The 288,358-nt window shown below is 40.0% G+C and overlaps 10 protein-coding genes and 2 long non-coding RNA genes across 25 annotated transcripts; 9 read left to right on the top strand and 3 right to left on the bottom strand.

Annotated features, from left to right (window-relative positions):
• Window positions 1–7,766: 7,766 nt before the first annotated feature.
• Window positions 7,767–8,828, top strand: LOC149922905 (uncharacterized). Its single transcript, XR_016477375.1, has 3 exons — window positions 7,767–8,013; window positions 8,076–8,230; window positions 8,292–8,828. It is a non-coding gene; the product is annotated as an uncharacterized LOC149922905 (long non-coding RNA).
• A 21,595-nt stretch (window positions 8,829–30,423) lies between these two features.
• Window positions 30,424–32,736, top strand: LOC149922904 (uncharacterized). Of its 3 annotated transcripts, none has more exons than XM_090163447.1 (7): window positions 30,424–30,514; window positions 30,922–31,173; window positions 31,251–31,502; window positions 31,580–31,831; window positions 31,909–32,160; window positions 32,238–32,489; window positions 32,581–32,736. In XM_090163447.1, the coding sequence occupies exons 1-7, from the start codon at window positions 30,462–30,464 to the stop codon at window positions 32,582–32,584; spliced, it is 1,317 nt and encodes a 438-aa protein (XP_090019573.1). In that variant the 5' UTR covers window positions 30,424–30,461; the 3' UTR covers window positions 32,585–32,736. The 3 variants fall into 3 exon arrangements, with proteins under 3 accessions (XP_090019573.1, XP_090019574.1, XP_090019575.1); XM_090163448.1 differs by having other exon boundaries at window positions 32,238–32,507; window positions 32,606–32,736; XM_090163449.1 differs by lacking the exon at window positions 32,581–32,736 and having other exon boundaries at window positions 32,238–32,302; window positions 32,350–32,488.
• A 39,151-nt stretch (window positions 32,737–71,887) lies between these two features.
• On the top strand, window positions 71,888–72,739 carry LOC149922903 (uncharacterized). 2 transcript variants are annotated; one of them, XM_090163553.1, is made up of 2 exons: window positions 71,888–72,269; window positions 72,421–72,739. In XM_090163553.1, the coding sequence occupies exons 1-2, from the start codon at window positions 72,062–72,064 to the stop codon at window positions 72,651–72,653; spliced, it is 441 nt and encodes a 146-aa protein (XP_090019679.1). In that variant the 5' UTR covers window positions 71,888–72,061; the 3' UTR covers window positions 72,654–72,739. The 2 variants fall into 2 exon arrangements, with proteins under 2 accessions (XP_090019679.1, XP_090019678.1); XM_090163552.1 differs by having other exon boundaries at window positions 71,892–72,269; window positions 72,373–72,739.
• A 10,578-nt stretch (window positions 72,740–83,317) lies between these two features.
• Window positions 83,318–84,150, top strand: LOC149922902 (uncharacterized). 2 transcript variants are annotated; one of them, XM_090163577.1, is made up of 2 exons: window positions 83,318–83,680; window positions 83,832–84,150. In XM_090163577.1, exons 1-2 carry the CDS (start codon window positions 83,473–83,475, stop codon window positions 84,062–84,064), a joined length of 441 nt encoding a protein of 146 aa, XP_090019703.1. In that variant the 5' UTR covers window positions 83,318–83,472; the 3' UTR covers window positions 84,065–84,150. The 2 variants fall into 2 exon arrangements, with proteins under 2 accessions (XP_090019703.1, XP_090019702.1); XM_090163576.1 differs by having other exon boundaries at window positions 83,345–83,680; window positions 83,784–84,150.
• Window positions 84,151–102,533: 18,383 nt separating this feature from the next.
• On the top strand, window positions 102,534–201,684 carry bbg (PDZ domain-containing protein big bang). Its single transcript, XM_090164224.1, has 15 exons — window positions 102,534–102,594; window positions 128,094–128,685; window positions 128,753–129,124; window positions 129,183–131,275; window positions 131,346–131,567; window positions 131,669–131,980; window positions 141,438–141,929; window positions 142,359–142,567; window positions 196,741–197,046; window positions 197,172–199,524; window positions 199,591–199,995; window positions 200,063–200,627; window positions 200,700–201,063; window positions 201,124–201,303; window positions 201,377–201,684. The coding sequence occupies exons 2-15, from the start codon at window positions 128,278–128,280 to the stop codon at window positions 201,529–201,531; spliced, it is 8,436 nt and encodes a 2,811-aa protein (XP_090020350.1). The 5' UTR covers window positions 102,534–102,594; window positions 128,094–128,277; the 3' UTR covers window positions 201,532–201,684.
• A 12,984-nt stretch (window positions 201,685–214,668) lies between these two features.
• Window positions 214,669–216,810, top strand: LOC149922900 (methionine synthase reductase-like). The gene has a single exon (XM_090163016.1). It carries the CDS (start codon window positions 214,775–214,777, stop codon window positions 216,728–216,730), a length of 1,956 nt encoding a protein of 651 aa, XP_090019142.1. The 5' UTR covers window positions 214,669–214,774; the 3' UTR covers window positions 216,731–216,810.
• LOC149922899 (lysosomal proton-coupled steroid conjugate and bile acid symporter SLC46A3-like) lies at window positions 216,678–220,071 on the bottom strand. 6 transcript variants are annotated; one of them, XM_090163019.1, is made up of 11 exons: window positions 219,852–220,071; window positions 219,347–219,589; window positions 219,095–219,282; window positions 218,862–219,029; window positions 218,520–218,795; window positions 218,298–218,456; window positions 218,148–218,231; window positions 218,002–218,085; window positions 217,787–217,943; window positions 217,646–217,722; window positions 216,678–216,926 (listed from the first exon to the last, which is right to left on the bottom strand). In XM_090163019.1, exons 2-11 carry the CDS (start codon window positions 219,583–219,585, stop codon window positions 216,901–216,903), a joined length of 1,458 nt encoding a protein of 485 aa, XP_090019145.1. In that variant the 5' UTR covers window positions 219,586–219,589; window positions 219,852–220,071; the 3' UTR covers window positions 216,678–216,900. The 6 variants fall into 6 exon arrangements, with proteins under 6 accessions (XP_090019145.1, XP_090019148.1, XP_090019143.1 ...); XM_090163022.1 differs by having other exon boundaries at window positions 219,864–220,071; XM_090163017.1 differs by having other exon boundaries at window positions 219,873–220,071.
• On the top strand, window positions 220,049–223,030 carry LOC149922898 (uncharacterized). 2 transcript variants are annotated; one of them, XR_016477203.1, is made up of 3 exons: window positions 220,049–220,152; window positions 221,375–221,521; window positions 222,805–223,030. It is a non-coding gene; the product is annotated as an uncharacterized LOC149922898 (long non-coding RNA). The 2 variants fall into 2 exon arrangements; XR_016477204.1 differs by lacking the exons at window positions 220,049–220,152; window positions 222,805–223,030 and adding an exon at window positions 220,938–221,305 and having other exon boundaries at window positions 221,375–221,576.
• Window positions 223,031–229,560: 6,530 nt separating this feature from the next.
• LOC149922897 (tRNA-splicing endonuclease subunit Sen15-like) lies at window positions 229,561–229,911 on the bottom strand. Its single transcript, XM_090162323.1, has one exon. It carries the CDS (start codon window positions 229,909–229,911, stop codon window positions 229,561–229,563), a length of 351 nt encoding a protein of 116 aa, XP_090018449.1.
• An 18,675-nt stretch (window positions 229,912–248,586) lies between these two features.
• On the top strand, window positions 248,587–273,776 carry LOC149922896 (uncharacterized). Its single transcript, XM_090164223.1, has 5 exons — window positions 248,587–248,614; window positions 265,398–268,322; window positions 268,387–269,237; window positions 270,061–272,016; window positions 273,511–273,776. The coding sequence occupies exons 1-5, from the start codon at window positions 248,587–248,589 to the stop codon at window positions 273,535–273,537; spliced, it is 5,787 nt and encodes a 1,928-aa protein (XP_090020349.1). The 3' UTR covers window positions 273,538–273,776.
• Window positions 273,777–274,147: 371 nt separating this feature from the next.
• Window positions 274,148–279,575, top strand: LOC149922895 (scoloptoxin SSD14-like). 2 transcript variants are annotated; one of them, XM_090163441.1, is made up of 9 exons: window positions 274,148–274,491; window positions 275,492–275,707; window positions 275,772–275,894; window positions 275,953–276,050; window positions 276,816–277,459; window positions 277,929–278,116; window positions 278,175–278,415; window positions 279,062–279,175; window positions 279,260–279,575. In XM_090163441.1, the coding sequence occupies exons 1-9, from the start codon at window positions 274,355–274,357 to the stop codon at window positions 279,401–279,403; spliced, it is 1,905 nt and encodes a 634-aa protein (XP_090019567.1). In that variant the 5' UTR covers window positions 274,148–274,354; the 3' UTR covers window positions 279,404–279,575. The 2 variants fall into 2 exon arrangements, with proteins under 2 accessions (XP_090019567.1, XP_090019568.1); XM_090163442.1 differs by lacking the exon at window positions 274,148–274,491 and adding an exon at window positions 274,627–275,436.
• A 1,522-nt stretch (window positions 279,576–281,097) lies between these two features.
• On the bottom strand, window positions 281,098–288,133 carry Hira (histone cell cycle regulator-like protein). Of its 3 annotated transcripts, XM_090162677.1 has the most exons (21): window positions 287,869–288,131; window positions 287,650–287,789; window positions 287,374–287,547; window positions 287,128–287,313; window positions 286,669–286,764; window positions 286,520–286,602; window positions 285,962–286,039; window positions 285,728–285,895; window positions 285,551–285,655; window positions 284,838–285,014; window positions 284,505–284,776; window positions 284,180–284,443; window positions 283,944–284,109; window positions 283,622–283,887; window positions 283,397–283,558; window positions 282,704–282,762; window positions 282,531–282,642; window positions 282,343–282,468; window positions 282,113–282,276; window positions 281,463–281,554; window positions 281,098–281,398 (listed from the first exon to the last, which is right to left on the bottom strand). In XM_090162677.1, the coding sequence occupies exons 2-21, from the start codon at window positions 287,684–287,686 to the stop codon at window positions 281,282–281,284; spliced, it is 2,904 nt and encodes a 967-aa protein (XP_090018803.1). In that variant the 5' UTR covers window positions 287,687–287,789; window positions 287,869–288,131; the 3' UTR covers window positions 281,098–281,281. The 3 variants fall into 3 exon arrangements, with proteins under 3 accessions (XP_090018803.1, XP_090018802.1, XP_090018804.1); XM_090162676.1 differs by having other exon boundaries at window positions 287,650–288,133; XM_090162678.1 differs by having other exon boundaries at window positions 284,180–284,440; window positions 287,650–288,132.
• Window positions 288,134–288,358: the final 225 nt, after the last annotated feature.

Below are 288,358 nucleotides of genomic sequence, written 5' to 3'. Positions count from 1 at the left end.
TCCTAACTAGAGGGTAGTTTGCGCGCTTGCTCAACTTGTTTAGCTCCGGGGGTTCGAACTAGAACGTAATAACTAAATTACTTTAAAATTTAAAATTGTCAGACTTATTTTAAGCTTGAAATAGCGCGAAAGTAGACAATGGCCACAGAACTCTTTCCCCTTAATAATACTGATTTACGTAATGCAATTATTTTGTTAAATTACCACACTTGCGTCGAAACAAATACGTAGAAATAAATTTAATATCAGGTACTTGAACTTATTGACTACTTAATATTACAAAATCAATTTTTAAATATAATACAGTATTTCTTTAATCTAATGAAAAAAGGAACTATTCTCCATCTTCATCGTCGTCGGACATGTCTAAATTCAGTATAGGAATATTATTGCAATTATCTGAACAAAAACAGGCGTCTGTACAAAATAAGTCATTTCTCCGACAAGAACAATTGCCTTTGCAGCCACTTTTGCACCCACATTTTATCAATTCTAAAATGGCTTCTGGTGCTGGTAATTCGAAGTTGGTTATAGCTTCATATTTACCCGGGTTGTCTTTTTTTATTTTCCATCCCGAGTTTTCTGGGAGTGGTGTCTTAGGGTGGTTTTCTTTAGATCCTTTCCAAACAAAACATAGGTAATGTGCTCTCAATGTGTGTGGTTTCATTGCGCCCCTTGTAGGAGGGAGATTTTCACCTTGCAAACCACGCGAAGAATAAAGTTGCCAACGCAGGAGTTCAAGCGACTCCTGTTTCTTATATAAGGCTGTTACAGTAGAGTAGGCCTACATACTTCAAAAGGTTGTCCTCGATAGTTTTGTTTCATTCGGTTTTCGGGCATCCCAATGAAGCGAATGCGTTCAACATTTCATCGTCGCATTTCATAAATACTTTAAAGGACTTTTCTTTGGAATGGCCACAAAACTTCCCTGTTACATCAGATCCAGTAAACGCGTGGTAACCAAGTATTGCCCTTGCACGGTCCTCCCCAATGGCTTTATAAACTGTCGAGACGTTTAAAATATTGTTTCCTAGTTTGGTGTTATCTTTTTTTATGAAAAATGTGCGTTTTGGTAATGACGGTAAAAAGTAAATAAGAAGAAGTAAGACATCGGTGTCCGGAGATTCGACAAATAGGTTTGCTGTTTTCTTGACATTTAAAGCGTGAAGGATAAGGAGTGTGTCGGCCTCTTCGTGGGAGTGCTCTTCGATAGAAGGATGTACAGGGACATTTGCCTTGGTAACAGACCCATACGTAACGAAAAACATCTTTAATTTATTCAATGAACTTCGGCTGTGTGCTAAAGTATATTCCCCCAAGTATCGCGTTAGCTCTGTTTTTGTCTTAATTGAGGATAGCAAGTCTTTGAGTGATACGTGGGCGATATTAGTAGTGTCGCAGATGTGATAATAAGTTGAATTGTTGTTTGTCCGTTTTTTTCTTGTTTGTTCCTTAAGAGACCATTCCTTATAGGTGTCAAATATTAAACGTATTTAGTCATAACCAAAAGCCTTCTTCTGAATTATACTAGTAAATAAATTCGCTAAATCTTGACACGTTTTAATGGAGGAATTCCTTTTAATAGATTGTACTACTGTCATTCCATCAATGAGAAGTACGTTATGCGAACCTTTATCCGAATCGTTTAGGTCACAAATTCCGTATAGATTTTTTTAGCAAGTGATTTAATTTCCTCGGCATTCGCTACATTTTGGGTTAATAATTCTTGTTCAACCATAGAAATTGTGATATTCTCAAGCCGATGAACTATTTTGGCTTTGTCCGTTGGTAAAAGTAGAGATCCATCACTTGAGAAAAGTCCCCTAGGAATAGCTCCAAATTCGTACATACCGATGCATTCCTTTAAATCGAGCTCCGAACGTTTTCTCGCAACGACTATAAAGCGCTGTAGTAAATCTCTCTCTTCCTTTAACTTAACGACTTTGTCGCCAAGTTTCATGGTCTTTTTGGCGTTGTCTGATTTAAAATTTCGCAGTTTGATCTTTTTCATGGGGGCCCAAATGGATAATGTCCCTTCGTTAAGACGCTCGGATACAAAATTGTCGAAAGCTTGTTGGTCAACTTTGTCTCTTCTACAGATGTCATTTGCGGTCGATTCGTCTAAAACCTTATGACTTAATAGATTATGAAGGTCTTCAGTTTGACTTTCGAACGGATCGCCATGACTAGTTATAATGTTTCTTAATTTTACCGAATTTTCTTCGAGTCTCTTGTACTTATTTCCACTTAATTCGTGGTGTCTCTTCGATGTGTAAGTAGATTGTACACCAAACGCCTCCTCGAAATTTGAAGCCATTTCTGCGAGAATTGGAGAGATTGTGAAGAATCGTTGAAGAGCTTCGCGGTTTTGTGTTAAACCTGTAATTCCCTCGTTAACTTTTAGGCGACGGTTTTCGTGTTCGATGCCATGATCTGGGCCAATGGATGTAAAGGGGATAGAGCTTTTGGTAACGCTAATATATCCTTTTTCGAGCTCTTTCCAAAGAGCAGAATTTTTGTTTTCAATATTTTCCATTGTATGTAGGTACAATGGGAGAAGTCGCGCGTAATTAAGATGGTCATGAGCCAAAAAATATTTTATTAGATTGCGCGTTGATTTTAGGTGTAAATTTAGGTCAGCCTTTCGTGTTGCCCGTATGAATTCTAGAATGGCTAAAAACTGCCTAGTGTAGCTTAGAATTTATTGTACCATGGGGCTGGAATTATAGCCGTTGGTCAGTATTTTTTGTAAAGTAGTGCTATTTTCAATCATTGATGCTAATGACGCAATTTCAATATTAAAAAAATCTTTACGATTTGCGTGGAACTCGTCCCCATTAGAACTTAAAGAAAAGGCAAGTCTAATTTTAGCTGCGTGACGTTTTAAATTTTCGGCCTCCACCGTATTATTTTTCAAAATATGAGCGATGTACATTTCAAAATAAGCTATTAGGGTAGCAAAGTGAGCTTCCAGAGACCTATAAAGGTTTCCTCCCTTCAATATTCTAGTTACTGTAGTAGCCGAGTAAATACCGGACTCAACCCAAGCTTGGTCAATTCCGCTCCCTTCCACATATTTTCCAAGTGCAGCTAAGGCCCAAAATATGATGTGCAATTCGCCCGGTCTAAACAAGAACTGGTCTCTCAAATGCGGTGTTGATACCCATAGTTTCATCGCCATTTCGTACAGATGCATATCTAAAGTTATCACAGTAACTGCGTCTGGTCCAAGTACAGCGCGACTAACGTTTTGTGCCATTAATAATCCTTGTATAAAAGTGGAATAATCGGTTGTTGAAGTAGTTAGTAGGGGTGCTAAGAGCGCTAAGTTACATTATTTTCTTGGTTGAGATATTAAAGAATTAAACGCTGCCCATGTTCCGGATTTTCTCCCTTCGTCTTTAAGAGCGCTTCCTAAGAGCCACGCTAAGTCTTCGATGGCCGCGACTGTATATTGCGATTCGACTGCAATCGGTTTTAGTGGGAACTGTTCCGCTACAATCACATCGGGTTTCTTGCAGTTATCAGTTGGTTCAAAATGTGCTATGTAGTTTTTATTTCTAATAAATTTGAGTTCTGGTACCATGAGAGGTTTATCGGTCACTTTTGCTTGATACACAGCTCTAGCAGTTCCGTGGAAAGAGTCTTGACCAGAAGGAGAAGAAATCAGAAAATCAATGTTATCCAAACAAATTGGTCCTTTACCAGCCATCGTGGCATGCACACTCCGTTATATTTAGACATTTCTACTCGTATTGCGTAACAAATGTCATTTTCGAGAAGGATCAGCTTCTCGTAATTTATCGAAAGTCCAAGATGATGTAGTTAAGAAATAAGCACTTTGGATCTCGTACTTCTATGAATGTCCAGGGCTAGTCCAACTGTTAAAGACGTTTCGTGATTCGATGAGATTCGTCGTTCGTTATCGGTTTTTGGCTTGTAGCTCACTTGTCTTGGTGTCGTGAATAAATGTAATAAATGATTTACTAAAGACGTCACTCTGTTATCGACAAAAGCTCGTTTCCTTTCAGTTTCTATTTCGTGGACTCCGCAGATTACTTCTTTGCAGAACTGCGTAATTAGCTTCGCTTCTTGATAATTCGTAAAGTCGCCTTCAAACTTCCATTTCAGCAATTTTAACCCTTCATTTCTCAGAATTCTCGCTGCTTCCGTTAAAGTTTTCAAGTCCTTTTCCAAACTCTTATTCTCTCTTTGGTAATCCGACATTGCCGCTTGAACTGACCTGGTAGACCAAACTGTTTCAGGTTGATTAACCACATCGGACTTCTTGAATTGCACGTCGGTAATTCTTTCAAGTATGAGATTTTTCAAGTGGCGTTTATAGTTACGGTTTTCAACAACGTCGATGCCATTTTCTTCGAGAATATTTTTATAAGTAATTTGAATATCATTCATGTTCAAAATGGCATTACTGTCAGAGTAAAGTTCTCTAGACATGGTGTCAATTATTGCATGGTCCACAACTATTCTCTTGAACTTATCATTTTCTAGATCTCCTAATTGGCATTCATTGTAAGTTTGTCTTTTTACGAAAGTTAAACAGGAAAGATGATATTTCATGCCATAGGCTACCGCGACTAGGGGATCTTCTGTAAATACAAGACCACTAAGATAAGTTCTCACTTTGTCGTCTTTAGTTTTTAAAGCTATATCTTTTAATTGAGCCCCCATAGTGGGTGTTGCAACTTCGTGAATAGGTTCATTTTTTTCTTGTTGGCAAAAAATACAACGCTCTTTGTCGAAAGATCTTGGTCGTTTTGAGTTTGAAGATGAACTTTCGTGTGGTCTTTTCCCTACATTAATTTTAATTAGGTATATTTCTAAAATAAGAAGCGGAATAGTAGGCATTTAATCTCACCTTCTCGACAAATATTAGGGATATCTTGTTTTTCTTTTTCGTGTTTCTTCTTAGCTCGCTCAAGTTTCGATCGACAAGTTAAAGATTGGTAACATTGTCTATGATATATAATACCAGCTGTATCCCGATTGAGATCACTCTGACGAATTCTATCAGTTAGCGCTTTAAACTTAGATCTTCCATATTTATTATAAGAATTAGTCTATAATTTTAGCTATTGAATCTTCTTTCGCAAATTGCAGACCAGTTTTATTAGGTTTTGGGCAAATTAAACACTGTTTAAACGTTCTATTTTTACCGGCTGCCATTTTCGACATTTTTTCGCGCGCGACAGTTGAAGCTGAGACGCGTTAAAATTAGTGTTCACTCTACTAGCGCCCATACCGGCACGTTTCTCAACTAAGGACGCACAAGCGCCTGTCAAGTGGAGGAGGGGGTAAGTTCAAAATTTTATAGTGACGTTACTACTTGACTTAGAGATTAGTGGGGGGCATTTTTCAAAGCCCCGTAAGCTAATTAAACAGAATATGAATAGTATTTAATTATAAAATTAAAACCTTTCTGTTCCCATCGGAATATATGCGTTTTTAAAAAAGAGGGGGTAGACATTAATGCGCACCCCCCTTCAGCTACGGCACTGAACATCTCCGAAAATATCAGGTAAGCGCGTGCTACAATAAGGAATCTAATAAAATTTAGTTCACAATTTTGTGACAATTAGTTGCTTCGTAAAAAAATAAAAACCATTTATAGAGGGGGGAACTTTCACCCCCTCCCCCCGCTTAATACCGACTTGCCAGAGTGGGAACATTGGTTTTATTTTTTGTTGATAACCCTAAAATAATAATCCAGAGTCAAATCGCTTTTTACAGAGCATGCAAGCGGAATTATATTTTTCGATAACATCGCCTGCACTAGTAGTGCCGTCTATCTGTCAATGGTTCGTTCAAATAAGACGCGTTTTCCGGCGATTTTAGAGGCGACGGCACATTCGTAATTTTGAAAAACTTGTTTCGTGGGGAGCAGATTTTATTGGATCTCTAGATTAATATTCCCAACTCAATGGGCATGAATGACTTGCATCCACCAGTTACGCATTGTAACCCGGCCACCCGAATTAATGGCTTTGCAAGTCGCTCGATGACTTAATTGGTCCATATTAAAATTTGTGTTTTAGTTCAGTCGGTATTCACCATAGAAATCTCATAGGTAACTAGAATGCTGCCGTGTAACTGGCAAATGGCCCAAACGCCGTGGCAGACGACGCCAGATCTCAGCCAATCAGAGCTCAAAGAGCGGTTCTGCCAAGAATTTAATGTCACCGGAGATAATGACGTCACCTATCTCCCGCTATAGTAACGGAACCAAAGAGGATTATTATCCTCCTTGGCGAAACCACTCTACGGCCTCTCATTGGCTGAAGGTTCAAGGCGAACGGACGTCAAGCTCGGCCGTAGGCAGCAGCATTCTAGTTACCTATGAGATTTCTATGGTATTCACACTGTCCGTTACCCACTGTCCCTATCTAGTGGTGTGATGGGGTCACTGGAGCCTGTGGGGGGCTCCATACCCGGCTCTCAAGGTCATGTGATCGGGGCGCTGGGTCACTGGAACCTCATGGGTGTTCCACACTCGTCATTCTGTGACCTACTAAGGAGGGTAGTTTGCAGTGGAAGAGGAAGCCACTCTAGTCCTCAGCTGTGCGAGGGTGGGTCTCGGGCAGCCCATGGTGTCGCCTTTTGTTGGGCCGTGATGAGGGCGTTTGTTTGCTATATGTGAGGCGGTCAAAATGGCTGTCTCACTGGCCGAGCGTTGTTTCGCAAAGCGCACTTTTGTCCAGGGCTGGTTGTTAAAGGTGGCCGCTGTAGTGCTTAAGGCGGAGCAGCGGGGTACAAATACATATACTTATGTCCGTTACCCAGATAGAATAACCATGGAATAACTGTTAGACAATTTTATTTTTAATGGCGTTTTTCTTTGGGCTGCTCTCTCTCTGCTCCCGGAGTGCTCCGAAAGTCCTTGCGTGTCCCATTGGGCTTTCGAGAGCAGATCCCGCAGAGATTCGCGTTTACCATTGGGACATTGCTCCGCGAGAGAGTGGCTGATTTCTTGCTCTCTGTTGATCCGAGATAAGTGTCGGATCAATTGATTCGGAGCAAGTTTTGTGGAAAATGGCGGCGGTCAGGGAAGAAGATTTACGAATTATTTTGTTATTAGAATCTTCATCATCAAGTTCAGAGGAGGAAGATTTTTTGGAACATATTTTTAAGGATATAGCAGAACATCCGAAAATTGAGGGATTTATTAAAAATGTAGTGCATAGATTTTCAAATGAAGAAGTACATCAATTTATTACTACCTCTACTATATTGTTATGTAAATGTAGACTGTAGACTAATAAGAAAAAATTATGGTTTAGGGAGAATTTTCGATTTCCAAACAATAAAGGACATGGTGGTCGTAGTGCTATTTCTGCCGAAAATCACCTTTTGACTCATTTTTACAGCGTTCTAGGCCTAATAAAACGCGTCTGAATTCTATACAAGAAAGTTTGAGAAACAATTGTTTATCATTGGGAAAAGCGCGCCAAAAATACTGATTCGAAAAAAGTTACGTTTATCATTTGAAAAGTACTCGCGTCCGCTCTCTTAAGGATCGATGACGTCACACGTCATTTTTTTTTGATCCGAAAGGGAGTTGAGAGCGGTTTCGGAGCAGCCCAAAGTAAAACGCCATAAGTTGGATAAAGCTTAAATTATAAAATCGGGCCTTGGCGGGAAATAGATCATTTTGAATATTTCATTTTCGCGTGGAGATTCTTACCCCATCTACTTCCAAATAAATAAATTTTTACATTTCTAATTTTTACGCCATTGTGGTCTAGTGGTTGGTATTTTTAACTTGTTTAAAGTTTGAAATGGTGAGGGTGTGTTGTTTAAGTAATTGTAAAACCATTAGTACCAAAGAAAAGTTAAGTTTCTTCAGAATACCATGTGTAATAACGAACCAAGGTGAGGTTACTCGAGAACTATCTCTCAAACGGCGTAATTTATGGCTAAGAAATTTAAGCCTTTGACCCAATGCAATACCAATAAAAGAACATACAAGGGTTTGTTCTAAACGTTTTTACTCTGGTAAGTGAAAAACTAAAGTGGCTTTAAAATTGTTATTGTTAACTGGATCTGGTTTAATTTAGGAGTACCTTCAACCCTGTTTGATCAAACAAATCCAGATTGGATTCCAAATAAAAATTTTAACCAACCAATGTGAATAACAAACAAGCATTTTGTCGCGCCTGAGATGGCTGTTGGAAGATACAAGCGTGGAAAAAACTGTGCTGCAACAAAAGATGTATTTACTTCTATATAATTTCCAAAATGGTCTACCTTTTTAATGGTATCATTGTTACTAGGGGCTGGATTGTGGAAATGAGTGCAAAACTTCTAAATATGGAAAATATGTCAAATGTTGAAGTTAATTATTTTTGACCTGAAATTTCCACGAGTTCCTTTTGTGGGCCGGATGACACTCGTGCTGTATTAACGTTGGAATTGGAAATTAGCCCTGTAACCGTTGCATTAACATTAGTGGATACTGGTACACAAACACCTTCAAAACATTAGAAAGTAAATAATATCCAGGTTAGTTGTGAAGAATTTGGTTTTAAATGCTAATTTGAGGCAAAAAAAGTTGATAGTTGCGCGCAACATGAAGTTTTAACAGTGGAAAATGAAACGCAAGTGCTTCCAGTAAATTTAGTGAAAATTTTAAATCAGGAAACTCAAAACTTTATTTCGAACGGTAGAGATGTTTCAGCTAGAATCATTGGAGTATGATTTGGCTAAGTCACGGAATTTATTTGATGAAGTAAATGAAAAATGAGAAAAAGCTAATGAGCAGATAAACAATTATCAGAAATGAATCAATTTAAAGCAGAAATTTGTTCTTTCAAAACAGAATTGGCCAAACAAAACTACGCACATACGTATTTTAATGACAGTGATGACAAAATTCGTTAATTTACGGGTCTTAATAGTTTTGGGGTTTATTTTGGTAATTTTTAAAAAATTCGGCCTTTTCTATTTAATAATTCAAAACTTGATCACTTCCCACAATTAATTTTACACTTATGAGACTAGCACCAACAAATATAGATTTGACTTATAGATTTAATATAACTGTTGGCAGAGTATTTGTATAAACTCTTACAAAATACGATTGTTTGGCCTGAAAGAGAGATACTTTATGCCACTATGCCTATGCGTTTCCGTGATAATTTTGGTAAAAAGGTGGCTACTATCATAGATTCTTTTGAAATATTTACTGCAAAGCCCTCAAATGCTTTGAGCAAAGCAGAAACTCGGTCTAATTACAAACAAAACACAACAATACTATTAAGTATTTAATTGCAATTACACCACAAAGGCAGAATTAGTTTTGTTTCTAAAGGGTGGGGTGGACGTGTCAGTGATAAACACTTGACAGAAAATTGTGGTTTTTTAAATAAGTTATTGCCTGGAGATTTAATTTTAGCTGACCGTGGTTTTGGTATTGCCTGTTCTGTTAGTATGGTTTATGCATCGATAAAATTACCAGCTTTTACAAAAGGAAAGTCACAATTAGATCCATTAGAAGTTGAGAGTACCCGACCTGTAGCTAATGTTAGAATTCACGTAGAACATGTTATTGGATTATTGCGCCAAAAATATCAAATTCTACACTTAAAAGGAACTTTTACATGAAGCACCCTATGATGAAACGATAGCAATAATAGACAAAATTGTCATAGTTACATGTGGATTAACAAATTTGACATCCCCAGTGGTTCCAATGGAATAATAAAAAAAAAATTTAATACAAAGTTAAATTGTAAAATTAATATATCATTATTGAAAACTATGAGGTCAAAACTTAAAAGACTAAAAAATTGGGAAAACTAATTTTGTTAAGTAGAATTTACATTCGATTTTTTGTAGATTTGATCGCGTGGAAGGCCTAATATCTGAACAACTGTGTATTTTCCTTAATTTAGTTTCTCCAATTTGTCTAGACCAATGGTGGATATCTCATACCACTTTAATATTAACTTACCTGACTTTTGTTTTATAGAAATAAATAAATTTGTTTTTAAAAAAGTGAAATATTGACTTATGTAAATAATAGATATTTGATATAATTGCTTAGAGAAGTTAACTTTAATAAATTTGATTTCTTGAACTTGGCTAGTGTATTGCTTAGATTAAAGTTTCAGGTTTCTTCAATTTCTTTTTGTCTTCACGTTTCTGTTTTCGGCAATCACGGCAGAACCATTTCCCTTTTGGAATTTGTAGCATTTTTGAACATTTAGTGTGGAACCACTTAATTTCACAGGTTTTGAATTCGCAAAATATCATTTGCCCTTTCTCTCCCTCCTTGCAATAAGACCACCTTTCCACATCTTCAGCTATATTGAAATCTTTAATTTTGGGTTGTGATGGTGAAAGAATTTTAGTTGCAGAGAAAGTGGCGTTGGATGTGTCTGGGAAATTTGGTTTTGGACTTGAAATTTCACTTGAATCGAGCTTGGTCCTTTTCTTTTCCTGAACTACTTCCGCTGTAAAATATTGACTGCTGTTCTAAAAAGTGTGGTGGTTTTAAGAGTAGTATTCTCCTGTTTTATACGTTCAATATGAACATCGACTGTGGTCCAAACGCAGAAACCTGCTTAGGGCCTTTCGGATAAATACATTTGTCAGAATCTGATAAAAATAATCATGATCTCGCTTCAACTTAAGACCACTGGGTTTCTTTTCGAGGCAGAACTTTGGGCATACCTCCTCAACTGATTTGAGGTGCCTTTATCTCCAATACCCCTCTCCCACAACACTGACATTCGACTAGCCCATCTGGTGAAGCCCCAAGGTGGGGATAAAGCGTATTTAAAATTAAACCCGATAGTTATGATTTTTGCTCATTATTTTCAAATACACTTCTTTCATGGTATTTTCACGCTTTATTCCCCACCTTGGTAGCCTCATTCTCAAAATGTTTTTTTACCCAGGGTTACAAATGGTTTGAATAAGTGAAACCAAAGGCATTGATGGATCAGTGCCACAAGCTTTTCTCATAATAGATGCTGGAATTTGGCCAGCCCTAAACCTATGCCAACTTTTTGATTAATACTGTAGTTTTGTTTCGCTTTCAACTATATTAGCCTGTTCTTAATAATAAATTAATAATAATATTTATTTTGCAAAAACACAAGCTTTGCTGGCAACCACGGAGGCAGAGCCTGTTCGTGGTGGTTACCGGGACAAAACAAACAAAAAAATTACATGATTGAATAGATACAGTGAAAACTGGTGGATATGTGTTAGAATTGGTACAATTTGGAATATATTTTTGATAAAACTGCGGGATAACCCTAAATATTGCGGAGTTTGGAGATTTTTCATTAATTTCAATCAAAAAAAAACATCCATTATTTCTTTGTTGAAGTCAGGAACTTCCTTTATTGGCTTCCCAACTAAAGTACTAGGTTTAGATAGGGTCCCTGCTTCCACAATATGGTAAAATGCTTTCTTCTTCGCCTTCGCTGAAGTGAAATCCATTTGGCAAACAGGTGAATATGTTGGCTGCTTTGTAACTGGAACTACCCAGTAGGCTTCTTTCCAGTAACAGTGACAAATTCTCTAAACCTTACTGCATACTCAGTATAAAAAAGGTGAGCTGCAATGTGTGTGCTACAGTCATCTGAACCGGCCATACAGGTACAATGTCCCGAAAGGAAAGCTTCATCGCTGTCAATGATCACCCATGGTTCAAGTAGTTTTTCCCAGTCTTTAAGAGTGCATGACCTAATTTAAATGAAATTTTACATAAATAAAAGTAAATGAAAAGTTAAATTTGTAAATAAGTAAATTTACTTGGCATCTACTCAAAAAAAAAAGACTTACCTTTATCACTAAATATTTTCACGCCTACATTTCGGATGAAACCGCAAACAAACTGATCATACGCCCCAAGTGATTTGTAAATTTTTAATAATTTATGTGTGAATGGTCATTTACCAGAAATTATATACAAATACACATCAGTATAACCAACAGGAGGCAAGTTACAAGTCAAAGGAATTTCTACACTCCCCATTATCTTGGCCATTAAATTATTTAAAATCACATTTTAGGAGATAAGGATCTGTATTATTTATCATCCTGGTCTTTTCTCTGTACCTTACTTTAACTACTTCATTTAAAATTTCAAAATAATTTAATTTGGGTTCTTTACTCATCGTTATACAAATTTCCTTTACAAAAAAGGCGCCGCACTATCTAAATGGCGGCATAGAACGCGCGATTGGAAAGTTGCTCGTGACAGCACGTAATAAATTGGGTGACGTCAAAAGTGGCCAACGAATCGTATTGAAGCTGTACCAAATATAACTAAAGACTAGAAGTTCTGAGTTTTATTATATCGCGGCCTCCGTAGCTGTGTGTATAAGACGGTTTGCACTGAAGACGGAGGTCGTGTGTTCGAACCCTGGGATCAAAATTTGTAATGTTGGAATGTAAATCGCGTTGTAAAAAATTAATTGTATAAATTAAATGTAGAACTTATAAATTGGGTAGTTAATTCAATGAAAACATTGGATAATTAATTAAATGTTTTTTGGTAAGTTTTCACAAGTTTATTTTCCGATACCTTCATTTTTTCGCAGCTTTCATTGCCAAATTGTATAACGAAAAGGCGAGGAAGTCTGACCTTTTAAAGCTCAAATAAGACTGTAAACGCTATGCTTCTCAAAGGTTTAGTTGGTTTACATTGCAAAACACGAGGGGCGGGTCACTTACATTTTGCTTGCGTCTTAATCATAGTAAAATGATTAAATCAGGGTAATCAAGATTTAATCATTGTAATCACGATTTAATCATACTAATCACGATTTAATCGTTGCAATCAGGATTTAATCATTTAATCATTATTAAATCAGATTTAAACATTCTAATCATGATTAAACGTGATTCAATCAACATATTCGTAATGAAATTGAATTTAATCAAAATAATCACGATTAAATCTGATTTAATCTTTTGAGGAGTGCGTCGTTAATCAAGGAAGTGACCTGCCCCTCGGCCGTGCTGCATACTACAGGCGTATCAAGATGAAATAGATAAAATTGATACGAATGAGGAGGTAGTTAATAGATTTAATTAATAAAGAGAGTAGAGTATGATAAAATAAAATAAAATTTGTCCGAATATTCTGCCTAATTATTTTTGGGTAGTTTAATTCCGTTAACCGATCTAGTCGGACTTCCTAGCTCGTTTGATTCTAACTTGGTTAATACTGCTTAATTCGACTAAAATCGGCGATTTAAAAGTTAAAGAAATCTGGAAATATGCGTTAAATAACTCGAAAAAAATCTAGCGCTATCGGCTCCCACTCAGACATCCATTTACGATTCTTTGTACCCCCCCTTCAAAAGAAAAAAACCTTCCGCTGCCGCTGAACTATAGGTATTTCACTCATAAATTTTGTCCGTGTAAAATGTCATTAGTTTCGACTTCACTAAATTCACTCGCTGTCTGGATTAAGGGAAAACCCCCGGAATGTAAAGTCACGTTTTCCGCCACTAGATGATGCAAGGACTCCCTCAATTCGAGCTATATTGTTAGAGTAAAAAATTCCCGTTCTTACGCGTTGATTAGCACTAGTGACGTTAAAAACGAGTCGTATCCCGAGTTAGCGGACGATTTTCGATTGAATTTGCTCTCCCTTCAACCAGGTACGATACAAAGCTCCAAAATATCTATTTTCTTTCCAGTGACAAAACAGCGCCATTTTACTTTTACGCAATAACCCTCGGAAGCACTCGGCGGAAGACGCGAAAACAAACTCGCCTTATTAGTTTAATACTAGGGATTTCAGGGTAGGGTAAGAAGAGTAATCCTAAGACGTCATTTACTCCGATTCTGCGGTGGCAAATAGTTTGAGTCGGAGTAAAAACGTTTTTCCAAAATGGCTACTTGGGCCCCTTTTACTGGCTAAGAAATACGAGTCGACGCAGCCCTAATACGAGTTCTGAGAATGGTCGGAGGGCCCGTTGAAAATGACATTGTCGGCGAACGAAAAACCACGTAAATAAGCTAAGCCTTGTCGATACGCGTATTACGTGCAAGCGTATCAGAAATATGATATCCCCTTTACTTCTGGTAAAAAAAACCCTATATACCAATATGGAACCCAAGCCGGTAAAAGAAGTTCATTTACTTTTTGTAAGAAATTAATTTACTACTGGTAAAAAAGTCAACGAAGTGCAAAAGTTTAATCGCAATCGAAATACCGCGTAAAACTAGAATGTTCATTTATTTTGGTAAAATAGTTCATTCTGGTAAAACCGCCTTTACTTCTGGTAAATAAAAGTGCAGAAGCTTTACTTCTGGTAAAAACCTTTTTTTTCTCTCCTGGTAAAATAGCCTACATAACACGGCTTTTATCAAAATGTCAAAAAGTAAATCAATTGAACCAAGCGCTTTTGAAAGCAATAACGCGTAGTTTATATTTTGGTCACAATTATCGCTGCCTACCGACCGAGTGTTAAACTGAATATATTAAAGATGCGTGCTCGTTTAAAATTCCCTCTGCGCAACTGCTGAAAGTTTCAATCGAAAAACATGGAAATTCAAAAATCGTACGCTAGTTCTTAACTTATTTAGTTCATGGATATTTAGGCAGATGGCGCTAAATTTCCTAAGCTCGAAGCCTAAACGCTAATGGTACTGGTTGAAGCTTGGCACCTCCTCTTTAACAAGAATGGAATCAAGTATTGTACCTATATCGAATTTTGAAATACGCGGCACTGCGATTCCCAAAGAGATGGCGACACTGAGACTCCCAAATAGATGGCGACACTGTACAGATAATTTGTAGCAGCTGACACTGCGCGAGCGCGAGCCAACGCGTCAGCCAGCCGCCGATAATCAGTTAATAAAACAAATCATATCTTAAAGCTTCTTGTAATTAATATAACTATAGAATAGTGTAACAGTGATTAAGGACACATGGTGTCAGAATTGTCTATATCTACGCCGGCTTTTGTATTTTTTCCACAATAAAAGGAGACATGGGAGGTTTAGCGCCTCCCAAAGAGCTAAGCCTTAACGGTAATGCTGACCAAAATTGACGATTGTTTAAACAAAGGTTTACGTTGTATGAGGAGGCTTCTAAGAAAATCTCATTACTTTTGCGTGTAGCTGGACAAGCAGCAATTATATTAACTGACATAGGAGATAAGAAGTTACGTAAATGTGTCAAGTAGCTGAAACATTAGCAATGCAACTTCCGTCATGGGGGGAGAACGTTTTTACACATGAAGCCCACAAAGAACAAGTCGATGCAATTAGCCACAAGAAAGTAAAAAAAGGGTTTAGATATAAGCCTGCAGACGAATCGCGTGTCCAACAGCGAACATCTACTAAGCAAATTAAGAATTGTTATAGATGCAAAGAAACTCATGAAGTAATGAAATGTCCTTCATAAGGACAACAATGTCTGAAGTGTGGCGGTAACATTCACTTTGCCAAAGCAATGATCAAATTTTTGAAACATGGAAGGTCAATGTTGTCACAATACATAAGTTTGAAAGCTTCTCACCATCAAGGTCACATGATTGGATAGTTCAAGGCCAGGTTGGAGAAAGACTATACTGCAAATTTGAGGTACATTTAAAGAACACAATAAAAAGTTTTAAAAACACATTAAGATCTCCTAGAGGGCCAGTAGCGGCGCTAAGGTTTTTTCACAGGTGGGCTAATTATTTTGTGGCCCTTAGCGGGAACCTTGGATGGACCATATTTCGCAAAAGTGGTGAAATCGAATAAACCCAAAATTTTCCAGGAAGCAAGAAGAGCAAGGTCGTTTTATTGTTGCGTTTTATGGACACCCTACTGACCTTGTATCTGAGCTGGAGGGGACACATGCATGCCTGGGATATTTCCCTAAATTCCCATAAGCCCCTTTCTTTTCAACTTTTTCTCAATTTCCACTACCTTTCTCCCGAATTTATATGTTTATGGTCTACTACCTTTTTGAGTAAACAAATTGATTTTGAAAGATGTTTTCCAGAAAAACGTTTCTTCGCAATAAAACAAATTTCTAGAGATAATGAAAATTCATAAATTAAAATATGTGGCCTCTTAATTATGAATATGTGGCCCTTTTAATATAAATATGTGGCCCCTCTCAGAAATGTAGGGGGGCTAAAGCCCACTTCAGCCCACCCTTAGCGCCGCTACTGAGGCTGCCTAGAATGGTATGGATTTAAGATCACATACACTTCAGGAATGTTTGAAGAACACATACAAAGCGTCCTAAAAGTGCACTAATCATGTTCTTAGCACTTTTCATCGTTCTTAAAACGTTCACATTATATGAACTAAAACTGTTCTTATGATCTAAAAGTGTGCTATTAAAGTGAACTTAACATGTTCTGAAAGTGTATGGTGCACTAAAATTCCCCAATTTAAGAGCACCTAAAGTGTTCTACAGATGTTGTTTTTGGAAGTGTACTTAAAATGTTCCAGGAAAAATAAAAATCTATTTAATGGAATTTTATTAACATTTAATTACAAATAAAATAAAAATCAATTTAAAGGAATTTTATTTACATTTAATTACAAATAAAATTAAAATTACATTAATTTTAATTTTATTTGTTAAAATAAAAAAACCTATTTTAATTTGAAATATAAATAAATTTTAACTAAATTCGTTTAAATAAAAACCTATTCAAAATAGGTTTTTATTTAAATTTTATAGTTTTACATATTGACTGGAATTTCTTGTAACAAATTTCACGTGAAATTTAAGTGTTTAACATAAAATTTAAATATTAATATTAATTATAATATTTAGTCATAAATCTTAGTTCCAGAACTAATTCAGTGTTATATTTTATTAGATTTATCACTTTATATTATTGTATAGCAACCAGAATAGCACGTGCTGCCTATATACAGCAAGATATTTCATGTTGCGTCAGAGTACATATTTTTAAAAAATTTAACTTACAATTTCTACTGTTTCAAAACAAGGGTAAAATTCCAAAAACTCTTAATTTCCACTTTTCAGGAGGTTGGACCTTGAAATAAAAGATTTTTTCAAGTTGGCTTTTAAAATTCCCATATCTGGTTTTGGTTTTCTCCGTTCAGTTTGTATGGCTTTAATGCACTCGGTTTCTTGATCTTCAGTTAAAGATTCTGTCTTGCAATTATTTCTGGAAAATTCCCTTTAAAACCAAAAAATGTTACTTAACACTTGTAGCATTTATAGACCAAAATAACTCACTTCAAAACTGCCTTCAAGATTGCTTGTTTTGGAAATTTACATGGAGTTTCTGTTTCTTCTACACTTGCAGAAAAAATCATTGATTAATATCGTGATTTAAATCAGCCAACCCTGCATTTTACCAACAACCGTAATACGTACTAGTAGCGACGCACTGTCAACAGAATAAGGTTATGGGTGCTTTGATAATATTAATTACGAACATTCCATACAATCTTCAGGAATTGGAAAAGCCAAGAGACCAGACTTCTCAAATATCTACAATTTATTAAGAATATAAGTTGTAACTGAATAAAGAGCAAAACTTGAAGGTTCTAATTTGTCAGTTTTATTCTATCACTTTCTGATAAAGCCTGTTTTATCTTGCAGAACCACATTACCATTTTATTTCTTGATAACTATCAAGTCTTAAAAATTTAAAAACAAATTTCATTTTAAGGTTAACCAGTTTCTTTTCTTATCGAGTCATTGATATTTCCTAAGTTAACTAAAAGAAATTTAAGTAACTGATTGGCTGCTTTGTGGTAATTTCTGTCATTAAAAACTTTGGAAGTAGTGGTGCTTTAATTTCAATTGTAGGCCATTTCACAAGATGTAAGCAAATGTGAAACATGTACCTGTATGTCAAAAATCCAGTTTAGTAACCCCGCAATGACATTTGAACACCTTAGGCTTCGTATTCTGGAAAAAGTATCGTAATAAAACCATCTATATTAGTCACCTAAAATAATTTTGTTGATACAAATATATCATTTTAAAATTCAATCTTGTTTACTTTTCATAGATAGGTCGATGACAAAGGCTTAGCCGAACTTATACTACGTTACTTCTTACCCCGTGCGAATTCACAATAAATATCTAAAATATTAATATTAATTAGTAATTATTATGTTTCTACGTTGTGTTTAGTAAATATTTTAAGCGATTTACCTTTCAAATGATGTTAATTCCCTTCATTTGTCTACGTTATGTTATCCGGACTCTGGAACCGTTTTTCAAGAAATGTTTTTAATTTTGATGACGTCAAAGCAACAGCCAATCGCGGAACGTTAGGCTAAACAAAAATAAAAATTATTAAAGACTAGAAGTTCTACATTCAGAGAAGTAGACGACCCATGGCCGTGGGCATTCGCTAAGTCTCTCCGGACTTAGCTTACCTTGGGAAGGCGAGTTCGTATCCCGCACCTGACCGGCCAGTACATACAGTTGAGGGTACCCAAGGTTTATTACTTAATGAAACTGTTATTTTTATTATAAATAAATTTATACATATTTAATATTTATTTTATACATATTTAATATTTATTTTATACATAATTAATATTTATTTTATATAATATTTATTTATTACATATAAATTATGTATGCCACGCGAGCCAACAGCTCCCTACACTTACTATTACCATATGTAACATAATTACTTATAAGTATGCCACTGTACCTTTATTCCATTCAAAAATCTTCACTAACGGTTTGTTTCACCACGAACCAGTAAAAAGGTGGACTACGTTAGATTTTAACCTTTTTATTCATCCTAGTAATTTTGGGAATCACACTATTGATTAGTAACATATTTATTTAAGCCAATGAAAAACCTCTAAATTGAGAAGGAATTTTTTGCGTCGGAATTTTAGTCAGCTTTATTGAAATTTATAAACTCGCTCGGTTTGTGCGGATGAAGTTAAATTATGAGTAATTTAGAAAAATAAAGGTTTGGGGATATTCCATCAGCGTTATTAAAACCCATATCAAGCCTAGAAGAGTTAGGCCTAGGCTCAAAAGAATCTGCACAGACTCGCACCTTGTAGATGCGCCAGAAAAGCTCAACCTGAATTTCAACTATTTTTTCCAATAAACCTGCTTCTTTTATTTGACAATTCAAATTTATTTTAGAACGTGAGTCTCCGATAACTTCATTAATTTGCAAATTAATTACATTAACAGAACTTGACACTATATTGTAGTTCGTTTTAGCTCCTAAGCCTTGGTTGTTCAAACCGCTTTGTTTACTAAAATAATGGCCGTCGGTTTATCGGACGTAGAGCTAATGGACGCTTCAATAAAAGATACTCGGTTTTTACTCCCGTTCCAAATTCATCTGGGAAGGAATATTTCCGATCGGTCGGTTAAACTGTTAGAATGGCTAGCCAAAAAGTCATATTGAAGCCAAATGGAGACGCGTTTTTGCCCTCATGATAATTTTGCGTCAGATAAGAAATGCGTCGGCTCACGTGTATAAGGAACATACTAATGTTAATTTTCGATAATATATTTTAAAGTAAAATATATAATGTTACTAAAACTAAGTATAAGAAGATAATATTATTATTATTATCATCCTCTTATGGTATAAATAATTAAAATTATTCGGAATATTTTTATATTACCGGGCAATTTTAAGGCTTCTCTGGAGGCAGAGTTAATTCATCTCATATAAAATTATCTTTCGGAAAAAGATGAAAACTAATTCCTTTAGAACTAAACGTATTACTTTTGCAGTACGGTATGCAACAAGTGTTTCCTTTAAACCAGGTAACTTTTTTTGGCATGTTAAGGCTTAGCAAAAAACCGATGTTATGTTCGAGAAAAGTTTCCAGCTTTATAATATTTCAACAAGCACTATATAAATAGTAACTTATGAATCCTGGCTGTCGGAAATATTACTTCTTGGCAATTTCTAGGATGATGTTTTATTTAAGCGCCTATTAGCCCCCCTGCATTTCTGAGAGGGGCCACATATTCATAATTAAGAGGCCACATATTTTAATCTATGAATTTTCATTATCTCTAGAAATTTGTTTTATTGCGAAGAAACGTTTTTCTGGAAAACATCTTTCAAAATCAATTTGTTTACTCAAAAAGGTAGTAGACCATAAACATATAGATTCGGGAGAAAGGTAGCGGAAATTGAGAAAAAGTTGAAAAGAAAGGGGCTTATGGGAATTTAGGGAAATATCCCAGGCATGCACGTGTCCCCTCCAGCTCAGATACAAGGTCAGTAGGGTGTCCATAAAACGCGACGAGAGCCGCAACAATAAAACGACCTTGCTCTTCTCGCTTCCTGGAAAATTTTGGGTTTATTCGATTTCACCACTTTAGCGAAATATGGTCCATCCAAGGTTCCCGCTAAGGGCCACAAAATAATTAGCCCACCTGTGAAAAAACCTTAGCGCCGCTACTGGCCCTCTAGGAGATCTTAATGTGTTTTTATTGTGTTCTTTAAATGTACCTCAAATTTGCAGTGTAGTCGTTTCTCCAACCTGGCCTTGAACTATCCAATCATGTGACCTTGATGGTGAGGAGCTTTCAACCTTATGTATTGTGACAACATTGACATTCCATGTTTCAAAAATTTGATCATTGCTTTGGCAAAGTGAATGTTACCGCCACACTTCAGACATTGTTGTCCTTATGAAGGACATTTCATTACTTCATGAGTTTCTTTGCATCTATAATAATTCTTAATTTGCTTAGTAGATGTTCGCTGTTGGACACGCGATTCGTCAGCAGGCTTATATTTAAACCCTTTTTTTTACTTTCTTCTGGCTAATTGCATCGACTTGTTCTTTGTGGGCTTCATGTGTAAAAACGTTCTCCCCCCATGACGGAAGTTGCATTGCTAATGTTTCAGCTACTTGGCACATTTACGTAACTTCTTTCTTTGTCTTTTTCTTGGGTGGAGTATTTTCACTAAGAAAAGTTAAATATAAAGAAACGTGGATCACCAGATTAATAGTCCATGTTAACATACGTACCACTTTACAATTGGCTCACGTGCATCCAAAATATGATCAGAATCTGAATCTAAAACAAAATAAATTTGTTTTGTTTAGCAAGTCAATTGGAATAAAAGGAACAATTTTATTAGTACTCACCAGATAAAATAACAAGAGGGGGAGGTTCAATTCCTAGAGTCATATAAGTGTTGAGTCTAAACATTTTGATTTCCCACAGCTACATTCCACCAAAGGCTAAGGCTTGGGATTCCACGTGTTTTCAAATATCAAAAAATCCTCCCCCCCCCCTTTCCGAAAGTAGTCACGTGATTTGATCTAAAAGGAGACGTACTTCCGTTTTGGTTTAATGGAACCGATAGATGACGCCACGAGTACCCGTTTTTCTAATTGAACGCTTTTTCGCGAGAAGTCATGTCCTAGATGAAATCTTTTATTGGCCCATGCGCAGTGTTAGCTGCTACAAACATAGACATAGGAACTATAGTGTCTATGTCTATGGCTAGAAATTATCTGTACAGTGTCGCCATCTATTTGGGAGTCTCAGTGTCGCCATCTCTTTGGGAATCGCAGTGCCGCGTATTTCAAAATTCGATATAGGTACAATACTTGATTCCATTCTTGTTAAAGAGGAGGTGCCAAGCTTCAACCAGTACCATTAGCGTTTAGGCTTCGAGCTTAGGAAATTTAGCGCCATTTGCCTAAATATCCATGAACTAAATAAGTTAAGAACTAGCGTACGATTTTTGAATTTCCATGTTTTTCGATTGAAACTTTCAGCAGTTGCGCAGAGGGAATTTTAAACGAGCACGCATCTTTAATATATTCAGTTTAACACTCGGTCGGTAGGCAGCGATAATTGTGACCAAAATATAAACTACGCGTTATTGCTTTCAAAAGCGCTTGGTTCAATTGATTTACTTTTTGACATTTTGATAAAAGCCGTGTTATGTAGGCTATTTTACCAGGAGAAAAAAAAAGGTTTTTACCAGAAGTAAAGCTTCTGCACTTTTATTTACCAGAAGTAAAGGCGGTTTTACCAGAATGAACTATTTTACCAAAATAAATGAACATTCTAGTTTTACGCGGTATTTCGATTGCGATTAAACTTTTGCACTTCGTTGACTTTTTTACCAGTAGTAAATTAATTTCTTACAAAAAGTAAATGAACTTCTTTTACCGGCTTGGGTTCCATATTGGTATATAGGGGTTTTTTTTACCAGAAGTAAAGGGGATATCATATTTCTGATACGCTTGCACGTAATACGCGTATCGACAAGGCTTAGCTTATTTACGTGGTTTTTCGTTCGCCGACAATGTCATTTTCAACGGGCCCTCCGACCATTCTCAGAACTCGTATTAGGGCTGCGTCGACTCGTATTTCTTAGCCAGTAAAAGGGGCCCAAGTAGCCATTTTGGAAAAACGTTTTTACTCCGACTCAAACTATTTGCCACCGCAGAATCGGAGTAAATGACGTCTTAGGGTTACTCTTCTTACCCTACCCTGAAATCCCTAGTATTAAACTAATAAGGCGAGTTTGTTTTCGCGTCTTCCGCCGAGTGCTTCCGAGGGTTATTGCGTAAAAGTAAAATGGCGCTGTTTTGTCACTGGAAAGAAAATAGATATTTTGGAGCTTTGTATCGTACTTGGTAGCTAAATGTGATTTTGACCGTAATTATGGTCATGTTTTAGATAGGCAAGCTGGTTGTAGGCCGTTATTTACATCTCGATGCTCCTAGCCGCGCCAGATACCCGCCTTTTAGCCGGTTGGATGGATTCTGATATTTAAAACCTTACTCGTGTTGAAATCTGGTTTTCCGGGTGTTTTAAAAACTCGCGAAGAGTCGCGATACGCTTCATACGGTTGAAGGGAGAGGAAATTCAATCGAAAATCGTCCGCTAACTCGGGATACGACTCGTTTTTAACGTCACTAGTGCTAATCAACGCGTAAGAACGGGAATTTTTTACTCTAACAATATAGCTCGAATTGAGGGAGTCCTTGCATCATCTAGTGGCGGAAAACGTGACTTTACATTCCGAGGGTTTTACCTTAATCCAGACAGCGAGTGAATTTAGTGAAGTCGAATCTAATGACATTTTACACGGACAAAATTTATGAGTGAAATACCTATAGTTCAGCGGCAGCGGAAGGTTTTTTTCTTTTGAAGGGGGGGTACAAAGAATCGTAAATGGATGTCTGAGTGGGAGCCGATAGCGCTAGATTTGTTTCGAGTTATTTAACGCATATTTCCAGATTTCTTTAACTTTTAAATCGCCGATTTTAGTCGAATTAAGCAGTATTAACCAAGTTAGAATCAAACGAGCTAGGAAGTCCGACTAGATCGGTTAACGGAATTAAACAACCCAAAAATAATTAGGCAGAATATTCGGACAAATTTTATTTTATTTTATCATACTCTCTTTATTAATCAAATCTTTAAATACCTCCTCATTCGTATCAATTTTATCTAGTTCATCTTGATACGCCTGTAGTATGCAGCATGGCCAACTTTGATGATTTCGCGCTATAGCGGCCAACCCATTCGCCGAAATTCCGTGAACAAGGCTTTTTCCCACTATAAACTGAAGGAGTTAGCACTTTCGACTCGCAGCAGGAGCAGGGTTCGATCCTTGTGGCACTGGGTGAAACCTCGGAACAACTCCTTCGGCGTTGAGTTTGCAGTTTCTCTCCCCACTGGTTTCCCCTTCCGTAAAAACTTGTTTACTTTGTACAATGATTAATAGATTGAAACATACATTGAAGATTGCCCATCCCCTTCAACTACGTATGAAGATTGCCCATCCCCTTTCACTACGTATGAAGATTGCCCATCCCCTTTCACTACGTATGAAGATTGCCCATCCCCCTTCCACCACATATGAAGATTGCCCACCCCCTTCAACTCGCTTCAGCTACGTATAAATATTGCCCACCCCACCTTTGCAATATAAATCCTATATAGAATGTTATATTAACAAACAAATTTTAAGCGATTTCAAAAATACCATCACAACGCCTTCACCAACCAGTGGTAATTATTGCGCCGCTTTCATCGAACACTTTTTAGTAACAATAGTCTTAAATAAAGCGGTTAATTTGTTTCTCGTTCTCCCAGGAAAAAAAAGAAAGTTTTATTCCTATGCTGAATCTCACCACTGACGTCACCAAGGTATCGCTGGATACAAAATAGGGGGATAAACATTTTCCCCAAAGATACACTCTCTAAAGAAGTAATGTTTTCCCTAGCACATTTAACGCCATCTACGGAGGAGAACGGACGCTTGTAAACGACTTAGCGTTTAAATGTATATTCCCGTTAATTAAAGTTGCATAATGATTTTTTTAAATGTTCAAAACAAGATAAACATTTTAATATAATTATTATTGAAATATAATTAATTAAAAATTTGCTCAAAAGAGGGCGATAGCGCTGCCTTTATACTTGGGTTTGCCCTAAGTATAAAATGTCTAGGAAACATTAGCCCGCAAATTTCAAAAAGCCTAAAAACGGATTCAAGGGTTTTCAGGAACGTTAATCGAAAAATGCTTCAAATTTGGGACACAAAACTAATTTCCATTGTTTCCATAGTGTTTACATCTAAGATAATTAGTTAATAAAGTGAATTTAACAGAAGCAAAAAATGTAGCTGTATCTGAAGAGGTAAAGGCCAAAATGAATAAACCTTTTTACTTCGTGATTAGTTTTCAATTAGTGTAAAGTAAAACAATGGTAATAGGAACGTTAAATTTAATAAGAAAAAGAAAAAAAAACTAAGTACTTCAACAGAATATACTAGTTTTATTTTAAATCTACAATTATGACAACAGTAAATTAATAATTGAAGTACATGAAAAGAAGGTTAATTATACCATATGTGACATAATCACTCATAAGTATGCCAAAAAAGCATTTTCTTGTACAGCTCAGTGACGAAAAACGCGTCATCAGCTTTACTAATGGGAAACTGGAATTTGTTTGTGTGCGTTTGTAACTTTAACAATCTACAGTTTAGCTCGTGCCTCGCGATCATACAATTTCGTTTCCATGTTAACCATTTTAATAGAATTTTAAGAATTTTTGCATTTTTGGGTCTCCGTGTGAAACAAGGTCTCATTGAATTTATTTATATGGAAATGTTATACAGAGGTACACTTATGAGTAATTATGTTACATATGATAATACTTAAAAAACGTTAAGTAATGAATCAAACTAATATAAAAACACTCGATAATTCTTATTTCGATTTTTTTTCAAAAGTCACATATCTCGACATTTTTTTATTCTCGCTCTCAGGTAGTGGTCCAAAAACATTTTTAGAAAACTCATACTTAATGAGAAAAATGGATTATTTTATCATTTCTTAAACGAGCTAGGAAATCAACGAGTTTCCACTTGGAAATTATGTGTCTTTAAAAAAGAAACTTTTTCATTTAAACATCTTGCTAAAGAGATAAGAAGTGTAGGTATATTTACCATGAAATTATTCGATACGCCCTCTTTCGGTTCACGTCGAAATCGAGACGGCGCATTAGCAGATGCTTTTAACGTTTGGAGGCCATTAGCGTAGGCAATAGCTCTTACAGAGATTAGTGGACGAAATATAAGCTATCAAATGTTAAAATTTAGGCCTACATATTATTTTAATATCACATTACGATGAATCAAAGACGGTCTTGTAACGAAGCGTTTACCCACTTCCGGCACGTGTCCTCCGAAAAATTGGCCTCCATCGGGCGCTGCCATTGTCCTTTCAGGGCCAACTTTGATGACACGCGGTTGCGCAAACAGCTATTTTTTTGGGTTATTAACAAAAAATAAAATACATGTTACCACTTTGGCAGGTCTGTTTACGGGGGTGAAAATGGGGGATGAAGTTTCACTTTTCGGAAAATGGTTTTTAATTTATTTTAAACCAACTAATTAACTAAAAGGTTTGATCTAAATTGCATTTGATTAATAAATCTGTGGCGCGTTTATGTTATTTTTTTGGAATCGCTCATAAGCGTTGTTGAGGATGACGCCATCTATTTAGCGCGTTTAAAAGGCGCGTGCTAAGATTATTTACGTCATGTCTAAATTTTGTTCGAATTCTTTATAAAAATATATTCTTTTGGTTTATTTATTCAGATGAAGTTATCTTTTTAACGAAATCGAAAGTATTATTAATGGCGACTTTCACAAATACCAACTGTTTCCAATTTCTAACTACTTCATAATTACCCTTTGAAAAATGCAGTAACGATAATGTTCAATCTTAAATATGTCCTTTTAATAATACTAATTAGTAATGAGTAAAATGACATTACATAAAACTACAAAAATATACGAATTAAATTAAATTTATACGCGAGATATTTATGTAAAATGTAACGTTTTTATAAAAACTAATATTTTTCAAATATGAAAAATGTTACGTATTCCGTTCCAGAGACATAACATCGTAAAACCGGAGCCATAAGCTGCAGTCGCAGGTTCATCCTGGCGTTTATCGGTTTTTGTCAATTTTCCGAAATAAATAGTTTTTGCGAGAATCGCCGCTTTCAACTACAGTGCCAGGGTTTCTTTTACTGGTTCATTTGCAACTGGCCTTTAATGGGTCGCCGTGTGCAATAACTAGTGGCTTTACCGGGGAGTAGGGGTCCGGTTCTTGTAACCCATAAGGGCGGTGGCGCACTGGGAGACGTTAGCTCTGATCAAATGGTCCTATCTCCACCTCCGACTTCCGTCAGGTGTGGTCTGGAAACTGGGCTTCGGCTCAGGCTAACGGAGAGGGTCCGGGCATACTGACCGCCTCGGCTGAATTAGGAGATTTTTCTTAAACTGCACAGCACAGTCATCGTACAACTCACGGTTATGTTGCCGTAAAATGCACAATTGTCACCGTAAAATTAACAATTACTCACGGTCCAATGCACAGCCATGTCACCGTAAAATTGTGCATTCATGTCACCCAAAAATGTGAAACCATGTCACCGTACAATGAATGTTCAAACGACTGTTACTTGAACACTCCTTACACAGTAATATCAATCTCATTATGAATTTCATTGTTACCGTATATTTTACTGTAATGTGGCATTAAATTTTAATGATCAATTTGACTGTTAAATTTATGGTAATTTCTTAGATTGTAGAACAGCATTATGTTGACTTGTTGAAAATGCTGCGATTAGGAGATCATCAATGTATATAAATAGTCGAGTAATGCCTTCAAAAATAGTTTGAATGGGACATTGAAAGATTTCAGAAGCACTGGCTATGCCATATGGGAACCGAAGAAAGCAAAAGTGACCATAAATAGTAGCAAATGTACAAAGGAGAGAGCTCTTTGGCGTAAGACGAATTTGCCAAAAGGCGGCAGAGACTTCCATTACAGATAGACTTTGCATACATGGAGCTCACTGAATATTTCCCGCGATCTTGGCATTTGAAGTGTGGACGTTGCAATGCAGCATTGAGATTGCGTGGGTCAAGGCATGGTCTTATCTGACTTTGGGACGATGACTATGTCATGAACCCACTCGGTGGGTTCGGTTTTCGGTCGAATGACGTTCATATCAACCAAACGTGGAAGTTCATCGTTAAAGGGCTGTCGATATGCATATGGGACACTGCGTGGAAGAATAGTAACAGGTTTAGCGTTGGATATCAATTTTATGTCGAGAAATCCCGGTAGTCGTCCCACTGGTCCAAAATTGCACCGGAATTCCTCTATCAATCATTCTGGAGTTTCATGTGGGCTTTCATAGGCTCGTATTGGACGTCTAAAATGCAGTATATCAAATGCTTCATTTATTTAATTTCAAGTAAAAAATTATTATCAGTCTCGGATTGGCCATAGAGGTAACCCGCCCGATGGCGTGGATCCCATGGACCGTTCATGAAATGGGCGCCGTAAACATGGTAGCGTTATAAATTTAGAAAACATATCAATAAACCAAGCAACATTTAAATTTAAAGATAATTAAAATGTGGATAAGCCTTGGTTATATTAGTGACTCTCCCTATAGCCAAGATAGCAATGCTGGAATCTATTGACGCTAAGTGAAAGTGCTATTACTCTGCGTCGACCGAAATCCGAAAACCAAAATTTGACGTTCGACGTCGTGTTCAAATGTAGTTATTTTCGCGTAAATGAAAACCAAGCTTAATATACCAAAAAAAAGTGAAAAAAGAAAAAAAAAGAAACGGCGGCGCGCCGTTCTTTGTATCGACGGCGGCGGCGGCGGCGGCGTGCGCCGATTTTCGAACAATCGGCGGCGGTGCGATCGGCGTGTTAAAAATTATCGGCGGCGGCGGCATTTAGCGGCGGCGCAAGCCTCTAGTCCCACTGGTCCAAAATGGCACCGGAATTCCTCTATCAATCATTCTGGAGTTTCATGTGGGTTTTCATACGCTTGTATATCCACTGACAGATGATGAACCATGCTAGTCACCTTTTCAAAGGTATCCACGTGGGCAGTCCCATAATGAAGTCCATCAAGGCGCGTTACCAGTCCCATAGCTGCGGATATATGAACTCCAGTGATTGGGATCTTGTCCAGCGTGGTGATATAGAATGTGCAGTTCTGAGTGCCTGTGAGGGAGTGGCACCAAAGGTCAACTCTATCCAACATTGGGACTTGTTCACCAGAGTAGGTCATGACACGGTTTTTAGATGGCACGGCAGATGGGCGGTTTCGGAGTTTATGATAGTAGGAAGCGGGAAGGACCTTTACTTGGGAGCCAGTGTCAATTTTAAACGGAAATTTTAGATTTTATATTTTTATTGGAGTAATCCAATTACTTGGAGAGGTCGTTGTGGTGGCATTGACTTTTAGGTGAGCAATATGTAGAAGAGTTCTCATTAGAGTAATAGTCAAGTAAGTGTTGGGTATAAACGTGGTCTTCATAGGAGTAGTCGATGGGGTACGCGTATTCACCATCCTAGCGACTGAGTCCCAACAACATAATGCAGTACGTTATTCATGGTTGAAATGAATACGTACATGGTAGCTGCTTCTGTCACCGAGTGTTAGAAATGAGAATTTTTTAAATGGTTCCATTTCAATTTTTATGGATAATTAAGAATTAACAAAGTAGTCCCATGGACCACTAATCCTTGATTACGAATGAATTTGTGAGATTTAATTATAGTGCTTTCAATATTACGCGTTACAAACGAAAATACTAAAACACAGATTAACAACCATAGTAATTAAGTTGCAAATAAACCATGTTATCGAATTTATAGCCCGGTGTACCTGGAAATTAAATCCTTATCACTGGAGGTCTTCATCGTTACGCCCTACGCCAGCATCCCCAAGCTCGGACAGGTGACAAAAACAGCCAAGGTAGCGAGAAAACCCTACTACTGACGGTCGCACCTTCAACGCAAGCCACTCAACCCAGCAAAAGGCGCAGCAATGGGTCGACCACTTCAAACATAGATGTGGGAATAAGAGAGGCTGCTCTAGCATCGGAAGCCGACACCCAAGGTCCAAACCTATGTAGTTAGAGTGCCAAACCTTAAGAAAAGCATCCTAAAGGGGAACGACGAGAACACTGCGACCTAACGTAACCCGGCTCAATCAGCTCCGGAGATCCCGATGGGTTCCAAAGGTCCATACCCTTTGGAGAGAGCTCCTAAAAAGTAACAAAAGTCACACAGCGGACCACATAACCCGGCACAGCTGGCACCGGAGAACCCAGTGTGTTCCCAAAGGCCGTGAAACAAGACCACCGAGCCCTCATACGGAGGCCCGCCACCCCACGGCAGGATACCCAATCCGCCGAGGCGGCCACTTTGCCCGGACCCTCTCCGTTAGCCTGAGCCGAAGCTCAGTTTCTGGCTTGCAAAAAACCCTGGCACTGTTGTTGAAAAAGGGGATGCCCGCGAAAACCATTTATTTCGTAAAATAGACAAAAACCGATAAACGCCAGGATGAACCTGCGACTGCAGCTTATGGCTCCGGTTTTACGATGTTATGTCTCTGGAACGGAATACACAACATTTTTCATATTTAAAAGAATTAGTTTTTACAAAAACGTTACATTTTACATAAATATCTCGCGTATAAATTAAATTTCATTCGTATAATTTTGTTGTTTTATTATATGCATTTTTCAAAGGGTAATTATGAAGTAGTTCAAAATTGGAAACAGTTGGTATTTGTGAAAGTCGCCATTAATAATACTTTCAATTTCGTTAAAAAGATAACTTCATCTGAATAAATAAACCTAAAGAATATATTTTTATAAAAAATTCGAACAAAATTTAGACATGACGTAAATAATCTTAGCGCGTGGGCACGCGCCTTTTACACGCGCTAAATAGATGGCGTCATCTGAATTTCTCTTACGTCACAAGACATAGCTTTATTAGTATAATATTCCTCGCGACTCAATCACGCGCTCCTAGACTTGTAAAATTAAAAAAACTAAACGTTAAAACCAGAATCGTCTTTATTGGAAGACATTGTTTTATGTCCTGGCTATTTTCATTGTGCCTGGACCACACTTAACTGAATAATTAAGAACATGAACACCCACTGGACAATGTCGGATAAAGGATCTTCAGTTTTCGTTAACACGTAAGTTATACAAAACTTCCTTAGAATTTTAATTCCCTCCTACTAGGCCTAACATAGAACAGATCAAATCGTTCGAAGAGCCACGAACGAAATATAGCTTCTACTGACATTTTGGTTTACTTAATGATAGTTCTTTGATTTAACTGCAGTAATTAAACTTATTAATCCGAGTTACTACTACATTTTCTTCATGGATAAAGCCAATCCAAAATAGATGCATTCCAACCTTCACAATATGGAGTGCTGGCTTTATATTCGACTTACAAACACCCGCGCTTACTTCGAATTTGACTATAATTATAGATTAATTGTTCAACACATTTCATTTATTATTCAGAACGCAAAAACAGTGATCATGCCACGCGAGATCTTTATCAATAGTTTTAACCGTTTCGTTTATTATACAGGACATCAATGAACCAATCGACAAATGGGGACACCCGAAGGGAAAAACAGAGAAGAGCAAGACAAGGTAAGTCTAAGTTCAGTCTATCCAGATTTACAGGAATATTTCGCAAGGGAGAGAAAGGAAACAAGAGTCAAGAGGAGAGTGAAGCTCACCAGCGTCTCAACATTCCATCGATCCCTGGCACTGTGGACAGAAGCGACTTTGAAATAATCTGGTTGCACAGGCCCGAGGACGACCAAACGCAGAGGACGTAATAACCACTACTATTATCTTAAGTGCCACGCGAGATCTTTATCAATAGTTTTGACCGTTTCGTTTATTATACAGGACATCAATGAACCAATCGACAAATGGGGACACCCGAAGGGAAAAACAGAGAAGAGCAAGACAAGGTAAGTCTAAGTTCAGTCTATCCAGATTTACAGGAATATTTCGCAAGGGAGAGAAAGGAAACAAGAGTCAAGAGGAGAGTGAAGCTCACCAGCGTCTCAACATTCCATCGACCCCTGGCACTGTGGACAGAAGCGACTTTGAAATAATCTGGTTGCACAGGCCCGAGGACGACCAAACGCAGAGGACGTAATAACCACTACTATTATCTTAAGTGCCACGCGAGATCTTTATCAATAGTTTTGACCGTTTCGTTTATTATACAGGACATCAATGAACCAATCGACAAATGGGGACACCCGAAGGGAAAAACAGAGAAGAGCAAGACAAGGTAAGTCTAAGTTCAGTCTATCCAGATTTACAGGAATCTTTCGCAAGGGAGAGAAAGGAAACAAGAGTCAAAAGGAGAGTGAAGCTCACCAGCGTCTCAACAGCCCATCGATCCCTGGCACTGTGGACAGAAGCGACTTTGAAATAATCTGGTTGCACAGGCCCGAGGACGACCAAACGCAGAGGACGTAATAACCACTACTATTATCTTAAGTGCCACGCGAGATCTTTATCAATAGTTTTGACCGTTTCGTTTATTATACAGGACATCAATGAACCAATCGACAAATGGGGACACCCGAAGGGAAAAGCAGAGAAGAGCAAGACAAGGTAAGTCTAAGTTCAGTCTATCCAGATTTACAGGAATATTTCGCAAGGGAGAGAAAGGAAACAAGAGTCAAAAGGAGAGTGAAGCTCACCAGCGTCTCAACATTCCATCGATCCCTGGCACTGTGGACAGAAGCGACTTTGAAATAATCTGGTTGCACAGGCCCGAGGACGACCAAACGCAGAGGACGTAATAACCACTACTATTATCTTAAGTGCCACGCGAGATCTTTATCAATAGTTTTGACCGTTTCATTTATTATACAGGACATCAATGAACCAATCGACAAATGGGGACACCCGAAGGGAAAAACAGAGAAGAGCAAGACAAGGTAAGTCTAAGTTCAGTCTATCCAGATTTACAGGAATTTTTCGCAAGGGAGAGAAAGGAAACAAGAGTCAAAAGGAGAGTGAAGCTCACCAGCGTCTCAACAGCCCATCGATCCCTGGCACTGTGGACAGAAGCGACTTTGAAATAATCTGGTTGCACAGGCCCGAGGACGACCAAACGCAGAGGACGTAATAACCAAAGCTTCGGTTTTAAATGCCTCGTACCATTAGCTTATCTCGTTTTATTTTCGGTCAACAACATAAATGGGCTTTCCTAAAGATGAGCATACATCGTTCACCTGAAGAAGTACAGCCAACAGACGCCAAACGAAGCGGGCTGAGCAAATTGAGAAATACGTCAGACCTCGAAATGAAATGGTCACAAAATTTTAGAATGGTACACAAGTAGAAAATGTAAAAAGCTTTTGAACCCTTTGGAACTTATATCAAAATTGTTTTTCTTAAAAATAATCGAACTGTATTGAAACTTAACCATAAATATATATTCTTGTCTTGTTATTTTTCTCTTTTTACTTGGTATTAATATAGGTTTTCATTCAAATGTGTTAATTAATAGAGTGCATTCAATGAACATTACGAATATCAAAATTGATTTTCTTCAAGATAATATAATTAACTGTAATAAATGTTTAACATGTACATTTAGTTGACTTAATATTTAGTAGTTTAGTATTAATATTTGCTTTAATTCTAATGTATTTTTATATAGAGTGCATTTTGATAAACATTATTATCTCAGAATACAACTTTAGGAAGGAATATCAAAATTGTTTTTTCTAAACACCAAACAGTAAAAAATATTATATTGTATTTCCCTGAACCTTTCCTTCTTTTACAACAGTCCTTTTTAGCGCTTTACGTGCTTTGTTAAATGTTTCTCAAATTATTAACTATTTGCCTTTGTACCGTGTTTGTTTTCTCAATAAAGTTTAGTTCCCCCTTAAACGTTTGTTGTTATTTCGCCGCCTTTTGAGCCTCACCCCTCTAGTTTTAGAGGGGTTGAGGCTGTTATTTTCACTCTTGACGTTATTGGTGTTGGTGAATACACCACCGCGCTAGCTCCGTAAGGGACTCCGCGAAAACTGATTGCTCATAAACGGCACTCAATCAAAATTTAATTGATACGTCGTTTGATTGGAATTTATTCCCTCTATCTAACCATGCCAAAGCAGCGCCGTTGCTTTTAATCAAAGGGGGGATTTTTCGTCCCCCAAATGCAAAAGGTATTTCTAGGTTCCCGCGAATTGGCGATTTCTGCCCAACGGCACAACGCTAGAAAAATGCAATACTCGTCGATGAGAGAGGATCGAAAATTTCCAAACTCGGGTACTCGAATATTCGAACAAGCCGCCTTGCTGAATTCGTCCTGTTATTATTTTTCCCATCATGTTCGGGTATTCGACTAGAATTTAACTATTCTGTGTTTCCGCCGCAATAATTTCAACGAGATGCTCTGTGATTTTAGAATAGGTTTGTAAAAGAAAGAGGGAGAAAAGGGAGGGAACGAAACAATGATTGAACGGTAAAAACTATTTAAGAACCCTTTTCCATGGCCTTGATAGAAAGAACATTCCATATTCGACAATCGTTCCGTAGTGCGGCTGCGCGAAGAAAGTTACGCGAAAAAAACTCGACCGAGTACCAGAACATTCTTTTTAACTACTCGACTACTCGAATAAGGAATTTTCTGGCATAATCAAGTACTCGATTTTTGGATTGGCCAAAAATACTATACGCGACGAAAAAATTTCAAATACTCGGTACCCGACTCGATTGCCTAAAACCACTACTCGCACAGCCCTACAAAACGCGCATGGTCACGCGTTTAACGAATATTCACGAAGATCACTCATTTAATGAAACGGCAATCTCTCCTCAACGGCACTTAATAATTTCCTACATTTTTCTAACTTACCGGTCCTGGCTCTCGGATATATTACTTGGCGATATCCTTAAAGCGGTTTTATTGAAGCGCCTATTCTGAATAAAAGTCGTCGAAAGTTTAATTATTTTCATTAGTTTGTGGAAATCTAGCAGAGTGAAATATTACACTTACTAAATTTCCAGATTCGGATATATTTGATGAACTATACTGCCGGAATTAATTCCTTTACAACTTCCACTGAATTGTTTATTTAGAAATAAAAACTAACTTTACATCCAAAAAATGTTAGGATATTGTTATTTAGACTGCTTGAAATATAAATTTGAATTAAAAACTAATTAAAATAAACTAGAAGTGGCCATTTGTTCCCGTGGACACCAAGCTACCTGTTTTGGAATAGGACGAGATTTTTTGAAGCTTGTGAACGGAATTGGAGACGCTATTTTATCAAAATTTTCATTTGACATATAAAATGTATATGGCAACCCTGTTAAAGGTGGCGGCTTTAGAAAAATATCTTTTTAAAGCAAGTGCCGGCTCCTGTCTAGTTGCATTCGCTCCCTCTAGACGTTGTTAGCGTATATATCAAAACAACTTGAGTAAGTATCAAAATCTACCCTAAAAGGTATGGCAAATTGGGATTTTCCCGCTTTGATTGACTTTTTGGAATCACGTGATTATTAACTTATTAAACACGTGGTTTCAGGAAGCCAATAGATCGCGGACAACTCAAATTGGCTTTAAGTCCCCAGAAGTCGCTTTTAGGCGCATTTTCCCATGTTTTTCTCCCATAGAGAATAAAATCCACGCAAAATGGCTGCCATAGCCAAAGCTACGAAGTGAAATGTCTATTTTGTTTTTAAATTAAATGTCAATTAAACTATATTGGATTAAATGAAAAGTAAAATAAGTTGGACTTAATATTTCGGTTTTCCTAGGTTTAACATTTTTTACCTCTCCGAGGGGACAAAGTCCCCTAGGAGGGGTTATACAATCACCGTGTCTGTCTGTGGGTCTGTCTGTCAGGCCTGCGAACGCGTTCGCATTTTCGGGGCAAAGGGTAATCATTGCGTACGCAGTTTCTCGAAGGGTTGGCAAAACCACCGTGTGACGGTGAGCGTTAATGGATTGGTTTGCGGTTGGGTTTGGTTTGGTTGGTCTTTTTTCGTCAGCGCTCACCGGATATTTCGTTATTGGTATGTTGTAAGTCGTGAATGTTGAGTTCGTGTTGTGACTATGGTGGGTGTTGAGTTTGTGTTGGATTGTTGTGAATGTTGAGTTTGTATGGGCTTTTTCTCTCCAACTTCTTCTTAATGACTTTGGGACGGACCGAGTGCTGAGTGTAATGCTACCTCTCAACGTCCAATGGCAGGGTTTCCATCAGATGTACACGGTATTCGTCTTAGTATATATTTTTTGGCGCCGGCCGGGAATCGAACCCGGGTCTGCCTCGTGCAAGAGATGTACTCTAACCATCAGCCACCAACGCTTGTTAAACTACGGTGTTTTTCTAAAAAACAGCTTTGGCGAATGTCCTTTACAAAGTTATAACGTTAGGTACTATTATTTATTCTACATCATTTTAAATATTTATAAATTAAATTTATCTTATATTTAATTAAATATTTATAAATTAAATTTATCTTATATTTAATTAAATATTTATAAATTAAATTTATCTTATATTTAATTAAATATTTATAAATTAAATTTATCTTATATTTAATTAAATATTTATAAATTAAATTTATCTTATATTTAATTAAATATTTTTAAATTATATTAATCTTATATTTAATTAAATATTTATAGATTATATTAATCTTATATTTAATTAAATATTTATAGATTATATTAATCTTATATTTAATTAAATATTTATAGATTATATTAATCTTATATTTAATTAAATATTTTAGTATTTTAATGTAAAATTTGATCGCGATCAGGAATTGAACTCGGGTCGCATTGTTACAATGCAATAGTTCACCGCCGAGCCATTGACTACCTTAGGGGTAATATTAAAGTAAAGGAACAATTATGATAAGGCGGGTTTTTTTACTAAACGGATAAATACACAATATCTGTATATATTGTTTATTGAATGATAATTATTCAAAACTCCCGCGGAAACTATATCAAAGTAATAATATATCGCCACCGTGTGGAGAACTATCAACCAAAAAGGTAAAAAATATAATCTCTTCAATTTTTCGAACTTTAGTCAAATCTTGACGGGTCTAAAAAACGCCAAATAAAAGTATATAAAGCCGTTGCCGTCAGTAGTGTTATAAATGAGAGAACGCTCTATGAGGCACCTAATGAGGCACCGGGACACCGGCACCGTGCCTCATAGAAATAACATGGGGCACTATTTGACGGTGTCTAGAAAAAAAAGTACCGGCTCAACATCGACGCGTTTGAGGCAACTAATGAGGCACCGGGACACCGGCACCGTGCCTCATAGAAATAACATGGGGCACTATTTGACGGTGTCTAGAAAAAAAAGTACCGGCTCAACATCGACGCGTTTGAGGCAACTAATGAGGCACCGGGACACCGGCACCGTGCCTCATAGAAATAACATGGGGCACTATTTGACGGTGTCTAGAAAAAAAGTACCGGCTCTACATCGACGCGTTTGAGGCAACTAATGAGGCACCGGGACACCGGCACCGTGCCTAATAGAAATAACATGGGGCACTATTTGACGGTGTCTAGAAAAAAAAGTGCCGGCTCAACATCGACGCGTTTTAGGCCACTTATGAGGCACCGGGACACCGGGCACCGTGCCTCATAGAAATAACATGGGGCACTATTTGACGGTGTCTAGAAAAAAAAGTACCGGCTCAACATCGACGCGTTTGTGGCAACTAATGAGGCACCGGGACACCGGCACCGTGCCTCATAGAAATAACATGGGGCACTATTTGACGGTGTCTAGAAAAAAAAGTACCGGCTCAACATCGACGCGTTTGAGGCCACTTATGAGGCACCGGGACACCGGGCACCGTGCCTCATAGAAATAACATGGGGCACTATTTGACGGTGTCTAGAAAAAAAAGTACCGGCTCAACATCGACGCGTTTGTGGCAACTAATGAGGCACCGGGACACCGGCACCGTGCCTCATAGAAATAACATGGGGCACTATTTGACGGTGTCTAGAATAAAAGGACCGGCTCAACATCAACGCGTTTGCCGACCGTAAATCCCCATAGAATTAACATGAAGTATTATTTGAACGGTATCTCACGAGCACCATGCCGCATAGAATTAACATGGGGAATTATATTGACGGTAATTGATGCGTTCACCGGTCGTAATTGTACTGCGAGAGAGCTGTGAGTACCGTATCTCATAGAAAATACATGGAGACGAGGATTTGAATATTGACCGTGAATTATTTAAACATGTATTGCGCGGATATACCCTTAATTTACAAAGCCTGCTTAATCTGCTGTTTCGAACGTGGTGGTATAATCCTAATTGTTTAAGGCGTGGTACAAAGTGCAACAAAGTTTACCATATAAAGGTGAGTTGTTCCTCCAATATATCATTCGGAATTAGGATCCCTGAGTCTCTTACACCTTAGAATTCGAATACTCAGAAGATGTAAGTATAAACCTTTCCACATTAAATTACTTTAAGTTATTTCTAACGATTTTGATACCCCTTTTAGGAACGTCGGTAATGTTTTCCCTATTTCTACTACGAAGGGGGTATCGGTAACCCCAGACTGTCATATTCACGTCGGTGAAATACCATCCTTGGATAAAGAAATGAAAACGATACTCGACGATCCCAATATGACCGAATCCGAAAAATTAACGTTATATAATCAAACTTTGCAGCGACACATAATATCTCATCGCCAACCAGTTGAAAAACAACAGACTGTTAAAAACAAAACGTGGTACGAAGAAATTGCGACGTCTATTCCGTCAAGTATGCTTACCGACGCGATATCGTTGTACAATTGGACATTACGTTTTATTTCGTGGAACGAACTCGGTGAAATGACATTTGGAGGTCGAGTCGTTTCTGGATCAAACGTAATCGATTTAATTTACGACGCGGTTAGAAAAACCAAGTCAAATTCCGACCCTACGGGATTCAAGAACTTCTACGAAGTATTGCAAAACAATAATGTACCAAAAAAATTTATCAAGAATCCTACTAGAATAAGTTCTTTAAAATCGTTATCTTTTAACACGTCTCCACCTAGACAAAATCAGTGGGTGACGATTTGAATGGATTTACCAATAAAACATTTAACCACCAGTTACTGTTATTTAGTTCAATCCCATATCTCATAATGGATGGTTGCACGGAAGTTGTAGCTGAAAGTATCGTATCCACATTAACTATATCATTTTCGAAAAATCCAAAACTATTAACCGTCGTTTTAATTATATTAATTTTTGTAATAGTCGAATTATTCGATTTCTTAATATTGTACTACACGACACCCACACATGGAAATTACACTAATTACGGATAAGCTAGAAAAGATCTATCACAACGTAGCGGACTCTGGCGGGTACGTTGGCGTTCGAGGACTATATCGTTCCGCTCGAGAAAAGGGTATCAAAGTTACGTTGAAAAATGTGAGGGAATTTTTACAAAACCCAGATACCTATACTTTACATAAAAATGCAAAGTGGCGATACAAACGAAATAAAACGATAGTGTACGGCATTGACGTCAATGGCAAGCCGACCTCATTGAACTCCAGAAACTTTCCAGGCTAAATAATGGGTATCGCTATATTCTCGCGTGTATTGATATTTTTAGTAAGTACGCTTACGTCGAACCGGTGAAAAATAAGAAAGGAGAGACTATAGTGAACGCTCTAAAAAAGATATTAGATGGTGAAAGGAAACCAAAGCGAATGCAGAGTGACCACGGGAATGAGTTTGTTTGTAAAGCCGTTCAATCCGAATTAAATTCCCGCGAAATAGAATTTTTCGCGACGAACTCTGAAGTGAAAGCCAGCATCGTTGAGCGGTTTATTCGATCGTTTAAATCGAGAATGTATCGATATTTTACAAGGAAAAATACTTATAAGTACGTTGACGTGCTTCAAGAATTAGTTAGCGCCTATAATAACAGTTATCACCGAGCAATTAAATGTAAACCCGTCAATGTAAATCCCGAAAATTCGAAAATAACTTGGAAAAATTTGTACGGAGATATAGACTTTAGTCCTCCGATAAAGTACGACTTCGAAATTGGAGACATTGTCAGAATAAGCAAAAACAAGGGACTATTAGAAAAAGGATATCTCCCGAATTATTCGGAAGAATTATTTCGAGTGATTAAGCAGATACCGAGACAACCACCGGTATATAAACTGGAGGCGCTAGATTCGGAGCCCATTTTAGGAATTTTTTACAAAGAAGAAGTACAAAAGGTGGGGAAAGATCTTGACACTTTCGCGTTCAAAATTGAAAAAGTGCTCAGGAGGCGACGGAAGTCTGATCATTCAGTCGAGTTACTCGTACGCTGGAAGGGGTACGGACCGCAATTTTATAGTTGGGTTCAAGAAGTAGACTTAGAATGAGTTTCTATATCACTCTACCATTCGATTCTTCGCTGAATTACTTTCCGGGTAATACTCTGAGCAAATTCAGAGCTTACCTTCCGGAGAATGTTCAGCTGAATGGACCTTACGAAGTAGGTTTAGCGGAAACAAGTTATCCTAGTTATCAGCGGCACCTCGCTTTTCAGGGGCGAGGGAGAAAATCACCGGGCGATATAGTATGTGATACGAAAACAGAACGGGATACGGTTGTCCGAAAATCCCCAGTCCGATCCGCAGACCGCACCGTCAGCGGCACCTCGCTTTTCAGGGGCGAGGGAGAAAACCACCGGGCGATATAGTATGTGATACGAAAACAGAACGGGATACGGTTGTCCGAAAATCCCCAGTCCGATCCGCAGACCACACCGTCAGCGGCACCTCGCTTTTCAGGGGCGAGGGAGAAAACCACCGGGCGATATAGTATGTGATACGAAAACAGAACGGGATACGGTTGTCCGAAAATCCCCAGTCCGATCCGCAGACCGCACCGTCAGCGGCACCTCGCTTTTCAGGGGCGAGGGAGAAAACCACCGGGCGATATAGTATGTGATACGAAAACAGAACGGGATACGGTTGTCCGAAAATCCCCAGTCCGATCCGCAGACCACACCGTCAGCGGCACCTCGCTTTTCAGGGGCGAGGGAGAAAACCACCGGGCGATATAGTATGTGATACGAAAACAGAACGGGATACGGTTGTCCGAAAATCCCCAGTCCGATCCGCAGACCGCACCGTCAGCGGCACCTCGCTTTTCAGGGGCGAGGGAGAAAACCACCGGGCGATATAGTATGTGATACGAAAACAGAACGGGATACGGTTGTCCGAAAATCCCCAGTCCGATCCGCAGACCGCACCGTCAGCGGCACCTCGCTTTTCAGGGGCGAGGGAGAAAACCGCCGGGCGATATAGTATGTGATACGAAAACAGAACGGGATACGGTTGTCCGAAAATCCCCAGTCCGATCCGCAGACCGCACCGTCAGCGGCACCTCGCTTTTCAGGGGCGAGGGAGAAAACCGCCGGGCGATATAGTATGTGATACGAAAACAGAACGGGATACGGTTGTCCGAAAATCCCCAGTCCGATCCGCAGACCGCACCGTCAGCGGCACCTCGCTTTTCAGGGGCGAGGGAGAAAACCACCGGGCGATATAGTATGTGATACGAAAACAGAACGGGATACGGTTGTCCGAAAATCCCCAGTCCGATCCGCAGACCGCACCGTCAGCGGCACCTCGCTTTTCAGGGGCGAGGGAGAAAACCGCCGGGCGATATAGTATGTGATACGAAAACAGAACGGGATACGGTTGTCCGAAAATCCCCAGTCCGATCCTCAGACCGCACCGTCAGCGGCACCTCGCTTTTCAGGGGCGAGGGAGAAAACCACCGGGCGATATAGTATGTGATACGAAAACAGAACGGGATACGGTTGTCCGAAAATCCCCAGTCCGATCCTCAGACCGCACCGTCAGCGGCACCTCGCTTTTCAGGGGCGAGGGAGAAAACCACCGGGCGATATAGTATGTGATACGAAAACAGAACGGGATACGGTTGTCCGAAAATCCCCAGTCCGATCCGCAGACCACACCGTCAGCGGCACCTCGCTTTTCAGGGGCGAGGGAGAAAACCACCGGGCGATATAGTATGTGATACGAAAACAGAACGGGATACGGTTGTCCGAAAATCCCCAGTCCGATCCGCAGACCGCACCGTCAGCGGCACCTCGCTTTTCAGGGGCGAGGGAGAAAACCGCCGGGCGATATAGTATGTGATACGAAAACAGAAAGGGATACGGTTGTCCGAAAATCCCCAGTCCGATCCGCAGACCACACCGTCAGCGGCACCTCGCTTTTCAGGGGCGAGGGAGAAAACCACCGGGCGATATAGTATGTGATACGAAAACAGAACGGGATACGGTTGTCCGAAAATCCCCAGTCCGATCCGCAGACCGCACCGTCAGCGGCACCTCGCTTTTCAGGGGCGAGGGAGAAAACCGCCGGGCGATATAGTATGTGATACGAAAACAGAACGGGATACGGTTGTCCGAAAATCCCCAGTCCGATCCGCAGACCGCACCGTCAGCGGCACCTCGCTTTTCAGGGGCGAGGGAGAAAACCGCCGGGCGATATAGTATGTGATACGAAAACAGAACGGGATACGGTTGTCCGAAAATCCCCAGTCCGATCCGCAGACCGCACCGTCAGCGGCACCTCGCTTTTCAGGGGCGAGGGAGAAAACCACCGGGCGATATAGTATGTGATACGAAAACAGAACGGGATACGGTAGTCCGAAAATCCCCAGTCCGATCCGCAGACCGCACCGTCAGCGGCACCTCGCTTTTCAGGGGCGAGGGAGAAAACCGCCGGGCGATATAGTATGTGATACGAAAACAGAACGGGATACGGTTGTCCGAAAATCCCCAGTCCGATCCGCAGACCGCACCGTCAGCGGCACCTCGCTTTTCAGGGGCGAGGGAGAAAACCACCGGGCGATATAGTATGTGATACGAAAACAGAACGGGATACGGTTGTCCGAAAATCCCCAGTCCGATCCGCAGACCACACCGTCAGCGGCACCTCGCTTTTCAGGGGCGAGGGAGAAAACCGCCGGGCGATATAGTATGTGATACGAAAACAGAACGGGATACGGTTGTCCGAAAATCCCCAGTCCGATCCGCAGACCGCACCGTCAGCGGCACCTCGCTTTTCAGGGGCGAGGGAGAAAACCGCCGGGCGATATAGTATGTGATACGAAAACAGAACGGGATACGGTTGTCCGAAAATCCCCAGTCCGATCCGCAGACCGCACCGTCAACGGCACCTCGCTTTTCAGGGGCGAGGGAGAAAACCACCGGGCGATATAGTATGTGATACGAAAACAGAACGGGATACGGTTGTCCGAAAATCCCCAGTCCGATCCGCAGACCGCACCGTCAGCGGCACCTCGCTTTTCAGGGGCGAGGGAGAAAACCGCCGGGCGATATAGTATGTGATACGAAAACAGAACGGGATACGGTTGTCCGAAAATCCCCAGTCCGATCCGCAGACCACACCGTCAGCGGCACCTCGCTTTTCAGGGGCGAGGGAGAAAACCGCCGGGCGATATAGTATGTGATACGAAAACAGAACGGGATACGGTTGTCCGAAAATCCCCAGTCCGATCCGCAGACCGCACCGTCAGCGGCACCTCGCTTTTCAGGGGCGAGGGAGAAAACCGCCGGGCGATATAGTATGTGATACGAAAACTGAACGGGATACGGTTGTCCGAAAATCCCCAGTCCGATCCGCAGACCGCACCGTCAGCGGCACCTCGCTTTTCAGGGGCGAGGGAGAAAACCACCGGGCGATATAGTATGTGATACGAAAACAGAACGGGATACGGTTGTCCGAAAATCCCCAGTCCGATCCGCAGACCGCACCGTCAGCGGCACCTCGCTTTTCAGGGGCGAGGGAGAAAACCACTGGGCGATATAGTATGTGATACGAAAACAGAACGGGATACGGTTGTCCGAAAATCCCCAGTCCGATCCGCAGACCGCACCGTCAGCGGCACCTCGCTTTTCAGGGGCGAGGGAGAAAACCACCGGGCGATATAGTATGTGATACGAAAACTGAACGGGATACGGTTGTCCGAAAATCCCCAGTCCGATCCACTGACCGCACCGTCAGCGGCACCTCGCTTTTCAGGGGCGAGGGAGAAAACCACCGGGCGATATAGTATGTGATACGAAAACAGAACGGGATACGGTTGTCCGAAAATCCCCAGTCCGATCCGCAGACCGCACCGTCAGCGGCACCTCGCTTTTCAGGGGCGAGGGAGAAAACCACCGGGCGATATAGTATGTGATACGAAAACTGAACGGGATACGGTTGTCCGAAAATCCCCAGTCCGATCCGCAGACCGCACCGTCAGCGGCACCTCGCTTTTCAGGGGCGAGGGAGAAAACCACCGGGCGATATAGTATGAGATACGAAAACAGAACGGGATACGGTTGTCCGAAAATCCCCAGTCCGATCCGCTGACCGCACCGTCAGCGGCACCTCGCTTTTCAGGGGCGAGGGAGAAAACCACCGGGCGATATAGTATGTGATACGAAAACAGAACGTGATACGGTTGTCCGAAAATCCCCAGTCCGATCCGCTGACCGCACCGTCAGCGGCACCTCGCTTTTCAGGGGCGAGGGAGAAAACCACCGGGCGATATAGTATGTGATACGAAAACAGAACGGGATACGGTTGTCCGAAAATCCCCAGTCCGATCCGCAGACCTCACCGTCATGCGTCAGCGGCGCCTTACTTTTCAGGGGCGAGGGAGAAAACCGCCGGGCGATATAGTATGTGATAAGAAAACAGAACGGGATACGGTTGTCCGAAAATCCCCAGTCCGATCCGCAGACCGCACCGTCAGCGGCACCTCGCTTTTCAGGGGCGAGGGAGAAAACCACCGGGCGATATAGTATGTGATACGAAAACAGAACGGGATACGGTTGTCCGAAAATCCCCAGTCCGATCCGCAGACCGCACCGTCAGCGGCACCTCGCTTTTCAGGGGCGAGGGAGAAAACCACCGGGCGATATAGTATGTGATACGAAAACAGAACGGGATACGGTTGTCCGAAAATCCCCAGTCCGATCCGCAGACCGCACCGTCAGCGGCACCTCGCTTTTCAGGGGCGAGGGAGAAAACCGCCGGGCGATATAGTATGTGATACGAAAACTGAACGGGATACGGTTGTCCGAAAATCCCCAGTCCGATCCGCAGACCGCACCGTCAGCGGCACCTCGCTTTTCAGGGGCGAGGGAGAAAACCACCGGGCGATATAGTATGTGATACGAAAACAGAACGGGATACGGTTGTCCGAAAATCCCCAGTCCGATCCGCTGACCGCACCGTCAGCGGCACCTCGCTTTTCAGGGGCGAGGGAGAAAACCACCGGGCGATATAGTATGTGATACGAAAACAGAACGGGATACGGTTGTCCGAAAATCCCCAGTCCGATCCGCAGACCGCACCGTCAGCGGCACCTCGCTTTTCAGGGGCGAGGGAGAAAACCGCCGGGCGATATAGTATGTGATACGAAAACTGAACGGGATACGGTTGTCCGAAAATCCCCAGTCCGATCCGCAGACCGCACCGTGAGCGGCACCTCGCTTTTCAGGGGCGAGGGAGAAAACCACCGGGCGATATAGTATGTGATACGAAAACAGAACGGGATACGGTTGTCCGAAAATCCCCAGTCCGATCCGCAGACCGCACCGTCAGCGGCACCTCGCTTTTCAGGGGCGAGGGAGAAAACCACCGGGCGATATAGTATGTGATACGAAAACAGAACGGGATACGGTTGTCCGAAAATCCCCAGTCCGATCCGCTGACCGCACCGTCAGCGGCACCTCGCTTTTCAGGGGCGAGGGAGAAAACCACCGGGCGATATAGTATGTGATACGAAAACAGAACGGGATACGGTTGTCCGAAAATCCCCAGTCCGATCCGCTGACCGCACCGTCAGCGGCACCTCGCTTTTCAGGGGCGAGGGAGAAAACCACCGGGCGATATAGTATGTGATACGAAAACAGAACGGGATACGGTTGTCCGAAAATCCCCAGTCCGATCCGCAGACCTCACCGTCATGCGTCAGCGGCGCCTTACTTTTCAGGGGCGAGGGAGAAAACCGCCGGGCGATATAGTATGTGATACGAAAACTGAACGGGATACGGTTGTCCGAAAATCCCCAGTCCGATCCGCAGACCGCACCGTCAGCGGCACCTCGCTTTTCAGGGGCGAGGGAGAAAACCACCGGGCGATATAGTATGTGATACGAAAACAGAACGGGATACGGTTGTCCGAAAATCCCCAGTCCGATCCGCAGACCACACCGTCAGCGGCACCTCGCTTTTCAGGGGCGAGGGAGAAAACCGCCGGGCGATATAGTATGTGATACGAAAACAGAACGGGATACGGTTGTCCGAAAATCCCCAGTCCGATCCGCAGACCGCACCGTCAGCGGCACCTCGCTTTTCAGGGGCGAGGGAGAAAACCGCCGGGCGATATAGTATGTGATACGAAAACAGAACGGGATACGGTTGTCCGAAAATCCCCAGTCCGATCCGCAGACCTCACCGTCATGCGTCAGCGGCGCCTTACTTTTCAGGGGCGAGGGAGAAAACCGCCGGGCGATATAATATGTGATACGAAAACTGAACGGGATACGGTTGTCCGAAAATCCCCAGTCCGATCCGCAGACCGCACCGTCAGCGGCACCTCGCTTTTCAGGGGCGAGGGAGAAAACCACCGGGCGATATAGTATGTGATACGAAAACAGAACGGGATACGGTTGTCCGAAAATCCCCAGTCCGATCCGCTGACCGCACCGTCAGCGGCACCTCGCTTTTCAGGGGCGAGGGAGAAAACCACCGGGCGATATAGTATGTGATACGAAAACAGAACGGGATACGGTTGTCCGAAAATCCCCAGTCCGATCCGCTGACCGCACCGTCAGCGGCACCTCGCTTTTCAGAGGCGAGGGAGAAAACCACCGGGCGATATAGTATGTGATACGAAAACAGAACGGGATACGGTTGTCCGAAAATCCCCAGTCCGATCCGCTGACCGCACCGTCAGCGGCACCTCGCTTTTCAGGGGCGAGGGAGAAAACCACCGGGCGATATAGTATGTGATACGAAAACAGAACGGGATACGGTTGTCCGAAAATCCCCAGTCCGATCCGCAGACCGCACCGTCAGCGGCACCTCGCTTTTCAGGGGCGAGGGAGAAAACCACCGGGCGATATAGTATGTGATACGAAAACAGAACGGGATACGGTTGTCCGAAAATCCCCAGTCCGATCCGCTGATCGCACCGTCAGCGGCACCTCGCTTTTCAGGGGCGAGGGAGAAAACCACCGGGCGATATAGTATGTGATACGAAAACAGAACGGGATACGGTTGTCCGAAAATCCCCAGTCCGATCCGCAGACCTCACCGTCATGCGTCAGCGGCGCCTTACTTTTCAGGGGCGAGGGAGAAAACCGCCGGGCGATATAGTATGTGATAAGAAAACAGAACGGGATACGGTTGTCCGAAAATCCCCAGTCCGATCCGCAGACCGCACCGTCAGCGGCACCTCGCTTTTCAGGGGCGAGGGAGAAAACCACCGGGCGATATAGTATGTGATACGAAAACAGAACGGGATACGGTTGTCCGAAAATCCCCAGTCCGATCCGCAGACCGCACCGTCAGCGGCACCTCGCTTTTCAGGGGCGAGGGAGAAAACCGCCGGGCGATATAGTATGTGATACGAAAACAGAACGGGATACGGTTGTCCGAAAATCCCCAGTCCGATCCGCAGACCGCACCGTCAGCGGCACCTCGCTTTTCAGGGGCGAGGGAGAAAACCACCGGGCGATATAGTATGTGATACGAAAACAGAACGGGATACGGTTGTCCGAAAATCCCCAGTCCGATCCGCAGACCGCACCGTCAGCGGCACCTCGCTTTTCAGGGGCGAGGGAGAAAACCGCCGGGCGATATAGTATGTGATACGAAAACAGAACGGGATACGGTTGTCCGAAAATCCCCAGTCCGATCCGCAGACCACACCGTCAGCGGCACCTCGCTTTTCAGGGGCGAGGGAGAAAACCGCCGGGCGATATAGTATGTGATACGAAAACAGAACGGGATACGGTTGTCCGAAAATCCCCAGTCCGATCCGCAGACCGCACCGTCAGCGGCACCTCGCTTTTCAGGGGCGAGGGAGAAAACCGCCGGGCGATATAGTATGTGATACGAAAACTGAACGGGATACGGTTGTCCGAAAATCCCCAGTCCGATCCGCAGACCGCACCGTCAGCGGCACCTCGCTTTTCAGGGGCGAGGGAGAAAACCACCGGGCGATATAGTATGTGATACGAAAACAGAACGGGATACGGTTGTCCGAAAATCCCCAGTCCGATCCGCTGACCGCACCGTCAGCGGCACCTCGCTTTTCAGGGGCGAGGGAGAAAACCGCCGGGCGATATAGTATGTGATACGAAAACAGAACGGGATACGGTTGTCCGAAAATCCCCAGTCCGATCCGCAGACCGCACCGTCAGCGGCACCTCGCTTTTCAGGGGCGAGGGAGAAAACCGCCGGGCGATATAGTATGTGATACGAAAACTGAACGGGATACGGTTGTCCGAAAATCCCCAGTCCGATCCGCAGACTGCACCGTCAGCGGCACCTCGCTTTTCAGGGGCGAGGGAGAAAACCACCGGGCGATATAGTATGTGATACGAAAACAGAACGGGATACGGTTGTCCGAAAATCCCCAGTCCGATCCGCTGACCGCACCGTCAGCGGCACCTCGCTTTTCAGGGGCGAGGGAGAAAACCACCGGGCGATATAGTATGTGATACGAAAACAGAACGGGATACGGTTGTCCGAAAATCCCCAGTCCGATCCGCAGACCGCACCGCCAGCGGCACCTCGCTTTTCAGGGGCGAGGGAGAAAACCGCCGGGCGATATAGTATGTGATACGAAAACTGAACGGGATACGGTTGTCCGAAAATCCCCAGTCCGATCCGCAGACCGCACCGTCAGGGGCACCTCGCTTTTCAGGGGCGAGGGAGAAAACCACCGGGCGATATAGTATGTGATACGAAAACAGAACGGGATACGGTTGTCCGAAAATCCCCAGTCCGATCCGCTGACCGCACCGTCAGCGGCACCTCGCTTTTCAGGGGCGAGGGAGAAAACCACCGGGCGATATAGTATGTGATACGAAAACAGAACGGGATACGGTTGTCCGAAAATCCCCAGTCCGATCCGCAGACCGCACCGTCAGCGGCACCTCGCTTTTCAGGGGCGAGGGAGAAAACCGCCGGGCGATATAGTATGTGATACGAAAACTGAACGGGATACGGTTGTCCGAAAATCCCCAGTCCGATCCGCAGACCGCACCGTGAGCGGCACCTCGCTTTTCAGGGGCGAGGGAGAAAACCACCGGGCGATATAGTATGTGATACGAAAACAGAACGGGATACGGTTGTCCGAAAATCCCCAGTCCGATCCGCAGACCGCACCGTCAGCGGCACCTCGCTTTTCAGGGGCGAGGGAGAAAACCGCCGGGCGATATAGTATGTGATACGAAAACTGAACGGGATACGGTTGTCCGAAAATCCCCAGTCCGATCCGCAGACCGCACCGTGAGCGGCACCTCGCTTTTCAGGGGCGAGGGAGAAAACCACCGGGCGATATAGTATGTGATACGAAAACAGAACGGGATACGGTTGTCCGAAAATCCCCAGTCCGATCCGCAGACCGCACCGTCAGCGGCACCTCGCTTTTCAGGGGCGAGGGAGAAAACCGCCGGGCGATATAGTATGTGATACGAAAACTGAACGGGATACGGTTGTCCGAAAATCCCCAGTCCGATCCGCAGACCGCACCGTCAGCGGCACCTCGCTTTTCAGGGGCGAGGGAGAAAACCGCCGGGCGATATAGTATGTGATACGAAAACTGAACGGGATACGGTTGTCCGAAAATCCCCAGTCCGATCCGCAGACCGCACCGTGAGCGGCACCTCGCTTTTCAGGGGCGAGGGAGAAAACCACCGGGCGATATAGTATGTGATACGAAAACAGAACGGGATACGGTTGTCCGAAAATCCCCAGTCCGATCCGCAGACCGCACCGTCAGCGGCACCTCGCTTTTCAGGGGCGAGGGAGAAAACCACCGGGCGATATAGTATGTGATACGAAAACAGAACGGGATACGGTTGTCCGAAAATCCCCAGTCCGATCCGCTGACCGCACCGTCAGCGGCACCTCGCTTTTCAGGGGCGAGGGAGAAAACCACCGGGCGATATAGTATGTGATACGAAAACAGAACGGGATACGGTTGTCCGAAAATCCCCAGTCCGATCCGCTGACCGCACCGTCAGCGGCACCTCGCTTTTCAGGGGCGAGGGAGAAAACCACCGGGCGATATAGTATGTGATACGAAAACAGAACGGGATACGGTTGTCCGAAAATCCCCAGTCCGATCCGCAGACCTCACCGTCATGCGTCAGCGGCGCCTTACTTTTCAGGGGCGAGGGAGAAAACCGCCGGGCGATATAGTATGTGATATGAAAACTGAACGGGATACGGTTGTCCGAAAATCCCCAGTCCGATCCGCAGACCGCACCGTCAGCGGCACCTCGCTTTTCAGGGGCGAGGGAGAAAACCACCGGGCGATATAGTATGTGATACGAAAACAGAACGGGATACGGTTGTCCGAAAATCCCCAGTCCGATCCGCTGACCGCACCGTCAGCGGCACCTCGCTTTTCAGGGGCGAGGGAGAAAACCACCGGGCGATATAGTATGTGATACGAAAACAGAACGGGATACGGTTGTCCGAAAATCCCCAGTCCGATCCGCTGACCGCACCGTCAGCGGCACCTCGCTTTTCAGGGGCGAGGGAGAAAACCACCGGGCGATATAGTATGTGATACGAAAACAGAACGGGATACGGTTGTCCGAAAATCCCCAGTCCGATCCGCTGACCGCACCGTCAGCGGCACCTCGCTTTTCAGGGGCGAGGGAGAAAACCACCGGGCGATATAGTATGTGATACGAAAACAGAACGGGATACGGTTGTCCGAAAATCCCCAGTCCGATCCGCAGACCGCACCGTCAGCGGCACCTCGCTTTTCAGGGGCGAGGGAGAAAACCGCCGGGCGATATAGTATGTAATACGAAAACAGAACGGGATACGGTTGTCCGAAAATCCCCAGTCCGATCCGCAGACCGCACCGTCAGCGGCACCTCGCTTTTCAGGGGCGAGGGAGAAAACCACCGGGCGATATAGTATGTGATACGAAAACAGAACGGGATACGGTTGTCCGAAAATCCCCAGTCCGATCCGCAGACCACACCGTCAGCGGCACCTCGCTTTTCAGGGGCGAGGGAGAAAACCACCGGGCGATATAGTATGTGATACGAAAACAGAACGGGATACGGTTGTCCGAAAATCCCCAGTCCGATCCGCAGACCGCACCGTCAGCGGCACCTCGCTTTTCAGGGGCGAGGGAGAAAACCGCCGGGCGATATAGTATGTGATACGAAAACAGAACGGGATACGGTTGTCCGAAAATCCCCAGTCCGATCCGCAGACCACACCGTCAGCGGCACCTCGCTTTTCAGGGGCGAGGGAGAAAACCACCGGGCGATATAGTATGTGATACGAAAACAGAACGGGATACGGTTGTCCGAAAATCCCCAGTCCGATCCGCAGACCGCACCGTCAGCGGCACCTCGCTTTTCAGGGGCGAGGGAGAAAACCGCCGGGCGATATAGTATGTGATACGAAAACAGAACGGGATACGGTTGTCCGAAAATCCCCAGTCCGATCCGCAGACCTCACCGTCATGCGTCAGCGGCGCCTTACTTTTCAGGGGCGAGGGAGAAAACCGCCGGGCGATATAGTATGTGATACGAAAACTGAACGGGATACGGTTGTCCGAAAATCCCCAGTCCGATCCGCAGACCGCACCGTCAGCGGCACCTCGCTTTTCAGGGGCGAGGGAGAAAACCACCGGGCGATATAGTATGTGATACGAAAACAGAACGGGATACGGTTGTCCGAAAATCCCCAGTCCGATCCGCAGACCGCACCGTCAGCGGCACCTCGCTTTTCAGGGGCGAGGGAGAAAACCACCGGGCGATATAGTATGTGATACGAAAACAGAACGGGATACGGTTGTCCGAAAATCCCCAGTCCGATCCGCAGACCACACCGTCAGCGGCACCTCGCTTTTCAGGGGCGAGGGAGAAAACCACCGGGCGATATAGTATGTGATACGAAAACAGAACGGGATACGGTTGTCCGAAAATCCCCAGTCCGATCCGCAGACCGCACCGTCAGCGGCACCTCGCTTTTCAGGGGCGAGGGAGAAAACCACCAGGCGATATAGTATGTGATACGAAAACAGAACGGGATACGGTTGTCCGAAAATCCCCAGTCCGATCCGCAGACCGCACCGTCAGCGGCACCTCGCTTTTCAGGGGCGAGGGAGAAAACCGCCGGGCGATATAGTATGTGATACGAAAACAGAACGGGATACGGTTGTCCGAAAATCCCCAGTCCGATCCGCAGACCGCACCGTCAGCGGCACCTCGCTTTTCAGGGGCGAGGGAGAAAACCGCCGGGCGATATAGTATGTGATACGAAAACAGAACGGGATACGGTTGTCCGAAAATCCCCAGTCCGATCCGCAGACCGCACCGTCAGCGGCACCTCGCTTTTCAGGGGCGAGGGAGAAAACCACCGGGCGATATAGTATGTGATACGAAAACAGAACGGGATACGGTTGTCCGAAAATCCCCAGTCCGATCCGCAGACCGCACCGTCAGCGGCACCTCGCTTTTCAGGGGCGAGGGAGAAAACCACCGGGTGATATAGTATGTGATACGAAAACAGAACGGGATACGGTTGTCCGAAAATCCCCAGTCCGATCCGCAGAACGCACCATCAGCGGCACCTCGCTTTTCAGGGGCGAGGGAGAAAACCGCCGGGCGATATAGTATGTGATACGAAAACAGAACGGGATACGGTTGTCCGAAAATCCCCAGTCCGATCCTCAGACCGCACCGTCAGCGGCACCTCGCTTTTCAGGGGCGAGGGAGAAAACCACCGGGCGATATAGTATGTGATACGAAAACAGAACGGGATACGGTTGTCCGAAAATCCCCAGTCCGATCCTCAGACCGCACCGTCAGCGGCACCTCGCTTTTCAGGGGCGAGGGAGAAAACCACCGGGCGATATAGTATGTGATACGAAAACAGAACGGGATACGGTTGTCCGAAAATCCCCAGTCCGATCCGCAGACCACACCGTCAGCGGCACCTCGCTTTTCAGGGGCGAGGGAGAAAACCACCGGGCGATATAGTATGTGATACGAAAACAGAACGGGATACGGTTGTCCGAAAATCCCCAGTCCGATCCGCAGACCGCACCGTCAGCGGCACCTCGCTTTTCAGGGGCGAGGGAGAAAACCGCCGGGCGATATAGTATGTGATACGAAAACAGAAAGGGATACGGTTGTCCGAAAATCCCCAGTCCGATCCGCAGACCACACCGTCAGCGGCACCTCGCTTTTCAGGGGCGAGGGAGAAAACCACCGGGCGATATAGTATGTGATACGAAAACAGAACGGGATACGGTTGTCCGAAAATCCCCAGTCCGATCCGCAGACCGCACCGTCAGCGGCACCTCGCTTTTCAGGGGCGAGGGAGAAAACCGCCGGGCGATATAGTATGTGATACGAAAACAGAACGGGATACGGTTGTCCGAAAATCCCCAGTCCGATCCGCAGACCGCACCGTCAGCGGCACCTCGCTTTTCAGGGGCGAGGGAGAAAACCGCCGGGCGATATAGTATGTGATACGAAAACAGAACGGGATACGGTTGTCCGAAAATCCCCAGTCCGATCCGCAGACCGCACCGTCAGCGGCACCTCGCTTTTCAGGGGCGAGGGAGAAAACCACCGGGCGATATAGTATGTGATACGAAAACAGAACGGGATACGGTAGTCCGAAAATCCCCAGTCCGATCCGCAGACCGCACCGTCAGCGGCACCTCGCTTTTCAGGGGCGAGGGAGAAAACCGCCGGGCGATATAGTATGTGATACGAAAACAGAACGGGATACGGTTGTCCGAAAATCCCCAGTCCGATCCGCAGACCGCACCGTCAGCGGCACCTCGCTTTTCAGGGGCGAGGGAGAAAACCACCGGGCGATATAGTATGTGATACGAAAACAGAACGGGATACGGTTGTCCGAAAATCCCCAGTCCGATCCGCAGACCACACCGTCAGCGGCACCTCGCTTTTCAGGGGCGAGGGAGAAAACCGCCGGGCGATATAGTATGTGATACGAAAACAGAACGGGATACGGTTGTCCGAAAATCCCCAGTCCGATCCGCAGACCGCACCGTCAGCGGCACCTCGCTTTTCAGGGGCGAGGGAGAAAACCGCCGGGCGATATAGTATGTGATACGAAAACAGAACGGGATACGGTTGTCCGAAAATCCCCAGTCCGATCCGCAGACCGCACCGTCAACGGCACCTCGCTTTTCAGGGGCGAGGGAGAAAACCACCGGGCGATATAGTATGTGATACGAAAACAGAACGGGATACGGTTGTCCGAAAATCCCCAGTCCGATCCGCAGACCGCACCGTCAGCGGCACCTCGCTTTTCAGGGGCGAGGGAGAAAACCGCCGGGCGATATAGTATGTGATACGAAAACAGAACGGGATACGGTTGTCCGAAAATCCCCAGTCCGATCCGCAGACCACACCGTCAGCGGCACCTCGCTTTTCAGGGGCGAGGGAGAAAACCGCCGGGCGATATAGTATGTGATACGAAAACAGAACGGGATACGGTTGTCCGAAAATCCCCAGTCCGATCCGCAGACCGCACCGTCAGCGGCACCTCGCTTTTCAGGGGCGAGGGAGAAAACCGCCGGGCGATATAGTATGTGATACGAAAACTGAACGGGATACGGTTGTCCGAAAATCCCCAGTCCGATCCGCAGACCGCACCGTCAGCGGCACCTCGCTTTTCAGGGGCGAGGGAGAAAACCACCGGGCGATATAGTATGTGATACGAAAACAGAACGGGATACGGTTGTCCGAAAATCCCCAGTCCGATCCGCTGACCGCACCGTCAGCGGCACCTCGCTTTTCAGGGGCGAGGGAGAAAACCGCCGGGCGATATAGTATGTGATACGAAAACAGAACGGGATACGGTTGTCCGAAAATCCCCAGTCCGATCCGCAGACCGCACCGTCAGCGGCACCTCGCTTTTCAGGGGCGAGGGAGAAAACCGCCGGGCGATATAGTATGTGATACGAAAACTGAACGGGATACGGTTGTCCGAAAATCCCCAGTCCGATCCGCAGACCGCACCGTCAGCGGCACCTCGCTTTTCAGGGGCGAGGGAGAAAACCACCGGGCGATATAGTATGTGATACGAAAACAGAACGGGATACGGTTGTCCGAAAATCCCCAGTCCGATCCGCTGACCGCACCGTCAGCGGCACCTCGCTTTTCAGGGGCGAGGGAGAAAACCGCCGGGCGATATAGTATGTGATACGAAAACAGAACGGGATACGGTTGTCCGAAAATCCCCAGTCCGATCCGCAGACCGCACCGTCAACGGCACCTCGCTTTTCAGGGGCGAGGGAGAAAACCACCGGGCGATATAGTATGTGATACGAAAACAGAACGGGATACGGTTGTCCGAAAATCCCCAGTCCGATCCGCAGACCGCACCGTCAGCGGCACCTCGCTTTTCAGGGGCGAGGGAGAAAACCGCCGGGCGATATAGTATGTGATACGAAAACAGAACGGGATACGGTTGTCCGAAAATCCCCAGTCCGATCCGCAGACCACACCGTCAGCGGCACCTCGCTTTTCAGGGGCGAGGGAGAAAACCGCCGGGCGATATAGTATGTGATACGAAAACAGAACGGGATACGGTTGTCCGAAAATCCCCAGTCCGATCCGCAGACCACACCGTCAGCGGCACCTCGCTTTTCAGGGGCGAGGGAGAAAACCGCCGGGCGATATAGTATGTGATACGAAAACAGAACGGGATACGGTTGTCCGAAAATCCCCAGTCCGATCCGCAGACCGCACCGTCAGCGGCACCTCGCTTTTCAGGGGCGAGGGAGAAAACCGCCGGGCGATATAGTATGTGATACGAAAACAGAACGGGATACGGTTGTCCGAAAATCCCCAGTCCGATCCGCAGACCGCACCGTCAACGGCACCTCGCTTTTCAGGGGCGAGGGAGAAAACCACCGGGCGATATAGTATGTGATACGAAAACAGAACGGGATACGGTTGTCCGAAAATCCCCAGTCCGATCCGCAGACCGCACCGTCAGCGGCACCTCGCTTTTCAGGGGCGAGGGAGAAAACCGCCGGGCGATATAGTATGTGATACGAAAACAGAACGGGATACGGTTGTCCGAAAATCCCCAGTCCGATCCGCAGACCACACCGTCAGCGGCACCTCGCTTTTCAGGGGCGAGGGAGAAAACCGCCGGGCGATATAGTATGTGATACGAAAACAGAACGGGATACGGTTGTCCGAAAATCCCCAGTCCGATCCGCAGACCGCACCGTCAGCGGCACCTCGCTTTTCAGGGGCGAGGGAGAAAACCGCCGGGCGATATAGTATGTGATACGAAAACTGAACGGGATACGGTTGTCCGAAAATCCCCAGTCCGATCCGCAGACCGCACCGTCAGCGGCACCTCGCTTTTCAGGGGCGAGGGAGAAAACCACCGGGCGATATAGTATGTGATACGAAAACAGAACGGGATACGGTTGTCCGAAAATCCCCAGTCCGATCCGCTGACCGCACCGTCAGCGGCACCTCGCTTTTCAGGGGCGAGGGAGAAAACCGCCGGGCGATATAGTATGTGATACGAAAACAGAACGGGATACGGTTGTCCGAAAATCCCCAGTCCGATCCGCAGACCGCACCGTCAGCGGCACCTCGCTTTTCAGGGGCGAGGGAGAAAACCGCCGGGCGATATAGTATGTGATACGAAAACTGAACGGGATACGGTTGTCCGAAAATCCCCAGTCCGATCCGCAGACCGCACCGTCAGCGGCACCTCGCTTTTCAGGGGCGAGGGAGAAAACCACCGGGCGATATAGTATGTGATACGAAAACAGAACGGGATACGGTTGTCCGAAAATCCCCAGTCCGATCCGCTGACCGCACCGTCAGCGGCACCTCGCTTTTCAGGGGCGAGGGAGAAAACCGCCGGGCGATATAGTATGTGATACGAAAACAGAACGGGATACGGTTGTCCGAAAATCCCCAGTCCGATCCGCAGACCGCACCGTCAACGGCACCTCGCTTTTCAGGGGCGAGGGAGAAAACCACCGGGCGATATAGTATGTGATACGAAAACAGAACGGGATACGGTTGTCCGAAAATCCCCAGTCCGATCCGCAGACCGCACCGTCAGCGGCACCTCGCTTTTCAGGGGCGAGGGAGAAAACCGCCGGGCGATATAGTATGTGATACGAAAACAGAACGGGATACGGTTGTCCGAAAATCCCCAGTCCGATCCGCAGACCGCACCGTCAGCGGCACCTCGCTTTTCAGGGGCGAGGGAGAAAACCGCCGGGCGATATAGTATGTGATACGAAAACCGAACGGGATACGGTTGTCCGAAAATCCCCAGTCCGATCCGCAGACCGCACCGTCAGCGGCACCTCGCTTTTCAGGGGCGAGGGAGAAAACCACCGGGCGATATAGTATGTGATACGAAAACAGAACGGGATACGGTTGTCCGAAAATCCCCAGTCCGATCCGCTGACCGCACCGTCAGCGGCACCTCGCTTTTCAGGGGCGAGGGAGAAAACCACCGGGCGATATAGTATGTGATACGAAAACAGAACGGGATACGGTTGTCCGAAAATCCCCAGTCCGATCCGCTGACCGCACCGTCAGCGGCACCTCGCTTTTCAGGGGCGAGGGAGAAAACCACCGGGCGATATAGTATGTGATACGAAAACAGAACGGGATACGGTTGTCCGAAAATCCCCAGTCCGATCCGCAGACCGCACCGTCAGCGGCACCTCGCTTTTCAGGGGCGAGGGAGAAAACCACTGGGCGATATAGTATGTGATACGAAAACAGAACGGGATACGGTTGTCCGAAAATCCCCAGTCCGATCCGCAGACCGCACCGTCAGCGGCACCTCGCTTTTCAGGGGCGAGGGAGAAAACCACCGGGCGATATAGTATGTGATACGAAAACTGAACGGGATACGGTTGTCCGAAAATCCCCAGTCCGATCCACTGACCGCACCGTCAGCGGCACCTCGCTTTTCAGGGGCGAGGGAGAAAACCGCCGGGCGATATAGTATGTGATACGAAAACAGAACGGGATACGGTTGTCCGAAAATCCCCAGTCCGATCCGCAGACCGCACCGTCAGCGGCACCTCGCTTTTCAGGGGCGAGGGAGAAAACCGCCGGGCGATATAGTATGTGATACGAAAACTGAACGGGATACGGTTGTCCGAAAATCCCCAGTCCGATCCGCAGACCGCACCGTCAGCGGCACCTCGCTTTTCAGGGGCGAGGGAGAAAACCACCGGGCGATATAGTATGTGATACGAAAACAGAACGGGATACGGTTGTCCGAAAATCCCCAGTCCGATCCGCTGACCGCACCGTCAGCGGCACCTCGCTTTTCAGGGGCGAGGGAGAAAACCACCGGGCGATATAGTATGTGATACGAAAACAGAACGTGATACGGTTGTCCGAAAATCCCCAGTCCGATCCGCTGACCGCACCGTCAGCGGCACCTCGCTTTTCAGGGGCGAGGGAGAAAACCACCGGGCGATATAGTATGTGATACGAAAACAGAACGGGATACGGTTGTCCGAAAATCCCCAGTCCGATCCGCTGACCTCACCGTCATGCGTCAGCGGCGCCTTACTTTTCAGGGGCGAGGGAGAAAACCGCCGGGCGATATAGTATGTGATAAGAAAACAGAACGGGATACGGTTGTCCGAAAATCCCCAGTCCGATCCGCAGACCGCACCGTCAGCGGCACCTCGCTTTTCAGGGGCGAGGGAGAAAACCACCGGGCGATATAGTATGTGATACGAAAACAGAACGGGATACGGTTGTCCGAAAATCCCCAGTCCGATCCGCAGACCGCACCGTCAGCGGCACCTCGCTTTTCAGGGGCGAGGGAGAAAACCACCGGGCGATATAGTATGTGATACGAAAACAGAACGGGATACGGTTGTCCGAAAATCCCCAGTCCGATCCGCAGACCGCACCGTCAGCGGCACCTCGCTTTTCAGGGGCGAGGGAGAAAACCGCCGGGCGATATAGTATGTGATACGAAAACTGAACGGGATACGGTTGTCCGAAAATCCCCAGTCCGATCCGCAGACCGCACCGTCAGCGGCACCTCGCTTTTCAGGGGCGAGGGAGAAAACCACCGGGCGATATAGTATGTGATACGAAAACAGAACGGGATACGGTTGTCCGAAAATCCCCAGTCCGATCCGCTGACCGCACCGTCAGCGGCACCTCGCTTTTCAGGGGCGAGGGAGAAAACCACCGGGCGATATAGTATGTGATACGAAAACAGAACGGGATACGGTTGTCCGAAAATCCCCAGTCCGATCCGCAGACCGCACCGTCAGCGGCACCTCGCTTTTCAGGGGCGAGGGAGAAAACCGCCGGGCGATATAGTATGTGATACGAAAACTGAACGGGATACGGTTGTCCGAAAATCCCCAGTCCGATCCGCAGACCGCACCGTGAGCGGCACCTCGCTTTTCAGGGGCGAGGGAGAAAACCACCGGGCGATATAGTATGTGATACGAAAACAGAACGGGATACGGTTGTCCGAAAATCCCCAGTCCGATCCGCAGACCGCACCGTCAGCGGCACCTCGCTTTTCATGGGCGAGGGAGAAAACCACCGGGCGATATAGTATGTGATACGAAAACAGAACGGGATACGGTTGTCCGAAAATCCCCAGTCCGATCCGCTGACCGCACCGTCAGCGGCACCTCGCTTTTCAGGGGCGAGGGAGAAAACCACCGGGCGATATAGTATGTGATACGAAAACAGAACGGGATACGGTTGTCCGAAAATCCCCAGTCCGATCCGCTGACCGCACCGTCAGCGGCACCTCGCTTTTCAGGGGCGAGGGAGAAAACCACCGGGCGATATAGTATGTGATACGAAAACAGAACGGGATACGGTTGTCCGAAAATCCCCAGTCCGATCCGCAGACCTCACCGTCATGCGTCAGCGGCGCCTTACTTTTCAGGGGCGAGGGAGAAAACCGCCGGGCGATATAGTATGTGATATGAAAACTGAACGGGATACGGTTGTCCGAAAATCCCCAGTCCGATCCGAAGACCGCACCGTCAGCGGCACCTCGCTTTTCAGGGGCGAGGGAGAAAACCACCGGGCGATATAGTATGTGATACGAAAACAGAACGGGATACGGTTGTCCGAAAATCCCCAGTCCGATCCGCTGACCGCACCGTCAGCGGCACCTCGCTTTTCAGGGGCGAGGGAGAAAACCACCGGGCGATATAGTATGTGATACGAAAACAGAACGGGATACGGTTGTCCGAAAATCCCCAGTCCGATCCGCTGACCGCACCGTCAGCGGCACCTCGCTTTTCAGGGGCGAGGGAGAAAACCACCGGGCGATATAGTATGTGATACGAAAACAGAACGGGATACGGTTGTCCGAAAATCCCCAGTCCGATCCGCTGACCGCACCGTCAGCGGCACCTCGCTTTTCAGGGGCGAGGGAGAAAACCACCGGGCGATATAGTATGTGATACGAAAACAGAACGGGATACGGTTGTCCGAAAATCCCCAGTCCGATCCGCAGACCGCACCGTCAGCGGCACCTCGCTTTTCAGGGGCGAGGGAGAAAACCACCGGGCGATATAGTATGTGATACGAAAACAGAACGGGATACGGTTGTCCGAAAATCCCCAGTCCGATCCGCAGACCACACCGTCAGCGGCACCTCGCTTTTCAGGGGCGAGGGAGAAAACCGCCGGGCGATATAGTATGTGATACGAAAACAGAACGGGATACGGTTGTCCGAAAATCCCCAGTCCGATCCGCAGACCGCACCGTCAGCGGCACCTCGCTTTTCAGGGGCGAGGGAGAAAACCGCCGGGCGATATAGTATGTGATACGAAAACAGAACGGGATACGGTTGTCCGAAAATCCCCAGTCCGATCCGCAGACCGCACCGTCAGCGGCACCTCGCTTTTCAGGGGCGAGGGAGAAAACCACCGGGCGATATAGTATGTGATACGAAAACAGAACGGGATACGGTTGTCCGAAAATCCCCAGTCCGATCCGCAGACCGCACCGTCAGCGGCACCTCGCTTTTCAGGGGCGAGGGAGAAAACCGCCGGGCGATATAGTATGTGATACGAAAACAGAACGGGATACGGTTGTCCGAAAATCCCCAGTCCGATCCGCAGACCACACCGTCAGCGGCACCTCGCTTTTCAGGGGCGAGGGAGAAAACCGCCGGGCGATATAGTATGTGATACGAAAACAGAACGGGATACGGTTGTCCGAAAATCCCCAGTCCGATCCGCAGACCGCACCGTCAGCGGCACCTCGCTTTTCAGGGGCGAGGGAGAAAACCGCCGGGCGATATAGTATGTGATACGAAAACAGAACGGGATACGGTTGTCCGAAAATCCCCAGTCCGATCCGCAGACCTCACCGTCATGCGTCAGCGGCGCCTTACTTTTCAGGGGCGAGGGAGAAAACCGCCGGGCGATATAATATGTGATACGAAAACTGAACGGGATACGGTTGTCCGAAAATCCCCAGTCCGATCCGCAGACCGCACCGTCAGCGGCACCTCGCTTTTCAGGGGCGAGGGAGAAAACCACCGGGCGATATAGTATGTGATACGAAAACAGAACGGGATACGGTTGTCCGAAAATCCCCAGTCCGATCCGCTGACCGCACCGTCAGCGGCACCTCGCTTTTCAGGGGCGAGGGAGAAAACCACCGGGCGATATAGTATGTGATACGAAAACAGAACGGGATACGGTTGTCCGAAAATCCCCAGTCCGATCCGCTGACCGCACCGTCAGCGGCACCTCGCTTTTCAGAGGCGAGGGAGAAAACCACCGGGCGATATAGTATGTGATACGAAAACAGAACGGGATACGGTTGTCCGAAAATCCCCAGTCCGATCCGCTGACCGCACCGTCAGCGGCACCTCGCTTTTCAGGGGCGAGGGAGAAAACCACCGGGCGATATAGTATGTGATACGAAAACAGAACGGGATACGGTTGTCCGAAAATCCCCAGTCCGATCCGCAGACCGCACCGTCAGCGGCACCTCGCTTTTCAGGGGCGAGGGAGAAAACCACCGGGCGATATAGTATGTGATACGAAAACAGAACGGGATACGGTTGTCCGAAAATCCCCAGTCCGATCCGCTGATCGCACCGTCAGCGGCACCTCGCTTTTCAGGGGCGAGGGAGAAAACCACCGGGCGATATAGTATGTGATACGAAAACAGAACGGGATACGGTTGTCCGAAAATCCCCAGTCCGATCCGCAGACCTCACCGTCATGCGTCAGCGGCGCCTTACTTTTCAGGGGCGAGGGAGAAAACCGCCGGGCGATATAGTATGTGATAAGAAAACAGAACGGGATACGGTTGTCCGAAAATCCCCAGTCCGATCCGCAGACCGCACCGTCAGCGGCACCTCGCTTTTCAGGGGCGAGGGAGAAAACCACCGGGCGATATAGTATGTGATACGAAAACAGAACGGGATACGGTTGTCCGAAAATCCCCAGTCCGATCCGCAGACCGCACCGTCAGCGGCACCTCGCTTTTCAGGGGCGAGGGAGAAAACCGCCGGGCGATATAGTATGTGATACGAAAACAGAACGGGATACGGTTGTCCGAAAATCCCCAGTCCGATCCGCAGACCGCACCGTCAGCGGCACCTCGCTTTTCAGGGGCGAGGGAGAAAACCACCGGGCGATATAGTATGTGATACGAAAACAGAACGGGATACGGTTGTCCGAAAATCCCCAGTCCGATCCGCAGACCGCACCGTCAGCGGCACCTCGCTTTTCAGGGGCGAGGGAGAAAACCGCCGGGCGATATAGTATGTGATACGAAAACAGAACGGGATACGGTTGTCCGAAAATCCCCAGTCCGATCCGCAGACCACACCGTCAGCGGCACCTCGCTTTTCAGGGGCGAGGGAGAAAACCGCCGGGCGATATAGTATGTGATACGAAAACAGAACGGGATACGGTTGTCCGAAAATCCCCAGTCCGATCCGCAGACCGCACCGTCAGCGGCACCTCGCTTTTCAGGGGCGAGGGAGAAAACCGCCGGGCGATATAGTATGTGATACGAAAACTGAACGGGATACGGTTGTCCGAAAATCCCCAGTCCGATCCGCAGACCGCACCGTCAGCGGCACCTCGCTTTTCAGGGGCGAGGGAGAAAACCACCGGGCGATATAGTATGTGATACGAAAACAGAACGGGATACGGTTGTCCGAAAATCCCCAGTCCGATCCGCTGACCGCACCGTCAGCGGCACCTCGCTTTTCAGGGGCGAGGGAGAAAACCGCCGGGCGATATAGTATGTGATACGAAAACAGAACGGGATACGGTTGTCCGAAAATCCCCAGTCCGATCCGCAGACCGCACCGTCAGCGGCACCTCGCTTTTCAGGGGCGAGGGAGAAAACCGCCGGGCGATATAGTATGTGATACGAAAACTGAACGGGATACGGTTGTCCGAAAATCCCCAGTCCGATCCGCAGACTGCACCGTCAGCGGCACCTCGCTTTTCAGGGGCGAGGGAGAAAACCACCGGGCGATATAGTATGTGATACGAAAACAGAACGGGATACAGTTGTCCGAAAATCCCCAGTCCGATCCGCAGACCGCACCGCCAGCGGCACCTCGCTTTTCAGGGGCGAGGGAGAAAACCGCCGGGCGATATAGTATGTGATACGAAAACTGAACGGGATACGGTTGTCCGAAAATCCCCAGTCCGATCCGCAGACCGCACCGTCAGGGGCACCTCGCTTTTCAGGGGCGAGGGAGAAAACCACCGGGCGATATAGTATGTGATACGAAAACAGAACGGGATACGGTTGTCCGAAAATCCCCAGTCCGATCCGCTGACCGCACCGTCAGCGGCACCTCGCTTTTCAGGGGCGAGGGAGAAAACCACCGGGCGATATAGTATGTGATACGAAAACAGAACGGGATACGGTTGTCCGAAAATCCCCAGTCCGATCCGCAGACCGCACCGTCAGCGGCACCTCGCTTTTCAGGGGCGAGGGAGAAAACCGCCGGGCGATATAGTATGTGATACGAAAACTGAACGGGATACGGTTGTCCGAAAATCCCCAGTCCGATCCGCAGACCGCACCGTGAGCGGCACCTCGCTTTTCAGGGGCGAGGGAGAAAACCACCGGGCGATATAGTATGTGATACGAAAACAGAACGGGATACGGTTGTCCGAAAATCCCCAGTCCGATCCGCAGACCGCACCGTCAGCGGCACCTCGCTTTTCAGGGGCGAGGGAGAAAACCGCCGGGCGATATAGTATGTGATACGAAAACTGAACGGGATACGGTTGTCCGAAAATCCCCAGTCCGATCCGCAGACCGCACCGTCAGCGGCACCTCGCTTTTCAGGGGCGAGGGAGAAAACCGCCGGGCGATATAGTATGTGATACGAAAACTGAACGGGATACGGTTGTCCGAAAATCCCCAGTCCGATCCGCAGACCGCACCGTCAGCGGCACCTCGCTTTTCAGGGGCGAGGGAGAAAACCGCCGGGCGATATAGTATGTGATACGAAAACAGAACGGGATACGGTTGTCCGAAAATCCCCAGTCCGATCCGCAGACCGCACCGTCAGCGGCACCTCGCTTTTCAGGGGCGAGGGAGAAAACCACCGGGCGATATAGTATGTGATACGAAAACAGAACGGGATACGGTTGTCCGAAAATCCCCAGTCCGATCCGCAGACCGCACCGTCAGCGGCACCTCGCTTTTCAGGGGCGAGGGAGAAAACCGCCGGGCGATATAGTATGTGATACGAAAACAGAACGGGATACGGTTGTCCGAAAATCCCCAGTCCGATCCGCAGACCACACCGTCAGCGGCACCTCGCTTTTCAGGGGCGAGGGAGAAAACCGCCGGGCGATATAGTATGTGATACGAAAACAGAACGGGATACGGTTGTCCGAAAATCCCCAGTCCGATCCGCAGACCGCACCGTCAGCGGCACCTCGCTTTTCAGGGGCGAGGGAGAAAACCACCGGGCGATATAGTATGTGATACGAAAACAGAACGGGATACGGTTGTCCGAAAATCCCCAGTCCGATCCGCTGACCGCACCGTCAGCGGCACCTCGCTTTTCAGGGGCGAGGGAGAAAACCGCCGGGCGATATAGTATGTGATACGAAAACAGAACGGGATACGGTTGTCCGAAAATCCCCAGTCCGATCCGCAGACCGCACCGTCAGCGGCACCTCGCTTTTCAGGGGCGAGGGAGAAAACCGCCGGGCGATATAGTATGTGATACGAAAACTGAACGGGATACGGTTGTCCGAAAATCCCCAGTCCGATCCGCAGACTGCACCGTCAGCGGCACCTCGCTTTTCAGGGGCGAGGGAGAAAACCACCGGGCGATATAGTATGTGATACGAAAACAGAACGGGATACGGTTGTCCGAAAATCCCCAGTCCGATCCGCAGACCGCACCGCCAGCGGCACCTCGCTTTTCAGGGGCGAGGGAGAAAACCGCCGGGCGATATAGTATGTGATACGAAAACTGAACGGGATACGGTTGTCCGAAAATCCCCAGTCCGATCCGCAGACCGCACCGTCAGGGGCACCTCGCTTTTCAGGGGCGAGGGAGAAAACCACCGGGCGATATAGTATGTGATACGAAAACAGAACGGGATACGGTTGTCCGAAAATCCCCAGTCCGATCCGCTGACCGCACCGTCAGCGGCACCTCGCTTTTCAGGGGCGAGGGAGAAAACCACCGGGCGATATAGTATGTGATACGAAAACAGAACGGGATACGGTTGTCCGAAAATCCCCAGTCCGATCCGCAGACCGCACCGTCAGCGGCACCTCGCTTTTCAGGGGCGAGGGAGAAAACCGCCGGGCGATATAGTATGTGATACGAAAACTGAACGGGATACGGTTGTCCGAAAATCCCCAGTCCGATCCGCAGACCGCACCGTGAGCGGCACCTCGCTTTTCAGGGGCGAGGGAGAAAACCACCGGGCGATATAGTATGTGATACGAAAACAGAACGGGATACGGTTGTCCGAAAATCCCCAGTCCGATCCGCAGACCGCACCGTCAGCGGCACCTCGCTTTTCAGGGGCGAGGGAGAAAACCGCCGGGCGATATAGTATGTGATACGAAAACTGAACGGGATACGGTTGTCCGAAAATCCCCAGTCCGATCCGCAGACCGCACCGTCAGCGGCACCTCGCTTTTCAGGGGCGAGGGAGAAAACCACCGGGCGATATAGTATGTGATACGAAAACAGAACGGGATACGGTTGTCCGAAAATCCCCAGTCCGATCCGCTGACCGCACCGTCAGCGGCACCTCGCTTTTCAGGGGCGAGGGAGAAAACCACCGGGCGATATAGTATGTGATACGAAAACAGAACGGGATACGGTTGTCCGAAAATCCCCAGTCCGATCCGCAGACCGCACCGTCAGCGGCACCTCGCTTTTCAGGGGCGAGGGAGAAAACCGCCGGGCGATATAGTATGTGATACGAAAACTGAACGGGATACGGTTGTCCGAAAATCCCCAGTCCGATCCGCAGACCTCACCGTCATGCGTCAGCGGCGCCTTACTTTTCAGGGGCGAGGGAGAAAACCGCCGGGCGATATAGTATGTGATAAGAAAACAGAACGGGATACGGTTGTCCGAAAATCCCCAGTCCGATCCGCAGACCGCACCGTCAGCGGCACCTCGCTTTTCAGGGGCGAGGGAGAAAACCACCGGGCGATATAGTATGTGATACGAAAACAGAACGGGATACGGTTGTCCGAAAATCCCCAGTCCGATCCGCAGACCGCACCGTCAGCGGCACCTCGCTTTTCAGGGGCGAGGGAGAAAACCACCGGGCGATATAGTATGTGATACGAAAACAGAACGGGATACGGTTGTCCGAAAATCCCCAGTCCGATCCGCAGACCGCACCGTCAGCGGCACCTCGCTTTTCAGGGGCGAGGGAGAAAACCGCCGGGCGATATAGTATGTGATACGAAAACAGAACGGGATACGGTTGTCCGAAAATCCCCAGTCCGATCCGCAGACCGCACCGTCAGCGGCACCTCGCTTTTCAGGGGCGAGGGAGAAAACCACCGGGCGATATAGTATGTGATACGAAAACAGAACGGGATACGGTTGTCCGAAAATCCCCAGTCCGATCCGCAGACCGCACCGTCAGCGGCACCTCGCTTTTCAGGGGCGAGGGAGAAAACCGCCGGGCGATATAGTATGTGATACGAAAACAGAACGGGATACGGTTGTCCGAAAATCCCCAGTCCGATCCGCAGACCGCACCGTCAGCGGCACCTCGCTTTTCAGGGGCGAGGGAGAAAACCACCGGGCGATATAGTATGTGATACGAAAACAGAACGGGATACGGTTGTCCGAAAATCCCCAGTCCGATCCGCAGACCGCACCGTCAGCGGCACCTCGCTTTTCAGGGGCGAGGGAGAAAACCGCCGGGCGATATAGTATGTGATACGAAAACAGAACGGGATACGGTTGTCCGAAAATCCCCAGTCCGATCCGCAGACCACACCGTCAGCGGCACCTCGCTTTTCAGGGGCGAGGGAGAAAACCGCCGGGCGATATAGTATGTGATACGAAAACAGAACGGGATACGGTTGTCCGAAAATCCCCAGTCCGATCCGCAGACCGCACCGTCAGCGGCACCTCGCTTTTCAGGGGCGAGGGAGAAAACCGCCGGGCGATATAGTATGTGATACGAAAACTGAACGGGATACGGTTGTCCGAAAATCCCCAGTCCGATCCGCAGACCGCACCGTCAGCGGCACCTCGCTTTTCAGGGGCGAGGGAGAAAACCACCGGGCGATATAGTATGTGATACGAAAACAGAACGGGATACGGTTGTCCGAAAATCCCCAGTCCGATCCGCTGACCGCACCGTCAGCGGCACCTCGCTTTTCAGGGGCGAGGGAGAAAACCGCCGGGCGATATAGTATGTGATACGAAAACAGAACGGGATACGGTTGTCCGAAAATCCCCAGTCCGATCCGCAGACCGCACCGTCAGCGGCACCTCGCTTTTCAGGGGCGAGGGAGAAAACCGCCGGGCGATATAGTATGTGATACGAAAACTGAACGGGATACGGTTGTCCGAAAATCCCCAGTCCGATCCGCAGACCGCACCGTCAGCGGCACCTCGCTTTTCAGGGGCGAGGGAGAAAACCACCGGGCGATATAGTATGTGATACGAAAACAGAACGGGATACGGTTGTCCGAAAATCCCCAGTCCGATCCGCTGACCGCACCGTCAGCGGCACCTCGCTTTTCAGGGGCGAGGGAGAAAACCACCGGGCGATATAGTATGTGATACGAAAACAGAACGGGATACGGTTGTCCGAAAATCCCCAGTCCGATCCGCAGACCGCACCGCCAGCGGCACCTCGCTTTTCAGGGGCGAGGGAGAAAACCGCCGGGCGATATAGTATGTGATACGAAAACTGAACGGGATACGGTTGTCCGAAAATCCCCAGTCCGATCCGCAGACCGCACCGTCAGGGGCACCTCGCTTTTCAGGGGCGAGGGAGAAAACCACCGGGCGATATAGTATGTGATACGAAAACAGAACGGGATACGGTTGTCCGAAAATCCCCAGTCCGATCCGCTGACCGCACCGTCAGCGGCACCTCGCTTTTCAGGGGCGAGGGAGAAAACCACCGGGCGATATAGTATGTGATACGAAAACAGAACGGGATACGGTTGTCCGAAAATCCCCAGTCCGATCCGCAGACCGCACCGTCAGCGGCACCTCGCTTTTCAGGGGCGAGGGAGAAAACCGCCGGGCGATATAGTATGTGATACGAAAACTGAACGGGATACGGTTGTCCGAAAATCCCCAGTCCGATCCGCAGACCGCACCGTGAGCGGCACCTCGCTTTTCAGGGGCGAGGGAGAAAACCACCGGGCGATATAGTATGTGATACGAAAACAGAACGGGATACGGTTGTCCGAAAATCCCCAGTCCGATCCGCAGACCGCACCGTCAGCGGCACCTCGCTTTTCAGGGGCGAGGGAGAAAACCGCCGGGCGATATAGTATGTGATACGAAAACTGAACGGGATACGGTTGTCCGAAAATCCCCAGTCCGATCCGCAGACCGCACCGTCAGCGGCACCTCGCTTTTCAGGGGCGAGGGAGAAAACCACCGGGCGATATAGTATGTGATACGAAAACAGAACGGGATACGGTTGTCCGAAAATCCCCAGTCCGATCCGCTGACCGCACCGTCAGCGGCACCTCGCTTTTCAGGGGCGAGGGAGAAAACCACCGGGCGATATAGTATGTGATACGAAAACAGAACGGGATACGGTTGTCCGAAAATCCCCAGTCCGATCCGCAGACCGCACCGTCAGCGGCACCTCGCTTTTCAGGGGCGAGGGAGAAAACCGCCGGGCGATATAGTATGTGATACGAAAACTGAACGGGATACGGTTGTCCGAAAATCCCCAGTCCGATCCGCAGACCTCACCGTCATGCGTCAGCGGCGCCTTACTTTTCAGGGGCGAGGGAGAAAACCGCCGGGCGATATAGTATGTGATAAGAAAACAGAACGGGATACGGTTGTCCGAAAATCCCCAGTCCGATCCGCAGACCGCACCGTCAGCGGCACCTCGCTTTTCAGGGGCGAGGGAGAAAACCACCGGGCGATATAGTATGTGATACGAAAACAGAACGGGATACGGTTGTCCGAAAATCCCCAGTCCGATCCGCAGACCGCACCGTCAGCGGCACCTCGCTTTTCAGGGGCGAGGGAGAAAACCACCGGGCGATATAGTATGTGATACGAAAACAGAACGGGATACGGTTGTCCGAAAATCCCCAGTCCGATCCGCAGACCGCACCGCCAGCGGCACCTCGCTTTTCAGGGGCGAGGGAGAAAACCGCCGGGCGATATAGTATGTGATACGAAAACTGAACGGGATACGGTTGTCCGAAAATCCCCAGTCCGATCCGCAGACCGCACCGTCAGCGGCACCTCGCTTTTCAGGGGCTAGGGAGAAAACCACCGGGCGATATAGTATGTGATACGAAAACAGAACGGGATACGGTTGTCCGAAAATCCCCAGTCCGATCCGCTGACCGCACCGTCAGCGGCACCTCGCTTTTCAGGGGTGAGGGAGAAAACCACCGGGCGATATAGTATGTGATACGAAAACAGAACGGGATACGGTTGTCCGAAAATCCCCAGTCCGATCCGCAGACCGCACCGTCAGCGGCACCTCGCTTTTCAGGGGCGAGGGAGAAAACCGCCGGGCGATATAGTATGTGATACGAAAACTGAACGGGATACGGTTGTCCGAAAATCCCCAGTCCGATCCGCAGACCGCACCGTGAGCGGCACCTCGCTTTTCAGGGGCGAGGGAGAAAACCACCGGGCGATATAGTATGTGATACGAAAACAGAACGGGATACGGTTGTCCGAAAATCCCCAGTCCGATCCGCAGACCGCACCGTCAGCGGCACCTCGCTTTTCAGGGGCGAGGGAGAAAACCGCCGGGCGATATAGTATGTGATACGAAAACTGAACGGGATACGGTTGTCCGAAAATCCCCAGTCCGATCCGCAGACCGCACCGTCAGCGGCACCTCGCTTTTCAGGGGCGAGGGAGAAAACCACCGGGCGATATAGTATGTGATACGAAAACAGAACGGGATACGGTTGTCCGAAAATCCCCAGTCCGATCCGCTGACCGCACCGTCAGCGGCACCTCGCTTTTCAGGGGCGAGGGAGAAAACCACCGGGCGATATAGTATGTGATACGAAAACAGAACGGGATACGGTTGTCCGAAAATCCCCAGTCCGATCCGCTGACCGCACCGTCAGCGGCACCTCGCTTTTCAGGGGCGAGGGAGAAAACCACCGGGCGATATAGTATGTGATACGAAAACAGAACGGGATACGGTTGTCCGAAAATCCCCAGTCCGATCCGCTGACCGCACCGTCAGCGGCACCTCGCTTTTCAGGGGCGAGGGAGAAAACCACCGGGCGATATAGTATGTGATACGAAAACAGAACGGGATACGGTTGTCCGAAAATCCCCAGTCCGATCCGCAGACCGCACCGTCAGCGGCACCTCGCTTTTCAGGGGCGAGGGAGAAAACCACCGGGCGATATAGTATGTGATACGAAAACAGAACGGGATACGGTTGTCCGAAAATCCCCAGTCCGATCCGCTGACCGCACCGTCAGCGGCACCTCGCTTTTCAGGGGCGAGGGAGAAAACCACCGGGCGATATAGTATGTGATACGAAAACTGAACGGGATACGGTTGTCCGAAAATCCCCAGTCCGATCCGCTGACCGCACCGTCAGCGGCACCTCGCTTTTCAGGGGCGAGGGAGAAAACCACCGGGCGATATAGTATGTGATACGAAAACAGAACGGGATACGGTTGTCCGAAAATCCCCAGTCCGATCCGCAGACCGCACCGTCAGCGGCACCTCGCTTTTCAGGGGCGAGGGAGAAAACCGCCGGGCGATATAGTATGTGATACGAAAACTGAACGGGATACGGTTGTCCGAAAATCCCCAGTCCGATCCGCAGACCGCACCGTCAGCGGCACCTCGCTTTTCAGGGGCGAGGGAGAAAACCACCGGGCGATATAGTATGTGATACGAAAACAGAACGGGATACGGTTGTCCGAAAATCCCCAGTCCGATCCGCAGACCTCACCGTCATGCGTCAGCGGCGCCTTACTTTTCAGGGGCGAGGGAGAAAACCGCCGGGCGATATAGTATGTGATAAGAAAACAGAACGGGATACGGTTGTCCGAAAATCCCCAGTCCGATCCGCAGACCACACCGTCAGCGGCATCTCGCTTTTCAGGGGCGAGGGAGAAAACCACCGGGCGAAACGAAAAGGCCTTAGAGTTTTATTATAAAGTATAGATGCAAATGTAAGTCACTTTAAAACCTCAAAAATTTCCAAAGATTCAATAAATTTAACTTAGACAAAGTAAAAAATACAAAATAAGATAACCAAAACGGGCCTGGACTTCAATAAAAATGGCGGTTTTAATGATCCTTAAACAGAAAAAAAATTGTCTTTCATCTATTTTCTCCTTTGTTTTTTATTTATTTAGTAAATTACTGTTGTAAGGTTTACATAGGTTTAGTAGTGACAAACCAAAATTATACATTATAAAGAAATTGTATGGTTTACTTAAATTTCACTTGTTAGTTAATCGGCGTTTCAAGGTTACGCTGGATCATTCCAGGCGCATAGCGACGACTACGCGCGTGAATTACGAATTGGGCGCGAGATAATTTGTGAAATTTCAAAGCAATCTTAAAAAGGCTTATAAACCGTCTCAAAATTCGAAGCATCAGTTCATTCGAAACTCGATCAAAATTTCTAAAGTTTAAAAATTGAAAACACGAAGATGGATACAGTCGAGCCCCACGTTTTGAAAAATATTCAACCTTCAGTAAAATATTTGGAGTGGTGGCCGAGAAAATTTCAAAACATCTCTGGACCTATAGCGTCAGCTATTGGTCTCATCATTGCCAGTTTATTCGCGTGTTTCAGCTGCCTTTGGTCAGGAAGAACCCCAAAGGTACAAGAACCTGAGGAACGAGACGATGGCCCAGGTAATCTCATTCATTCGTGGATAGCGGTGTCGTTACGAAATTGGCAACGCCTCTGTCGAAATGTCATCTTCGTAACCACAATGACATTAAATGTAATTCTTAGATGATGACTCTTTATCGAATTCGGACTCGATGGATACCTTATTGTCAGACTCTATGGTGCCTACGGAATGGACTGGTTCATCCATCGACACTGATGTCAATGATTTCGGCTCCGTAACCGACAACGAAGACGAGAGCGACTCGTCCAATAACACTCTGGCAGGTGGGGATGGCGACGACCCGTTTTTCCGTTCATCTTCGGGGGTACAAGGACTACAAGACGTCTGGAGATGGCTGGAGACGGTTGAACCGAACGCGGAAGAAACTGATGAATCCATTTAAATAAATTGTTTCGTCGAAAATGACTTTGCTATTCGCTTAAAGACGCTCAAAATTTTAATACCTAATAAACCCAAAATTAAATATTAGTCAGAGTTATTCAAGTAAAGTTTTGTTAGTAAAGAGGTTAAGAGTGTAGGGGGGGTACTTGCAGACGTTCCTTAGCGCGTACAGGTTGCACATTCTACACGTTTTTTGACGGTTTTCCGGTGCTGGCTTCATCTGTTTACTAATAGGGACTTTGCATGACGGCACGCCGTAACGTACCCATAGATATAAGAAACGTATATAAAGGTCTAGATAAAATATTTCAAAGGGAGTGAATACGGAGGTGACAGCTAGCAGAAACGCGTAATTTCTGCAGGCTGTCCTTAAGAGGCGCTATCTATCTCTAAGAAAGCTCGTGCTGTCGTCGCGAGAGCCATTGTCTCCTGCTTAAAAATTATACTAAAAGTCACCAACAGATGGTGTCTAAAGACTACGGCCTGCGGAAAGGTCAAGCACTTTGTACTAAAATGCTAAGAGAGCTCGCGCTCTTGGTCACGTGCCTTCCTCGGTGTCTGCTAGGTGTCAATTCCGTATTTTATGTTAGGCTTAGACGCCCCGAAATTTATCTAGACCTTTATATACATTTCTTATATCTATGAACGTACCTTTGGTTATGGCCGCCATGCTGGTAGGCTTTTTTTCCAATTAGTAAAAGCGTGGATGACGTATTATCTACGTTATGCTGTCAAGTTCCTATTGTGAAAATACTATTTCTATGAATACTTATAGTTTTCAATCGTAACAATTTTAAAACGGCTAATTAAAATTTGATTCAACAGTTGATCGTGAAAATAATAGCGGCCGTTACTTTCTACTTGGTTGCATTGTTGAACTACGGTTGGAAAGAAGTGCTAAATACATTTATATAGTTTCGTTGTAATCTTCTCGAGGATAATCTGACCATGCCACCTTCGAAACGTCGTTGAGTTGAAGTTCACTTCAAGTCAAATTTTTTATCTATTGAACTATATTCAGGTTAAGCTTAAAGTGTTGGTTGCACGAAAAATCGATAGTAATAAAAACGAATGAATGCGGGCCTGTTTTGAAGCCCAGGACGTTCTCTTTCCAAAAATGTCATTTTTGAAACAAATTTCCAAGCCTAAGGGTATTAACTTTGAGTCCGAAACTGACGTTTTTCGCTCCCCAAAATCCTGAAATTTTCGGCGAATTTCTCTCCTCCGTAGCACGAGCAATTTGGGGCAAATCAAAGCTGTAGTTTTATTCCTAAAATAGAAGGAACTGAAGTGGAGGGATTCTGTTTACTTGTAGAAGTTTTCAAACCAGAGGTTTTTAATCATAATATTAGGCTTATTATCGAAATAAAAAATATTATTTTTACGCGCGCGCTAGGTGGCGTGCGCGACCCGACGTTTTAAGAAGAATTTACAAGGAGCCTTCGGTTTCATATCGTTTTTCTACTACGTAGGCTTGTGTATGCCTATTTCAATTACTACCGCGTAGGACTTTTTCTGGGTGTTAAATCAACCCGCTTTTAATCCCAGATGTAAAGATATGTATTACAGACAATTAGCCAATGATACGCTTCGCATTTTCTGACGTCATGGGTGCCGATAAGAATTTTAGAAGTCTGGAAATTCGCCGAAAAACTCGATTTCCACCATTTCGACTTCTATTTATAATAATTCAAAGACCACTTAGCCGATTTTGATGAAATTTTCTGTACTTGCTATAAAATGTTTGCTCTTTCTAATCATTAATTAGCCATAGCTAAAATTTCGTGCAACCAATCCTGAGGAATACAGACAAATCTCCCGGTTGGCCCAACCCCTAAAGGTTGCTGAGCACGTTGTCACCTCCTCCGTCACCACCCAATTGGAGCTCCATAATGCCATTACGCCAGCCCAGCACGGCTTCCGCCACGGTTACAGTACTGAAACCCAGCTCCACTCCAGCGTGGGCGCTTGGTGCACCGGTCTGGAGACAGCCCCCCAAGTGGATGTGGTCTTCCTAGACTTCAGAAAGGCATTTGACACGGTGCCTCATCAGCTTCTTCTTTCGAAACTACATAGCTACGGCGTACGCGGCCCCACTCTACGGTGGCTAGCCTCCTACCTGGAGGGGCGTGAGTTCCATGTAGTCCTTCCTGGTGTCGAGTCAGATTGGTATCCCGTCACTTCAGGCGTACCACAGGGCTCAGTACTTGGCCCTCTTCTCTTTACAATATATGCCAATGACGTAGGCTCTGGTGTATTCTCTCGTTTGTCCATTTACGCCAACGACGTCACCCTGTCTCGAGCAATTTGCTGCCCTGGCGATCACGACACCCTGCAGCTGGACCTCGACCAAATCATGCTCCGGAGCTGCCACTAGAAGCTGAAACTAAACTCCAAAAAATGGAAAGTGCTAAGCCTTCGCCGCCCAGCGTTTAAACCCACCTCCTTCGGGTAACAAGTTGAAGGCACGGCCATCGATCACGTTCAAGATTTCAAGTATCTCGGTGTTACTTTAACTGCCACGCTCTCCTGGGATGTCCACGTTTCTATGACTGTCTCTAGGGCCCACCGAGCTCTCGGCTTCCTCAGCCGAACCCTCCACGGCTGCTACTTTTCCACGAAGGCATTGGTCATATAAAAACCTACGTCACTCCGATTTTGGAGTACTGCTCAGCCGTGTGGTCCCCACACACCGCGGCGGAAACCCACAAACTCGAAATGGTTCAACGAAAGGCCGTCCGTTTTGCCACATCGGTCGGGTACTCGTGGGACATCAGTATGTCACAAGTACTTAAGAATGTTAACTGGCCCACTCTCGCGTCGCGTCGCCGTATCAAACGTCTTGTGGCGATAAACTCCATCATCCATAAAGCGAATGGGGCGCTTTCACCAATCGCGCATACAATATTATCGTGGATGCGTGCCCCCGCGGTTTGAAAACCGGCCAATCCTATGCTATCCCCTATCTGAAAACTAAGCTTCGGAAGCACGAATTTGTTCCCTCCTCCATCAAGGACTGGAACCATCTCCCGGACCACCTGAAGTCCCTGCCAAACCGCGAAAACTTCACACGTGAAATATCTAGGTCAGCTCTAAGCTGACCTTCTCTTTTACTCTGACGTGATGAGCATCGCCTTTGGTCGGAATTAAAATACTTCAGAACTTTAGAACTTTAATATATGTTAAATAAAAGAATTAAGTTTACGAAGAACCCGTGAGTTAAAGATAATAATAATGTATATTTTTATTTTTAACTCACGGTTTGTTCTTAGTAAACTTAATTATTTTATTCCTTACATTAATTGCTTTAACAACCTAATTAAAACACTATTTTGCGGGATTTTTTAAGGCCTACACTTATGGACTTTTTTTTAAAGCTGTCGCTTGCTTTTTTGCTTCAACGGCTTCTCTATAAAAAGAACCAGAATGCTTCTTTTTCTTGGACATCTTAATTCAATTCAACGTGACTCTAATTAATATCTATCTAACTAAAACTATTTAACTAAAACTAATAAATGGCTTTCTGCGCGTGCTCGTAAAATAGAACTAACTGTAACCACGGACACACGACAGAGTAAATCGTACCGATAGACTACTTTGGAACTAGCCATCGAAAACGGTTTAAATGCATTTTAGAAGATTGAATGCCAGTTCATAAGAGCCTAAAAAACAAATAGAATTCTTGAAGATGGCCTGCTGGATAAACGACAACGAAATAGCAAGCAAGTACATTGAAGTACTGTATTCCTTTGGGCTTCCTTCTATTCTTTTTCTTCTTCATATTATATACCAGGAAAATGCTTTATCCGTCAGAACTATCCATTGTAATTTTATGGATAATTTACTATTGTAAAGTAAATAGTAGAGAAAAAACGTTCATCGACTATGTTGAACATTTTCGTTGGGAAAGCGATATGTAATTCTAATTAGCTAAAGATTTTTCGAATTTTGTTATGCTTTCATTAAAATTTTTCTAAACAAATCCAATTCTTGGTAAACCAAAAAGGCGCGCAACTCAATTTCGGCGCCCCTCTCAAACTGGCGCCCCGGGCAGTTGCCCGGGTTGCCCGGCCCTTCAGCCGCCCCTGCGTCCCCAACAATAGCAGCATCACGTAGGGGATCAAGTATGCACGAGTGAGAATTGAGTCGAAGGCCTTCGAGAACACTAAAAATATGACCTTCACGCTGATCATGTATTGGGGACTTGGGCGGGTTTAGGGTGGTTGCAACCGCCCCGGGCTGCCAAAGGTCTAGCTACGCAACTTACAGTATTTTAGTGAGGGCACAGGTAAGGGAGATCTTTTTACTAGGAGTAGAGGTCGGGGTTAGAGTGATACTTGGGGCACAGACAATGGATGAGATTTCACGGAGATTAACCAGGATCTTACGAGGGGCGCATTTAGGAACTTTGACCCATGAGTCAAAGATAGCTAAACTCTGGAGAATCCTTACGTTTGGGAGTTGAGTGAAGCTTCCGAAATGGTTTGAAGTGAGAGATGCCAGCTTGAAGCAGAGTGTGATTAATTAAAGCCACCGTGCCAGAGGACCAGTGACCAATCTTTATTTGAAAGGAAGACTGGTTTGAGTGCCATAGTTAACACAGTAAACTAAACTATTCCACGATGACTATAGTTTTTTCCGCCATTGGTTCAAGGTCGGCGATCACAATTTCCCTACAATTGTATTTTAAAATCAAACAAACCCAATCTAAAAATAATACTTTTTGTAAATGTTATCCAAGAAATATTTTCACTTGAAGCCCCTACTTTAGCCAAACTAAACTAAACTAAATTTCTAATCAAACCTTTTCGTTTGTTAATATTACTCAAATGGTTTGCACTTAAGTACAACATTTACCCTTTGCCTCGAACCTTAAGGAAACTTCCAATCAATTTACGTAATAATTTTTAATGGTATCGCCTTTCGATACTTTCCAACCTCGAAAAATGTTTTCCAATACTGCTGAATTAATTCCCCACACAGGGTATTACAAACTCGGTTTTTTTCTATCGGAAATAAAATCTAATGTCTTCCATTATAAAATTTATCGCTAGCATTACGGTGCTATGAATGCGTATGAATGAAAATTCTTTAATTAAATAATCTTTAACATTTTCATATGATTCATTTTCCGGAAAAATAAAAAATTTAAACATAAATTACTTTTTAAGGGTTTTTATTTTTTAAACTTTTCATCGATATAAAATGTCTAATAATTAATAGTGTTACATTATTAATCAGTTTAAACTAGTCTAGAGGTTTAGTTTTACTTTTAGATTCGAAAAAATTAGACGAATATTCCGTTTTATTTAAATTTGCAAACAATATTAGACTAATCATGGAATTAATTTTTTTTCGGAAAAATGCGGAATATTTTACGGAAAAAAGGCCTCGGTCATTTTCCGACTTACAACACTAATTATTTCAAGTTATTTTCCGATAAGACGCAAAGATTGCTCATCACACCAGGTCATACATAACAAGAACAAAAAATATGTAAACGAAGAGGGTGACATTTACAAAGAACATGATTTAATAAGTGAGAAAGCCTTCTTGTGATCATTAGTTAGTCCATCTTTAGGGAATTCCAGTGCTAGATACTCTGGGGGAGGAATGATGGTTTGCGAACATTTGTTCGGCTCAGTGCCGTATTAACCCACGGCAGGGCCCCTAGGTATCGAACGTCTTTGGGACCCTCAACCGCTCAACATTTCCTGCACCTGCTTGGCAAACCAAAATTAAATATTATAAAGAATTTATATGGTTGTCCTAAATTTTACTAATTCCTAATGGCCAAGAGGTCAGAGCATAGAATAGATTATAGTAGAGAAATAGAAAAACGGTCTCAGGGTATTTTAGGCTTATTAACTTCCGGTAATGTTACATTGAATTAAGAAGAAGTACATTTTAAAGCTTTGTCAAAACTAGAGTTGCTATTCCTCTTCTGTATTTTCTATGGGCAGAAGCATTTTCCATTTAGAACGTTAAGGTTGGAGTCCTGTGTAGGGTGACCATTCTACGCATTTAGCATTTTCAGTTACCAAAGAGCCAACAGGAGAACTTATAAACTGCTGGATTTTCATCTGTTAAACCTCAAAAGGGTTCTTCGCGAAAGGCCACAACAATTTTTACCGCCGCAATGCTATAAAAGTGAGCGGCCAATATTGGAACCCTTTCAGGGCGCCAGAAATATAGGTTATATTACCTTCAAGATTGATTATTTTACAGCGTTTGCCCTGGCTACACCCTTGAATTTAATTATATCATTTGCGACAAGGCAAAAGAAAGCAACAAAAACGCTTAAAGGGTAAAAACCGTTATAAGCTGCAAATCGGTCGCTCATTCTAAAGTTAATCGAAATTATTATTGAAAATATTGAAGCTTACGTAATGAAATGGGACCATCTTATTATTTGGAGGAAAGTTAAATGGGTCCTCACCAACCCACCCGGAATGATTTTGATAGTGCTTTCTGGGTTCAGCTAACTTTCGTACAAATAACCCATAAAAATATCAGGTAAAATCATGTATGTTTTAATTTAGACCTCTAAAGTGGTTAAAACATTTTCCAATATTTAAGACCATTCAGGGTTTTATAATAAAACATATTTAAACCTTCTGCTCCCCAAATTCAGTCCTTTCGTGGAGTGTTTAAGTACTTATTTTCAGTGGCGGCTTAAGAAGGCTGGGTCCCCGGGGCGGCGGCAGTGTTTTGTGACACCCCCCAGGACCGTGCAGAAGTTTTCACGTCCGTCTTCTTCAAGTTTAATCGTTCTGATTTGCACCCCCCCCCCTCGAGCTTCTCCGATGGCACCCCTGGCTACCCCTGGCTACCCCCCCCCCCTTACGCCGCCACTGCAAGTTATTTTACACTCTTTCATCCATTTTACTTCATAAACAGTAGGAAGTTAATCCTTTTTAACTTTATTTTCAGTCCTTTTTAGGCCCTTATTTTTTTTATTATTCAATATATTAACCATTAACATGGAAAGATTAGGCTGGTTTTCGCTCGGGGGAAATAGCCGAATGAGCGTCCCTGAAGTCGTTGAACGAAGGGAGTTGATCACGTAAAGTATCATTTAATACTTTCAGCTTTTGATATACACATAGCAAAAATTCTTTAGGGCCGATATTTGGGTTATCAAAGTTTGACGCCTTAATCAATATCGCCTATATTTAAAATATTTTATAAAATTTTTAAATTAAATATTCCTGGTGATTGAAATTTCTTCGCATTAAGTTATTTTAAATAAAATATTAAAAAAAGAAATAACGTAGTATTCAAATACTAGTCTCGAAATTGGTCCATATAATTTTTTATCCGTTTAAGGGAATTAAATGGGTATTCAAAAGTACTAAATGTTAGAACATAACGTTTTTATACCTTTACCACCAGGACTGGAAAAGGTTTATTCTTAAGGCTTTTTTCCCTTTCAATACCCCAAAAGGTATTGTATTGAACATGAAAGAGTAAAATGGGTCTAAAATAATTGATTAGACCCTTTTTTGTAACCAAATGGTTTGAAATAAATAAGTCCAATTTTGGTAGTTTTATAAACCTTTATTTTTAACAGTGTAGGCAGTGAAAAACTTGTTAACGCTACTGTCGAAGCGTTAAGTTCCGTATTAACCCATAGCAGGTCCCCTAGGTGACGAGCCTCTTTGGGCCCCTCAACCCCATCGCCCTTGTGATGCATGGGCCTCTGCTTGGTCCCAACTCTTGGTGAGCCCCTATGCTTCAGCCAAGTAAGTCTTATGGATAGTGCGGCACTGGAAGCGTCATGTATGCATCGACAAACTACGATGTATGAATCTTAGACCCTGAAAATTCCTTAAGAAGTCTGTGAAGTAAGCCGTTACTAAAATTTAGTAATTCCACCTTTGGAATACTTTTTTCTTGAAAGGTTTTAAATGGATTTAAGAAAATTTATAACAATAATTAATAGAGTGTAGTAAATTTAACTGCCATTAATGTATGTTTTTGCTATAACGAACAACAATTAACTATGTTATAACCCTAAGTACCACCTTAGGCCCAATTCGGCAAGCGACTTTTAATGCCTTTAATTCAGGTGGCTATATCCTAAGTGTGTTTGCTAATCTAAAGCTGTACTCAGTGGCGCTTAAGAAGGCTGGGTCCCCGGGGCGGCGGCAGTGTTTTGTGACACCCCCAGGACCGTGCAGAAGTTTTCACGGGTCCGTCTTCTTCAAGTTTAATCGTTCCAGCTTGCAAAAAAACCCTGGCACTGTTGTTGAAAAAGGGGATGCTCGCGAAAACCATTTCTTTCGTAAAATAGACAAAATCCGATATACGCCAGGAAGAACCTGGCACTGCAGCTTATGGCTCCGGTTTTACGCTGTTATAGCGACGCCTCGTCCCATTTCTTGATTTTATGTCTCTGGAACGGAATACATAACATTTTTCATATTTAAAAAAATTAGTTTTTATAAAAACGTTACATTTTACATAAATATCTCGCGTAAAAATTAAATTTCATTCGTATAATTTTGTTGTTTTATTATCGTTACTGCATTTTTCAAAGGGTAATTATGAAGTAGTTAGAAATTGGAAACATTTGGTATTTGTGAAGTCGCCATTAATAATACTTTCGATTTCGTTAAAAAGATAACTTCATCTGAATAGATAAAACAAATGAATATATTTGTATAAAAAATTTAGACATGACGTAAATAATCTTAGCGCATGGGCACGCGCCTTTTACACGCGCTAAATAGATGGCGTCATCTGAATTTATCTTACGTCACAAGACATAGCTTTATTAGTTGTGTGTTTCGAGACACTCCACCCCAGTACGCCCTAAACCCCTTTTTCCCATGGGATAATTTCCGTGCCACCCTTTTTCTCATAGTCGAACCACCGCAGTAAGGCACCCTCCCTTTTTTCCATGTGATAATTACCGGGGTACCCCCAGTAAAGCCCTTCCTCCCCCTTTTCCCCATGTGATAATTACCGTGGTACCCACTTCCCCCTTTTTCCCATGTGATAATTACCGTGGTACCCACCTCCCCCTTTTTTCCATGTGATAATTACCGTGGTACCCACCTCCCCCTTTTCCCCATGTGATAATTACCGTGGTCCCCACCTCCCCCTTTAACCCATGCGAGAATTTCCGTGGCACCCTTTTCCCCATAGTAGAACCACCCCAGTAAGGCCCTTCCTCCCCCTTTTCCCCAAGACGCGTCAGTGCGATGATTTCATCGCAATTTTTAGGGCGTATTCCAATTTTACTGGCGTACGATATCGTACCATTCGGTGACTCTCCCTTTAAGGGGGCTGGTCGGAGGGGGCGGAAATTAACGGCACTGCGTGCGCGTCAAAGAGTTCTATCGAATAAGACAAACTTGTTTTTTTCGGTCACTCTCCCTTTAAGGGGGCTGGTCGGAGGGGGCGGAAAAATCGAATGAGACTAACTTTCTTTTTCGTTCACTCTCCCTTTAAGGGGCTGGTCGGAGGGAGTGGGAAAAGGGAGACCAACGGCGTCAAAGAGTTCTATCGAATCAGACCAGCTTGTTTTTTCGGTCAATCTCCCTTTAAGGGGGCTGGTCGGAAGGGGCGGAAATTAACGGCACGCGAGAGGCGCGGAAAAAGAGTTCTATCGAATGCGAGCGATCGAATGAGACCAACCCGCCCACCCTCAGGAGACCCGGGTTTAATTCAAACTTCCCGCCAAACTACCTGCTCGATGAAATATTCAAACAAAAAACGCACCGAAACTTTCGGACAAGAGCGACATCTCTGGACCAACTACACAAACCATAAAAGTGTTCAACGCCTGCCAACTTTTATCTTTCTGTATATATATTTTTTCTTTTTCTTTTGTTTTTTGAGTATCTGTATCAGGGTGTGTATGGTGCGAAGACCTAGTTGTCATGTGCACCAAAATAAGGTTTATTATTTTTGAAAAAAAAAAGTGTTCAACGCTAAAAGTTCAAGCGAGAGTGTTGTAGAGGACGGCGTGGCTCACTTGATTAAGGCGTCGGTTTTGGAGACTACGCGGTCAGAAATCTCGGTTCAAATCCCGGGGTCGTCAATATCAGAATTAATTTTTCGCAGCTCCATCTACCGTGTCGTCGCTTTCCACGACTAACAACAAACAAACACTTAACGACATTCCGTCTATAGCAATAGTGTCAATTCGAATATATATTCGATGTGAGACTAAAAATCAGAGACGGAAATATGGTTGTCCGCAAATCCCCAGTCCGATCCGCAGACCACACCGTCAGCGGCATCTCGCTTTTCAGGGGCGAGCGAGAAAACCACCGGGCGAAACGAAAAGGCCTTAGAGATTTATTATATAGTATAGATGCAAATGTAAGTCACTTTAAAACCTCAAAAATGTCCAAAGATTCAATAAATTTAACTTGGATAAAGTAAAAAATACAAAATAAGATAACCAATACGGGCCTGGACTTCAATAAAAATGGCATTTTAATGATCCTTAAACAGAACAAAAATTGTCTTTCATCTATTTTCTCCTTTGTTTTTTATTTATTTAGTAAATTACTGTTGTAAGGTATACATAGGTTTAGTAGTGACAAACCAAAGTTATACATTATAAAGAAATTGTATGGTTTACTTAAATTTCACTTGTTAGTTAATCGGCGTTTCAAGGTTACGCTGGATCATTCCAGGCGCATAGCGACGACTACGCGCGTGAATTACGAATTGGGCGCGAGATAATTTGTGAAATTTCAAAGCAATCTTAAAAAGGCTTATAAACCGTCTCAAAATTCGAAGCATCAGTTCATTCGAAACTCGATCAAAATTTCTAAAGTTTAAAAATTGAAAACACGAAGATGGATACAGTCGAGCCCCACGTTTTGAAAAATATTCAACCTTCAGTAAAATATTTGGAGTGGTGGCCGAGAAAATTTCAAAACATCTCTGGACCTATAGCGTCAGCTATTGGTCTCATCATTGCCAGTTTATTCGCGTGTTTCAGCTGCCTTTGGTCAGGAAGAACCCCAAAGGTACAAGAACCTGAGGAACGAGACGATGGCCCAGGTAATCTCATTCATTCGTGGATAGCGGTGTCGTTACGAAATTGGCAACGCCTCTGTCGAAATGCCATCTTCGTAACCACAATGACATTAAATGTAATTCTTAGATGATGACTCTTTATCGAATTCCGACTCGATGGATACCTTATTGTCAGACTCTATGGTGCCTACGGAATGGACTGGTTCATCCATCGACACTGATGTCAATGATTTCGGCTCCGTAACCGACAACGAAGACGAGAGCGACTCGTCCAATAACACTCTGGCAGGTGGGGATGGCGACGACCCGTTTTTCCGTTCATCTTCGGGGGTACAAGGACTACAAGACGTCTGGAGATGGCTGGAGACGGTTGAAGCGAACGCGGAAGAAACTGATGAATCCATTTAAATAAATTGTTTCGTCGAAAATGACTTTGCTATTCGCTTAAAGACGCTCAAAATTTTAATACCTAATAAACCCAAAATTAAATATTAGTCAGAGTTATTCAAGTAAAGTTTTGTTAGTAAAGAGGGTAAGAGTGTAGGGGGCGTACTTGCAGACGTTCCTTAGCGCGTACAGGTTGCACATTCTACACGTTTTTTGACGGTTTTCCGGTGCTGGCTTCATCTGTTTACTAATAGGGACTTTGCATGACGGCACGCCGTAACGTACCCATAGATATAAGAAACGTATATAAAGGTCTAGATAAAATATTTCAAAGGGAGTGAATACGGAGGTGACAGCTAGCAGGAACGCGTAATTTCTGCAGGCTATCCTTAAGAGGCGCTATCTATCGGTAAGAAAGCTCGTGCTGTCGTCGCGAGAGCCATTGTCTCCTGCTTAAAAATTATACTAAAAGTCACCAACAGATGGTGTCTAAAGACTACGGCCTGCGGAAAGGTCAAGCACTTTGTACTAAAATGCTAAGAGAGCTCGCGCTCTTGGTCACGTGCCTTCCTCGGTGTCTGCTAGGTGTCAATTCCGTATTTTATGTTAGGCTTAGACGCCCCGAAATTTATCTAGACCTTTATATACATTTCTTATATCTATGAACGTACCTTTGGTTATGGCAGCCATGCTGGTAGGCTTTTTTTCCAATTAGTAAAAGCGTGGATGACGTATTATCTACGTTATGCTGCCAAGTTCCTATTGTGAAAATACTATTTCTATGTATACGGCTAATTAAAATTTGATTCAACAGTTGATCGTGAAAATAATAGCGGCCGTTACTTTCTACTTGGTTGCATTGTTGAACTACGGTTGGACAGAAGTGCTAAATACATTTATATAGTTTCGTTGTAATCTTCTCGAGGATAATCTGACCATGCCACCTTCGAAACGTCGTTGAGTTGAAGTTCACTTCAAGTAAAATTTTTTATCTATTGAACTATATTCAGGTTAAGCTTAAAGTGTTGGTTGCACGAAAAATCGATAGTAATAAAAACGAATGAATGCGGGCCTGTTTTGAAGCCCAGGATGTTCTCTTTCCAAAAATGTCATTTTTGAAACAAATTTCCAAGCCTAAGTGTATTAACTTTGAGTCTGAAACTGAAATTTTCGGCGAATTTCTCTCCTCCGTAGCACGAGCAATTTGGGGCAAATCAAAGCTGTAGTTTTATTCCTAAAATAGAAGGAACTGAAGTGGAGGGATTCTGTTTACTTGTAGAAGTTTTCAAACCAGAGGTTTTTAATCATAATATTAGGCTTATTATCGAAATAAAAAATATTATTTTTACGCGCGCGCTAGGTGGCGTGCGCGACCCGACGTTTTAAGAAGAATTTACAAGGAGCCTTCGGTTTCATATCGTTTTTCTACTACGTAGGCTTGTGTATGCCTATTTCAATTACTACCGCGTAGGACTTTTTCCTGGGTGTTAAATCAACCCGCTTTTAATCCCAGATGTAAAGAAATGTATTACAGACAATTAGCCAATGATACGCTTCGCATTTTCTGACGTCATGGGTGCCGATAAGAATTTTAGAAGTCTGGAAATTCGCCGAAAAACTCGATTTCCACCATTTCGACTTCTATTTATAATAATTCAAAGACCACTTAGCCGATTTTGATGAAATTTTCTGTACTTGCTATAAAATGTTTGCTCTTTCTAATCATTAATTAGCCATAGCTAAAATTTCGTGCAACCAACACTTTAAGGCCAGAGGCTGAACCCCGTGGCCTCAACGGAACATAATCCACCACTCTGGGTCGGATGAGGAATATTAACTCGGTCGATGTATCGTCTCGGAGTAATAGTTAGACCTTGTAACGTCCAGTAATGTTATGGCTGAAGCCTCGGCTACTGATTAGTCTGATTTAAGCGGAAGTACCTCTCGCAAACCCTAGCTTTGGATCCCCGAGATACATTTTAAAGCCTTGCCAAAGTCAGAGTTGCTATTCCTTTTCTATATTTTCTATGACCAGAAGCAAAAACGTCAAGGTTGGATGCAGTTAAAGGTGATTTTTCAGTAGGTCGCTTGTTCTGAGATTTTGGAGTACGGCAACAAGTGTAACATTATGACGTCATTTTACTCCGATTCTTTGGCGGCGAACAAATAAATTATTACTGAAACATATTGAAAAAAGATGGACCCACTTAATTATAGAGATTCCACCGGAATAGCTGTCACTGCTGCAGTGGTTGTCGGGCTGGACTACCTTTACTACGGAAGGGATAGAACGATACTAGGTAAACTCATTTACGAAAGAGGCGCTATGATACTAAGGACGGAGGTCTGGGAATCCCCTTTCCAACATTACTCCAGGCAGAGGCTTCAGCGTGTAGTTCTCGAGGCATTGTAGTGCGTCCCCACAGGGCCGGCTCAAGTAATTTTTTTCACCCGGGCAAGGGGGATTTTTGGCGCCCCTGTTATTTTGAAAAGTCGGAACAACTCCTTCTGCGTTGAGTTTGCAAGTTCTCTCCCCGCTGGTTTAAGGGGTTTTCCCCCGAGCTCTTCGGTTTCCCCTTCCACAAAAACTTGTTGAGGTTAACGGTAATAGTTAGTGTAGGGAGCTGTTGGCTCGCGTGGCTTGAAGGGCTGGCCACCACCCTCCTACGCATTGTAACCCGGCCACCTGAAATAATGGCTTCAAAAGTCGCTTGATGACTTAGGCCTAAGCTGGTGCCTTGGGTATTAGCCTAGCTGATAATTATTATTATTATTATTATTAAACTAAATTAAACTACCCCTCCCCCCGTAAAAAAACATTACTATGTCCGTGTTATAAATTTACGGTTTTCATATCAATAAATAATCCCTTTAATCACTTTCTAAATACTTTGTGTAAACATATTTAATACCTTCTTTATGGCACATAGCCATTTTACATGGAGCTTGAAACACTAGGTAAGGTGGCAAGACTAGTATACCTTAAGTACATTAATTATAATGTCTATACTGAATAGTATCAGTGCTGAAAACACTTCCAATTCAGCGACCGTATCGGCCTGACCTAAGAATATAAAGCCCCAGGACTGGAAGGATTGATATTATTGGCCGCGTGTTTTGGTTGCGTTAGAAACTTCCGGCAAAGCAAATCAGAGTAACCCGGTCTCTCTTTAAAAACGAGAGGCGAAAAGTTCCACTAGACAGAGCTACACCTTCCATTCCTGGGGCTTTATATTCTTTGACCTGACCGTTCCGACGGTCTCGACGGACTCTCCTCTACGCCAACATGGAATCGCTCTGCAATAAAATCCCAGCCTTCTGAGGTTACCTCTCAACTCTCCGCCCTGCTATTGTCGCGTTAACAGAGACAAAACTGGACTCCTCGATAAATTCCGTGGAAATATTTGGAAATCGATACGGTGGTGGTGTCCTGATCGTGGTCGCCAATAGCATAAAATCTTATCCAGTGCGCTCCTAGGATACCGTTGAGGCGGTTGTAGTGCGATTTACTATGGGCTCCAAATGTCTGAGGGTCGCTTGCGTCTATCGTCCCCCCTCGTCCAATAAGTCGTATTCTGCCCGTGTCAACGCCTTACTTGAAAAGCTGTCCCAGGGTGTCTCTGATATCCTAGTAGTTGGCGATTTCAACTATAAATCCATAGACTGGGATCTGTTACAAACCCCTTTAACTCTCGATTCGAAGTTCTTGTGCACTGTGCTCTCGTGCAACTACACGAAGCACGTTCTTAGTGCTACCAGAACTACGTCTTCCTGTGAAAGCATTCTCGACTTTGCGCTCTCTTCTCCCGCAGGAGTTGTTGGCGACGTGATACACCACCCAGCCATGTCTCGGGGACCACGACTTACTTCAATTCACTCTGCCGGGTCTCCCCTCACCACCTAGACTGCCCCCCCCCCCGCACCTGCCTAGCGATTGGCAAGCGGAAACTGAAGCTATCTCCGCTCAACTCCAGTTACTGCGCCTCCCAAACCAGGACAAGTGGGACACTTTTAAGGCTACCCTCTCTGAGGCGGTCTTACGTCACACCCCTCACGAAAAATCTCATCCAGATTCGGTGTCCCCCTCCTCCCCGCGATCTGCCCCCCTATGGAAGATATCACAATCTCAACACGGGAATCCTAAAGCTCCTTCAGCAGCTAAATCCCCATTAAGCGCCAGGGATCGATGAACTTCACCCAGCAATCCTGAAACGTTGCGCGGGACCGCTGGCCTCTCCGGTGGAGGACATGATTGCTTGCTCACTCTCCACAGCCACACTCCCCCAGGACTGGAAGCGCGCCAATGTAACGGCGATTCCAAAGGGAAGGCTCCCAGATGATCCTGAGGAATACAGACAAATCTCCCGGTTGGCCCAACCCCTAAAGGTTGCTGAGCACGTTGTCACCTCCTCCGTCACCACCCACTTGGAGCTCCATAATGCCATTACTCCAGCCCAGCACGGCTTCCGCCACGGTTACAGTACTGAAACCCAGCTCCACTCCAGCGTGGACGCTTGGTGCACCGGTCTGGAGACAGCCCCCCAAGTGGATGTGGTCTTCCTAGACTTCAGAAAGGCATTTGACACGGTGCCTCATCAGCTTCTTCTTTCGAAACTACATAGCTACGGCGTACGCGGCCCCACTCTACGGTGGCTAGCCTCCTACCTGGAGGGGCGTGAGTTCCATGTAGTCCTTCCTGGTGTCGAGTCAGATTGGTATCCCGTCACTTCAGGCGTACCACAGGGCTCAGTACTTGGCCCTCTTCTCTTTACAATATATGCCAATGACGTAGGCTCTGGTGTATTCTCTCGTTTGTCCATTTACGCCAACGACGTCACCCTGTCTCGAGCAATTTGCTGCCCTGGCGATCACGACACCCTGCAGCTGGACCTCAACCAAATCATGCTCCGGAGCTGCCACTGGAAGCTGAAACTAAACTCCAAAAAATGGAAAGTGCTAAGCCTTCGCCGCCCAGCGTTTAAACCCACCTCCTTCGGGTAACAAGTTGAAGGCACGGCCATCGATCACGTTCAAGATTTCAAGTATCTCGGTGTTACTTTAACTGCCACGCTCTCCTGGGATGTCCACGTTTCTATGACTGTCTCTAGGGCCCACCGAGCTCTCGGCTTCCTCAGCGGAACCCTCCACGGCTGCTACTTTTCCACGAAGGCATTGGTCATATAAAAACCTACGTCACTCCGATTTTGGAGTACTGCTCAGCCGTGTGGTCCCCACACACCGCGGCGGAAACCCACAAACTCGAAATGGTTCAACGAAAGGCCGTCCGTTTTGCCACATCGGTCGGGTACTCGTGGGACATCAGTATGTCACAAGTACTTAAGAATGTTAACTGGCCCACTCTCGCGTCGCGTCGCCGTATCAAACGTCTTGTGGCGATAAACTCCATCATCCATAAAGCGAATGGGGCGCTTTCACCAATCGCGCATACAATATTATCGTGGATGCGTGCCCCCGCGGTTTGAAAACCGGCCAATCCTATGCTATCCCCTATCTGAAAACTAAGCTTCGGAAGCACGAATTTGTTCCCTCCTCCATCAAGGACTGGAACCTTCTCCCGGACCACCTGAAGTCCCTGCCAAACCGCGAAAACTTCACACGTGAAATATCTAGGTCAGCTCTAAGCTGACCTTCTCTTTTACTCTGACGTGATGAGCATCGCCTTTGGTCGGAATTAAAATACTTCAGAACTTTAGAACTTTAATATATGTTAAATAAAAGAATTAAGTTTACGAAGAACCCGTGAGTTAAAGATAATAATAATGTATATTTTTATTTTTAACTCACGGTTTGTTCTTAGTAAACTTAATTATTTTATTCCTTACATTAATTGCTTTAACAACCTAATTAAAACACTATTTTGCGGGATTTTTTAAGGCCTACACTTATGGACTTTTTTTTAAAGCTGTCGCTTGCTTTTTTGCTTCAACGGCTTCTCTATAAAAAGAACCAGAATGCTTCTTTTTCTTGGACATCTTAATTCAATTCAACGTGACTCTAATTAATATCTATCTAACTAAAACTATTTAACTAAAACTAATAAATGGCTTTCTGCGCGTGCTCGTAAAATAGAACTAACTGTAACCACGGACACACGACAGAGTAAATCGTACCGATAGACTACTTTGGAACTAGCCATCGAAAACGGTTTAAATGCATTTTAGAAGATTGAATGCCAGTTCATAAGAGCCTAAAAAACAAATAGAATTCTTGAAGATGGCCTGCTGGATAAACGACAACGAAATAGCAAGCAAGTACATTGAAGTACTGTATTCCTTTGGGCTTCCTTCTATTCTTTTTCTTCTTCATATTATATACCAGGAAAATGCTTTATCCGTCAGAACTATCCATTGTAATTTTATGGATAATTTACTATTGTAAAGTAAATAGTAGAGAAAAAACGTTCATCGACTATGTTGAACATTTTCGTTGGGAAAGCGATATGTAATTCTAATTAGCTAAAGATTTTTCGAATTTTGTTATGCTTTCATTAAAATTTTTCTAAACAAATCCAATTCTTGGTAAACCAAAAAGGCGCGCAACTCAATTTCGGCGCCCCTCTCAAACTGGCGCCCCGGGCAGTTGCCCGGGTTGCCCGGCCCTTCAGCCGCCCCTGCGTCCCCAACAATAGCAGCATCACGTAGGGGATCAAGTATGCACGAGTGAGAATTGAGTCGAAGGCCTTCGAGAACACTAAAAATATGACCTTCACGCTGATCATGTATTGGGGACTTGGGCGGGTTTAGGGTGGTTGCAACCGCCCCGGGCTGCCAAAGGTCTAGCTACGCAACTTAGAGTATTTTAGTGAGGGCACAGGTAAGGGAGATCTTTTTACTAGGAGTAGAGGTCGGGGTTAGAGTGATACTTGGGGCACAGACAATGGATGAGATTTCACGGAGATTAACCAGGATCTTACGAGGGGCGCATTTAGGAACTTTGACCCATGAGTCAAAGATAGCTAAACTCTGGAGAATCCTTACGTTTGGGAGTTGAGTGAAGCTTCCGAAATGGTTTGAAGTGAGAGATGCCAGCTTGAAGCAGAGTGTGATTAATTAAAGCCACCGTGCCAGAGGACCAGTGACCAATCTTTATTTGAAAGGAAGACTGGTTTGAGTGCCATAGTTAACACAGTAAACTAAACTATTCCACGATGACTATAGTTTTTTCCGCCATTGGTTCAAGGTCGGCGATCACAATTTCCCTACAATTGTATTTTAAAATCAAACAAACCCAATCTAAAAATAATACTTTTTGTAAATGTTATCCAAGAAATATTTTCACTTGAAGCCCCTACTTTAGCCAAACTAAACTAAACTAAATTTCTAATCAAACCTTTTCGTTTGTTAATATTACTCAAATGGTTTGCACTTAAGTACAACATTTACCCTTTGCCTCGAACCTTAAGGAAACTTCCAATCAATTTACGTAATAATTTTTAATGGTATCGCCTTTCGATACTTTCCAACCTCGAAAAATGTTTTCCAATACTGCTGAATTAATTCCCCACACAGGGTATTACAAACTCGGTTTTTTTCTATCGGAAATAAAATCTAATGTCTTCCATTATAAAATTTATCGCTAGCATTACGGTGCTATGAATGCGTATGAATGAAAATTCTTTAATTAAATAATCTTTAACATTTTCATATGATTCATTTTCCGGAAAAATAAAAAATTTAAACATAAATTACTTTTTAAGGGTTTTTATTTTTTAAACTTTTCATCGATATAAAATGTCTAATAATTAATAGTGTTACATTATTAATCAGTTTAAACTAGTCTAGAGGTTTAGTTTTACTTTTAGATTCGAAAAAATTAGACGAATATTCCGTTTTATTTAAATTTGCAAACAATATTAGACTAATCATGGAATTAATTTTTTTTCGGAAAAATGCGGAATATTTTACGGAAAAAAGGCCTCGGTCATTTTCCGACTTACAACACTAATTATTTCAAGTTATTTTCCGATAAGACGCAAAGATTGCTCATCACACCAGGTCATACATAACAAGAACAAAAAATATGTAAACGAAGAGGGTGACATTTACAAAGAACATGATTTAATAAGTGAGAAAGCCTTCTTGTGATCATTAGTTAGTCCATCTTTAGGGAATTCCAGTGCTAGATACTCTGAGGGAGGAATGATGGTTTGCGAACATTTGTTCGGCTCAGTGCCGTATTAACCCACGGCAGGGCCCCTAGGTATCGAACGTCTTTGGGACCCTCAACCGCTCAACATTTCCTGCACCTGCTTGGCAAACCAAAATTAAATATTATAAAGAATTTATATGGTTGTCCTAAATTTTACTAATTCCTAATGGCCAAGAGGTCAGAGCATAGAATAGATTATAGTAGAGAAATAGAAAAACGGTCTCAGGGTATTTTAGGCTTATTAACTTCCGGTAATGTTACATTGAATTAAGAAGAAGTACATTTTAAAGCTTTGTCAAAACTAGAGTTGCTATTCCTCTTCTGTATTTTCTATGGGCAGAAGCATTTTCCATTTAGAACGTTAAGGTTGGAGTCCTGTGTAGGGTGACCATTCTACGCATTTAGCATTTTCAGTTACCAAAGAGCCAACAGGAGAACTTATAAACTGCTGGATTTTCATCTGTTAAACCTCAAAAGGGTTCTTCGCGAAAGGCCACAACAATTTTTACCGCCGCAATGCTATAAAAGTGAGCGGCCAATATTGGAACCCTTTCAGGGCGCCAGAAATATAGGTTATATTACCTTCAAGATTGATTATTTTACAGCGTTTGCCCTGGCTACACCCTTGAATTTAATTATATCATTTGCGACAAGGCAAAAGAAAGCAACAAAAACGCTTAAAGGGTAAAAACCGTTATAAGCTGCAAATCGGTCGCTCATTCTAAAGTTAATCGAAATTATTATTGAAAAATATTGAAGCTTACGTAATGAAATGGGACCATCTTATTATTTGGAGGAAAGTTAAATGGGTCCTCACCAACCCACCTGGAATGATTTTGATAGTGCTTTCTGGGTTCAGCTAACTTTCGCACAAATAACCCATAAAAATATCAGGTAAAATCGTGTATGTAGGCAGTGAAAAACTTGTTAACGCTACTGTCGAAGCGTTAAGTGCCGTATTAACACATGGCAGGGCCCAATTCGGCAAGCGTCTTTTAATGCCTTTAATTCAGGTGGCTATATCCTAAGTGTGTTTGCTAATCTAAAGCTGTACTCTTCTTGTGGCCGACCTAATAGAATTTTTACACCGAAGCTAAACATTTTCCAAAAGATACGCTCCCAAAAGTAAGTGTTGTTCCTTGCACGGCGAACGCCATCTACTGATAAGTCAGGACTCTTGTGATAAAATATGCGATAAACCACAATTTAACAATCCCATTAAATGAAGCTATATTCTACCTTAAAATTTCCATTCTTAGAAATGTTCAAAACCAGTTAAAAGATTTCCTAAAAAGTATCGTTTCTATTTTCCTCAAAAGATGGCGATAGCGGTAGCTGAATACTAGGTTATTTTGCTTATTAGGAAGTTGCGAATTTGGTTTAGTCCAAGGTCTATGGAGCTACGCTTCGCTAATATGGGTTTAGTCGGCAAATTCCAAACAGCGGAACGTTTATCGTTTAACCGCCAAATCATTGCCCCACAAGAAATAACCATTGTTTCAATAGTGTTTGCATTTTCTCCGTAAAGTAAATTTAAAGGGGCTTTAAACTTCGTCTACATAAACGGAAAACTGTACTTCAGCTACCCAGGACTCTTTGTTTGGCAGAATAATTACTCGGTTACCTTGAAATGTGCGATAAATAGGAGTGAAAACACGTTTTTGGTCTCAAATTTCTAAATAAATACATTCAAATATGAAGTGAATGTTCATAATTGTCAATTTTCTGTTCCAACTTAGTTATTTCTTAATATTTCACCGAAGCAAGCGTTAATTTTACTTTTAAAGGCGTTTTAATTAACTGTGAATGAGATCATCACCAACGTTACCTGAGGTTACAGGCAGCGCCTATTAGGCGATACTATAAAGTAAATTTGGTCTTAACGAACTTGTTAAAATGGGAAAACAAAATCACGTGACTACCTTTTCACAGCCAACATCGATTCGGTAACTCGTGTAAATAGTTGGCAGTGCGACATTAAAGAAAACAATATTCCTTCCAGATACTGCGGACAGCTTATCATCTTACACTTTTCTATTACAAAATGTTTTAAATAATAATAATAATTAGATAAATTATATGAATCGATTAAAATTTAAACCGCCATTAGCGAAATAAAATGAATAATAGCTCGTATTTCTTAGGATAGATGGCGCTGCAGTTCTCCACAAAGTCACGTGACTACCATCTTTTCAGTCCCCCTTGACTTTATAGTTTCGCCTATTCATTTGTGGCGCATATGGGACTTCATATTTGGGCGATATTTTTACAAATAACCTGATTTAAAGGGATTTTATTCAATGGGCAACGGTTTTGCCAAGGCAACGAAAAATGTTTTTGACAACATAAAATGGAAATTTTCCCATTGAAAATAGCATGGGATTTTGACCGATTCCAAGGGTCCTTCCTGTGAAAAATTTTAAAATACCAAAATTATAAAAAATTGACGAAAAAATCACATTTTGAACAATTTGAATCAAATGGGTGAAAATGAACCGATATGGCTAAAACTGGAAAAAATATGAGAGAAAAATAAAAAAAGATACAAACATTGAAAAAAATATTTCAAAATTGATTCAAATAATTTTTTTTTTTTTCAAAATTGAAAAAATATATAAAATTGAAAAAATATTGATCAAAAACAGTAGTTTCGATCAAAACTTTAAAATTGGGCTAATTTAGATCTATTATTTTCCAATTTTGGTCAAGTTTGATCTAATTGACCAAAACAAATACTTTGTTTTTTCAAAAAATCTCAATTTATCTATACATTAATCCAATTTTACATAACTTATAAATTTCCGTCAATTCCTATGAATTTTGATCGAAACTACTGTTTTTGATCAATATTTTTTAAATTTTATATATGTTTCAATTTTGAAAAAAAAAATTATTTTAATCAATTTTGAAATATTTTTTTTCAATGTTTGTATCTTTTTATTTTTATCTCAAATTTTTTCCAGTTTTAGCCATATCGGTTCATTTTCACCCATTTGATTCAAATTGATCAAAATGTGATTTTTTCGTCAATTTTTATCATTTTTTTTATAATTTTGATATTTTAAAATTTTTCACAGGAAGGACCCTTGGAGTCGGTCAAAATCCCATGCTATTTTCAATGGGAAAATTTCCATTTTATGTTGTCAAAAACATTTTTCGTTGCCATGGCAAAACCGTTGCTCATTGAATAAAATCCCTTTAGGATTTTTCAAGTTACATGAAGGTCTACCAATCCCCCGAGTTTGAACAAAATCGGTGTGTAACACCTCGGGTAGTCTCCTTCTATCAGGAAATAGAAAAGGCCTAGATGAATAAATCCTTTTTACTTTGAAATTAGTCGTTTACCGAAGCATTTTGGGCTGATTTTCCATTTCCAATAATTCCATAAGAAATAGGGTTTGAAGAGAGGGAATGGAGTTGGCAATAATCACCGGAGCCCTGCTGTAAGGGCCCAAGAACATGTGATTAGGGGTCTGAGAACATGGCCGAGTTATTGACTCGGCATTTGCCGAGGGCCCGGATTATAAAGGTATTTAAGAAAAAATAAATAAAATGCAACATTGGGGCCCGGGAAAGTGCTAAAGTGGCGCTGCCCAGTGGCGAATTATGTTCCCTTGAGGCCCTAGGCGCAATTGGGTACTTGCTCATAGCGTCGTAGGCATACGTCATAGCTATGCCCCGCCTTGAAACGGCCGCCATGACATTAGTTTCACGAGGTTAAACGCCACACGATCCTGCGAAATAATAACGTGACCACAATTGGCGTCTTAATGTCATGGCCGTCCTATACGGGTTACTATGGCAACGAACACAAGACACACCCACGAGCTGACGAGCTAGCTACGAATTTTCTCATAAGGCGCTTTTAAGTCAAAGTGGTTTTTATATGTTTTTTATTGAGGCCCTAGACGCACGCCTATTGGATAATCCACCACTGCTCACGGAAGATTGTCTGTCTTGTTCTGAAATGAAAGAAACTGTCATAATCCTAGGTACTCCGTTGGCAACATAACGTTTTTAAGGCCACAACTACCTAATTGTATTAGGCCTAACGGGAATTTTTAGCGTCGACGGGCCTAGTGAAAACCCAAGGTTCGTAAAAGGGAAAACCAGCCTTAACCTGGCGATGCAATTTCGGAAATCCTACAAATACAGTATTAAATATTTATAAAGAAATACAATAAATCCTCAATTAAAAACCACTCGAGCGTAAGAATCCGTCGAATTAGCACCTCGCGGAAGACAAAATGTCATTAAAAGGGGGATTCCACAAGGACAAAAGCAACCTCGAGACGAAACTCGAATCCGTGAAATTTAATTGAACGTCTCTGACGGGATAGAACTTTCAATGTCACGGTTAAACGTTAATTAATACCAAACGCCCGACCAAAAACTACGCGCCAAAAGACTAAAGGCTGGTCTTCATTTGGACAAGATAGGCGAGACGCGAAAAAATTGTATTAGGCCTAACGGAGATTTTTTGCGTCGACGATCACCGTCGTGGCGTTTAGGGCCTAATGAAAACCAGCCTTAGAGATAGAGAGGTGAAAGAGGCACAACTGGATTTTTAGGGGGGAGGGATAAAAAGTAAATATGACTTTTCGACACGGGATCGAGTGATGCCCCAAGGAGACAGGAATTCGGAACTCCATTTAGAGCCTCGGCGAAGGCCGGGATGCTACTCAAAAACAATGTAGTTTGTTTTTAATAAAAGATTACAAGAAGAGTTCTATAATATAGTCGCCTGAACTTTCCGATAATTTCGATTATGTTGGCACGAAACCTGTTTCGTACTTCAACCAAGTTATGACTTAAGCTAGGCGCTAACTGGCTCTTCGTAACGTTGAGGGGAGTCAGTGGTGGCCGAACGTTGGGAGCTACGTTAAGACAAAGACGGGTAGTACGTGAGTTTGAAAACAAAGAAACTATAATTACCACAAATCAAAAGTTACAAAGAACCCGACAAATTAATTAAATAATTCAAAAACTCTCAAAGAAAGATACTATACATTAATAAAAAGGTACCGCATATTAATTAAAAAGATCTAAAATAAAGATGCCATTATATTAGTAAATATAACCTCAAGTAAAGAGGCCATAGGCTATATTAATAAAAAAAAACCTTAAGTAAAGATGCCATATATTAATAAAAAAGATCTAAAATAAAGATGCCATATATTAATAGAAAAGATCTTAAATAAATATGCCATATATTAATAAAAAAAACCTTTAGTAAAGATGCCATATATTAATAAAAAATATCTTAAATAAATATGCCATATATTAATAGAAAAGATCTTAAATAAATATGCCATATATTAATAAAAAAAACCTTTAGTAAAGATGCCATATATTAATAAAAAAGATCTAAAATAAAGATGCCATATATTAATAGAAAAGATCTTAAATAAATATGCCATATATTAATAAAAAAAACCTTTAGTAAAGATGCCATATATTAATAAAAAAGATCTAAAATAAAGATGCCATATATTAATAGAAAAGATCTTAAATAAATATGCCATATATTAATAAAAAAAAACCTTTAGTAAAGATGCCATATATTAATAAAAAAGATCTAAAATAAAGATGCCATATATTAATAGAAAAGATCTTAAATAAATATGCCATATATTAATAAAAAAAACCTTTAGTAAAGATGCCATATATTAATAAAAAATATCTTAAATAAATATGCCATATATTAATAGAAAAGATCTTAAATAAATATGCCATATATTAATAAAAAAAACCTTTAGTAAAGATGCCATATATTAATAAAAAAGATCTAAAATAAAGATGCCATATATTAATAGAAAAGATCTTAAATAAATATGCCATATATTAATAAAAAAAAACCTTTAGTAAAGATGCCATATATTAATAAAAAAGATCTAAAATAAAGATGCCATATATTAATAGAAAAGATCTTAAATAAATATGCCATATATTAATAAAAAAAACCTTTAGTAAAGATGCCATATATTAATAAAAAATATCTTAAATAAATATGCCATATATTAATAGAAAAGATCTTAAATAAATATGCCATATATTAATAAAAAAAACCTTTAGTAAAGATGCCATATATTAATAAAAAAGATCTAAAATAAAGATGCCATATATTAATAGAAAAGATCTTAAATAAATATGCCATATATTAATAAAAAAAAACCTTTAGTAAAGATGCCATATATTAATAAAAAAGATCTAAAATAAAGATGCCATATATTAATAGAAAAGATCTTAAATAAATATGCCATATATTAATAAAAAAAACCTTTAGTAAAGATGCCATATATTAATAAAAAATATCTTAAATAAATATGCCATATATTAATAGAAAAGATCTTAAATAAATATGCCATATATTAATAAAAAAAACCTTTAGTAAAGATGCCATATATTAATAAAAAAGCCTTTAGTAATGATGCCATATATTAATAAAAAAAACCTTAAGTAAAGATGCCATATATTAATAAAAAAAGATCTAAAATAAAGATGCCATATATTAATAGAAAAGATCTAAAATAAAGATGCCATATATTAATAAAAAAAGATAAAATAAAGATGCCATATAATAATAAAAAAAGATCAAAAATAAAGATATTATACATTGATAAAAAATAAAAATCCTAAAATAAAGAATAGTATCCTTATTTTAGAATTAAGAAAAATAAATTAATTAATTAAAATAAATTTAAATACGTTAAATTTAAATAGCATATATTAACAAAAATAAATTCATTAAATAAACATACCATATCAAGATCCCTTAAATGAAAAAGCTACATGATAAAAAACTAACAAAAAGATAACAGCTAAATGTTGAATAACGATTAAATAAAAAAAAACCATCACTTAAGCCCACAATTTATTAAATTTGAACCATAAATCATCTACATTAAATGTACATTAAATACGAGAAACTGAATGTTAAACTGCCAATTTTCTTAGATACAAAATATAATGGAATCTAATCTTTCGAAACTATGTAAAATAGCGATTGGAAAAATATCCTGGTTCGTAGTTCATCCTATTATGTAATTCGAGGAGTAGTATCGGGGGAAATCGGAAGAAAAAACCTCAATTGCGAATGAGAATAAGAATGGGATAACGGGGCTGGAGCCGATCTGTCTGTTCCATTGTCAGCAGTTGAAGTTCAGCCGAATATTTTTGCTATTGAAAATTGTTATCAATGCAATTTCGAGGGCTCCCTATACAATCTAGTTTTATTTCATTTATTCCCCGTTACAAAGACGAAATGTTATTTTCAAGCCGTTCATACACATTTTTCACGTAAATTTGGACAAAATTTAAAAATATATTTAATTTTCGCCACAATAAAATCAAATAATTTTTCGAATAAAATCTGGAATATAGTTTTACACATTTATTCCCCGTTACAAAGACGAAATGATATTTCCAAGCCATTCATACACATTTTTCACGTAAATTTTGAGAAAATTTATAAATATATTTATTTTTAGCCACAATAAAATCAAATAATTTTTCGAATAAAATCGGGAATATATTTTTAGACATTTATTCCATGTTACGAAGACGAAATGATATTTTCAAACCTTTTATACATATTTTTCAAGTAAATTTTGAGAAAATTTAAAAATATATTTATATTTAACCACAAAAACATCAAATAATTTTTCGAATAAAATCTGGAATATATTTTTACAAATATTTTTTTTAATTTTAATTTAATTTCATTGTCCAATATTTGAAAGGGAGCGTAACATAGTGAAAATTATTTTTACAAAAAAATTAATTAAACTTTTTGTTCTAACCGTAAATTGCCTCGAGCCTAGCAATAATTCGTAAAAGAAAACATTCACCCCCCCTTTGCTATAAGTACAATTAGAATAAAACCAATTTGCGTTTTGGGCCATATCGTAACCCAGTTCGCGTGATAATTACCGGTTTCGGGTAATAGAAAAAGGTTTCCTATTTTCTGACGACACAAAACGAACCTTAGATTAAGAATCCTTTTGTGTAATAAACAGAAACCTCTTTCGTTTGGTTGGTGGTAAACGTAATCAGTATTGACGAAGACTTACACGTGGAAAACCTTCAAGTGATTCTTCGCGAAAACCCTCCAGAAACGTAGTTCTTCCTGGATTGGTACACGAGCCTCGTCGCCTCTGTTAAGCCCAAAAATGTAACCACACCCTCGGCAGGGGAACCCAATAAATCTTGCCCTCTTCTTAATAATGCTCAAATCGGAAACAAGAATGCGCGGCTCGAATGGTTTCCTTACCTCCCTCGTTGTTAGGTCACCATTTTATGGTCAATGGGGATAGGAATTGTAGGATCAGGTTCGCGTGGGTAAGGACCCAACTATTATGATTTTTGAGATAGCTTTGAACGGGCAAAGGCGCCACTAATTCAGGTTATAGGATCGCTATGTGTGTTTACGGAACAAAAGCTATTTTGCGTTAGAGAATAGCAATGGGTGGTCGTGGGCCCAACGATTTTGGATTCTAGGATAGCTTTAGGTGGAAGATTCCCAACTATAAAAGATTCTAGCATCGATTTCAGTGAGAGTTGGCCCAAATATTTCGCATTCTACGATCTATTGAGGTAGGCAAGGAAAAACCTGATATCGATTCTAGGATCGCTTTGGGTGGGTGATGGTCTAACTATTTAGGTTTCTAGGATAGCGTTGGGTGGGCGAGTTTCATCTCTAAATTATTTTAGGACCGCTCACTTTGGGTGATTGACGCCCAATTTTTTATGATTATAGGATCGCAGTGGGTGGATGAGGCTCATCTATCTATGATCGCATTGCGTGGACGGGGCGCATCTATCTAGGATTTTAGGATTTCATTGGGTGGGCGAGACTCATCGATCTAGGATTATATGATCGCATTGGGTGGATGAGGCTCATCTATCTATGATCGCATTGCGTGGACGGGGCGCATCTATCTAGGATTTTAGGATTGCATTGGGTGGGCGAGACTCATCGATCTAGGATTATATGATCGCATTGGGTGGATGAGGCTCATCTATCTATGATCGCATTGCGTGGACGGGGCGCATCTATCTAGGATTTTAGGATCGCATTGTGGGACGAGTATCATCGATCTAGGATTATATTATCGCATTGAGTGGGCGAAACGCATCGATATAGGATCGTTTGAGTGGGTGAGTATCACCTGTATAGGATTCTAGGATCGCTTTAAGTGGGCGAGGCTCATCTATATAGGATTCTAGGATCCCTTTGAGTGGACGAAGCTCATCTATATAGGATTCTAGGATCCCTTTGAGTGGGCGAGGCTCATCTATTTATAATTCTCGGATCGCAAGCTCCAACTATTTATCATTCTAGGATCGCATTGGGTGGGCGTTGGTTGAACTATTTTGTATTCTACAATCTAATTAGTAATGCACGGAAAATCAAATTTAGATCGCTTGGCTAGGTCTGGATCTTTCAATTATTTAATTTAGTGTCGACGCCGGCGACAGGCAATGCATTTACCTAAACATTGTCCTTTTATCAGAAATGTAAGAGACAGACTTTGTTTATCCACGTTATCAGTCACCAGCAATCAGCGCAACGTGGAAGCGAAATTTTATAAAAGGAATTTCCACTGACGCAAGAAGGAGTCGCGAACGAGCGATCACTCTAATAAACACGCTGGAACGACGTCTCTCCGCAAACCGTACCCAACCGTCGTCGATTCTTTAACTATCGAGTGACGGTGAATCCCGACTATATCAGCGCTCGGGAACTTGGAAGGGGAAAGAGCTAGGCGACGTCACCGCCTCGGGTCTGTTCATTAAAATACCGGTATCTACGCGAGTATATTCTCCTCCAAGCGGCAGAGACGGCACTCAGAGACGAAGCCGAAACCAAGCCGAAGCTAAGTCACAGTCAAGCCAAATGACTGATTAAAAGTAAGTATAGGTAGTTCCTCGCTTTTTTGCCTCTCTCTCTCTCTCTCTCTCTCGCTCAGTAAGGATAATCTATTCAGGTTTTTCTACCTTTTTGGTCGGCCGTTAGTTGAAAGCGGAATGCTATTGCTTCTTGTCTCTGACCGGTTGGCCAAGTCTTGACGTCTCCTTGGATTCGGCGCGCACTGCTAACGCGTTTTTTGCTACAACCCGCTCTTTAAAACTCTCGGATTTAAAAAAAATACGAAACTAGTCGCGATTTTCGACCAAATAATTCCGTTTTTTCTCGTGGCACTTTTGGGATTTTAGCGGTGTTAAAATACTCATAACGTTCGTCAAGACGAAGGGAATACGAAAATTGGTGAACGCGTGTTCTTATCGGCTTAAAAGGCGCCAAAAAAACAGAAGCGCATTTGCTGCGTTCAGAATTTCTTCAAATATTTGCACCTGACGCGAAGAAACTGCGATCGCAGGTGAGTTAGGCTTACGGGTTGACCCGTCTTTTCATTAAGTACGCTCTCTCTTCTATATTTCGTCTTTGATAACCGTACACGTGTTTGACATAAAATAATTACGGGATATAAATAGTTCACTTCCGATATTAAAAAACTCAATATAAACGTTTTTAGGTGTATTTGAATCACATTTATGAATTTACTATTAATTATACAATTTAAATCAACTTTTGAGTATTTCTTAAATTTGTTTTGTGAAATATTTATTTTCTGTTTACCATTTAGGGATAACTATTTCGCCGAACTAAATACTAAAACACTATCCAAATTTAAAAATTAATAATTGTGCATACATAAAATATTGAGCCCCAGTTAACAATTGAAATACTGAATTTATAACCAGTTAACAATTGAAATACTGAATTTAGAACCAGTTAACAATTGAAATACGCACTTTAGACCGTGTAAGCAACTGAAATACAGAATTTTTAGACCCTGTTAACAACTGAAATACAGAATTTAGACCTTGTTACCAATTAAAATACTGACTTTGGACCCTGTTAACTATTGAAATACCGAATTTAGAACCAGTTAACAATTGAAATACTGAATTTAGAACCAGTTAACAATTGAAATACCGAATTTAGAACCAGTTAACAATTGAAATACTGAATTTAGAACCAGTTAACAATTGAAATACCGAATTTAGAACCAGTTAACAATTGAAATACCGAATTTAGAACCAGTTAACAATTGAAATATTGAATTTAGAACCAGTTAACAATTGAAATACTGAATTTTTAGACCCTGTTAACAACTGAAATACAGAAATTAGACCTTGTTACCAATTAAAATACTGACTTTGGACTCTGTTAACTATTGAAATACCGAATTTAGACCTTGTTAACAATTGAACTACCGAATTTATATCGAAATTTAAGAATTCCTGTCGTATCCCAACAATAACCACAAGTAAAATATTACCTCGGCAAATGTGGAAAAAATTTAAATACAAAACACGAAATTATAAATGATAAAAACCGTAATTAAAATCGTAACGTCCCAGCCTCCACAATGGGGCACCTTTTGGGGTATGAGAATGTGGCCTGTGTTAGCCCCTTAATAATAGAAAAAACAATGGATCGTTAGACAGAATGGGAAGTCGAACGAAAAGTGCAGGCATACGCTCTTCTGTATCTCGGTTAGAGGGCAAAATGTGGACCGCCGAACGGGATCGGCGTCCCTTTCAAATTATTATACTGCTGATATCTCGCAGACAAACACAATCGTAGATTTATATCATCAAATTCTAATTCGTAGGATCGAGATTGATAGAAAATTTTCACCGATGTGATATTCCTAACTATCTCTAGGTGTAGTATTTTGCTAGATCACAATGATGACATCTTTGTACATTAACTAATAAATAGAGCGGTGAAATGAGCTAGGGGTCACCACGCGAAGATACGGGGTCAGTCTTAAAATATGAAATGAAGGAAATCTTATAGCGCGAACTAGTTACAATATCGCGTTTCTTTTAAAATAAGTAAAAGATAATCGTAATTGAAGTTTAAAAAAAGAGCCTTAGGCCTTGGCCTGTTTACGCGATGTCGAAAAAACCAGGTCAATTAGAAAAGAATGTCGATTTAAAACCCCAATTTTCATTGGCGTCCCAGCCTACGTCAACCGCTCTCCAACGTCCAATCGGATTAGAAATGACACTAGCTTTTGACGTTTTTAAGGAAAATATTGACAATTCTAAATCATTACTTAACAACGTTTCTAAAGATTTTAAACTTTGAAACATATATTAAAGGAATTCTTACACACCGAGATAGTTACACACTATTGGTTACGCGCAATTTAATCAAAACTCATCACGTTTTTATGGTCAGGGAGGGGGCGTGGCTAGTGTGTAATATTCGAGACACGGGCGGAGTGTCTTCGTGTGACCATGAAACGCTGGAAAGGGGCCCGTATAAGTCAAGGTTAATGAAAATACGGGGCAAGCGTGGCCGGTTCCCCAACCAGCGCCCCAAAAAGTAATAAACAGAAAAATTCCAACCCGAATTTAGCTTTCCGTTGTCCAGGAATGGTCAACCGTCTGTCCAAACTAGTGTTGTTAATTTTCCGGAAAAAATTGAAACATAAATTACTTTTTAAGGGTTTTTAATGTTTTAAACTTTTTATCGATATAATATGTCTAATAACAGTAAACATACTACAAAACATTAATAGTGTTACATTGTTAATAATTTTAACCTAGTTTTACTTTCAGGTTCGAAAAAAATAGCCGAAAATACCGCTATATTTAAATTTGCAAACAATATATTAGACTAATCATGAAAATGTTTTTTTTATTTTTTCGGAAAAATTCGGAAAATTTTCCGACTTACAACACTAGTCCAAACCAAGAATAAATTTGATAATTCTCCATGCTTTAACGAATTACGAATGGCTAAGAAAATAGTTGTAATTGTAACCCCAGTTAGTAATAATATAATAACAGTTATATAAATTAAAATTATAACGACTAAAATATTTATTCATGCTCACGTAATAATACAATGTCCAAAATTACCAAAATTTTTAATCAATACAAAAAGAATGATCATAAAAGTAAAACTATTATTTAAATAGTGCCTTGGGTATTAGCTCTATTTAAAAAAAATGAATCTACATACTGTCATTTGACTAAATTAGGAGGCAGTATTGTCAAGGGTGGAGAAAGAGAGAAGGCTACAAATCTGTAAATTAAATTAATTTGGCACGTACACCTGACATTCTAAGTTCGTTAAAGAAGAAGTTAATTTGCATTCAATAACAATAACCAGCGTTTCCTTTTCAATATTCAATTTACCTTGGCACAAATCGAAGCACTTTGTTCACCAACTTAAGCTTAAAGTTGGTGGAGATGTAGTAAGGGTGCTCGGTATCAAACGATCCCGTCGAAAAACAGCAAAAGGAAAATACTGGTCCTGAGTAACATTTAGGCGGTACCCAATAACTGGAGTTGAGAAATAAAGGACTTTGGGAAACTAGATTTATTAGTCTAAAAACGTCCAAAAAAATTAAGTAATCATATTAATAACGGGGAAAACTCCGTCAATAAAACCGCCGATTAAAATCCAGCCCACCAGAGTACCACACCTTCGATTTCTTTCTTTATTTTTCAAATAAATTCCAATAACATTTGGCTACGTAAATAATATTGTTAAGTTCCTTAAATTTCCTTCTACGACTTAACAATCGATGCAAAAATAAGTCGACACTTAAAAAATAAGTCGACACTTAAAAAATAAGTCGCAAAGACTCGGAAGTTAACAGAAAATCCACGTTTGAAAAAACCGCAATATTCGACATGGCCATAATAATCGTTTCTCGTCGCCAAGTTAGTTTTGCAAAGTAGGTCATTCATGTAGCGAATACGTTTTTTTATGATAAATCATGATAATATCCTAATCTATAATCACAAACGTGTTTCGACATAGAAAGAAATCTAAATAAGATTTTTTTGCCGATTTTCTCAAAAAACTATTGTGTAACCGAGTGCAGGCGCTGTTTCATCGAAACAAATATTTATCTGTTCATTAAGAAGGCAAAACAATATTATATATATATATATATATATCTTCCTGGATCAAAAATGGCCATTCTATACGAAATTCTGATAGCCTGGAAGGATTAACAAGAACTCGATAATTGAATTAAGATTGAAAAGATGGAATTGGTGATCACGAGCGCGAAGGATCACAGAATCAAGCGAGTATTCAATGACTACAAACACTTTGGATGTTCTTTTGACTATAAACGCCGGGTTATCGCGGCTTCCTAACGTAAACGCGTACGTCTCTACAGTCTTCCGTTAAAGGTGAATGGAGAAGATACAAAATTGCGACCAACTTGGGGATTAAAGCCGCCATTTTAATGATAAGGGCACGAACGTCGAACGTAAGCGGCAAATTCTTTTCCCTATATGCTCAATATAAAGAGATATTACAGGTTTAGCAACACTGCGGTTATACAGGGATCTTCCATACATGAACTCGCCTTATATTTTTAGTATTGGACGCTAATATATCTAAAGAATTCATCTCGGAGTACGTTTAACCCATTTCGCCAGCGTAATTTCATTAAAATACACGAGATACCCGTTTTGATTCTTCACTGGAGAAAGACTCCGTGAAAGGAGATGCGCTTCTATACGAACAGCCCACTTAAAGGATTTATTTTTGAAGCTCAAACTGCGGGGAGGGTAGAAATCAGGGGGTTGCTGACTCGAGAATTTAAATTGCATGGTCAGAGAGCCTAGTTTGTTAAAAGAATTTACTCCCCAAAAAAATCCGCGAAGATTATTTTCTTAATATATTTTTTAACCACCAGGGGGAAAACGACTCTTTTTAGATATTAAATAGCCTCGGGTATAACGAATTCTAAATACATTTTCGATAGAATATATTTAGCGTTACTAATACGCGCTCTTATTAAAAGGAATTCAATTTATTCAAATCATTCAATTAAAAATACTTTCGTGAGCGTTTGAAATAGAAATTAATTGTTGTACGATTGATAATATTTTTTTATAGTTGATAATGTAAATAATTTTTTTTCAAAAACGTTGAATTTTATAGGTTATAACCCAGCTATTTGGCCGCTTTACAATATTTATCTAAGAATGTTTAAAGAACATTGAATTTAAAATTAATTGTTGTACGATTGGAATTATTTTCTTCGGCGTTCATATTGTAAATACAATTTTCAAAAATGTAAAGATTTTATGGAATTATAAGATAATAAACGTAATAAAAACATAGCAAAACGTGGACCTCTACGGGTTTGTAACTTAGCTATTTGTTGAACTAAGAAGATTTTTCTAATCGTAGGAAATTAATCTTAGTTTTATCACGCGAAAATCCTTTTTAAAATAACATTTAAAAAATAAATCCTTCTACAACTACCAAACCAGAAATGAATGGGATAATTTTATTTTAAAACCTTTACCGAAATGCTATCTCGACAGATATTATTGAAAGATAAAAAACACGTATTGGAATAGGTGTTTCTATAAAATAAATCAATAAAAAAATTAAATGTATAAAATGTTTTTCCCCGCGTCACGAGCTTAAGCTTTTTAATGCTTTATTTGCACGCGCATTTCACACGTTGACTTCAAATACCAAAATCTTTATCGACTCCAGCACACGCTCTCTATCTTCAATAGGTGTTTTTTTTCGCCTGTTCTGGGTTTTTTGAGCAGGTTCAAAAGTGTAGCCCTATTACGTAATTTTACTCCAATTCTTTCTTGAATAAAACGTTTTAGGGTAAAACGTTTACACTTTTTGTCCTCGGACAGGCGAAAAAAAAACCACCTAATAACTTTAGCTAGTGACGTAGAAAAAACATTTACACGTGACCTAACGTATTTTATAGAAACACCTATTTGTAAGACTTTAAATAGCAAAATTTTTATAGTTATTATTTACTCTCACGAGACAGTTTCGAGTGTAGGTAGCGTGGGTAAGAAAAGGTGTCATATGACTCAATTGCTGATACCTCTTAGAGTTGAAAAACCTTGTGTACTCTCTCGTACAATACAACGCGCGAATAGAGAGCGTTCACTTGTGAGGTTTCGATACCACACGAGGTAGTCAACGCGCCTAAAATATAGCTCCTACGTTGCAACTTGACACTTACAGGTTTCGCATTATTCCCAAGATCGTATCTCTGAAGTGTTCAACCCAGATTTGTAGGCATAAATTTGCACGTTGGATAATTAAAATAACGCAAAATCGTGCGAAGCGAGGTTAGCTGCTTTTAAATATCTTTTGGAGAAAAAACGCAAAGTTCCAATCGCCGACAACCGGTTTTGAGAAATGTATTCCTTTTAAAAGGTAGAGGGTGTATCTTAATATAGCAATATTATTTAAATTGGGTAGCCACTTATGTTTCGTATACAGGGTGATTCAATTACGCTTTTTCAAGGCTTTTTAAATTTGATAAATTTTTCAGGTATATTTAAAGTGAATTAAGTGGTAAGTTGTATCAATAAGCAATTCGTTAATTTCGGTAATATTTTAAGGAATTGCAAAATATTTTATGGTGTGTACTTTGTAGAGCATAGTTTAAAAATGAAAAACCCATTTTTCATCTATTTGTATGCCATTTTCATAATGTTTATACTCAGTTGCAACCTTAAAACGAAAAGATTGTAACTCGGAAAATAGCTGACGTATTCATCACATTGTCTAAATTTTATTCTAAAAATTTCCCTTTCCTAAGGTTGCAACTGAGTATAAGATTCTACGCTTGATTAAATTTCACAGAAAACGAGGTAAAAATATGCGTTATATTTAAAATTTGAAGGTCACCTAAGCACATGAAATGAATGAAAGAAAAAATATCCTCGTAGGATTTAATAAAAGATAATTTTATTCAAAGCCAGCTACTGATTTCGACAATTATTTCTAGAGCTTCATGAAGTCTGAATGTTGCATCTTGGCATCATGCATTAATATAACCTTCGTGGGCTAGTTTCAAATATATATTTTAACAACATTTTGCTATTTTTCCTCTAAATTTCATACCTTACGTTTTCTAAAACCTAGAATAAATTGTATACAATATGTTTTTTAAAACCTAAACAAAATCTTACACAATGCTCTTCCTAAACTAAATTTTACACAATACGTTTTTTAAAACCTAAACAAAATTTTACACAATGCTCTTCCTAAACTAAATTTTACACAATACGTTTTTTAAAACCTAAACAAAATTTTACACAATGCTCTTCCTAAACTAAATTTTACACAATACGTTTTTTAAAACCTAAACAAAATTTTACACAATGCTCTTCCTAAACTAAATTTTACACAATACGTTTTTTAAAACCTAAACAAAGTTTTACACAATGCTCTTCCTAAACTAAATTTTACACAATACGTTTTTTAAAACCTAAACAAAGTTTTACACAATGCTCTTCCTAAACAAAATTTTACACAATGCTCTTCCTAAATTAAATTTTACAAAATACGTTATTTAAAACCTGGAATAAATTTTATACAACACGTTTTTTAAAACCTTAACTACATTTTACACAATGCGTTTCCTAAACTAAATTTTACACAATACGTTTTTTAAAACCTAAACTAAATTTTACACACTCCTTTTTTCTAAACAACATTTTACACAATACGTTTGTTAAAACCTAGAATAAATTTTATAAAATACGTTTTTTAAAACCTAAACTAATTTTATACTATAATTTTTTTAAAACCTAAACTAATTTTATACTATAATTTTTTTAAACCCAAACTTAATTTATGTTTATGTATTTTGATTCATCAATATATTTTTTTAAAATTGCAAATTATTGTATAAAATTTTAAATTAGCGAGTAAAATATCATACCCTTAAAAAATCGAAATTTTTTATAGTTTATACCCTGACCAATCAAATTGAGACACCCTGTTTGTAGAGTGCTGGCGAGTAGAGTATATTTTGTTATAATTCGACTTAATTAGTATAAATGGTTATTTTCGTTCAACGTTCGTTTAACGAACCTGTTGGCTTGCCACGCAAATTGCTGGGACGAACTTGAAAAGTCTCCAGACGAAAATTAGCGAGGACATACATTTCAAGTAGCGCGTTTTGAAATTCGAGTTAATGGCGCCGCTGGGCTTAAATCGGAGGAACTAACCTTCTTTCCAAATTATCGCTATCACCAAGAACGCTTTTAGCTTACTGAGAACTTAGAAGTCTACCTTCGAACACCGCTACCCCAAAATTTCCCGGATTGCTTAGCGCAATCTAGTATGATTCGTAAGCATATTTAGCGTAAAGAAAAAGCTAGGATGACAGTTTTAAAAAGACATTTTTATTGAGCCTACATTCGTTATGTGAAATCCATATTTTTCAGCATGATAAGTAAATACGTAAACGCTCAATTTAGTTCGGGTAGCTAGAATTAAATTGTATTTATCTATTTAATGCTTCATAAATATGAAAATAGTTGGTAAATTATCTGCAGATCAAGTGAGGAGCTAATTCGGGACTAAACCATATTAATAATTAGTCGTAAAAAGTTTTTTATTAATTTGTTAGATCAAAAAGTATTTATTAATTCATTAGATCAAAAATATATTGCGTTAGATCAAAAATATATTTATTAATTTGTTAGATCAAAAATATATTGTCGTTAGATCAAAAATATATTGTCGTTAGATCAAAAATATATTGTCGTTAGATCAAAATTATATTTATTAATTTACTAGATCAAAAATATATTTATTAATTCGTTAGATCAAAAATGTATTTATTAATTCGACAGATGCCGCTACCATTTTACTTTAAATCGCGATTTACAGTTGGGCCCAGGTAGGTGTACTTCTCGCTGCCGTAAACGGGTTGAGTCGCGCGGTCTCAGTAACCTAAATACGTTCTTGTTAAAAGACTAATCTCGATTTTGAATCGTCCAACCTTCCTCCCACCTCCCACGGCATACATAGATGGTATATTTTTGATAAATAAAACTGGATGTATATGGGATAAATATACTTTGGGAAGCCTTTAGGGTGTGATGGAAAGAGGGTTAACTGAGTCACAGGAGGGTTTTAATTACCGCGTGGTTCGAGTGGGTGGTGGGTGCGTGCAAAGGGCAACGCTTTCTGGGGTGCCACCACACGTTAAGTTACTTTTAATTTCTTTCAATTAAACGGGGAACTCGGTTCAATACCGTTGCTTGGATACGCTCGAACGCCCGTCTAACGACCAAATCTCGCCATTTTCAGGAAGTCAAATCTACTTATTTTAATGGGAAACTTCACCCTATCATCAGTTGATTTAGGCGTTAAATCCTCCAATATTGGTTTATTAACTTAGAGCAAAAATTAAGTATCTCAACGCCCGATATTAAAAGAATTATTATCTTGTTACGTTGAATATATTTCTCCTATAATCAACCTTGATAAATAACCAGTTTATTTCACCCGGATTCTTCACCAAATAAAAATAAAATTATTATTTAACAAAGACTCAAAAAAAAAACAATTAATTCGTTCTAGTACAAATTGAAGCAATTGGTTTTTCCGATACGTAGTTTTTGCAATAAGGAAACGATATTTGAAATGGGAAAAGGAGGGTGAAATTTTCGCCTCGGATTAAACGATTGCTAGCAGGCACTAAGTCTTGGTTATTTACCTGCTGGGTTAATAGTAAGGTAAAAACGTACAAATTTAGAACGTAATTGAGGAAAAAATGCGTGGATGACTGACCTTCGCAACTTCTACTTTTATACATCAACAATCTACTCATTTTCGCTTTCGAGATATTTTTTGATTACTTTTTAAATTTGGGATTTCTTGTGGGGAAAAAATCCTCCCAAAATAAATTGTTTCTATATTATTAAATATTATTAAATTATACCGGCGTTATTTTAATTTATACGAATATATTTAAGCGTATTATATTTATTCAGGTGTAAAATTTAATTACTATTTGATTATATAAACTGAAATATTACTCGTAAAATTTTCAAATATATAATTAAATAAATATATTACATTTAAAAACGTTATTGACCTATATAAGAGTGTTGAACGTTCTTTATGAAGATAGGCATTTTTAAACGCAAATTAAAATGTATTTTTAAATTCAGGTGTATTATTAATTCAAATTGAATATTTTATGGATTAAATTGTAATTTTCCAGAGTTTAAAGGGGCCATGCGAAAAAAAAATTGGAACGAATTATTAAGTTATCACATACGCCGCGAACGAACGCGGCGCTATGTGTTACTGCTAGGTAACGATTTAGAGAAATCTCCCTCGTCAGGTAATTATCGCTTGTGGCCAAGGCCTATTTGAAAATTAAAACTCTTTCAAAAGTAAAAATAACGCTCACTTCGGTGAAATAATAATACATTAATTAATCGTAGCGTAAAATTTATAAAATATCAAGAAGGCATGCGAGTAAATAAGAACTATGAATGATGGAAACGCCCTAAACATTTTCTGTAGCGCCATCTGCAATATGAAAAAGCAGGATATATTTTTCCTGTGTCTGATCATGGATTTTAATCCATGGTCTGATTGAAGTTTCAAAAATGGAAAGATATTTTTTGAATTTGCATTCACTGACTAAGTATTATAATTTATAATTATTAAATAATTATTAGAAATTTTGTATAAAAAATTATAATTTAGAGACTCTGTTTTCCACGACTATATGAAAATGTAAGCGCTAGATGGCGCCAGTGATTTCCCTGAGTTTGAGAAGTATAACTTCATGGTGCCAGCATTTATTTAGTGTAGAACTCCAACGTTTGCAGCTCTGGCCGCTCTTGCCTTTGACTTTAAAAATGTTTGGCGCCACTGTACAGGGAAAATTTAAAAATTGACGGGGTCTTCCATAAAGATGTCTCTGCAGGTTATATTCCCTTTAATATTTTAATGGTTCTTAGTAATTCCAAGCGTTCTTGGTATTATTCTTTTCTCAAGGTATTTATTTGAAATTTAAGACCACGCACATGTTTACATTTCTGCCAAATTGTGAGTTGCATAATACTCTCTAGTCCGCAGAAGCTGAAGTATAATTTTTCGTCTATATAGAGAAAGTTTAAAGCCCCGTTAAGATGAAATATAAACTAAAAATAAAGCAAATGAATTTCCGTAACACGGCAGATGTGTCCATATCAGCGCCTATTGCAAAGTAGATTCTATTTCATTTGTTTGTACAAAGGTTATTTCAAATGGAGTGAAAGGCTCTATAGGTTTGTTGAACTCCAATCCAACACCGAGATTAGTCTCAAATTAAACGTATTTATTTGAAGTATAACAGGCCGGAGCGACGTAAAGGGTTGTTTGGCGGACCCCCGCGCGTGCCATTTTCCGATAATAAGTCATGGTCTAGACAACTTAAAACATTAACGCCTAAACATTTTTTCAAAATGATCAACACCCTAAAAATGAGAAATAAAGAAAAAATATCTTTTTCGGAAACAAATTATACGCGCCTGAGTCGCTTAATAATTTGGGACAACGTAAGTACCGCCTATTTAAAACCGTGTGGTAATTTGTACTCTTACACGCGGGTTCTCTACTAATTACACGCGTATTAGTTTTGTCACTCTCAAAGCTCCACAAAAAGGTCTACAAAAGGTAATTCCGTAAAAAAATACTAATTTAAATGTCCACAAGCGATAATGCTCTAAAGGTTCCCTATCGAGATTATCCTCTAAAGGCCCACAAACGATAATTATCTAAAAGTTCCCTATCGAGATTATCCTCTAAAGGCCCACAAACGATAATTATCTAAGAGTTCCCTATCGAGATTATCCTCTAAAGGCCCACAAACGATAATTATCTAAGAGTTCAATATCGAGATTATCCTCTAAAGGCCCACAAACGATAATTATCTAAAAGTTCCCTATCGAGATTATCCTCTAAAGGCCCACAAACGATAATTATCTAAGAGTTCCCTATCGAGATTATCCTCTAAAGGCCCACAAACGATAATTATCTAAGAGTTCCCTATCGAGATTATCCTCTAAAGGCCCACAAACGATAATTATCTAAGAGTTCAATATCGAGATTATCCTCTAAAGGCCCACAAACGATAATTATCTAAGAGTTCCCTATCGAGATTATCCTCTAAAGGCCCACAAACGATAATTATCTAAGAGTTCCCTATCGAGATTATCCTCTAAAGGCCCACAAACGATAATTATCTAAGAATCCCCTATCGAGATTATCCTCTAAAGGCCCACAAACGATAATTATCTAAGAGTTCCCTATCGAGATTATCCTCTAAAGGCCCACAAACGATAATTATCTAAGAGTTCCCTATCGAGATTATCCTCTAAAGGCCCACAAACGATAATTATCTAAGAGTTCAATATCGAGATTATCCTCTAAAGGCCCACAAACGATAATTACCTAAAAGTTCCCTTTCGAGATTATCCTCTAAAGGCCCACAAACGATAATTATCTAAAAGTTCCCTATCGAGATTATCCTCTAAAGGCCCACAAACGGGAATTACCTAAAAGTTCCCTTTCGAGATTATTCTCTAAAGGCCCACAAACGGGAATTACCTAAAAGTTCCCTATCGAGATTATCCTCTAAAGGCCCACAAACGATAATTATCTAAAAGTTCCCTATCGAGATTATCCTCTAAAGGCCCACAAACGGGAATTACCTAAAAGTTCCCTATCGAGATTATCCTCTAAAGGCCCACAAACGATAATTACCTAAAAGTTCCCTTTCGAGATTATCCTCTAAAGGCCCACAAACGATAATTATCTAAGAGTTCCCTATCGAGATTATCTTCTAAAGGCAAACAAACGATAATTATCTAAGAGTTCCCTATCGAGATTATCCTCTAAAGGCCCACAAACGATAATTATCTAAGAGTTCCCTATCGAGATTATCCTCTAAAGGCCCACAAACGATAATTATCTAAGAATCCCCTATCGAGATTATCCTCTAAAGGCCCACAAACGATAATTATCTAAGAGTTCCCTATCGAGATTATCCTCTAAAGGCCCACAAACGATAATTATCTAAGAGTTCCCTATCGAGATTATCCTCTAAAGGCCCACAAACGATAATTATCTAAGAGTTCAATATCGAGATTATCCTCTAAAGGCCCACAAACGATAATTATCTAAGAGTTCCCTATCGAGATTATCCTCTAAAGGCCCACAAACGATAATTATCTAAGAGTTCCCTATCGAGATTATCCTCTAAAGGCCCACAAACGATAATTATCTAAGAATCCCCTATCGAGATTATCCTCTAAAGGCCCACAAACGATAATTATCTAAGAGTTCCCTATCGAGATTATCCTCTAAAGGCCCACAAACGATAATTATCTAAGAGTTCCCTATCGAGATTATCCTCTAAAGGCCCACAAACGATAATTATCTAAGAGTTCAATATCGAGATTATCCTCTAAAGGCCCACAAACGATAATTACCTAAAAGTTCCCTTTCGAGATTATCCTCTAAAGGCCCACAAACGATAATTATCTAAAAGTTCCCTATCGAGATTATCCTCTAAAGGCCCACAAACGGGAATTACCTAAAAGTTCCCTTTCGAGATTATTCTCTAAAGGCCCACAAACGGGAATTACCTAAAAGTTCCCTATCGAGATTATCCTCTAAAGGCCCACAAACGATAATTATCTAAAAGTTCCCTATCGAGATTATCCTCTAAAGGCCCACAAACGGGAATTACCTAAAAGTTCCCTATCGAGATTATCCTCTAAAGGCCCACAAACGATAATTACCTAAAAGTTCCCTTTCGAGATTATCCTCTAAAGGCCCACAAACGATAATTATCTAAGAGTTCCCTATCGAGATTATCTTCTAAAGGCAAACAAACGATAATTATCTAAGAGTTCCCTATCGAGATTATCCTCTAAAGGCCCACAAACGATAATTATCTAAGAGTTCCCTATCGAGATTATCCTCTAAAGGCCCACAAACGATAATTATCTAAGAATCCCCTATCGAGATTATCCTCTAAAGGCCCACAAACGATAATTATCTAAGAGTTCCCTATCGAGATTATCCTCTAAAGGCCCACAAACGATAATTATCTAAGAGTTCCCTATCGAGATTATCCTCTAAAGGCCCACACAAACGATAATTATCTAAGAATCCCCTATCGAGATTATCCTCTAAAGGCCCACAAACGATAATTATCTAAGAGTTCCCTATCGAGATTATCCTCTAAAGGCCCACAAACGATAATTATCTAAGAGTTCCCTATCGAGATTATCCTCTAAAGGCCCACAAACGATAATTATCTAAGAGTTCAATATCGAGATTATCCTCTAAAGGCCCACAAACGATAATTACCTAAAAGTTCCCTTTCGAGATTATCCTCTAAAGGCCCACAAACGATAATTACCTAAAAGTTCCCTTTCGAGATTATCCTCTAAAGGCCCACAAACGATAATTATCTAAAAGTTCCCTATCGAGATTATCCTCTAAAGGCCCACAAACGGGAATTACCTAAAAGTTCCCTTTCGAGATTATTCTCTAAAGGCCCACAAACGGGAATTACCTAAAAGTTCCCTATCGAGATTATCCTCTAAAGGCCCACAAACGATAATTATCTAAAAGTTCCCTATCGAGATTATCCTCTAAAGGCCCACAAACGGGAATTACCTAAAAGTTCCCTATCGAGATTATCCTCTAAAGGCCCACAAACGATAATTACCTAAAAGTTCCCTTTCGAGATTATTCTCTAAAGGCCCACAAACGGGAATTACCTAAAAGTTCCCTTTCGAGATTATCATCTAAAGGCCCACAAACGAGAATTTTCTAAGAGGTCCCTATCGAGATGATCCGCTAAAGGCCCACAAACGGGAATTACCTAAAGACTCCTTATCGAGATTATCCTCTAAAGGCCCACAAACGATAATTATCTAAAAGGCTTACAAACGAGAATTATCAAAAGACTATCTCGAGATTATCCGCTAAAGGCCCACAAATTATAATTACCTAAAAGGCTCACTAGCGAAATTATAATCTTAATGCCCACAAACGAGAATTATTGCCTAAAAGGCTCACAAACGTTAATTATCTAAAGACTCCTTATCGAAATTATTCTCTAAAGACCCACAAAAGAAAATTATCTAAAAGGCTCCCTGTCGATATTATTATTTATAGATTCCAAGATATAAATATCTAACTCTCCTATTAAATAATTTACAATTCCATCAATTACAATGGGTAATTCTTTAGAGACGTTTAAAATTGATACGAGACATTTAAAAGGAATAAAATAAACCAAGTTAAAAAATAAAACTCTGGCGTGAGGGAGATTTTATTGAATATTGAAGGCAAGGTCAGCAAAAAAACCTCATCTGGAAATGAGAAAATGAAAGACTTTTGGTCGTTGTAGACGTTTTCCAACGCACCAGCGAGGCTCCCGCTCCGATTTGACCCGAATAGTATCGGGCGACGCGCGGAGGATACCCTCAAAGGTTTCCTATCTACGGGTTTATCCGGTTCCCAGAAATTACGACCCACCCCGCTGCTGGTAAACAGATCAACATTCTTTCCGCGTGTTACAAAATTTATAAAACTGACACGCCATCTTCTAAAATTTGTAACGGCCGCTGGATTAATTCCTTTGAAAGAAAACTTTGAATCCTGTCAGAAGAATAGTTTAATGTTAAACAACAAGCAGATTTGACTTTTAACTAAATGCGTAAGGTTTCAAATTAATTGTCCTTGAAAAGAGCTTAAAACGAGCGTAACTACCTACGAGTATAAATCACGTAATATCCATAAGTATGACCATAAGAAACATAATAGAAATAAGTATGACACATAATGCTAATTTTCTAACGAAACCTTTTTTCGGCACTGTTAGTACTCATAAGTAACATTATACTAACATAACACCAAAAGTGTTTAATAATAATAATAATAATAATAATGTGTGCCAGTTAGTGGAAATAATGTGTAGAATTGAAGTCAAACAGATATAAATAATAACATAAGTGACATAATAACAATAAGTATGACACTTGCTATTGCTTTAATGCTAATTTTCTAACCGAACCTTTTTTCGGCACTGATACTCTCTTCAAGCTGTGACTTGGACTCGCGACTTACCGTTTTCGATGACTACTTTTTGATAAAAAATTTAAGCCTCTGGAGTCGCGAGGGGCTTTGGCTTTGTTTCGAAGCCCGCGTGCGAATCACGCGTGATAAAAAAACATGAGCTCGTGGCGCTGAGAAAAACTTTTTGAATTTTTATCATTTTAGCCTAATATTCCGCCTATCTATCGGAAACCAGATATTTCGGCTTAGCGGAAGTCTCGCGTATTTTAGACACTAGAGGGCTCTGTGCTGAGAAAACATCTTGATTACGCAATAACTATGAAAATCAGTTTGGTTGTAAATCTCGTTAATTGTCATACTTATTGTTATTATGTTACTTATGGTATGACTAATGCTAATTTTCTTACCAAACCTTTTTTTTTTTCGACAATGACAGCTTCGATTTGGACTCGCAACCGAACTGAGTAGTATTATATCGTTGTTGATATAGTTAGGCCTAGTAGTATATTTTGTCTTGGGTATATTTAAACAAACCTTGCTGCGCTAATTACTCTGAAAATCAGTTCGATGATAGTTTTGGATAATTTTAATACATATTTGTATTATGGTATTCATGTTAAGAACAATAAAACTATTAATGAGAATACCTAAATCTGATAAATTTCACTAGACGAATGAATTTCTGTTGATTATTTAATTAAATTCTAATTAATTGTCTCGAAATTTTGCCATTACTTAAATTTTCTCGGCATACGTTATTGAATCTATGAAATCAAATTTCAACAATGGCTCAAAGTTTAAGGTGGGCATCAACAGTTAGTCGGAAATACCCGAAATGGGTTAGTATAATACGAAAATAATTGAAATCTCGAACGCATCCGGCGTTACAAAAGAAAATACAGAATTCCTGGTTAGAAGTAAACTGAATCGTGACATTTTGAAACGGCCGCTACAAGGCGACTCCCCAAAATTCGCCAAGATTCGAAACAAGCCAAGAACAAAAGGCGAAGGGTTATCTCCAACGCCACACTCGCTGTATAAACTGGTTTGCCACGTTCTCCTTTTCTTACAATTTTTTTGGCTGAAGGAATGTCTTACTAGAAGGCTATACTCCGTGGGCGTAAACACCACCGTGGCAAAAAAATCTTTCTCGATGTAAATAAGGGGTATGGAATATCAAATCACGTAGTCTTCCGAGTCTCTCGAGTTACCCGTCCCAATTACGTGACAATTACTTTGAGGATAAAAGAAATTGGCTTATCTTCGACGCGGGTCACTGTCATTAATATCAGCCACGAAATTATTATTTGTCCCAGAATCTTCGGGAGAAACCCTCCCCAGTTCGTCGAAACGTTGGAGTGGACCAACTAGTTTTTAATTCCGCAATGTCAGTCCAACCTTCATCCATCAAGAAACAGCCCAGCGCGGTTACCATTACGCTGGTACTTAAATTCGTTACCGTCCTTAAGAGTTAATTAGAAGATGGAAGAATAATGGTGTGAAATTTCGCGTTACATTCCCACCCTACGCGCCCATTTCCACCTGCTTTAGTTTTTGGTCTCACGAAAAACAATGATCTGCGCGCTATGCCGGTGTTTTTCACAATGCTAATTACAGTCCAAAATCCGGAGTCCAATGATGAAAAATCAGACTTATTGAAATGTAGCGAATAAAACTTTGGCCGATTTCTTTATTTTGCAGTATTTAAAATCATTGTGAATATTTAATTACCATTTTGTCATTTGGATAAACTATGAAATGTTACCTAAGCCATACAAGGCTTACGTTAAAAAGTTAATTTTCATAATGAACGTTTAGGCTATTTTCAGTAAAACTTGACCACTGTTTACAACGCGCGACAAAACAAATCCTTTACATTTTGTTTAATATAGTGTTATTTAAAAAAATTTAATGGAGGAACCGGAGACCAAATAAACTAGAAAATCTACCGACAAAACGATCCAAAGACCACAAAATACACTTAGGACTAGTCACTTTTCTATTCCGGGAATACCTAGCGGAAGCTGCCGCAAACTTTAATATGTCAAACACACTTCATGTCCCCCCACCCCCCTCATTCTAGTATTCTTTTATACCTGAAGTATAAAACAATCTCACTTATGATAATGCCATTCATTTGATTTCTTAAAAATACGTTTCAGAAGAAAAAAATGTAGTGATTCATTTAATCCAAGAATGTAATTAGGGTGGCGGAGTGGTTAGAACTTTCACCTCGCAGCAAGAGGAGCCGCGAGTGCTATCCGCAAGGGGTTTTCCCGCGAGTTCTTCGGTTTGCCCTTACGAAAAAACTTGTCGGGGTTAACGGTAATATTAAGTGTAGGGAGCTGTTGGCTCGCGTGGCACCACCCTACGCCACCTGAATTAATGGCTTCAAAAGTCGCTTGATGACTTAGGCCTAAGATGGTGCCTTGGTTATTAGCCTAGCTGATTATTATTATTATTATTATTATTATTATTAAGGGTTTTCTACCACCCTCCTACCCATTATAATCTGACCACCCTGATTTAAAGGTGTTAAAAGTCGATAGGAGGCCCGGATATGGTGGTTTCTTTTTGCTTGTTCCGGGATTTCGGAGTATGGTAAGAAGAGTAAAGCTATGACGTCATTTTACTCCGATTCTGTGGTGGCGAAGTCGGAGTAAACACTTTTTCCAAAATGGCTACCTGTGGCCTTTTTAGCAGATAAATTCTGGCGAGCAGACAACAAAATCCGATTTACTCCTTTACACCTGCTTTTCAGAAGGAGTAAAACGAGTAGCCCTAATACTCCGGAACAAGCGAATAGTTTATGGGGCGGTATAATTCGCATCCCCGGAACGGGCGAAAAAACAATTAGAGTAAAAAGAGTACACTTTTAGACCGAAAACAGACAAAAAGAAACCACCTACTGTCATTATCTCAGATATAAATAAAAACAGTGTTGCTAAAACCAAGAATGTATTGAAGTTACTAAGAATATTGGAGTACAGGATTCTGATTCCCATCCTCGCAGCCTTTGTAGCTTAAATTCGTCTGCTTTCCCATTCAAGTCTGCTATATGGTATGACCTTGAATGCGCCTTAAATGCAGACGAACTTTCTGCACAAAAGCTGTGAGAATGGTACCAGGGGTTAATGCTATGCTGAAATATTCTTAGTAACTTCAATGCATTCTTGCTAAAACTATAACAGAGATACAATATGGTGTATAAATAAGTAAATACGCTAATTTTTCATGGTTAAGAGCGGTAATACACGCGTTGAAAACTTCCGCGAAGGTTCGAGAATCATTTTGATGGCCTTGAGGGATCCTTTTGCCGTAAGAAATATATAATATCATAAGTTAATGATACCTCTAAGTAGACAAATAAGCCCTTTCAAGGTGGAATCTTTGTCCAGAAAATGTGATGTCAAATCTTGTCCCTCCGATTCCCGCGAAAATGAAAGATTTGAAAAATATCTCGGACCCAGCGCCGCTGTGCGGTCGAGAATGAAACTATATTGGGCTGAGAGAAATAAACCAATAGCAAAAAAACGTTCTTTGTCCTCTGCGGGGGGAACGAATTTTCTAAGGGAATACCGAAATTTATCTCTTTTGGGGAAGTTCAAGCTAGCCTTGCACCAAACGGGATTAAAGAAACGTCAGCTTCGGCAGTTCCAAGTCTATGTTAAGGCTACTTTGATATGCAGTACGGAGAGACATTCGTCAATTTGGACAAGCATATCCGCCATAGGCAGCATAGCCATTTGTCTACTTAGAGGTATCATTAACTTATGATAATATGAATGTATAGAATAGCGCAGTCCTTAAAATTCTTCGCTACTTCCGCAACAGAGCGGATTTTTCTCTGTCCATTGTTGGGAGCGTAGTTCTTTCCTGGTATACTCTCGAAGACACTTTTGGCGCCGATTTATCAAGTTGACCCCTTCGGCGTCACGACCTCAACTTTTCTTCCCGAGTCAACGCTTGTCATTGGCAACCCATTCTTCAAACCGCGATAAATACAATATAATAGGCTCGAATTTTCTCAACCCTCGACAAGGATTAATTAACTCTATAGAAATCGGCGTCAAAACGTCGCTTGTCAAATGTTGGAGAATTCCGGGCAGTTGATGGGCTGTAACTGTAACGCCTAGTAAACATCCCATCATCCGATATATTTAACATTCACCACGATATTGTTTAATTTAGATTAAGTGGATAAAAATCACATTATCATACAATTAAAACAAAAAGAATAAAAACACGTTCATAATGCCCAAGTAAAATATATTTATTTACAAAAATAAACAGCCGACTAGTTTCAACACAACATTGTTTCATTGTTTATTTTTGTAAATAAAAATATTTTACTGGCGCATTCTTTTAGTTTTAATCAATGAACGTGAACTGTTTGAAAATACAGGGTGTTTCAAAAGGTTATGCAAATTTTTAAGGAGTTGCAGGGGGTGAATTGAGAAGTATGCTTGTTTTTTCCCAATTTTCTACGATGAGCATGGAAGAAGATGAGTTAAAAGAGCGCCAGAGAGCTTCAAAGTGTGGCCTACTAGCCCCTGGATTCCTGGAAGTAGGCTGCAACAAGCACAAAACCAAGCAGCAGGGACTTTAAATACTGTTTAAGTTCCTTTTTTTAACTCTGGTTACCTCGATTTGTTTACAAAGTCCTTTTTTACCTATCACACGAACCCAAACCTTAATATTCGCGTTTCCCTGCTGCTTGGTTTGGCGCTTGTTGCAGCCTACTTCCAGGGGCAAGTAGGCCACACTTTGAAGCTCTCTGGCGCTCTTTTAACTCATCGTAGGAAAATGGGGGAAAAACAGGCATACTTCTCAACTCTACCCCTACAACTCCTTAACATTTTTGCATAACCTTTTGAAACACCCTGTATAATGATATTATCATACAAGATTGAGAGGTTTCAAGTGTATTAATTAGGGGTTTTCCCCCAAGTTCTTCGGTTACCCCTTCCATAAAAACTTGTCGAGGTTAACGGTAATAGTTAGTGTAGGGTGCTGTTGGCTCGCGTGGCATGAAGAGCTTGCCACCACCCTCCTACGCATTGTAACCCGGCCACCTGGATTAATGGCTTTAAAAGTAGCTTGATGACTTAGGCCTAAGGTGGTGCCTTGGGTATTAGCCTAGCTGATTTAAAAAATTAAGTAGTCTTTGATTAAAATAATTCCTGGTTTCCTGGCCTTGGATGTCGACGTCACCCTGAACACAATCTGTCCTAGCCCTTAATCGATAATATCGTTCAAATAATATCTCTTCAAAGTTAAATAATGTATCAAAAATGTATTTTTGGTGCCAATCAAGAGATTTTGTATAAAAACGTTTAATATTTTTGTTTTCAATATAAGGCTATATCCAAAGTGAAATAACGCGTGAAGGAAATCGGTCGGTTGACCATTAACATTCCTGACTAAATCGGAGTACCTTGGAAAACAATTGTTCTCCACAAATTGCCGAATACGTATACGCACTTATTACAGATCCTCGCGTCATTTCCTCGTGGGTTTTTATTTTAACTTTCTTCCCGAAATCCTGATGTAGTCGCGGAGGATTACGCGGCATTTTTCAAGACGACGGAGTCACGCAAACGGACGCGCGTGGCTAGTAGTGGAACGAAACCCCGCCAAGGTCGCGGACAGAGTGTACCATCTTCTCTTCTTCAATTTTCCAAGTGCCGATAATCTATAAACGCTCGAATAAACTTCCCAAAAAGCTCCACTTTTTATCCTAAAAAATCTACAAAAAAATATCCCGCGAAAAAAGCTAAAAGAGAAATTCTGGGAACCGTTTCACTCCACGGCCGATTTATTTAAAAGGTATAATGAAAAAATGCGGGAGAGTTTTTGTAATACAAATTTGGTTGAGCAGAACTAATTATTAACCCATCTCAGATCAAAATCTGGGGATTTGCCGCTGGAAGGGTCAAATAGTATGCGGAGATACGGCGAGGAGAAGAAAGATAGTTCTTACCAGAGGACGTATCGCCATCTATTGGCGAAATTGCGAACTATATCCAACAATAATATGGATAGTTTTATTGAACATCCGTTTCTTTTCACTGTTAGTACTTAGTAGGCCTACTCATAAGTAACATTATACTAACATAACACCAAAAGTGTTTAATAATATAATAATAATAATGTGTGCCAGTTAGTTGAAATAATGTGTAGAATTGAAGTCAAACAGATATAAATAATAATAATAATAATAATAATAATCAGCTAGGCTAATACCCAAGGCACCACCTTAGGCGCAAGTCATCTAGCGAACAAGTGGCCGGGTTACAATGCGTAGGAGGGTGGTGGCAAGCCCTGAATGCCACGCGAGCCAACCGCTCCCTAGTCCTACACTTTACAAGTGTTTATGGCGAGGGGCTGATCACTCCGCGTAATCGGTGTACAGAGCCGTACCTTTGACTGTACTAATGGGACTACGCGTAATCTTTGAAGTCCCTGCCTTTGGCAGTGCTAATCTAAGTGTAATCCGGTGTACAGACTTTCTAAGAGTGGTTAGCCCCTCGGTTTATGGATAAGCTTTAGCGAGAAAAATATGCAAGTGTCGGCTTGACGTGAAGTAGCTCCTTTTTCAACAGATGTCACTAGAGTTGAAATCAAAACCAGATACTAAAGCTACATTTAGACCCAAAAGGCGGGACATAAAAGTACCCCTCGCGTTGATTAGCTCGTTTGTAAATTTGTCAATAACTTAAATTATAGTAACTTTTAAGAATATATTTTTTGGGGATATATTATTTAGGTTAAAGTCCATTAATTAGAGTATAAGTTGTCTAATTATAATTATTAAAAATGGTTATCTGATGACGTTATTGTTTCGCTATTTTGAATTTTAGCTTCCTTTGCCATTAATAGATGGCACCACGCTCTCCAGTAAAAACGTTTTTTCGAAGAATCAGATAGATTCATTGCCATCTCTAATAACATAATACAGGTGGCAATGACAGAGCCAGATAAATTAGCAGAAGGATTATCAAACCCAAAAGAGCCATCACTCGGAATTTTAGAAAACTATTCGCTAGTTTTGGAGTAATTTTTAGAAAATAGCGAGCAACTTCAAAATACAGTTTGGCTGTTATTGTGTGGAAGAAGTTGGTAGTTTGGGGTGAAAGGTGTATTCTTTTCGTCGCAAAGCGAGCGAATAGTTTTGGCCTTTTGTTGATTTATTTTTCTATTGGTCAGCGAAATTTTTAATTTCATCCAATCAGAAATTCTGCGAAAATGTAGATTGATGTTGACAAACTTTACAAAAAAAACTTCAAAAATAGGAAAATGTTACCTTTAAACGCGAATCGAGTGTTTTCAATAATCTTTTTTTATGTTCCAATTCAATAATTCATCATTATTAACCAAAGTAGCGTATATTTCGTTTTCGCTAGGCCTTAGTTTTGAATGTAAAAAGCTCGCGGAGTCGATTACATTCCTTATCCTCCTTGGTATAGTTTACAAAGTCGCATCCGAGTGGCGTTATTGCAGTGACGCCAATAAGTTTGTTGACGTCACTATTCCAATTTCTTTAGCGGTTAAAATCAAAATAAATATTTTCCACTCCATGATAAAAGCAAAATAATTATCATAATTCCTAGCCTTAAATAACATATAAATATTGTCCATTTGAATGGAACGAGGGTTTTGGAACGGGGTTAGAAAGGATAATGTTCCTATAAAAAACCTTAATGTTTAAAGTCATAAATATCCGGATAAATTTAAGAGACGTCATTTCGAACATTATTAAAAATGATATCGAGATAGCTATCCCGTAGCTCGTACCAGGATATGAATCAGTAACCCGCAATTAAATCTTTCACTAACGTACGCTCGACTCCGCCTTAAATTTTCCGCAAATTATAGATTTTTTGCCGGATACATAATGGACATTTATAATAATAATTTGATAAAGAGGGGGAATCGACCACCAGCTGGCTAAAAGGCTCTTTTGGGGCTGTTGGTAAAAAGGTAGAGCGTCTTCTTTTGATCAGGGATGGGAGCTTGACTCTCGTTGACTTCAAAGGATCGGAGGTGTGCCGTTTAGTATATGCCCTTTCAGGCCCGAAAGAGAGGAAAAAGGCGCGACTGCGAAATTTAGAAAGCGCTCTTTCTTCGCCTTTGAAACGAAGAGAGGGAGTTTGAATTAGAGGAAGCAGACGACACATCGGGGGAGCGCGAGCCGATTCGCCCTTCTGAGCCCGGACCATTACGGAAAATAGCTTCACGCTATTTTCACGCTCAAGTTTTAAGTTCTTTTGATGTCCGCTAACACAATCCGCCCCCACCCGCTTCGTTTAATTTGTACGTTCAACTTTGAACTTCGTGCCACCATCTCGAAAACGTGTTTCTCTTAGGTTTTAAGCCAACAATAAAGTCAATATGGATGATTTGGGTGGCGATATTTTCTTATTTCGTGTGACTTCATTCTTCAAAAAGTCTTAAGAAAATGCAGAGTTTACTACTTCGGTTTGTCTTTTACTTTAAAATTAATTTTAATAAGTTCATCTGCTTTCTAATTACAAAACGTAAACATAGATGGCGATAATCTATGTCACTAAAAATCAAAATCGCGATAAGGGGGTTTAGAATCTCTGCGTTTCTATAATACAACTCATAAGTGCATAATATAACTCATAAGTGTATAATATAACTCATAAGTGTATAATATAACTCATAAGTGTATAATATAACTCATAAGTGTATAATATAACTCATAAGTTTATAATATAACTCATAAGTGTATAATATAACTCATAAGTGTATAATATAACTCATAAGTGTATAATATAACTCATAAGTGTATAATATAACTCATAAGTGTATAATATAACTCATAAGTGTATAATATAACTCATAAGTGTATAATATACCTCATAAGTGTGACACTTCACATGCAAAAGTTTTACTGAGAGCTAATCCCAAGACCGACTTCATTACGGACTTCGTCGCCGTTTTGCGTCCGCTTGCTCCCGCGTTCCACGTAGCCTTTGACACCGCCTCGCTAGGGGGAGATTTTCTTCTGGTGATGACGTCACTCCGTTACTAGCTCTCAGTAAAATATTCCCCAAAGTGACAAACTTATGGAACAATATTATAGACTTATGTACAACCATGAATCTATTTAACCCATGAATATTCAACTGGAATAGCCAATTTATAGTGACGTAGTCGAAGTAGAACTCAGCTGATTCAGCTGTTATTTATAAGCAGTCGAAGCGTTAGTTCCTAAAATGACGCGTTATGGTATGGTTACGTTTCCTTTTTGCAGTATTTATCATTAATCTATTTAAATAAATAGATCTATCTATTTAATATTATTATTAGAATAGTTTTTATTAGAATAAAATTATAACAGATAATTTATTATTTAATAATAATATGGCAAACATTGACTCGGGTTTTCTTCCAAAGTATCACCGAGGCTTAGCCGCTTAGCTTTTCAGAGATAGTTTGTACGTTTAAATTGTTAAAAATCTCACAGGTACTCGATAGCATCGCTTTCAAAATATCGGAGTTACAATTCTTTTCATTTATATTTTTATTCTATAAAGATTTATAACTGTAAAGCTTATTTTTAACAAAATAACGTGAACCGTCCGTGAGAAATCATTTCGCGGCTATTCTGCTCGTAAACTATCTGGCGCTAAAATGACATTTTTTTCTGAATTCGTTCTTATTGGCTTGAAAAAGTTAATCCCTCGTGTGGCGCGTTAATAGGCTCCGCCCCACGTTCTCTCAGAGTATACCGTGGCTAATGATAGAGTTGGATATTCATGGGTTAAATAGATTCATGGTACAACTTTATGATGCATTCTATTTTAACACAAGACGAAAAATATTACATTTTTGTTGACCTTGAAATTCTCCTAGAACTAATGATATATTTCTATACAGTCAACTAAACGCATTTTTATATTTTCTTTACAGCGCACTAGGCCGTGAAACAGGCGTATCTCGGAGTAAACTGATCGGGATGGTTGCCGAGTAACTAGAGTGTAAGGTATCGCGTCAAAAGGATCGGAGAGTATCTGTAACCACGGAAAGGGGTGTCAGCCAGCCTAATTAATGTTGGGACTTGAAAGCTGGTCGCCGGTCAAGCCCGCACCGAGGAATGATCATGGCGCACAACGGGGCCAACAGCGAAAGTCGCCGAGTCGTGGTCGTCGATGTTTACAACGAATTCAACAACTCGAGCGAGACGGCGGCGGCGGCGGGCGCCAGCAGCCGGAAAATTAGCGAAGAACAAAAACAAAGTCGACAAAAGATCAACGGCTCCGGAGCTCCGTACAACAGCCCGATAACGAGCGGCAACGGCGTGTCGTTGAACAATCTCGGTTCCGCGGAGACGATCAAAGTCAATGGGCACCATTCCGAGAAAAGCGCCCCTCCGCAGTCGGACTTTGTTACGGTCTTAAGAGTGGACGACACCAGCGAAGAATGCCTCCAGAAAACCCGAAGTGAACGCCGACTCGAGGAGCTTAATAGCGGCAACGAGCAGAATTTCGTGACGATTTTACAGGTGAGAAATCGCGTTTACGATACTATAAACCATTTCCGTATTTAACTAATTCTATTCTTTTTTGTAGGTTAACGAAATGATGAGGGCTAATGAATCGATGTTGGCGTCCATAAACGGGACCACCGTGACCACTCACTCCTCGCGATCTTCGCACGTCATCGATACAATTACGGTGTATCGTCTTCCCGGGGAACGTCTTGGAATGGCCCTCAAGTTCGAAGGAGGAGATGCCAACACGACCGCTCCAGTTTCCAAGGTCCTAATTCAATCCATTCAACCGGAGAGTCCGGCAGCGAGGGCAGAATCCAACGGGGCGCTCCTGGGGTGCTTGCGAGAAGGGGATACGATCTTGGATATCGATGGACGGGAGGTGACCACTTTGACCAGACTGGACTGCGTATCGTTACTCAGGGAAGCGTCCGTTTGTATTAAGCTCAAAGTAAGTACTTTCGACCCAATTTGCGTCGAAATAAACTAATTGATACGTCTTTGAATAGGTGAAAAGGGAATTTATTAGCCACGAGGAGTCGGTGTCTACCAAAAACGAAGGAGCGGAGGACGCCAGGCCGAAATTACCAGCCAAGAAGAAAGGCGCTCCTCCACCCATACCGCCTCGGAAAACCGCCTGCTTAAGTCAGTCGCCCACCTTGAGTTCTTTCGTGAAAGACTTTACTTCCGTAGAAGGTGTTAAAGAGAAAATACAAAGACTAGAGTGCGTTCAGTCGACTAGCTCGACGATAGCGTCCGAGAAGGTGTTAAGAAGGCCGTCGCATCCGCCGCCATTGCCCCCTCGACGACCACGTACCGGTTCCGAGTCGACGTCGGACACGGAAGACGCCGAAAAGACACCGACGTTCCCGGGTGGCTCTCTGAGTATGCGACTTCCGGGCTGGGAAGAGCTGATGCAACGAAGGGCGGAAAGGTTCGTCGAGAATCAAACCAACGGTCTTCCAGCTCAACCCAGCGTTTACGTCGACTTATTCGCTGAGGAAGACGACAAGCGCGGCATCGAGTCGGAGTCGGACGACACGGGAAGCTCCGTCTCCACGGTCATCGAAAAGTTCTCTCGGGGCAGCACGGCCAATTCCAGCTTCTCGGAAATCCATCACGGCTCTTCGTCGGTTCCCCAATTCGATCTCAAACAAGTACTCAGCCCCTTCGAACAGTTAGAAAGAGAACTGGACGAAGCCGCTCAATCCGTGATGGTGGCCGATGAGAGCGACTCACTCATTCGTAATACTCAGACCGCTTCCGACAAAGTGGACATCGCGATTCTTCCGCCGGAATCGTTCCAAGACGGCGCCCTTAACATACTGGCTGCTAATTCCTTCTACAAAGCTGGAAATTCACCTATTTCTCCGCCCGGAGATTCGGGCTTCGCCGAGGACCTCGAAGACGAGGAAGAATCTGAGATTACATACCACGAAACTCCACTTATCTTTCACGGAGTGAACGAAGAATTAACAAAATCCAAAATCGAATCTCAACAAATAGAAATTAACGACGAAGATCTGAAAAACGATGGTCTTTCGACTGACAACGAAGAATTCGTGGATTCCCCAGAAATACTCGCCCAGAATCGAGAAACGACCAAGAATTATCAAAATATCGAAGTTTTTGTCGACGATATTAGTCGGACAAACCAGGACTACGTCAACATCAAAGGAACGACGTCTGAGGACGAAAACGAAGAGTACGTAGACGGACCGATGGATGCCGAAGCGCAGAAATACACGGTCGAAATGGAAACCGCGCCACCAGCCGTTCCTCAAAAACGAGAAGTTCCCAAACCACCACCAGTCCCACCCAGACTGTCCATTCCGAAAACATCTCGCAAAAACCATGACAAAACTACGGTCAACGCGATAGTCCCGCCGAAAACCCCGGACCCGAAAGAAAAACCCAGGGCTGCCAAAGTGATCCCGACATCGTTACTGGAACCAACGGTTGTAGGTGCCATAGAAAAGAAACAACCGACGGTCCAGGTTTCCCCGGATCGATCCAGGAAGGCCGCCTTCAATAACACACCCAAAACGACGGATGGGGTCAAACTTAGGTCAAAAACTCACTCTAAAGAAAACTCGACGGGTCGTAGACCACGGTCTCTCATTCTCTCGGACACTTCCAAGTCTGCTTCGGACCATAACGTGCACTCGAGACCAAGATCGTTGTCTCTAGAGGACGCCGAGGGTACGCTAATGTCCAGACTTCAAGAAATTGCGTCTCCGGCAATGTCTTCCGCGTTACCATCCAAAATACCTCGACCCACATTCTTAACTTCGCCGATAACGTCTCTGGAACGCGGCCACTTTACTTTCAACGAGAGGTCATCGAGCGCCAGCGTCTCGAGGTCAAATTCGTTGACCGCCATTGACAAGGAGCCAACCTCATTGCCATCAAGTCTCAACGGGGATCGAAAAGGTGTACTACTTAGCAGGAGCGAATCATTGCGAAGCTGTACCGTCGAAGCTACCGAAACAACAATCACTAAAATTGTCAAGGGCAAAGATAACAGTCTCGTGCTTCAACAGAACACGGTTACGGAGTGCAAAGGCAACGACACCAGAACCGTTAGGTCCTCATCATCTAGGTAAACAACAACATTACCGAGAATAATTCAATTTCCTAAAAATGAAATATTGGTATTTTTTTAAAAACAGGTTCGGATTTGTGGAGAAAACGGAGGGTCGCCGCGTCAATTTCTCCAGATCGTCTTCGAGTCACGCGAGAATTAACGGCGCCCATAAGAACAACGATACGAGCAGCTGCAAAAGCAACGAAGGCTCTAAAAAGAAGCTGGTTAGGAGTCACTCGGCGCAGGGAGAGCTGGGTAGACGCTCCAAAGACGAACCCAAAGAAGCCAAGAATAAGAGAAATGAGATGTACGGGCGTGTCCATTTATAACGCACGGAATAAACGACGGATGTTAACGAACTAGAACTACTAATAACGATTTTCTTATTATATATTTTTTTTCAAACAGAGCGAAAGAAAGCGTTGAGTCATGTACGGAACCTTTAAAAACGGCTTGGAGCGACTCCGATAAGAAACGGCGCGCCGCCAAAGAATCAGAAACGGATGCGAAACGGCAAGACAAAGAAATCCAGCAGGGCCCCCTCTCTCGCGTCGAAACTTCGAATTTCGACGCTCAGGACGAGGATACCGCTACTAAATTGAGGGACACCTCGACGACAACTGATCCCCGAGTGTCCAACCATCGAGACGATTCTCGAGCTCTTCTGACCAATGACGAACGAGTCGAAGAAAACGTAGAAAACGCCGAAATGGAGCGAAAGTGAGCCAACTATTTCCCATTTTTCTCCATCAAATATTTTCGCGACCCAGAAATGTCGGTGGGGAAAAATCGGCGACATCCTCTCTCTCAATGAAATTCGAGTCGCCGCTAATTTGTCAGTGAAATTCGTCAAAATTTGCGCAATGGTTCTGAAGGGGAAAGTATTTATTTGGTTGACGTGATGAACGAAGCGTTACATTCCGTAGAAACGGTCGCTCTTTTCCTTATTTTTGCGTTCTTTAAAACTGGATGTAATATGTTAAACGTTCCCCGGCAGCTAGCGCCTCAAAGCGACTAGAATCGGAAACATATTTTTTTTAGTTTTTCCCCTTTCGACTGTGACGCGAAACTAAACACTCGCTTTTAACCCTTTGGTATCCGTAGAACGCTATAAATTAGTGGCGGGTCGTATTTAACGCCAAATTTCTCGCCTTTCCGATGGAATGCGCCTTTTAAAAGGGTTTTTTTTCTTCTTATCCGTTGGGTGGTCGTTCCGAGAAGCGACGTTTCTTGTTTAAAAAGAGGGCTGAGGGATCCAAAAAATCCGTTCCGGTTGCGCAATAGCGTCGAAGCAGGCCCTCAACCTTTGTTTATACAATTGCTTCGGAACCACACATATAAGGGGAATTATTTCCAAGAAGGTTTTTCAAATTGGGCTAAATATTCCTCGGCTGAGATCGAGAGAGGAATAAATACAATTCGGCAGGCCCAATTATCGAAACTAAATGACACTTAACCTCCTTTTGTCAGTGACGAATTGACACTTTGAAAGGAGCGGGAGAGAGGTTCGGGGTCTTTAGCCAATGCAGCGAATCAATCGAGTGTGAAAGGCCTAGTTTAATCGAAACGCGCAGATTGGATGGGAGCAATCAAACATTTCAAAGCGTGAAATGCCGCTACTGTCGAACGACGATTTTTTGGAAGGAAAAAGGATATCGGGTCAATAGCCCCGCCGCCACCGCTACCTCCCAAAAACACCAGCGCTACGAATGACTTTCGCTAAGTTTCTGGAGAATGGAATCTGGACGTCTTTTATTTCTAATTAATTTGGAATCCCAGACGTAAAAGCCCAGATATTCTCGAGATCATAAAAACCCACACAATATAAGTTCAGATATCATATAAACTCAAAGATCTTATAGATCACAGATATCCTGGAAACCCAGTCGTCATATAGGTTCAGACATCACACAAACCCAGAGATCATAGAGACCCCAGTCGTCATATAAGTTCAGAGATCATAGAGACCCCAGTCGTCATATAAGTTCAGAGATCATAGAGACCCCAGTCGTCATATAAGTTCAGAGATCATAGAGACCCCAGTCGTCATATAAGTTCAGAGATCATAGAGACCCCAGTCGTCATATAAGTTCAGAGATCATAGAGACCCCAGTCGCCATATAAGTTCAGAGATCATAGAGACCCCAGTCGCCATATAAGTTCAGAGATCATAGAGACCCCAGTCGTCATATAAGTTCAGAGATCATAGAGACCCCAGTCGCCATATAAGTTCAGAGATCATAGAGACCCCAGTCGTCATATAAGTTCAGAGATCATAGAGACCCCAGTCGCCATATAAGTTCAGAGATCATAGAGACCCCAGTCGCCATATAAGTTCAGAGATCATAGAGACCCCAGTCGTCATATAAGTTCAGAGATCATAGAGACCCCAGTCGCCATATAAGTTCAGAGATCATAGAGACCCCAGTCGCCATATAAGTTCAGAGATCATAGAGACCCCAGTCGTCATATAAGTTCAGAGATCATAGAGACCCCAGTCGTCATATAAGTTCAGAGATCATAGAGACCCCAGTCGTCATATAAGTTCAGAGATCATAGAGACCCCAGTCGCCATATAAGTTCAGAGATCATAGAGACCTCAGTCGCCATATAAGTTCAGAGATCATAGAGACCCCAGTCGCCATATAAGTTCAGAGATCATAGAGACCCCAGTCGTCATATAAGTTCAGAGATCATAGAGACCCCAGTCGCCATATAAGTTCAGAGATCATAGAGACCCCAGTCGCCATATAAGTTCAGAGATCATAGAGACCCCAGTCGTCATATAAGTTCAGAGATCATAGAGACCCCAGTCGCCATATAAGTTCAGAGATCATAGAGACTCCAGTCGTCATATAAGTTCAGAGATCATAGAGACCCCAGTCGTCATATAAGTTCAGAGATCATAGAGACCCCAGTCGCCATATAAGTTCAGAGATCATAGAGACTCCAGTCGTCATATAAGTTCAGAGATCAAGGAGACCCCAGTCGTCGTATAAGTTCAGATATCACACAAACCCAGAGATCACAGAGACGGTGAGAGACCCCAGATGTCATTGAAACATTTGAGGTTAATGCTAACCAACGGTGAGAAATTCTTGTAAAGGCCACCAAAACTTTGATTAGGCCAACTGCTCCTCGATTCGCCAATTGACTCCCTTATCCTTTGGTAACGTATCTGACCCACACATCGTATAAATCCAGAGATCACGTAGAAACCCCAAAAATCAAACTAAATAAGAAATCTACTGAATTCATTGTTCACGTCAGTTGCCCAAGAACATTTACGCAAAAAGTTCGCAACGCAGATACCAGATATGAAAATGAAACCTTATGTTTAAATCACCAACACTCGAGATTTTTGAACCATACGAGTCGATAAAAGTTGCGAGGGCTCAAACAGAAAAGGGGTTCGGATAACATCGTAAGACGTTTGAAGACAATAGACCCACGATACGCTTGCCATGATTACCAGCATGGCGGCCATAGCCAAAGGTACAGCGTGACGTCATGTTGTCAAGTTCCTATAGGGGAGTTACGCGGGATTTCGCCGGCAACCCGTCGTAGTCTATCTCGCGGTTATCATCGTTGATTACTAATAAAACGAATGAACACACACATACTGGGCAGTCTTCGCAAATTGAAATTCAGAATGTCAGCGCGAGTGATGGACGAGGGAAAAGCGCGCTGGTGGAAGGCCCAACCTACAACAGCGCGCGGGGAGATGATAATCGAAAACTACCCGAATTCTGGAGCGAAACTTTTCAACGATACTGGGAGAGAAATATAATTAGCATGGGAAGCGATGGGAAACTATGATGAATTACCCGACATAAACGGAGATTGCGTTCAATACGAATAGAATGGGGACGGTAAGGGTCCATCCGCGGAACAAGCGGGGACGCTCGAGCCTTTTTAACCCTAATACGTCTTCATCTTTTATAAACGAGCTCGTCTCCCGCATCGCGCGATCTCATTCCCCTTTTCTTCTTACACGCGAACCTAACGCGAAATTATCATTATTATTACTTTAGTTTAAAGGGAGTTTATACTTTAACGATATGCGGGATAATTTGCCCTCTGGCTGTGGAGGAAAAGGGTTCACTATCGCCGCCCTGGTGTCATTTGCCTACATTACGGGCCGTAAAATAAAGGATTACAGTTCCTTCAAAGATGTCGGAGGAAAATAAAAACGAAACACTTCCTCGTTGAAAATTCGCCCGTTTAGATCAAAGTTGGCGTTCTCTCTTTATCTTTTGTCTTATCGACGTTCTATTTTTAGTCACTTTTGGAAACGTTTCTCCCTAAACAGACAAAGGTCACGACCCTTTAAAAGAATATTATAACGCGACATTTTAATGGGGTAATCGTGGAACACGACCGTCGATACGCTTCAGTAATATAGTTGCAAAATGAGTTTGGAAAAATAATTAACTTTTTACTTCTTAATCTATCGCAACAAAGTCTGCAGTATAAAACCTTATTAATCGAAAAATCGTTTTTCTAACACAAGCTGCAACATATTTTTAACGTAACTAGCGCCAATAACTCCTAGCTTCTGTTAAACCTGGCGGCCAAAATGTGAGATTCGTTGATTCAACTTATATACAATGTGTTTTAAAAGATTATGCAAAAAGTTGTAGGGGGTCAGTTGAGAAATATGCCTGTTTTTTAAATTTTCCTACGATGAGTTAAAAGAGCGCCAGAGAGCTTTTTTTTTTATTATTGTGAGGGGTGGGACAATACAGTCCGCTCGTCCACTTGATTAATCAGGTGCGAGATGTGTTACGGCCGAGGGGCTGTAATCGGTGTACAGAGCCGTACCTTTGACTGTACTAATGGGATTACGCGTAATCTTTGAAGTCCCTGCCTTTGGCAGTACTAATCTAAGCGTAATCCGGTGTACAAACTTTCTAAGAGTGGCTAGCCCCTCGGTTACGGCCACGCCAACGGGGGGATACTTGGGGATAGGGTTGGGACACCCGTGGCGGAAGTATGACAACCACCCGATGGGGGATTAGTGGTCGTCCTCACACGGCCTTCCACAAACTCTGCCTCTCGGCGCCTGGGATTACAGGAGTGAGCCACTACTCCCGGCCGCCAGAGAGCTTCAAAGTGTGGCCTACTAGCCCCTGGAAGTAGACTGCAACAAGCGCAGGGACTCTGAATACTGTTTAAGTTTACTTTTTTACGCTGGTTACCTTGATTGGTTTACAAAGTCCTTTTTTTACCTATCACACGAACCCAAACCTTAATGTTCGCGTTTTCCTGCTGCTTGGTTTTGCGCTGGTGGCAGCTTACCTCCAGGGCCTAGTAGGCCAAACTTTGAAGCTCTCTGTTGCTCTTTTAACACATCGTAGGAAAATGGGGAATAAACAGGCATACTTCTCAACTCCCCCCCTACAACTCCTTAAAATGTTTGCATAATCTTTTGAAACACCCTGTATATGGAACTTCAAACTCCTTTTAAGAATTAAAACACTCGCCCATTTTCAGCCTTAGATTATCGTTATCCTGTTACAAACGGCGTAGGTTTTCGAAGATAAAGCAGCAATTTAAGATTACCGCGAGCGTCACTTAACAAGAGTAAATTTAAAATTGCCATTAAAACATTTTCCGCGTGAAAACCTCTAAATAACTCCTCCCACGCCCTAATAAAATCAAGTAGGTTTCTATTAAAGGCCTCTCGATATTTTGGAAAGAAGATTTGTTTTTACACGGACAAAGGGGCGCAACCAAAGTCTAATTTTTCATCTTTGCGCAATTTGCTTTTCCGCCCATACCGAGAAGGTCTTTTGACCCTGGAACCATAAATTCATCGAGAAAAGCGTCTAATACCGGGAGACAACGATCGTGGTACGCTGGGGAAGAAGGAAATAGGAGAACGTACGGTATGGGTTACGTCAATCAACCGCGGGTAATCCAAACCAATCTCTATTACTCAAAAATTCCCAAATCACTCTGTCTTTCAAAATCTCTTCATCCGACGTCTTTTTAACAAGAAAACCGCATTCTACAACCGCTCAAATCCTGTATATAAGTTCAATAAGTACAACCCAAAAAACGTAATTTGAAAACAGACGTAAAATCCATTGGCATATTGATGTATTGTTTGGCTAATAAGTGACAGTCGGAGACTCGGAGCAACGAAAAAGGGTGAAGTCGTGTCATCGACTTACCATTGCCTACAATCTTTAACCGACATACAATGATCTTCAATAGATGTCTTTATTTCATTCATAAATTATCATTTTCTCAACAAAAAACTAAATATCACAATATAAAGACGCTACCTAAGATCAAAAGTCAAGCAAGTAAAAAATAATAATTTTAGAAAAACGACATTTTAGTATTATATCTAAAATAATCGCAATAATAATCTAACAATTGAAATGTACCAAAAAAAGGTTAAGTAATGAGTCGGTTTGTTTCGAATTTCGTTAAAAAAAACACTCGACTCGCTTTACTTTGGCTTTCAGGTAGCGAAGTGTAAAAATTACCTATTTCGATGTGATTAATATGAATAGTAGTATATATTTTTTACGAGGGAGGTACAGAAATGAAAGATTTACCTTCGCAAGTTCAAGGTAGTGATAAAGGCGGCGTTGTGGATACCATACAAAGACTTAACATTTATCGTCCCCTGTATGACTCCACTATCCATCTGTAATAGTTCGTCTATACGACGTATTTGAAATCAACGGGAGCCTACGTGTTTCCACCGAAAGACATAAGAGATATTTATCTTATAACGGATATATTACATACTCCCTATACTAAGGATATTTTCGACCCATAGTGACTCGCCAGTAAAGTCCTTGACCCCGCTACGGTCGAAGTTGTCAGGCGGTGTTCAATTCCAGTAGGTGACTACCTGGTGGGCTAGGCTCGGAATTTTAAAGTATAACAACCCGATGGGACGGTTTTTGACTCTTGAGTGGCATTCAAAATGTTCCGGTAAAGATAAATTCCAGCAATGGCTCGCGATACGGACTACGCCCTGCAACAATAACAGCACCCAAGAGTGGATAATAATGAAATACGTGCCCGCAACCGTAGTCAATCTTCGTTGACCACGCCAAAGTTACTTAATCAACTCGACGGTTTATATTTCGTCGTACTGCTTCGACTAATTGACGAAGCTAAAATTAAATAAGCGCGCGCGCGCGCGTGGGGGAGGGAGTGTTTTTTTTTTTGGAGTGCGCCACTTTGTCTTATCACGGGTGCAAAATATGACGGTTGCCCTTTCCGAAATAGCCTTCATTTATTTGGGGCGAGAAATGGATGGAGAAGGCGAGGACAATCTCTTGAACTTGCGAAATTAAAGAGTGCAACGCCTAGTATACCAATTAAGAGAGCGTCGCCTATCGCCGAGCTTCGGAACTAAATTAATGGTCACTTAAAAATATACTAACAAGGAGACATCCCGAAGTGTAACGCACCGATTTTGTTCAAACTCGGGGGATTGGTAGACCTTCATGTATCATGAAAAATCCTAAAGAGAATTTATTCAATGCCATGGCAACGAAAAATGTTTTTGACAACACAAAAAATTTAATTTTCCCATTGAAAATAACATGGGAATCTGACCAATTTTAAGGGTACCCACTGTAAAAAAATTAAAGTTTTGATAATGCTTAAAATAGAAAATATAAATAAAATAAAAATGAAAAAGTTTGAAATTGATTAAAATTTTTACAGGGGGTACCCTTAAAATTGGTCAGATTCCCATATTATATTCAATGGGAAAATTTCAATTTTATGTTGTCAAAAACATTTTTGGTTGCCATGGCAAAACAGTTGCCCATTGAATAAATTCCCTTTACGGTTTTTCAAGTTACATGAAGGACTACCAAACCCCCGAGTTTGAACTAAATCGGTGCGTTACACCTCGGGTCGTCTCCTTGTAAGTAAGGTGGAAAAGAGAAGCTATACAGGGTGATGCGTGTTTTGTGGCGAATGGAATGAAATACGTTTCACTTGTATTTTGTCAAAACGATACCCTTTATGAATAATTTAGGGAAGTGTGGGGAGCGTCGCGCCTGTGAAGACCAGTATCTCAAACCAGTGGCGTAGACAAGCGAGGGTTTCCGGCCAACCTTTGACTGTACTAAATTCCCACCCCCTTCTCGACCCCCTTCTTAACATTCGCATACTTCGACCCCCCTTGACGAATTTCTGACTACGCCACTGTCTCAAACTCAATCTATTGATATTGCTAAATGTTTTCAAACAACGACTTTGAAAAAACTCTTTTTATATATAAATAACATGAAGTGTTGGATACGTAGGTACTGGATAATCATATTTAAAGTGAATTATTTATTCTTTTAAGCTAGTTTATTTATCCGCTAAATAGTCGCTTTATATTTTACAATAGGCATTATTCCATAGTCTACTTAGCAAAAGGAAATCCAGTGGGTAATGAGCTTAAATTACTAGTTGTCGAAGCTAAATTCAAAACCACAATAGACCTTTCTATAAATTCCTAGCTAAACGGGCCAAACACTTTCACATAGACAACTTAGCGCTACTTATTTATTCTTTGGTTTAAAAAAACTCTGCTTATGGTCATTCCTATTAGATTATTATTTTCTTAAGTCGATTTCCAAAATATAGCTAAGGTAGCCTACGTGAAGATAGTATATTTCAAAATATAGTAAGTCCATAACTGAACTATTTACAAAATCAATGAGATATAGTTCATTAACTATTTATAATGGTTTGTATAAAACTATAACCGTTAAATGAGTAGGATTTTGATCAAAAATCCACTATTTATCCAGACAACTAGGTTGGCAGGTTTTCCAGATAATCCTTTTATGAGCCTCCCTGGTTTCGACGCTCTAACGATGACGCCGATTAGAGTGTCGAAACGGCTTTAGTGGCGTTTGAATAAAAATGTTTTTAACTGTACAATAGTGGTTTTGAGCTTAAATGTTAAAATTTTTAGGGTCCATGGTAATAAAATATTTATGTGTTTAAAAAGAAGCACGTGGATTGTCAAATGAAAATTAATTTAAGAAACTCCAAGTTAAAAATAGTTGATATACTTCTCACCGTGGCCTCGGTATTAGGCTTTCCACAAGTTTTGCGTAATCGTTTAAATTCGGTCCATTTGCAAATAAATGAACAAACTGCACGAGCCATAAAACCATCCATTATCATTCCGCTCATGTGGAGAAAGAAAAACAGCGGCCAGGAGGGGGTGGCATCGAGGCAGACCAGGAACGAGTTACATTATCAGCTGCGCCAGCCCAATCTTCCCGCTTGTAGTCCCTTCTGTCTCGGGCTTTCGGGGGTCCTCCCGAATATAAATTGCGCCACTCGAATTAGTTTTTTTTCTCTTATTAAAACTCTCGACGTCGATCCGCTTTTCAAGTGGTCGCCCAGAAAACGCTCCAAGGTCGAACTGAGAAAAAGTTGTTATTGTTTATTGCTGTGGGGGGAAGCGAGGGGGGAGAAAGCGCGACTTGCCAACGACGCCCAGAGATCCCAGGATCCCAAATTGAAAAACCGTTCCCTCTTATCATTCATTTTATTCTCGGTACCTTTTTACTTAAACTACAAAAATGCGGGAACTAATTGCGCGGCGACTCTCCCTCTTCTAGGCTAGTTAACCCACATTTCGTACTAGTATCTCGATAAACGGACCGCTTTTCCTTTGTTACTGGTTCACCTACATTCTTAAAAATTCGGGGATTACATACCCACCTACGAGTCTCGCGAGCGTCAACGCGCAAAATCTCAAATTGAAATATTCATTTCAATTGAAAAACAATGTTAAATTAATGAGCCTCCCAATAACTGTCAGAAACTCGCTAGTCTCGCCAAACCATCCAGTTCCCATTGTTGAAGTAAGAAGCTCCTAAAAGTTATATAAACTTCACCCTCTCTCGAACCGAACGAGAGCGATGAAGTCTTTCAATCGCAAACGGGCGTAATTAATGTTCTTGTTATATAGCATTGTTCGGTTCAAAGGAGCTCGAGACGCAACCGGTTCGATCAATTCGTTTAGAAACGCTCCTGTCATTAATGATGGAAATGATTAACTAGATTTTAAAGACTCGGAAATAATTGGGAGAGAGAAAAAATCTTCCGTTTCAATTTGGAAATTTCGTCATCCGCGCTTCGATTGAACTAGTTGTAATTGCGAAAACTAATTTGGTTTTTTTAGAAATGAAACAGTAACCGCGACACCGTCGTGTTCGACCGAAGCGCGTCCAGTAGACGAGCACATCAAGGAAGCAGAAGTAGTCGCGGAGTCGACCAACAACTCGCGAGATAAATCAGTTCTTGACGTAGACGCCAAGGAACCAGCGACCGAAGACAAAGTAGAAGCGACCTCCAACGAAAGAGAGGCGAAGACCACCATTCCGAGAGAATTCTACGAATCTACGGTGGAGGTAATCAACCCGGCATTCCAAGAACACTACGACTCGTGGTTGGCTAGTAGTTTCCAGAAGAACGGACAAGTGGAACTACAAGGCGAAGTACTTATCCTGGGACCTTCGACGAACTTGGACGATTCTCCGGAGTCCTCGTTACTAGACGATGTACTTCGAACCGAAGAAGAATCTTTGCAATTCAGAGTTGAAGTTGGAATGCCCCAAGACCACAACGCTGGATCGGAAATAATAGAATTACAGCCTGGACAAACTGGCCTCGGGTAAGATCTGGTTTAAAGCCCCTAACTTTAGTAAAAGAGCGGATGAGAACGACCAATTATATTTTAGGATGATAAAATTGGCGAATAAGTAGATAAGTCCATAATGAAAAGGGATAATAAAGCTAAACCCTAAATAAATTTGAAGAAATTTAAAAACTTACTAATAGCTCGTACCGATAGGTCTTCGAGCAAACAAAAACGCGAAACTCGGACCAATTAGATCTTCGAGTGAATAATTAAATTAAATTAAATAAAATAGCCAGAAAATCCAATCGTCAGTACCGTGCGGGAAATCTGGCTCGCGACTATAACACAGAATAGAAAAACTAAGCCTAAATATTAAAAATTTAAAAACGAGTTGCGTAGCAACGGAAAGCCGAATAGGGGGAGAGTGGTGGAGATTAGTATTTTAGTATTAATATATTTTAGGTTTTTTAATCCAACGAGTGTGGACCCATTCAGCGGGGAAAACGGCTGCAAGAGTTCTTTCGCTTGGAACCTGTCTCGGTGGCCGTTGCAAGACGTCCCGGAAGAAGAGGAACCCGTCGAAGAAGAACAAGAGGAACCGCCGCAGTCGGACAACCCTGACGACAGCCTTGGCCCCACCGATCATTCCGAAGTGAAAAATTCTCAAATCGGTGAGTACACTTTTATTTCCCCAGATCGATAAAATAAGTCGTAAGACGAGCGAACGGTACGAATCATTCGCTTTTATTTCGCGTTGAACTAGTCGCTGGCGAGCCGATTGCAACCGCGCGATAAGACAAATATTTAGCTAGTCAATCCAGTTTCGCCGAAAGCGCGGGGAACGTTTGTCAGTCTAATACACTTCTAATTACGCTGATTGGAAACCAATTTAAGAAAGGTACTTAAAACCAAAACTTAAAAAAACAAGCGTGTATAACTAGTAATTAATAATTATTTCCATTGAGTAATATGGGCTAAGGTCTCACGGACTCCGCGGTGGTGCTATATGGTGAGCGCGGTGCAAGGTCGCGCTCTTATGGTAATAAAGGCGGTGGCCACCGATACGCAATTAAATATTTTTCAAAATAAGTAGTTACGCCGTTTCTCGCGTTTAAATGAGCTCCCCGAAGAAAGGGTTAGCGTCTAATTACCTCGGCTAAGTAATAAACTTCTCAATCAGACGCCGAACCCAAACCTATAATCAACACATACACTCGGAATTCCCCTCAGCGCGGAGGGCTATAGGTGAAGACACTTTGCGGGAAGGGTGAGACTTATGGAACCTGATTCGCGTATTTAGAAATCTAATTAAGATTATCCTCTACAAGTCGAAGCTCCGAAAGGGTTAACCTCTTCTCGCCAGTATGAGAAGCTGATTTGGGAAATACTCGTTCGCGCGACGACCCAAAGGTCTTCCTCAATTAAATCACAAATAAAATAGAATGTTAAAGATTGAAAAAAATAAAACACTATGGGTTGAACGGGCTTTTGCGCTTGTTTTGGAGGGTGTTTTATAGTGTTCGGGATTGTTCAAATATCCCAAACTCGATCCGAAGGAACTTGAAATTCGAAGACATACCGATCCACCCTCAATGTCAAAAGGTGATTGGATATTTTTTTTGGTTGCTAAAAATTAACCATTATGGGCGTATATGGATTTTGACTCTTATCAAGCTAGCCGTTCCCTGATGGCGGCTGGCGTCGCGGTCGAAGGCTGCGAGAGGCGCCTAGCCTTAGCCGAGCAAGGGTTCAACCGATGGCGAAGAAATAAAATCATTTATATTAACGAGAGATTCTGGTCGGTCCGGATTCTAATGGCGAAACGAATGAAAATTTAGCAGAACTAATATTTAAACGTCTCTCTTTTTTTTTCTTAATATCGTTTTTAAACTCCTAGAAGATTCGCTCAATTTTAAGATGGAAGAAAATTATTTAAAAGAAATAGCGTATAAGATAGCGACGACCGCGCCCCTGTTGGACAACACCCGAAACAGATAAACCCCCCAAAAATGTTAGTTTCCAACACCAGACATGGATCTGCTTTGAAAGTATTTCGCGATAGTTAGGTGTATTTCTTAACAGCCACATAAAACCACTCCTAAAATAATTCTAACCAAACAAGCCGGCCTGGATAAATATGCAATTTTGTTTTTCTTTTATTTTCGTCAGCCCTACAAAGTCTAAAAATCGAAGGGCGCGTGCAACTTTCACAGAAAAGACGTTTCAAAATGTAAAAGTAAGATGGAAAAATATTCACGTAGCATCAGCGAACGCGAGCCTTGATTACTCGAACAGATAGACACGAGGTTAGACTCGGAGGAATTTCGAAATGCCCGAATATATCTTGTAGGTGCTTCGCTTTTCGAGAGCTAAAAAATATAAAACGATAGATCACGGGGTATTAAACGCTTTTTTCGATCTTCGCCAGAGATTACAGTGTAAACAAGAATGATGGGACTCGTCTAATAAATCAGGCTCGGATCTGTAGCAGCCACGAAAGATACAAAAAGGGATCATTATAAATTACGATATCCACGCGCGCTGCTTCCCCCCCCCCCCGAGTGCTTCTTTATACCTCATATTTTTAAGAGCGAGGGTGCATCTCCTAAAACAGTATCTACATCTCTGTGCCAAGATCAAAATCGTTTACCAGCCATCCCCCGCATTCCAAAATGGGCGCTTTCGACTAAAGTTGAAACGTTTGGTGATTTTCCTTATAAAAAAAGTGGTGTGACCCTCGAGCGATTGAACCTTTATTGGATTACAGTCTCACCCCTTTTGCTTTACGTACGAAGTCTTTATCCAACTAAGGCTTATTTTTAGGTAAACGAGTTCGCGCTAAGGGGCCCGTTGGAATGTTTTAAAAATCCGAATTTAAAACGTGGAAAAACAGTCGTATAAAATATCTTTCTGGGTGCGAGGGGGCTCGCGTAAAAGGGGTTTCTCGTTTCTACTCTTCCGCAGAAAGTTTACAATTACTTCGCCTCCGATCGCCCACTTTCCAAGCGCTTCTAATCTGAGCTCTCCGCTGTTTTATGGGTTCAAATCTCCGGTTTCGTTGTTAGGACAAACGCGAAGATTCGGTTGCTCGCGATACCAACGAAATTTATGGCGCACTGTTCGAGGAAAACTTATTGGACTCCTTATCGGACGGCCCGAGTTTAAAACGCCTTCACGCGCCAACCTTTATTCCAGACTTACCCTTCTCAATTTAATTTTAATTCGCTATCACTATAAGTAACGTAATACCCATAAGTATGACACTGATTGTTTGAATGCTAAAATTCCGACCGAATCATTTAACCGAATTATACAGTAGTATAGTATAGGTTTACTCCGAGTCCATCAGAATCCCCTATCCATTAAAGCTAGTTAGTTTAGGATACTGTTGTCTTCGTTGCCACTGTCTTACGCAAAGTAGTCAAGCCACCTGGAATAATGTCATTAAAAGTCACTCGATGACTTGGGCTTGTTATCCTGCCTAGCTAATTATTATTATAATCTTCACCCAGTGTTACAGGTTAAAAGGTTTTTAATGGACTTAGGTTTTTAATGGACTTCTAGATCATAAATCATTCGTAATAATAAGCCAAAATATAAGCCTTGTCTCGGCTCGATCGAGACCTTTCAGTTCGGTTTGAGTTTATTTGATCGATTCCTAAGTGATCGAACGGGTCCCATTTGATCGAATTTCCATTTGATCAAATTGCATTTGATCGAACGAAATTTGATCGAAAGCTACTGTAGGGTAAAACTACTAGTTTTTGGAAGTAAATCGAAAAGGCAACGGCGCGCGTACATTAACCTAACCTAACCTAACCTGACCCTATTTATATATAACAAAAACAACGGGCCGTTATCGTCGATGTCATAAAAAATTCCATTATATAGTGTATAAAGTAAAAATCTCTTCATCTTTGTGGCTTAATACAGTTAAAGCAATGAATTATTCCATCATTATTCCTTCTGCACTTAAGCAATGAATTATTCCATCATTATTCCTTCTGCACTTAAGCAATGAATTATTCCATCATTATTCCTTCTGCACTTCATATTGACATTCGGTAAAATAAAAACATACCAACTGATACCATAAATACTTTTGAATTCGATCAAATAGTATTCGATCATTTAAGGTTCGATCTTATGAAACACATGACAAATGGGATTCGATCAAATGGAATTTCGATCAATTGCAACGTATAATGATCGACTGTCGATCACATATTTTTCGATCAAATGGACCAACACCTTCAGTTCTACTAGTCCTTCAAACTCGAAATCTGATATTAGTTGAATAATTGAAGCGTTTCAATAAGATTGAAAAAACTGATAAAAGATTCGATATAAATACAAAAAAATCTTTAAAGAGATTGTAAAATTTAAACTTTTATCTTTTCTCATTTAAAATCAGGCCCAACCTTGGTGCCACAGACATAGCGGGTGTGGTGGGCGGCGTACCCTTGGAGGGAAGGTTAAATACCAAACCAGCGCGCGCATTGTTTGAGAAAAATCTTCGTCAGCCCTGTCACGGGCCCACGCCAAATGCAGGACGAAAAGGGGAAAGACGACCGGGAGGGCTGTATTGGCGAAAAGCTCGTAACAAGTACCGTCTGTTCGACTTAAGTACTTACGCTCCATTCTGGCGGACCTTCGCGGATTTAATAACGGCGCGCAACGACATTATATGATGATGAAGAATGAGCTCGTGTCAGAGTTCCTCGTCAACTCATCGGTCACTCGTACTTCTCGCTCTTTCACCATTTAAGTCTTTCTCTGGGATTCTCGAAAATGGCGCCCCCAATTCCCGCAACATTGCCGCGATTGTCATTTCATTGTCCTACGGCCCCGCTCGACTCCTCAAATGCTAAATTCGACCTTCGAGGATGCTCAAATTCAGGGTCGGCGAATGCGAGAGCCGGGTGACCTTTGAACCCGATAGAAGAAAAAAATATTCAATAAAAGGCACAGATCCGTCAGAAAGGAGTGACAAGTGAAATTGATTTCCAATCACTTCGGAGTCACTTATACTAGACGGTAACGTTCGAAGTTTAGTCCTACCATTGAATTTAAAATACAGGAATAAAACGCTGACTACTTTCATAGTCCCATCCAACATTGCGAGCCGATTCGCACCCATCCCGTAGACATCGCGAAGCCAAATATAGTTGGCGAAAGAGAGCGTACATTCCAATGCCCCGCGGCGATACCAAAACCGCGAAAGAATATGAAATCGGAATTTTTATCCGCTTTGTTCGTAATCACGATAATAGATGGCGTTACGTATTTATAAAAATAAAATGAAGAAAATGGCGCGATTTTCCACTCCCTCCCCTCGTTTCCCCTTCTACCCATCCCAGCGCAACGAACTTGCGGTAAGGCACCGAGAAAATGATCTCGATCAATTTGCTCTCTCTCTCTCCGTGAGATTGTTAATCCCCCCGCCACTTCGGCCTTTCGTGGCGCTTAATACGTAACACCCCCCGTCTCGAGCGTAGTCTGAGCTAACCAGTTTCGGTGCTCTCCTCCCCGCGGACTACAGCGCCCTCTCTCCGTCGCGAAGTGCAAAACGTGGGAGACGCCAAAGAGGTTGGCCGAATCGCGATCTTTGCCCCTTTTACCTTCGTAAAATGCCCGAACCGATATTTTTTTTACCTCTCCAAAATCCAAAAAAATAAAAAGTAAAAAATAAAATATATATAAATTTAAAAAAAAGTAAAAATATATATGTATATATATTTTGGTTACCCCCTTCTACGGAGATTTGGATGTGTTTTTGGCTTGACTGGATCCCCCCCCCCCCCCCCTTCGCGACCATAATTATGAAGTGCCACGGGCAAGAAGTATAAGGGATGATAGGTGGGGGCCGCGGTAAGGTGGCTATTACAGAAGTTTTGGGGAAACAGGTTGTCTAGAAGACATTAGAGCAGACGCCAGCCAAAATTTTATCCAGCAGCTCGAGCAAGATTCATTTTTTTAGCCAGACGTTTTAGCGAACCAAATTTTTCGCGCTCCGTTCAACTGCGCGTTTTCAATCTCAAATTACCAAATGCAACTTTCGAGCCATTTTTATTTTCGATAAAAACGCGGGGGACACTGAAAACTCGACCGAAAAGGTACAGATACATTTTTTTGTTATTATTTCTTATCAGTTGTCAATAGCTTTTTCTAAGAATCGTAATCTGCTGAAGTGGTTTTTTTACCCGCATAACCCTTTGTTTTTTTAACTAATCTTACTAGTTAGGATCAAATTGATTAAAGGGGCATAGCTTTTACTTTCAAGATTAGTAGAAGGTTTTAGTTTTGTTTGGGATTAATGGTTTACAAATGCATTTAATTAACTCAAAATAAAAGTTTTAAATTAATTAAAATGGTGGATTTAAATGATAAATTCCTTTAGTATTTAGTACTCATTTTTTAAATTCCAGTATCGTTCATTTACCACGAAAAATTATGAACTTAAACAATTTTTGAGAAAATATCTTAGCAAACAAAATTATAAGAAAATAAAAACGTGTTAGTAAACCTTTGAACTTAATCAAAGGTGGTGAAGTTATTCTAAAGATAATCTAAACTATAATATTGCAACATTGAAGGAAATCAGGTAGTTATTGCTAAAAATTGAGAGCGAGGTTTTAAAAAATTTAGACGTATACAATAAAAATATATACCTGATAGAAAGCTATTAAAATATAGGAGGGGTAATATAAGTATTATTAAACGAAAGACTCAACGCAATTAGACGCGTAGTGAGGGCCACGAATGGTAAAAGGTTAAGTGGACCTTTAATAAGGTACGTAAGTGGGCTGAAATTAATTGCTAGCATTTGGGGGAACCAAAGCCAATAAACCCACGTGAAATCACGCCGCTAAAACGCCAGGCCTCCTACCTCGAGCCAGACGAAATTCATGCCAGTTTTTTCATCAGATTGATGCCAATAGTTGATACCAGCCGATTTAAAAAACAGAGTTCATTATTTTGACTTTGAGTTTGGAAGCTATTAGAATAAGTAAAAGTTTAGATCGATGTGTTTTAAAGACCGGCACCCCATCCAACTAGTTTTAAGAGGTCTTAGAAAAGATTAAAGTAAGATTTATCGACGTTAGATTTATAGTTTAATCAGTTTCGAAGCGAGTTTAATATATCCAAATTTAAATTATTTTTATTTTTATTGCGGGAATGTGTTTATGTTTATAAGGTCGAGTTCATTTTGAAAATAAGATAGTGACGCGTTTGTGTCGTCGCAAATATTTCAATAAAGATATTCTATAGAATTGTAAATGGAATCATATAGACCTAAATTTCTATGAAATCTATAAATAAATTTGTCTATAGCCATTGCAAAAAAACTTAGATATTCGAGATTTTTTAATGTAGAAATGTTTATAAACCCCTCTAAGCAAAATATAAAGTTTTATTCGTTATATGGATTTAGTTTTGGAATTTTCGTTATCTGTTAGAAACGATATATTTATGTTTAACGCGCTGATTCTTATGATTTATGGACAAATTTATTCCGAAAATACAATTGTGTTTCCCTTACAAACATTTTCAATAGAAATTCTTTACAATTGTAATCGGAATCCAATAGAAAAATGACCCCAATTGCTATAGATTCTATATGAAGTTTGGTCATATTGAAAAAACCTTGACATTCGAAATTTATTCTATTGAAATATTTATGGAGCACTCTATGAAGTATAGAAAACCTTAAACGCTCAGTAGACTTGCATGATATTTCAGAAAAAATCTATAGAAAATGTTAGAAAGCTTGTGATTTTGTAATTTTTTATCATTTTTAGGGGCTATCGTCATCAATATCAATTAACCATGCATATATTAAAAATAAAATCTTAAATTTATGAGAACTAATATAACCTAAAAATATCTTAAACTTTCGGAACAATCCAGAAATTAAATAATTTTGACAACGGCAGTAGAAATTATCAGGTCATTTAAACTTGAAATGAACCTCGCCTGATACTATTGTCATAAGACCAGTCGAGTCTCTTATTTCTAAGCTTTTATTCTCGGGTACCGTTGATTTTTGGTATAAAAATTATTAATAGATCAACGAACACCGTATACGATAGTCGACCTACAATATCACCTTTCGAGAAAAGCATTGCCCAATACCAAATTCCGATCCACGTAAAAAACAAGACACTTTTAAACGAAAAATATCGCCAAATATAAAGTGGGTTATAATCCAAATACTCCAAAACAGAAAAATCCGTTAATACTGAGAAAACGATCACGGCATTTATAGACTTAAAAATATAATCTTAAGCGGATAAAAAAGACTAAAGCGATTATAAGAAGGTTAAGGGAAACTACGGGGAAAAAATATGGGCTAATATGTATTAATTTTGTTTTTCTTTCGGCCAAAAATGATAACGATAGCGTTGGTTTTGTCTCGCGGCCAAATACACGAGGAAAGTGGATCTAGCCGAAAGCTGGATTGATACCAAACCAAGAAAGGGGGGGGGGGGGGTACTGAGAAGTATAAATTCAACCGGATTTGGAATCTGAGTGGAGAAATAAGGATAAATATACATTCGTAATGCTAGAACGTAGAAAGAAAGAAGATTTTTTTCCACCGCGTATCAATCCACTATATAATCAAAGTTTGAATTTTTGATAGCTGGCATGTGTAGTTGGGTCTCTGCGCGTATAATTAAGGCATTTTTCTAATCGGACAGACTGGTCACACGTTAAACCTCCCAGTTTTTCGGACGTTTCGACAATCGGAGAATTTTAACACTCGACATTTTTTTTCCATTTCTTGCGAAGAGGTTTTTATAAAAACCAGTTTATACATATGGTGGTTTTTCTATTGAAATTGACCGCGTTACTTTTCGATCGGTTTTGATATAATTCTCTAATTTGATTGTAGTTGTTAAAAGTTTAACCCGAAAAGCAATCTGGGAAAAATTTCGGGCTAGAGCTTTGATTTCATACCGATAAACAAACACTATTTTCCAAAACAAACACGTCGTCCCTATATTAATAATAGATTTATACACGTTTTGAAAAGTAGTAACCTATTTATTTGTTATTGTTCACCCTTGAAAAAATACAGATTATTTCCACTTGAACGTTTGTTAACCACGTACTCTGAGAGATGGCGCTAGAACTGCGGGTTCGTGATGGGAAAGTACATACTCGTGAAAACCTCTGTGGTTTCCAAGACAACGAGTGACGTGGGTTAGTTCCGAAGCTCTACTAATTTATGATAATAGCTAAAAGGTTTTCTTCAAGAGCGAGGTTATCTATCACGTAAAAATATAATCTATAAACGAACTTTAGGAATTCTTGAATAAAATTTAATCATAAATATTAAAATTTTTAGTCACATTTTTGCATACATTACTAATTCAATCGTAAAAATTTAAAGTAAACGCAGAAATAGCAATCCTACACCCAAGCTCCCTTAATTATTAATAATTTAACGCGGCTAAATTTAAAATTCGAATGATTATGGGTTAGTTGACACGGTGGAAAAAGCTATCCAAGCATAACCTAAAAAATTCACCACGTCAAACAAAATCAGGGTTAAAAACTCATTAATTCATACGTAAAAAAATCTAAAGGTGATTTATGCAAATCGTATCCGTCATTCGTAAAAAATATGATGAACAAGTACATGGGGTCTAATCCGGCATACCGGGGCTCGAAAAAAAATAAAACAGTCTAAAAAAATGAGGGATTTTTTGTCAGGGGAAAATTAAGTCAGGCAAATCGAAGCTTTGAATCAAGTCTCTTTAAAACTAGGGTCTCCAAGGGGGGGGGGATATGGGTTGAAACCTGGCGGTGGTAGGACGAACCACCAAACAGACTGGAAAACGAAACTAAGAAAAAATTATTATTTGGCACTTTCTGTAGGAGGAATTTTCTTTAAACTTGTTTTCTCCATTTTATTCCGTATTGAAAAGAAAAGGCGTCTATGGTATCACGGGGGGGGGGGGGGTTGCAGGCAGGAAAAGATTTTTTACGCTAGTTGCGGGCCACTTCTTACTGAATATTCTCCGTGCGCGAGTTAGCGGAACACCGGAAACTCCACCACCACAGGGCACCGTGGTCGCGAAGAAGCGAGAGTGGTAAATGGGCTTGGTTCCTACGAGCCACCACCGCCGAATAGCGGGCATTGCATGGTCAATCGTCCATTTACCAACATTCAACAAAAGATGAGGAGAGAAAACAAAATCAACGGCTTTTACTTTCAACCTCAAGCCAGCGAGGCACTTGCCTCCCCCTCTTTTCATTGAATATTTTCCATCTTCCTCAAACATTTTTTGTCGGCGGGGCCAGGATAATAGCGTTCTTTATTTTATGGCCAAACAAAGCGCTCGTAATTCGTGTAAGCGGGATTAGTAACCGTTACTCTATTGTACTAGTGTACCTGGAACTATAATGGTTTCAAGGGTAAACAATTAGCCGCGTCTTTTATGTCAAGGTATGGGACAACGATTCAATTTAAAGAGGACGCGACCAAAATGTCCAATTTTTCTCTATTTTGTCCCCAAAATCGTTTCGCGCGAACCCCTCACGCTTGGATAGAGTCCAACCAACGCGTTCTTTATGAGAATTAAATCAAGGATAATTTCGATATTGAAAGTTTTGTTACGTCGGACTCAAAAGTGCCTTCGCTGACGAAATAGCTTTTGTCTCTTCAATTTCTTTTAGCGATATATAAGAAAAATTCAATTAGATTAGATTGGGCAATTTTTTTCACTAATTATAAAACTTTATTTCTAAAAGGGAATTTTTTACATTGGTACTGTAAACTTGATTTGGGTATATTTCTTCGAATTTCATTCGTTCGAACGGTGGTACAAATGTCCGAATGATCATTTGTCCGAATGCCGGAAAACAGGATCATATGTCCGAAAACGTATTTCATTTGCCCGAAATTTATCACAACGTTTGTTGGTTATTTAGTCGTTCAATTTATGTTAACTTTATTGGCGAATTTCATTTGTTCGAATAATCGAATTGGTTGTTTTTTTTTAAATATTGTTAATATAAGAAAATAGTAACATTAACGTGAACCTAACCTAACCTAACCTGAAATATCCACAACGCAATTCCCACAAAAAACAGCAATAAGAAATACTAATTTAGCGACAGAATTCGAACAAGTGATGCTACCGATTTGGACGAATGAAACAAACAAGATGTCCAATTCGAACAATTGAAACATTTGTTATTTCGGCAGTTCGGACGAATGAAATTCGAACAAATGTATACCTACCCCGTAAACTTAATTGAAACAACAATTTTCTATTAACATAAAACTGTTCCTTTTTGACACACCTATGGTTACGACACTTAACGTTTTCCTATAATAAAATATTTTAAACTAATCAAATCATCGCAAATACGAATAAAATATGGCTCTATTAAATATTTAAAAATATATTTCCCAGTTTTATGCGTAGGTGGCGGCTCGATAATGAGTAAACACTTTCAATACATCCAGTTTCTGTTATTTTGGCATTCTATTTTAGTATAAGTTAGTCACAGTTTTGAGTCAAACCGACAGGGTTTAGCCTTTTAATGGGACCCCCTGATGTTGAAACACAGCCCATTATGACTAAGAAATCTTTGGGTACTTTTTCTCACGCGAAATATTTAATAAATCGTAGGTGGTTTTTTTTTACTTAATCTTTTACGAATGACATTTCTTCGGCTCGTTTTAAATATTCATAAAGACAGTGGCACCATTTCACATCCAGGTTCTAAGTCAAATCTCTTGACAGAACTACTCACTCTCTTTGTGATTAAAAAATTTCGGATAAAGCGCTTTAAGCTCAACCTGACTGACACACTTTCTGACACGCTACGAAAACCACAAAAACGATACTTTTGTTTTGAAAAGTGTCAGTTTTGTTTTGAACACATTTTTACGAAACATCTTTGTATATAAAATTCAAAAGGAGTTCGATGGTACTTAAGAAATATAATTTACGGGGACCTTTTAAATATGCAAATAATTTTTAATATATAAAAACTGCTTTAAGCTTAATAAATATATTAAAAACCTGTTAAAATGATACCGAGTCGGCTGGCAATTCGAGGGGGCGGTGACCGATAATTTCGGAGAAAGTTGAGAAAGCAAGAAATTTAATGCGGAGGATGAGAGGGTGAATTATGATTTTGACACGTTCGCTATATGAAAAATGAGAAATGATTTGGAGAAGGGGAAAAGCGATGGATAAATGATGGAAATTAGATTCGAGACCACGTTATACCCGCTATAGTGGGGGTAAAGTTAAGTTTGTTATTCCAAGGAAGGCATAGAGCTTGGGGCTGATTACTTTTCGTAATCTATGCACAAGCTTGTAGCTTTGACTGTACTAATGATTTCTTAACTGATTACAAATTTCGTATTACCAAAGACTTAACTTTCTGTATCTTTGGCTGTACTAAAGTGATTACGTAATTTATCACAGATTTCGTATTACCAAAGGCTTAACTCGGTTTCACATTTCTGTATCTTTGGCTGTACTAAAGTGATTACGTAATTTATCACAGATTTCGTATTACCAAAGGCTTAACTCAGTTTCAAGTTTCTGTATCTTTGGCTGTACTAAAGTGATTACGTAATTTATCACAGATTTCATATTACCAAAGGCTTAACTCAGTTTCACATTTCTGTATCTTTGGCTGTACTAAAGTGATTACGTAATTTATCACAGATTTCATATTACCAAAGGCTTAACTCAGTTTCACATTTCTGTATTTTTGGCTGTACTAAAGTGATTACGTAATTTATCACAGATTTCATATTACCAAAGGCTTAACTCAGTTTCACATTTCTGTATCTTTGGCTGTACTAAAGTGATTACGTAATTTATCACAGATTTACATTACCAAAGGGTGTATTTACATTATTAGTTCATATTCCCGCAACTTTGGCTGCACTAAAGTGATTACGGATTTAGCATTACCAAATGCTGTACTCAGTTTTGTATTCTTGTATAATCAGTGTACACATATTTGGAAAGTAGTTATTGATGGAGTATTGGAGTATTTACGTTTTCTATTCTAAATAATATAGGACTTAGATTTATCTATTTGAGGTTTGAGGTTGATATAACCTAGCTGTTTCCAAAGTGTATTCACGATATTTGACCATCTTTGTCTCCGTTCTTTCGCGATGCGAACACAAATTCAAGTACCCAAACCACCTCCCCACTTTTACACAGAATTCATCCTTCGAGTAAATAGCATTTGACTGACACTTTTGAAATGCAACTATAGCACCCACAGTTGTAAGGGGGAAAGGCAACTGTGTTTTTCTAACCCTATATAAAAAAGGTGAAGGGGGCAAGGCAATATTTAAACTACGCCATTAGAATATTAAAAAAAAATAGAAACCCAACCACGAAATAAAAAGAAGTAAAAAAATTGCGCTTCCAAGAAAATAGTTTGGAATTTGAGAATATGATGAGTGGTTTGAGATTACCCCTTCCCAGACAACCAACCGGTTCGCCAGGTACCCAGCAACGCGCTAGAGGCTTTCGCCATTAAATACCATACATTTCGAAGGCACGCGCGAGACTCTTATTAACCACACACCTTAAGTTCCTCCGAACCCTTTCAACTTAGACCCTCGCATTTCATAAAAGTTGGGCCCAAAAAAAAGAAACATACAGAAAATAATAATGAAATTCCAGGCAAGCCCATTTGGCGAAAGAAACGCGTAATTTCTACTAAATTTATACTTTTCGTAAGAAATGGCTATAAATAGAGCGTATCGCGAATTTCGTGATTTCTCGGTGGATTTAACGTTAGATTGACGTCGTCGCACGACGCGATTGTCCATTGTTTTCCGTCCACCGATGCTATCCTTTCTCTTTGCCTTCCGAAACGCGCCTATCATTCCACGTCTGAGAGCGAAGGCGAAATTGTAAACGCTGTTGCGACCAGTGTTTCCGACGTAATTTGACTTGTCCGAGATAAAACCGGACGGGGAGGGGGCGAGCACGACTGGTCATTTCGTTCAGGGCGCGCGCCCGCCAGAGGTTGCAATTCATGATTAATTTTATCAAATTTCTCCCTAAACGTTTTTCCCTTCCTAGCCCGTATCTACGTGCGCGAAGGAATTTAAATGGCTTTTCAACGGGAACCAACGTTTGGTCCAAGTAGAAATAATCTGCCATCAAGAGTGCCGCTTCGCTGTGCCTCAATTTCCCTTCAAAACAGCCAATCTAAACTTAAATCGCGGCGACAATATACATTGACTGAACAGTAAGCTGATCCCGCCTTGCCATGGCGACTAGTGGGTGCCAATATGAAAGGTAGATTCATTGCTGTATAAGCGAAGCTTTCGGAACTCGGGAAACTGTAGTCGGTTTAATAGTGTTTCACCAATAAATCTCAAGTGTAATTTAAAATTTTCGTCTCTCATGACAAATATTTACACTAACAAGGAGACATCCCGAAGTGTAACCCACCGATTTTGTTCAAACTCGGGGGATTGGTAGAACTTCATGTATCATGAAAAATCCTAAAGGGAATTTATTCAATGGGCAACCGTTTTGCCATGGCAACGATAAATGATTACCACAACAACAAATGGAAATTTTCCCATTGAAAATAACATGGGATTCTGACCAATTCCTAGGACCCCCCTGTGAAAAATTTTAACAAATTTCAAAATTTCGAAAATGCCAAAAATTTTAAAAATTGAGAACGTCACTTATCCGGTTTTTATGGATAAAAAATTGTATACCAACATGGCAACCCTGCGTAAAACGTATACAAATTGTTATTACCACATAGCTACTTAATTTCAACAATACTGAAACAATCCCTATTTTAGTTCCGAGTTTCATTTGAAATAATTACGAATTCGATCCCTATTTTTGTTCCAAGTTTCATTTGAAATAATTGAGAATTCGATCCCTATTTTTGTTCCAAGTTTCATTTGAAATAATTGAGAATTCGATCCCTATTTTTGTTCCAAGTTTCATTTGAAATAATTGACAATTCGATCCCTATTTTTGTTCCGAGTTTCATTTGAAATAATTGAGAATTAAATCCCTATTTTTGTTCCGAGTTTCATTTGAAATAATTGAGAATTCGATCCCTATTTTTGTTCCGAGTTTCATTTGATATAATTGAGAATTCGATCCCTATTTTTGTTCCGAGTTTCATTTGATATAATTGAGAATTCGATCCCTATTTTTGTTCCGAGTTTCATTTGAAATAATTGAGAATTCGATCCCTATTTTTGTTCCGAGTTTCATTTGAAATAATTGACAATTCGATCCCTATTTTTGTTCCGAGTTTCATTTGAAATAATTGACAATTCGATCCCTATTTTTGTTCCGAGTTTCATTTGAAATAATTGAGAATTCGATCCCTATTTTTGTTCCGAGTTTCATTTGAAATAATTGACAATTCGATCCCTATTTTTGTTCCGAGTTTCATTTGAAATAATTGACAATTCGATCCCTATTTTTGTTCCGAGTTTCATTTGAAATAATTGACAATTTGATCCCTATTTTTGTTCCAAGTTTCATTTGAAATAATTGACAATTTGATCCCTATTTTTGTTCCAAGTTTCATTTGAAATAATTGACAATTTCATCCCTATTTTTGTTCCAAGTTTCATTTGAAATAATTGACAATTTGATCCCTATTTTTGTTCCAAGTTTCATTTGAAATAATTGACAATTTGATCCCTATTTTTGTTCCAAGTTTCATTTGAAATAATTGACAATTTGATCCCGATTTTTGTTCCAAGTTTCATTTGAAATAATTGACAATTCGATCCCTATTTTTGTTCCAAGTTTCATTTGAAATAATTGACAATTTGATCCCTATTTTTGTTCCAAGTTTCATTTGAAATAATTGACAATTCGATCCCGATTTTTGTTCCAAGTTTCATTTGAAATAATTGACAATTCGATCCCTATTTTTGTTCCGAGTTTCATTTGAAATAATTGAGAATTCGATCCCTATTTTTGTTACAAGTTTCATTAGTAATAATTGAGAGCGGTTTTTGTTATACATTTCCAATTTTAACATTCGACCCGGGAGCGGTAAATGGAATTGATCATAGGATTTCCATTTCACTTTCGCGACTAAATTACAATTGTCCTCGTCTTTAAACCAATACTTCATTCCTCAGGGCACAAAATCTACAAAAGAAAATTTGATTATTTCTACTTTGGTTAATAGATAGCTTTAAGAGTTAAATGTTAAATAAATTGAGTCGCGAAATATTATCGGTTTTAAATTAGACCAATCAAATTATACCTCTATATCCGTTCATTTATTTTCACACTATCAACCTCGAATTACATTGCTAAGTTGGAATTAAAAAATACTTAGTCGAATTTTGCAGCATGTGTATTTCGGTACAAACAGCGTTTTAAATTTATGGCGAGGAAATAAAATAAGAAATTACTTAAAAATTATAGTTCCGCTTCAAAACAAACAAGGGTAACTTAATCGAGAAGTATAAGACAAATTCATTTCAAACCGTGACAAATCAGAGTGGTATTTATGCTATACCAGACTGCCTAATAACGGGTTACCTATAGTACGACCGTCAGTCCTAGCTTTTGTTTTCCTTTATCAAAACTTCGAAGTTATTCGTAATGGGCGACTGATAAGACAAATGTCTTTGTTACCAGGTTACTGAGCACTCCCATTTAAAAAAACACACATAATTTATTCGATATCGCGGTCGACTTTAAACGAAAACATCAATTTCTTATCCTCTGGAAAATATCGAAAATGCGTTAAAAACGGCGCACCCAAAGCTAGCCTTAACAAACACTAACAAGTAGTTCGATTGGGCTAACGTTTGTTATTAAAACAATGGCTTATTAAAAATTTAAATTTTTTAAAATTAATAGTGTACTTTTAATATAAGGCGTTACGTTAAAATAATTCTCAACTCCCGCTGAGCAAAAACGCAATCGAAAAAAATCACAATAAATAAAATTCTAAATATTTCTGACCATATACATCAAGATTTAGGGCGTACCTTTGGACATGGAATTTTCTTGGGTTTCTACAGCCCACGGACGAAAGGGGGGAGGCGCTGGAATTACAGTCATAATACACCCTCGCAATTTTCATTTTATATAACAAAACGAACGTAATGATTGCGTGTTGCCCGAGGGTTACTTAAAGTTTAAATAGTATCGCACCGCTTTGATTTTTAAGGTTCGGCTCGAATTACAAACTCATCCGTGGAAATTTCACGCACCAATTCCGCCATAGTCGAATCAATAGCACCGATGGACGAAACGGATGTGAAAGGGTGGCCAATTCTTAAACTATAACCAACTTGTTTTTTTAGGAATTTTTGTTCTTCCGTGTGTATAAAAGGTGTGGTGCGTTTAAATTTGACGCATTAGCTCGCGTTTGTGGAATATTTTTTCTCCGCTGTAAGCTAATAGGTGGCGTTGCATTTTTGGGCGTGGTCTAATATTCGATAAGTTGACCTAAGTAAATACTTACGTAAGATTTGTAGTCTTATTGGCTAGTGGGTGCCAAGCCACTTTTCGACTAGAAAGGGTACTTTTCGCGTTCAACAATCGAGCTAGGAAATAATCCTCTAGACATCTCCCATTGTACCAGAAGTATCTACGATTGTACTTATAACTTTTGTATCCCGAGGACGTAAAAGACAAAAAATACAAAATGTTTGGAATTCCAGACAAAATTCCAAGATGAAACACTAAAATATACTTGTCTTTTTTTTTTTCAAATCTCTCTTAAAAGTCTGGAAAACGTTATTTTTTATTTCCATTGGTATCCGCGATTGAATCCCGCTCTTGATAAATTAGTCTTCTTCTAGAAAATGTCTTCCGTCATAGATTTCCTAACCTATACCTTAGTAGTACTGTTTTATCAGTTTGAGTAAATTTATTTTTTTCGTTTATAAAATCGGGTATTTAACTTCGCGAGACGGCACGTATCTTCTACATTAAGCGAAGCGCCAGTCAACAACGTAAAAAGCAGTGTTGGGCATTTTCGTCAAAGAGCCGCTCGGCTCACCGCTCGCACTCGCTAGCATAATATCCGCTCACGCTCACGCATTTTTGAGCTGTAAAATAAGCGCTCCTCTATTTCCGCTCTTTTTTGAGTGGTTAAATAAGCGCTCATCTATTTCCGCTCTTTTTTGAGCGGTTAAATAAGCGCTCATCTCTTTTCGCTCTTTTTTGAGTGGTTAAATAAGCGCTCATCTATTTCCGCTCTTTTTGAGCGGTTAAATAAGCGCTCATCTCTTTCCGCTCTTTTTTGAGCGGTTAAATAAGCGCTCATCTCTTTTCGCTCTTTTTTGAGCGGTAAAATAAACGCTCATCTTTTCCGCTCTTTTTTGAGTGGTTAAATAAGCGCTCCTCTCTTTCCGCTCTTTTTTGAGCGGTTAAATAAGCGCTCATCTCTTTTCGCTCTTTTTTAAGCGGTTAAATAAGCGCTCATCTCTTTCCGCTCTTTTTTGAGCGCTAAAATTGGCGCTCCTCTCTTTTTCGTTTCGCGCTCTTTTAAAAAATCATTTTGCCGCTCAATTTTGCTCATAATAACAAAAGCGCTCACAATGAGAGGAGCGGTGCCCATCACTGGTAAAAAGAAGATTCGAACGATAGTCAAATCTCGTTCTGTAGAATTCGCGCTCAGGGAATAAAGATCAATAGAAGAGTGTGTAAATACACTTTGCAAAACGAAATGGACGGGGGACTTCGGCGCTATTTAAGCGACGCTAAACCCAGCGTGCGATAACTATCATAAATATTTCATAAGTTCAATACCGAAAAAATTGTCTCCCATCAATATTAATTTGCCATTTTTAACGCGCTTCGTTATTCAAGCGTGGAAGATTTATAAATGGTGATATCTGCTGCCTTAAGCCTTATCGGTTCATGGGCCGTTTGATGTAACGAGGGGCCAAAAAAGGCCAAATTAGGATGTTATAAATTAAATACTACATGAGTCGATTCCAGTTGCTGGAAAAACCTTTATAAATAATTGGACGTTCTTCTGAATTTTTTTTTTCAATCGTATCAAGTTTTTTTGGATATCGTTTAGGGTGAACTTGTAAAATGCAAGGATTTTGACTGAGGTATACCCATATTAATTGGGAAAATTGTTCCCAAAAGATTATAAAATGATAAATTATTCTGACAATATGCAATTTTAATAATTTCTTAATATTTCTTGTCGAATTTCTTTAAAAAGATTCTAATCAAGGATTCTTAAATTTTTCCAAATTTTGAATAAAAATATTTTAAAAATTTCGAATTAAAATATATTGAAAATTTCGAATCAAAATATATTGAAAATTTCGAATCAAAATATATTGAAAATTTAGAATAAAAATATATTGAAAATTTCGAATCAAAATATATTGAAAATTTCTAATCAAGATATTGTAAAATTTTTAAAAGAAAAGTTAGCGATATTTCTAATCAAATATTTACAAAAAAATCTAATCAATTAATATTTGAAAAAAATCTCATTAAAGAATTTTGGAAAAAAATAAATATTATTTTCAAAAACCCGAATTAAAGAATTAAAAAATATATAATCAAATAATGTGTAACAATTAAAATCAAAGAATTCCAAACCATTGTTTGTTTTAGAGGATCCAATGACTAATAAAACCTTGCTAATATGCAAATCGACCCTTAAAAACAGCTAAAAAGTTACAATAATATCCGGATACCCCCTTGTTCCATGGCGTATAACGAATGACGTATTTCCAGAAATAATTACGAGATTACTCGGCTAAAACTATAAATTCCGCATTGAAATCGTGGGTGAATGAAACGGAAATATTTTCCAAACTATTGTCGATCATTATTTCAATTGCAAAGGTCTTTTTTAGAATACAATGAGGATCCAATTTCAAACATCATCGGCGGAATGTTATTTCCTACACTCTTGTTCGTTCGTTTCGAACATTTGTCATTTCCAAGAGGGAATTTAAACAAAAAAACGCCGCGGAGAAACGCGAGTCGCGAAATATTCGTTCCATTTTCCGTGTCAGTGGGGCGCGACCCCTTTCGGATGAAATTAGAAACTCGAGAGCAACAGGTCGAGCGGGCTATACGTTACAAATTATATATAGTCCCTTTAAAAGTCATACGTCGACTTTTTCGAAGGAGAGACGGAAAAAAATACGACTGAGTCTAAAATTGAGACTGGCCGACGCTTAGCGAAGAGACCGTTGGCGCCGCCACCATCGCCAAACCGACAATCTTGGCGGGGGGGAAAGGCCAGTGTCAAAAATGGCTTCCATAGAAAAGTCGCCATCGGTTTCGTACTCCTAACCGTACCCTCCGATCGCGATAAAGTCCGCGTCAACTTTACCCAGCCCCCGAGTTCCGCTACGATTCCGAGTAAACTTTGCAAAACCATCAACCCTCACTTTTAATCCCCCCGCGGACGCAATTTCGAATTTTTGATAGGACTTTGTAAGGACGGTCTAAGAATTTCTCCTCTATATTTTTCTTTTTATATTTTTCAATAGAAAAAAAACGGCGTAGGGGGAAGAAGGGGAGGGGAAGAGAATGAAAAAATAAAACTATAAATTGTTATAAAAGGCACGCGAATCTGTCAGAATTATACGTAAAAAATCTGGCGCGTTACAAAGAAATGAATAATAAAAAAATACATGGCCAAGGCATAATGATTTTCTTCAAAAATACGTAACGTTTTCTTTGAATGTTTTTATAAAGTCGCGAACTCGCGATGGCCCTTTTGCGAACGCCAATGTTCTTTTTTAGACAACACTTTAAACCCTCCCAAACAGCAATTAATCATTTTTCCAAATAAAATGGGCCACGATATCGGAGGATGTATGCAATTTTTATTTATAATTAATAATTAATTACGATGGCGAGCAATGGGCGGCGGAATTTTAGGACCAAAACTAGCCGGTCAACGCGTATAACGCCCTACAATCATAAATTTAAAATATCTCCATGTCGAATGACAGAAATGGAGAAGGATACTTTTAGCGTGTTCTGAAACTAAACCAAATCCCATTTCTTCTCTTTTAATCTGGATTTTGAAGAGGAGTAGAAAGTGTAGCCCAAATTTATCCCAGTTTCCATTGATTACGTTAACGTAGTACAGTAAATCTCACTAGCGGGATTGACGAATATTTAGATTTAGGATAAAAAGTGTACACTTCACAGACGATGTTTACTATTTAGATTTAGGATAAAAAGTGAACACTTCATAGACGAATAGTTAGATTTAGGATAAACAGTGTACACTTCACAGATTAATATTTAGATTTAGGATAAACAGTGTACACTTCACAGACGAATATTTAGATTTAGGATAAACAGTGTACACTTCACAGACGAATATTTAGATTTAGGATAAACAGTGTACACTTCACAGACTAATATTTAGATTTAGGATAAAAAGTGTACACTTCACATACGAATATTTAGATTTAGGATATACAGTGTACACTTCACAGACGAATATTTAGATTTAGGATAAACAGTGTACACTTCACAGACGAATATTTAGATTTAGGATAAACAGTGTACACTTCACAGACTAATATTTAGATTTAGGATAAAAAGTGTACACTTCACATACGAATATTTAGATTTAGGATATACAGTGTACACTTCACAGACGAATATTTAGATTTAGGATAAACAGTGTACACTTCACAGACGAATATTTAGATTTAGGATAAACAGTGTACACTTCACAGACTAATATTTAGATTTAGGATAAAAAGTGAACACTTCACAGACTAATATTTAGATTTAGGATAAAAAGTGAACACTTCACAGACGAATATTTAGATTTAGGATAAAAAGTGTACACTTCACAGACTAATATGTTTTTGGATAAACAGTGTACGAATTTAATTGCGAAACAATCGAAAAGTATTATAGTATGATAAACGGGATCTACTATCAAGAAGTACGGAACGGAGGAGTTACCTAAAATTCGGGCAGAATTTTTCAAGTGATTTTGTGTCTCCTTAAATGTTCAGTTTGGAGCTGCTCTATTGGTGTGGCATTCACTCACTCTCTTTTGGGGATATTTTACCCTGGGGCTTTGTTACGACTATCTGAAGGACATAATTGGCGTAAAATGACGCCAAAGATTCTTATGAAAGCTACCCTACTTCGAAATCCCAAAGCACCGATTTTAAGAACACCTCTTTACCACCGAACAAATGTTTACTTGCGGGCCCCAGTGGCGTAGCTAAATTAATGGGCCCCAATACAAAAGGTAAAATGGTTCCCTTCTGATTTTATGTAATTGACAGTTCACTGTTCTTGAGGTACGGCACAGCCCACATAAATAGCGCTGGCCACCTATAGGCCCCATATAGACCTAATCCTATTGGTGCCTCTTTCCCTGGTTCGGCTTTAGTGTGATATTCAAATTTCCACGAGATACATTTGAACAGCGATAAAGTTAAAATACCCATAACTTATCGTCCTACGCAACACCCACGTCCACTATATTTATATAAGACATTCTTTTGAATAGTAAGATTGCTGGAATTTCGTTCACAGATTAGCTTAGGTGTATGTTACGTCAGGGCCCCCAGAGGTCCTATAATTCCTATAAAATCCTATATTTTCAAAAATGTCCTGTAACATCCTATATTTTTAGCAAAATCCCCCAAAAGTCCAATAAAATCCTATAATTTTGATATTTTGCCCATTTCAAATCCAATCACTCACATTAAGTCAGTTAAATTGCTAGATTTAGTAATAGGATAAATTCCTATACATAGTAATTCTAGTCTATGCTTTTGTTATTGTTAATATGGTTAGCTACTAGTATATTTTTGTGATAAAATGGTTAAATAGTTTCTATTTTTTAAGTGAAAATCAAAGAATTATTTCTCTAAATATAGATTTTATTTTTAAATGCATAAAGTTAGTAAATTAAATAGCATATACAGTCCTATAAAATCCTATAATTTTGTAAAAATAGTCCTTCAAAGTCCTATATTTTTAGAAATATAATCCAATTTTCCTATAAAAAAATTGAAGATTTGAGTGGGGGCCCTGATGTTACATACGCGGTCACCTTGGCTTCTATGTACTTCCGATGCAGGGCCGTGGTGTGACATTTCGGGCCTAGCGCTATATTATTTTACCGTGGGCCCGTCTAAATGAAGTTTCAAAGGAGTTGGGGATGTGCTGCTGAAGGGTAGGTAATGGGCCCCTATCGCGCCGGGCCTTTAAGAAGCACGTTTGTGGGCCCTTTTCCGTCGGGCCCCGGAGTCCCCGCCTCTGCGCGGCCCTGTACCGATGAATCCAAATAAACGAAGGCAATTAGTTAAAGTTTAATTTTTACCGATTTTTTTACTAATTACTCAGTACGCCAAATTTCGTGGTTATAAGATAAAAATAAATTGGAAAAAAGATAAATGAAATTAGATTGGGTGTAGTTACTCGTATGGTCAGGCGGGGTTCGCTTTGTAGCTTTCATAAAGGGAAGAAAAAGAAGGTAATTTATATTACAGGCGAGGGTAACAAACTGAAAAAATGTAAGCTACGTTCGAAGGAAGAAGAACACTTAATGAATAAAACTCTTGGAGGCTTGACCTTGCCCAAAATATAATTCCGAGTCTTTTTAAATACAAATTATCACGTTTCTCTATAGCGGTGGCTGGCTCGAACCGAAAGCGCGCTAGAAGGCGAGGGCGAACCTCGAACCCTACGGCCAGCGCCATCTAGCGGGGGACTCGTAAAACAATTTTAAAAGGTAACAGGCGTGCGAGAAATCTCCATTGTTTATCATCGCCAACACCGGAATCCGTAAAAGCCATCCTTTCTCAAGTTGGGCAAGCTACGTTGTCACGCGCTCTCCTTCAAAAATCAAATCTCGTACTTCTCACAAATCGCTCTATTCAGTGGCGTACCGTACACGGGGTTTGCCAGACAGGTTTCCCTGGGCCCCCGACCTTTTGGGGGCCCCATCGCGATCGCGTACAAGAAGGGGTGGCCCGGGTGGGAAATTGGCGAATCACTGCCAGTGGCAAAAAAAATTCGAAATATCTTAGTTCTTTCAATGCTTTGTGTAGTAATAATTTTAAACAAATTACCTAAAATCTGAATCGTTTAGAATTAAATACACGTAGGGTGGGGGCCCCTTTTTCGCGTTCAACCCTGGGCCCCACGTCAATTCGTTACGCCACTGGCTCTATTCGGTAAACGTATAAAATTATAGGCAACGACTACAGCAACGCTTACCCGATTTCGCATACATCCCTAGCTTCGGACAAACGGACGCTGTTTAAAATATAAATTTAAGATTTTTTAATACATTTTTTTATTCTTCTCGCTGCGTGGTAGAAAGAGAATTTCGTGCTTCTAAAAACTGTTTACGTTCCTTCACGAATACGCAATGTTCCGCGCGAGCCGCGGGAGGGGAGGAAACCGAAGAGGGGGGCGAGTTGGGACTAAAGTTACTACTTATCGTACGCGTCAAATCCAAGCCAACGAACTACCCAGAATCCGAGATATGAGAAAGGAAAAATATATATATCTAAAAATGAGCCAGAGAACAACCACGTCCGGTCCTTGGATGCGCCAGAAAAAAGTTGAGAGATATTTCCACAATCGTTCTAAATACAATAGACATTATTTCAAAAAAAGGAACAACCTAGAAAAAAAACCTTATTTTACGGTCTTTTGTATCGCCGAATAGAATCTAAACGGTCGATTAGAAAAGTTGCATGACCACCGAAATATTTCCACCGAGGGTCACGTCAAGGTCATCTACTGGCATCGACTAACTTAATTGGAAGACTAATCCCCACCCGAATTACTCCTACTGGTCCTGGATTACACGCCGCGCCAGAATCCCTCTCCCCCCCCCCCCCCCCTTCATAGCAATTAAGACTTACGCCGAAATAGAACCATCCATCAAATTCAGAAAGATACATTTTATATCCCGATCAGTCTAAGTTACCTAGGACTGCTAGTAAAGGATTTTCTTATTGGTGGAAATAACCTACACTATGCCTTTGATGGTACTACGAGGTAAAGTAGGCAGTCTGGTTGTGTTTACTTTGAAGTAGGAGGAGACATACTAAAAGATGTTTGAAATCTTTGCGAGTCGAACCTTTAAATGGAAGCTTTACTATTTCACTACTGTAACTATCAAATGAAATATGAATAATATAAAAATCGCGTGAAATATAAATAATATTTAATATTAGTTTGATGAAAGATTATTTATTTTTAGTGGTATAAATTATTCTTTTGATTCTTGAGTGCTTATTTTGGGTGTACTTTTAAGGACACGCTCTTACAATTTTTGTAAACACTAGACACTAGTCATTATTAAATCGCGTATCAACCAAAAATGTCAAATGTCTGCCCAGTAAAAATAAATATAAAAATCCCCGCTAGATTTAAATCAAGGAAGTTTCGGGGATGAAAAAGTTCCCTAATTTATTAGGTCAAAGCGCTTCCGCGACCTAAGAGCCCTCTGTAGAAGACCCGGAACTAAATTTAGGGGGAAACATTTGTACAAGGTATAAGAGTAGAACTTATCATATGAGAGTCGAGCCAATGTCTGCAGACACCGTCGTAACGAGATAGTCATCAGTTACCGAAACACAAAAGAAAAAGTCAGAATAAAGAATCTTTACGAGTGGTCATTCGTTACAATTTACAATCGGGGAACTTTTCAACGGCCTAAGACGTATTTGCCCCGACTGACGAAATTTCTTTCTCGCCGTGAAAATCAAAACAAGTGTGTATTTATTTTGGCTTACAGAGAATTACTATAGGATCCGAGGTTATCATGGCCGAATTTCTTCACCGCCCCCCCACCCGCACGAATGGGGGAAGGAAAAACGTCACTAGCGTACGCTTCTATCGCGTCTTAGAGAACCAATCAGATACCAGGTATCTGTAGGACAGGGTTGCCACAAAATTTTTAGATTTAAATTCCCTGACCATTTTAAGAGATTTTCCCTGATTTTTTTTAATAAAACATTTTATATTTTACTTTTATCAGAAGCTTATGAATGAAAATGGACTTATATTTCAGTAAAAAGGTTATCGCAATGTTGAAAAAATTTGCAAAACTTTCAAGGAAATAATGATAATCATAGAATTGGTCATAGATCTAGAGACAATTACCTTCAAAAATTGTCAAGATAAAATTGAATTCCCTGACTTTTCCCTGAAAATTTAAAAATTCTTAAAATTCTCTGACTTTTCCCTGAATTTTTACAAATTCTTAAAATTCCCTGACCTTCCCCTGAATTTTTAAAAGTTCTTAGTTACCTGACCTTTCCCTGACATTTAAGGCCTATTTTTAACTTCCCTCACATTTTAGGCCTATTTTTAAATTCCCTGGCCATTCCCTGACATTTTAGCAATATTTTTAAATTCCCGGAATTTCCCCAGTTTTCGCTGACGTGTGGCAACCCTGCAGGAGGAAGGAGCTTACTGTGAGGGGGATTGCGGATTGGGAGCAGTAAGCATCAATAAATAAATTCTTGGTCGTATACGTTTAAAGCACGTTATTAGTTAGGTTCGTATTTCTCGCGTGTTGATTGTGTTTTCTTTTTCGGGGACAGAGCAATATTTATATCCGTGGGAGTTTAGTCACCCCTGGTGGAGAGCTTTGGCGAAAAGAGCGGAGCCGGCGGCGGAATGCGAAGGGCGCTGGAAATAGGCCCGCTGATGGAGAGAGCGTAGCGTCTCAAATTAAAAATGTATCTTTGCACTATTATTAAGAAATTGGCCGGGGCTATTTTGGCCGGCTCTCGGGGTTAATGTCTATAAAAAATGCCGTTTATTACACAGTTTCTCTCCCGGCCCGGCAGACTCCCCGGGCCTAGGGGGACATTTTGTTGTTATTTTTTGTTTAGGCGAATCCACCCATACGAATTTCAATCTCCCTCCTACAGATATTTCAACAAGTTGCTCAAGCTCGTTCAGGGTTCATACAAACCGGGAAATATCAGTGAAACAGATTCTTTCCAAAAAAATCAGGGAGATATCAGGGAAATTTTAAATATTTAACCAAAACCTGGATATACCAGGGAAATTTTAAATATTTAACCAAAACCTGGATCGCGACCTGGATATATCAGGGTAATTCGTTTGAGTCTGGCAGGGCCTCAATAATAATATATATTTTTTTGGATAAAAGAAAACAAACGGTGCTTTAGTACCTAGAAATATCGGGGAAATTAAATTTCCAAATGTTGTATGAACCCTGTCGTTAAAACTACGTTTAACGTAAGAAACGTCGCCTGGATAGTTGCGGATTCTTGCGAATCGAATCTACAGCGAATAGATTATTGATTATCTTTATTCCCAACTGGACGAACTCTAGCTCAGTCTTAGAAGGTAAACGGGTTAGCTGGTCATAATTGCTTCGGCAAGTGTATTTTTTTAGTGTTGTAAGTCGGAAAATTTTCCATATTTTTCCGAAAAAAAAGTAAAAAAAGTTTTAATTCCATGATTAGTCTAATATCTTGTTTGCAAATTTAAATAAAGTGGCATTTTCGCCTCATTTTTTCGAATCTAAAAGTAAAATGAAACCTCTAGACTAGTTTAAACTGATAAACAATGCAACACTCATAGACGATTTATCTTTTAACTTTCGCGTTATTCGACTGCAACGCCCCGGTGCGCAATTATCGAGATTTAAAAATCTAGTACAAGATGGCGAATAGTGTAGTGTTCTTTTACGAGTTGGCAATTAATTTTTAGTGATGTCACCGAAAAAGTGCTACTACGGTTTTAATGAGATTCTTTGAATCCTCATTTTTCGGACTTTGTAAAGCATCATCTAGTTTATCAATCGAGTCGCAAAGAATAGACTGAAACCTATTTTGAAGAATACCTAGAAGATTAAAAATATTAGCATTAGTTAAACTGTGGTTTAAATCTTTCCGCTACAGTATTATTACCAACATTTATAGGCTTACATTACTAGTCCTGTATTAGTTGTCGATGGTCTGACTACTGTTATTCGACGTTTTTGGGTTTCTCACAATGTTGCGGTAATTTCCAGTTAATTTCTTCCTAATTTCCAGTTAATTTCTTCGTAATTTCCAGTTAATTTCTTCGTAATTTCCAGTTAATTTCTTCCTAATTTCCAGTTAATTTCTTCCTAATTTCCAGTTAATTTCTTCGTAATTTCCAGTTAATTTCTTCGTAATTTCCAGTTAATTTCTTCCTAATTTCCAGTTAATTTCTTCGTAATTTCCAGTTAATTTCTTCGTAATTTCCAGTTAATTTCTTCGTAATTTCCAGTTAATTTCTTCCTAATTTCCAGTTAATTTCTTCCTAATTTCCAGTTAATTTCTTCGTAATTTCCAGTTAATTTCTTCGTAATTTCCAGTTAATTTCTTCCTAATTTCCAGTTAATTTCTTCCTAATTTCCAGTTAATTTCTTCGTAATTTCCAGTTAATTTCTTCGTAATTTCCAGTTAATTTTTTCGTAATTTCCACTGAATATCTACAGTAATTTCCACTGAATTTCTACAGTAATTTCCATTGAATTTCTACAGTAATTTCCAGTTAATTTCTTCGTAATTTCCAGTTAATTTCTTCGTAATTTCCAGTTAATTTTTTCGTAATTTCCACTGAATATCTACAGTAATTTCCATTGAATTTCTACAGTAATTTCCATTGAATTTCTACAGTAATTTCCATTGAATTTCTACAGTAATTTCCATTGAATTTCTACAGTAATTTCCATTGAATTTCTACAGTAATTTCCATTGAATTTCTACAGTAATTTCCATTGAATTTCTACAGTAATTTCCATTGAATTTCTACAGTAATTTCCATTGATTTCTATAGTAATTTCCACTGAATTTCTACAGTAATTTCCACTGAATTTCTACAGTAATTTCCATTGAATTTCTACAGTAATTTTCACGGAATTTCTACAGTAATTTCCACTGAATTTCTACAGTAATTTCCACTTAATTTCTACAGTAATTTCCACTTAATTTCTACAGTAATTTCCACTGAATTTCTACAGTAATTTCCACTGAATTTCTACAGTAATTTCTACTGAATTTCTACAATAATTTCCACTTAATTTTTCGTAATTTCCACTTAATTTTTCGTAATTTCCACTTAATTTTTCGTAATTTCCACTTAATTTTTCGTAATTTTCATTGAATTTCTACAGTAATTTAAACAGAATTACCACTTAATTTTTCGTAATTTTCATTGAATTTCTACAGTAATTTAAACCGAATTTCTACAGTAATATCTCTTAATTATCGACGACACCCTGAGATAGTCTCAGTACATACACATCCCCCATAACAGGCAAAAACGCGGGGTGTAGGTTGAAAACGACGAGAGCATTCTCCATCATCCACGCCGTACCTGGCTAGAGAGATTCTACTCTCCTCATCACGCTTCCCTCCCCCTTTTCAAAGGTATAGCGTGCATCGCGAAGAGTGGTACCGCCGCGCGCCCCCCTTCAAGGTCATTTCGAGGTCCTTTTTTTCTATATAGAATCATCCCCTCTTCATCTTCTTGACTTTGAGAAAAAAAAGTAGAAAATAACACCAGCATCCTTCGAGTTGGTTCAGCCTTCACCCCAGTGGCCATGCCAGCAGAATCATCATAAAACCCGCCTCGAAATCGCCACTTTTTCATGATTTTGGACAAACTGAAACACCGGGTGAACAAAAAAAAAGATTAATAATAAAATATCGGGTAATAAACGCTAAGAGGCTAGGATGAGTTAGCGCGTAGAAAGGCGGAGAGAAAGTAGAGTCTGCGGGGTTTCGAAGGGGATATAAACGGGATTACCTAGAGTCTTTTCTTCCAACTTGAGTGATTTAGTTTTAAACGTTTTTTTGCATCCCGCGCAAAATTTCCATTTTGTTTACCGGCTAACAAAAGAATAAAAAGATTCTAGTAACCGCCATTATTAATGACCCCTTATTCTTTGGTATTTATTATTTCTTACAAAAAAGAAAGACATATTTTAAACTATTATGGGAAGGCAGAGCGTCTTTATCTTAGTAGTATAAAAGTGATGTTTTTTTTACGTTTTTCTCTCTCTCTTATTTGGTAAGCGAAGTTAAAGAATTCGATTCGCTTCCAGTTAATTTAAGAGGATGCTACGAGAACTGATTATGAAATCCTAAGCGCGTGAAGGAACTCGGCAATTTATTAAAAATAAAAGTACATAATAAAAAGAGTTGGAACTTTGTACCGCTACTAGACCTTGTTTGGCATTCAGGACGAAATTCACCGTGAGTCATAAGCGAAATAGCTCCTTCGAAATTGTTACTTTTGACTTGAAAGAGAGCTCTGTTTTAGTTTATTTAAAAGGCGAGAATTGCGTGTCGAATCATCTCATATTGAACAATGGCTTTTAATTCAACCAGATTTGGAATGTTTGTTTGCGGAAACGACCACCGCTGCGATTTGGCGCTATTTACGGGTTGCGTAAGACTGTACAATATATTCAAAGACTCTTTTATAATGCTATCTATAATTGTTGGAAAAAGGACAGATTTTACAAACGTCTGTAGAAGTATTTCAACAGCAGCGCATCCGTGTTAAGGGTGAAGATAATTTACACGGGCAAGCCAAATAATTTATTTTCTACGGTACGCCTGTAGGAATGTTCGACACGCGGCACTCCGCTGCCTATGTTGAAGTTACCCACCAGGGACAACCATTTTCGAACATAACTTGTTAACAAAAAGTCACTTGTCAGTGGCGTAGCTAAGACACCCAAGCCCCGGTATCTAGCATATTATTTGATAGGAATTTAGCGCCGCCCCCCCCCCCGAAGCCCTGGGGCCCTCCTGAATTGCGGGGGCCTTATTTACGCCACTGCAACAACTGACCCAAATAAAATAAACAATATTTTAAGAACTAGAAATATACGTTCCCTAGAATCGGATGTGAAACCACCGCAAACAAAAACCGTATTTACACTTCGCGCAGATGTAAGTCGCCTTGGAAATCACCGAGTTATTATCATCTCAGCTATACCATATAAAAAAAAAGTTCGAAATAGGTATTAACTTGGCGGATTTAGTAGAATCCAGGTCGTGACGTCACGTCCTCCCCCCTTCAATGTTCCGACGCCTTTACGACTACCCGACATTTATCTAATCCCCGCCCCGGCAGCTCTATTGCGCGCGACTAATGAAGCAAACAGCGGTTCCAACGCGTTCTTGTAACGCGTAACGGATATGGCGGATTGCCTCGGTTAAAGTGACGCTGACGCGAGCGCTAACCCCCATCGGGGAATTTCGTCTCGAGAGCGCATGTCCGTTAGCTATAACAGCTGTCATCGTTTTACAAATTCGACGCGTTTTTAATCCGCCTAACGGGATTCTAAGCCCGCGACGCAGCCCGTACCTCCCTCCCCACCTTTGACCCATCTCTCACATCATTCTCGAGTCTAGACTATATTGTGATGTAAGTGGAGGGGGTGGCACGCGCTTTCCCCCGTCGTGGCTGTCAGATTCTTTGAATATTTCCCCGCTATTTTACGAGTTTGGTCTAAAATGGAACTCTCGCATCCGCGTTGTCAGAAAAGTTAAATTCGGAGCGAAGGTGATTCAAAAATGATGAAACAAGATAATTTATATAAAACTTTATTATCCTGGTCCATAATTACACGCGTAATTCTAAGTTTTAATCAAATCAATTTCGATCAAAAGAGGAAAATATTATTTTAATTAAAAATGGCAATTTACTAAAATATTATTGGCAGCCCTGTTACCCATTTTCAGGCGCAGCTGGTTTAATCCGTAACGCGGGTAAAGTAAATGTATTTCGTCGCATTTCGACTACGTTGTGAAAGCGTCGTGATAAGAGACCCAAATAGGTTTTGTTTGCACAAATAGTTTTGGAAAAACATGCAAATTCCAAATGTAAATCGTTAAAAGACGAACTACGTCCTTGATAAGTAGAGCGATAACAGCATTAGCGCCTGTAGATGCCCTTCAACCGCGGCAAAAGGGTGTCCAGGGTGAAGCTAACTACCAGGGGAACAATAAAACCGTTCTTTCCTACGAAGAAATTCGCCACTTATAAACGTCAAAATAATCATCTTTAAAAAAATCACGTAATCATTATAATTTGGTTGAGTCATCTCCCTCCAGACTTATCTGGAAGACCTTAGCTACATTATAAGTAACATAATAACAATAAGTAATCAATAGGCGAAACTATAAAGTCCAGGGGGGCTGAAAAGATGGTAGTCACGTGACTTTGTGGAGAACGGAAACGCCATCTATCCTAAGAATTACGAACTATTATTTATTTTATTCTGCTAATAGCGGTTTAAATTTTGATCGATTCATCTAAATTATCTAATTATTATTATTGTTTAGAACATTTTGTAATAGAAAAGTTAATTAGCTGTCTGCAGTATTTGGAAGGAATAATGTTTTCTTTACCGTCGCACGGCCAACTAGGAACACGAGTTACCGAATCGAAGTTGGCTGTGATATGGTAGTCACGTGATTTTGTTTTCCCATTTTAGCAAGTTGGTTAAGACCAAATTTATTTTATAGTTTCGCCTATTAGAAAAAAATATCACGGAACTGATTTTCAGAGCTATTGCGCAATCGAGGTTTAGTTCTCAAAATCTCAACACAGAGCCCTCTAGTGTATAAATATGCCAAAGCGAAATAGACTAATACCAAGGACGATAACAAAGGGGCGTAGGAACCGTTAGGGGCAGGGGAGGCAATGCCCCTCCCTAGAATTTTGCTGGGAGGGGCAACTAATGTTATTTCCCCCTCCAACATTTTGGTCAGTTGAAATCTTCAAAAGGCTCAAATTCTCATTTTAAAAGCATATACAGTTTATAGGACCCGAGGGGTTAGACAGTCTCAGATAATCTGTACACCGAGTTCGTGCATTAAGCACTGTTAAAGGTACATATTTTCAAGAGTTCGCGAGTTCCATTTAGCACTGTCAAAGCTACGGCAGTGTACACCGAGTTCGCAGAGTGTCTTACCCCTCGATAGAACCTCAACTGTGTTTCATTTTCAGTCTTTTCCGGCCAATTTACATAGTAGTAAACAGTACACACGCATTCGGAGAAGCTACACTCCATTAAAAATTAAAAACCATTCTCCAGACCCCTTTACGTTTCTCTTTGCCCCCTCCAACTTCTAGAACGTTCCTACGCCTCTGCACTACTCAGTTCGAAAGCGGAGTAAAACAATAGGAAAAGTCATACTTATTGTTATTACGTTACTTAAGCTACATCAATATTTACATAAATACTTTAGAAATCGGAATAGATGCGTAATAAAAGGGTAAAATAGCAGATAATGATAAGAAAGGGAACCAAAATATCACGTAAGCGAAATTCAGCCTAATCAACCCGGGGGGAAATTTCGTAACGAAAATTCCTTTCTTTATCCAACGAGAAAACGTCTTTTACGAAACATACACAAAATGATAATGTATCTCAAAAAGCAACGAAAACTTCCGACTATTACAGTTCGTATAGAACGGAGAAAGGGCTACGAAAAATAGGGTTCTAAGTGGCAAGGGGGAGTCGATACGGACGCTCACAGCCGAGGCGCAGTCCTGGGAGATGACCTTACCCCGGTCCCCGCCTTCCGTCGTGATGCGAGGTGACTGGGCGATTAACGAGAGGGGGTGGCTACGAACCGTACGGGAAAAAATCCGGGGGAGGAGTTCTTTTATAGAGACTCGCGAGCCAGTTGTGTTCTAGGAATCATTTTAGTTCGCGATTTGGTCGAGAGTAGGTCGTCTGGTAGCCCCGCTTTTAAATGTAATTGGGGACCCTCCCCCCCTCTCGTATATAAAAATGTATTTGCGCGCCAAAAATAAGAAGTGAAAGTTACCAAAAGCGATCTAGCGTTTCCTTATTGATGGAATACAAATTAACGTAAAGAGTTTTGAAAGTGTCTCGGTTTTTTCGATGGAGGAGTGCGACGTCGAGGAGGTGGAGCCGGTGCCATGCCCTATTTCGTACGGTGAGCTATACCGATCATTCTCACGTTTCTCCTATTTTTTGGAGGGGTTGAGAATTAAAAATCGCGAATGCGCTGCCCACCGACACGGCCTTCAAACTCTTAACTCGCCTCCGGCAAGGGTTCTAAATGAGGCTAATTTCGCTACTTTAATTAATTTTTTCGGCCAAAAACTAATTCGAGCGTGTAGCCTTATTATTTCGTATTTCTACGAGACGGCAATTTCAGTTATTTCAGGGCCCCCCGAGGTCCTATAATTCCTATAAAATCCTATATTTTCAAAAATGCCCTATAACATCCTATATTTTTATCAAAATCCCCAAAAATGCCCTATAACATCCTATATTTTTATCAAAATCCCCAAAAAGTCCTTTAAATTCCCATAATTTTGATATTTGGCCCATTTCAAATCGAGCCACTCAATTAAATTGCTAGATTTAGCTATATGATAATTTCTTATAGAAAGTCATTCTAGTCTATACTTTTATTATTGTTAACATGGTTTGCTAAAAGTATAATTTTGTGCTGAAATAGTTAAATAGTTTCTATTTTTTAAGTGAAAATCAAAGATTTATTTCACTAAGTATAGAATTTGTGTTTGAAATGCATAAAGTTAGTAAATTAAATAGCATATTTAGTCCAATAAAATCCTATAATTTTGAATGATAGTGCTATAAAATCCTATAATTTTGAAAAATAGTCCTATAAAATCCTATATTTTTAGAAATATAATCCTATTTTTCCTATAATAAAACTGAAGTTTTTTTAATATTGGAATAAATAGGTTTAATAGCTTAATAATTTTATTAATCAGGTATATTTGATACGTCCGGTACAAATAGGATCAACATTAGGAGAAAAAAAGACCTTATAACGCTTCGTTTCAAAGATAGGGTTAACAAAAAACCACAAATAATTGATTAAAAGTTACTGTACATAAAGTTTGGGCTTGGAAGGTTGGAAATTTTGGAGGCCCATATGCAACCATTTTTATAACACGTTATAACCTAATTTTTGAACCCTGAATATTTACTTACCATAAATTAAATGAATAATAATCAATTTCATCGCAATCAATTAGAATTTAAAACTAATTATTTAAGGGTACACGTAATTAAACGCAAACATACGACAACGACACTGAATTTGTCACGATAATTTCTTCCGAATGTAGACGTAAACCGCAAAGAGTTTACCCCAAATACGAGGCCCCAATACGAGGAACGCGAAAACCCCCATCTGGCGAGCCACACACTGTTTCCTAGAGTCCGCTACGCTTACGTTCTAAGCCTCGGCTTTTTAAAAACACAGCGCGTATTTCGCCGGTCATATACAGGCTGAGTCAAGAGAGATTCCTGTTAAGCCTAAAAGAGGGAGATCCGGACGCAGATGTTCCCTTTAAACCACGCCGACGAAAGACAATTGCCGCGTTCACACTAGACACTTTGGAAACTTTTTCAAACAATTTCGAAGGGTTAAATTGAACATTTTCGGTGTCAACCGTATGGATAGGTGTTTCTATAAATAAAACAATAAAAATTAGAAGTATAAAATTCTTTCATCCGCGTCACAAACGCCAGTTATTTAAGTGCTTTACTGGCACGCAGGGCCGTGCAGAGGTATCCTGGGGCCCGGGGTCAAACTTACTCGCGGGCCCCTTCGATTTGCACCCCCCACTTGAGCCCTGAAAACTTTTCCCAAGTTATTTTGATTTGCACTCCCCCCCCCCCCCTTGAGCTTCTTTGATGGGCTCTACAGCTACGGGCCCCACTACCAGTCCCTCGTGGGCCCTTTTCGCCAGGGCCCCTGCTTGCACGCGGGTTTCAGATTTCGAAGGTTCTCGCGACTGCAGCGCGTGCCCTCTACCTTCAAGCGCTACGGCTAAGTGACGTAGGCAAAACATTGTCACATGACCTCCCGTATTTTATAGAAACACCTATAGGCATATACGATAAATACATTCTACACCAAATTTTTTCAATTTGATCTTTCGAAACAGTTTTAAAACAAAGTGTCTAGTGTGAACGCGGCTAATATAATCCGGCGCGTGAGTAGGCGGAGGATGGCCGAACAAATCAGCCTCGGAGCCGTTCGTAACGGGACGCTAGATTCGGACCATTTAAACAGAGTCTCCCCCAACTGCCACCATTGTTAAGAGGTCGGCAACTTCACAGGGATGAATCGTGGGAAACTTTCCCACGTTGACGCGCGCTTTTATCAACAATTAACGGCAAAATAAAAGGTCCTAGTCTAGTGAATGACAATTGAGGGTTTTTTCCAATATTTTCCTTTCGATTTTAACGGTGTAAAGGTATATTCTTCGCAACGTGGTTCCCTTACTCTATACCAGCATACCACCAAGAACGTATTTAAGCTAATGGGATCTTATGACCCGTTGGCGTTTATAGAAGAAAGTATTACTACCTAGAACAGACATAAATTAGCAGTTCAAATTGAAACACTAATGCCATCTATCTGGTATTGGTTTTAAGTCGTTTTTCATGACACAATAATAGCCTTTGATAAGAGCACAGCTACGTTCTCAGTAACCTAAATATGTTCTTATCATGAACCATTATTTAATAACGTTTTTACACTAATAGTACTAAAATATCCTTCGTTAATTTATAGATCCTTCAAAGGGATATAAAAATATACTAGCCACCTAGTGACAGCTCTCGCGAGCACACTTCATTATTTGCGACAACCAATATCTATATAGTCCACCTTTCCTCAAATCAGGCCAGCAGTTCTAATTAATCTTTGAACTATTGGAAATTAGTTACAGTCAACTAGTGTTGTTAGTCGGAAAATTTTCCGGAAAATGACCGAGGCCTTTTTTCCGGAAAATTTTCCGTATTTTTCCGAAAAAAAAAGTTTTAATTCCATCATTAGTCTAATATATTGTTTGCAAATTTAAATTAAGCGGCATTTTAGCCTCATTTTTTTCGAATCTAAAAGTAAAACTAAACCTCTAGACTAGTTTAAACTGATTAACAATGTAACGCTATTAATGTTTTGTATAGTATGTTTACTGTTATTAGACATTTTATATTGATAAAAAGTTAACAACATTAAAAACCCTTAAAAAGTAATTTATGTTTAAATTTTTTATATTTCCGATCCGCATTTTATTTTTCCGGAAAATTAACAACACTATACAGCCAACTCTTTAAAATCGCAACTCCTCCCACATTGAAAGCGCCATCTACGACGCGCTACGGAAAAGCAATTATATTCCCATTCTCATCACCTTCATCCCGCATAAATGAAAAGAGAAAAGGTGTAGGTTGGAAAAAGCAGAACCCTTCACTGGCAAAGTAGCGACGTGTGTCGACGCATCGAGTTAAAATTTAATGTAATGAGCGAGAACTATTATGTTGCTCGCGTAATTTTAACGTTCTTCGCCACCCCCGTTTAAGTCCGAAAAGAGCGCCACCGAGGGAACCAAAAATTAAACGCGGAAAATCCTATTCTCCTCCCACTATACACACTCGAGAATTTCGAGGCAGGAGCACGTTTCTCGACATGGCTCCGGGCTTCATTCAATCCTTTTTCTCCGCAGAAACAAAACGGTTATTTATATATATATTAGTAAACGAAAACCGTTCATGTTTAAAGTACGAAGTCAGAGTCTTTTGTTTTTAGAAGTGGGAAAATATATACTATTTGCATTTTCTAAATCGCGCGAAAGAGAATTTTAATGGCCGATTTTTAACGGGGGAGTTTAAGAATGATGAGGTGCCCTTAACTGTCGATTATATACAGTTATAAATAAAAGTGTGGAGCTAGACATCGACTGTATCGTAAGTAACTTAATAGACATTAGTACGACACTTGTACAGGGTTGGCCAAAACAGGTTTTTGCCGAGACATGTGGGAAAAAATGGAAAAAACTCTTTTCATGCTAAATTAATCATTGATATATCTATTAAGTGACTAATTTGGTCATTGCAAATAGGAGAGATGAAAAAAGGGCCAGAAGAAGAGTGAATAGAATAGAAGAATATACTGCTTTTATTATTTATTTTTTATTGAATTTTGCCACTAGAGGTGGAAAAAAACATGGAAGTACGATTTTCCACACGGCTTTTAACAGGAAAACAATTGGTGGAAAAAACCGCGGAAAAATCTAGTTTTTTCCGCCCTTGGCAAAATTGTGCCAAACCCGCACTTGTTCGTAAATTTTTCTTATTCGCCAATAACAAATTAGTAGAATTTGCAATCTTATAATCTGGAAATGAAATGGTCTTTGTGGGTTTTAGCCAAATTAAAATATTGCCAATTCGATAAATCTTGGAAATTGTTGATTGATATCAATAAAATGCGTAGAGATCTCAAATTCGAACAATTGAGGTGAAGTAAAATGTATGTTCCCAATCAACAATTAATTATTTATTTGCTAAAGTAAGCGTTATATTTCATTTTGAAAGTGTTTTAAATTTCACTCGGAAAGCGTGGGCGATTACAATCGCGGAAGTATAATTCGCGTAGTTGCTACCGAGTGGCGCTACTTTCGATATTTTTTGCCGTCATTGTGAAGAAAGGATAAAGCAAAATAAATTAACCAAGTGTTATGTTTCTTAAGTAAGTTATTATATTCTGCAGGTCGAAATTGTTGCGTTCGTAGGTCCTTTAGAATTTTTTCTGGTCCTTTTGTTAAAAATACGCTATTTTTTTCTTTGTGGACCCTAAAACGTTCGTAGACCCTAAACGAAGTACCAAATAAGCTTTGCAGTAAATTCCGCCCTGACTCTGAGGATGCCCTAAAGCCATTGTAGTAGGCCCTGATGTTCTGAAAATTAATACAATTTAATTATGTTAAAATTCTTAGTAGTTTAACTCATAATTTGAAAAGGTAGTGTCATACTTATTACAGGGTTCGTACATAACCTGGATATCCTGGAAAACATATAAGTCAAGGATCTGTAAAATGGAGGGAAAATGTCAGGGATAAGTCAGGGATTTAAATAATTTCGTAGAAAGTCAGAGATAAGTCAGGGATTTAAATAATTTCGTAGAAAGTCAGGGGTAAGTCAGGGATTTAAATAATTTCGTAGAAAGTTAGGGATAAGTCAGGGATTTTAGTTAGTCAACCAAACCACACATTAACCAAGAATTTTTCACCTAAAATAATAATAAAACATTTCCAAAAATAGAACCAAAAAGGTCAGGAATATTCGCAAAAATTGGTCAGGGTTAACCTGGAAAAGTCAGGGATTTTAGATCAGAAATTTTCTTACGTATTAGTAAAATTACGCTACTTATGGCATTGGTCAAAATTTCAAATTAAAATCCACACTTTTAAATACAAGTTAAAACATTCTTAATACGAAAGAAAAACTCGTTATCTTGTGAACATTTTTTGACGTATAGAGGACATTTGAGAGAATTATTGTCGTGGGTGGTGACGCCTCAGTAATTGCGCGGGAGGCCTGCCCAGTGGTTACACCTTCCTCGAAGCTTGCCCGCCGTATTATCAAATTCTTATAAAAAAATTAATTTGCAATTTTTTCCACGACCATTGAAAGTAAGTCATTTAGCGTCGTAATCATTCCGAGGCGTTACCTGGGCTCCCATTCTCCAAAAAAATTCCCCAAAAAAACCACGGGCCAAATTCGAACAATAACCCGAAAAAAAGGAAAATAAAGCACGCGTAATATTTTTATAACAACGAAATTGATCTAATTGAATTTCACAAAGAAATTGGAACATTCGTGACATAATACTCGAAGCTTAGAGATTTAAATAGCGTTTGCGATTCTGATCCGACTTTATATTACGATTACGCAACGGATAAAGGTCCGGTTATCCAATTTCTTTGACGACGACAAATATTCGAAATAGAACATTTTGACGTCACAGTGACGTTCCTATCGAGAAATTTTAAACTGCTTTTGATAGTAGCTACAGCGGTCGGTTTAAAATAAAACGGAAATTTTCACGCTAGAACAATACGGTTCCTTTATAATTTGTTCGCGTTTATCCCTCATTATGTAAGCGGGCCATTCGAACCTCTTTTATTTTAGGGGTAAAAATGAGCCCTTAAGAGTCGACGCCGGCTGACACTTCATCGCGACTGTCGCCGTCTACTCGCCGGGCGTTCCCCTTAAGTGCTAGGTGACGTTACCAGCAAAATATTTAACTGGGTCTGGCTTCAATCTCTCCCCAAAGTTCTTTATCCTCTTGAACTCTGAACGGATTTTCTGGCACCTAAGCAACTTGCCAAATTTCACTTCCTATATTTTAATAGTCGCGCAAAAATTGAGTCTAAAAACGACCATTTTTGGCATTTTCTCACATTTTTTAAGTACTTTCGTAAGTACCGAAATTCGGCGGAAGAAAACCAAACGCGTCTCGATGTCCCCGGAAATAATACGAGACAATAGGTGCTAGCATAAATCGATATTGTCTTGTTCAACTTGTTAAAATGTTCCACGCGCTCTTTAACATTTTAGCGTAAAAGGCTCGCGCATTTTTTTTTATTTTAGGGAGCTCGCGCGAAATCGCTCGAGCCCGTTTACGCTAAAATATCACGACGCGCGTGGAACTTTTTAACAAGTTGAACAAGACATAAATAGAATTTATGCTAGCGTCTATTGTTGACAAGGGCTTGAGACAAAATACGCAATTCCAAACAGTAAGGAAATATCGTAACAGTGGCTCGTATAGCAGGATGTTGTCCTATATCACTAAACCAACGGTTCTTCGATAACCGAAATAATATCAAATTACGTACCAAATATTTCTCGTCAAAACACAATGTCTTCTGTACGAATATTGAGTGATTTTCTCTCCGGAGAGGGGAGGGGCTCTCGCGATTCGGATCTGGTTACGAGTCGAAATTCTCGCCCAAATAACGCACACCCTTCTAAAGACTAGTTGCCACGGCGGCCATCCATCTTTCGAATTGCTCGTAAAGGCGACAAATTTGACGCAATCTCCCGAAAGAGGTCCGCCACCAGTTCACGCCACCGATTACGTAATTTTCCCACGTGTCGGCATAATTGCAAAAATTTGTCGTCTGCTAAAAGTACCGAAAAATTCCTGGAAAAATAGCCTGTTCAAACCCGTTCAACGAAAAAAAAATTAAAATAAAATTAAAATCGAAGAGCGTTTATATAATAAGCGCCTATTAATTATGTAGAAATAATGAACACGTGACCGCGCACCCGGTCCTCTTTAAACTAACTTCCCTAATCGCCAGTCGATATCAGTTGACTCTTCCTCTAAAGGCGCGGACACTTTTCCATATCTACGTTCAAACTCTCAGCTAACGGTGGACGAGCCAGTTTGGTGACGCTCAATTCCCCAAATTTGGCGATACCCTCATTTTTTTTCGTGTCAAGTTCGACTAAAAAAAATTTTAAAGGGTGAATGAATTCCCATTTCATTATTGTACTTTAGTGGTATTTTATTTTTTGCTTTTGCTTTGTTTCAATATAACAAAGAAAGAAATTGAAGGGAGGGGGGAATTGGTTCCTGGATGTGTTTGGAATCCTAACAATGTGTAATTAAACTATTGTTACGACCCTATATGGTAGAGAGATGATAATAAAATCGCTTTTATTGTTAAGCTAATATATGGGGAAGTAACACGAATTTGAAATACATTTATTTGACCGTCTATTTTCGTAGGTTAATCAAACCCCTGATAGTTGGGCTGCACTTGCTGTGTCCTTGAACTGTGCCGGTTTTAACATTAAATATATGACAAAGCGTAAATGGAAATTAAAATTAAAATATAATTAGTTGATTACAACGTAAAATAAATTTAGCTGATCAAAAACAAATTTAAAATTAGCTGATCAAAAACTAAAATTTTAAATTAGCTGATCAAAAACTGAAATTTAAAATTAGCTGATCAAAAACTAAAATTTAAAATTAGCTGATCAAAAACTAAAATTTTAAATTAGCTGATCAAAAACTAAAATTTAAAATTAGCTGATCAAAAACCAAAATTTAAAATTAGCTTATCAAAAACTGAAATTTAAAATTAGCTGATCAAAAACTAAAATAAAATTAGCTGAATAACAACCAAAATAGAAATATCTGCTTAAAAATTGAAATATAATTAGTTGTTCTAAAACCCAAATAGAATTAGCTGATTAAAAACTAAAATAGAATTAGCTGAATAAAAACCAAAATATAATTACCTGATCAAAAACTAAAATAGAAATAGCTGATCAAAAACTAAAATAGAAATAGTTGATCAAAAACTAAAATAGAAATAGCTAATCAAAAACTAAAATAGAAATAGCTGATCAAAAACTAAAATAGAAATAGCTGATCAAAAACTAAAATAGAAATAGCTGATCAAAAACTAAAATAGAAATAGCTGATCAAAAACTAAAATATAAATAGATGATCAAAAACTAAAATAGAAATAGCTGATCAAAAACCAAAAACACCAAGTTCTAATAAATATACTAAATTTAAAATATGTAAAATGTCGAAATTGAAACTTATATAACTCGGGGTGAATTCTCCAACAGCAATTAGTCATTACCAACGTTTCAGAACGGTTTGCACGAATTGAAAATTTATCGCGACTAATTTAATCTAACTATTAAATCTCCGGTGTAAAATAATGTATCTCTTAAAGATATAAAAGTCTCCAACAGTACCATACAAATTTTCAAACCCCCTTACACCCCCCAAATAAAAAAAGAATTTGAAAACAGGCAAAAAAAACCCGAAGTCGTCATTTGAGGCAATTAAAACATTTTCGCAGACTATTGCACTCCCGGCAGCCGACTCCCGAAGCTCATTATACACTCCAAGAATACATATACGTACACTTTTCTCGGATAAAAGTTATAGACAAAAAAAGCTCTGCCTACAGAATCGGAATATCCACGTAATGAAGGGGGGAGCCGTGCCATTCGCATCCCCCCCCCGCGATAAAAACATTAATTATTCAAGACATGGTCAGGACTGTAGATGCGTGTAGACTGGGATTAAAGAAGACCAGACTACGGACGAAAAGAGAGACTCGAGCCACGCCGACCGTACCCCTCGCGCCATTTCCGCGCGTACCGTCGACTCAGACGGGCGATTCGAGTCGAATTACCGGCGAAATATCATATCTGGTTTTTTGAGAAAGTAGCTTGGCGAGAAGAAAAAGTTGCATCCCTGATTTCGCCCTTGTCTCTCTCTCTCTCTCTCTCTCTCTCTCTCTCTCTCTCTCTCTCTCTCTCTCTCTCTCTCTCTCTCTCTCTCATACCGGCAGAAGTTCTCGCGTATCCCGCCAGGGGAGGGCTCTCTTAGCGCATCCAGTGACTCTGACAGCGGCGCATTCTGGAGTGATGTAGCCCGCGACTGTGGCGCTGATCATCTCGTCGGCGTGGCGCGTGCCGTCCTGACGCTTACGCGCGTTTCGGGGTTTTCCTGCTCGTTTCGCAAAGACAGGATTGCGACATTTGTTGACGAAACAGTTTCGCCCGACACGGATTTTATAGGCAAAAATGACATTACTCTGAGTTGTACTAGCTAACGCGGTGTGTTTGTGTGTGGAGAATCGCGAAAACAAATGTAAGTGACAATTTTTATCGTACAACTTAACTCGCATTGGGAATATACCTCTTTCTTACTTTATTTAAATGTAGTTGATTAAATTAGCTTAGAAAGATTAAGTTAGTTGACTAGTTTATGGGCTAAGAGAATTATCATCCAACTTTCCTCGCATTAACATTAAATTTCCATCGTCTAAATAAAAATGGTTTTGTTTTGATGAAATTAGTTTAGAAAGATTAAGTAAGATGATTAGCTTACCGGCCAAGATAATTGTAAGTCACAATTTCTATCATCAAACTTAACTCGCATTTAGCCTTTCATCACCTAAATAAAACTAGTTGTCTTTTGATGAAATTAGTTTAGAAAGTTAGTTGATTAGTTAACAGTTAAGTAATCAATGACTTGGTGAACACAACGTGATTCTAATGTGCAAAAAATTACGAATAGTTTTGATATAACACAGTCTGAACGGTTTTGGAAAATTGGGAGGTTGGCAGTTGGTGAGCGAGTTAGACCATTTTAAAGGAACAGATGCTATTTCCGGAATAAAAAGGGACTTTTTTATCCCTGTCCCTGAACGCCTTTTCCTCGGGCATATACGCCAGGCGACACCGCAAAGAGTTCAGGATTTAGGAATGAATGAAATTAAGTTAACAATATGGCTCATTGTGTTCAATACATTTATAATTATTGCTATTCGTGTCATCAGGGCTTTGTCACCCATAAACCAACTTACAAGAACCCAATATGAAGAGATTTTTATAGACCATACTTTTGATTTAATAACACTAAAATCGTAGTAATTTTCATGGTGATACAAAATTTTACTACTAAGCTTAGTTAAATCTAGTGTTGTAAATTTTCCGAATTGAATTGCGGAAAAATTAAAAAATGAAACAAATTACTTTTTAAGGGTTTTTAATGTTTTTAACTTTTTATCGATATAAAATGTCTAATAACAGTAAACATACTACAAAACATTAATAGGTTTATTTTTACTTTTAGATTCGAAAAAATGAGGCTAAAATGCCGTTTTATTTAAATTTGAAAACGATATATTAGACTAATCATGGAATTAAAACTTTATTTTTTATTTTTTTCGCAAAAATATGGAAAAAGGCCTCGGTCATTTTCCGGAATATTTTTTGATTTACAACTCTAGTCGTATTTCACCAGCTTCGTAATTACAACCATAATGCCCATTTCCCCAAAAATTTCCCTAAGGGGGGGGGGGCGACATAAATAATAATAATTAATTAATAATTTCCATTCCCAAAATTTTTTTAAAAAAATATACTGGTCTAACACCTCACGGAATGGAATTATAATAATAAAAAATGCAATAATAATTAATTTCTAACAACTGCATAAATTAGAAATAAAATATCTTTGAATGGCGATAAAGGTTGAGTTGGTGGTATAGCTTTTGCAAGGTCGACTGAGAAGAACAACTTCTTTAGGAAAAATAACAAATATGGACGATGGAGGGGGGGGGGGGGGTAACCAAGGAAATATATATATTTTTTGGCGTATAATCCGGTTTGATCCGTATTATTCCCGGAATGTATCGAAAGAGCTCCCGGGGAAACTCCGAAACGCGACCGCTCAAATTCCGAAAAATTTTAGCTAAAAATGAAATAAAACCAGAAATAAAAGCCAACGCTGCAAATAATAAAAATTTGCGAAAGGTTCTTTTTTTAACCTCTTCTGTTGGTGTCTAGGCACCCGGTCTGTTGTGGTCTAGGCACCCGGACGCCTTAGCCCTTTCATAAGTAGCTCTAATTACATAGCCAGAAACATTTTTGACTACGGTTCTTTGTTAGCCCATATCTAGAACCACGTAAACACTTTTCTTTTGACGATTTACAAACAAGCTGTATTTTTTTTTGCAACCAACATTTTGAGCCCACTTCGAAAACGAATCAACTGGCGTGGTTTTTGTTTAGCGTAACAATTTAATTAAGTTTGCGTAATGAACTTTAATGATTTTTTTCAATTGGACTGAGACCACCACGAAGATCTTTACAGTGTTACTATTCTATTAAATGTAGATTTTAAAATGAATAGTGTATTCAGAACAGGGCCGAGTAGAGCAATTTCGGGACCCTTTAACTGAAATTTCCGAGGAGGTTACTGGTGAAGGATAAGGTGCTGGGCCCCTATAGTAACGGGCCCTTAAATAACAAGCTTGTGGGCCCTTTTCCGACGGACCCGGGGGATTTTTCTCCCCCCTTTACATCTGCACGACCCTGATTAAGAAAATATATTGTGATAGTCGTATGCCCCTATACGGTAAAATTAGCGGCATTTTGGTGTTCAGGTTGAAACTGGCTACAAGAGATACACCTATTAAGATATTTGAAATATAGCCACTTTAAAATCAAAAAAGAAATAAGTAGGGATAGTCCTTTTAGAAATTTGCTAATTTTACACATTACAGCCTCTTTTTTTATGAAAATGAAGTCATTACGTTGTTTTAGAAGATTCCACATATGCAAATTACCGGGTTAAAAACAACGAAGTCTCCCTGCTCAAAATTTCCCCAAAAACGATGGGTTTAACACCCACCGAAGACTATAATTTTCTCTCAAGTTTTTAAAAACATAACCTCAACCCTAGCGCCGTCGAAGGCGAGGTGACGGTAGAGTCGATACACCCCAAATACTGGCCGACAGAAGCTTAAGATAATGGAATTTCAGTGGGGGTTTATTTTTTAAGAGCGGTGTTTTCTTTAACCTTTTAAAAGAGCGAAATTCCGAAATATTTTCCAAGGGTGTGTTGCCCAAAATGGTTCTTTTAAGAGTTAGAAAGCGAGCCGCGTTACTCGAAATATCCGCGTACGTTTAACACCCGCGGCTCTAAATCGGAAACCTTCAATCGGATCATAATGTCGCTTTTCGAACGGGCCGGTTTAAGAATTGAATCGAGAAAACAGAGCGTTTATGCAAATTAGGGAGATAAATCGTCGATTTCACGAGACATTTTTAAATACTTCCCGAATTTTCTTTATGGAATTAGCTAAGCGTCGTTGTTCTACACTGGGCAAATCCTTGACCTATTTCGCCAACTAACCAATAAGAATATTAATTCTGTCCGCTACGACCAAAAGGGGAAACAGAAAATGAGCGCTACACTATTAGCCCCGTTTTCCGTTTGAATTAGTACGACTGTTTTTAAGGTTCAACTAGAACACTTCTCGTACAACGGGTAATTTTAACGCGATACTAAAACCTTGTATTTAACTGAATTCTATTCGCGAAAGTGTTGTTGTTAAACGGTTTATGACTCCGTAAAATGTACCATTCGACGAAGTAAAAAAAAATTATATTCTAAAAACGTTTAAGTAGATAAAATCTTAAAATAAAGACTACTTTCCTACGACAATTCGATTAGCGTTTTTAGGTGGGGTGTCGAAGTGGTTAGCCCATTGCCTCGCAACAAGAGGAGCCGGGTTCGATCCCAGCTTGTGGCCTAAGGTGATTATTATTATTAATTTACATACACTGGCCAAAGTTAATAAACTGCTAGATTTATCGTCAGCTAAGCAAACAGCAAATTAGCAAGTGTCTTACGTAGAAGAAAAAAATCCAGCAGTTTATGAGCTTTTCCTGTTGGACTCTATGTAAAATGAAAAAGTTAATTGAGCCGTGATACTCATATTTAGAACGAATTGAAACAATAACAGTATACATTTAAATATTCTCGATAAATTCGTATAATACGAACGTCAATAGAATGGTTCTGTATCCTTTTAAAGGAATAATTATAATCTGGGAAAACGTTTCCGCACAAATTTCCATAAAATGTATTTCAAAACCCCTGCCAAATTGACAGTCAAACTTCCTTCTTGAAATCTTTTACCGGCAGTGAACAAAGAACCTCTTTTGACTGTCCGTGGGACTCGTGATACAGTTCCTATTTCTCCAGAAACTTATTCTTCTTGCGCCGAAACAATGAAGCGTATGAAACCAAAATAAAGAAACGATTAATTTTCTCAAACCAAAAATTACGCGCGCGCTACGGTGAAGGGGGGGGGGGGATATCTCGCGCTTTATCAACCGTAAGACTTCGATATAAAGCAAACGGTACCCTTTCCCGCCCTTGATAGTGTAACTTTGAGAGTACGGACTTTTCGAAGTTTCGAGTAAGAGTACCCCCCACAAAATGGACCAAACGTTTTCTAAGAAATTATGAATTCACGCTTTCGCTATAGCTGTCTCTATTTTTAATTTAAATGACCCATATTACGGAAAATTGCGGCGACATTCTTCCCTTTTAAGTCGCTTGTTTCTAACGATAACTGACAAGCCTATCTCTCTCCTTTTTTGTACAAAATTTATAATATGGCGGGAATTTACGCCTGAAATAAGATGTAATTGACTAGTTTGTTTTTGAAAGAATATTTTCAACTAATGTGCCAAATTACTTGGTCTATCTTAATGACCGTAAGAATTTTAGCGAAAATAAGTTTAATTAAACTATTGAATTTTTTCGCGTCAGTTAAAGGGTTAAATTAATCTTAAGGCTCACATTTTGTTTTATTTAAGGGGAGTCTAAAATTCCATTTCTCAATTTAAAGGGAGTATAAAATTCCATTTCTCAATTTAAAGGGAGTATAAAATTCCATTTCTCAATTTAAAGGGAGTATAAAATTCCATTTCTTTATTTAAAGGGAGTATAAAATTCCATTTCTTTATTTAAAGGGAGTATAAAATTCCATTTCTCAATTTAAAGGGAGTATAAAATTCCATTTCTTTATTTAAAGGGAGTATAAAATTCCATTTCTTTATTTAAAGGGAGTATAAAATTCCATTTCTTTATTTAAAGGGAGTATAAAATTCCGTTTCTTATTCTTGCCAGCAGAAATCCACAGGGTTGCCACGGTACCTGGAAAACCTGGAATTCCTGGAAAAGTCAGGGAATTTGAATATGGGTATAAAAATCAAGGAAAAGTCAGGGAATTTTAAAAATTTAGTCTAAAAGTCAGGGAAATGTCAGGGAATTTAATTTCGGTTGCAAATAGTAAACTTTTACTAAAATTTAGGTTAAAAAATACAAAATCTTGGCACAAAGTACAGGAAAAATCAGTGGAGATGGTAAGGGAAAACCTGGAAAAGTCAGGGAATTTTAAAAATTAATAAAAAAAAGTCAGGGAATTGTAAAGGGATTTAATTTTGGTTGCAAATAGTAAACTTTTACTAAAATATAGGTTAAAAATTAGGGATGCACCGATATGGGTACAGCCGATATATCGGCCGGCCGATATATCGGCTAATCGTGGCCGATAATATCGGCCGATATTAACAAAGTTACCTATCACAATATTATGCTTTTTTGTTTACTCTCGTAACCACCTGTTAAAAAATGATTTGATCTATATGGCTTTTGGAGTCGAAAAACCACTTATGATTCCTGACCGTTTTGGACGCGAATAATTATTTCCTACAACAGCGATCAACTGGCCTTTTTAAAAGGAAATGTAAGGTTGTGGCAATAAATATTTTCCATTAATTAGTTAGTTGAGTATCGCCTTTTTTTAAAGTTTTTCCTGAAAATATTTTTCTAATACCAGAAGTATCGGCTAATATCGGCCTCGCTTAAGCCGATATTGGCCGATACCGATATTTGAAAAATTAGCCGATATATCGGCCGATATATCGGTGCATCCCTATTAAAAATACAAAATACAGGGAAAATTAGTGGAGATGGTCAGGGAAAACCTGGAAAAGTCAGGGAATTTTAAAAATTAATAAAAAAAAGTCAGGGAATTGTCAAGGGATTTAATTTTGGTTGCAAATAGTAAACTTTTACTAAAATATAGGTTAAAAATACAAAATACAGGGAAAATTAGTGGAGATGGTCAGGGAAAACCTGGAAAAGTCAGGGAATTTTATTGTGAAAAAACTGTGGGAACCCTGATCCAAAACTAGGGATCCTTTTTTTTTTACTTCCTTTAAAGGGAGTATAACTTTCAACGAGTTTTTTTATGAAAGACCCACAATAACCAATATCGGAATCCTTTGGGGAATGGGAGGTTACATAAATGCTATAGGTTGTATTCCATTTATGAAAACACACGCGCTCTTAAATTTGGAAGCAACGCTCGCTTCTCTCCCTTTTTCTGGGAGAATTTCACAGAGTAGATTAATTTTCTGATTTCGGTATACACGTATAACATCGGATTATCGTATAACATCGCGTAACGTTGTGACATATTACTCGCGCCATTATCGAGTGAATGTTAGCACGTTTGAAGGTGGGTAAGATATAGGCGTAATCTGCCTATTTCAACGACGCGATAACTTGAGGAAATAGAAAACCACCCATAAATAATTCCTTTATCTTAAACCTGGTTCATCTAAACTAGAAAGGTTTATCAACGAATTTGACATTCGCAGACACTCCGTAATCGCGTTTAGGGAAAACAAAGGAGTGTTGATCTCGACAATTATTCGTTCCTAAATACTCCTACAAGGCACGTTCCCAACAATCCATCAGACCGATGAAAGAATTGAATACACATTTATTGACCCTTTGAAATACAAATCCCTTTGGTGTCATTATTATTATCAGTATAATAATGAAAATAAAATACATACAAATAAAATAAATAAATAAATTAACCTTTATCCGCCCTCAATTGACAAAGAAATTTGGCAATGGAAAAGATCCTTTCACAGTGGTAACGCCATTAGAGGTCGATTTTTAAATACCTAAATTCTTACCAGATGGCGGCAGCGGTTTGTAACGTCAAAAATTTAAATAACCCTAAAAATCTCAAACATTATTTTTTCTTTCGTGTTTATTTCATACTGAATTTATCCCGAGAGTCCGACACTAGATAAAAATAATATTAGAAATCTTGAAATTAATCAAAAAATCTGGGCGAAAATCAGTTCCATAATCTCTTGAAATCAGACTAAAAGCCCAAAAAACAAACACGAAAATTGTACTCTGAAATCTGAAAATCGGCCCCTCGATTTATCCCGAGTCGAAATTTAGTTTTTAACTTTGGTCAGGAATCCATACCTCTACTTGGAATGCTTATCCTGCCGTATAACGTATGGTAAGATCACTCTGACGGCTTTGGCTCCGCCTACGAGAGAAAAAAACCCCTTTGCGCGAGCTCCCTTTCCCTTTGTTTTTTTGTTAAAGGCCGACTACATAAATCTTCGGTTTACTCTGTCTATCACTGGAAGTAGGCTGACTGCATGGCACACGTGTATTGCAGTAAGCCTACTTCCAGTGGAAGACAGAGTAAACCGAAGATTTATGTAGTCAGCCTTTAAGTTAGCATGGTGGCGTCAACAAAACCGTCAGCCACATCGAGACGAAAATCTGCCGCGATAAGCATTCCTAGTAAAGGTATGGATTCCTGCTTTTTTACATCGCTTAAAATTGTGTTATAATTTTTTCTTATAAATCGTTTATAATTTATTTATATATATATATATATATATATATATTTAGTTATTATTTATTTGTCGACATCTAGTATAAACAAAAGAGTTAAAATCGAAGGGCTTCGTTGTCTAAATGTTTGTTTCGCCGCAAATAGTTCGCGAATCGCTCTATATGACACAACGAAAATATATCAGTTACAAATGATAAAAGTGAAGAGAACAAAAAGCAACGATGGGAGAGTTTCCCTTTGGGCGAACGAGAAACCGCGCTGTCCGATCAAGCTGGATCTATCAGTCATAAATGGCGGGGATCCCTGCAGGCTGGCGAGCGCACTCAACTTCGGATCGGGACGGGGTCGTCGTACCGTGTCATCCCCGCACCCCACCTGACAGTCTACTCTACGGGTAGGGCACGTCGACTTTACCCCGGCTCGTAACGTCGAGCGAAATGGTCTAAGGAGCGGGGCTTGGGATTAATACAAAATAGACACTGGCGAAAGGGGCGGCCTCAAATATCAAAGGTGGCATTGGGGGGTGGGAAGGGGGGCTGAAAATAACTATCTGGCGCGTGAGGGGAGGGCGATGCGAATCAAATTGGTCACCCCCCCTCCCGTTTTTACCGCGATGATATTACTATCTTTACTTAGTTAAATTTCTCGCTTTTTCGGATATTAGACTCGCCTACGCTCGAAGTATCCTGGAATTTTGGAAAAGTACTTGTTTACCTCTGTACATTTAGCACACATGGCTGTAATTATTTTCTGACCAGGTCAAGTTTACCTATATTCATAAGAAAAAAAGTTTTATTCACAACACAGTTTTAAACCGCCACGACAATGGCGTATATACGCCAATGCAGAAAATGCGGTGCATTGGGGCCTACCCCCGTGATGGGGCCCATAAACTTTTACTTACAAGGAGAGTACCCGAGGTGTTTATTGCCGATTTTGTTCAAAGTCGGGCGTAATGTAGACCTATATGAGATATGAAATTTCCCAAAAGGAGACGTTGCACTACCCATTCGTTTTGCTATAGCAACCGAAATTTTTTTTGATCACTTTAAACAATAAAATCTCCATTTAAAAAAGCATGGGATTTTCTCGGTTTCACAGGGTCCTAGCTACGAAAATTTTGAAAAAAATTTAAAATCACGAAATGTGTAATTTGGACCACATTTAGGTAAATTTAAACATTTTTAGGGTAAATTTGTCGAGAAATTTGTAACAAATTTTGGGTAAAATAAGGGAAAAATCTTATTTTGGTTGTAAATGGTCAAAAAAATTTCGGTTGTCATGGCAAATGTAATGGGTAGTGCAACGTCTCCTTTTGGGAAATTTCATATCTCATATAGGTCCACATTACGACCGACTTTGAACTAAATCGGCAATAAACACCTCGGGTACTCTCCTTGTTAGTTGACTGTCCGATTGGCTGTCTCACGAAAGAACGCTGTATACATGTATATTTTTATAGCGAGTATTACCGTGATGTCATTATCACGATATTGGAAGCCAGTTGAGGGGCAGGTCACTTCCATTTTGCTCTTAATCATAGTAAAATGATTAAATCAGGGTAATCAAGATTATAAAATAATCAATATTAGAAAATCTAATCACGATTTAAACGAGATTTAATCATTCTAATCATGATGTAATCTTTTAAATCAGGATTTAATCATTTAAACGAGATTTAATAATTCTAATCATGATCTAATCTTTTTAAAGTTTACATTTAACCATTTTAATTAGATTTAATCATTTTAATCACGATTTAATCAATATAATCGGTTGAATAGAGAATTTATCATTAAAATCCAAACTAAAGTACGATTTAATCATACTAATCACGATATAATTTTTTTAATCAGGATTTAATCATTTTAAACCGATTTAATCATTTAATCATGATTAAATCAGATTTAAACATTCTAATCATGATTAAATAAAATTTAAACATTCTAATCATGATGAAATTAAATTTAATCAAAATAATCACGATTAAATCGGATTTAATCTTTTGAGGGGTGCGTCGTTAATCAGGGAAGTGACCTGCCCCTCGAAACCAGTGACGTAAAAAAGCGAACGCACCCAATCGCGTACATTGGAACGCGCAAAAATTGACATGTCACAGGGGCCCATTTTCTTATCTCGCATTTGGGCCCAATTTTCCTAGCTACGCCACTGCGCCACGAGGAATTTATCGCTCGAGATTTCGTAAGGCGTAGATATTATCGTATGCTCTCTCGAAAGTTACGAGTATTTGAAGCCAGTAGACAAAAATAGTAATTTTCTAAATATTTAACGCGACAAATTGTAAAAACATTTCTTCGGTGTAAACTGGTACGTAGTCAAATTCGTAGTTTCCTAGAATCGCCACTAATAAGTTTAATAATAAGCCATTTAAAAGCCTTTAAAGAATGTATATAAAAAATAACAGTTCGATTTTTTGACCATAAACTGCAACAGGTTTTAAAACGAACCCGTTTAAAATTTGTAGACATCAGCTGGGATGGTGGAGGGGGATCCCACTCTCCTCTGTCTTCATTTATCTCCTTTCTCCCATCGCTGGTAGCGAAACAACCAAACCCCTTCTAATACCTGATTCAGCGCTCTTCACTTTGAACATGACGCCAAAAAAAAACTTTCTCTAATCTCAAGGAGTCATCGGGTTCGACATCCGATATAAAACTTTAATTAGAAGAAAAAAGAATATTGATAGGGTATTTACATATTTCCTTAATTTAGGGCTTCTTGAAAACTGGTGCGCTAGACGACGAGGAAAGCATTTTCTTTTTGCGCCCATATTTGAATAAAAATTGAAGAGAAATGTAAATTTTTCGTGTATTTGCGTTGGGATGGTTGACTTTATAATTCTCGTTTTCGATCCAAATATCTATATGAAAAATATAAATATATCAAATAAATATCAATATTTTGGTAATTAAGATAATGGTAGGAGTTAAATATAGAAATGAAGTATAAAAAAACTGTATTTTGTATCATTTACATCATGAATTATTTATTGGAATAGACCAGACCATTAGACTAAAATAGGTACCCGAAAAAAATTACGTTTTTACTTTATTTTTTTTATTTACGACTAGAAGATTTTCCTTCGAAAAATATCTATTTCTACCCCAAGATAGCCGTTAATAGCTTCAGTCGCTATTTGGCAAACTTTATCCTATATATGTTTAATTTAACCATCAAATAAAGGTCATTTCTTTGCTAATTAGAGTGTACGCGGAGGGTTTTGCGTGTAGCCATTCTTTCAATAGTCCATCGCGTGTCCAAAGCGGACGATCCGAAATGAGGGGCAACGAATGGAAGGGGGAGGTAATGGAGACGTAATGTATGCCGAAGAGACGACGAAGCTAAAATTAGCCGAAGAAATCCCGATTTAATACGACCGGTATAGCTACGAGGCTTATAGAGCCGAGTGCCGAAAAATGTTAATGGGGAGGACATTTTGGCCGAAACCTGTCTTTCTTCGAAACGACATGGTCGCTGAGGACGCATTTGGCCCGTAGTCACTCGACGGAAAACCATTAAAAAGGGAATCGAATTTTCCGCACTTGTAAAAACGAGTCTGCCGACGACGAGGAAGGGGGGGACACGCGTTTCCCCTCATTTCAATTGCCGATCACGGCCAAATTGCTATTATTGACCCATAGGATAAGCTGCTGGGGCCCTTTCCAAAGAGACACAGAGCGCCGATTTGTGGCTCCGGGTGAAACCTCAACACTCGGACGTTTACCAGTTTTTGATGCAAAAACCGCGAAAGCTCGTTTATAATCGTCTTCAGTACCTATCTCTCGCTCTCTCTCTCTCTCTCTCTACTTCGAAGATCCTCCCAGAAATTACCCTCGGAGGATAATCGAAGACTAGAATATTGATCGATAATTGATAAAAGGTAAACGGCCTTCCGACTTTCCATTCAACCCTTTCTCTTGTTTTGGTTTTGTGTACAGGCGATACGGAGGAAATACGCGAAGAACATTTCCACCCCAAAGATCAGGCAGTCATCGGGGAAAATTCGATTGTTGAACAGGATCTAACGGCCGAAATCAAAGAAGAGAGACCGTTGGCCGAAGGATCGAGTCCGGTGTCCGCGGATTCGAACAAATCTCTCTTAACAGACGTCGAGGATAGCCAAATCGTCGCGAAAAAATTGGAATTGGTCGATAGCGCGCCGGTAGACCAACGAGACAAATCGAAAGAAGTTCCCGAAGATCGAGACAAGGGCAATTCCGTACCAGAAGGGGAACGATTGGAAGGTTTGTATTTTGATTCTTTAAGTTAATTTAAACACGATTTAATTTTTTTTTATATTTCGCGTTTTACATTTCATTTATAACGAAAAATAAATTGTCTAATTGGGTTGAAAATTTCAAACTTTTAGAACGAAAGGAGTTGAGTGATGAAATGGACATATACTTATCGGGTCCACCATCGTATCGCGTCCACCAGCATCAAGTAGTCAGCAACCACAGTGGCGAAACTCTAGAATCGTATCGGAATTTCAAATTATCCCCTCCCCCGCCACCGACCTACTCCAGAGCTCCTCCGGACGGTCACGAGTTCCCTCCGAATTATTGCGAACCGTTAGTGCCACCGGCCTCGCTACCCCCCAGTATGCCCACCATCGGCGCCGACCAGTGCCTTTCCGGAGAGAAGGCCACTCTGGTCCGGGAGTCGTCCTCTTCGTCCCTGTCGCGTTCCTTCTCGCTCTCTAGCCCTCCGGAGTACCTGGCCCAAGAAGGGCTCACGTCCGACGGCAAGGTCTCGTACAAGGAAACCATAGCCTTCCACAACCACAGAAACCAACAAAATGGAACTCTCCCGGCTCGATTGACGAACGGGTCCAATAACAGGTGGAACAGCGAAGAATGCCTCACCAAGAACGGAAGCGCTTCCGGCGGCCGACTGTTTTCCAGAAGGGAAAACGAAAAGCCGCCCAGCGTCCGGGACCGTATTGCCTTATTTTCCAAACCGGACGTTCCCGTCAAAACGCCGCCCCCGCCGCCACAGTCGTCGGTCTTTACAACCACGTCCAAGAGCGTCAGCTTAGCGGCGCCAAAGAGGGAATACGTGCCGGTGAAGGTAGAGGAAGATCGAGTAAAGCCATTAAGCAACGGGGACGCCAAGGATTCGACGGAGACGAGGCCGAAGAATGGTGTCCCAGTTCACGAACCCGTCATTCTCAGAAGCGTGAAAGAAGAATTATCTTTGGCCAAACCGAACCAGGAGATAAATCCGCCAGCGCTTCAGCCGGCGTCACCGGTCAGGAGGGAAAGTAGTCCTTACATATCCAACTATCCCCAAACGCAGTTAACGAGAAAGAGGTTCAGTTACGGCGGTCAAAGGTTGGGCGACGATGTGGGTCGTCGGTCCTCGCTGGGTTCCTATCCACCACCCTATCTGGAGCCGAGGCGACAGAGCACCACCAAACTAAAAGGCCTGGTCATTCCGGATAAAGCCACGTTTGCCTCTAAGGCAGAAAATCGACTACCCACCATCATTCGAAGCTCCAGCGTAACTCCAAGTTTCGTCAACTCCTACGAAAAACCCGTGACGTCTTTGTCGGAAGCCAACACTTTCCAAGCCAGGAGTGATTTGGTAGTGGAAGCCGCCAAACCCTCGATGGCCGTCTCCTTAGACTCTCAGACGGCCGCTTGGAAGCATCAGTCCCGAGTCTCGGCCGTGCAGAAGGAACATCAACCGGCTTTCAAATCTCATTCTTTGGACTTGCCCAAAACGGTAGCCATGACGTCGTGCGTCGCCTCGACCGTGTCTTCTTCGTCGATGTCTTCCCTGTCAGCCACCCAAACGAACGGCTCCAAGCAGTCAACTTTCCAGTTTTCACTTTCACACAGTAAACCAGTGACGCCTACGCTTCCAGAAAAACCCATAATCGTCTCGCCAACGCCATCTTCCAATTCTTCCTCCAGCCTTCACGATCTACCGACGGAGAAACCCTCGTCTAAAACGACGGTTACTGCTAACGTAGAAGCGATTCCGCCTCCTTTACCGGCTTCTAGGCCTCCCAATACGGCCGCCCGTGAGATGACTTCCGTCAAAGACATTAATCAAAATTCTATCGCGTTATCCAATAACGAAACGCAGAGCCAGTACCTCGACTACAAACAATCCACGAATGCGGAACTGGTTAAAACGACGACCAACGTGAACAAACTGAGCGCGTTGGACCGCTTGGACTCCTTAGTTTTAACCAATTGCTTGGCGAATAAAACGAACGACGAAATCAAATTTGACTCACCGACGAACGACAATTCGAGAACGAACAACAACAACGTCAATCTGAACAACAACCTCATCAACGCTAGGCACCAGACGTACGTCGAGCGAGTCATCAGCCGCGAAGACATTCTGTCGATCGCCAGTAACGGTGGTGCCATGACTCCAGACTTCATGTCTTGCGGGTCTTCCGTTTTCTCCAATTCCTCAACCAGCGACAGTCGACTATGGTCCATCCGACCCTCAGAAAGCGACGACGACACCAACTCAGTCATCAGCCTCAGGACGGAAGACAGCCGACAGACGGCCGACGACTCCATGTCGGACGCCACTACCGATTCGATGGACAGACTGAATTCCGATTTAAAACCCCGACGTCTAAGTCAGCAAAAAACGGTTCTCCGCGCCAGTATGGATTCGGCGGACAGCGTCAAAAACTTCAGGGCTTTGGCTGAACGATGGGAAATGCGAGCCGTCGACAGCGATTCGTCAGCGAGGTACGATTAATACGCGGACCTATTTTTATCGTTATTTTAACTAAGCGGAATTGGTTTCGAATTTAGATCCACGCCAAACGGACCATCGCCAGTTTCCACTTTGCCCTTGACGAGAAGAGAATCGGCCAAATCCATTTCGCCAACAATCACCGACAGTGGTTTCAAGCTTCCTCCTTCTTTATTGCCCCGCAACGGGTTGGAATCTGTGGACGGTAAAGAGAAGCCACCTTCCCCGACGGGAAAACATTCGCGAGAGACAAGGTCTTATTCGATCAATAGCGACTCCTGGAGTTCCGCCTTCGTCAAAGAAAGGTTGGAAGTTTCCTCGAACGATCGTAGCAAGATCGCGTCTGGTCTGGAAAGAAGCGTCAGTACGTTCAATCTTGACACTGCCACCAAATCCTTAGACAATACCAACAACAAAGTGAGCCGGGCAGTTTCCTACTCATCCGGAATTGGAAAGTCATCCAGGTAAGCTCGAACGCAAAATAACAGAAAACTAGAAAGAATAGCGGGAATAATTTTTCTTTTTCAAAAGGTCCATCAGCGTCAGTGATATTCGAAAGACGTTCGAATCGCAAAACAAAATAGAGTCAGTGCCTAAGATAACGGAGTCGGAAGTTATCGATAGAAGTGACATCCTGATATACAATCATTCGCCCTCCAACGGAGGCTTGTCAAGTTACACCTTGTCCAAAGAGTTGCATAACTCTTCGGCGTTACTTCCGACTACGGCCACCACCACCACGCATACGGAAATTCACCACAAACGATTTTCCTCGATGGATTCGACAGCCAGCGATTCGGGCGTCAGCACTCCGGCCCACTACGGCTCGACGTCGTCCTTGGCCGCTCCCTCGACCGGAAGTAGAGAACACTTTGGCTCAGTGACGTCCTTGGCTTCCACGTCTAGTCTCATCAGCCCGCAGGAACTACAGCAACTCATTGACGAGGCGAATCAAAGCTTGAACGAAGAGCTGTCCAGTTCGGGAGGCAGCGCTGGCCACGACATATCAGTCGTGGTCCTACACAAGGACTCTTTGACTGGAGGGGTCGGTATCACGTTGGCCGGCGGAGCCGACTACGAAACCAAGGAAATAACGGTAACTACCCACGCTAAACTTTCCTAATAATTGTCAATAAAGTAACTAGGAAACAAATTAATCTATCGACAGATTCACAAAATCATAACCGGAAGTTTGGCTGACCGCGACGATAGACTTCGTAAAGGGGACCGAATTGTTTCCATCAATGGTAAGAACCTTCGCGGAGTGACGCACAGGGAAGCCCTGGACATTCTGAAAAGTCCTCGACAGGAAGTGGTGTTGGTCATTTCCAGGGAAAGACAAGTAGCAGGCTCTCCAACGTCCACTTTGTCCGCTTCGGTCGAATCCGCTCGTCATCAAAATTCGGATCAAGGACTGAGTCAAATAACGCAGATCAGAGGAGAGAGAGCCGCGCCACTATCGGCTACTCTTCCACCGAGACTGACTACCTTATCCTCCGTCACCGAAAGTACGCCTTCAACAAAAGATAAAGGTAAGAGTCAAAACTTTCAAGAAAAGATTTTCCTTATTGACCGTTTGCTTTCCGTTTCAGCTAACGTAACCGCGGACATCGGCAATAATCAAAATACAAATACATCAATGGCAAGCCAAAGCGGAAGTCACGTCATGATACAACTAAAGAAAGACGGAAGTGGACTGGGATTCAGTTTGGAAGGAGGAAAGGACTCGCCTTTCGGAGACAAACCGCTCACCGTCAAGAGGGTCTTTAAAGGTACGCCTTTTTGAGCAATTTGATTACATTTAGGGCGTAGTTAATTGATTTTTCAAACTACGTCATTCTTTAGGTGGTGCCGCTGATAAAGAGGGAACGCTCAAAGCTACCAACGAAATTATATCGGTAAACCACCAATCAGTGACCAATATGACCAGAACGGAAGCCTGGAATTTCATGAAGAAGCTTCCCGATGGCCCCGTATCTATAGTCATTAGGAAAAGCTAAACATTTACTATTATTAGAGCTTTGATTACTATATACGCCAAAATACTTTTGAAGAAAAGCAAAGACCCGTTAGATACGAATCTACGGGAAAGGACAATTTCGTACGATAAATAAAATTATCATACACCAAAGGGCCCAAATCAAATAATTTCATAGAGACTTTCCGCAAAAACCGTATTTAAAAATTATATAGGCCCTATTGAGAAAAATAATTAAAAAGTTGCCAAACATTTTTGTTAGAATTTTTTAGATTAATTACGTAACCTAATATGCCGGGCTTCGGTTTTTTAATTATAGCCGATAATTTGCAATTATGATAATTATTATTTTTGTGTCCCCAACTCATTCCTTGCTAAAAAATTGTATAATATTTTTTTAATATTTGCTACGTATTAGTTTCTTTAAATATTATAAATTTTAGTTATACTTTCATTATTTTTGTCTTAATTTAAAAGGGCAGGTTGAAAGTACTTGTAAAATTCGGTTAAAATAATACCAATTATTTTTAAATATATAGCAGTAAGACGTATGACACGGTGAGGTTTGAGAATTCTCTATATATTGTTTTTTCGGTGTCTAACCTATACGATTCTAACGATTGCGCTTTCGCTGTGATAAGTAAAAATAATATACTTTAACATTAATTCTTTTCTTTCTAAGAAGCCTAAGAAAACAGTCAAAAAAGTTACACTAAAAATTTATATTCAAAATGGTGCCTTTTTAATGTAATCAAAATCCTATCACTGGTGCCTCGAAACGACGGGTTAGGTCAAAACTCTGTAGAGGTCATAATTACGAATAACGTTACATGTATAAAGAAGTTCCTTTTAACATAAAAGAAAATTTAAAATCCAAAATGTATTTTCACATTTCATTTATGTTGGTAATTTGCATAGTGAATATAACTCTTCAAAAAATCTAAAATAGGCCTTAAAAAGTGTGCAAAAAAATGTATACGAAAATATTTTATGTATATGAACAAATTTCTACCTGTTGGAAATTTTGTGAAAAATAAAAGAAAAATGTTTCGATGAATACTACTTTTTCCCGAATATCAGGAAATTATATATGATATATCTTGAATGTCTAAGACTGGGGCTAGGATGGGCGGTATATTTCCATTTATGACGTAATCACTTTCGCCAGTCAGTAGAATCTTTACTAGATCCACAACATGTTCCTTGGATTGCGCCTTTTAACCGGCAAAGAAAATTACTCGTAAGACCTCTAAACCACAAAATCAGTCGATAATCATAAATAAAGGTAACTGCTGTTAATATTTTAACCTATTTCCGAAAAGGTGTACGTTAAAATTTTATAAATTGCTGGGTCTTAAAATTCGTTTTGCACTTGAAAATACGCCGCCATGTTAGAGTGTAAAAGCGGGTAAATAACCTGCTAAATTTCGTGATAAGCCTTGGTAATGAAAAGTAATAAACTAAGTTTCAAAACGTTTCCCATAAAAAAACATTTTTGGGCAGTAGCGATTGACCAACCATCGACAAACTACTACAGTACTAGTATTACTATTTACTATACTAAGCCGCCATAGATGATTTATATCTTAACTGTCACTCTATTCGACTGCAATTCTCCGGTGCGTAATTTTATTTTACGAGTTGGTAATTAATTTTTATTGATGACACCGAAAAAGTGCTATTACGGTTTTAATGAGATTCTTTGAATCCTCATTTTTCGGATTTTGCAAATCATCATCTAGTTTACCAATCGATTCGCAAAGAACAGACTGAAACCTATTTTGAAGAATACCTAGAAGAGCAAAAATATTTAGTATTAGTTAAACTATGTTTTAAAGTTAAGTATTAAGTTAATTGTAAATTTTTCTGGGCTATTTACCCCTTTTAACAATTCAAGCTCCGCTTCCATGTAGGCGGCCATTTTATACCGAATTTTTAAATTCCAAAAACTACACTGGGTGGCGCTGCGAGTTGTCATACATTTTGCCGTTACGGTATTAGGATCAAAACGTATAGGCTTAATTACTAGTCCTGTAGTAGTTTGTCGATAGACCAACGTCATAATAACGAATTTCATACAATCATTTTGACAGTTTTAATTTTACTAAACATAATATATATTTTTTTAGTTTTAACAACACTTTAGTTAATTTAATTTAATTTCATATATCTTGTTTATTACGTTTTCGGACCCCCTTTCTTGATGTGATTATAGCTATTACCCTATTTCGACCACTGCATTCTTCCCTGTTTTTTCGATTTTGGGTCCTTATTTCCGGATTTGACTATTCTTGATATTTTAATTGGACTCACTCTGATTTCATTAGACTGATTTTCGAATTATATTTATACTTAGTTTATTAGTAACGAATTCGGTTAATGATAGTTTGTCGAGGAGTGATTGCAAAATAGGAAGTTTACGAACAGGAAACTCCTCCCTTCCTTTTCTTTCCGTTGGCAAAATAGTTGGTTAGAAATACGAGCGTTTGAAATTCGAAAATAACTAACTTCTAAAATTGAGCCAGTGGTTATAATAATTATTATTATCTTCCGATTCAATAATTCATCATTATTTTCCGAAAAGTAAGCGTTATTTACATTTTTGAAAGTATTTAAAATTTCAATAGGCGATTTTCCGGGATTCCTCCAAATACTAGGAGCAGTTCGCGGAGAGTTGCCAGTCAGTTAGTACGTAATGGTTTACGTTGTCATTGGCGAAACAAACTATCATTAAAAAATTTGCATTGGGTGAATAGCTAGAAGTTTCATACTTAGCATGACGAATTGCAAGGTTCTCAAAGAGCATGACGAATTTCAAGGTTCTCAAATAGCATGACGAATTGCAAGGTTCTCAAAGAGCATGATGAATTGCGAGGTTCTCAAAGAGCATGACGAATTGCAAGGTTCTCAAAGAGCATGACGAATTGCGAGGTTCTCAAAGAGCATGACGAATTTCAAGGTTCTCAAATAGCATGACGAATTGCAAGGTTCTCAAAGAGCATGATGAATTGTAAGGTTCTCAAAGAGCATGATGAATTGCGAGGTTCTCAAAGAGCATGACGAATTGCAAGGTTCTCAAAGAGCATGACGAATTGCGAGGTTCTCAAAGAGCATGACGAATTTCAAGGTTCTCAAATAGCATGACGAATTGCAAGGTTCTCAAAAAGCATGATGAATTGCGAGGTTCTCAAAGAGCATGACGAATTGCAAGGTTCTCAAAGAGCATGACGAATTGCGAGGTTCTCAAAGAGCATGACGAATTTCAAGGTTCTCAAATAGCATGACGAATTGCAAGGTTCTCAAAGAGCATGACGAATTTCAAGGTTCTCAAATAGCATGACGAATTGCAAGGTTCTCAAAGAGCATGACGAATTGCAAGGTTCTCAAAGAGCATTACGAGTTGCAAGGTTCTAAAATAGCATCTTTATCGAAACGCTTCCTCCATGCAAACGACCAACCATTCAACATGATAGACAAGCTCACTATTGCTAAAACCTGACTTGACGGAAGAGACGATAGTAGCTTCATCCAAAATCAAATTACAGGAGCTACAAGTAAACTCCGGAGAAACAGAAATTTATTGAAGGTCCCAAAGTAGCCGCTCGGAAGGGTCAGAATATCGGAAACATAGGCTGCAAGCACGTATATAGAAAGTCTAAGGGGGGGGGGGGCGGGTTATAACAAAACCAGATGAAATCGCCAGCGCGAAATTTTTCGTTAGCAATAACGCATATTTAAAGTACTGGCTAGACTCGGGACGAGTGACAATGACATTTCCGCACGTGTATGAAACGAAGTGTTTAAATACATTTGCGAGAAAATGATAATTAAACAAAGAACAAAATTGATATTGTTTTGCAAAATTTAATATTTTTATTGGAAAAGGATAATGTTAAAGTAGTAATTATTAAAATATGCAATTCTAGTATTTTAGCACATTATGTGTATAGCTAAAGTTTAATATTATTTCAATTCATTTTTGCGTCTTACTGTTTATTACTTAATGGTGCGCTCCTAACCCCCCCCCCCCCCCTTATATACGTCCTTGATAGGCTGACCCCCTCAAACTTGGGAAAAGTGTTCAAATTGCGGTCAACTACATCGACGAAATTCGCAGCCTGGGTGTCCCTCTAAAATGTACTACATGATGGTGAAGCTGTGGTGAAAGATACTGAGGGAACACCAATTAGATGTAGCAGATTGCGGGGCTTTTGTTAATCTAGAATTTGGGTTTTTGGGTGCATCTCCTGATCTGCGAAGATGCCACAGTGGAGGTGAAATCTTACGTTTAAAGGAACTCCAACAATAGCCTCTCTCTGCCGTTGCAAGCGTTGAATGGTCGATGGCCATTATCGTACGGAATTCGGAGCTTCGCGTTCCTGGTGTTTTAATGGTCCTCATTGAAGACGTGCGGGCTCCCATGCCAAGTGATTTGTGGCTCCGCCCCAGGACAATGAACACCATACTGGTGATTGGATGGTGGTGACCAAGGGTCCCAGAACAAAACCTCGACGAGGACCCCAAAAATGGAATTCGAGCCCGAGAGCCGAAGCTAGACAGAGTTGGAAACCAAATTAGCAGAAAAGGTTGGAACGCTCAAAGAAAAATTCTGCTGGTGCGTGAGCTGATGTAGTCCGCGAGCCAATAAGCCTAACGCGTTGACTTCAACCAAAGTGCGGTGCTAGTGTGTGAACGTGACACCGTGAAACACCGACAGGAGAGAGAGTTGGACTTTCTTTAAGAGGAATAGCCCCGTTACGGGGGTTAGGCGATGAAGTGTGCTTATTTATATGTTGATTTTATATTATTTATGTTTTATTGTGTGCGTTCTTTTGATTTGACCTCTGCAGAGTAATTTGTGTTAAACGTTTGAGATGTTTGAATAAAAGGTATATTCTATTAGTGTATAATCATGTTTATTATTTTATTATTGTCTAATTAAACTTAATCTTTTAGAAATTAATACCTCGGTCACCCTTATTTATAAAACTTACGCTTATCTCCCATAGACAACTCCTACTCGTTAACCCCAAGAGTGACGTTATACGAGTATCCCCAGATTCAAACCCATTGTAGCCCGGTCAAAAGCTGTCCTTCAGGCTAGGAGAAGCAGGTGAGTCGAGTTTTGGTAATGTGGAAAAGAAATGGCTACAAAACGTCGGTGTTCCACACCAAATACCTGAGGTTATATTCCCTTTAAGGATTATCTGTATCTGCTTCTCAAACTCTTGATGATATACATATGATAAAGCAGAGAAAGCCCGTTAACTCCCGCATAATCTTATTTAATCAAATAAAATCTGTACATATAAGCCTTATCTTAATATGTTAACTAATCTGCTTTATATTTTTAAAATCCTATATTCAAACAGCTCTCTGATTTTTGAACAATATTAATTTGGTTTATAATTAAATAAATAATAAAAACATTAAGAGAAAGGTGTTTTGTTTTAGGCTAAAGGGACTTTTTGAAATTTATGATCTCACGTAAACTTTCAGATTTGATATCTTGGATAAATACTGATTGTAAATTTGGATAAAGGAAGCGGATAGGGTTTTATTTTTCGGTTTTAATTCAGATTTATTTAAACTAGCTAGCTGTTATCTGCAGATCGATTAAAAATTCTAATGATCTGATTTGGATACGGTTGAAAAAGTTTGGGTTTTATATGATATGGGAATCTCTTAAAGATGATTCACCACGTGATAGTTTTGGTTGTTGATTAATTAATTAATTTCTTGAAACTAAACACTCATCTGACACCAAATATATATTAAAACTTGGTGGTTTTGTTAGGCATTATACAACTTAAGCCAGTTAAAAAGTCATATCCACGTTCTATATCACCTTCATGAAAAGTGACCGAAAGGGAAGAAAGTTGTGATGGTCCAAATATTAACAGACATAACTGATTTAAATGAGTCACAATTATGAATGATTATACGTGAATAAAGTTGTCGCTTTAAAATAATTTGGAAATCTGACCTTTAAACAAATAAAATGAGAAATACCTGTTTTGTAAAACTATGAATAAAAGCATAGTTTCCTTTAGTGTGGTTAATTTTCCGGAAAAATAAAATGCGGAAATATTTCCAGAAACTTTTCCGGAAAATTTTGGGAATTGCGGAAAACTACTTTTTAAGAGATTTAATGTTTTTAACTTTTTATCGATATAAAATGTCTAATATCAGTAAACATACTGCAAAATATTAATAGTGTTACATTGTTAAACAGTTTAAACTAGTCTAGAGGTTTAGTTTTACTTTCAGATTCTAAAAAATTAGGCGAAAATACCGCTTTATTTAAATTTTCAAACAATATATTAGACTTAAACTCTTTTTTTATTATTTTCTTAAAAATACGAAAAAAATTCCGGAAAAAAGACCTCGGTCATTTTCCGGGAAATTTTCCGACTTACAACACTAGTTTCCTTGTTAAAAACCGGCCGTTTTCCACCTAAATAACGTTTGATTTTTTCAAAATCGGGAAACATTTTCCATTTCATGAAATATACAAATACCTACCTGAAAAGTATACAGCGAAAGATTCACGATTCTAGGATAAATAATTTTTTGTTAGAAACACAATGCTAGAGAAATTACAAAAACAATTTTAAGCATCTTAAATACTGCGTGAAATTTCCATAACATAGTTACTGGTATACTCTGTTTTGTAGCAGTCTAAACTGCCGCGAATAATTCGTAAAAGATTCAACTTATCAAAGAAATTGGGTCCAGAATTTATTATTGACGGATTTAGAAATGACGTTTTAGCGCGCGACACTACAGGTACAGTCCTGATCAAAAGTTTCTGGCCGTTTTTGTTTGGCAGTCAATTTGTTTCTATTTTAGGTAGAGAGCCGAGTGAGGGCTTCACGGAAAGAATACCCTCACGAAAATATTATGCCAGTTACGATAATGCGCTACCACTAGTAGGGCACAACCCATACCGGAAATAGTAAAACCCCTCCGAAATGGCGTCACGAAAAAATTAGTATAATTTGTCGTGTTTACGCTCGTTCGACGCGTTATCCTATTTAAAAACCAAATCTGGGTTCACTTTTCTAATCGGAATTGTGGTTGAAAAGTTATTGAAGAAATAGTGACGACGTAAAACACGAAGATTAACCCTAATTTGGTTTTCAAGTGAAACAAAAGCAAACGTGAAAGTAGTAATATTTGAAATAATATCGCGCGAGACCATTTATTTAATAAATTATAATTATAAATTAATTTGCATATTAATTGCATTAACATGCAGCACTTGACAGCATATTGTAGTTCATTTTTGCTCCTAAGCCTTGGTTGTTCAAACCGGTTTGCTTACTAAAATCAAAAATAATAGACCCATGTTGAAAGTTGGGGGGCCGAAAATTAACATTTTTACCTGGCAACTCAGCATTTGGACGGAACATCCGTTTCCTTACTTCCGCCTGTATATTTCAATGGTGGTCACGTGGTTCGAAACGTCACATACAGGATGTTCCGTCCAGAGGTCTCAGTTAAGCCTCGTCTGCGGCCCCTCTTTTGTTATGGGTCTATTTAAACTCGTACCCTAGATTCGAATACTGACAAGGAGAGTACCCGAGGTGTTTATTGCCGATTTTGTTCAAAGTCGGGCGTAATGTAGACCTATATGAAATATGAAATTTCCCAAAAGGAGACGTTGCACTACCCATTCGATTTGCTAAGGCAACCGAAAATGTTTTTGATCACTTAAAACAATAAAATCTCCATTTAAAAAGCATGGGATTTTCTCGGATTCACAGGGTCCTAGCTACGAAATTTTTGGACCACATTTAGGTAAATTTCATCAAGTTTGGGTAAATTGAAACATTTTTAGGGTAAATTTGTAACAAATTTTGGGTAAAATAAGGAAAAAATCTTATTTTGGTTGTAAGTGGTCAAAAACATTTTCGGTTGCCATGGCAAATCGAATGGGTAGTGCAACGTCTCCTTTTGGGAAATTTCATATATCATATAGGCAAAGACTATGAAAGGTTTCATAGTCTTTGATATAGGTCTACATTACGGCCGACTTTGAACTAAATCGGCAATAAACACCTCGGGTACTCTCCTTGTGAGAGCTTTCCCATTGACGGTTTTGTTACGAAGCGTTTACCCTTTTCCGGCACGTGACCTCAGAAAAATCGGGCTCCATCGGTTGCGGCACGGCCAACTTTGATCACGCGCTGTTCGCGCTACTACGGCCAACACATTCGTCGAAATTCCGCGAGCAAGGATTTTCCCCCTATAAACTGTGTAGGAGTTCAGCGCCACGCTCGGTGGTTATATTGTCCCCAATGTAAAAACTATACTAAAAATAATAATCCGCTAGGGGCGCTGACGTCATACACATCTTTTGCTCATAGGTTAACACAGAAACGTCAACGAATGAGATGGCCGCTGTAGCGCGAGAAATCAAAGTTGGCCGTGTCTATGGAGATGTCCGCGCCTATTGACTGAACGCAGTATCAGTCACGTGCTTCCTCCATGCTGGAACTTTGTAATTAATTCAACCAAGTAATTTAAACTTTAAAATAAAATTTAATAACTTTTATATATATATATATATAACTCCACATAATGCATTGTCTAATGGTGTCGTATGACCATCTAGGACTTATTTTGGGAAAGTTTTGAATTAGGTCTAATAAAAATTGTGCCTGACTAGAATCGTCTTCATTGGCTGCCCTCTCAATAGTTTTTAATGAATCAATATTGACATTATTCTTAAAATGCTCTAATTCAGTTTTCAGTTTATCAGTTTCTTCTTGTTGAATTTGTTTATCATTATTATGTTGGTCAATTTTCTTGTTTAGTCTCCAAATTGTAGAATTGAGTTTATTTACAGTTTTCTTTAAAAGCCCACCTGAGGCTTAATGAGCAATTATTTTTGTCATAAATATTCTATGGTTTCCTCGGTGGTTTTTTTTTTATGAGGAACACCCTTCTCAAGTTCTTTATTTAATACTTAAATTGAGTGCCCTTCTGTGTTTTCAATGATAGAAACTTTTGAATTGATCGTAGTTTCTTCACTGTTTTCGGATATAATTAGAGATAAGTCAGATTGTGTTCTTGTTTTCAGTTATCTCAGTAGATGCGATCTTGAGACTTTTTCTCCCTCGCTTTTTCTAGACATACTTTTCAACTCAAATCAAATTTATTTTATTTATTTTTTCTTTGGTAAACTATTTTCCTTGCAATGGCTTTAAGACATTCATTACATAAGATAGGATCGTTAGGAAACTCATGGAAAGACAACCCAGCGGTTTTATTTTTATCTGTAGATTTAAAAGAACGGTACACAATAAACTTTTACCATTTTAAATGATGTTTATTACGGGTTTTTTATTGAAACATAATAATTGAAGTTAAAGAAAGAGGCAAAACTGTGTTTTATTTACTATTTTATTTACTGTTCTCAGTTTTACATTTTCAAATCTCATGCGCGCGAGACGACTCCAAGGCTTAAAATACGATTCGGAATCGCGGAGACGCTTCCTCGCCTTAAAAATATCGCCGATTTCAAAAATAGATTGTGAGCGAACCAAATGTTGTAAAATTACGATATTATGCTTGAAATTATAAATGAAACTTACTTTAAATCATATAAGAAACTCGGCAATGACGTAAATCGGTAAATTTTCGAAAAAGATTCGGAAAAGCGATCCACTTTACAAAATATTTTACCATAGGAAAGCATTAGGAAGGTACTCCCGTATTTTGGCGCCCCAAGCGGAATATTTCTCATACGCTCGTTAACATTGAGTCGTTTCAAGCTGGCGGGCCTTCTTGTGCGAGTGCAGCGAGAACAGATCTAAGTTGGACGTGCCGTAATTAATGAATGGCTGCTAATTGGCTGAAGATTAAGCAAAGATTATATAATCATTAGTCGTTGCTTCAAAATGTCTTTTCGTCTAGGTAGGAGTATAAGATTTCTATGGTCAGCACTACGCTCGGTTGTTATATTGACTTCAATGTAAAAGCTATTCTAAAAATAATAATCTGCTAGGGGCGCTGACGTCATACACATCTTTTGCTCATAGGTTAACACAGAAACGTCAACGAATGAGATGGCTGCTGTAGCGCGAGAGATGCGCGATAAATCAAAGTTGGCCGTGGTTGCGGTAATGCGCAAACCACGGAGCGAATTTTTTCTGAGTTCCGGCGGGAAGTGGGTAAACGCTATCGGCAACGCGTGAGAGAGTGATTTCGAATCTAGGGTATGAGTTTAAATTATCTTTGCTAAAATCAAAGGTATTATAACTACGTACCCTAGATTCGAAATCAAGCTCATTAAACATAAAAGCAGGCTATAATTAAGTTCCCGGCGGAAGTCAGAAAAACTGCCTAGTTAAAACGTAAAGTTCTAGTGAAAATTGCGTCGTGGTTTTTGACTTGCGGTTTTCCAGATACCAGATATTTTTGCGTTATATTGTTTTAAAACAATAATGGATCATGCCTGTAGTTCTAAAAATGTTTCTAAACGAAAGAAAACTAAAGGTGAGTAACATAATCTTGGGTTATCTATTGAAATTCCTTATTTCTCACCCTGCTATGGAGCCCGATTTTTCCGACTTCCGGCGCGAACTCAGTAAAAGCCTCACGAGAAAACGCGCTATCGAGAAACGCCGTGATTTCGAATCTAGGGTACGTAGTTATATTATCTTTGCTAAAATAATGGCCGTCGGTTTATCAGACGTAGAGCGAATTGTGCGACGGCATAATCGGCATTTGGGGTGAAGTGAACTACATAAGTATATGTATTTGTACCCCGCTGCTCCACCTTAAGCACTACAGCGGCCTACTGAAACAACCAGCCCCGGACAAAAGTGCGCTTTGCGAAACAACGTTCGGCCAGAGTGAGACAGTCACCATGACTGCCTCACATACAGCAAACAAACGCCCTCATCATGGCCCAACAAAAGGCGACACCATGGGCCTTTGTGAACTACAGTGGCCTCATTGAATTTTATATTCATTTTGGTTGCGCCTGATAGACCTTGTCACGTAGATGCCGAGGGTATTTTTTAATTTGGCCGAAAATGATTATTTAATTTTTTAATTTAATATAAAAAATTTAACTTTTTTGGTCATTTTCACGTGTTTCGTTGTACTTATTTCCGTCGTGTGTTCGCCGACACCACAGTTTCGGTGTCCTAATAATTTCCACGTGATATTCCGGTAGTTTATAAAATCAATTAAAGTTTTTGTTCATTTTCTAGGTGTTTTGTATTTCTGGGCCACAAACGCTTATTACAGGTTTTAATTTAATTGAAAAGCTTGCACTTTTTTGGGCCTTTTCACGTTTTTGGTTGTTTTGATAATTTAAAATTAAATACTTGATGCGTAAGGCTTGGTACTGTCCTCTAGGTCGCGTTATAGATGGCCCATCGCTTTTTAGTATGGGGTTGGGGAGGCGCCGCGCGCCCCCAGCGCTTGAGCGAAGTGAGTGCGCGGCGCCGTCAGGCGCCAATACGGGGAATTTTAAAGTATGCTTCAAACCTGTTCTCCTTTTTGTTACTATTTAAGTTGATATGATTTCCCTAATTGCGATGCCACTAGGTACGATTACAGAAGGCCCACCGTCAATGCTCAGAATGGGGTTGGTGCGCGCCTAAAAAGTGGTGTCGGCGGATACACGACGGAACTATTTTTAAGAAAAACGTTACTAATCCCTAAAGTTACTAATTTTTTAAAATTAAGTTAATTAAAAAAATTATCATTTGTGGCCCAAAAAAATTCACTTCGTAATCTACGCGTCAAGTGCTACATTATCCGCCAAAAAAAAAACAAATATACATGAGGCCGCTGTAGTTCAATTTTGCTGGCATTTGAGATTCGAAGACATCAAATATTACATAGGGTACGGATGACGCAATATCGTTAGTGAAGAAATTGAGCTAGTGGTACGTTATGAGTAATTATGTTACATTTGTTATCTGTGATATAAAGCAGTGGTGTTGGCTTCTAAATTTCTAAAGGAATTTTACAGCGTTGCCAGACGTACAATAATTATCGTACACGTCAATAATTTTTGGGACGTACAATATTTCTAATGACGTACTATATAGTACGCATTTTTCGATAATTCAGCTCACATGTACGATAATGTACGATAATTTTTTTAATTTATCTGAAAACCAGTTTAAACTGAGATTTTTAAACATAAGTTTTCAATCGGTCGAGCTTTAAAGTGTTATTAAAAATTTTGATTTCACAAGTTTAACGTCACTATTTCACACATCGTCTCTTTCTGAACGTGACCTCGGTATCACAATGGATCCCAGTCTTAAATTTTCGACTCATACTCACGAAATTAATAAGCGCATATGCCCCTTATTAAACAATTATGAATTACTGTTCCCCAATTTGGACTCCACACCTAGTTACTGATCTCTCTTCTTTGCAAAAAGCTCAAAATAAAATTTCAAAGTTAGTCACTAATTGTTTGGGAAAAAAACCTGTCCCTTCCAGGTTGAAAACCTTAGTATTTCAGCCCATCTCCACAAGGCACAAATTCAATAATTTGTGCCTACTCCATAAGTTTTTCAATAACGGCTTCGATCTAAATTTCTCTGACTTTTTTACCCTCAATTCTGAATCCACTACTCGAGGTCATACCCTAAAGCTGTCCAAACCTAGGGCCCGTGAAACAACCCGGCAAAACCATTTTTTCCCACAGCATCATTAATGACTGGAATAGCCTGCCGGATGATATGGTCACACAAAAATCATACCCTGTTTTTAAAAATATGTTACGGACCTACCTAGCTGAGAAAACCTAGCATCTCCCTATCTGTATTAAGGTATTTCGTATTATTTTTTATTTTTCTTTGTATTGTTCTATTTTGTATCTCTCTTTTGTAGTGTACTAATATTATTGTTGGTTATGTTCCTACTCCCTGTATTCTGAAGCTTGGACATAAGCCCCTTAGGCTTTCCAAGTGTTTTTTCTTGAATAAATAACTGTTTTTTTTTCTTTTTCTTGAATAAATAAATTTAAATCTACCGCCAGTTTTCAGGCATACGATAATTTCTGAGATCGATAGTTTTTTGGTTGTGGTACGATAAATTGAGTTTCAGGAACTGGCAACACTGAAAGGAAACCTCATGCTATTTTTCTTCCTTAGTTAACACGTTGTGATTGTAAATTTTGTGATACGGTGATATCGGTCGCAGTACGTGTTTTTTCTTTGAGGGTTCTAAGATTAATCGAATTTAGCTCGGTGTTGAAATTAGAAATATGTTTTTGAAAAAAAATGCCAGTTGGTAAAGAACAAAATCGCTTCCTCCTTCTGTATGGATCACAAACTGGTCAATCACTTGCCATAGCTGAAGAACTGAAATCTAGGTGTGATAATTCACAAGATTTATTCGCTAACATTCAATGTATGAGCAAAACAAGCAAAAGTTTTCATTTTGAAAAAGAAAAAATAATAGTTATAATAATTTCCACAACTGGCGATGGAGAATATCCCGATACTGCTGGTAAATTGATACGCCGTTTGAAAAAACGTACTTTGACTAAAGACTATCTAAGCACAGTCAAATATTCACTTTTAGCATTGGGTGATTCAAATTATACTAGTTTTTGCAATGCGGGTAAATCTCTGGACAAACGTCTAAAAGAACTGGGAGCCACTAGCTTTTTACCCATAGCATTTGCTGATGATGCAATTGGCTTGGAGCTAACTGTTGAACCATGGATGGACAACGTTATTGCGGAACTTCGTAAAGAATTCAACTTGCCTCAACTAGAAGACAATAATTATAAGGAAATAGCCATGATGGATAACATAACATTACACAACATAGATGAAGCTTTCAAAGATGTCAAACTGACTCTTCCCAACTATCCAAAACCATTTTTGGATATATCGTTCACAGATGTCAAAGCTGAAAAAACCAAACATCCGCATGAAAGTTTCCCATTGCCATCAGCAGCTACTGATGTTCTTTCTGCTACTCTTATTTCCGTGCAAAAACTAACTAACTCTGCGAAAGTTAAAGAAACGTTCGAGTTGACACTGAAGGTTCAAGATGATATTACTTACGAACCAGGAGATTCTTTTGGATTTTTATGTCATAACAGTGATGAGGAGGTAAAGGAACTTCTGGCCCACTTGGAAATCACTCAAGAGAAATCGGAAAAAGCTTGCCAAATTAAATCCACCGATGAAAGGAAAACACTACCGAAACACATTCCAGAAAAGTCATCATTATATCACATACTTCTTAAATGTTGTGAGATAAGAACCCAACCGAAGAAAGTCTTCATAAGAGCCCTAGCTGAATTTACAATAAATGAAGATGAAAAAAGTAAACTATTAATTCTATGCAGTAGGCAAGGATCAGCATATTATTCCAAATTTATCCGTGAACAGAAAATTACCATGTTAGATGTGTTTAACATATTTAAAAGCTGCAAACCTCCCATAGAAATTCTGTTAGACCACTTACCAGCTTTACAGCCTAGATTTTACTCTGTAACTAGTTCGCCACTTTGTCTTCCTCAAGAAATATCTGTGGTCTTCAATCTAATCAAGTTAAAAGGCTCTGACAATGTCCAAGAAAGAAAAGGCGTCTGTACTAGTTATCTCAGTCAATTCTACTTTAAAGACGTTGCTAAAAATTCCTCAGTAGCTGCTATAACTGAATCTCTGAAAGCTTTAGAGATCGAAGAACTATTTCTGATTTATAAGAGGGTTAATGCCAACTTCAAGCTGCCAAACAGTTTAAGTACGCCTATAATTATGATTGGGCCAGGTACAGGCGTAGCCCCTTTTCTTGGGTTCCTACGACACCGAGCCAGACAAATAGAAATGAATCAAGAGGAACAAAGTTTGGTCGGAGAAACGTGGCTTTTTTGCGGACATAGATACAAAAATATCAATTTCCTTTATGAGAAAGAATTGATTAAATTTCGTGATTCTAAGGTACTTGACCACCTCCACGTAGCCTTTTCCCGTGAAGAAAGTGATATTAAATATGTCCAGGATAATGTAAGAATCTACTTTCCTCAGTTATTAAAGCTTATTGAGGAACAAGAAGCGATTGTTTACGTTTGTGGGGATGTCAGTAATATGGCTAAAGATGTTCACAAAGCGTTCGTAGATGGCTTAATGGCAAAGAAACAAAGCTTGGAGTCTGAAGGAGAGGATTTTATCCAACATCTCAAAGATCAAAAACGATATTTACAAGATATATGGGCATAATATTGTAAACAAATAATACTGTTACCAATTATTTTCCTAATAAAGCTTTGGAATATACATTATATTAAAACATTTCACTAATTTAAAAAATTTAGTAGTGTTTAAATACACTTCGTTAAGCTCATACCTAATATTAAGTAATTATAAAAATATAAAAATTGGTCGTAGTTTTACGAATCAATTGCATTCGTGTTTTCTGTGTAAAAAAAAAGGAAATTATTAACCTAAAACTTTTAATGCATTTGAAAAATCTAGGTAACTCCTCCAAGGTTGCCACAAAATTTTCAGACTCAATGACTATTCCCTGTTTTCCCTGACCATTTTAAGAGATTTTCTGACTTTTAGAGGCAAAAATTTATATTTAACTTTTATCAGAGTTTAATAAATTTTGATGGACTTATAGTTCAGTAAAGAGGTTATTGCAATGTTGAAAAAATTAACCAAACTTTCAAGGAAATAAATGATAATCATAGAATTTGTCATAGATTAAGAGTAAAATTACCTTAAAAAATTGTCAAGTTAAAATAGACACTAAATTAAATTATTCGCATTAAAATAAAACCGTCAATAGGAAGGATTTTTCGTAGAATGTGTAATTATTCATATAATAAATTTGATTCACAGGGGCTTAACAATATTTATCTGCATTTATCTTAGCCAATAAGATTACCTCTTCCAAACCATTGAAGTTTTTCAAATCAATTCCCTGACTTTTTACAAATTTTTTAAATTCCCTGACTTTTTAGGCCCATTTTTAAATTCCCCAAATTTTCCCTGATGTGTGGTAACCCTGTGCTCCCCTTACATGCTGGGATTTTTTTCAGGGGGATTTTGGTAGGTCTATTTTCAGAGCTCAGAGTAAACTAATAAAATTAAAACGCTTGGGTGGCCCTTTAAAAAGTTTTAACTACTTACCACCAGGTGTTGCTAATCTGTCATATGGTACAAGGTTGTCCCTAACAGTATCAATTTGAAACTTAAAACGGATGTAACTAAAAAATATAAAAATTACTTAATTTTAAGACCATTCTCTCTATACAAATAAAGTAAACTTACAATAATAGCACTATTGCGATGCATTGCAAACCAGCAACAATCTCAAATCCAGCACCCGGAAAAGTTTTACTAGTTAATACAAATAACCAATTGAATAATTGGGAAGATATCAGCATACAGAGATTCTGTAATAATTGCATAAGTGCAAATATTTTTCCTAAAAAGAAAAAGGTATTAAGTGAAACGAGTCATAAATTAGGGTAAATATTATTAACCTGTTTCATCAGGCGCAATAATCTTTGAAAAGATTGATCGAATAACTGGTACTGGAAATTCTGAGAAAATGAATAAACCAGCCGCTAGAAATTGTTTAAAATTAAAAATCAAGTTTGCAAAGAGTGAAATAAGATTGCCAACATACACAAATAAACTTCAATGTCAGTTTTGCTCAATCCAAGCAAAATAAGTCCAAACATTTTAGAAAACTCACCAGCTATAGCTATGGCTGAGAAAAATAAAGGTGTTTATGGAATTATAATTAGAATAAATTTACGCCTTTTCGGATATTTACTGGTATCTTGTATCTGCAGAAGTTTAATGGCAATGGGAAGGCCTATAATCAAAGCCAATCCGGAGAGAGCAAACGAAGCTCCTTGATAATAGCTATATTGGGTTTGGTCATAGCCAAGTGGTTCGCTTGACAGGAATACATAGAGAACTGTAGACTGGACTGTATAAAGATATTAAAATTAACAATTTAAAAAAAGATATTTGAAAAAACAATGAAACTTACTAGATATCGCAAAATAGGTTAAAAATGAAACCAATAATAAAAGTAAAATGACCATTCGCAGATCATCATTTCGTTGCTTAAAAACCACTCTGACACTGTCACGAATGTGATTTATATTAAACAACTGATAAAAAAGCGAATTTTCTTCAGGTTGATTTGTTGTCTCTCTATTTCTCGTGTCTTCAATTCGGAAATAGATATAGAGTACTACCAAAAAAAGTAGAATCAGTTCGAAGCCATAGACAACCCCATAACTGCTCAGATTTGGATGATTTTCTGAAAGATAAAATACAAATATTAACAAATAATAAAATTATGTATAATTTTCATTAAGTAACTAACTTTTTACATATTTGTTTATGCCTCCGCCAAAGAGCATGCCTATCGTGGCACCGAGAAATATCATAGCCTCTAAAATGACAATACGCTTCGTTCTTTCTTCAGTGCTGGTTATATGTACAACAAAACCAAATGAACTCGCAATGAGAGCTACTATTCCTCCTGAAATTCCTGAAAGTAAAAGAAAATAATTATACTAATTTTAAAATTTCTTAGTTTTAAATTTCAGAACCCACCAGATAGAAAGCCGCTGATTAATATTAAACCAATTGGCCAATGAATATAATAGCCATTCAATATAGCAATTACTGTAGCGAAAATCGAACCAATAGGTGGGATGAGCATAGTATATTTATAACTGAATTTATCAGACCACGAGCCAACGTAAGAAGCTGCCATCAAGGTAAAAGCAAACATACATGCACTGTAATGTCCAAAAATTCGGATTATTTACATGTCTACATTTAGATCTGTTTCTTTCATAATACCTATAATAACTAATCCATTTTGAGGTTTCATCTTTAACGATGAGTCGTTCATCTTTGTTCAAGTCGGAACAGTTTGAAACACTCGTAATATTTGTATATTTTAAACAATTTTTGCTGGACATTAAATCTTGCGTAATGCTGACTTCCATGAAAATAGCTACCATGTACAAGAATATCACTGGTTCTACTGTTATGTATTTCTTGCAGAACTGACAACACAATTCTCTGAACCTCTCCATTACCCTGAAATGAAAATAACATATTTCATAAAATAACAGATTTAAATAGATGTAAGAACTCATAGGGAAGTTCATGACTGACAAACAGAGGCGCAACAACCTCCAAAAGCTAAGGGGTGTCCATCAAGTTGCTACATTAATGACAAAAAAACACATGAGACATTTGCATGGACACCTTTGGAGGGGTTATCCATTGGACTTTAGGGGGCCCAGTTGTTGTGCTCCTGCTGACAAACCTAATTTAGAAATTCCACAAGTAGACAGACTTTAAGGCTAACTATGTTCACCTTGGACCATCCGACATTTCGCCAATTAATGATTACTATCTTGAAAAACTGGTGCGTTGAAAACTAACTATCACTCCCCCAAAATCCACTAAAAAAACCAGGTACAAGCACATAAGCGTTAATCCTTAGAAGAGGGATACCTTCCCTCCTCCAGGTGTTCGCTCTTCCAAGGTCAATCTGCCAGGATTCTGAAAGATGAAAAAGATAAAAGGTTACGTAGGATACGCGACGAGACATAATGTATATATGGACGATGCTAAAAAGAAAACCATTTTAGACGGTAATAATTTATTTCTTCATTGATCTTCAAAATAACTTATGTGCAAACTAAAGGGAGGTGAAAGGGAGGTGTGATGGAGTTCAATATTATTCGTTTAACAGAAACCAGTAATGAGAATTTTAAAGTTTAGCAATGGAAAAGTAAAGTAGAATTAAAAAGAACAGTTAAAAGACAGTTGTGAATATACTTACCAAAGGTCATCAAATATGTAATAATACTAATGAAATAATAGGACAGAATTCCCAAACGTAACAGAGATACATTTTACAATATAGTAAGATACTATAAATATCTTGTATATAAAAGCATAAGTAACATAATAACATAAGTAACATTATGTTACTTACGCTTTTATATACAAGGTATTTATGGAACACGCCTCGTACAGGCTTGGTTTGTCGTGGCCTGTGGATATTTTGATAAAAATATACAGGGTGCTACGGCTAAGTTTGACTTAAAGTTTAGGGGGTGTTTTTTTGGGTACTAATGTGTCAAAAATATCTCATGCAAATGATTGGGTACTAAAATACTTTGTTTCAGAGTTTTAAGCCCACAAAATGAGGGCCCAAAAAACAACGAAACTGTCAGTAATGTGAAGATCGGTATCTGCCTTGAGCCCCAATTGTTTCATTTTATTAATCTTTTGTTTGTTAACGGTGAAGTGATAAACAAAATAGCAAATGCCAAAATTCATTATTGAACTAGCAGATGTGTGCTAAATCCTACAATGATTTTATTAATGCCAAGTTCCATTATTTCAAAGAATCGAGTTTAAACAACACTATGTGGTTTCTTTTCGCCTGTTCTCGGACTAAAAGTGTACTCTTTTTACCCTAAAACATTTTATTCACCTGTTCCGGGGATGATAATTACTCCGCCCCACAAACTATTCGCTTGTTCCGTAGTATTAGGGATACTCTTTTTACTCCTTCTGAAAAGGAGGTGTAAAGGAATAAATCGAATTTTGTCGTCTCCTAGCCAGAATTTATCTGCTGAAAAGGCCACAGGCAGCCATTTTGTATAAACGTTTTTACTCCGACTCAAACTATTCGCCACCACAGAATCGTAGTAAAATGACGTCATAGCCTTACTCTTCTTACCCTACTCCGAAATCTCAGAACAAGCGAAAAGAAACCACTTACTGTTAAACATGGTAAGAAATTTTGGAAATAAGCAACTTGTACGAGGCAAATGCCAATTCAAAGTATTTTCCCCATTATAGCTGCTGGGATAGTGCTGCTTATTTTGGAAAGTGCACAAGATCGAAATACGAGTGTTAAGGAAAAGGAATGGTACTTTAAAGCCGGATTCGCATCGCTTCGCGTCTCATGTGTGCAGCCGGCTCTGTCGAAGACACGGAATGGTACTTGTTAGTGTTGAATTGCTTAAAATTGCTTCCATTTAATAATCATTTGTTTCATAATGGTGAAACGATAATGACCATAACTAATGTCATTAATAGACTTGAGTATTAAGTGTCATACGCTATACAATGGATTTAATAACACTTGGATAAAGTATTTAAAGAATCGACATAAATGTTTATTACTTAGAATTGAGGTTACAAATGAAAATTTCTGTTTATTACAAAAATTGTTCGAAATGGCCACCTCCGCGTCTATTACGGATACGAGCTCGTTGTACCAACGATTCTCGAACTCTTTCAAAGATTCCAACTGTGCTGCGGATAGTTAGTTTCACAGCCATCAATTATGCTTTGTCGCAGGTCGTCTACGTCCCAAACTTCAGTGAAAAGGTCGCTTGGATTTAAATCGAGAGATCGTGCTAGCCCCACAACTGGTCCACCACGACCTATCCACCTTAAGGAAAAGTCGCATCAAGATGAGCTCTTTAAGACTTTACGTCGCAGCTAACATGGGGTGGAGCTCCATCATGCAGAAAACATGCGCCTTCTCATTTCGAGTAGCTCGGGTAAATTATCTTACAGAAATTGTAAGTATGCCTGACCTTTTAACCTAGGCGGAACGAAAAAAGGACCAACCAAATGGTCACTGTAATATTGGTTAACTCTCTAAAATCTTTCGATTTAAATTACGCGCAATATGTACGGCCAAGTAGCTAGATGGCGCTATTTACACGTGAGCTATATTAGGTCCTTAATGTGTATATAAGCAATTGACCCAAAAGGGAAGACACAATTCAGTGGCGTAGCCAGGGGGGGGGCACAGGGGCACATGCCCCCCGAAACGTATGGTCGTACGTACAAATATTTTTATTTTTTTACTTTTTTTTCAATGGTGTGCCCCCCCGAAACAAAATCCTGGCTGACACAATCATGTAAATAACTGTTTCGTTAAAGTACTTTTATTGATAACCAAATAGTTGACTCTCTAGAACTTTACAACAGTCACCAACAATACCACACAACCGAGCCTACGCCCTACGCGTTACAATACAATGGACATTTTCTAGAGGATTATTTTTACATTGGAAAGTTTTTAAGATATTATTTTTGCAATTGGAATTTATACATGTTTGGATTTTATTTTTAAATTATAAAATTTTAGTTCTGCATTTACATTTTATTCTTTTTATTTATTTACGATATTTTGATTTGAAAATTTAATTAAATTACGAGGCCGTTTTTTAACAAGGATAGTCCACGTTGTTCAGAGCTTGAACCTTTTGTAGGGGATACGGGTGAAATTGATGACCATATAGAATTCGCCTAACCATAACGGATTTACACCCAATTGTCTACAAACTCGCTGGGTACTTGTTCCACGATCGTTTACAATGGTAAGAGCCTAAAGTAATTATGGTTTAAAGGGCAACGCAAGCTCTGTGGCAAAAAAAAAAGAAAAAAACAACGTGCTTTTTAACCCCCTACACCCCCACTCGGTACTGGCGAAACCACGCAGAGTTTACCATAAATTTCGCACTTTGCATACATATTTACACAAATGCCAGCTCACTTGCGTTGCCCTTTAAGTAATTTACTTAACTAAAAGGTAAGACGAATCATATCAAATAACATGTTTTAATCAAAAGCTAGTGGAATCAATTGAAATTGGTGATAAGTATCTGTTCCTCAAGGTCATCTGGTCAATCACGAGTTTCTCCTGGTTAACCTGGTCTGTGTTATCTCAAGTGTATGTCAGCAGCGGCAAATGTGCGTCGATTTGTTAACGGTCTTTTGAGGGAACTGAACTCGGTACTGGGGGGCCTATTCTGTAAATATTCGAAATCCAATTTTCGATCGAAAACTACATTTCGAACTTCGAGATCTCGACGAATGGTATTCGGTAAAGATTTCGAATAAGCATAAATCAATGCAAATTGTCGAAGTCGATTTCGACATGGTATAGGGTATCGAGATCGAATTCCCATTCGATTTTTTACAGAATCGCCGCCCTGTTTCGTTATTTATAAGTTACCTTAAATAATACGAAAATACTCAACCACAAAGAGTTTAATGTTAACCTTAGCTAGCGCGGCACGCTCAGTCGCTCACGACTACCGCAGTGTTACCTTTTTTACATCTACGTTAGCCGTGGCACGGTGTAAAAATAAAGGAGGATGGTGCTGGCATCTTCAGGCCAATATTATAACAGGTACAATATTTGGGTTTCTACACTATTTCCCTGAGCTCGCCCGTACATTAGGTGCTAATCCGGGTACTCAGAATTAGTAAAATGCGCCATATTATCAAGGAGGATAGGAAGGGAGGTGAAGTAGGAGGGATGAACGCGCCAGCATCCTTGTAAGAAGCTTAGCGCACCCTCGGCGGGAAAATTTCGGAAAAATGGCGGCGAGATTGCGGCCGCTATACGCTACGTGTTGCCGCCATTTTTCCGAAATTTTCCCGCCGAGCTCGCGCTAAACTTCTTACAAGGATGCTGGCGCGTTCATCCCTCCTACTTCGCCTCCCTTCCTATCATCCTTGATATTATCTTAAATTTTTTTTGACATTTATGAAAACTTTATTTAATTGAAATTTACAAAAAAAAGGAAAGAAAAAATAAACACAAAAAAACAAGAGGTGGACCCATAGATATAGGAAACGTATATAAAGGTCTAGATAAAATATATCAAAGGGAGTGAATACGGAGGTGACAGCTAGCAGAAACGCGTAATTTCTGCAGGCTATCCTTATGAGGTAAGAAAGCTCGTGCTATCGTCGCGAGAGCAATTGTCTCCTGCTTTAAAATTATACTAAGAGTCACCAACAGATGGTGTCTAAAGACTACGGCCTGCGGAAAGGTCAAGCACTTAGTACTAAAATGCTAAGAGAGCTCGCGCTCTTGGTCACGTGCCTTCCTCGGTGTCTGCTAGGTGTCAATTCCGTATTTTATGTTAGGCTTAGACGCCCCGAAATTTATCTAGACCTTTATATACATTTCTTATATCTATGGGTGGACCAAATAGTCTTCCAGGGAAGCACCCGGCGGGAAGGTATGCCACACCGAAGCGGCATTACCGCGTTGAACGGCGACCGCGATGCGCTGGATCAAGTATAAAACGGAGTGACGGAACGAACCCTACGGCCTATGGCGTGGATCAGCGCCAAACCCTCGCGGCCGAAGGAGCCAAGGGTTTCAATGGCCACCGGTTTAAACATATAGCGGTGCGCAGGCGCCGAGTATTTGGAGTTCTTCTTCGTTTCATCCTGGGAAGCGGCCCAGAGAAGAAGTACTCAAATACGAAGGAGCGAGAGGATCGGTACATGTGAAATCCCATACCAAGGATTTCCCTCCGATCCACGGGATTAAAGACAAACCATCTGGCCGTTTTCCGTCGTCCCGAGACAGGCCAGACGGCTCCAAAATAGATGGAACACCCGCAGACGCGAGTGCCCGTTTCAAAATATCGTTGACGGCACTGTGGCGGGAGCGACGGCCCGAACTCTTTTTGCAGCTGAGGCCATGAGAACCGAAGGAGTCAACCAGGCTACCACAAACGCGGGAGTGCGGCACACAAATTGTAGCTCCCGACCGAAGGCCGACGGTTACGCGAAAGGAATCAGCAGAGAGGTTGGTTCCAAGAGAAGGAGACGGAAGAACATTTAGCCACGCACCGGACTCAGCCGAAGAAACTGCGGGAAGACGCGCTTTATCACGATCTGACGAAGCTCCTTCAGACAATAGCTTGGTGTTTAAGTCGAAAAAAAGTGTTTCCCAAGCGCTCTGGTGCCGCCAGTGATCTTGAGGGGGGAAAGTGGATTCCGAGAGAAGCTCCCATTGCTGAGAGCGTAGCGAAAAACCTGGTCCCCAGATGCGACTATGGAAGGGGGGAGAATTTGACGGACTAAATCCGCCGCGCTGGACTGCGATGAAAGAAAGGCAGGCAGGGCAAGCTGGGACGCGTGACGAATGCCAAGGCCTCCTTTGGATATGGGAAGTGACGACTGCTGCACCCATGGACCTTCATCCATTAAAATATCTTTAATTTATAAAAAATGAGTTGTCGATACAGCGCTTTATTTTGTACTGTAAAAAGCACCCTTCCATTAATAGTAAAAAACAAAATCTAAAGGGCCTCGCTGATTTTCAAAAACGTCAAATAACGAAATTGAAGTTTATCCCCCTGGCAGGAGCCCCTGCCCTAATGCGTTCAGAGGAGATAAAGTTAGATAACGCCTACACAACTAGTGTTAGGTCTCATTAAGTACAGTTTAGGCAAAACGTTCGTTGTGGTATTGTTATTTTTTTCTTCCGCCTAGGCTCAATGGTCAGGCTTTACGCAAATCAAACGGTATCAGTACCATTCCGTGTCTTCCACAGTTTCCTTAAAGGGAATATAACCTGCAAAGCAATCTTTATCGAAGAGCACTTCAAAATTACCCTTTACAGTGGCGCCAAATATTTTTAAAGCCAAAGGCAATAGCGGCCAGAGCTGCAAACGTTGGTGTACCACATCAAATACCTGGGGTTATATTTCCTTTAAACATGGTAAAATGTTTTGGAAATAAGCAAGCTGTACGAGGTGAATGCTTATTCAAAGTATTTACCCCGATGGATGCTGGAATAGTGCTTCTTATTTTGGAAAGCGCGCAAGAGCGAAATACGAGTGTTAAAGGGAATATTACTTACTTGGTCTATGATGAAACTATAAACTTGTTTATTTCAAAGTGTTTTTATACTGGCCTGACTTTATTGTTCTCAGGTAGTGAGTAGGACTGAGGTTTGTACACTACACTTTAATCACTACCAACTAAATTAATTGTTATTACTTCTTGGTGCCATTAATATTTTTTAGAAGTCTTGAAAAGTTAACTAAAAATCTGGTTTCCATCATTTTATCTTAAGGGTTAAATAGCTCATTAACTGTTCAAATAGTTTTATGAATTTTTCTGTGCTCATATATCAAACTCTGTTATCTCTAATGAACCAAATATTATATTACCATTGCCCCCTGGATTAAGAGAAGGCCTAGAAATGGGCTGGTGTTGAATTTTTGAAACTGGCAAAATCAATTTTAGTTTTATGCCTCTGTTGGCCCTAGATCTTTCAAGTCAGGCTGTCAGCGAAAGATCGGCTGCTATTGCTTAAGGGCATTGGCTTATGCGAGAACATGTAGAAAGAAAGTACTTCTGGAGAGGTAAATACGATACCTCTAGCACAGGCCGATTGTTCGAAGTACGGCACGAAAATCCGCTAGAGGCGCCAGGCGTTACGCCTGGTTCGTAGGCTTTTAGCGCCTCCTATTTTAGGACAGCCATTACGGAATTTTTATAAAGTTATAGCAGAGATCCTGGCAGTTATAGAAATGCGAAACTCCGCCGAAAACCTGACAAAAAAATGCAAGCATCAGCGCCGCCCTTCGGCCGGAAGGAAGCGCCCGTTTCAAGCCGAGAGACGCAAAAATTGTAAACAACGGTAACAATCCTAGGATCTCTGCGATTACTCCCCACGTACAGGCGTCGCTGCGATCGGCAAAAAAAAAAACTGGTTTGCTTAGGGTATAGGGAGTTTCGCATCTCTATAACTGCCAGGATCTCTGGTCAGACTTGTAAATAGTGTATATTTTTAAGAGAGTCCACTGGACCCGGACCCCTCCGCCGATCCATTTTTTCGACGAGTCCAGGACTCTTCCCCCTTTTTTCGCCCCCCTCGTTTAAATTTATATGTTCGTTAATCTCTCTTCATTTCTCCATTTTATATTCGAAAATAAATGTCACCTAACCAGGCTAAGCCTATAAAATTTTTATTGTAATTATAAACGAGACAGTCAGAAATCGAACGGCAGCATTATTTCATTATATATTCTCAACATCAAAGTTTACATATATTTATATATATTCGCACGTGATCGGGTAAATTAAAATGCTCGTAAATATTTTCACAACTAATTTAACTATTAAAGTCTTCATTTCAAATCCATCGGACTTAATTTTTTTTCTACCTTTATTAATTTTAATAAAACTAAATTTTGGTATTCAATGGCACGGGCCACAACTGTTTAAGTTAAAAGAGGTTTTTCCGTGGTAGGCCTAAGTTTTCCAAATTTTTCATTGGTCATTGTCAATTTCTATACACTTTTTTTCGCAGTCTTTGCAACCCCTCTTTTTGGCCGCCCACTAGTCGGCCATTACCTGGAACCACCGGTGGCGGGTCTAGGCTCGGGTCTTTGGTCCCAGGATATGGAGAATGGGGGTTAAGGGGGGTAAACTCAACATGAACGCGCCCAGAAAAATTCCCAAAAAGAGTGTATAGGCCTCACAGATAGGGGTCAGGGCCCCAGGGGAGCTCTAGCTCCGTGGAGAGTCCGACTAATATTCGGAGAGCTTAAATAGTGGCGGTCAGTATGCACTATACAGATATCTTAAAGAGAAAAATAATTCTACTTTTTATTTAATTATCGAAATTTTTCCTCGTTTTACACAGCTAACGATATAATTTCAGGGAGTCCCGTGGACTCTTTACCCCCTTCTAAAGACATTTTTTTAGGAGTCCCGTGATTTTTTCAGGGGTTTTTGACGCGTGGACTGCCGCTATTTACAAGTCTGTCTCTGGTTATAGTTATTCCGTTCATCCATGGGTGGAGACACTCTACTAGGCACAAAGGTCAATTGAGCCACTGTTCGCTAGCCTACTTTTCCTCTCCAGGATAGTAGTTTCTTCCTACATGTGTGAGAATATTTAAAATTCCCGCCTTGATCGTCTCGATATAAAGGTTGGAAATCGCGCCATCTACTGAGGGTTTCGCAAGCGTGTAAAAAATGTTTGCCGCCCCCCTTATTTTGACATTACTTTGAAATTTTGTTCAACAAATCTGGGAGATGGATGATGAAGGGAAGAAATATATGCTTAACCTTTTCTGGGACCTACCCTAGGAAAAAGTACAGTGGAATATGATAAAAATTTGATGGGTCTTCTTACAGTTAGTGGGAAATAAAAAAATATCCAAACTGAGTGACTTGTTCCCATTATGTGGCTGGGACTCCTGGGTAACATTTCACTGGAAGTTAAATTAAAATTATTTTGGAATTTCAAGTAGCAATCAAATCATATATAAAGAATCTCAATTAGAGTCATTTTAATACCTCATTTTCCCAATTATTTTTGTGACATTCCGGTTTATTTTGGCCAGGAATGACTAATTTAATATATAATCCGTTTAGCCAGGTAAATTACGTGCTTATGTTAGTCTATTTGTGACTTAAAAATTAAGAATTTTTATTATTCAAATGCATTTAGTTCACCGTTTGGTCTAATACTTTTATTGGCTTTCTCGTCATGCTATCAATTTCGATGAAAAATGATATCAAATGTTTCTACTGAGACTAATAACCCTTGGAATGAACTCAAAAAGTACAAAGTTTTGAGTCGTTCCTTCTTATTTTCAATTAAATATTCTTGATGTAATATTTTATAGAAATAGCTTTCAATTAGTTCAAAAAATTAATACCAGGTCCTTAATTGAAGGTTGCATTTGTATTCAATGTTTCAATTGGTAATTTATTTTCAAGTGCAAGTTAATAATTATCATTTACATTGCGTTTTTATTAAAGCCATTTGATAATTTACTTGGTTGCATTCAGCCCTTTGTGTTACAAAATTACAATAAGCTAATCCCCAGCAGAACCAATAAATTCTGAACGGTACCAATGTGACAATTTGCTCCAGAAAAAATTTAAGCTTATAATAATATATTGTAGAAAATAAGCTTTTCTATATAGCTCTGTTCTAAAATTTTCTTTATAGTTTTTTTCATTTGGAATTAATTTAAGTTTCGTCATACTTTTTAGTCTCCAAAGTCCAATAAAACTGGTTTAATTGATTATATCATATAACATTTCAAAGGTATAATAAAATATACAATATACCATTGTCTCCATTATGGAAGGCTACAGTATATTGTATATTTTATTAAGTTCTGTACGTATAATTATTAAATATATTTACAAATAAAATGTTTTTATTTCAATGATTTTACATTTACTTTTCAAAGCTCTTCATCTGCACATCTATTATCTTCAGGTGGTGAAGGAGGTGGTTTTAATCCTTTATTCAACTCGTAAAACACTACAGATGAATCATTATCTACAATGGCAATAGTCAGTTTTTGGGTATTAAATATCCTTAAGTAATAATCAATCTTTCGCCAATTGGTTTTTTCATGTGGTAACATTGGGATTATGAGGTGCTCACTTTCAGTTTCAGTACTTTTCCCCTTCAAGTAAACTATTTCATATTGTTCATTACAAAATTCATTGATTTGGTACCATTGTTTAGTTGTTGACAAAAGACTGTAAATTTGAGTTGATAAATCGTGATGGGTCTTATCTCCACACATTTTATAATTTTGTCACTGAGGTTCATTTGCAGTTTCAGTTACACCAAAAGGGCCATTAAGAAGTAGAAAGACATACAAGACTTGGTTATTTAGAATATACTAGAGAGAGACTCCACCTATCATAACCATAGAGATCATAACAAGGAATTTTGTAATTATAGTACACTACCGCCATCTCTAGATTCGTAGCTAAACCGATATTTACCCGACAGTTTTTAGTCTTTCATATTATTTGATTATTCTTTGTTTTAATTTTCTTAAATGTGTTGACCTAAAGCAAAGATAATATAAATCTCGAACGAATTTCTATATTATCTTTGCTTTAAGTGAAGACTTCTTGTTATACGCATCAATCTCTCGATTCCTGTTATTCTGATCCCTGAGATCTTTATTAATAAATTATAACAAGGAATCCATACCTCTAGCTGTATTGTATTGTTATGTATTTTATTTTATCTTTTTTCATTTTCATTTTGCTGCGCTCCCTAGGGAGCCGCTCTGTTACAAAAGAGTGTACTAGTACGGCAATAAAATAACCTCTAACCTCTAACCTCTATGGATTCATGTTATAACGTATTGTGGTATAATAGACGTCTTATGCAACTTATGTAAATGAAGTAAACGCGAACGTCTACGTCTCATCTCGTCGTTGGAACCTATCTTCGGGGAGAGGTGTAGACGTTCACGTTTACGTCAATTTCATGAGTTGCTTAAAAATCGAAGGTCCACGGTTTGACCTAACTGAATATTAATTTGAGGTCACTATCCAAAATGACTCGTAACTTAGTTTCAATTGTCTGAAATCGTGGTATTTTAAAATGCTCTTCCTGGATAACTATACACTCTTTTATATCCTTATTTGTGAGAGCTGCCATTTTATTACAGGTCTGATTTCAAATAGTGCACGCAAGGCCGCTTCACGCGGTCAAGTGCAAGCGACGTCTCGAGCTGATGAGCACGCGCAGGCGCCCTTGCCCGTACTATTTTAAATTAGGCCTGTAATGAAATGGCCGACTTCGTAAAAGAGTGTATACAAATAATTTTTATTGATAGAATGTTCTACTTTTGATGAAATAAGTCTTTCAAAGACATTATAAACAGGTAGTATTGCTTTTTGGTGAAATTAGGAATTATTTTCCCAAATTCCGTTAAATAAAAGGAATCTTGGTTTTATTTATCAGAAGTCAGATGGCGCGCTTAGCTGAAATGTTTTCTCCAACGTGTTCTACAAAAGCACGGATAACTTTTATCACTCAAAGCCGCATCAAAGTAGAGCAACAAGAGATACTAGACATAAGTCAAGGCTGTTGAACTTCGCCTTAGATGTGTTTAATATTTATTGACGCTAGATTTCGTTTGTGTTGATTTAAGCTACAATTCAAATATTAGTCTCAAGTATACGTGATTCAATATTTTTCGACAAGAATAAAATTAGTTGAGTTAATAGTCTTTTGAAGAGAAATTCATGTAATAATGTGAGTAAGTAATTAATATTATTTCGTATTACGATAAGACTAGGCCTAATTGTAGTCGATCTAATTAAGGAGGTAATTAAATTGAAATCCACTGCCTCGTTCTTTGCTATTAATGATAATATAATAATATCATAAGGTCTTTTATGTTATTTCATTTAGATGTCGAATATCTCTAATTATTAAGTTAAATTAATCTTTTTCGAATTAAAATTTATCCGTAAGTCTTCCAAAGATATCTTGAGGAAAACCAAACCACCTTGATTTTGAAAATATTTGTGTCAACCTAAACTACTTGTCCCTTATGAACAAAATTGAGTTCAAGTCGTCCAGATGTTTTTCAAATTCTAAAACTGTTAGTTTAAAGAAACATAATCTATTTTAATTACTAGTTTACAACTTTTGAAAGGGAAGGGTTACTAGAAAATGTTGCGTAATAAGAATATTAAGGGAATACTAGAAAGGAAGATCGAAAGTTAATATTTAACTCTATACCGGTGCCAGAGATTTTGATGCAATATATGTAATTAAACCCGGTGCCCAAGGTAACATATGAAAGTATCAAAACTAGTTATTGCAAATTTTCTCTGGGCTTGCTACTATAAAATCTCAGGATTTTTTACTCTTTGTTAAATGTGTTTGTGACACATGATCGTATAATACTAATCAGACCAAGTTGGGCAGAAATCTTGAAAGAAGTTGATAATTTTTACCATCTTTAATTTTGTTAATACTAGTAGTAAATTATGGCAAAATGTTGATAAATAATGAATAATATTTTGTTCAAAAATCTTAAAACTCACAATTTAAAGTCGTTAAACATTCCAAAATTGTCATATCACTGCCTATGTAAGTATCTCTCTGTATAACATTTCCGTAGAAAAGCAGACCTGGTTTCATATGGAACATACAGTTAGTGGACAGTAAATGTAAAAACCACTGATTGTCAAAGCCAGAAAAGTGTCAGGAGTTGTGCTGAGTTTAAAATCAGCTTCACGAAACTTCCATTTCCCATCTGTGTAGTTGATGACACATCTTTTGACACGGTGTTTTAAGTGACATAATATATGTCATATCCAGTCAACAAGGTTTCATTAAAGAAATTACCATTATGGCATACTTAAGAGTGATTATGTTTCATATGGCACCGTGATTCACTTATAAATGATAATTTTAATTTAATTTATTATTTACCCCTTTTGGTATTTTATACCATAATGTAATTTACCACCTATTAGAGCAAGTCTTGGCTCTATCAATAAAAGGTTTTAAAAAATGACAAACCGGCCAATGACCAGCTTCCAAATTGTCATAATTAATATTGGGCTAGCGACGTCATGTAATTTCTTATGTGGCCTTGTGTACTGTTTTCTACAATGCTTTCCCAGCTCCTCCACTAAAGAGAGCTAACAAATTCTTATATAGGCTTGACTGCACTATCACAAGAACAAGCTGGTCAGTCATAACCAATTAATGGAAAGGTCTATTGCAGATAAATAATAGTCGTGTAATTCAAATACGGCAACAGTGAATTGAGTTGATAAATTATTAAATGTGAAAACTCTGAACCACTCCTGCGTAGAGTTTGCAAGTTCTCTCCCCATTGTTTAAAGGGGTTTTCCCCTAGTTCTTCGGTTTCCCCTTTCCATAAAACTTGTAGAGGTTAACGGTAATAGTTAGTGTAGGCATGGCCGTGCTTAGAGGTATCGCGGCCCCGGGCGAAACTGGGTGTAGGCTGTAGCGGCCCTCCGGTATATACATCCCTATGGTCAAATTTTAGCGGCCCTGGGCGACCGCCCTGCTCGCCACCCCCTAAGCACGGCCCTGAGTGTAGGGGGCTGTTGGCTCGCGTGGCATGAAGGGCTTCCCACCATCCTCCTACGCATTGTAACCCGTCCACCTGAATTAATGGCTTTAAAAGTCGCTTGATGACATGGGCCAAAGGTGGTGCCTTGGATAGTAGCCTAGCTGATTAAAAATAAAAGATCATTCATAGCCGATTATAGAGTTAGTGCAGCTGCGACTGGACATATAACGGGTTAGTCTATGGTTTCTCTTTATACTGCCAAACCTTAGAATTTTCTATGCATAGATTTGGCAGCATTTTTCAACAGGGGAGAAAGACAGTCGGAGACGGGTTTATTTAAGCGCGTATTGTTAATAGAAATATATGTAGGCAAAAATCGATAAATCGCAAAAATGGGGCTGCCTGGTTTTAAGCCACCGATCGTGAACATTATGGGCAACAAGTATTTGGTATTTCGTATTGATGGATGTATGATCATGTACTGCCGTGCAAAGCACAAAAGCATTAACGACCAAAACCAAAATATGGAGAAAACCCGTGAAATTCAAACTTTCTTTGCCTTAAGATATCCCAACTTACTCCTTTCAAGTTTATATAGTAGACTTGGATTTTTCAACTCAAATTATATTTTGGTACTAAACAATTTACAGGTTAAACTATATTTCAGAAATATCATAAAAAAAATGCTTTTTACCACGTATATGTTGGACTATTTATGTCTTAAAACGCGAAAAAAAAATGCGTCTTGATTTGACTTTTAAAGAAAATAAACACATTAATGCGTTTTGGGTTAGAAAATAATGCAAAAACCTAAAATAATGCGTTTTGCAACAAGTCATTTCTCTAAGAACAAAAAAATTTTAAATTCGAAAATTAGTTCAAAATTGAATTTAACGTATAAAATAAGGTGAAATAAAACCAAAATCTGTAAATCGAAAATTTGGTCGTTAATGCTTTTGTGCTTTGCACGGCAGAGTATCACTGCACCCTTCTAACTTTTTACAATACGGCGGCGGCCTGCACGGTACACCAATCCCCAGTCAGAATTGCGCGTAGAAAGCAGGGTTGCCAGATTACAAGCGCTGGATTATCGTATAGAGTTTTTTGATTTGGATCTTACGGCTGAAACCAGTCAATTAAGCCCAAAAGCCTACATTTATGTACGAAAAAAAAACGTGAGAAAATATGATAGAAATATTTCCGATTTGTTTCAACTATTATCACGCCCCCACCAAACCCGCAAGAGCGTGTTTGGACGTGGGAATCTGGGAGATAACCTTTGCTAAAGATCAGTGGTCACCACAATATTCAGAGATATATAAAAGTTTCCGCTCTAAAGAAATACCGTTTTTTTACGGTTCGTACTATCTATCGTGAGATCGTATTTTTTCCACACGATCCAGATCGTATATCGTACCGAGGGTTCAATTATCGTACAAATACGATCCGGATCGTACATCTGGCAAACGCAGGTTGGATGGAATATTTTTTACAGTTCTTGATTTTCACCAAGTAATTATCTAATGTTTTGCAAAATATTTACAATTGATAACTAATACCATAAGTGTATAATATTATTACATAAGTGTGACGCTTCTTGATTCTTCACATGTAAAAGTTTTACTGAGAGCTATTCACAAGACACTCCATTGCGGGCTTCGTCGCCGTTTTACGTCCGCTTGCTCCAGCGTCACACGTAGCCTTTGTCAGCGCCTCGCTAGGGGGAGATTTTCTTCTGGTGATGACGTCACTCCGTTACTACCTCTCAGTAAAATATTCCCGAAAGTGACAAACTTATGGAACAATGTTATAGACGTATGCTAATAGCGACTGGTTGAAGGAGAAGGGATAGTGTGCTTTAGTGCTTCTAGCAACGTTAGGTATGGGGAAGCATGTTGTGAATACAAACCTTGGTTTCAAATATTTTCTACGAGTTTTTTTTAATGGGAAATCTTGGAAATGAGTCGGGCCGGCTAGTTTTAAAGCCCGAACCCGACCCTATCCGATTAAAAAATACAATTGAAACTCGACCAAGCCCACCAAATTGTTCATTTCGAAAACCCGACCCGGCCCGCGAAAATTGTTCATTTCGAAAACCCGACCCAGCCCGCCAAAATTGTTCATTTCGAAAACCCGACCCAGCCCGCCAAAATTGTTCATTTCGAAAACCCGACCCAGCCCGCCAAAATTGTTCATTTTGAAAACCCGACCCGGCCCGCGAAAATTGTTCATTTCGAAAACCCGACCCGGCCCGCGAAAATTGTTCATTTCGAAAACCCGACCCGGCCCGCGAAAATTGTTCATTTCGAAAACCCGACCCGACCCGGCCCGCGAAAATTGTTCATTTTGAAAACCCGACCCAGCCCGCCAAAAATATTCATTTTGAAAACCCGACCCGGCCCGCCAAAATTGTTCATTTCGAAAACCCGACCCGACCCGCGAAAATTGTTCATTTCGAAAACCCGACCCGACCCGCGAAAATTATTCATTTTGAAAACCCGACCCGGCCCGCGAAAATTGTTCATTTCGAAAACCCGACCCGGCCCGCGAAAATTGTTCATTTTGAAAACCCGACCCGGCCCGCCAAAATTATTCATTTCGAAAACCCGACCCGACCCAGCCCGCGAAAATTGTTCATTTTGAAAACCCGACCCGACCCAGCCCGCGAAAATTGTTCATTTTGAAAACCCAAAACGACCCGCCAAAGGTGAAACCCGACCCGGCCAGGCCCGAGAAATTTAAAATTTTAAACCCAACCCGAACAGCCCCGATAAAATTGAAACACGGCCCGAAACGAAAAACTTGCACTTTTTATGTTTATAGTATACGCTTTATAACAATTTTTATCCCCTGACCGTTCTATTAGATCTGGGTTGCCAATTATTGTTACTATTATTTTACTACTACTGCGAATCTACTATAACCGACTGCCCGGAGTACGCTACTATTTGAATTTGTGGGTAAAGATGAAATAAGGAAATATATTTTGCCATACCAAAAGACCAATTTTAATTATTACTAAACAAATAACTTTAAACACTTACGCGACATAAAAATGGTTAAAACATGCACACTCTCGAATGAAAATCAATTAAAAACTACCATAAGTTAATTAACTTATGAAACTACTAATAAACCTCCTAAGCTAAACCCCATTTAGATGCCATTTTCACCTAACCTAATTGTGTGCCATCTGCCATGATATTAAATCTTCGTTTTAAACTTATTACTTATCACAAGTCTTTTCACTATATACAAAGTCCATCGAAGGGGTGGCCAAACTCATTACGGTGAAGGGACTACGTTGTGGTCGTGAGTAAGACATCTCAGGCGACGCTCGAAGAGTTGAGTTTTTCGTCCAGCGAGAAACGTCGAAGATTCGTGGAGCGAAGCCATCTGGATGTTGATGACCATGTGACGGTTATACTCGTCGACTTAAGTCATGGACTAATTAATGTATACACAGGGACGGTCCGCATAGGAAATTTAGCGGCTAGCGATTGCTAAATGTGCCCTCGAGCGGCGATTGTGCGAACTAACGACAAACTGAGTCAAGGGGGATGGAAACGGGAGGAAAGGTTTAAGGGTACAAAAAAAAGCAGTCGCCTTGCCGGCGATGTTGTAAGCTCCACGTGCGTTTGGTAAATGAATTCATTTATATTAACAATTAAATTGATTGATATTAATTTTTCGGCCCATACATTCGAGACGTTATTCTCAATTTCTCCAGACAAAAAGAAAATTAAAAAAGTGGATTTAAGTGATTCCGATAATGGTAAATCAAAGATTTTTTTGGACAAGGCTTAGAAAAAGATGAACAGGAAAGGTATAAAGAAATCTTTCGTGTGTTCTTTATGACAATACTTCGAATCACTTTTACACGAAGGGTAAACACACAGCTTTTTCCTCATAATTAATTTGTAAAACTACTTAAATAAATTAAAGTTACTACCCGAATATAGATTTTCCGACCGATGAAATGACTTAGAGCATAATCGAGCTCGGTGGTTCAGTTGACAACCGAAAGGTTGTTCTGACAAACCTCAGAGACGAAGTTTTTGAAAAAAGATTATCTCTCTGGGCGCGCTCCATGGTTTGGTACCAATAGAGTATAGACCACGTGACCTACGGGTCACGTGAATTTAATTTTTGATTATTAGGTCCAATCATAGCTGAAAGTGGAGTTGTCCCCGACCAATGGTCAAAAGGGGTAAGAAATTTAAAACCACCGGTAAACGCGCGCAATACAAAACTTTGCTATTGACACGCAGGGTTGGAAAAAAGCCGGCTTTTATTGAAAAAAATCCAGACCAGTGGTTTTAATTGGCTATAACCGGTTTTTTTCCCGGTTATAACCGGCTAAAATATAAACAGTACCTTTCACTTATGTAAGTAGAAAACTGTTTGCAGTTATTGTCGTAAATAAGAAACTAAACAAATAAAGCGAAATAAATATATAAAATAACTGAATTCTTTTGATTTCCTCGGGAAATTCCCCCTAGTTTTTGTGTATGACAGAAACGAGGCAGCGAACTTTGGAACTTTAAACCTACCGAAAAACTGGTAAAAGTAAACCGGTTTCTAAATATGAAACAAAAAATAAACTAAATTTCTATATAAAAACTATTAATTTACTAAATTATTCATATTGTAATTTTTTTTTTAAAAGCCACAAAAATCTGGATTTTTTCAAGTGGCTATAACCGGATTTAACCAGGTGGCTATATCCGGTATGACTGGTTCTATACCAACCCTGATTGACATATATCTAAATACGATGCATTTAGGCAGGATAACACTGACATCTTTAATCCCTGCGGCATCTTTTAAACTATCCTAACTAAGAATTTCCCCGTGCACACTAGAAAACCCCCAAAAATACAACCAATTATTTCAAAATACAATGCAACACAAAATGTCAAAATAGGTGATTATGAAAAATATCGGTGGTCACGTGATTTGGTTAAGTACTACCAAGTTGAAAGTATCAAAATTGGCGCTTTTTTGTAAATTCGTCTAGCTAGTTGGGCAAGGGTTAGCGAGATTTCTATTATTTCATTGTTCGATCGAAAGGATTTTTCGTTTTGAGAGAAGTTTGCAAAGTCGTTAAATTAAGGTAATTGATTTATTAAATGAAATATTTTTAAATTCTATAAAAATTGATTTTAATTCATTTTCGGGAATAATGGAAACATACATGTAAATATAACCTCGTGTCTTCTATTAAAATTGGGCTTGTTTCTTTATCAATACTTGGTCTAGAACTATAAGAAAAAAAAATATATAATAAATTTGTTAACTTTATGTATTTTTAATAATTTTAGAAAAATACTAACTTTTCAAACAATCAATCCATGGTTGGTGCTTTTTACTAAAAGCGGACGAACGCGGGCCTCGGTAGGTGCAGACGAATTTAAGCAGCCGACGCTTTGTCAAAAAATAACCAACTCCCGTGAGCCTCTGCGCGCAATTCTTTTTCATAATCACCTATTGCAGACTACAGGCGCCAGTGTCGGTTTCTCATCTACTAATAGCCACCGTGGCGGCCGCGCAGAATGAATACAATTAAATAAAAGAGGGGGTCAAGACGACCTTGACTTTGACCTTGGTCTTTTGGTATGGATTTTATTTTTGGTTAAAACTAGAATTTCCAAGTTCGGTGTTTAATCCTAATTTTACGTTATATACCAATTTTTACGTTACAGCTTGTACCATAAGTTAATGATATCTCTAAGTAGACAAATAAGCCCTTTCAAGGTGGAATCTTTGTCCAGAAAATGTGATGTCAAATCTTGTCTCTCCGATTCCCGCGAAAATGAAAGATTAGAAAAATATCTCGGACCCAGCGCCGCTGTGCGGTCGAGAATGAAACTATATTTGGCTGAGATAAATAAACCAATAGCAAAAAAACGTTCTTTTGCCTCTGTGGGGGGAACGAATTTTCTAAGAATATACCGAAATTTATCTCTTTTGGGGAAGTTCAAGCTAGCCTTGCACCAAACGGGATTAAAGAAACGTCAGCTTCGGCAGTTCTAAGTGTATGCTAAAGCTACTTTGATACATAGGTCGATGTGGACAAGCATATCCGCCATAGGCAGCATAGCCATTTGTCTACTTAGAGGTATCATTAACTTATGCTTGTACTAAATGCTAGAGCAGCCTCCCAGATTCAAATTTGGTCAGTAGATGGCGCTTGGAGCTCTTTGAGAAATTAGTTAGTTTCCTAACTTTCCTTAAACTAAAATTTTAAAAACATTTTGTCCGAAGGACATAAGAGTTATTAATTACTCAGACAGAAGTGGTCGCCCGTAGGCAAGGTTATTTTCAAAAATACATATGTGGCATGAATGTCAAGAGTCCTGTAGATCAAATGGATGGACGGTGAAAATAAAGTTGAAGGGCGCCAACGAGTGAACATGTACCCATAATACTACATTTATTCAATGAAATAACATATTTGAACAATAGTACAACCAAAGAGTGAACATGTACCCATAATACTACATTTATTCAATGAAATAACATATTTGAACAATAGTACAACCAAAGAGTGAACATGTACCCATAATACTACATTTATTCAATGAAATAACATATTTGAACAATAGTACAACCAAAGAGTGAACATGTACCCATAATACTACATTTATTCAATGAAATAACATATTTGAACAATAGTACAACCAAAGAGTGAACATGTACCCATAATACTACATTTATTCAATGAAATAACATATTTGAACAATAGTACAAAATAAAAATAAAAAAAACACACGGGCCACACGAACTTAGGGCAGGGAGAACAAACAATCAGCGAGAGAGGCGCCCGGAGGGAAAGTGTTTAGTACTGAGGCCGCATTGCCTCTGCACCGCGATGGCGATCCGTTGCAAAAGGGAAGTCACCGACCGATGCTCGCCCGTGACCTCCTTGATCCGACGGCCTATCGAATGGATCAAGGCCAGACCATCCCGCCCGAAGGAGCCCAGGGTTTCGACCGCGACAGCAGTGAAGATGAACCGATTTTCCAAACCCGCGTATTTTTATTTCTTCCGCAATTCGGCCTGGGTCGCAGCCCAGAGGGGGGCAGAAGAGGAAGACGCCAAGTAGGACGGAGCTAGAGGGTCGGTGCACGTAAAATCCCAGACCAGGGATTTCCCACCGGACCAGGGGACCAAGGTCATGCCATCGGGTCGTTTCCCATCGTCCCGCGACAGACCGGGGGGTTCTAGAATGGCCGGGACACCGGCAGAAATGAGGGCGCGTTTAAGCGGGTCATTGACGGCGCCGTGGCGGGACAGCCGACCAGAGCTTCGTTTGCAACTAAAACCGTGGGTGCCCAAGGAGTCCACACGGCTACCACAGTTGCAAACGTGCAGGACACAAATTTCGGCACACAACCGAAGGCCGACAGCGATCCGGAAGGAGTCGTCGTCTAAGAGCGTGCCGAAAGAGTTAGATGAGTTTTCTTGATCCGGGTCGCTGGTGATGTCCAGAGGACCCAATCACGTCTTGGCGTCCCTTTTACTTAAGCCAATCGGCCACGTTGGGTTGGAACTGGTGTTTATGACACAGGGGCACCAGTTATTGGTGACCCCCTTTCGGTCAAAGGTTAACTACCACGCACTTTTGCACAACACTTCACTGACAGTCATAAACTATCTTTAACCCTTGGGTTAAAGATAACGAAACTCCGAATATTCCTTCTTGGAAGTTATACAAAAATAAGCCATTACTGGCATTTTTGGCAATTCTCAATTCTTATCTTTAAAACGAAAGTATGGTAAAGAAAAGGGGTTGTAAATTAAAACTATTTTGGTATTTGAGAGGAGGTCCTAACAAAGACCAAAAGTGGAGCTTCGCTAGCACATACGGAACAAGGTCAAAAGTGACAATACGGGGAATAGTGGGCTAGGGCCATTAGACTTTTAAACCAATTTAAGAGCGATCCTGCGAGTATACCCGGAGGGAAAACTCGCCGAGCGTTTGAAGTAACACCGTCCACCGAAAAAAGGGGAAAGGACGGCCAGCGTCCATACCGGACGATTGATCGGTTTTAAACGAGCATTGGAAAAAAAGCAATGTAAAAGTTGCTGTATTCTATTTGAATAATATTACGTAGGTATAAAAGTTAGGATTAAAAGTACGTAAACTTTATAGTTTACGTAATAAATAAAATAGGGATTATATGTCATGGGAATTAAATCGGAATATTTATTGTTACAATGGAAAGGGAAGGGATGAAAATAAATTGAAATGCAATTTTTCAGTTCGGGAATGGGAAAATTGTGTCAAATGGGAAGAGATGGGAATGGAAAAATTGCTGTCAAATGGAAATGGAAGGGATGGGAATGCAATTTTTCAGTTCGGGAACGGATTTTCCTTTATCAAGGCTAAGCCAGCGCCTCCGTGAAATATCTCGCGGCGAATTTTTCTCGACAAACCTTGGGAGCGTCTGTCTAGAATTTTGGACTATATAGTGTAAAGGACTCAACTGGGGTGTTCAACGGTGTCGGCATTCAGCTCGGCAGGGCATCGCGAAATCAAAACAACGGCTAACGAGAGGTGAGCCTGGCGAAAGCCTCGTTTTCACTTGGCGGTTTTTGGGCGGAAAACTTCGGCGTCGACGGAAAATGGGTTATATTTTCCGTCGACCCGAGTGAATGAGAAAATATCTGACTGATGGAATGGGAATGGATGGAAACGGGTAGTCACGGAATGGGAATGGATGGAAACGGGTAGTCACGGAATGGGAATGGATGGAAACGGGTAGTCACGGAATGGGAATGGATGGAAACGGGTAGTCACGGAATGGGAATGGATGGAAACGGGTAGTCACGGAATGGGAATGGATGGAAACGGGTAGTCACGGAATGGGAATGGATGGAAACGGGTAGTCACGGAATGGGAATGGATGGAAACGGGTAGTCACGGAATGGGAATGGATGGAAACGGGTAGTCACGGAATGGGAATGGATGGAAACGGGTAGTCACGGAATGGGAATGGATGGAAACGGGTAGTCACGGAATGGGAATGGATGGAAACGGGTAGTCACGGAATGGGAATGGATGGAAACGGGTAGTCACGGAATGGGAATGGATGGAAACGGGTAGTCACGGAATGGGAATGGATGGAAACGGGTAGTCACGGAATGGGAATGGATGGAAACGGGTAGTCACGGAATGGGAATGGATGGAAACGGGTAGTCACGGAATGGGAATGGATGGAAACGGGTAGTCACGGAATGGGAATGGATGGAAACGGGTAGTCACGGAATGGGAATGGATGGAAACGGGTAGTCACGGAATGTGAATGGGTGGAAATTAAACCATGGACCAAGAATCTAAGGGGACTCGCTGTTCCCGGTATTTTGACACGGCAGGCTTGGCCTACTGAGGTACGCCAACCCAACCGCTTTGAAGCGCCACAAAAATTTTGTTCGACTTAACACTAGTCGGGGCTTCGGCGACAGTACGAGCGATAAAGTTAGGTTAGTTCATTAATTTTTTTAAATTTAGAAATGAAATGTATAAAAAAAACCACCGCCATATGCGGCTTACTGGTTATTTTTACGTAACACAATGGTTAATTACCATTACTTGTACTTTTAAGAACCAATTTCAAAAATAAAAGGTCTTAAACTTACTAAGCCTCATCATTTAACCGACAACAACGGCGCCATCAAGGGTGCTGCCTTAAGTCATTTTTATCTCCCCACCAATGAAATCAGTAAATATACCAACATTTGGTATATATTTATAAACTATAAATTTCGATTTCTTTGAAAACATAATATTTTAATAAAAATATTTAAATAACTTTTATATACAAAAATACATGTAAGAGATGTTATGTTATATCAGTTTTTAATAATACAAATATTTTAGATCATATCTTTCGGTAATTAAGCAATCGATTTTTTTGGGTCGGTCGGATTGGGGATGCTCAAGTACTCATTTGGGGGCGCTGAGCATCCCCTGGCGCCCCCCCCCCCATGTACGAGCCTGGGCGCCATTTCGTCAAAATTGAACGTAAATGCTCCAGCTTCTTTACGAAACTACGCCGGAAATCGACTTTAGCTGGTCCACATTGAACCAAAATTACCCGTGATTTTCCTATTCCCAGCGAGTTCTCTTAGATTCTTGGGCCATGATTAAACAAACCCCAGGCTGCCTGTCGTAATTTGAAACGGGACAGTTTTCTGATGTATCATTTTACGAAATTGAATTCCGCAATAGAGATTTTGATTTATATTAGTCTACGCAGGAATGCATATTTCAGGAAATGACTATGTTGATAGTTGAGTAGATCGGCGAAAAGCGTGGTCTAGTTTTAACTCGAGACATGGACAAAAGACGTCAGTTCAGTTTTGGGGAATCCACGAGATACAAGGCTGAATTTATTTGTGTAGGGGAAAGAACCTTACTGTTAGACTAAGGGGATTGGGATTGTATAAAATTTAAATTTGATTTTTTTTTTCATTAACTAGGACTGGTTTGGTAAATAAGCTAGCGATACGCAAAGGTTTTGGGAGTTAGATGGCGCCTGTATCAATTGCAGGGCCCCCAGAGGTCCTATAATTCCTATAAAATCCTTTATTTTTAAAAATGTCCTATAACATCCTATTATTTTAGCAAAATCCCCCAAAAGTCCTATAAAATACTATAATTTTGATATTTTTCCCATTTCAAATCCAACCACTCAACGTCGTCAGTTAAATTGCTAGATTTAGCTATAGGATAAATTTCTATACCAAGTCATTCTAGTCTATACTTTTGTTATTGTTAACATGGTTAGCTACTAGTATATTTTTGTGATAAAATGGTTAAATAGTTTCTATTTTTTTAAGTGAAAATCAAAGATTTATTTCTCTAAATATAGATTTTGTTTTTAAATGTATAAAGTTAGTAAATTAAATAGCATATATAGTCCTATAAAATCCTATAATTTTGTAAAAATAGTCCTATAAAGTCCTATATTTTTAGAAATATAATCCTATTTTTCCTATAAAAAAATTGAATATTTAAGTGGGGGCTCTGCTATTGGTACGAAATTCAAATATCACAATAGCACTAAAATGGGCAAATGGCCAACTTTTGGGCTGCAGTCAAATTATGTATCAATTTGTTAAGAACAAGTCGGCCAAGGCCGTAATATTAGTTCCACATGGATGAATTAATTAATTATTCTCTAAGCCTTGGCGCGTGTTAAAAGGCTTAAGCCTAACGTTAGACGTAAGCTTCTTTATCTGTATTGTAAGTTTGAGCTTCATATCTCAAATCCAATAGGAACTACGAAGAAAATTCGCATACGGTCACTAACCCTTGGCGCGGGTTAAAAGAGTTAAACATAGGGTCAAACTTCAGCCTCTCAACTGTATTAAAAGTTTGAGCCCCGTATCTCAAATCCAGTCCAAACTACGAAGAATATTCGTGGAGGATCTTATAAGCCTGGGCGCGTGTTAATATGGTTAAGCATAGTGCCAAACGTAACCACCTTTACCTATATTCAAAGTTTAAGCCCCATTTTTCAAATCCAATAGGAACTACGAAGCTTATAAATTTTTCTCTAAGCCTTGGCATAAGGGTTAAGCATAGCGTCAGACGTAAGCTTCGTTATCTGTATTCTAAGTTTGGGTTCAGTATCTCAAATCCAATAGGAACTAATCTATTAATAACGCTTTACCCGGGAGATTTTTGGGAACTTTCGTACTCTGCGTAAATCAACGCTCAAAATAGGAAAAGGGGGGCTGTTGCGCCCCCTGTTTACCTGAGAGAGCTGAAACGTGCACACAGAGCAGAGGTATAGCAGTAATATAGATAAAAAATTAAACGGAATTTATAAGTCAATCGGATCCAAAATGATAAGACTGCGTAAAAATGCTTAATTTAAAATTAAGTCTGGTAAAGTATCCGCAATATAATCCCAATAACTACATCAAGGTTTCAAATCGCACGCGAATAGCGTTAAAATTAGGCCAAAACAAGCTAAGCCTTGGTTAAATTAAAGTTAAGTCGGGTAAAATATTCGCAATGACCATCCTAATAACTACATCCAGTTTCGAAGTTATATCTCAAATCGCACGCGAATAGCGTTAAAATTGGGCCAGAACAATTTAAGCCTTGGTTAAATTAAAATTAAATCTGATAAAATATCCGCAATGACCATCCTAATAACTACATCCAGTTTCGAAGTTATATCTCAAATCGCACGCGAATAGCGTTAAAATTGGGCCAAAACAAGCTAAGCCTTGGTTAAATTAAAATTAAGTCTAGTACAATATCCGCAATACCCATCCTAATAACTACATCCAGTTTCAAAGATATCTCAAATCGCACCCGAATAGCGTTATAATTAGGTCAAAACAAGCTAAGCCTTGGTTAAATTAAAATTTAGTCTGATAAAATATCCGCAATGACCATCCTAATAACTACATCCAGTTTCGAAGTTATATCTCAAATCGCACGCGAATAGCGTTAAAATTGGGCCAAAACAAGCTAAGCCTTGGTTAAATTAAAATTAAGTCTAGTAAAATATCCGCAATACCCATCCTAATAACTACATCCAGTTTCCAAGTTATACCTCAAATCGCACGCGAATAGCGTTAAAATTGGGCCAGAACAAACTAAGCTTTGGTTAAATTAAAATTAAGTCTGATAAAATATCCGCAATGACCATCCTAATAACTACATCTAGTTTCGAAGTTATATCTCAAATCGCACCCGAATAGTCCCACTCTATATACATATAGATGTGGAACTAAAAACAGGCATAAAGCCTTAAAAAATAAATAAAAATCAGTAACCTTGAAAACTGTAAAACCAGATACGTCAATTTATTTGATATTTGATCAGTTATTTAAGTGGTCGTGTTTCTTCATTCAAAAATATTCTAAATTGATTTTAACGTAGTTAGTTACTTAAATAAATGGGAAATTAGTAATTAGGTGATCAACCATATACTCATTTTCACAATTGAAAACTTTTTTTGAACGTGTTCAGAAATATTTAAGGTTAACGTAATAATACATATTACCACATGTAACATAATTACTCATGAGTATGCCACTGTATCTTTATTCTATTCAAAGCCAATGGAAAAACTCTTAATTGAGAAGACATTTTCGGTGTCGGAATTTCAGTCAGCCCAATGTAGCTTTATCGAAATTTATAAACTCGCTCGGTTTGTGCGGATGAAGTTAAATAATGAGTAGTTTAGAAAAATAAAAGGTTGGGGAAAATGACCAATACTGAAAATGGAACAAGTGGTCGAAGTGGGATATTCCACCAGCGTTATTAAAACCAATATCAAGCCTAGAAGAGAGTTAGGCCTAGGCTCAAAATAATCTGCAAAGACTCTAACCTTGTAGATGCGCCAGAAAAGCTGAATTTATTTTTTCCAATAAACCTGCTTCTTTTATTTGACAATGCAAATTTATTATAGAACCTGAGTCTCCGAGAACTTCATTAATTTGCATATTAATTGCATTAACAGCAGTTTACAGTATATTGTAGTTCATTTTAGCTCCTTAGCCTTGGTTGTTCAAACCGGTTTGTTTACTAAAATAATTTCCGTCGGTTTATCGGACGTAGAGCTAATTGTGCGACGGCCAGGGGCGTATTAACCATTAGGCAAAGTAGGCACGTGCCTAGGGCGCCATTTTTCTAAGGGCGCCAAAACTCTGATAAAGCCCCATGGTCCATATACTTGGCTTGCCCCTACTAAAAATAACGCCGAAAAGGTTTGGGGAAACTAAAATATATTTATTTATTTATTTATTAAAAACCGATACGCCCCTCCTTAGCTGACCAATGCCTAGGGGCGCCAAATTTTTCTGTGCCTAAAGGCGCCGAAAGGGTTAATCCGCCCCTGGCGACGGCATAATCGGCATTTGAGATTTGATGACGTCAAATATTACGTAGGGTACGGATCATGACGCAATATCTGTGAAACAAACCGTTAGTGAAGAAATAGAGCTAGTAGCATACTTATGAGTAATTATGTTACATAAGATATTACGTATAAAATAATGAGTTTTAAAAATCTATTCTTAGGGGAATATCCCGTGATTTGAACCTGTCATTCAAAATGGTAAATATTGCAGCTTAGCAACCTCCAGAAGGCACTGCTTGCTGATTATTATTTTAAAAAATATAATATTTATTTCCCTTTCATGACTACGCAAACAACAATCGAAAACAATTTAAGCATAAGGATTTAAAATTTTAAATAAATATTTAAATAAAACTATATAGTAACGATTACATTTAAAATAATCAAAAATCTTTGTGAAGTAATTGCACCGGCTTTGTGCGGGCTCTAGGTTCTTAGGGAGCTAAATACCTTCTTGGAAACATAAATTATCTTGAAGGAAATTATAACGAGTAAACTATAGCGTGCGTAATATTTAAAAACAATATGATAACGATTACCAGGGTTGGCTGATTTAAATCAATTTTTATATAGTATTTTTGAAAAAGAAAAACCTGGCCAATTCCTATACTTTAGGTTTACATATAATCTTTCTTCTACTTCCCCCTAATGTTGCATTGGATTCTACCTGTGGGTGGGGATTCCGCCGAATTTATTTTGTAAACTACCAAAATAGGTTTTAAAAAATAAAACTTCTATATGATTATTAGCTTAAATTTAATAAATTAATTATACATATATATAGATTAAGTCTTTAAAAATTAAAACATATTTGTTTTAGGTAAAATTATGATACTAAATTATATAAAACTTTGAAATTTTAATTAAAATTAATAAAAGTCGATTTATTTGATTTTTTTTTAAATCCAAAAATTGCCAACCCTGAGGGTCGATTACATTTTAAATAACCAAAAAACCTTTGTGAAGTAATTGCACCGACTTTGTGTGGGCTCTAGGTTCTTGGGGACCTAAATACCTTCTTGGTTACATTAACTATCTTGAATCTTGAAATAAATTATAACGAGTTAACTAGCGTGCGTAATATTTAAATAAAAACAATATAATAACGATTACATTTAAAATAACAAAAAAAAGTTTTGTAGTAATTGCACCGGCTTTGTGTGGGTTGTAGGTTCTTAGGGACCTAAATACCTTCTTGGTAACATTAATTATTTTGAAGGAAATTATAACGAATAAAATATAGCGTGGGTTTTTTTTATCATGGAATGAAAATAGTAAGCTTTACGCCGTTGCGTGTTAGTGAAGGATTGTGGATATTTGTGGGGCGGGCGTATGGGAGACTGCCCCGCTAAAGCCAATGGTTGAACAAAAACGCGGTAAACACTGCCAAAGTAAAATCGACCCCTTCTTTCGTCAGAAGTATTTGGTTGTTCTCAGAAAATCGAAAGAACCATTATAAATTTGTTGCAAATAAATCGCTCAATTCTCTCTTTGCGAATCTTGAATGCCAATGGGAACCATGACTTTGTCAAGTAGGTGCCATTCTGTCGAAAATATTTTGTTTTAAGGATCTCGTTTGGTTTTTCCCACCGTCCCTGGGGTGCTTAAAGCTCTGGTCGCTCTTGCCTTTGGCTTTAAAAATGTTTGGCGCCACTGTACGGGGTAATTTGAAAAATTGAAGGGGTCTTCCATAAAGATTGCTTTGCAGGTTATATTCCCTTTAAAGGCGGCAAGCACTATCGTTTGAGCGTTATTTTAAAAGCAGAGCGACTGAGTCAGAAAAATATCGACCCCTGGGAAAGGGAAGTTGTGGACCAAATTACCTTGCAAATTCCTCCGCTTGCTCTTCCCTGGGGTATGAATGGACGAGGCTTTGAATCAGGGAGGCTTGGGAAGAGATACAAAGTAGTTATCTCACTAGTTTGGCAAACTCAGGATTTTATTAAAGACACACCTTAAAGATAAAGCTTATAATAATCAGCTAGGTCCTATAATTCCTGTAAAATCCTATATTTTCCAAAATGTCCTATAACATCCTATATCTTTAGTAAAATCCCCAAAAAGTCCTATAAAATCCTATAATTTTGATATTTTGCCCATTTCAAATCCAGCCACTCAGTGAAATTGCTAGATTTAGCTATAGGATAAATTCCTATACCAAGTCTATACTTTTGTTATTGTTAACATGGTTAGCTACTAGTATATTTTTGAGATAAAATTGTTAAATAGTTTCTATTTTTTAAGTGAAAATCAAAGATTTATTTCTCTAAATATAGTTCGTTTTTAAATGCATAAAGTTAGTTAATTAAATAGAATATATTGTCCTAGAAAATCCTATAATTTTGTAAAAATAGTCCTATAAAGTCCTATATTTTTTTGAAAAGTAATCCTATTTTTCCTATAAAAAATTGAAGATTTTAGTGGGGGCTCTGAGCTAGGCTAATACCCAAGGCACCACCTTAGGCCTAAGTCATCAAGCGACTTTTGAAGCCATTAATTCAGGTGGCCGGGTTACAAGCGTATGGTCTCAAGACAAAACAGCGAAATAGATATATTTCGAACGGAAATTCGTCAGAGCAGATACTTTTGTACCAAATTTATTTAAGGAATCACAAAGTAGATTGAAAGAAACATTTTCCTCTAGACTACGGAATGTCTCAAGGGAATATAACCTGCAAAGCAATCTTTATAGAAGACCCCTTCAATTTTTAAAATTTCCCTGTACAGTGGAGCCAAACATTTTTAAAGCCAAAGGCAAGAGCGGCCAGAGTGCCAAACGTTGATGTTCCACACCGAATACCAGAGTTTATATTCCCTTTAGAACAGATTCACGGTCACATTCAACCTCAAGTCCAATAGGCGCTTCAATAAATGACGCTCTCTTTTTATTTCCTTCCCTACGCGCATGCGCGAGTCACTGAATAAAATAGTCACGTGTTTATGCTGGTTTTATTTGTAAGACTAAAGTTAATAGTGCGCACATTTTTCTCTATCAGGAGGCGCGAAATAGAAATATTACGCAGCGCGCTTTAAAAGGTTACGCTATGTGCGATATAATGTTAAAACAATTTTCACCCAAATAGCAATTAGTTCTTATGAATTCATAAGTTACATGAATTCTTAATGAATTGGTCGATCAAAAAGTAATTTCACGAGCTCGTAAATATCCTTGTGAAATCCAACTTACTCACCTCCTCTCGCTCAGGGTTGAGTGTTATGCTCTCTTCGGAGTTCATACAGATGTAGAAAACATGGAATTATCAAGGATATTCCTAATTTCTAAAAAAAGTCAGGGAAATTAGCGAAATTTTGGCTTAAAGGGGAACGGTCAAGCTTTAACCAGTTAGATAGCCCTATAGCTCATTAAAAACTAAAATTTATGGCGAAAACCGCATCAAAAAATATTGAGTGGTTAATTTTTAATAAAATAAAGAAATTTCGGGAAATCGAAAAGCGCGCGTCCGCCGCGACACCTGGTGAGAAGTCGGTGAGACCGAAATACAACGTAAAAGCGCGCGCTGCTGAAGACGCGAAAACATTGTTTTGCACGCGCGGCGCGTTCCAGTTATAAGAGACCTAAGCCTAAATAGTTGATTTTATAAAATAAAAAGTGGTCTTGCCCAACTTGTTCAAATGTTGCTCTTACGTCACAAGACCCAGCTTTATTAGTGTATTCTTCGCACGAGCGATTTGCACGCGCTCTAGAAAAAGCTATATTCCTCGCGACTATAGCGCGCGCTAGTAGGCTTGTCAAAGTAAGAGACTGTGACGTAAGAGCAACATTTCAACAAGAAGGCCACGTTAGTTTATAAAAAGAAAATTTTAAAAGTTAGGATAGTTCGCAAATCGCTCATACGGGGTTAGGCGGCGAAAATTCAAACCCAAACACCTGGCGCTATTCTAAAGGTACGTGTTAGTATATTGAACGTCTTGTTAATATTTTGATAAGGAAATAAGGCCATATTTGGAAAAGCTTGGCCGTTCCCCTTTAAAGTGTACATTAAAACATTTGACATTAAGGTTTGGACTTCATTACGTATACTATGATAATATGGAACCAATTTAGTTCAAATGTCAATCATGAAATGAGTAACGATATACATCTTCATGTAAAGATTAAAAATCTTAATTTTTATTCAGGTTATCTTAAAAACATTAGGTGCCCGTGTACCTGGTTAAACCAGGGAAATATCAGGGAAATAGGTTTAAGTCTTAACTGCTAGCGAATAGAGTAATGGCACTGTGACGTCCTAGTACGTCACCCATGCTCTTTCCTATAGATAAAAGATTTGCGACCAAAATGGCGGCCATGGCCAAAGCTACGGAGTGCTACTACTCTATAGATGCATGAACCCTAATCGTTTTCTTTGACCCTTGTTTTCCACAGTCACCGGGGAAAAGACATGACGTTGGTATCATTGGAAAATATTTAGTTTTAGTTTTTAGACCCAAGAGAAATTAGGGAACCAAAGATCCTACTCTGAAATTTATTGAATATGATGAAAATGGAAAATCAAAATTGGATCGAAGTCGTAATTTCTACTACCAAGTTCAACCGGCCTTTAGCGATGCGACCTTCCATTGAATTGTGAAAATAAGTTAATCCTGCATCCCCAGTAGTTAGAGGGCTTTGAAATCCTAGAACAGACAACGACGAAGCTAAGAGAAAAACATTTATATACTCTCCCTATCACTGGCAGCCAGTTTGCATGGGCCGCTCAACAAAAGCAAATTCCAGGAAATTTGTAATGTCACTAAAGTCACGTTCACACTTACCCCTTAAATCGCTTCGTTTAGATAACTAGTTTTCAAAACCAGCGTGAGAAATCGCTTCGTGTTGGTTCGGGAAGCAACTCGTCGAAGTCGGTTCGCTTAGAATCGCTTTCAAAACGACAAGGCGGGGAATTCAAATCGAGGGGTCGGACATTTGCCTGTTTTGTGTACGGGATTTTTGATTTTTTAAAAATCCAGTATTTTTTATTGTGGATTTGTCATACAAAGTCTATGTTAGCAAAATTCTTGGATTTTGGATTTGTGGATTTTTTCCCAAATTTTGTACGGGATTTGGCCAAATGTCCGACCCCTCGAGTCAAATTGCACGTATTTTCCAAAATAATGGGAATAAAATTCTAAATAATGTCAAATAATATTACAGTATGTATAGTAAACATGATTAACTAATTGTTTTAGGATACATTTTAGTATTTTCAAAATTCTAGTCATAATTTGAAATGGCGTAAGCCTTGGCTATAAGCGAACCGGGCTGAATAGATTTCGCACGTGTGAACCAAGAATTATCGTCGGCGGTCAAAACTGGCTGTCAAACCGACCTAAACTGGGTTTTAGGTCTAGTGTGAACGTGGCTTAAGTTCCTACCCATATAGGAAAAAATAATTTGGTAAACGATTAACTGCTTTCCTATATTCGAACTATTTTAAACACGTGCGAAGCGACATTATTCTTTTAAAATAATCTACTCGTGTGTTCCTTGTTAGCTGAACTTGTGTAACGTTTTTGGCATATGGACCACTTTCATTGTTAAGTGTTTTCCAAGAATTCGCTTTATATTAGGAAGGGGACGCGTAGGCCAGGCTTCCTCTAGTTATCGCTTCTTCAGTAATGCGTTCAGTACGACTCGCTTACGTATTGTTGGAATAGCGTGTTCCCTGTTATTACCACCGTATTGCCACGCCAAGAATTATCTCCCCATCCCTGGTCACTAGCGCCGTAGTAAAAAGATTTTACTTTTGCCGTATAATTTACGTTTATATTATCGTTACTGGTTGTAGCATTTTCCGTTTTGAGTGGTTTCCATCATTATAATATTTAACGCGATTACACATAGGCTCAACTACCTCGTTATTTTGGAAGCTACCCTTGGTGTTTATGTGTTTACACGTGACCAGGGTGAACCCCCGCTAGTGGGTCTCCCCCTCGTAGAAACATAAACAATGGCTCTCGTGCGGGACTCCGATGACTGATATATGTTCGAAGAATAACAACTTTAGTCTCCCAGGCAAGATGTAACGTTATATTTTCGTAGAGCGTCTTTGGGCCTCCTCCCCCACTCACAAAGGTCGATAAGGGCGTGGACTCAATGGAGGTTGTTGCTGGCCATCCGACTCGCTTTCATTCCCTCGGGGACTGGCGAAGGAGCCCCTTTTAGTTTTATGACCCATGCTGAATTGCCCAAGAAAATATTTAGCGTTGCCAACAGATGTTTTATATTTGTGTACAAGGGCCACATCTGTGCGGGTGGTGGCGTGCAGAGATGGGCACTTTTTTGCCTATCTTATCTTTTTACCTCTCAAAATCATCAAGATGGCGCCAATATCACCTTGGATAAATAATAGTAGTTACGAAATGAAAAGTTAAAAGGAACCACCTATGGACTGTAATGCAACGGATGATAAAATTAGCGAATTAGTAGATTAGTCCATTATAAAAAGGGATAAAAAAGCTAAACCCTAAACAAATTTGAAGAAAATTTAAAAACTTACAAATAACTCGTACCGATAGGTCTTCGAGCAAGCAAAAGACGCGAAATAATAGTAGTTTCTAGTAGGAACTTCCTACCTGGATATATAACTCTAGCGTTCCGCGTGCATTTGCTAAGTGTTTGTCAGGTTTTTTTCCCAAGTGATATATCCAGGTAGGAACTACTATTATTAACCCCACAACGTTTAAATATCATTTTAAAATCAAAGATGAATAACTTTTATCGATCAATTTTTTCCTCTCAAATTTTTTAATATAGCGCCACTATCACTATTCCGATCAAATTTTTTATCAATACCTCAAAAGGTTTAAATATCAAGTGAATATCAAATGTAATTACTTTCAACCCGATCAATTAAAAAAAACCACAAAGTTTAAAAATCAAATGCAAATCAAATCTTAGTACTTCCTAGCTGATGGATTTTTTTACCTTTCAAAAATCTTTAGAAAGCACCACTATCAAATCCCTATAAATTTTTATCTAAAGCTCTTTAATTTACATATCACAGGGCTCCCACCAGGTCCCTAAAATGCCTAAAAGCCCCTACTTTTTTTCGAGGTCCCTAACCCACCATAAAAGCGGGATTTGCTCACTAAATCACCCTATTTCTAATACATTTGGTGAAAAGTACCGTCGGCTTAAAATATTTCGTAGAAAAGCGAAAAAAAACCCGATTTAATGTGATAGAATTATTACAAAAAATTTATAGTTATTTTTGTGATCGATAAAGGTTTTTTAGAAATTTAAACTAAGTAATTTTTGGGATAAAATATTTAAAAAAATTAAAACTAAGTCAGTTTTAAAAATTTGCTGCTTTTAAAGGAATAAAGATCTTATTTTTGTTTATTAAAATGGTCCCTATTTGGTTCCTACTTTAAAATATTTGGTTCCTATTTCAACCTATTTCTAGACAGAAAAATCCCCTATTTTTTTTTTCAGATTTTGGTGGGAGCCCTGATATCAAGTAGTAAGTTATAACTTTAAACAGGGTTGCCACACGTCGGGGAAATCAGGGAATTTTATAATTGGCCTAAAAAGTCAGGGAAATGTCAGGGAATTCAATTTTATCTTGGCACTTTTTGAAGGTAATTTAACTCTAGATCCATGACAAAATCTATGATTATCATTTATTTCCTTGAAAGTTTGGCTAATTTTTTGAACATTGCAATAACCTTTTTTACTGAAATATAAGTTCATCTAAATTTATTAACTTCCGATAAAAGTAAAATATAAAATAAAAATTTTGGCCTTAATAAGTCAGGGAAAATCTGTTTAAATGGTCAGGGAATAGTCAGGGAATTTGAATCTGAAAATTTTAATAATTTTTACCTTTTAAACAAAAATTCTAAATTTGAAACGAATCAAACGATTTCACAATGGTAGGCTTTCCAATCGCGGTTGTTAGCCACGCACCCTAATCCCGCGAATAATGTATAGTTTGGTTTGGTTTTAGTTTTATTTACCGCGGCCTAAAAAAAATTCTAGAATTTGTTTACCGTTTAGGCAAAAGAGGCTCAAAGTTCCGAGGCTCTCGGCAGGCCCCCCCATCCCACGTGATGACATCGAAAGTTTCGTAACCACCAATCAGCAATCACTGTAGCTGGCGCCTTTCTTAGGACACGGCCAACTTGGATCTATAGCGCAAGATCAAAGTTAGTCGTGCTTAGGATAACGTGTACGTATGTACGAGTTACAATAAAACCTTAAACCTTGAACCCTTTAACGTGTTTCATAGTAATTTTTGGTAAAAAAAATGGCTGAGACAAACAGAGTACCAACAAGACCATGAGCTTACCTTTCTTTTTGTCAGCCCCCATACTCCTACTGGCATCACGGTGGCGTGTTTGCTAGCTTGGACAATCTCATTTCTACCTCTGTCGGTTCTAATAAATCCCTTTTTATCCCTTTCCCATTTTTTTTACTAAAACAATAAGATTTATAATATTTAGGCCTTATATAAAGAAAAATAATTCTTAAAAATATTTTAAAATCTATGACACACTTCCGAATCACAGTTAATTTCATTCGTGGATTCCAATAAAGGTAGAGGTTTAGTATTTGAAGTACTAAACATAAATATTTCTAGGGAAAATTAGGAAAATTCTCAAAATCCTTAATTTTTGAAAAATCCCTAGCACAGAAAAGCGCTTAACGGCGCTTAACAACTAAACAGCAGTGACGTAGAAGGCAACGGATTCTCGATAGGCTCCTGCCATTTTATAGAAAGGACTATTTTCCCTTTTTCCCTCTCTTCCAAAATAAAATCCCTAAAAAGGGATAAAATTCCTCAAAGGGGAAGCACTGTTTGCTAGAGGAGGGGAAAATAAAATATGTCTCTCTTCTCGAACGTTAGTGAGGGAGGGGGTTGGTGGAATGAACAACGCGTCAGAAACAAGATGTGCAAATTTTTTCCTCTCTATCATTTACCTCTCAAAATTATCAAGATGGCGCCAATATCACTATCGCGATATTTTTTTTTTCAAAACCCCGCAATGTTAAAATATTAATTTAAAATCAAAGATGAATATATTTTCGCGATCAATTTTATTCTAATCAATATTCCGATCAATTTTTCTATCAATAAAAATACGTGGAATCACAACCAATCCTTTTTTTACGGTATTCTGAAACATTTCAAACTAATTTTTTTGTATAGCATTTTTTGGGTTAAAAATCGTATCAAAATTGTTATTATTACAAGGTATATTTCTGAAACTGATCAAAAAAAGTATCGGATTAAAAACAACTATGATAATGCCCATCTTTGGTGGCGTCTCTACTTTTCCATTATTTTAGGAGGGCATTCGGAAATATTTTAGGTTACGCGAGAGACCCTAAACACAGTGAAATGTAGTGGGACACAGTGGCGTAGCTAGCATAGGTGACACCCGGGGCGGATATCATGGCGTGCTCCTTACTAGTCTCTAGTTTGTGTAAGTTTTTATTTTTTCACTGTTGGGTGGCACCCGGTGTAGCAGGGTTTTCTACGATTTGAATAAGAGGAGGATAATTAGTATGAATTTGCACAGATCCCATTAACAAGTTATTTTTGTCCCGGACACTCGCATAACTGTCACTATTGGGGTTAGAGAGTCGGATACTTACTGACTAATGTTTAGGAATGTGTTTCGGCTTAAATTCTAAGTTAATGAATTATTTACTCATTGAGAATTGCCATATGTGGATAAATTTAATATTGATTTCAAGAATCGAATTGTAATTTTACACAGCACAAGAAATGACGCAAATTCCTTAATAAGGTTATGAAACTTTTAAATTAAAAGGAAGACCGGAGGTCTATTCCAAATCTAAACCAGAGGTTTAATGCCAGAGGCATATCGAAAAGGTTATTAGTCCTTTGGTTAAAAAGAAGACCAGAAAGTTCAATTACTATATTTACATTAACAATGTTCTACGCCCGAAGGTCATTGAAAGTTTCTGGTACCTTAGTACCAGTTGAATTTTATCCCAGTTGAATAAAATTCTTCACGCACAGTTCACCATAGCTTGTGGTTAGTGAGGAAGTAGTGACGAATCGCCTTTAAATGTTAAGACATTAAAATGATATTTAAGCGATTAAGCAAAGTACAACGAAGTTGTCATCCCGGGGTGATGTTCGAGCGTCACGAGCCTTTACGCTGAACGTTTTACGGGCGGGGGGGGGGAAGACAATTTCCGAATTTTCCCCTTCCGACGGCAGCAGGTGCTAAAGCGTCTAGCCAATGAAAAACGTACACAAGAAAATCCACAACTTTTGACGGGTTGCGTTCTCCTTGTGTGGGGTGTTGTGTTTGTTGCTCCTAGGTGGAATCACGTTATTTCATCTCGGTCGGATAATAGCGTCACTTGGAACCAATAACCTATTGGCGTACATATCGAAATTGCCCAATAGACCGAGGTGGGATGTACCAAGTTTTAATGACCAAGGGGGCACTGAGTCTTGATGACCCCCAGGGTCAGAGGTCAGGACACTTTCACTGGAAGTTGTTAAGTCCCGCATACCACGCGCAAGATCCAAGGTCAGAGACCAACGGAAATTTTGTTTCAAGGCCAATTTTGGATTCCTGACCTACAAATCTATAAACCCTCAACGTTTCAAGTAGATAACGCAAATTCTTCAAGAGTTATTAGCGCTTATGTCCAGGGGTACCGTTTTCCGAGATATCCCTTTCAGAATCCGAGTGTTTCGGCAAAAATTCTCTATAAAATTCAATTATTCTTATATTGACCCAAAAATTGACAAACATTCATATATGTGACCTATGAACACGTACACAACATTTCGTTAGATTCCGAGAACCTTGGTGGCATGTCTAGGTGAAACTATATGGATCGCCCCTAAAAGAAACCGATCTGCAAATGTCACCTTTAAAGGGAATATAACCTGCAAAGCAATCTTTATGGAAGACCCCTTCAATTTTTCAAATTTCGCTGTACAGTGGCGCTAAACATTTTTAAAGCGAAAGGCAAGACCGGTCAGAGCTGCAAGCGTTGGTGTTCCACACCAAATACCTGAGGTTATATTCCCTTTAAAATTTCTATGGCACGTTTTACGTAATAAGATAAGATAATAAGAACTACCAATGGCCGAAGAATGATAAAACATGGGAAAAGGTTAGAATGTCCATAATGTAAGGGGGCCAATAGGCCTTCGAGAATAAATTAAATACGTAAACATCGGACCAATAGGCCTTCTCCAATAAAAAAAGAAGTGAAAATCGGACCAATAGGCCTTTGATGATATATTAAAGACGTGAAACTCGGACCAATATACCGTTGATGATATATTGAAGACTTCAAACTCGGACCAATAGGCCTTTGATGATATATTGAAGACGTGAAACTCGGACCAATAGGCCTTGTCGAATAAAAAGACGTGAAAATCAAACCAATAGGCCTTTGAGGATAAATAAGACGTTAAAATCGGACCAATAGGCCTTTGGGGATGAAAAAGACAGCGAAAATTGGACCAATAGGCCTTTGATGATATGTAAAAGAGGTGAAACTCGGACCAATAGGTCTTTGAGTTTCGCGTCTTTTATTTATTCTCGAAGGCCTATTTGTCCGAGTAACCCCTAAGTTTTATAATTTCGCTAAGGGTTTAACTTTTTGTTCCCCTCACAGTATGGAACATTCCTTCCTTGTCGCATGTTTTTATCATTCTTTACGTCGTAGCGCATGACGACGCTACACGCGGACATCCTTCTCTCTCTGCCTTTATGCTACCTAAGAGCAACAGTGAAGCAAGTCAAAATACCCCATTTTTAGAAAAGCGACCTTTTAGTTTTATATCTATGATAATTTTTAATAATAATTAAATAGGTAAAATATACTAAAAAATAAGGATAAAGCAATAGAAAATTAATTATTAAGTTAATTTAATGTAAAAACCCTCGAAGACTTATTTCTTTAAAAAGTCACGTATCTCGACTTGCTTGACTTTGGTCAAGTGCGAGTTCCATCGTACCATTTACCTCCCCCTCCCCCCAAATACGAAGATCAAAGCATTTTTCCCATAAGTTACTTACTTCTCCCCCCACCCCCATATCGCATAAAAGCCTCCAAAGGATTCTGGGAAATACCCGGAAAATCCCCTCCCGCCCCGAGAGTGCTGTCCTGGTCCCCCGCGCCTATTAATTCTTCGGCGTTGACTTTGGTCCGAGACCCTCTTTATAATCCACCACCCACCTGGTAGTTAGAGGAAAGCCAGCAATGTTTGTATCCACGAATGGATAATACTTCTCTGTAATAGCATCAAAACTATTTTAGAATTCAAGGTCAAATAACATGATGCAATGTAGCAGTCGACGGGAAAGATATTTGAAGCCCCAGCGAGCTGTCGTTTTCAAAGATGAGAGAATTCCATGGAACCCCTTTTATCTCTCCTTCTTTAAAGCCCAGATATATGGGGGGGTTTCTAACGGGGGCTGCCACCTTCTCTTGTTCCCATTTAACGAACCCCCCAAAGGCACCTTGAGTCCGGATTTCGGGGGAGGGAATGCGAGATGAAGGTGACTTTGGGGAAAACGGGGGAGGGGGGGTTGCAACCCAAAAGCGCTGCAAAATATCTACGTAGTTGATTTATTCGGTGTCGGCGGCAGAGTTGCCAGATGAGCAGTTTTCCCGCCTGATTGTGCTATTTTTAAAAGTGCTTTGGGGGGGGGGGAGGTTTGGGCGGTAGGCTGGTTTTTATGGTTTCCACCAAAAAATGGCTGTCCAGTTGTTTAGGGAATAATTATACTGTAAAATCTGTTAAACGGAGGGGTTCAAAATTACGTGTGACTACCCTAATGTAGACCACAATTCTGCTAAAATCAAAAATTATACTTGTTATAATGACCGAAAATTATCGCTTCTATGAAATTTTCCACTCTATTTTGTGAAAATTTGGCTATAAAATGGGTAAGAAAAAAAAATTTGACGGTGTGCGCTTTTTTTTGGCTAGTTTAATTTCCGATTGGGCTGCGGGACGTCACTTACACCTGGCAACTCAGTCAGTGTGTCGCTTAACTCGCGTTAGTCTTTCACGCGATGTCTCTGCTAGAGACGTAAAAAAACGCGGGAAGTGAGAAAAATAGTGGCCGTGTTTTCGCCGTATGCAGCTGTGATGGTTAAGCGTCGCTTATCGAAAGGCTGAAAAAACCCGAGATTTTTTATCGGGAATTCGTTTACATAGTTTAATCTAATATATTTTGGAAAATCGTTTTGAATTAGTTTGACCTCGACTTGTTTATTATCGGGAATTGTTATCGCGTAAGTCGTTAGTACTTAATCGTAGATATTGAATCTGCTCTGTTCGATGTATGGATTAAATTAATACGGCTAGAACCCCGCCTACGATCTACTCAGGTAAAACCGATCCTAACGAAGGTAATTTTCACATTTTCAATTGGTCCCCGCGATATATTTTGGGTTGTGGCGCGCTGTGGATACTTCCGCAAACCGCGATGAAAACTATCTCCGGCCTGTAAAGGTACCTGTTTCATTTTTACATCCTAAATAGATATGCAATGTTTATATTATGATTATGCTTGTGCATTAACCCAAGAGGAATTCCGAATTATAATTTTTAAAGTTACCTGGTTTTGGAAATAAGGTAGCGAAACGCAAATGTTTTTTAGAGTTAGATGGAGCCCGAATCAATTGCTACGAAATTCAAATATCGCAATAGCGGGCTATGAGGTCCCACAAATTGGCCAGAAATCTCACTTAAAATTAAAATTTCTTAATGCAACCGAAAACATAGTTCAGTATTAACTAGAAATACAATTTTCAACCAAGTTGGTTTTAATTAAAAAAAAGTATGTAGCTTTCAAATTGTAAGTCGCGAAAAACCCGGAAAAACCACTAGTATGGAAAAATGATTAACTTCTTGGGCACCGATTTCAAAATTTTTTAACGGGCTATCGAGGGCTCTGATGTTTGCTTTCGATTGACATATCACCCTAAGTGTATAATATAGTAATATAAGTGTGACACTTCACTTACAAAAGTTTTACTGAGAGCTATCCACAAGACAGACTGCATTACGGGCTTCGTCGCCGTTTTGCGTCCGCTTGCTTCCGCGTCCTTTGACAGCGCCTCGCCTGGGGGAGATTTTCTTGTTGTGATGACGTCACTCCGTTACTAGCTGTCAGTGAAATATTCCCCAAAGAGACAAACTTATGAAACAACATTAAAGACTTCTAGAACTATTTGTTGAGTTATGTGGAATACGGCAGCAGCGGCATTGGCCCAGTCGAGGTTTCGGACACATGTACAAAATCCCGTACACTTCTCAAGAATTCTCCGACGAAATCGCAAAATCTTATGATATCCAGAAATCTGACCAAGTCGCGAAATCTCAGATGAAATCCCGAAATCTCTGACGAAGTCATGAAATCGCGAAATCACAGAGATTTCGAAATCCCGCTCTGGCCCAGTACACACATATCACTTGGGGATTGTGTGTAAAAAGAGTTTGGTTTCCACCTGCGCTCGTAAAATTGCGTTTCATAACCAAGAATATAGCTATACGTATGGAGAATGACCAAGTGGAAACGATCCAAGAGTATCTTGGTCGAATATTCACCGGTCACAAGGTGAGGGGGACGTCACCGCCGTGTTCTTCACTCGCGTTGGAACACGTCAGTTTAAGGGAACCAATTAGATACCGGGTTAATTTAATTTTTAGGGGAAGGAACTTCTTGGTAGCGCGTGAAATTGTCTCCATAAACATAAACTCGAGGGGTAACCACTTCTGAAAATTCTGTACACCGATTACAGAGACTACAGCCTTTGGTAGTACAGATTACGCGTAATTTCTTTAGTACAGTCAAGGCTACATGCCTGTACACCGATTACGCGTAGTGATCAACCCCTCGCATAAACTCTACTTGGAATGCTTATCCTGCCCATGGGCCAAATAATGATGTCCTGCCGACGTGCCGAATCGCGTATGGTAAGATCCAAGGTTCTTACAAGCGGCACTATAAGGTTGGCGCATATAAAAGTGGCGGGAAACTAGTTTTCGGCAACCACGCGGGAGGGTGGGTTCCCCCTAGTCTGGTGACGTCGTTGGTTAGAATAAAACGAAACAAGACTCCGCGGGAAATGATATTGGTTATAGCAACACTGCGCAGGCGCCAAAGATAAAAAGGGAAAATTCCAGATACTGGTCTTTCAACTTATCGTTATAGTAGTGAATTTTTATTTACGTTATAACACGTTGTATTTAACAGCACTATTTTGTTCGTTGTTCGTATTTTTGAAAAATGCCTATATCATTCTGTATTTTTAAACAGATTAATTTAAGGTAGTAGAGCGAAAATTTTATTTTAATTTATTTAATTTTCGTTGGCGGTATTTATCATAAAAAGCATTGGGCCTGGTTCATGGTTATTATCCGAGATAGATCTGTTGGTTTCGTTTAAGATTCTCTACCAAACACGTGGCCTCGTTTCCTGTTAAAATTGTGTATTTTGTAAGTAATGTTTTAATTTACAATTAATTTTTATTAAATTACGGAAATCTTTATTTTTTTTTCAAAACTAATAAATTTTCATATCAATGCTGTATATTAGGCCGTATTCTTAAACTAGCTCAATACATAAGATTTAATACTTAGAATGTTGGTAAAATATACTAAAAATTATGAATATAAGTTTATGTACTAATATAATATTCATACACAATATGAATATACATACATACATATATATACATACATACATACATGTATGTATGTATGGATATGTATATATATATATATATGAAAATATCCAAAAGAAACTTTTTTATCTCTGTAACTTTAAAAAGAATTTTTTTTTAACTCGACAAATTATATAGATTTTCTAAATATCTACAAAATTAATAATACTTCAGATGCCAGAATGAAACGCGACTTAAGAGACAGACGAAGATAGAGACAAACGTAGGCCCCCTATAAATCGCTCTCTGGAAAATCTAGCCAGTGACGGTCGGATGCCTCGCTACCTCTCTCTCTGCGTTTCGACTTTCTTTTCAAAAACGAGTATCAGAGATGCGCCCCCATTGGGTAAGATCACTCTGACGGCTTTGGCCCCGCCTACTAGAGCAAAAACCGTCTCACGTTTTTGTAGAGTTGTTAATTATCCGGAAAAATTTCCAGAAAGTTTTCCGCAAATCGGAAAAATAAAAAATTGAAACATAAATTACTTTTACTAATACGCATGCAGTTGGTACAATACCTTTTATCAGAAGTTTATAACGTACTCTATGAGAGAAGTGTTCATCTGCTACTGTTATTCGCTTGATTCATGTACCCACGCAGGCTCCAGCTGGTTTTCCAAAATGCGTTTCAGGCGAAAAATTGTTTTTAAAGACCGAGACCAGAGCGAATTTCCACCCCTCTTATCCTGTACTTAATTTTTTGACGAGTGACAACTGATTGACATCTCTGACAACTTAAGTGCCCGCCTGGACAATTCCATGTATTGCAGATTACCTCTTTTTTTGATGCTCATTGTATATATTCTATTCAAAAACGGTCAGAGGCTCTGACTCAGAGCCGTCGGTCAAGCTGTCGACGCGGTCACTCAATTTTGCGGGGGTCTAAATTCGCGCACGAGAAAATGGAATATCTGTTCTCGGCCTCCAGGGTTCGAAAACACAAAACCCGACCCAAAAACCCCCAGTGGGTTTTTTTTGGACCCACCCACCAAAAACGCACTTAAAAACCCACTTTAAAATCTCACGGAATAGGTGTTTCTATAAGATACGGGAGGTCACGTGTAAATGTTTTTTCTACGTCACTAGAATAGTTATTGAAGGTAGAGAGCTTGGATTAGTTAATCCAAGTAGAGAGCGTGCGCTCGAGTCGATAAAGATTTTGGTATTTGAAGTTTTGAACTGAAGTCGACGTACGAAACGCGCGTGCCAATAAAGCACTAAAAAGCTTAAGCTCGTGACACGGGAAAACATTTTATACATTTAAGTTTTTTATTGATTTATTTTAAAGAAACGCCTATTGTAATATGAATGTGATACAAACTTTACAAAGTGAATGGGCTTGTTAACTTGAAAATTATATCAAGTATCTGTATGCTTTTACAAATCGTCTAATACAAATATGGAAATTGTATACTCAAATAAAAAAACCACTGGGTTGGGCTTTTTGTAAAAAAAAACGAACTTTTTCGAACCCTGTTTTAATCTAATAGATAAGGAAAATATGGTTTATAAATCGTTAAATATCCCAATGACTTTCAATTTTTTCATTTTACATTGCGAAGTGGACTAATAAATAAGTAAATCTTAAGCAGTCCACATCCGCTTTTTTGCCGGGAAATTGGCGTCCAATGAAAATTGAATTCTTCTCTCGTGCCTGCGAAGGTACACAACATTTCTATGTACCTAGATGTCGAGTTGGCTGAATTAAATATAGTGATTTTTTTTTGAAAAAATCAATGACTAAAATCATACAATTTATAAAAAAATGGGAAAAAATTAGGTTCTTAAAAAATTGAAATATATAGAAAATCTCAGGGTGACCACAGTTCCTATATTTTCATTTTTTTCTGTAATTTAACGTTCTATTTTTCCTATCATTTCCTTAAATTTTAACTCAAAAGTTTGAAGAAATTAAAATAGTTGATATTTTAACCTTAGAACTTAGTATGAAATTTGGTCTTCTAAACAATTGATAATTGAAATATTTTATTTGACTTTTTACCCGCAAACGCACACGGGGTCTCGATTTATGCAGGAACGTGTACAGTTTTAATCGCAGGTGCCGCGAAAAATCATTGTCACTTAATTTACTTATTAGCAAGAATATATTTATACTATCGGGAGAATGACTTCATATTTAAGAGACAGTTTCAGAAGGTTTCTAGCATTTCTGCCAATCCCCTCGCAGTATAGAGATATTTCACTTGTATAGGGGTCTACGTCACCAATGCTTTTTCGTATTGAGAAACCCGCTCAAAATGGCGACCATTACACTGCCAAAGCTAGGGAAAGCAGACGACGTGAAATATCTCTATAAAAGTAAGCTCTAAAAAATAATTCAGCCCAGTATATCATTGGTTCCGCAGACGCGATTGAAGCATACGCGGATGACGTTTCTCCTTCCCCCTTCTGGGGCCGTGGGGAAATTGGAACACTATTCCCCCCGATTGTCTAAGTATAGTTATTATCCATAAGTATAAATAAATACTTTATTGAAATCAGTTTATCTTGACCGTGATAAGTGGGATATCTTTGTTTAACGACACTCATTTACTGTACTCCGAACTTCGTAGGTGTAAACAAAATCGGCGTAAAATCTATAAATTAACTTTTTTCATTTGCAACAGATTTGAAATGCGTCGCTTCGAGACGGAGATTACCCTCCATTTCGAGCGTACTTTCAACAATGACGAACGACTACTTCCGATCGTCCCATCGCAGCGGTGGTAACAACTACTCCCGCGAAGATGACTTCGATATTTACAGGCCAGATCTCCCTTCTTCGGAAGACAGAAGACGGAACGGAAACTTAATAGTTTTGACCAACGAATATTGGCGGCCACCATTGCTGAAGTTGCCCTCTCCTTGTCGACCCAACACCGATGGCAAAGTAGAGGACGGCTTTCAACCGTCGCGCCGGTCTGCCGAATATTCCCAACACCGGTGGAGCCCCTCGCGCGTCGACGGAAGAGCTTACCAACTCAGCCACAGAGAAGCTATCCCGGATAACTACCGGGAATTCCCCAGCGGCGGGTTTGCGTCGCGCGAAGGTCAGGAGCGGTCGCCTCGTAGCTACAGCCCGAGGCACATTCGCGACTACAGAGACCACCACCATAGGGGAAGGAATAGCGAAGGCCGCTTCCTCGGACGGGGCGGATTCCGAGGCAGGGCGGTAGGATATAAGAGTGCCCCAATTAGGGGCTTTAAAAGGTTCATCAGTATGGACGAAGGCCGACATGCGAGAAGAGAGGATTGGAGAGAAAAAGGTCGTTACGAGGAGCGTCGGCCTCATTCGCGGGATGACCGGCGTCAACGGTCAGAAGGGAACCGTTTCCACCAGCGTGGCTGCCCAACTTACAACCATCGCCGACCGAAACACCGACCGCGGTACGAAGAGGATCGCGAATACCACGGCAGGTCCTTCGAATCGGAGGAAGAATTTGGTTGCCGTAAAAGCAACCGTCTTCGAAATCCGTCGATTAGAAATCTGATCGCGACGGAATCAGTGTCGTCAACCTCGGACAGCGCGCCAAGCGAAAATGGTGATAGTTCTACGAAACAGTTTCATTCCGCGGTAGACGATTGCAGCCGAAAGAGGCTGGAGGAGCCTAGACTCGTAAAGGAAAAATCTGATAACGATCTAGAAGCCGGAAGCGAACGAAGCTCGAACACCGAGAATACGTCGGAGGTCTTGAGTAAGGCCATTTACGACGCCAAACTTAAGGAATGCGTCATCAAAGTGGCCCGGTGGAAGGAGAAGCTACCACCGCCAACACCCGCTGCCACTGAACTCGATGAGGACAGTTTATTCACAGTCCCATTGGAGGGCGATCGAGTCTCGTCCTGGAAGAGTTCCGCTTCCAAGGAGGACTCTAGTGACGAGAGCGTTCACACTCAAATCGTCGCCGAAACCGGCTCGTCAGACGTATTATATCTGGATACCAGCTCCGACGATGACGCCAATTCCCTTAGTTCCTCGGACACCGTGCCGTATCCTAGACGCGAGAGCTTCAGCTCCACGAGCTCCTCCAGCGACTTAGACGTCTTCTATCGCGACATTGACAATTTTCAAAAACACATGGGTTTTATTCGGCTTAGAAGTCAACCTGAGAATCCGATCGTGGTTAAAAAAGAGAACGATACTTTTGAAGGCCAATTCGGACGTACAGGGACTTCGTCGAAAACATTCGTACCTGATTTTAACAAATGTGACCTCTTTTCAACGCCATTACCTCCCACTTCGGTCGTTTTCTCCTCGCTTCGAACTGTTCCAAGCGTGTCGCATCTAGTCGCTCCCATTTTCGGGAAACTCTGGCGGACTGAGAAGTATTTTCTCACTAAAACTCTTACAATGGTTTCGTTCTTAATCTTGGAAACGAGATTGTCTCCGTCTCTGGAACCGTATGAAATTCCCGCTTGGTTAACTCTAATAATGGCGTCCTCTAACGCGTCATTTGCCGTAAAGGTGGCCGCCAAACTAGTTTGCAAAGATGTTGCTGAGAACACGAGTTCCAATAAGGCTGAAGACGTTCTGAATCGAAAAAGAGACATAGAAAGCGAGAAAACGAATGCTGAGAAAAGCAGCAAAGTCAACGATGTCTGGGTCAAAGCGACTGAGACCTTCAAAATGCGACAATGCGTCATGAAAATGCCAACCAACCAAAATTCGTCTATGGTTCTAACCTGGAACCAAAAAATTACCAAGCCTCCCGCGGAAAATACTAGCGCCGTACGAGCTCGACCCACGGAATATTTGCCAAATAAAGATAGTCCATTGACCCTGCCAAATAACGCCATTCCCGTGGAAACCCGTAAGACGCCATCGTCGCCAATTGTCTCACCGGACCCTCAAAATCCGGAGGCACGAAAACTTAAAACCCGTCGACCTCCTGCCAGTGCCATAAACAGACAATTTTCTCTGGAAGAAACAATTCGACCGCACCAAAACGCGTCTCTCAAGCGAAGGCCCAGCGCCCCTGCACTCCAAAGGCCGGTGAAGGTCCGTGCCACTCTGGATTCGGAGGAGCCCAAACGTAGTCACGAAACCGAATACTTCAGACCGGATCAGCCGGCTTTGTATAAAGACATTTCATCCAAAATTGTTCACCAAAAACGAAAGAGACAGTGGGACATGTCCGCTGTCCAAGCCCTTCCAGACGAAATACCAACGAAGTCAAAAAGCTCGAACCAAAATACCGATCGCAAAACCAAAGACGCGAGAAAAGATAAGGACCAAAATAATAAAATAAAATCGAGAAACGCCAGTATGCCGTCACTTAACGAATTAGTCTCGTTTCCGAATCAGCCAGCGGAGACCAGTAACGAGTCATCATCACCTTCGAACGAAAGTCAAAAGGTTATCGTCGATCCCCGTCTAGTAGGCCTCGCGCCAGAAATCTGTCAACTATTACTGAACCGACAAAGGTCAATGGCTGTCACCACCGAGAGCGTCGAAGAATTTCATTCCTCGCCTACCGGCCGGGAGTGGAAAGTTCACGAGATAGACGAAGTTTCACCGCCGCTGTACGCGACTAAGTCTCGGGACAAACAAAGTAAGTTCCTTCTTTTGAACTTGGCTGGATTTAAGTACTAATCCATTTTAATTTCCATCCTCAGAGTCGGGGGACAGTTACGCAACGGTGGCCCAGAGCGATAATACCCGGGGCAAAGCTGTAAAAGGTGATCACGTCGCTATTTCGCCAGCTGCCATGTCGACGGATAAATGCGATCCAGGTGTCCAAGAAAGGCCAAAGCAGATAGTAAAACCAATAATCACCTCCGCCAAAGACAATGTAGTCGCGATTGCACCAGATAAAAATTCACCCCCATTGACGAACAATTCTAACACTAATCTTCAAAGACCAATCGAACAAGAACACTCGAACGAAACTGCCAATTCAACTGTGCCGTCTAATTCCAATGCCGACGTAGCCTCAACTGTCAACAGTAGCGATTCCTCTAATTTAATCCCAAATTCGAAGCGACAAGATCTCTTTTCTTCAATTGCGGATTTAAACGAAATGTTATCGGTTCAGAGTACCGGTTCTAGCGCCGTAGCGGGTCGGATCGAAGGTTGTGAAAACCAATCGACTAGCGATTGTAAAACAGAGGAAATTACCGCGTTGGACAACGTTCCAAATGCTTCGGAAACTTTGAGGACGTCGGATGAACCGAGTGACAGCGTAACGATGACGCCAATTCAATTCGTGAACAACTGCGAAAGAATTTCGTTGCAATGGACATCGACGAGCTTAAATAACGACGATATTTCCAAGTTACTCGAGAAACGAGACATTCATAGAAATTTTTCGGATGAGTTGCGGAAGTTGCTTTTAATTTGCGAAAGCCAGAAAATGCCTTGCGAGCCAGAAATAATCGCTCGTATAAACGCCTTATTAGACCGTTCCGAAGACTATTTTCAGAAAATTTCGAACCGAATTATTCAAGCCGGAAATGGAACTCGTAACGTACGTTTTTTAGCTTATCTAAATCAATGGTTTCTTATAGTACGCCATCCAGATCGAAATTTAACGCAAATTGGAGCAGCTTATTTATATTTTTAGTTCCACATCATGTGGAATGTGGAACTATATATTACGTTAAAATGTTAATAGTTACGTGTTGTTGTCATCTTTTACAGCACCTCTGATAACATTTTCTCAGGACTACACACCGATACCGTTCTCTTTCTAAATAGCTTATATCGCTTCCCTCTACCAGCCAAACCAAGTTCGATTAGTTAAAACTAATTAGCGGTGATTAGCGCGACATAAACTGAATCCCCCTCCCAAAATTTCGGCAAAGTTTTATTTACGTTTTACACATTGTGCGTAAGAGCCTCCGCGAAATTGACCTTATTTAATAGTATTTATTGAACTACGTATTTGATATCTCCGGAACCACTGCGATAAGAACTGTTTATAATACCATAAACGATAGGAAATAGCTAATTCTCGCGTTTGAAATATATTTGGGCACTAGGCACCCACAAAACGTGATATCTCTGAAACATAGGGTGGATTTGTTTCTTGATTAATATTGATTGAAAAACAGGTTTTTATAAGATTGCTTGACCGTGTACATTCCTTCGAATTTGAGCTTTTGTGTTTTAGTTTGTTCATAAAACAATGACGTCATTGTAGACGTACGAAACAAAAAGGTTTTAAGGGGTGTTAAATCTTTAATGATGTGGAACTACTAATACGACTGGGCTGACTGGTTTATTTTGGGCCTATTTGACCTTCTATCGCCTCTTTTAGAAAATTAAGTGATGGTTTTTTTCTGTCTTAGGTGAAAGAAGAAGCCGACGAAGACGTCCAATTTATAGCGCGAGTGAAGAGCGAAGTGCCATACGTCAGAAGAACCAGGAACGTGTCCGATGACCAAACTAAAGTAAAAACTGCCTCCGAGACGACTAACGTCATTGACGATATCTGTCAGCTTCTGCAAAGCAACCAGAAATGTTTCGATCCCGAGACTTTCTTCGCGATTCAAAACTCCCTCAACGAGGCGCGCCAAGGAAACATGGTTGGACAAAGTTTGGCGATAGCGGAGATTTTTAATACCTTAAAACGCATTACCCAGTTCACGAATGTCCAGCACAATCGAGGTACCATAACCAGTCCAGTAGAGCCATCAGAAACGCGCACTTCCGCGACATCCACTCTCCAAGTCGATCAAAGAATACCCAATTCTGGTCAGACGCAGCGCCTCGAACCGTCCACTTCCGTGGTACCCGATCCCTTTACCACGGTGACAACCGTGGCGACGTATTTCACGCCCTCTGAGACCGGGACTCACGCGAATGGACAAAAGGTTTCCAGGAACGATGTCCAGCGTCATCAAGAAGTCGTAGCGGTTCATACCCAGCTACAGGTGCCAGAAGCAATGGCCGCGCGATGCACTACCCAGTACAACAATAACTCTGTCCCTAACTGTATTCAAACGCGCGTTAGTCCACAATCTATTTTACACCACAACCACGCCTTTTCTCAGGACCATCGAGCAGTCCCTGTGGCGCACAATGCTCAAGGTCAAAACTACACGCGTCCCTCTAGCGCCACAATCATTAACAATGGAAGAGTCCCCGACTGTATTCAACCAAACGTTGATCCGCCACCCTACAACAGCGGTTTTGCTCAGGACCATCGAGAAGTCCCGGTCGCGCACAGTGCCCAAAGTCAAAACCACACGAGTCCCTCTATAGCCACAATCAGTAACAATGGCGGAGTCTCTCACCGTATTCAACCAAATGTTGATCCGCCATCCTACAACAGCGGTTTTCCTCAGCCAGTAATAGTCGCGTTCGGCGTTCAAGGTCAAAGGCGCACTCGTCCTCGTACAGCCGTAATCGGTAAGGTTAACGGAGCTTCTAAAGGCGTTGAACCGAAACCTATTTCTCAACAAAACCGTGCCTTTTCCCAGAATGAAAGACCCGCACCTAGTGTTCAAAGTCAAAACCACACTCGTCCTTCTACAGCCTCTCTCAGTACCAAATCTCTCGATAACCGTCCCTTGTCGGTCGCGCCAAACTTCTTCAGTGCCTTGCAAAGTCGCGTAGTACCAACTCCAGCGGTTAACAACTATCCACAGTCGATACCGCGTTCCAATAGTTACGGCCAAGCCACTAAGCGCTACGCCATGCCAGTAGCTCCCGTGTCCCATTTGTTGTCGCTACAAAGTCACCAAACGTACCCCGTTCGGCCCATTATAAACAATTTATTTCCAACGGACGCTCAAGTGTACGCGGACACATTCCCCCAAGATAGTCACATCCCTCACAGAATATCACCCGCTAATTCCTTACAAAGTCCGCAGCCTCGCGTCGACTTTAGCGAACCATTCCAAGCTCAAAACGCTCCAACTCGCCGTCCGTCTTTCGAACGCCTTCCGCCTCGGTCCGGTAGCTTAGACCCCGCAAGAAATTTTACGTACCATAATTCATCAACGGACGCCTCGCGTTACAACGTCGTCACCCCGCGTATGGTTTCCAATAACACGCCATTACCGTACGCGGGACCACGAACGCACTTTCCCGCGTCAAATGTTGCCACGTTGACCACCACCACCAACCAGTTGACTCCGAACATGATGGTTCATCGTTCCGTTGCCCGCAATTCACCTACTCCCTATCCGTACCCTCAAGGCCAAGCTGACAGAGCGTCGATTATCCGTAGCGCGAACGGCCCAATTTCCATTCACGACGGAAACGCTCCATTTCTCGCTGGGATCATTCCTTGGCATCAGGTTAGTCATTCCTTTTGGCGCTCTCATTTTACCAGGAAATTATACCTGTCAATGTCTAAAGCTCCATTTCCAGCCTTCCGCCAGATTTAAAACGCGGCATATTTTCCAATTCAATAGCTGGAAACCCGTTCACTCGAAAAATGAATATAATCGCTGAAAGGGGAACGGCCAAGCTTTTCCAAATATCGCCTTATTTACGTATCAAAAGATCAACAAGACGTTCAATATGCTTACACGTACCTTATTTTGTCTTGAAAAAATAGTTTTTGGCCTAAAAAGTTGAAACGCAAAATAACGCCAAGTATTTAATTTTGAATTTTCCCCGCCATCTTAAGGTGTGTCGTCAGCGCCAGCAGCACCTTAGTGAGCGATTTGCGAAATATCCTAACTTTTAAAATCGCGCAATTTAGGCTTAGGTCTCGTATAACTGGAACGCGGGCGCTGATGAAGACGCGAAACAAATCTTTCGCGTCTTCATAACCCCCCCCCCCTTTATATTGTTTTTCTGTCTCACCGATTTCTCACCAGGTGTCGCGGCGGACGCGCGCTTTTCAAAATCCTGAAATTTCTTAATTTTAGTAAAAATTAACCACTTAATATTTTTTATGCGGTTTTCGGCATAAATTTTAGTTTTTAACGGTCTATAGGGCTATCTAACTGGTTAAAGCTTGACCGTTCCCCTTTAAGTAATGTAGACTTACCAATTTATTGAATGAAATTTTAATAGGTAAGTGTAAAATTGCGTATTTACATGGTAAAAAAGCCATGTATGAACTCTGGTAGCCAAAGCTGAACCATGACTCGGCGTACCACGGTTTTCCAGACTTAAGCGACAGCTAAAACCAGCAATGTAACAAGTTATTTTGTGATAAACCGGGATACGCGAAAAAGATGAAAAAATAATGGTTGATACTACCTCTTTGGTGCAAATCTCACAGGGATGCAGTCCGTGCTTAATATTCCGTCATCGTGAGAACTGCTGTAGCTTTACGCATCGCAAGTGTATACATATATGATTTCCTGTTTTTAACGTTTATTCGCAACATTGTGGACAGGGGCAGGGCAGAATTGTGTTGTTGTTCCTTCGCGCGTTACCATTGATTTTTCGAAACACGTTATGGAAATTAGTTATAACATTGATTTTCCAAAATTATTTCATAAGATAGAAAATAGTTTATAAATTAGAAAATATGCCCTAAGTAGTCGGACATTCACCAAAAATGTGTACGGGATTTTGAAATCTGAGATTTCACTCTGTATTTCGCGATTTCTTGTGGGATTTCACGTCGGATTTTGCAATTTCTGGATTTCCCGTCGGATTTCTTGCTGGATTTCGAGATTTTGAAAAAATTCAGGCTGAATTTCGAATTTCTTGGAAAGTGTACGGGATTTCTTTGAATGTCCGACCCTTCGCTCTTGCCCTGGTCCAACTATGTTCATTATCACAAGTATAGTTACTTATATAGTAAGTTATAATTTTTGTTTTTTTTTCAGCCTCAATCTCCTACTAAAAGCAAATAAGAAGAACGGCTCAATACAAATTATCGTAAATCTTAATATTCCCATTTTGTACATTTGCATCGCTTTTCATATTATTACCACTTCATTTTTGTAAAAGTTCTTGTGCCGTTTCGAACGACAATTATTTGATTTTTGAATTTCATTGTTTATTAAAAAACGCGCGCGTAGAAAAAAATCCAGCAATAACTAAAGTGTTTTAACCCGAAAACGTTGTAAATATTAAAGAAAGTATCTTTTTTTTTTAATGAGAATAATTATTCAATACTGTAAAGCAGATGGCGCTTACACGATAATAATATCACTCAACTTAAAGTGTGAGAAAATTGCAAACATCTTTTGAATTTAAACATTTGTTGGTAGAATTTCAGTTGTTGTACAGTTAAAATTTAGAATGAGCATTATGAGCAGACAGTTTCCCACATTCAATTTAAACCACGCGTGTCAATTGATGGACTGGTTGTTATTGGTAGCCTCGTTTGCTACTGGCGTAAACCTCCGTCTCTACGTACCTGGCCACGTAACAAACCATTTATACGTTTTCTATAGGCAACGTCATGGCCACGTGACCGTGATTCTATTACGCGTCGTGCGTTTCCTCTAGACGCTTCGAAGTACACCTGTATATCAAAAACTGGTTTTTTTCTTTTATGAAGTTTTCGCGTCCGATATGCGGCTTGGTGGAAGGCAAAATGCGAATGAAATTAGATCATCATAAACAATAGAATATATTGGTTGAATGTAAGGTGATATTCGAATATATATTAATTTTATCTTCCCGTATTTATTTTGCTGGGTAAAATTGAATCTCTTAAACAAAATGAGTAACCGTGGTTCGTACATACAACTTTCAACGGCCGAAAACGGCGCGAGCACCGACAACCCGGGCCCGCATTTTTCCGATAGGACTTCCCTGGGCTCTGCTCGAAGGAAGAATGCTTATAAAACTTCAAACAAGTGAGTATTATACCCGATATACATTTAAATTATAGATTAGGATTATCTATCTCGACCTTGGATTAAATTTCGGGCAAATATTTTGGGTACCAGATAATAACTAACTTTTAAAGATAAAAATAGTTTCCATATTTTTTTCATATTTTGTTATCAAAATTCAATTAAAATAAATAGAATAAGTTTTGTTTCTTGAAGTGCGGTATAAATTTTGGTATATGGATAAATAATTAGTTTTCGAAAAAAAATATTTATTTGCGTTTCTCTTGACGTGTCGTTGCACCAAGGATATCTTGAGAAATGGTCGACTTTGCTACTTTGAAAGCAATCCGATTATTAATGATAGTACAATTTGGAAAGCCTCTTCCGTTTAGCCTCGCCGTGAAAACATAAGCCTATAATAACGTTCCATTTCTTTGGGAAACAATTCACAGAGTGTCATAAACGAGGGAAGATAAGCGCCCCCTAGCGAGGCGCTCTTAAATCTTGAGATGCAAAAACCCCCCGAAACCCGCCGTCGGAAATAGTTATCAGTTAAAGTTGTGGATGGGAAGAATAGAAAGTGTCATACTTATGGAACGATATTATAGATTTATAGTATAAATTTACAAGTATGTGTACTCAACCTCTCGTGACCAAATGGTAATAAAGGGGACCCTTTTTAACCTCGAATTGAAGATAAAAACCGTTTAGAGTGGTATCTAGATTTGAGAGGAACTTATGTAATTGTATAAGAGATAAATTGATAAAAGATCGATTTTGGGGGCGAATTTCTATTGTTCAGTCAGCCTTCGTTGTTACTGCTTCTCGATGGTCTTAAGTTTAAAAGAAATAGCTAAAAATGAACGATAAAAACGAAAAGAGGCATTTCGCGGATAACTCTGGGAGTGGTTCTTACGGTACCATACCGAAAACCACGTACTTGCATACCGTTTATCAACCGAAAAAGTAGGAATACATTCAGGGAAATTGTCATTTAACGCTAATTTCTATGTTTTTTAAGACTCGTGGTGACGAAAAGAGACACCATTTTAATCGTTATCGTGATAGCCTTAATTCTGGTCGCGATCGCTGTCAGTCTGGCCATAGGTCTTCCGAAGCTCCGAGAAAAGAAACTTCGTTACGAAAACACGGCCGTTCCAGTATCCAATAGTAAATTATACAGTTTTACAAAAGCAGTTGTGATATCCGACGGTGCACCATGCGCAGCCATTGGAAAGTAATTGAAAACGTCCCGTTTGTTATGATAAGTATCTTTGAATTGACTAACGACTCTGTCTTAGAGAGGCGTTGTTGAAAGGCGGAACCGCGGTGGACGCCGCCATCGCTACGCTCTTCTGCGGAGGTGTCGTCAATCCACAGAGCATGGGCCTGGGAGGCGGATTCATTATGACAATATATCACAGGTGCGTCATACCGAGTCTTTAGGAAATGTTACATTGTATTAACACAGTTAAATTATAGAGTAAACGAGACGGTGGACGTCATAGATGGACGAGAAATGGCGCCTAGTAAGGCCACCCAGGATATGTACCACGGAAATTCAACTTTATCACAGAAAGGTAATCACAAACTAAATAAAACCCATCCCAACTTGTCGTTGCAATAGTGAGTAGATGCTGCAAAAGTGACGCCATCCCTATAGCTTCATTGCTGAACTATTAAATAGCAAAGCTCTCCGGATTCCAGAAATTGTCCTCTGCTAAATAATGGGTTAGCAACGAATCTAGAGATGACGGTATATTTTAACCATTCTAGGCAGTGGTATCGGTTTTTTGACAGTTGATCAATAGGCGCTTCAATAAAACATCTTCAAGGAAATCACCCAGAATTAATATATCCAAGAGCTAGTACCGGCAAGTTATTGTTCATTTGGTGCTTGTTGAAATAATAGAAACTTTTCACCTGTAAACAGAACGTCGTGTTTTTGCTAAGTCGTAATATGTCTAAAAAGGCTACCTGGTAAAAAGGGAACACTTACTTGTTGCATACCAGTACTAAATAAACAGTAACTTGCAGGTCGTGGCTCTCGGAAACATTACTGATGTTTTATTGAAGCGTGTTTTCCAAAAGGGAAATGGATATATTCCCTCCAAAAATATAAAGACTCACCACTTACATATAACTTACGCTGCTAGCACTCGATTGTTGTGTGAATTTTCAAGCTTGTTTAAACGCCTTTGAAAAATTTTCACACAACATGGCGGCGTGCCTTAGCGCGAGCGCATTACGTAACTGAATTTTTTAAGAGCTCTAATGATAGTGACTCTTATCGCCTCCTAATCCACCGTTTGGTTGGTAGGTTAATGCAACTTGTGTTATTTTAGGTGGGCTAGCCGTCGCTGTCCCCGGAGAGTTACGAGGCTACAAGCTAGCGCATGATAAGTACGGGAAATTGAACTGGTCTGATTTGGTCATGCCGGCAGTTAAATTATGCCGAGAAGGATACCAAGTCTCAAAATATTTGGCATCGAAGCTGCGTGTTTTCAAAGACGACATTATGGCGGAAGAATCCATGAGGTTGTTGTTTTACAACAACGCCACTGACGATGTGTTCAAAGAGGGTGAAACTATCTTCAATCTCAAACTCGGGGACACTTTACAAGTTATAGCTAACGAAGGAGGTGACGCGCTCTACAATGGCTCGTTGGCTCAAGACTTGGTGGATGACATTCAACAATTCGGGGGAATAATTAGCTTAGAAGATATGGAAAATTATCAAGCTCAAAGTCAAAAATCCATTTCCGTACCATTAAGAGATGGAAAAATCCTCCACACTGTCCCACCGCCTGGTAGTGGCGCCATATTGACTCTAATTATGGAAGTTTTGAACGGATACAATTTGACCCCTGAGAGTTTTAACGACTTAGACAACAGAGTTCTGATGTTCCATAGGATGATCGAAACGTATAAGCATTCTTACGCTTTGAGGACCGAACTTGGCGATTTGGATTTCGTCAACGCTACTGATGTAATTATAATTTGGAAACAGCGTTGCCAGGCAGTGAAAATCAAATTATAGTTACAATATCAACAAAGTATCGATTTCAGTAAAAAATTATTGTCCTTCAAAATTGGCGGTAAATTGAATTTTGTTGGGAATATTGGCTTTAAACTTAGTCGAAGTTATCTTTATGAGAAATAAAAAATTTCCAAACCCCTAAATCAAGCTGGGCCCAATACAAAAAGTATTAAAAGTTAAAAATTAAGTGGGTTTCACCGAAAGGTAATTGTAAATTATAGTACGCGAGAGTTATGTAATGGAAAATACTATGCCGTTGAAATTATCGTACAGCCGGAAAATTGGCTTGAAATTATCGTTGTGTACGAAAATTATGGTGCACCTGACAACCCTGCTTGGAAATAACTGTAGCCTAGACAGTATGAACTCAAGACGATTTTTGCAATGAAATTTGACGCAAAATGTATCTGTTATTTAGGTGTTACGCGAGGGAGTTTCGAAGTCATACGCCGACCGAATTCGTAGTTCAATCTCTGATGAAACGACGTTTGAAAGCGAGCATTATGGAGCGACAGTAGCTTTCAAGGAAGACCACGGCACGGCTCATCTATCGGTTTTGGCCGAGAATGGAGACGCGGTCTCTGTAACTAGCACCATCAACACTCAGTAAATATAATGGTAACTATTTTTTATACTTTATTAACTTAGACTTGTTCTTATTTAGATTCGGGGCTATGATTCGATCTCGCTCTACCGGTATCATACTCAACAGCGAAATGGATGACTTCTCTTCCCCAAACATAACCAATTATTTCGGTATCCCGCCTTCCCCGCCTAATTTCATTAAACCAGGAAAGCGTCCCATGTCTTCCATGTGTCCTGCCATTGTTTTAGACAAAAATTTCGATGTGGATATGATTTTGGGGGCAGCTGGCGGAACGAGGATTATTACGGCTACTGCCTTGGTAAGCTCTCAATCATAATAGGTCCCTTTGTAAGGTCAACCAGGAAATAATATACAAATACACTTGGAAGTCTAACGAAGAGTAGTGGTGCAGATTATCTTCATAGCAACGGGTGTGGTTTTCTGCTGATATTTTGCTCGTGCCATGGTACACTAAGTACGTCGCTGATTTTATAACAAGCCTTGGCTCGAAAAGTTCACTTCATTTTATCTAAATACCTGTATTTAGAAAGTTTAGTGTATTAACAAATAGGGGTTTATCAGATTCTATTTCTGTTAAAATTTATTTTCCGAGGACGCGTCTTCAATTATTTTCCCGTGGTCAAGGCTTATTAGCAGTGGCGGATTAACCAATCCAAGGCTTGAACTTAATTAGGCTCATTCCGACCTTGCTCTAAGTTCGGCTCGGGCCCTTACAATTAAGTAAGTTTCCGGGCCCCTAGGCTTAAGTATATCCAGCCTATTGCTTAATCCGCCTCTGCAGCGACGGCAATCAGCCTATGAAATTAAAAATACGTGTTATGCCTTCCCTTCGACATCGTTCAAGTTCCGCCCATTTCTCCTATGGCAATGTAGCTTTAGACATTCCAAGTATATGCGTATATAATTTCCAGGAGTGGTAGACTAAAAGTATACTCTCCTCATAGGTCGCTTCCATGTCTTTATGGATGGAAAAGGACATTAAAGAGGCGATAGATGCGCCCAGATTTCACCATCAACTATATCCAAATTTTGTGCAGCACGAAAAAAGCTTTCCTCAGGTAAGAAAATTATTATTGACGAATATGTTGCCACGTTCGACATAGGGGACCGCTTTTCATAAAGGTCGTGGTTCATTTTTATAGATCTATTTGGATAAACTTCAGAAGTTTGGTCATAAGTCAATCATTGATGATCAAGGATCTGTAGTTATGGCTATTGCTAAAAATGGTACAAATATAATAGCTAACATCGATTTCAGGAAAGGTGGATCCGTTGAAGGATACTAGTTTATTCAACACGTTCTTAAGTGATATTTTACGTCGAAAAGTCCATTGTCTCCCATTTTTATCATTGTTCCTAATTACCCAACCAACCTGATATGTATAGCGTTTATCTCAGTGTTTTAAAACTTTTTGAAAGTGTTTTATATAATATAAATTTGATTATATGAACTGGAAACTGAGTCTTATAGTTTATTTATATTACAAGGTCACACAGACGTTTTAAAAATCTTGGTAAAAGTCCAATAGCTCCTCCCCTTTCATACCTCGTGATACGAAATCCAACCAATCATATTGTTATTTTTCCAGTGCCATTTTTGAGGCTCAAGTGGGAAACTAAGTGAAATTCAACCACTTGTACTGTTGTGCCCCTTAAGCTATTTGAAGCTTACTTTTTTCACGGTTTCACACTCACAGAAACAGCTGGATTACGTATTTAGTTAGAAATCATTTCGCTCGGCGTGACTGTGTTCTTTATCTCACAATGGTAAAAAAACATGTTCATAGATATTATGGCCATACTAGGTTATAAAATGCGATAAATAAGCCTGCTATAACTCACAATGTAGAGGTAAACATAATTTCGAAAACTAGGATATCATATCCCATATCACAGGTAGTCTTATCATTATAATGCCCTGCGCCAGCGGCCAAAGCCCGGAATGGCGGAATTTGACGAAACCGGCATGGTCCGCAAGAGAACCCTGCTGATAGTGAAGAAATTCTTCGATAAAATAAACTTAAGCGCCATCTATTAAAAATATACAGAATAGGTGGCGCCCTGGTTTTTTATAGCAAAAGTACGTTTCAGTGTTCTCCAGAAAGTACACCCAAAACGTCTAGCAGCAACACTAAATGTAGTAATAAACGAACAGTGTGGCCTTAGAATGGTGTACATGGCACCCTGTGTATTAGTTGTATGAACAAAATTGTTAGTCAATTGAGGGTTGCCTTGGGACAAAATCTTGGCCCTTAAAACTGCAAGCAAAACTACCGTTAATTATTCCTTCAAAGACATTTCTTTCACCATAAGTGTATAATATTTTTACATATACATATTGTGACACTTCCTATTCTTCACAAGCCAAAATTTTACTAAGAGCTTATCATAAGACACTCCATTACAGGCTTCGTCGCCGTTTTGCGTCCGCTTGCTAACCCGTCAGACGTAGCCTTTGACAGCGCCTCGCTAAGGGGAGATTTTCTTTTTGTGATGACGTCACTCTGTTACTAGCTCTCAGTAAAATGTTCCCCAAAGTGACAAACTTATAGAACAATATTATAGATTTATGCTTTCACATATTTTTAACTTTCCTTGTGGGTTGTAGTAAAAGTAATTTTTCTCCTATCTTGGTTGTTCCTCAATCCACAATTAAGTTTAAATTCTAATGGTAAATGGTCAAAAGCTGTTTCCATGCAATTCTCCAATAATTATGATCAGGCGCGGTTCTAGGGGGTGGCCCACCTAAAAATGTATGATTTATATAAACTTTCATACGATTTCCTCCCCCACCCCCTATTATTTCCTGAAGTATGGGCCCACCTAGGAATAATTTTCCGCGCCTGATAGCGATGTTATACATGCTTTTTTCAATACATAAAAAAAGCACACTCAAAGCTATGGAATGCTAATTTTACAAAAATTAGTTATTATAATCACAAATACTATTAATAAATAATATAAATTATCTAACTTTTCCAATGGCAGTTTATTACTATTTAGAACGTTATGTAAATGAAAGATGAAATAAATTACAACAATATGAATTGCAGATGATCTAAACGGTAATTCTAAATTTGACAATTAGGCAGTGTATAATTTTAGTCAGTTATATCACAGTCTTCACAGATATTTCAAACTCAGTGATTAAATTTACACAATACCTAGAACATTTTAACTTGGTCTAATTGATCTTTAAATTCTGTAAAAACTCTTTGTAACCTCAAATTTGAGCCGATGATAGGTAGTATTTCTCTTAGTAAATCATTACGGTGCATCCCCTATAATAAAAAAAACATTTGTTTAACGTACAATTTGGCCATAGAAAATTAAAAATACACATACCAATATGTACGGTTGCCAGGATTCTGGATCAGAAATATTTTCAGGGCAACCTAATAGCATTTCGCATATATCTCTTATTCTATTTTCCAAAACTGAAATTTAATTGGGTTGAGTTAGTTGAAATTTGCATAATTATAGTGTTTTTACCAAATACTGGCATATTTTACTGATAAGTCGCAAAAAATGATCAATACTGATTTTAGATTATAATTAAGTTTCTTAAGTGATTAGTTTTGTGAGAGCCAAAAACCTATAACTTGGAAATAACTTGCGTCAACTATCAAGTTTATTTTTGGAAAGATAATCAGCGAAAACAGGTTTTGATTGCCATATTGGTAAAATTGTTATCAGTTGTACCAAGAATAAATTTAGGGTATCGAGAATGAATGTATGTATGAGACAAGAAGTATTACTTAAGTCAGACTGAAATGGTAATAATAATTGAAAAAGTAACGCAACCTTTCAAGAACTTATATATTTGGCCTTTACAAAATACTTGAGAATCTACCATTAATTTTTCTATTTATGATTAAGTTGTTAAGTTCAGCTGTTATTAAAGTTGCATGAAGATAAGCTCTTTAGTTCTCAATAACATAAATACGTTCTTGGTTAAAGCTCTGTAAAATCTCAGGTCAAAACTTGAAAAGCACCTTCTTGTACGAGGTAACGGACTAAAGCCAACAACCAAAACTTATACTCTTTGGCGGAATGCAATGATAGTGCCGCTGCCATTTGGTTGTCCAGATGACTTATAGTACCTGATTGCTGCATTGATGGATTTGTGCTAAAAATTGCGCTGGCCATTCTTGTTGTTCTTAGAAATAGAAACACTGTCAAAACTGTAGGTTCTCCTTAGTTATAGGTTATAAGCATATACAACCTATGAGTTTGCCCTTGAAGAGCTGCCAATGGCCATTGAGCAATATTATCTTGGTCGGGTCGGGAAAGAGATGCGGAGAAACTGCTACATTGGTGTAAAACATCTTCGACACTACTTATGAGCAGCCTTAAACAACCAGAAATTAATTTACAAGTTCTGTCATTTGCTAAAATGTAGAAATTTATTACCAAGAACTAAGTTCCACGTTGAAAATGTAAGACTTTCCTGTTGATAAACTAACCAATGGGTGACCCCCTTCGGTCAGTCCAGTACTCCTAATGCTTAGATCTTGACCACCCGCTTTAAAATTACAGAATTAAGACTCGCTTGAAACTTAGAAGGTTAGCTAAAACATTTTCACCTTGCATAACGGGTAACAGAGACTCATTCTTAATAGTGCAGATCTTTTTTTGCATATCCCTGTTACATTACCAAAAACAACAAAATTGTGGTTTATGTTAGAAGTTTAAATAAAATTTTAAGATAGTTTTAAAATGTAAATACAGTTTTTCAATTGACATCAGAGGAATATGCCAGCTATATCATTAAGCCTGCCTGCTTGCTAGAATTCCTTCCACTGTATAGGGCCCTACAATCTACATTTACAAAATTACTGTATATAGACCTGGGTTGTTTGTTACATTTTGTGACTAATCTTTCAGAAATTTTAAACTACATACAGGTTAAATCTCTCTAGAAAAAAATTGTTTAAATTTGTTGTTCAGTAGATGGCTTCTAGAAGAGGCAAAGAAATCACATAACATTGAATTAGCTTATGTAACCAAATAACGAATGTATCTATAGCCTATCAGTTATAGATACATTCGTTATTTGCTTACATAAGCTAATTCAATGGACCGTGCTTAGAGCAATTTTTCTGCCTGTATTTGCAGAGCTTTTACAGCAGGGGCGAAGCGTGATTATTAGAGCCAGCTGCAAGCATCAAGGGCTTTAGCCAGTGAAAGAATTTCTCAGTATTCTTGCAGCATGGTTTTAGTTCATGATGATTCTGATATCAACTGAAGCAGTAATTATAACATTAATATTAACTAACCAAACTGAGACATTTCCTCTTGATGTTATAACCATTACGTGACGATTATTACATGTTAATCTTGTTGGTGGGGAAGACAGAATTATCGGTGGATATAGCCTCTGGCCTGTTGATGAAAATACTGATAAGGTTGCATCCTCGCAGACAACGCAAGCTAAATGTCTTTAATACAATAATTCAAGCTAGTTAGTTTTTGATCAATCAAAAACACTTCAGTTTTCAGACCTGCTTCCAGCTACAGCAGCCCCTCTACTTGACAGTAGAAGTTCCCAACCCATTTCCGCAACTCCGACCCTTTTTAGGCGGTGGACAAATAAGCCCAGTCCAGCAGCTATGTTATTTTCAATTTCCAAAGTAACGCTGCCTTCTCCGCCAGTTCCTTCCACTTGTACAGATGCTGTTTTTTCTATCCTCAAAACAGGTAGATGTAACGAAGCCCCTCCTCCGCTATGACTTGGTCGGTCCGTTTTCTCTTTCTCGGGAATTGGTTGCTAGTTGAATTAAGTATTAGTTACAATCTTACTTCAAATTAAGGATAAAAAATTACCGGGGCTAATGTTTGTGACAAAGCTGGGCGGCCAGGTTTTTTTTTCTCAGGAAGTTTTTGTGGAAGACTAACTACATCTTGCTTTTTCTTAATTGGGACATAAATAGGTGTAGAGTCAACGTTTGTTAGGGCTTTCTGAGGTTTAGGTTCTTTTGGTGGTTCATTTCTATTGATTGGTTTGAATGTTAAGAAGATTTTAGCGTATATAGATTAAAAAAAGTATTCCAAAACCATACATTTCAACTTGATTGGCAGTGATGGTAATGTTGGGTGTCTTTTCGAAGTCAAGAACTTTAGAATCAACAATTTTGGAAGCGTCGATTTTTGGGGTATTTGCACTTGGCACATCAGCTAAGGCTGTTTTTGGTAAATTGGAATTGGCCGGCAGGGAATTTCCCATTGATTCATCGCGCTTTTCTATAACTATCCGACTTTTTCCCTCAGATGAGGAACTAAATACAGGATTGCCTCTATTGTTGAAAGGCTGAATGACTTCACTACTGTTAAGAAAGAAACAAAATATTTGGAAATGGCTTTTTAAATTTATTTCGATTGTACAACCTTCCATCTGTTATAAGTGGAATAAAAAGTGGCGTTATCCGTCGTCTTCCGTCTGGCATCCTAGTCTCAATTTGTTTGTCAGTGGGCCCTTTAATTTGTACTACTGGTTTGGGAGTTTGAGGAGTAACTGCTGGTTTTAAATCATTGCGATTTTCTTCCTGTCTCATATGCTCTTGCAGTTTTAATAACTCTGGATTTTCAATGATGGTATTTAAATTTGAAGCTAAATGGTTTCCCAAGCTTTTCCCATACAGTCTTTGATGCAGTTGATTCTAAAAGTAAGGTTTTATCAGTTTCTGTTATCTCGAGATAAGAACTAGATTGCCCTAAAACCTTCTCATCCACAGAGATAGTCTTCCCAACTTCTTCAACAGTAAACTCGAAAAATGCCACTGTTCCATCCCAAGAACATATTAGCACTTGATAACCAGATTGAGACCATGAAATATCGAGTACGGAATTTGTAAAAAGATCATGAATGATTACCAAGGGTCTTTTTAGACAGGTTAACTGAAAAAAAATATTATATTTGAGCACTTGTTCTTAAATTGTGAAATAAATAGGGCTGTCTCAAGTACAAGTCGGGTCCTTTGCCAAGGCTTCAAAATTACTTGAAGTGGACTAGTTTTTAAATAAAAATGTTTCCAAATATTCCCCAAATAATTTTTATTCAGTAGCGATAAATCCCTGATAAAAGTGATATTAAAACTAAGTTTTTCAAGAATGTTTGTAATTTTTTAATACCAATTGGAAATTTCAAATTAGTCATATAAATTTAATAATTAGTTAAGTACATAATGAATAATTAGTTAAAAAAAATTTTGATTATAAATGGTTATGATAAAATATAGGGCTCAAATAGGACTATTAGATAATTTGGACTCAAATTGGCCTCGAAAGAGTTAAAATCCATTTCTAATCGACTCTAATGGGGATTGCAAAATTGGACTCAACGACTCGCAAGTCCAATTTTCCAAGACCAAGGACTCGACTCGAAACCTAAAAAACAGGACTCGCACACCCCTAGAAATAAATCACTCTCCTACCCAAACTGATAAAGATCTGTCTCTACTGCCTATAGCGCAACAACAGAAATGTTGAGTCTTTCCGGTATCTTTATTAATTTTGGACAAAATGTTGGGGTTAAATCTCTGAAAAGAAAAAATCTTTTAAATTCAAGACTTAGCTCACAGGGGCTAGCTACTAAAAAAATAAAAACTTACAACGCAGGTAATTGCTTTGCGATGGCCCACAAAATCTTTGTTGGTCTTCCAACCATCCCTCTCAATTATTTGGGCAGTTGGCCCAGAGTTGTTCATTGCGTGGGCTGAAACTAAGTATTGTCCATCTGGGGACCAACTTAACCTCAAAGTATGTGTTGTACCTCCACACTAAATTAATGTGAAATATTTATTAATGCATAATAAAAATATTTCCCCTTTGTAATCTATTCTGACCTCTTTAAATGGTTCTGTGATCACGGTTTCGCATTGCCAATCCTGAGTTCTCCACACTCTAACGCTTTTATCATCGGACTACGTATGGTTAAGAACAATTATTTCATGGCTTAAATGGTAATGCAAGTGGCCAGGCACAGGGCATCAGGAAATTGTTGCCAAAATAATTCCCCCATCTATACAACTTCTTGTTCTTTCCACATATGACAATAGATTGACAGCAAAATGTTTCCCATAACATTTACTAAGTTTTGGGGTCAGTTATTTCTAATTTTGTCTTGCAGAGAGGGGAGGGAAAATCCCCAGGGCCCAGTGAAAAATGGCCCAAAAGCATGCTTATAGGGTGCCAGTACAATAAAGGCCCATTGCCTTGCCCTTCATCAGTACATCCCTTGAAAATTCCAGTTATAAGGGTCAGCGATGACATAATTTGCCCAAAATGTCTCTGCACGGCCCTGGCAGAAGGTTAGATCGCTTTAGAAAAGCACACCCCTCTCAGAAATTGGTGACTCCCTTTGCCTGATCCATCTAAATGGTATTTTAAGTGTTGCTAAGTACCTGCGATGATAGATATCGGCCCACAGGATCCCATGACACTCCTTTAACTAGCCCAGTATGCCCTTTGAGGACAGCCACTATTTCTATAAAATAATCAATAGGCTTTTAATAAAATTATTTATGCTGAAGAAAAATTAATTTTAACCAACCATGCCACTTTAAGGCATTCCAAACAATGACAGAATTGTCCACACTACAAGTAGCCAGCCAGGCATCATGGGGTGACCAAGCTAGGTCTAGGACATCTTATACATATAAGAAATAATAATTTTAGTAAAGGTATCAATTATCATATGTACAATAATCAGTAATCACTCATAAGTATACTATTAAGGAATTTTTCTCGATATTAACTTTTAATACACTTCAACTTTTAGGATGAGAAACAGAAGTTAAGAAAGTACTACATCGTAACCAGCTCTGAAAGCAAGCAGTAATTAAACTGCTAGTGGCTTTAAACTCTGTGTCTAGCACCTTGCAATGACAGATTCTGAAAACCTTTAACCAGTTTAATTTCCTTTTGGAAATGAATTCTTATTGGAATTGTTTGTTATAGAGATGCTACACAGAGGCACACTTAAATTACATTATTTTTTTATTTTACTAACCTCCACTATGACCCCGGAGAGAGGCAATGCAACGCCACTGTTCAACATGAGCCAACTTTCCACTAGAACCAAATCCCGATGTTCCATTCCCATATCGGCCGATTTGCCATATCATTACCACTTTGTCATCTCCGCCAGAAGCTAGAAGTTTTCCACTTATCGACCATCTAACGCAGTTTACACAGGCTAGAGTAAACATTTATTTAAAGTATGTATTATTAGTTTAAATGGGAATGTAACACGTACCAAGATGATGGTCCATTTGACAAATTAGTTTTGGAACATTTTCATCTTGCTCATCCTCTTCATTAGTTACTGGTGCCATATTCCAAATAACCACTCGACCAGTGTCCACTCCTTGCCCTCCTGTGGCAAATCTTGACCCATCAGGATGAATGTCAATAGAAAAAATTGGATTGCCTGTTTGAAGTAGTTCAGTGATTGTGGTTACTTGTATTTGCTAGTTGAAATTTTTGACAACGAAATAAGTTCACCCCGCGTAATTATTTGATATTTACTTACCATCATGACTAACCCAACTTGGTTTTAAAAGCCTCATGATAATTAACCGAACAACTAATTAGAGCTTGAGTATAATAAATTTAAAAAATTTAAGTTATAACGGTCTCAAGAAGAGATGGCATCCGCGTCATTACCGAAAACTACAATAAACCCAAGAAAATATAGAAGAGAGATTCAGGTTAAATAAAAACTTGGGCTTCCAGAAGGCGTTTAAGCTACCTCTTCGTTTAAAGTTTTAGCTGTGACTCGCGGCCCTTGCAGGATATCTTGGACATTACCGGAAAGAAGTAAACCTAAGCCAGCAATAAAGACATAAAATTTATATTAATCTCTCTCTCTCTCTTTTCATTTCTTTGAAACACATGCAACTCATAAATAGAACAAGCCATATAATATATAAAAGAGTGGAGTGTAGACATAATAAAGAGACGACTGACGGTTGTCGATGTCCCGCCGTCATTTGCTTTTTTTCGCCTGCTCCAGCGTTGCCAGATCAAAAATCTGAAATTATCGTATCCAGGTCAAAAACTTATCGTTTTTTTTAGAAAGTTTATTTCTTTTTGGCGCTAAATTTGAATTCATACATAAATGCGTTGAATTTAAATGATTTTATTGATGGCCCCACAGGAGTTTTATTTCGGGGAAATAAACAAAATGTCTATTATCATTATTTACTGAACTTAATATGTTAAATATATTACCTCTCAAA

This window comes from Leiobunum rupestre, chromosome 11, assembly GCF_980474605.1.
Source record: "Leiobunum rupestre chromosome 11, qqLeiRupe1.1.hap1, whole genome shotgun sequence".
NCBI classification, from domain to species: Eukaryota; Metazoa; Arthropoda; class Arachnida; order Opiliones; family Sclerosomatidae; genus Leiobunum; species Leiobunum rupestre.
The sequence above is the reverse complement of the archived record's forward strand: the minus strand, read 5'-3'. Positions and strand labels throughout refer to the sequence as shown.

Coding starts and splice junctions, on each gene's coding strand:
- LOC149922897 (XM_090162323.1), bottom strand. CDS start 229,911: ATGTGTGGAGATAAGACCCATCACGATTTATCAACTCAAATTTACAGT.
- Hira (XM_090162676.1), bottom strand. CDS start 287,686: ATGAGGCTTTTAAAACCAAGTTGGGTTAGTCATGATG. Junction 282,763..283,396: donor AGAGGAAATGTCTCAGTTTG/GTTAGTTAATAT, acceptor GTAATGTAACAG/GGATATGCAAAAAAAGATCT. Junction 281,555..282,112: donor CCGTTACCTCGTACAAGAAG/GTGCTTTTCAAG, acceptor ATTAAATTTCAG/TTTTGGAAAATAGAATAAGA.
- LOC149922900 (XM_090163016.1), top strand. CDS start 214,775: ATGCCAGTTGGTAAAGAACAAAATCGCTTCCTCCTTCTGTATGGATCA.
- LOC149922899 (XM_090163017.1), bottom strand. Junction 218,232..218,297: donor TCTGCAGATACAAGATACCA/GTAAATATCCGA, acceptor TATTTTTCTCAG/CCATAGCTATAGCTGGTGAG. Junction 217,944..218,001: donor TATTGCGCCTGATGAAACAG/GTTAATAATATT, acceptor TTTTCTTTTTAG/GAAAAATATTTGCACTTATG.
- LOC149922903 (XM_090163552.1), top strand. CDS start 72,062: ATGGATACAGTCGAGCCCCACGTTTTGAAAAATATTCAACCTTCAGTA. Junction 72,270..72,372: donor GGAACGAGACGATGGCCCAG/GTAATCTCATTC, acceptor TGTAATTCTTAG/ATGATGACTCTTTATCGAAT.
- LOC149922895 (XM_090163441.1), top strand. CDS start 274,355: ATGAGTAACCGTGGTTCGTACATACAACTTTCAACGGCCGAAAACGGC. Junction 278,117..278,174: donor ACTAGCACCATCAACACTCA/GTAAATATAATG, acceptor GTTCTTATTTAG/ATTCGGGGCTATGATTCGAT. Junction 279,176..279,259: donor ACGAAAAAAGCTTTCCTCAG/GTAAGAAAATTA, acceptor TCATTTTTATAG/ATCTATTTGGATAAACTTCA.
- bbg (XM_090164224.1), top strand. CDS start 128,278: ATGATCATGGCGCACAACGGGGCCAACAGCGAAAGTCGCCGAGTCGTG. Junction 142,568..196,740: donor AGTGAAAAATTCTCAAATCG/GTGAGTACACTT, acceptor TTTTGTGTACAG/GCGATACGGAGGAAATACGC. Junction 197,047..197,171: donor AGAAGGGGAACGATTGGAAG/GTTTGTATTTTG, acceptor TCAAACTTTTAG/AACGAAAGGAGTTGAGTGAT.
- LOC149922902 (XM_090163576.1), top strand. CDS start 83,473: ATGGATACAGTCGAGCCCCACGTTTTGAAAAATATTCAACCTTCAGTA. Junction 83,681..83,783: donor GGAACGAGACGATGGCCCAG/GTAATCTCATTC, acceptor TGTAATTCTTAG/ATGATGACTCTTTATCGAAT.
- LOC149922896 (XM_090164223.1), top strand. CDS start 248,587: ATGCCAATGGGAACCATGACTTTGTCAA. Junction 248,615..265,397: donor GGGAACCATGACTTTGTCAA/GTAGGTGCCATT, acceptor CATTTGCAACAG/ATTTGAAATGCGTCGCTTCG. Junction 268,323..268,386: donor TAAGTCTCGGGACAAACAAA/GTAAGTTCCTTC, acceptor TTCCATCCTCAG/AGTCGGGGGACAGTTACGCA.
- LOC149922904 (XM_090163447.1), top strand. CDS start 30,462: ATGAACACCCACTGGACAATGTCGGATAAAGGATCTTCAGTTTTCGTT. Junction 31,832..31,908: donor GACGACCAAACGCAGAGGAC/GTAATAACCACT, acceptor TTTATTATACAG/GACATCAATGAACCAATCGA. Junction 32,161..32,237: donor GACGACCAAACGCAGAGGAC/GTAATAACCACT, acceptor TTTATTATACAG/GACATCAATGAACCAATCGA.